General features: G+C 32.7%; 2 protein-coding genes across 14 annotated transcripts in view; both read right to left on the bottom strand.

Annotated features, from left to right (window-relative positions):
• Nucleotides 1-7,594, bottom strand: part of LOC136026824 (tRNA-uridine aminocarboxypropyltransferase 2-like) — an 8,970-nt gene extending 1,376 nt beyond the window's left edge. The window contains exon 1 of the mRNA XM_065703527.1: nucleotides 7,535-7,594. Coding sequence (XP_065559599.1) covers nucleotides 7,535-7,594 — 60 coding nt within the window. The remainder of the gene's footprint in view (nucleotides 1-7,534) is intronic.
• Nucleotides 7,595-30,122: 22,528 nt separating this feature from the next.
• LOC136026937 (alpha-(1,3)-fucosyltransferase C-like) lies at nucleotides 30,123-233,399 on the bottom strand. Of its 13 annotated transcripts, none has more exons than XR_010617449.1 (4): nucleotides 233,048-233,207; nucleotides 153,692-153,759; nucleotides 67,303-67,464; nucleotides 30,123-30,311 (listed from the first exon to the last, which is right to left on the bottom strand). XR_010617449.1 is itself a non-coding variant. In XM_065703785.1 (4 exons), the coding sequence occupies exons 2-4, from the start codon at nucleotides 224,689-224,691 to the stop codon at nucleotides 171,697-171,699; spliced, it is 813 nt and encodes a 270-aa protein (XP_065559857.1). In that variant the 5' UTR covers nucleotides 224,692-225,508; nucleotides 233,048-233,299; the 3' UTR covers nucleotides 162,391-171,696. The 13 variants fall into 13 exon arrangements, 2 of the variants coding, with proteins under 2 accessions (XP_065559857.1, XP_065559856.1); XM_065703785.1 differs by lacking the exons at nucleotides 30,123-30,311; nucleotides 67,303-67,464; nucleotides 153,692-153,759 and adding exons at nucleotides 162,391-172,402; nucleotides 194,325-194,402; nucleotides 224,663-225,508 and having other exon boundaries at nucleotides 233,048-233,299; XR_010617453.1 differs by lacking the exon at nucleotides 67,303-67,464 and having other exon boundaries at nucleotides 233,048-233,351.
• Nucleotides 233,400-271,960: the final 38,561 nt, after the last annotated feature.

The following is a 271,960-nucleotide window of genomic DNA, read 5'->3' as shown; positions in this document are numbered from 1 at the left end:
TTAACCGTAACAAAAATCAATATAAACAGATTTTTGATGCGTTTGTTTAGTTTTTTCGTAGACACCCCCCCCCCTTTCCCCAAATTTTATTTATAACTTCCTCTCCCTCCCCCCAAAACACAGATACGACCCCGATTCTAAGAACTTGAAGTATCACTTTCCGTCGCTCCTTTTTGTTGGCATTTTTAAGAATTCAAATAAGATCACCGGCAAAAAGGCAAAAAAGAAGCATTTCCCTCTTCAGGATCGATACAGTTTTGATATTACAGCATAAATTTACAACACAATGATAAAACATAATACAACATAAATGATGTTACAACATAAATAAAATGTTACAACATAAAGAACAGAAGCCTGTTATTTGAGACCCTTTTACAATATTAAAAGGTTTGATAATTTTTTTTTTTCAAGGGTGTGATTAAGTGAACTGGTGGAACTCGAAAATCCCATGTTAAAATTGAAAATTTAAATTTCAAAGTACTCAAGTATTCATTGGCGGAAGACATTGCTTTCAATATCAGGCCTTAGCTTCTTGAAGATGTTTGCTAGGATTTTACAAAATGTTTGCTAGGATTTTACCCTATTTCCTCTAATTGCTTAGAAATCTTAGAAAATGTACACAAGTTTACTTGTGTACACAAACTTTGTGTACACACTTTTTTACACAAGTTTACTATATGAAAGATATTGCTTTTAGAACAAAATCGGTACTATCATGAGCAGAAGACAATAACCTATAAGATGATTGCAACTGTATTTCGATATATTTTCCTGGTTTCGAACAGTCCACTACTTGAAATTTTTACAAGTTTTTTTGCCAGAAAAAATCGTTTCAGATCGCCCTAGAGACCAAATCGACAAGCTGGTATAATTAACCTGCTATTTCCGCCAATGAATAAGTGCCATATGAAGGGTTTTTGACAATTGACGGTCTCTAGAGAATTGAGAGACAGAAGGCTACCCTAACTTCAATTTTAAACCTCGATGTTTTCAAGTTCACTAAATCACGGCCTTCATGATTGATGTAAAACTTTCCATTAATGCAAAAGTTTTTACAGTTGAGGTTATACGTATCAATTAAGAATTTTCGCTTCTGAAATTTAATATTCTTCCTTGGCTGATGTATTGAATTCATTATTCTAAAGGTAGACATACTTCACTGTAAGATTAATAACAGTCATTATTTTGAGGATGGACATTCTTTGGCCAGAGTGAATAAAAACTCACTTATTATTCATGAGGGTATCGCTTCTGGAATCAATATCTATTAGCATATCTGTGCCTAAAATAGTAGTTCCTGAATAGCTGTTACATGTAGGAGACTTATGCAAATACAGTTTTTGCACTTTCTTCACTTTCAATCCGTGATAATTTAATTAATATCATTAAAATATAATTAATTATGTAATTATTATTAAAAAAAAATTGCTGGCTTAATCAAAGTTAGTGATCCATTTTTATTTAGGATCACTGACAAAGGGAGATGCAAACTTGAAATTAAAAAAAAATAACCTAGGCAGAGCGTAACTGTTCCGTTATTGAAGGTACTATGAAAAGATATATATATATATATATATATATATATATATATATATATATATATATATATATATATATATATATATATATATATATATAAAGAACGATGTTAGCACAATGTGTTATTGTTCTTTTTAGACCAGGGCACTTCATATTGAAGGAATTATCTTACAAACTTTAAAAAGAGCTCATTCAATTAGAAATTGAAAGGGCCGGTGCTCTTTTCAAAAAGTTCGTGGTAACGAACTGTAGTAAGGAGCGACCCGTCTCAATAGTAACCGGAACTCTAAAAAATGGTATTTTGATACCAATAGTTACTTCAAAAGAATTTCATTTGAATGCTGATTTTAAGTATATAAGTTTCATCAAGATTAGTCTTACCCATCAAAAGTTTTTGAAATCAAAATTCTTCGATTGAAAATTTTGTAGGCTATGTTCATAGCATGTATTATACGCTAGCGAGCTTTGGTTTGCTTGTAGCTGGTGTAAATGTCACTGATTAATAACTCAGTAATTAGGTATGTAATTAGTCTTGTGATTTCTGTTCTTAACGAGAATCATAAAATTCAATTTGAGAAAATTTTGAGAAAAAACTGAGAGTTACTCCCATGCTCATTTTCTCCCCAAAGTCACCGAATCAAAATTCTGAGATAGCCATTTTATTCACCATAGTCGAAAAACCTAGTAACTATGTCCTTGGGGACGACTTATTCCCTCGCAGGCCCCGTGGGAGGGGCCGCAAGTTACAAACTTTGACCTGTGTTTACATATAGTAATGGTTACTGGGAAGTGTACAGACGTTCCAGGGGGATTTTTTGGTTTAGGAGGGGGGTTGAGGGAAGGGTATGTGGGAGAATATTTACATGAAGGAACTTCTCATGGGGGAAGAGAATTTCATTGAAGGGGGCGCAGGATTTTTTAACATTATTTGAAAAAAAAATTAAAAAATAATAATGAAAAGTTTTTTCTACTGAAAGTAAGGAGCAGCATTAAAACTTAAAACTAAAACAAAATATTAGGAATATGAAGGGATTACCTCCTCGTAATAACTCACTCTTTACGCTAAAGTATTTTTAGTAATTTCAACTATTTATTCTACGGCCTTTGTGATTCAGAGGTCATTCTTAAAGATTTGGGATGAGATTCATGCTTTAGTGTAAAGAGAAAAGTATTGACAAGGGGGCGAACCCCCTCATATACATAATCAAAATACACAAATATAGAGGTTCGTTCCGTAAGTTAATGCGTAAGGTACGTATGTTTATTACTAACAAAAACGTTCGTAAAAAAAATGTTTAAGTGACCGAAAATTGAAAGGCTACTAGGCCTCTTAGTGTAAGTTTTAAGCTTGTGTAAGAATTTAAGCTTTAGTGTAAAGAGCGGGGTATCGACGAGGGGTGAACCCTCTCATATATGCAATAAAAACATACGAATATAGAAGTACGTTACGTAAGTTAATTCGTAAGCTACGTATATTTTTTACTAATGAAAACGTTCGTAAACAGTTGAAAGTTCTAGTTGCCTTGTTAAGTAATCAAAAAATTAGAGGGCAACTAGGCCTCCTCCCTCGCTTCTTTTTTCTCAGAATCTTCCGATTAAAACTATGAGAAATCCATTTAGCCAAAAAACAATTAATATGCAAATTTTGTTTCAATTATTTATGTGCACACAGCCAAGATAAAAACATGCCTTAATTCAAAAACGTCCAGAAATTAAACAAAAAAAAACAAATTTTTTCTAAATGAAAGTAATGAGCAACATTAAAACTTAAAACGAACAGAAATTACTCCGTATATGATGGGGGCTTTTTCCTTTTATATATGGAATTTTTGAATTAAAAATGGAATAGTTGTGGCTTTGGCAAGTCAAGTCACGGCTAATAGTAGAAAAAGCCAAGGCAGATTCCCCTCCCCTTTTCATTGCCGTCGTTACCATCTCCCGCTTATGCTACAACCTCTCATTCATGTGACTCCACAATGCCAAACTAGAGTCAACCTGTTGTAGGGTCTCCCCGTGGAACACGGGCTGGCTCAACCTCGCTCTTCGCTCTCTAATTCGCTTTTTACGCTAAAGTTTTTGCTGTTTTAGAAAGTAGAGTTAAGAGAAAGAGTCAAACATTAGCGTAACGAGTGGGGCGTTGAGGAGGAAAAGCCCTTTTCATATACGGAGTAATTTCTGTTCGTTTTAAGTTTTAATGTCGCTCCTTACTTTCAGTTAAAAAAACTAGTTTTTTTTATTTGATTTCTGAACGTTTTAGAATTAATACATGTTTGATTTTGGCTCTCCGCACATAAATTATTAAAATGAAGTTTGTATACTAATTCTTTTTATGGCTAAATGGCTTTCTCTTAGTTTTGATCAGACGATTTTGAGGTAGGGATAATAGGGATAAAATAAGGGGTGGGGAAGGAGGCCTAGTTGCCCTCCAATTTTTCGGTTACTTAAAAAGGCAACTAGAACTTTTAATTTTTAACGAACGTTTTTATTAGTAAAAAATATACGTAACTTAAGAATTAACTTACGTAACAAACTTTTATATTCTTATATTTTTATTATGTATACGAGGGGGTTTGAACCCTCGTTAATACCTTGCTCTCTACACTAAATCGTAAGCTTTGTCCCAATTCTTTAAGAATGACCCCTGAATCAGAAAGGCCGTAGAATAAATAGTTGAATTTATTAAAAAAACTTTAGCATAAAGAATGAGGTATTTATCCCCTCCTAAATACCTCGCTCTTTATGCTAAAGTATTTTTAGAACCCCTCATATGCGCAATAATCTCTGTTCGTTTTAAGTTTCAATGCAACTCCTTACTTTCAATTAAAAAAGTTTTCATGTTTATTTTTTCATTGTTATTTTATAGTATTGCTAGAAAATCCTGCACCCTTTTCATTGAATTTTTCTTCCCCCATGACATACTCTTCCAAGAAAAGATCCTCCCATATAGCCCCCTCCCCTCAACTCCACCCACCAAACCAAAAAATCCCCCTTAAAACGTTTGTACACTTTCCAATAACCATTACTATATGTAAACACTGGTCAAAGTTTGTAACTTACAGCCTCTTCCCCAGGGATTGTGGGGGAGTAAGTCATTCCTAAAGACATAGTTATTATGGTTTTTGACTATGCAGAACAAAATGGATATCTCAAAATTTTGATCTGTACACTTTGGTAAAAAAATGAGCGTGGGAGGGGGCCTAGGTGCCCTCCAATTTTTTTGGTCACTTAAAAAGGGTACTAGAGCTTTTCATTTTCGTTAGAATGAGCCCTCCTGCGACATTCTAGGACTACTTGGTCGATACGATGACTCCTGGGAAAAAAAAAAAACAAACAAATAAACACGCACCCGTGATTTGTCTTCTGGCAAAACTTACGAAATTCCACATTTTTGTAGATAGGAGCTTGACATTTTTACTGTAGGATTCTCTGATACGCCGAATGCGATGGTGTGATTTTCGTTAAGATTCTATGACTTTTAGGGGGTGTTTTCCCCTATTTTCCAAAATAAGGCAAATTTTCTCAGGCTCGTAACTTTTGATGACAAAGACTAAATTTGATGAAACTTATATATTCAAATTCAGCATAAAAATTTGATTCTTTTGGTGTATCTTTTAGCATCAAAATTCTATTTTTTAGAGTTTCGTTTACTATTGAGCCGGGTCGCTCCTTACTACAGTTCGTTACCACGAACTGTTTGATTAAAAAAAGATGTTTTTTTTATTTGATTAATACTTAAAGCGGTACTTAAGTATTATACGAGAAACACTCGAGAAGTGAAGTTTGGTTAATGCCAATAGTTTAGAAACAAATTTGAGCTATATATTTGCACACTGGAGGGGTTGGTGGTAAAGCATATCATACATTAATTACGTAACGTAAACAAACCTATTCTACCCTAATCAAAATACCAACTAATATTTAATTAGAACACAGCTACCAATAGTCAGAAAATAAATTCTATCAGTATACATTGCAAACTAACTGGGATGAAAACCAGGTAATGTCTTTAATGATTCTCGCATACTACTTAACTACCTATAAAGCAATTGAAGGGAAATGAACCATTCTCCCACGCCCATCATTTTCCCAAATATATCCGATTAAAATTTTTATATAGAAACATTGTTCAACGTAGTTTGAAAGTCCGGAAATTATGTATTTGAGGATGATATCTCCTCCCCATAAAACCTTAAGGGCAATGGATGTAAGTTATGCCCAGGGAACATATAAGGTTTCATAGATAGGGTGAGCGTATAGAATCAGGACGGGGCTAGTTAAATTGGTAATCGAAAGTTCTAGTACTCATTCTAGGATTCAAAATCATCGAATGGCAGATATCCCCCCCCCCTCCTATTTTCCCGAAATGCATCTTATAGAAATTTTGAGGTACATTTTATGTAAAATAGTCCAATTTTCATGTAACAAGGCATTTGTGGTTTAAACAAAACCCCAGAGCCTTGGGGGTGAGGGTCCTAATTGATACCACGGGGTATTTGAGGTTTCATGAAAAAGAAAGCTGCATAAACCTTAGAGGAGGCTCATTTGGTTGAAATTTCGAATCTATAGTTTTATTTCAAGAGTCAAATGTTTTAGATGGCAACTAGCCCCTACTCCAAGGGTACCCCTCTTTTCGCTAAACGAATAGGATTGAAATAGTGAGAAAGTGATTTTGTTCCAGAATAGTCAAGAGAACATATAACAGGGCCTCTAGTGTTAAAAAAAAAAGAACCCAGAGGATAGGGTTTTGGGTCATATTCTTGGGACAGAAACGGTACTTATGGAATGAGAAGTTATACAAACTTCAGCTTTGGTTCATTTGATTTCACATTGGAAGTTATAGTGCCCTTTTTAAGAGTTAAAAGTTGATCAAAACCACTTATAAAGTAGCACTTTTAGCATATTTAAAAGTTATTTGAGAGCATTTAAAAATAAAATTCCAATGATTTCACTTTTATAAATTTAATATATGAAATATAATTAGCCCTTTTAGGAACAAGAATCAGCATATGTACATTAAATTAATGATACACATTCATTGGAATTTTTTCAGTAAAATGCAAATTATATTCTGGCCTTGAGGAGGCATAATTTGTTAGCCCTACCCATGTTAATTTCTGCTCGTTTTGAGTTTGTCTCGGTAATTTATTGTAATTATTTTAAAAAAATACTTTCCCTTTATTTATTTCATGTTATTTGAAATTTTTATCGCTCTTTGTTATAATTTTTATTATAATTATGTGAGTTCGAGGCGGATATTACTACTTTACATTTATGTAATCGGAACTAATACGGGGAGAAATAACTTTTAACTTCGAAAAGTCTTGTAGGGTGTGCTCCAACTCTCGTATTGTTTCATTCTGATTATTTCAGGTTTTTCCCTTTTGATTGGTCCCTTCATCCTCTAAAACAGAATGATTGTTTCTATTTTTACTTTCAAATTATTGATACCTTACTTTTTAACCGATAATGGATAAAATTCTTCCAACAGTCAATTTTTCAATTCTCATTTTTATCTTAAATCCTAGTTTTGAATTTAACTCCTGGGAGTTCAAAGCTTTTGATTGAGAATTGTCCTTTAGAAGCTGTAAGGTAAAAGCTAAAGTAGTAAAACATGTTAGATGTGAAAACAGTCTTTAAGGGTGTAGATTAAATGTATACAGTTCAAACTGTATTCTATTTTTCATTTAACTCTTTAGCATTTCCAAAAACATTCAAATTTTTGCCCCTAGACATTACTTAGATATTGAAAATGTCCCCTTATACCAACCTCGAAGAGTGCTGTACCTGTGGCTTTAGTTTCAAATTCCTCAAAACATCACCCGACATTTTCACACCTGATATCTTAAGTCATTCCTGGTATATTGCAGATTTATCCGTTTGAAAATCTAGATGCACTCTTTCCTAGAGTTTCTTTTCATTTAATTTTTACCTTACATGAAAGTTTTCTTGATACCTAGTAAACTTTTGTCAATTATTATACTACAGCGCCTACAGCAGAAACTGGACCAACATCTTCGCTATGAACAACACGGCTTCCGACCTGGAAGATCATCTGCAGACCTAATTTTCACACTGAGAATGCTGGTTGACGACTCAAAGGAATGAAATAAAAAGCTATATCTTCTTTTCATTGATCTAGAAAAGGCCTTTGACTCGGTTGACCGAGAAATCTTATGGAAAATCCTCAAACACTATGGAATACCCCCCCCCCCCCCCCAAGACAGTAGAACTGATTATCGCCCTGTATAAAGAAACAGAATGCTGTGTTCGAACAGAAAACGGAGTTACAAGATACTTCAAAATCATGACTGGTGTCAAGCAAGGATGTGTATTATCACCACTTTTATTTACAATAGTTATGGACTATGTACTCAGACAGTCTATGGGCTATGGATTAAACGTCAACAACAAACAACTTGCAGATCTTAACTTTGTAGATGATATAGTACTACTAGAAGACGCCAAAGATCGATTAAAGCTGCTATTTGATGAAATCTCATAAAAAGCCCAAGAGTTCGGATTGTCGATCAACGTCGACCAATCAAAAAGAATGTCCACATCTGGCTTCCCCCTAACTCTTCAATGCTCCGATAACTCTGTTGAACAGGTCTAAGAATTTAAATACTTAGGAAGCTGGATAGAAAATACTGGCGATGTAACATTTAAAATCAAGAGAAGGACTGGACAAGCATCAGGCGCCTTCAACAGACTAACACCAATTTGGAGAAGCAACAAATACTCACTTTGTTTAAAATTGCGCCTGTTCAACAGTAATGTGTTGTCTATATTGATTTACGCCATGAATGTTGGAAACTCAACCAACAACTTCAAAAACGTATCCATGGATTCGAAAACGTTCGAAGGATCCTCAAAATCAGTTGGCATCAGAAAATTACCAATAGGAAAATCTGGCTGAAAACAAACCAGCCCAAAGTGACCGAAGTTTTGAAGAAACGAAGATGGACATATTTGGGTCATATTCTACGTATGCCCGAAGACAGACTGCCCTCAAGAGTGTATCAATGGCAGCCTGAAGGAAGACGAAGACAAGGCCGACCAAAACACACACTGCGGAGGCAGTATGATCGGGACCTGAAAAAGGCAAACATTTGCCTCACTCCGCAATGGGAAGATATCACTGCAGCCGCACAGCTTCGTGATGAATGGAGAGACTTTGTCGAAGCCCTTTGCGCCACAAATGGCTCACGAGGATCTAAGGACTTGCAGTTAAAAAAAATAGTTTTTTTTTTATTCAATTTCTGAACCTTTCTTGAATTAATGCATGTTTTGATTTTGGCTCATCGCAAAGTGAATAATTGAAACGAATTTTGAGCATTATTTTTTTTTACCTCAATGACTTTCTCATAGTCTTGATTGGGCGATTTTGATAAAAAAAAGGGGTGAGAGAGGAGGCCTAGAGCCCATCAGTTTTTCGTTACTTAAAAAGGCAACTAGAACTTTTTATTTTTTTACGAAAGTTTTTATCAGTAATAAATATATGTATATATATATAGCTTACGAATAAACTTACGTTTAGAACTTCTTTAGTTGTATATTTTATTACGTATATGAGGGGATTTGCCTCCTCTTCAAAGCCTCGCTCTTTGCCCTAAAGCTTGAATTTTATCCCAATTCTTTAAGAATGACCCCTGAATCACAAAGGCTGTTGAATAAATAGTTGAAATTACTAGAAATACTTTAGCGTAAAGAACGAGGTATTGTGGAAGACACGAACCCTCTTATTTACGTAATAATTTCGGCTCGTTTTAGGTTTATTGCTGCTCCTTACTTCCAGCTGAAAAACTCTTTTTTTATTTATTTTCTCATCGCTTTTTTAAATAATGCTAGAAAATCCTACGGCCCCTTCATGGAAATTATCTTCCCTCGTGACAAATTCCTCCATGGAAAGATCCTCAAACGTAACCTCCTCCCCACGACCCACCTACCCCCTCCTCAACGCGAGAAAGTCCTCCCGAAAACATCTGTACACTTCCCAATAACCATTACTATATGTAAACAATGGTCAAAGTTTGTAACATGCAGCCCCTCCCCCGGGGACTGTGGGAGATTAAGTCATCCCGAAAGACATAATTATTAGGTTTTTCGCCTATGCTGAACAAAATGGCTATCTCAAAATTTTGATCCGTTGACTTTGGGAAAAAATGAGCGTGGGAGGGGGCCTAGGTGCCCTCCAGTTTTTTTGGTCATTTAAAAAAGGCATTAAAAATTTTAGTTTCCATTAGAATGAGTCCTTTCACGACATTTTATGACCACTGGGTCGATACGGTCATCCCAGAGAAAAAACAACAACAACAAAAAACAAATAAACACGTACCCGTGATCTGTCTTCTGGGAAAAAATACAAAATTCAATATTATTGTAGATGGGATCTTGAAACTTCTACCGTAGGGTTCTCTGATACACTGAATCCGATGGTGTTATTTTCGTTGAGATTATTTAACTTTTAGGGGGTGTTTCCCCATATTTTCTAAAATAAGGCAAATATTCTCTGGCTTGTAACTTTTCATGGGTAAAACTAAATTTGATGAAACTTATATATTTAGCATCAACGTAAAAATTCGATTCCTTTGCTGTAGCTATTTATATCAAAATCCCATTTTTTAGAGTTTTGGTTCCTATTGAGCCGGGTCGCTCCTTAATACAGTTCGTTACCACGAACTGTTTGATAAAAAAAACTTTAGCGTAAAGAGCGGGGCGTTGAGAAGAAAACAGCTCCTTTCATACACGGATTAATTTCTGTTCGTTTTAAGTTTTAATGTCGATCCTTACTTTCAGTTAAATTAACTAGTTTTTTTTTGTTTAATTTCTGAACGTTTTTGAATTAATGCATGTTTGATTTTGGCTCTCCGCACATAAATTATTAAAACGAAATTTGCATATTAATTCTTTTTTTGACTAAATGGCCTTCTCTTAGTTTTGATCAGACGATTTTGAGAAATAAGGGGTGGGGAAGGAGGCTTAGTTGCCTTCCAATTGTTCGGCTACTTAAAAAGCAACTTGAACTTTTAATTTTTAACGAACGTTTTTATTAGTAAAAAATATACGTAACTTAAGAATTAACTTACGTCACAAAATTCTATATTCATATATTTTTATTATGTGTATGAGGGGTTTTGTCCCTTGGTTAATACCTCGCTCTTTACACTAAATCTGAAGTTTTGTCCCAATTCTTTAAGAATGACTCCTGAATCAGAAAGGCCGTAAAATAAATAGTTGAAATTCCTAAAAATACTCCAGTATGAAGAGCGAGGTATTTAGGAGAAGAAAAACTCCTCATATGCTTAATAATCTCTGTTCGTTTTAAGTTTTAATGCTACTCGTTACTTTTAATTGACAAAAATTTTTCATGTTTATTTTTTCATTGTTTTTTTTTATAGTAATGCTAGAAAATCCTAAGCCCTTTTCATTGAATTTCTCTTCCCCCATGACACATTCCTCCGAGGAAAGATCCTTCCCCATAGCCCCCTATCCTCACCCCCCCCCCCCTTTAACCAAAAAATCCCCCTGAAAACGTCTGTACACTTCCTAATAACCATTACTGTATGTAAACACTGGTCATAGTTTGTAACTTGCAGCCCCTCCCCCTGGGACTGTTGGGGTGTACGTCATCCCCAAAAACACAGTTATTATGGTTTTCAACTATGTGGAACAAAATGGCTATCTAAAAGTTTTATCCAATGACTTTGGGGAAAAATGAGCGTGGGAGGGGGCATAGGTGTCCTCCAATTTTCCTTGACTTAAACTGGGCACCAGAACGTTTTAATTCCGTTAGAATGAGCCCTCTTGCAACATTTTATGACCACTTGGTCGATACGATGACCCCTGGGAAAAAAACAAACAAAAAACAAATACAAACGCACCAGTGATCTGTCTTCTGGGAAAAAAAAACGAAGCCACGTTTTAATAGATAGGAACTTGAAACTTCTACAGTAGGGTTTTCTGATACGCTGAATCTGATGATGTGATTTTTGTTAAGATTATTTAAAGTTTAGGGGGTTTCTTCTATTTTATAAAATAAGGCAAATTTTCTCAGGCTTGTAACTTGATGAAGCTTATATATTAAGAATCAGCGTAAAAATGCAATTATTTCGCTGTAGCTATTGGTATCGAAATCCCATTTTTTAGAGTTTCGGTTACTATTGAGCCAGGCTGCTCCTTACTAAAGTTTGTTACGAAGGACAGTTTGATATTCGAGATATGTCCTTTTGACTGCCAGGAAATAAATTATGAAATTCAATTTAGTTTCTTATCCTCCTCAAAACTCCATGATATTTTAACCTTAATACCCTGCCATTCTTAATATCTCAGAGATTTGTCCTTTTGACAATCTAGATGCCTAGAATGTCTGCAGATTATTTTCCTAATCCCCTTCATTATTATCTAAAGGTTTTGACTTAACACAGTTTGCCATTCCTAGGGTATTAAAGCATGGCTGGTGTTTAACCCCCGAAAAATCCCCCCTATCGCACCCCAAGGAAAACAACCCCTTTAAAATATCCCAGAGACAATATTCCCTAAGAAATCACTCTCCCCCCCCCCGTGGAAAACAATATTTTCGAAATTTGAGAACTCTATTTGAGTTTTTTTTATTTCGTTGAGGAGTGACAAGGAAAAAAGTGGAATTTTCGCATTATACACATCTTAAGAACTTATATCATTTTTGTCTAAAGAGATTCCCTGTGAATTTTCGCTCTTTTGTCTGTAGCGGGCACCAAATTTAGAAATAAAAGAAGAAGAAAAAATTCAGGCAAAAAATTTTCAACATTAATATAAAACAGAACGCACCAAAAAGATTGAGATGGTTTAGCTTTCTTTACGAAACGATATTAGGCTTTGGAAACCAGCAAATTTTCATTGTTTATGTTTTTACTGACGACAGCGATGTCAAATTCTACGAGTTTTTTTTTAGCTTCCAAGTGTAAAACTACCCCAAATCCCCATTAATTAATAAATGGAACCCATGACGAACTGAAATTACAATAGATAGCCTAGTCAAACTTAAAACGAGAAAAAATTAAAATGAGTGAAGTTGATAACTCCCATGTCCTCTCAAGACCAGAATATAATTTACACTTTACTTAAAAAAAACAAATAACTGTGTATTGTCAGTTTAATATGCATATTATGATAATTACTCCGATTTAATATACATATTTGTATTATAGAAATTATTAAGTATATTAAAGGGATTGCCTTATCCTAAAGACCTCGCTATTTACATTTAAGTTTCTTATAGAATTTTAAAAAGAAACTTATTATTCTAATTAAACTGCCCTTGTGTTTTAATAATCGTTCTTATAAAATTAGGACAAAAGTTAAAACTTTAGCCATTACAAGCAAAGCTTCTTGGGCCCAGTAACCGCTTTACTTTGTAATAGTTTTTCTTTTAGTATTAATAAATTGATTGATTGATTGATTGATTGATTAGCCCGAAGAGGAAGTTCTAGAGGAGGGGGCAACATATTTTATATAAGTAGTAGTTTCTGTTCGTTTTAGGTTTTGATGGTGCACTTTAGTTTCAGCTGAAAAAAATACAGTTTTACTTTTTATTTGATATCTGATAGTTATTAGATAATGCCGGGAAATCTGGCTCCCCCTCCGTGAAAAACTCTTTCCTTCTATGGAAAATTCCCCCGTGGAAATTTTTTTCCGCTTAAAATACACCCCCTCTCCACCTTCACAATCCCCCCTCATATAATTTTAATGTAGTGCTTGGAATACAAGAGGATGTTTCAACCAATTTTTCACTCTTATCAATAACAGAGAAGTGCCTGAGACATCAAATACCTTTTATTCTTAGTTTTATGAATTATGAATAAGCATTGCACTCAGCTAATAGAAGAACTTTAGTGAAGATCTTTTCCTTGTATGGTATACCTGGCAAACACACTAAAGTGGTCAGTGCTATGCATGACAACAATATTGCTGCGGGTAAGCGAGGAAATGGGGTTAGTAGCTGCTTTCATTAAAAAAATAGATAAGCTGGGTTGCATTCTATCACAAATTATATACATAAATTCAATGGCCATAGTCTTGAGGAAAACAGCAATGGCAGCAGTTGGGCAACAAATCAAATGGGGAAATTGAACCCTCTTGGATTCATATTACGCTGAAGATTTCAGTATATTAGATTAAAGTCGTAGCAAAAGATGAAATTTAGATGTTTTTGTTAGTTGATAAGTTTGAAAATTTATATTCAGAAGACTAAGTGGGGAAGGCCATAAATAAGTTAAGATGAAAGGTGATGTAATGGGACTGTTGTGATGTTGGGTAATGAAATGATCTTTCAAGGGACAGCTTTGTTTACATAGATAATAATCCTATCATTAGTAAAGATATTTGGTACAGTGAAGAGGATTAAAGTACAATAGCCAAAGCCCAGGACTTTTTATCGCTTTTTTTTTTACTGTATCTTAGTGTTTATTCTTCCTCATTCTCATTTCATATGTATTGTTGGATTTAAGGGTATTATTTATGGTTCTTAGACTGCTCTATTATTGTGTTATATGGCCTATAACAAGCAAAGCTTCTTGGGCCAAACAACTTTTTACATTTGTAATAGTGTTTTAGTATTAATAAAATGATTGATTGATTAAAGTCTGCCAACCCTGATTAGATTTTTGACAGTTAGAGAGACGAGAGTCGTAAATTAAAGTCCTTAAATGTATATAATAAAAAAAAAGAGGATCTGCTAATATTTTTCCAGAAATATTGACTTAGGATTGTCAAGAATATCAAACTGACTGATCGTATGTCAACCAGCACGCCTTACAAAAACAACACTTCAACCCAGCCTTATAAGACCATAATGAAAACCCTTTTTGAGGATATTGAAAGGCCTGTTATCTTATGGCTGACCAATGACAGATTGCTATAGATTTTGCTTTTCGGCTCACCATTTAGTGTCAAAACACAAACAGGTTTCCCTTATTTCAGTGGAAGGGTATGACGAGTAATAATTTAATATTTAAAAACCTCAGGGAAATCAAAACCTACTGAGAGGGTTTACAGGGAGATAAAGACAGATTCACAATGAAACTGCCAGACTATTACACAGAAAGCGAGTGACTCACAATTTATAACTATACTGGACAGCTTGCATTGCCGTAAGCCTCAGACCATCACAGTAGCAAGTTTGTCATTCACCCCTTAAAATAATATTTGACAACTTTTGTCAACATTCCTTTTTCAGTTTGCAGACTATTTTTCCGGTTTTTGAAAGTCTTTCTGATGGTGAAACATTAAAAGGAATTTGTCATTTTATAAAAATAGCTATGTTGGTGATGCAATATATTTGATGGGTATTTTAATTAGCAAAATTAATTTTGTATGCTTAATTTAATAAAGTATCAGCCTGGTCTCCTTACGTAGCAAACTGCTTAGAAATATAATATTTTTAAGACTGAAAAATATGGAATACAAAAAAAGAGCAGTTTGGTCTTAAGAAAGGTAGATGATATGTCGACAAAATTTGAACTCATAAGTTAATCAGTTTTATAGATTATGAGGATCTGTTCAATCCTGTTGATAGAAGAGTTGTAGCGAAGGTCTTATCTGTGTTTGTTTTACTAGACGTGTACATTAATGTGGTTAGTGCTATGTAAAAGAATGAAACTGCTGCACTTAAGGTAGGAAGTGAGGTTGGCTGCTGGATCTTATTGAATTAGGATTTAAAAAGGACCTTGTTCTATGTTCTTTTATATTTTTCCTTTTGATTGTCTTTGTCTTCAAGAGCAAAGGCAAGGCAACAGGAGATCATGGAATCATGTGGAGAGGAAAAACTCTCCTAGACTTAGATTATACTGACGATTCAAACATCCTAGATGACAGTGAGAGATAAGTGAATGAAATTTAAGAGGTTTTGCAAGTTTAGGGTGCTAGAATATATTGAAAAATTAATAAGGCTAGGAATTAATGAAGAGGAAAAGGTGAAGTAAAGATCATACAATTTCCTGTTGTTCTTCTTGTTTTTGATGTATATGAGAAAGTGACGCTGGGTAGCCATAAAATTGATCGGGTGGACATCTTCACTTACCTAGGTAGTATTTCTTATTATTTATTTATTAATCGCACATACATGTATATATAAATGACATAGGCCCATGGGGAGACAAGCTCGAAAAACTAGGCCTAGACAATTATTAGCCTAGTATAGCCTAGTATTATTAGTAAAGACGATTGATTTAGTCATGTGCTAGTTTGGTCTCTGTAAATAGCAAATTACCTAGGAAGTAAAGTGAAGATATTAAAAGAAGAATAGCCAATAAGGGTGTTTTTTTACAGTTAAAAAACGTTTGAAAGAACAGGAAGGCAAGTCTGTAAACCAAGATTAGAATACTAGAAGCTACAATGATGACAGTGCTTAAATAAGGCCCTGAAGTATATGTACTCCAAAAAGTGGAAAATTATTGTTAGATATTTTCGAAAGAAATTGACGAAGGATGGCTGTGGGTGCCTGACTGACTGACCGTATTTCAAATAGTAAGCTCTACGAAATATGTGGTTCAATCCCACATTCTAAGGTTTTAATAAAAGAAAGGTTGAGGTGGTTAGGGCACGTTCTGCATTCTGAGGTTATTATGAGAGAAACGCTGAGATGCCTAGGATATGTTCTGAGGATGAAGGATGATAAATTGCCGAAGATTGTCGTTTTTGGCCAACCGTCTGGGGCGAAAGAGAAAGCAGGTCATCTATGGTTTGTGTAGGAAGATATCATACAGATATATTTAGTGGGAATGTGACTTCCTGGGTGGGTATAATGACTAGATTGAAGACTTTAAATAGTAAAAAATCAAGAGAGATAAAACTCTAAAAAAGAAAACTTCAAACGAGACGACGGCCAGTAGAATTAAAAGACTAAAACAACGCGGATATTTTGCCTTTATAAAACAATGCAACTTCAGCACAAGATAGAAAAATAAAAGAAAACTAATCTAAAAACAAATAAAAACCACAACCAACTATAATAGATACAATTATCGCTACTTATCCACGTGGGGAAAAGCAACTATGCGAGTTACTTCATTGAGAATCAAAGAGCAACTGAATTTATGAAATTTATGAAAGTTGAAACTTTTTAAACTTTGTTTTTTAATTTCTATAGCCTCCCTCACCCACTGAGAAAAATCTCTATCATTAGAAATAGCTGTAGCCTCATCAAATTGTATAAAATGTTCAGGATAAAAGAATGTGTGTTCAGCTAGAGCCGAAACAAAAGTTTCGGGAGGCTTTCTTAGTTGTAGGGTTTTTTCTATTGAGTAGCGATGCCCAATAAATCTTTCAGTAAATTGTTGGTGAGTTCTACCAATATAAAACTTTCCACAGGAACAAGGAATTTTATATACCCCACTAACTAAATCCCCCCGGGTTAAATCCTTCCCAGAACTAAGAAAACTACCGAATGGTCTCACTGATTGGAAACAAGTATCAATGTTATGTTTACCCAAATTTCTTTTAAGAATCTCCCCCAAAGTAGGTATATAAGGTAAAGAAATGAAACGTTTCGGTAAGTCCAATTCTGTGCACTGTGAAACCCCAATAACCCTATTGTTGTGTTTAATGCGTCTATTTTTTATTATTTTATCAATGAATTTAATCGGGTAACTATTACGAAATAAAACATCCCTCAAATATAACAATTCAGAATCTAAAAACTCCCGGGAACAAATTCTGAAAGCTCTATCCACCAGTGCAATCACAACCCCTCGTTTCACTGAGATAGGGTGGCAAGAGTGAAAGTTCAAATACCTATCATTGTGGGTAGGCTTTCTATAAATTGAAAAAAGTAAATGGAACTCACTTTTGATCAATAAGATATCCAGAAAAGGTAGTTTATCACTTTCTTCAGACTCCACTGTAAATTTTACGTTTTGTCAAAACTATTTAAATGTTTATGGAAAACGTCTAAAGACTCTAAACCGTGTTTCCAAATGCAGACCACATCATCCATGAATCTACCCCAGAAACAAGGAGAGAGCCTAAAACTGTGTATGGCGGAGGTTTCAATAGATTCCATGAAGAGATTTGCCGACAAAGGGGAGAGAGATGCCCCCAAAGCCAAACCAAACGCCTGTTTATAAAATTCATCTCTAAAACCAAAGTAAAGAGAATGTTCATTTGCAAAAATAACCAATTTCATAATGACTTCAATCTCCAAACTCGCCATGGTCACATCTTGTATCAAATCAAAGTGCTTTTGTAATTTAATCCTTAATATATCCTCGCACTTTTTTACGTTACAATTTAAATACATGGACAGTACATCAAAACTACAGAGAATTAAATTCTCCTCCAGTGTGAAATTTTTTAGCTCATTAGTAAGATCAGTGGAATTTTGTATATATGATTTTTATGTTCCTAAGAGTGGATGCAATGCCACCGACAACCACTTTCCTAATTTTGCCACTGGTGATAAAAAAGTTGATACAATGGGACGGAGGGGGACTCTGGTCTTATGAATTTTGGGTAGACCATAGATCTTTGGTGCGGAACAACGTCTTGGATAAAATTTATTATAAAATTGTGGGGTAATGTTTAAATTATTTTTCAGGGACTCCAATTCCTTTCTAGTCAATTTTACATATTTATCCGTAGGATCGAAATCCAATTTCTTGTAAAAAGAGTTATCCGAAATGATTGTATTCATTTTACGATCATAATCATCGGTGTCCATAATTACAAAAGTATTGCCTTTATATGCCCTAGTGATAGTAAGGGTCTTATCCTTTTTCAAATCAGAAAGTATTTTAATGTAATTTTTTATTATATCATTATAAATTTTTTTCATAATAAAAGTCTTAAGTTTCCTTACGAATTCAGCTCTAAGTTCTTGAGGAGCTTCGACTTTTCAATAGAAGCCATAATTCCTGACTCTACCTTAGAAATTATTTTTGAATAAGAAATTGGGGTTGGAAAACATAATCTAAAACCCTTCGACAAAACTGCCTCTTGTTGACTACTAAGAGTTTTAGACGACAAGTTCTTAGTGGCAGGACCCAGACAAAAACGAGGATAAAAAGTATCCGAATTCTGGAACTTTTCAAACAAAAGGCAATTGAACTTGTCGACCAAACGAACCTTTGACAAATGGAAATCATGGTGGAAAGATCTAACGGCCATTTCCTTAGTCTTCAGAAAAATGTCAAATGGAAGGTTATTCCTCAAATAATTTTCGACAAAATTTAATTCTTTGGACATCTTGAAACGTCTTTGTTTTTGCTCGGAAATCATTTGATTTAAAGCCATGAGGCTTAATTTGTTTTTTAATTTTGATTCATTTTCAGTACCAAAATGGGTATTGATTCTAAAAAATTTAGGAATCACTAATTCCTTCTTGCAATTTTTTAAGAGAATTTGCTGATTTAACAAATTTGCATGTTTTTTAACCAAAGAAAAATAATAATTGACAGAAGCGGCTAATTGCTGCCCGTAAGCTTGACGAATGAAAGTTCTTAAGCCGAACTGGCCAGACATGACAATAAACAATCAAGAGAGATGAAACTCTAAAAAAGAAAACTTCAAACGAGATGACGGCCAGTAGAATTAAAAGACTAAAACAACGCGGATATTTCGTCTGTATAAAACAAGGCGTCTTCAGCACATGATAGAAAATTAAAAGAAAACTAATCTAAAAACAAATAAAAACCACCACCAAATAAAATAAATACAATTGTCGCTACTTATCCACGTAGGGAAAAGCAACTATGCGAGTTACTTCAATGAGAATCAAAGAGCAACTGAAGAAAATTTATGAAAATTGAAACTTAACTAATTATTCTGTTGCGAAATGATCCTTTTGTAAGCTAACATTGAAGCAACTTTTTTGGTCTAGTGGGTAATCTTGTCCCCTAGTGATTGTGTAAAATTTTAATTCCCCCATCGACTATTGGTTCATCTTTTAAAAGAATATCATAATTTGGGTCAATATTTAAATTCCCTGTGTCTCTATTTATTTAAATATTAGCAAATATATGTTTTTTAATTTCTATAGCCTCCCTCGCTCACTGAAAAAACCTCTATCATTAGAAATAGCTGTAGCATCATCAAATTGTATAAAATGTTCAGGATAAAAGAATGTGTGTTCAGCTAGAGCCGAAACAAAAGTTTCGGGAGGCTTTCTTAGTTGTAGGGTTTTTTCTATTGAGTAGTGATGCTCAATAAATCTCTCAGTAAATTGTTGGTGAGTTCTACCAATATAAAACTTTCCACAGGAACAAGGAATTATATATACCCCACTAACTAAATCCTCCCGGGTTAAATCCTTCCCAGAATTAAGAAAACTACCTAATGGTCTCACTGATTGGAAACAAGTATCAATGTTATGTTTACCCAAAATTCTTTTAAGCATCTCCCCCAAAGTAGGTACATAAGGTAACGAAATGAAACGTTTCGGTAAGTCCAATTCTGTGCACTGTGAAACCCCAATAACCCTATTGTTGTGTTTAATGCGTCTATTTTTTATTATTTTATCAATGAATTTAATCGGGTAACTATTACAAAATAAAACATCCCTCAAATATAACAATTCAGAATCTAAAAACTCCCGGGAACAAATTCTGAAAGCTCTATCCACCAGTGCAATCACAACCCCTCGTTTCACTGAGATAGGGTAGCAAGAGTGAAAGTTCAAATACCTATCATTGTGGGTAGGCTTTCAATAAATTGAAAAAAGTAAATGGAACTCACTTTTGATCAATAAGATATCCAGAAAACGTAGTTTATCACTTTCTTCAAACTCCACTGTAAATTTTACGTTTTTGTCAAAACTATTTAAATGTTTATGGAAAAGGTCTAAGGACTCTAAACCGTGTTTCCAAATGCAGACCACATCATCCATGAATCTGCCCCAGAAACAAGAAGATAGCCTAAAACTGTGTATGGCGGAGGTTTCAATAGATTCCATGAAGAGATTTGCCAACAAAGGGGAGAGAGATGCCCCCACAGCCAAACCAAACATCTATTTATAAAATTCACCTCTGAAACCAAAATAAAAAGAATTTTCATTTGCAAGAATAACCAATTTCATAATGACTTCAATCTCCAAACTCGCCATGGTCACATTTGTATCAAATCAAAGTGCTTTTGTAATTTAATCCTTAATATATCCTCGCACTTTTTTACGTTCAAATTTGAATACATGGAGACTACATCGAAATTACAGAGAATTGAATTCTCCTCCAGTGTGAAATTTTTTAACTTATTAGTAAGATCAGTGGAATTTTGTATATATGATTTTTGTGTTCCTAAGAGTGGACGCACTGCCACCGACAACCACTTTCCTAATTTTGCCACTAGTGATGAAAAAGTTGATACAATGGGACGGAGGGGGGATCCCGTCTTATGAATTTTTGGTAGACCATAGATCTTTGATGCGGAACAACCTCTTGGATAAAATTTATAATAAAATAGTGGGGTAATGTGTAAATTATTTTTCAGGGACTCCAATTCCTTTCTAGTCGATTTTACAGATTTATCCGTAGGATCGAAATCCAATTTCTTGTAAAAATTGGTATCCGAAATGATTGTATTCATTTTAAGATCATAATCATCGGTGTCCATAATTACAATAGTATTGCCTTTATATGCCCAAGTGATAGTAAGGGTCTTTTCCTTTTTCAAATCAGAAAGTATTTTAATGTCATTTTTTATTATATCATTATCAATTTTATTCATGTTAAAAGTCATAAGTTTCCTTATGATTTCAGCTCTAATTTCTTGAGGAGCTTCGACTTTATCAATAGAAGCCATAATTCCTGACTCTACCTTAGAGATTATCTTTGAATAAGAAATTGGGATTGGATAACAGAATCTAAAACCCTTCGACGAAACTTCCTCTTGTTGACTACTAAGATTTTTACACGACAAATTATTAGTGGCAGGACCCAGAAAAAAACGAGGATAAAAAGTATCCGAATTCTAGAACTTTTCAAACAAAATGCAATTGAACTTGTCGACAAAACGAACCTTTGACAAATAGAAATCATGGTGGAAAGATCTAACGGCCATTTCCTTAATCCTCAGAAAAATGTCAAATGGAAGGTTATTCCTCAAAGAATCTTCGACAAATTTAAGTCTTTGGACAACTTGAAACGTCTTTGTTTTTGCTCGGAAATAATGTGATTTAAAGCCACGAGGCTTAATTTGTTTTTTTAATTTTGATTCATTTTCAGTACCAAAATGGGTATTGATTCTAAAAGTTTTAGGAATCACTGATTCCTTCTTGCAATTTCTTAAGAAAATTTGCTGATTTAACAAATTTGCATGTTTTTTAATTTCTATAGCCTCCCTTGCCCACTGAGAAAAACCTCTATCATTAGAAATAGCTGTAGCCTCATCACCCCACTAACTAAATCCCCCCGGGTTTAAATCATTCCCAGAATTAAGAAAACTACCTAATGGTCTCACTGATTGGAAACAAGTATCAATGTTATGTTTACCCAAATTTTTTTTAAGCATCTCCCCCAAAGTAGGTATATAAGGTAAAGAAATGAAACGTTTCGGTAAGTCCAATTCTGTGCACTGTGAAACCGCCAATAACCCTATTGTTGTGTTTAATGCGTCTATTTTTTATTATTTTATCAATGAATTTAATCGGGTAACTATTACAAAATAAAACATCCTTCAATATAACAATTCAGAATCTAAAAACTCCCGGGGAACAAATTCTGAAAGCTCTATCCACCAGTGCAATCACTACCCCTCGTTTCACTGAGATAGGGTGCAAGAGTGAAAGTTCAAATACCTATCATTGTGGGTAGGCTTTCTATAAATTGAAAAAAGTAAATGGAACTCACTTTTGATCAATAAGATATCCAGAAAAGGTAGTTTATCACTTTCTTCAAACTCCACTGTAAATTTTACGTTTTGTCAAAACTATTTAAATGTTTATGGAAAACGTCTAAAGACTCTAAACCGTGTTTCCAAATGCAGACCACATCATCCATGAATATACCCCAGAAACAAGGAGAGAGCCTAAAACTGTGTATGGCGGAGGTTTCAATAGATTCCATGAAGAGATTTGCCAACCATGGGGAGAAAGATGCCCCCATAGCCAAACCAAACACCTATTTATAAAATTCACCTCTAAAACCAAAATAAAGAGAATGTTCATTTGCAAGAATAACCGATTTCATAATGACTTCAATCTCCAAACTCGCCATGGTCACATCTTGTATCAAATCAAAGTGCTTTTGTAATTTAATCTTTAATATATCCTCGCACTTTTTTACGTTACAATTTGAATACATGGACAGTACATCAAAACTACAGAGAATTAAATTCTCCTCCAGTGTGAAAATTTTTTAACTTATTTGTAAGATCAGTGGAATTTTGTATATATGATTTTTGTGTTCCTAAGAGTAGACGCAATGCCACCGACAACCACTTTCCTAATTTTGCCACTGGTGATAAAAAAGTTGATACAATGGGACGGAGAGTGACTCCCGTCTCATGAATTTCGGGTAGACCATAGATCTTTGGTGCGGACCAACTTCTTGGATAAAATTATATATAAAATTGTGGGGGTAATGTGTAAATTATTTTTCAGGGACTCCAATTCCTTTCTAGTCGATTTTACATATTTATTCGTAGGATCGAAATCCAATTTCTTGCAAAAAGTGGTATCCGAAATGATTGTATTCATTTTACGATCATAATCACCAGTTTCCATAATTACAAAAGTATTGCCTTTATCTGCCCTAGTGATATTAAGGGTCTTATCCTTTTTCAAATCAGAAAGTATTTTAATGTCATTTTTTATTTTATCATTATCAATTTTTTTTATGTTAAAAGTCTTAAGTTTCCTTACGATTTCAGCTCTAAGTTCTTGAGGAGCTTCGACTTTATCAATAGAAGCCATAATTCCTGACGAAGAGTAATTTCTTATATGATGTCGTGCACAGCATTAATGAGATTATTTTGTTTCCAATGCATTAATTATTAGACAATATACTGTCTGTTTAAGGCCCAAAAACGAAAATTTTTAGTTGCATTTATTATAAGTGATGATTCTTTGGAACAAACACGTAAATTCTAAAACGTGAAAAGTTGTGAAAATGGAAAACATTGACCAGACCATAAATAGCGACAATAACAATACGGACAGCTAAAGCAGAGGCTATTGCTAAATTGTCTGAAATAGTCAAAATCCAAAACGTTAGTAGAAATGGAATTGGAGAGCAAAGACACATGCGGTTAGAAGATATGCTAAAACAAAAGTTATAGTGTGTCAAAAATGAAATTTAAGATCAAAGACAAATTTGGTTAGAAGACAGAGGACACCGAGCATGTGGACGAGTCAAAATGAAAATGAATAGCATAGACACACAGGGTTGGAATATATTGGGCACCGAGTATATGAGTGAGTCCAACATTAAAATAAAAAATAGACACATAGGGTTAAAAGAAAAGTGATGGCATCTCAAAATGAAAAGCAATGAAAATGAAAAAGCAAATGAAAATGAAAAGCCATATATATATATATATATATATATATATATATATATATATATATATATATATATATATATATATATATATATATATATATATATATATATATATATATTTATATATATATATGTAGTCACAGTGGTGGGGTACCCACGGGGAGTAAAGAGTAACGGATCGAAGAGAGGTTTCCTGGTGATACGAGAAGAAGTCAAATGGGGGGTGTTTTCTATAGGAAGTAACCCAAGATTATGCTGGGAAAGTTTCATTTACTATTGGATTGAGTAAATACTCACTTACAGTTTGCTAAAAAGATAAACTCTCTGATAATAATCAGTAAGTATTCCAAAAGTATGCATCGCAATTATGACAACTTTCATCCTTTTAATTTCTTGAAATTTCCAGCTTTTCATAACAAACTACTTCCCAATTCAACAATCACGGATTTTCTATATTCCACTATTATTCCATTTTTCTGTATTAAGAAGACGCACACTGTTCAGACTTAAATAGTTTTAACCATTTTCAAACATCTTACATGCAACAATGACAATTTCGCAAAGTTTTTCCATCCAATGACTTAAATTGATAGTGTGACAACAAAAAGCTTCAGAAATTTCAAAAACACCTGTATAATTTTTCAGTAAAATTTGCATTTTGGTGTATTTTACCTTAAAAACAGGATCTAGATAGCTTAAAAGTCGATGAAAACCCATTAACAGCCATAATTTTGGTTATAGCAAATGAGGTCATGTTCTATGTTAAAATATCATGTAAGCCTTTGTTATGACAATATACAAGTAATATCTTATATGATGTCGTGCACAGCATTAATGAGATTATTTTGTTTCCAATGCATTGATTATTAGACAATATACTGTCTGTTTAAGGCCCAAAAACGAAAATTTTTAGTTGCATTTATTAAAAGGGATGATTCTTTGGAACAAACACGTAAATTCTAAAACGTGAAAAGTTGTGAAAATGGAAAACATTGACCCGACCATAAATAGCGACAATAACAATACGGACAGCTAAAGCAGAGGCTTTTGCTAAATTGTCTGAAATAGTCAAAATCCAAAACGTTAGTAGAAATGGAATTGGAGGGCAAAGACACATGCGGTTAGAAGATATGCTAAAACAAAAGTTATAGTGTGTCAAAAATGAAATTTAAGATCAAAGACAAAACTTGGTTAGAAGACAGAGGACACCGAGCATGTGGACAAGTCAAAATGAAAATGAATAGCATAGACACACAGGGTTGGAATATATTGGGCACCGAGCATATGAGTGAGTCCAACATTAAAATAAAAAATAAACACACAGGGTTAAAAGAAAAGTGGTGGCATCTCAAAATGAAAAGCAATGAAAATGAAATAGCAAATGAAAATGAAAAGCCATATATATATATATATATATATATATATATATATATATATATATATATATATATATATATATATATATATATATATATATATATATATATATATATATATATATATATATATATATATATATATATATCTATATATATATATAATATATATATTGAAAGCAGTAAACATTTGTTAGAAAGATGAACATGGTTTTTTATTAGATGAAATTAAAGAACATTTTATAGTCACTAAAAAAGCGTAAGAAAATTACTGATATTTTTTTCGGTGATTTCTTTTAATTGTCTTAGAATGAAAAAGCTACAAGGATTGTACTGGATTGTATTGTACTACAGGGATAAATAATCGGCACAGGATTGTACCGATTGACGTCGCTAGATTCAAGGATGATAATCCGCAAAAACTTTCTTTGTGACTGTATAATCAAAAGCAGGAGAATTAAAAATTAAAAATTTTAAAGCTGGAAATAGTAGTTTAATTTTATTAAATGAATAAATATAAACAGTTTGACTAAGATAAGAGGTTTTTATAATCTCGCATTAATAAAAGCTGTATAGATTGAATTCTTAAGTTGAAAAATTTATAGATGCATTGATTGCAGTATGTTGAAAAAAAAACAAAGATAATTAGGCTGAAATAGTAAGTTGAGAAATACCTTGATTTCTGTATAAGAACAGGATGCATGGTTATTCATATTGAATATAAGCAACAGTTGCCGACTACCCTTTGTTCTTTTTTTCTCTAAGATGCCCTTGACCTCCGACGAACATCTAATTCATTTAATAAAATTAAATATTAGCTATTATTTCCAGATTAACACAATACTAGCCTTCTAAATAAAAGTTGTTCCAAGCTCTCTACCTTTAAGTTTTAAATAACAATTTTCGAACACTTGTAGCACCTATCATATCTTATTATTTTTTTTTAGGATTCATTTTTTATATGCCACTTCAATTTGGAAGAGTAATATAAAATGTTCAGAATGATCCCGAGTGATTTTGACGGTGAAATTTTTTCCTAGTGTCCTCCTTTTGTTAGTCTTGTCACCAGAATGCATGTCTTGTGCACCGACAATAATTTCCATTCTTGTAAGTGGCGTGCCTATCATAAATTCCCTATGGTATCCCTGTGCTAGGTATAACCCCCAAAATATATGCCTAGGAAAAACAAATGTAGAACAATCAAGTAACATCAAAAGAAGCTTATCATACCTTGGTTCTTGCCCTCGTAGGATTTCGGCACTTTAAATTCCATACCCAGGAAAGTGGCGTGCCTACCATAAATCCCTATGGTATCACGTGCTAGGTACCATCCCCAAAATATATACCAATGAAAAAAAAATGTAAAACAACCAAGTAGCTTCAGAACAAGCTTATAATACCTTAGTTTTTCGCCCTCGTGTATTTATATTAATCTGAATTATCATACCGGTCCAAAATTCATATTAATACTGAACAATTATTAAAAATTTTAAACTATATTAAATCGTCTCTAATCAGTTTATTGATGCAAAATGTGACCTAAATAAATTTAAGGAAATGAATGCAAATTAAGACCTTTTGAGAATGCAACATATGCAAAATCCTCAGGAAATCAACTGTAAAAAATTAGAGAAACTTTGAATTCAGTAACAATGAAAATCAAAATCAAACAAAGATTTTGCTAACTATTTAAAGATAATTCCTCCGGTATTTACTTAAAAGCTTGTTATAATGAAAACTAATTTTTTTTTTAAATTGCCAAAATATTTTTTTTTGCAGAGAAACCTCTTAAAAACAATTTTTGACTTAAAACTTTACATTTATTTTTAAAATCAATATAACTACTACAAATCCTGGCATATCTATCTAACTGTGAATAAAATTCTGTATATGTGATTTTTGAGTGTATATTGCTTTCAGGGATTGGGAAATTGATCACTTCAAATTTATCCGTTTTATTATACAATTTAAAACCTAATTTATTATTGTCAGAAATATTAATATTCAAATCTAAGAAATGAACTTCTAGACCTGTGCCATCACCAGGTTCAAGAGTCAGCTTTGATAGATATATTTTTTTTAGAAATATCAATAAATTCCTTTCAGTTTAAAACCAAAATATCGTCTAAATATTTTTATTGTTTGCCAAAACTTATTTTAGGCTATTTGGATTTTTCTTATTCATCATATTTTTATATTTGAGTTGACTTAGAAACAAGTCAGCTATAAATAGGCTGACAATCTCCCCATGGGAATTCCCGCAGTTTGTGTTTACAAATTACCATTAAATCCTAAATAAGTATTATATAAAACGAATTCTAATAAATCAAAAATCATATCTAAGCTGTCACATCTCGAGCTAACTTTAGTCTTAATGTAGTTTTTACATATAGCTTTTTCATTATAAGTGTCTTTTTTGTAAATTTCTCACTGGATAAGAGGAAAGATTTCTTAATAACCGTTTTTAAATCATGTAACACTATATTTTCTGATAGATTAGTATACATTGTAGCAAAATCGAAAAACTCAATTGTTTTAGCTGAAGCCATTGTTAAAGAGTATATCACCTGCTGTGAATAATTAACACTCCAGTATGGATAAAAATTCGAAAATTTTTTATTACTAGAACAATAGGTTTTAAGTTTATCTATTGTTTCCCTTGAAATTAAAGAGAGGTCAGTAGCAGCCATGCGGGTTGGACATCTAGCTGTTCCAGCAATAAACCTTGGTTTATAGGGATTTTTATGAAATTTGACAGTCCAATATACGAAAAAGATCTTTTTATCAATAATATTAATTCTAATATTAAATTTTTTTAAAAGTATTTCATCAGTTTTTTCAATGAAATTCTCATCTTCTAAATTTACCTTTTTGTAAACATTGGTTGTACATATTTCCCTTTTTAAGATATTACAATACATCTTCTGACAAATTATGGCAAAATCATTATTAGATTTATCTACCGGTACAATTACAAATTTATTCTGTAGATTAGTAATTGCTTGTTTTATCCTAATAATTAAATTCTTCCAACTTTGACAACTCTCTTTATTTTTATTCGTTTTCTTACACTACTTCTCCATAAATAAATCAAAATCATTTACTAAGCTACCAAGAATACTCGATGGTTTCAAATGTTGAGAAAGACGAAAATTAGTCCCCTTATTCATTATAATTTGAAGATCTTCTTGTTTTATTATTGATAAGTCCCCTGTTATAGCATGCTGGCAAGTGGGATTAAACAAATTGACCTAGTTACTCACAATTACAAACAGGTTTATATATATATATATGCATATATATATATATATATATATATATATATATATATATATATATATATATACATATATATATATATATATATATATATATATATATATATATATATATATATATATATATATATATATATATATATATATATATATATATATATGCATGAGGTTGGGCATTTATCTTGTGCTTGAATAATTATGTTCTTCAAGCACAAGATAAATGCCCAACCTTATGCATTCTTTCCTCTATAGACACTTCCTTATTATGCTACGCCGACGACGTCTTGAACTTAAGTAGAAAATTGCAAAAAGCTTCTCACATTTTTGAAACACTTAAAACCGAATATCTAAGACTTAGCCTCAGTTTTAACACTGAGAAAACCGAGATAGTTCTCTTCAGTTGGCGAAAAACACCACACGTACCTTCAATGCTATTTGGTGAAAATCTTGTGAATACTGCTGAACTCATAAATTACCTCGGAGTCCGTATTGGCTCGTCTTTAAGGCATACACGTCTTCTACTGATCAAACACCTAAATTGACGAATATCTGGCTCGTATGCTTCCATAGTCTCCGTTAAATTCCATATTAGCCACCCCTTCCTGGCCAGCTTATACGACGCTTCTGTTTTACCTCGTATTCTGTACCTGGCAACATTTTGGAAACTATTATCGAAGGCTGAACTGTTTAAAATCCCTGTGTTTTTCTTCCGTTTTGCTAAATTCCTCCTAAGTTTTCCTTCCTGGTGTAGAAATTCAATCCTCATTAAAAAGTATCACATAACTAGCCCTCATGTTGCAGTTGAAAGTTTCATCAAAAGATACAATGTTAAAATAGTAGATCACGATTGGTATAATCTCCTTTTAGAATAGATCTGTTTTTGTTTTATTCATTTTAGTGCTATTTTGCCCTTTTATTAGTTGAGTCTCTTTCTAGTTATATCTCTTTTGAAATGTTCTCATGTATTTTCTTATTATTTTCTTATATTTTCTTATATATTTTCTTATATCTTTTGAAATGTTCTTATATATATATATGTATATATATATATATATATATATATATATATATATATATATATATATATGTCTCTCATTTTATATTCAAGTCTGTTTATAAAATGAGATTAAATAAAATTCTATTGGGTCTGTAGTGTCGATTATTTCTCTAGGTCATTTATTTAATTTTCATAGAATAATTTAGCTACAAGCAATACGTAGTTAAATTATCATTTTTGCTCTCTGATTTTCGGTGTTTTTTCATCTTTTGTGTTTTTTTTGTGGTTTGTTGTTTTGATTTTATTTGTGCTCATTTCAGAGCTCATTTTTAGTCATTTATTTGTGCTCATTTTTTTTGCTTTTCAGATAAATGACGGCAAGGAATGGAAAAATCTTATAAACATTAATGTTACTAGCATTCCAACTACTTTAATTTGTATAGTGTTTTTATTTTTTTCAATATTGTCAATAATGCTTTTATTTGTCAAAAAATTGTTAACACTTTGTCTAAAGAAAGATCAGGGAAATTTTTTAAAGTTTTTGCCCTTGTTTCTCATTTGAAAAATTCTCACTATTTCTGAGTGCTGATGGTTTCTTGTAATTGATTCATCATACCATTTTAAGACGAAGTTGTTGCAAAATAAATTCGACCTAAAAGAGAGAAAAATAAATGGGTAACACAGTCTTGTCTCCAAGTCTAATAAGCTTAATTTATTTACAGTTCTGCACTAGCTTAGACTAATCAATAGTTTGTTTATATAGAGCTTGCCATATGAGCAAACAGGGAATAATGTATAGGATAATCCAATGTTTTACATCATGTAAAGTGGTATACAGTTTTAATTGTTAACGCTGTGGTCTAAAAAACGGCCATTACTGTGAATAAGTTTTAACATAAATAGTTTTATCAAAAGAAAGTGGAGAACAGCAGTAAAACAAAGTTAGGTTACTTGTTCTAAGGGTCCACAGACCAAATCAAGGTTTTAGTACATATTCACTGAAAGCCTTTGCAAATGAATTAAATATAGCCAATGTCTAGTTGCAGCTATTTTATTTACGTGTTATCTTTGGAGAATCCGCAATATTATAATTAATATAATCATAATAATGTATTATTGTTGAGCACAATCTCGTATTCTTAAAAACCCTGTTAAAACATTTTGTTTTTTATTTCCCTTAGTATTAAGCAAGATAAGTCACTTATAAACTATCAGTGAATAAGTCAAAGGTCCTTTCAAAGTGATTTATGTCGAAAGAAGGGGGGCAACAAGGTCGCTTTTTACTTTAAGTTGAAAATATTATTGACTTTAGGTGAAAATCTAGTTTCTAGTAATACTTAAAGCAAATAATTCACATTACCCTTAATTATTATAGGAATAACCATTTATCATTTCTGTAAAAATTAGTGCCTAAGAGAAAAATGCTTACTTATCGTACTTGGTTTTTTAAATATGAATATGTTTTCTTTAATAGACTATCATTTTCGCGATAAAAGAGACTGTTCTTGCAAACTACTATAAAAGCTTCATCTTTTGTATTTTTACTATTGTTTTATTTCCAATTATAAAGGTCATGTTTGAATCCAAATTCATCTAATGTCCATTCAGTATATTCGCACTACCTCTTAGGAAAAAACCACCTCTTATGCTGAAAGTCTTCCCTTTCTTCGTGACTTTTTCTCATTAATTTCCAATGCTCTTTTTGTATGCTAGGGACTCTAAAAAGGACTTTTACTCTAGGGCGAACTAAAATTCATTTACACGCTAATATTTTAACTAGGAGTTAGCCCTCTGGATTTTTCAAGTCAAGGGTAGTTTTACCTTCACATTTAAATCAGTAGAATACTAGAACTTATGCTAAGTTTTCTAGGGCAAAGTTTATGAAGATGTTCCGAATAAATTGAAATAGAACAAAACCCTACATAACTCCTGGTCCAAAATTTACCCAGATACCAATCAAATTTTTTTCCTGACCACATCAACACTTCTGGCATCTTAAAACAAAAATTGATTTTTCATTCCAATTGCCCTAGTATTTGTTGCTATTTTTGAAGATTTTGCGAAAATAATTCCAATTTTATTACAATAAACAGGAATTTTGGGATGCGGGACTCTTCTCACACGCTGATTAACACCTGTTATCTTTGTCTAAATTTGCTGTTTACATGAATTCTAATAAAACACGATTTTCTTAATTTTTAATTGTTTTCAAAGCCTTTTCCATGGTTACCAGGGGTTTCTATTAGAGGTAAAATGGAAAAGGGTACGCCATCCTCGAATACAATTCTGGACCCCTAAATTTAAAAAATATACTTGTTTGATTGTTTTTAGAACAACACATTCTCTTGAAGTTTTCTTAAAAATAAATTCTGAAAACTATAGTCACTCCCTCTTGATAAAAAAAGACAATTCCTTGTAAAGTTTTAGTAACTTGACGCCACTGAAGGTTACTTTAAATATGCTAAAGGGAAACCAAACTCTAAAAACGCAATAATTAAGGAAAAGCTATCCCCAACGACCTTCTTGTTCTTGTTATCTGAGCAATATCAATCTAGCTCATAATAGCCTGGTTGGGGGTTGTTCTGTCATCCAACAAATCTCATATGTAGAAAATCCTACAGCCATCCTCTTGATTTTGAAGAAAAAATCAACGACACTAGTGGAACGCAATCGTGATTTTGCAAAGATTGCCATCTAGTAGTTTCTAGAGTTAATTTTACGCTCAAGTTAAGACAGGGTAACTTCATTTAATAAAGTTGTGATGTTGATGGTCTGTAGGGTGAATATTCCAGCTTAAATTTCCGAGAGCAGTTTAGTGCTAAGCGGGAGACTAAAACTTTACAATTTAAAAGATGGATGGAATAATGTTAGGAAAACAGTCTTAGTGAAGCAGCTCTAAAGATAATACAGCTAGTGATAAGGGGCAACAGTTAAAGATAGGATAAAAGTTGAAGAGAGATGGGTATGTATATTGAGAATATGGTTAATCATGGTAGAGTTACATAGAAAGCTATAGATGAGAAAAAAAAATTATTACACGATGGATGTGAGAGACGATGAATTGCATAAGGAAGAATTTTTTTAAGTAAAAAAAAGTTTAGAAAATAAAAAGAAAGACCAGGTGCTAATTGTCCAGTAAATACATTTTTTTCATATAGATGTTATGGGGTAAGAAATTATTTACAACAGATTAGGAATATGAATTTTGAAAACAAAGAATTGCTTACTCTGACCATACTTTCAGACTTAGAGATGATGTAGGTAAGTTTTTTAGGGAAGAACAATGTAGTGCTTGGAATACAAGAGGATGTTTCAACCAATTTTTCACTCTTATCAATAACAGAGAAGTGCCTGAGACATCAAATACCTTTTATTCTTAGTTTTATGAATTATGAATAAGCATTGCGCTCAGCTAATAGAAAAACTTTAGTGAAGACCTTTTCCTTGTATGGTATACCTGGCAAACACACTAAAGTGGTCATTGCCATGCATGACAACAATATTGCTGCGGGTAAGCGAGGAAATGGGGTTAGTAGCTGCTTTCATTAAAAAAAATAGATAAGCTGGGTTGCATTCTATCACAAATTATATACATAAATTCAGTGGCCATAGTCTTGAGGAAAACAGCAATCGCAGCAGGAGGGCAACCCAGCCTTATAAAACCATAATGAAAACCCTTTTTGAGGATGTTGAAAGGCCTGTTTTCTTATGGCTGACCAATGACAGATTGCTATAGATTTTGCTTTTCGACTCACCATCTAGTGTCAAAACACCAACAGGTTTCCTTTATTTCAGTGGAAGGGTATGACGAGTAATAATTTAATATTTAAAAACCTTAGGGAAATCAAAACCTACTGAGAGGGTTTACAGGGAGATAAAGACAGATCACAATGAAACTGCCAGACTATTACACAGAAAGTGAGTGATTTACAATTTATAACTATACTTGACAGCTTTCACTGCCGTAAGCCTCAGACCATCACAGTAGCAAGTTTGTCACTCACCCCTTAAAATAATATTTGACAACTTTTGTCAACATTCCTTTTTCAGTTTGCAGACTATTTTTCCGGTTTTGAAAGTCTTTCTGATGGTGAAACATTAAAAGGAATTTGTCATTTTTTAAAAATAGCTATGTTGGTGATGCAATATATTTGATGGGTATTTTAATTAGCAAAATTAATTTCGTATGCTTAATTTAATAAAGTATCAGCCTGGTCTCCTTACGTAGCAAACTGCTTAGAAATATAATATTTTTAAGACTGAAAAATATGGAATACAAAAAAAGAGCAGTTTGGTCTTAAGAAAGGTAGATGATATGTCGACAAAATTTTAACTCATAAGTTAATCAGTTTTATAGATTATGAGGATCTGTTCAATCCTGTTGATAGAAGAGTTGTAGCGAAGGTCTTATCTGTGTTTGTTTTACTAGACGTGTACATTAATGTGGTTAGTGCTATGTAAAAGAATGAATCTGCTGCACTTAAGGTAGGAAGTGAGGTTAGCTGCTGGATCTTATTGAATTAGGATTTAAAAAGGACCTTGTTCTATGTTCTTTTATATTCTTCCTTTTGATTGTCTTTGTCTTCAAGAGCAAAGGCAAGGCAACAGGAGATCATGGAATCATGTGGAGAGGAAACACTCTCCTAGACTTAGATTATACTGACGATTCAAACATCCTAGATGACAGTGAGAGATAAGTGAATGAGATTTAAGAGGTTTTGCAAGTTTAGGGTGCTAGAATATATTGAAAAATTAATAAGGCTAGGAGTTAATGAAGAGGAAAAGGTAAAGTAAAGATCATAAAATTTCCTGTTGTTCTTCTTGTTTTTGATGTATATGAGAAAGTGACGCTGGGTAGCCATAAAATTGATCGGGTGGACATCTTCACTTACCTAGGTAGTCTTTATTATTATTTATTTATTAATCGCACATACATGTATATATATATATATATATATATATATATATATATATATATATATATATATATATATATATATATATATATATATATATATATATGACATAGGCCCATGGGGAGACAAGCTCGAAAAACTAGGCCTAGACAATTATTAGCCTAGTATAGCCTAGTATTATTAGTAAAGACGATTAATTTAGTCATTTGCTAGTTTGGTCTCTGTAAATAGCAAATTACCTAGGAAGTAAAGTGAAGATATTAAAAGTAGAATATCCAATAAGGGTGTTTTTTTACAGTTAAAAAAAGTTTGAAAGAACAGGAAGGCAAGTCTGTAAACCAAGATTAGAATACTAGAAGCTACAATGATGACAGTGCTTAAATAAGGCTCTGAAGTATATGTACTCCAAAAAGTGGAAAATTATTGTCAGATATTTTCGAGAGAAATTGACGAAGAATGGCTGTGGATGCCTGACTGACTGACCGTATTTAAAATAGTAAGCTCTACGAAATATGTGGTTCAATCCCACATTCTAAGGCTTTAATAAAAGAAAGGTTGAGGTGGTTAGGGCACGTTCTGCATTCTGAGGTTATTATGAGAGAAACGCTGAGATGGCTAGGATATGTTCTGAGGATGAAGGATGATAAATTGCCGAAAATTGTCATTTTGGCCAACCGTCTGGGGCTAAAGAGAAAGCAGGTCATCTATGGTTTGGGTAGGAAGATATCATACAGATATATTTAGTGGGAATATGACTTCCTGGGTGGGTATAATGACTAGATTGAAGACTTTAAATAATAAAAAATCAAGAGAGATAAAACTCTAAAAAAGAAAACTTCAAACGAGACGACGGCCAGTAAAATTAAAAGACTATAACAACGCGGATATTTTGCCTGTATAAAACAAGGCGTCTTCAGCACAAGATAGAAAATTAAAAGAAAACTAATCTAAAAACAAATAAAAACCACCACCGAATATAATAAATAAAATTGTCGCTACTTATCCACGTAGGGAAAAGCAGCTCTGCGAGTTACTTCATTGAGAATCAAAGAGCAACTGAGGAAAATTTATGAAAATTGAAACTTAGTTAATTATTCTGTTGCGAAATAATCCTTTTGTAACCTAACATTGAAACAACTCTTTTTGGTCTAGTGGGTAATCTTGTCCCCTGCTGATTGTGTAAAATTTTATTTCCCGCATCGACTATTGGTTCATCTTTTGAAAGAATATCATAAATTGGGTCAATATTTAAATTCCCTGTGTCTCTATTTATTGAAATATTAGCAAATATATGTTTTTTAATTTCTGTAGCCTCCCTTACCCACTGAGAAAAACCTCTATCATTAGAAATAGCTGTAGTCTCATCAAATTGTATAAAATGTTCAGGATAAAAGAATGGGTGTTCAGCTAGAGCCGAAACAAAAGTTTCGGGAGGCTTTCTTAGCTGTAGAGTTTTTTCTATTGAGTAGCGATGCTCAATAAATCTTTCAGTAAATTATTGGTGAGTTCTACCAATATAAAACTTTCCACAGGAACAAGGAATTTTATATACCCCACTAACTAAATCCCCCCGGGTTAAATCCTTCCCAGAATTAAGAAAACTACCTAATGGTCTCACTGATTGGAAACAAGTATCAATGTTATGTTTACCCAAAATTCTTTTAAGCATCTCCCCCAAAGTAGGTATATAAGGTAAAGAAATGAAACGTTTCGGTAAGTCCAATTCTGTGCACTCTGAAACCCCAATAACCCTATTGTTGTGTTTAATGCGTCTTTTTTTTATTATTTTATCAATGAATTTAATCGGGTAACAATTACAAAATAAAACATCCCTCAAATATAACAATTCAGAATATAAAAACTCCAGGGAACAAATTCTGAAAGCTCTATCCACCAGTGCAATCACAACCCCTCGTTTCACTGAGATAGGGTGGCAAGAGTGAAAGTTCAAATACCTATCATTGTGGGTAGGCTTTCTATAAATTGAAAAAAGTAAATGGAACTCACTTTTGATCAATAAGATATCCAGAAAAGGTAGTTTATCACTTTCTTCAAACTCCACTGTAAATTTTACGTTTTGTCAAAACTATTTAAAAGTTTATGGAAAACGTCTAAGGACTCTAAACCGTGTTTCCAAATGCAGACCAAATCATCCATGAATCTACCCCAGAAACAAGGAGAGAGCCTAAAACTGTGTATGGCGGAGGTTTCAATAGATTCCATGAAGAAATTTGCCAACAAAGGGGTGAGAGATGCCCCCATAGCCAAACCAAACACCTGTTTATAAAATTCACCTGTAAACCAAAATAAAGAGAATGTTCATTTGCAAGAATAACCAATTTCATAATGACTTCAATCTCCAAACTCGCCATGGTCACATCTTGTATCAAATCAAAGTGCTTTTGTAATTTAATCCTTAAAATATCCTCGCACTTTTTTACGTTACAATTTGAATACATGGACACTACATTAAAACTACAGAGAATTGAATTCTCCTCCAGTGTGAAATTTTTTAACTTATTAGTAAGATCAGTGGAATTTTGTATGTATGATTTTTGTGTTCCTAAGAGTGGACGCAATGCCACCGACAACCACTTTCCTAATTTTGCCACTGGTGATAAAAAAGTTGATACAATGGGACGGAGGGGGACTCCCGTCTTATGAATTTTGGGTAGACCATAGATCTTTGGTGCGGACCAACCTCTTGGATAAAATTGATTATAAAATTGTGGGGTAATGTGTAAATTATTTTTCAGGGACTCCAATTCCTTTCTAGTCGATTTTACATATTTATCCGTAGGATGAAAATCCAATTTCTTGCAAAAAGTGGTATCCGAAATGATTGTATTCATTTTACGATCATAATCATCAGTGTCCATAATTACAAAAGTATTGCCTTTATCTGCCCTAGTAATAGTAAGGGTCTTATCTTTTTTCAAATCAGAAAGTATTTTAATGTCATTTTTTATTATATCATTATCAATTTTTTTCATGTTAAAAGTCTTAAGTTTCCTTACGATTTCAGCTCTAAGTTCTTGAGGAGCTTCGACTTTATCAATAGAAGCCATAATTCCTGACTCTACCTTAGAAATTATTTTTGAATAAGAAATTGGGGTTGGAAAACAGAATCTAAAACCCTTCGACAAAACTGCCTCTTGTTGACTACTAAGAGTTTTAGACGACAAATTCTTAGTGGCAGGACCCAGACAAAAACGAGGATAAAAAGTATTCGAATTCGGGAACTTTTCAAACAAAAGACAATTGAACTTGTCGACCAAACGAACCTTTGACAAATGGAAATCATGGTGGAAAGATCTAACGGCCATTTCCTTATTCTTCAGAAAAATGTCAAATGGAAGGTTATTCCTCAAAGAATTTTCGACAAAATTTAAGTCTTTGGACAACTTGAAACGTCTTTGTTTTTGCTCGGAAATCATGTGATTTAAAGCCATGAGGCTTAATTTGTTTTTTAATTTTGATTCATTTTCAGTAGGCCTACCAAAATGGGTATTGATTCTAAAAGATTTAGGAATCACTGATTCCTTCTTGCAATTTTTTAATAGAATTTGCTGATTTAACAAATTTGCATGTTTTTTAACCAAAGAAAAATAATAATTGACAGAAGCGGCTAATTGCTGCCCGTAAGCTTGACGAATGAAAGTTCTTAAGCCGAACTGGCCAGACATGACAATAAACAAACAAGAGAGATAAAACTCTAAAAAGAAAACTTCAAACGAGATGACGGCCAGTAGAATTAAAAGACTAAAACAACGCGGATATTTCGCCTGTATAAAACAAGGCGTCTTCAGCAAAAGATAGAAAATTAAAAGAAAACTAATCTAAAAACAAATAAAAACCACCACCAAATATAATAAATACAATTGTCGCTACTTATCCACTTAGGGAAAAGCAATTATGCGAGTTACTTCAATGAGAATCAAAGAGCAACTGAAGAAAATTTATGAAAATTGAAACTTAGTTAATTATTCTGTTGCGAAATAATCTTTTTGTAAGCTAACATTGAAGCAAATCTTTTTGGTCTAGTGGGTAATCTTGTCCCTTGGTGATTGTGTAAAATTTTAATTCCCCCATCGACTATTGGTTCATCTTTTAAAAGAATGTCATAAATTAGGTCAATATTTAAATTCCCTGTGTCTCTATTTATTGAAATATTAGCAAATATATGTTTTTTATTTCTATAGCCTCCCTCGCTCACTGAGAAAAACCTCTATCATTAGAAATAGCTGTAGCCTCATCAAATTGTATAAAATGTTCAAGATAAAAAAATGTGTGTTCAGCTAGAGCCGAAACAAAAGTTTCGGGAGGCTTTCTTAGTTGTAGGGTTTTTTCTAAAGAGTAGCGATGCTCAATAAATCTTTCAGTAAATTGTTGGTGAGTTCTACCAATATAAAACTTTCCACAGGAACAAGGAATTTTATATACCCCACTAACTAAATCCCCCCGGGTTAAATCCTTCCCAGAATTAAGAAAACTACCTAATGGTCTCACTGATTGGAAACAAGTATCAATGTTATGTTTACCCAAAATTCTTTTAAGCATCTCCCCCAAAGTAGGTACATAAGGTAACGAAATGAAACGTTTCGGTAAGTCCAATTCTGTGCACTGTGAAACCCCAATAACCCTATTATTGTGTTTAATGCGTCTATTTTTTATTATTTTATCAATGAATTTAATCGGGTAACTCTTACAAAATAAACATCCCTCAAATATAACAATTCAGAATCTAAAAACTCCCGGGAACAAATTCTGAAAGCTCTATCCACCAGTGCAATCACAACCCCTCGTTTCACTGGGATAGGGTGGCAAGAGTGAAAGTTCAAATATCTATCATTGTGGGTAGGCTTTCAATAAATTGAAAAAAGTAAATGGAACTCACTTTTGATCAATAAGATATCCAGAAAAGGTAGTTTATCACTTTCTTCAAACTCCACTGTAAATTTTACGTTTTTGTCAAAACTATTTAAATGTTTATAGAAAAGGTCTAAAGACTCTAAACCGTGTTTCCAAATGCAGACCACATCATCCATGAATCTGCCCCAGAAACAAGGAGAGAGCCTAAAACTGTGTATGGTGGAGGTTTCAATAGATTCCATGAAGAAATTTGCCAACAAAGGGGAGAGAGATACCCCCATAGCCAAACCAAACACCTGTTTATAAAATTCACCTCTAAAACCAAAAAAAAAGAGAATGTTCATTTGCAAGAATAACCAATTTCTAAATGACTTCAATCTCCAAACTCGCCATGGTCACAACTTGTATCAAATCAAAGTGCTTTTGTAATTTAATCCTTAATATATCCTCGCACTTTTTTACGTTCCAATTTGAATACATGGAGACTACATCAAAATTACAGAGAATTGAATTCTCCTCCAGTGTGAAATTTTTTAACTTATTAGTAAGATCAGTGGAATTTTGTATATATGATTTTTGTGTTCCTAAGAGTGGACGCAATGCCATCGACAACCACTTTCCTAATTTTGCCACTAGTGATGAAAAAGTTGATACAATGGGACGGAGGGGGACTCCCGTCTTATGAATTTTTGGTAGACCATAGATCTTTGATGTGGAACAACCTCTAGGATAAAATTTATTATAAAATTGTGGGGTAATGTGTAAATTATTTTTCAGGGACTCCAATTCCTTTCTAGTCGATTTTAAATATTTATCCGTAGGATCGAAATCCAATTTCTTGTAAAAAGTGGTATCCAAAATGATTGTATTCATTTTACGATCATAATCATCGGTGTCCATAATTACAATAGTATTGCCTTTATCTGCACTAGTGATAGTAAGGGTCTTTTCCATTTTCAAATCAGAAAGTATTTTAATGTCATTTTTTATTATATCATTATCAATTTTTTTCATGTTAAAAGTCTTAAGTTTCCTTATGATTTCAGCTCTAATTTCTTGAGGAGCTTCGACTTTATCAATAAAAGCCACAATTCCTGACTCTACCTTAGAGATTATCTTTTAATAAGAAATTGGGGTTGGAAAACAGAATCTAAAACCCTTCGACAAAACTGCCTCTTGTTGACTACCAAGAGTTTTAGACGACAAATTCTTAGTGGCAGGACCCAGACAAAAACGAGGATAAAAAGTATCCGAATTCTGGAACTTTTCCAAACTCGCCATGGTCACATCTTGTAACAAATCAAAGTGCTTTTGTAATTTAATCCTTAATATATCCTCGCACTTTTTTACGTTACAATTTGAATACATGGACACTAGATCAAAACTACAGAGAATTGAATTCTCCTCCAGTGCGAAATTTTTTAACTTATTAGTAAGATCAGTGGAATTTTATATATGATTTTTGTGTTCCTAAAAGTGGACGCAATGCCACCAACAAACACTTTCCTAATTTTGCCACTGGTGATGAAAAAGTTGAGACAATGGGACGGAGGGGGACTCCCGTCTTATGAATTTTGGGTAGACCATAGATCTTTGGTGCGGAACAACCTCTTGGATAAAATTGATTATAAAATTGTGGGGTAATGTGTAAATTATTTTTCAGGGACTCCAATTCCTTTCTAGTCGATTTTACATATTTATCCGTAGGATCGAAATCCAATCTCTTGTAAAAAGTGGTATCCGAAATGATTGCATTCATTTTACGATCATAATCATCGGTGTCCATAATTACAATAGTATTGCCTTTATCTGCCCTAGTGATAGTAAGGGTCTTATCCTTTTTCAAATCAGAAAGTATTTTAATGTCAATTTTTATTATATCATTATCAATTTTGTTCATGTTAAAAGTCTTAAGTTTCCTTACGATTTCAGCTCTAAGTTCTTGAGGAGCTTCGACTTTATCAATATAAGCCATAATTCCTGACTCTACCTTAGAGATTATTTTTGAATAAGAAATTGGGGATGGAAAACAGAATCTAAGACCCTTCGACAAAACTGCCTCTTGTTAACTACTAAGAGTTTTAGACGACAAATTCTTAGTGGCAGGACCCAGACAAAAACGAGGATAAAAAGTATCCGAATTCTGGAACTTTTCAAACAAAAGGCAATTGAACTTGTCAACCAAACGAACCTTTGACAAATGGAAATCATGGTGGAAAGATCTAACGGCCATTTCCTCAATCCTCAGAAAAATGTCAAATGGAAGGTTATTCCTCAAAAAATTTTTGACAAAATTTAAGTCTTTGGACAACTTGAAACCTCTTTGTTTTTGCTCGGAAATCATGTGATTTAAAGCCATGAGGCTTAATTTGTTTTTTAATTTTGATTCATTTTCAGTACCAAAATGAGTATTGATTCTAAAAGATTTAGTAATCACTGATTTCTTCTTGCAATTTTTTAAGAAAATTTGCTGATTTAACAAATTTGCATGTTTTTTAACCAAAGAAAAATAATAATTGAGAGAAGCGGCTAATTGCTGCCCGTAAGCTTGACGAATGAAAGTTCTTAAGCCGAAATGGCTAGACATGACAATAAACAATCAAGAGAGATAAAACTATAAAAAAGAAAACTTCAAACGAGACGACGGCCAGTAGAATTAAAAGACTAAAACAACGCGGATATTTTGCCTGTATAAAACAAGGCGTCTTCAGCACAAGATAGAAAATTAAAAGAAAACTAATCTAAAAACAAATAAAAACCACCACCAAATATAATAAATACAATTGTCGCTACTTATCCACGTAGGGAAAAGCAGCTATGCGAGTTACTTCAATGAGAATCAAAGAACAACTGAAGAAAATTTATGAAAATTGAAACCTAGTTAATTAATCTGTTGCGAAATAATCCTTTTGTAAGCTAACATTGAAGCAACTCTTTTTGGTCTAGTGGGTAATCTTTTCCCCTGGTGATTGTGTAAAATTTTAATTCCCCCATCGACTATTGGTTCATCTTTTAAAAGAATGTCATAAATTGGGTCAATATTTAAATTCCCTGTGTCTCTATTTATTGAAATATTAGCAAATATATGTTTTTTAATTTCTATAGCCTCTCTCGCCCACTGAGAAAAACCTCTATCATTAGAAATAGCTGTAGCCTCATCAAATTGTATAAAATGTTCAGGATAAAAGAATGTGTCTTCAGCTAGAGCCGAAACAAAAGTTTCGGGAGGCTTTCTTAGTTGTAGGGTTTTTTCTATTGAGTAGCGATGCTCAATAAATCTTTCAGTAAATTGTTGGTGAGTTCTACCAACATAAAACTTTCCACAGGAACAAGGAATTTTATATACCCCACTAACAAAATCCCCCCGGGTTAAATCCTTCCCAGAATTAAGAAAACTACCTAATGGTCTCACTGATCGGAAACAAGTATCAATGTTATGTTAACCCAAAATTCTTTTAAGCATCTACCCCAAAGTAGGTACATAAGGTAAAGAAATGAAACGTTTCGATAAGTCCAATTCTGTGCACTGTGAAACACCAATAACCCTATTGTTGTGTTTAATGCGTCTATTTTTTTTATTTTATCAATGAATATAATCGGGTAACTATTACAAAATAAAACATCCCTCAAATATAACAATTCAGAATCTAAAAACTCCCGGGAACAAATTCTGAAAGCTCTATCCACCAGTGCAATCACAACCCCTCGTTTAACTGAGATAGGGTGGCAACAGTGAAAGTTCAAATACCTATCAATTGTGGGTAGGCTTTCTATAAATTGAAAAAAGTGAATGGAACTCACTTTTAATCAATACGATATCCAGAAAAGGTAGTTTATCACTTTCTTCAAACTCCACTGTAAATTTTACGTTTTTGTCAAATGCAGACCACATCATCCATGAATCTGCCCCAGAAAAAAGGAGAGAGCCTAAAACTGTGTATGGCGGAGGTTTCAATAGATTCCATCAAAAGATTTGCCAACAAAGGGGAGAGAGATGCCCCCATAGCCAAACCAAACACCTGTTTATAAAATTCACCTCTAAAACCAAAATAAAGAGAATGTTCATTTGCAAGAATAACCAATTTAATAATGACTTTAATCTCCAAACTCGCCATGGTCACATCTTGTATCAAATCAAAGTTCTTTTGTAATTTAATCCTTAATATATCCTCGCACTTTTTTACGTTACAATTTGAATACATGGACACTACATCAAAACTACAGAGAATTGAATTCTCCTCCAGTGCGAAATTTTTTAACTTATTAGTAAGATCAGTGGAATTTTGTATATTATGATTTTTGTGTTCCTAAGAGTTGACGCAATGCCACCGACAACCACTTTCCTAATTTTGCCACTGGTGATGAAAAAATTGATACAATGGGACGGAGGAGAATCCCGTCTTATGAATTTTGGGTAGACCATAGATCTTTGGTGCGGAACAACCTCTTGGATAAAATTTATTATAAAATTGTGGGGTAATGTGTAAATTATTTTTCAGCGACTCTAATTCCTTTCTAGTCGATTTTACATATTTATCCGTAGGATCGAAATCTAATTTCTTGTAAAAAGTGGTATCCGAAATGATTGTATTCATTTTACGATCATAATCATCGGTGTTTATCATCAATCTTGATAATCATCAAGGTAGGCTTGACGAAAGAAAGTTCTTAAGCCAAACTGGCCAGAAATGGCAATAAACAATCAAGAGAGATAAAACTCTAAAAAAGAAAACTTCTAACGAGACGACGGCCAGTAGAATTAAAAGACTAAAACTACGCGGATATTTTGCCTGTATAAAACAAGGCGTCTTCAGCACAAGATAGAAAATTAAAAGAAAACTAATCTAAAAACAAATAAAAAACACCACCAAATATAATAAATACAATTGTCGCTACTTATCCACGCAGGGAAAAGCAGCTATCTAAGTTACTTCAATGAGAATCAAAGAACAACTGAAGAAAATTTATGAAAATTGAAACCTAGTTAATTATTCTGTTGCGAAATAATCCTTTTGTAAGCTAACATTGAAGCAACTCTTTTTGGTCTAGTGGGTAATCTTGTCCCCTGGTGATTGTGTAAAATTTTAATTCCCCCATCGACTATGGGTTCATCTCTTAAAAGAATATCATAAATTGGGTCAATATTTAAATTCCCTGTGTCTCTATTTATTGAAATATTAGCAAATATATGTTTTTTAATTTCTATAGCCTCCCTCGCCCACTGAGAAAAACCTCTATCATTAGAAATAGCTGTAGCCTATACAATGGGCTACTATACTTGGAGAAAATGCTATGCTTGGAGAAAAATTCTCCAAGAGGAGAATTTTATCCAAAAGGTTGTTCCGTACCAAAGTTTTATGGTCTACCCAAAATTCATAAGACGGGAGTCCCCCTCCGTTCCATTTTATCAACTTTTTCATCACCAGTGGCAAAATTAGGAAAGTGGTTGTCGGTGGCATTGCGTCCACTCTTAGGAACACAAAAATCATATATACAAAATTCCACTGATCTTACTAATAAGTTAAAAAATTTCACACTGGAGGAGAATTCAATTCTCTGTAGTTTTGATGTAGTGTCCATGCATTCAAATTGTAACGTAAAAAAGTGCGAGGATATATTAAGGATTAAATTACAAAAGCACTTTGATTTGATACAAGATTTGACCATGGCGAATTTGGAGATAGAAGTCATTATGAAATTGGTTATTCTTGCAAATGAACATTCTCTTTATTTTGGTTTTATAGGTGAATTTTATAAACAGGTGTTTTGTTTGGCTATGGGGGCATCTCTCTCCCCTTTGTTGGCAATTCTCTTCATGGAATCTATTGAAACCTCCGCAATACACAGTCTTAGGCTCTCTCCTTGTTTCTGGGGTAGATTCATGGATGATGCGGTCTGCATTTGGAAACACAGTTTAGAGTCTTTAGACCTTTTCCATAAGCATTTAAAAAGTTTTGACAAAATCGTAAAATTTACAGTGGAGTTTGAAGAAAGTGATAAACTACATTTTCTGGATATCTTATTGATCAAAAGTGAGTTCCATTTACTTTTTCAATTTATAGAAATCCTACCCACAATGATAGGTATTTGAACTTTCACTCTTGTCACCCTATCTCAGTGAAACGAGGGGTTGTGATTGCACTGGTGGATAGAGCTTTCAGAATTTGCTCCCGGGAGTTTTTAGATTCTGAATTGTTATATTTGAGGGATGTTTTATTTTGTAATAGTTACCCGATTAAATTCATTGATAAAATAATAAAAAATAGACGCATTAAACACAACAATAGGGTCATTGGGGCTTCACAGTACACAGAATTGGACTTACCGAAATGTTTCATTTCTTTACCTTATGTACCTACTTTGGGGGAGATGCTTAAAAGAATTTTGGGTAAACATAACATTGATACTTATTTCCGATCAGTGAGACCATTAGGTAGTTTTCTTAATTCTGGGAAGGATTTAACCCCGGGGGGATTTAGTTAGTGGGGTATATAAAATTCCTTGTTCCTGTGGAAAGTTTTATATTGGTAGAATTCACCAACAATTTACTGAAAGACTTATTGAGCATCGCTACTCAATAGAAAAAACCCTACAACTAAGAAAGCCTCCCGAAACTTTTGTTTCGGCTCTAGCTGAACACACATTCTTTTATCCTGAACATTTTATACAATTTGATGCTTCTCTCAATTATTATTTTTCTTTGGTTTGAAAACATGCAAATTTATTAAATCTGCAAATTTTCTTAAAAAATTGCAAGAAGGAATCAGTGATTCCTAAATCTTTTAGAATCAATACCCATTTTGGTACTGAAAATGAATCAAAATTAAAAAACAAATTAAGCCTCATGGCTTTAAATCACATGATTTCCGAGAAAAAACAAAGACGTTTCAAGTTGTCCAAAAACTTAAATTTTGTCGAAGATTCTTTGAGGAATGACCTTCCATTTGACATTTTTCTTAGGATTAAGGAAATGGCCGTTAGATCTTTCCACCATGATTTCCATTTGTCAAAGGTTCGTTTGGTCGACAAGTTCAATTGCCTTTTGTTTGAAAAGTTCCAGAATTCGGATACTTTTTATCCTGGTTTTTGTCTGGGTCCTGCCACTAAGAATTTGTCGTCTAAAACTCTTAGTAGTCGACAAGAGGCAGTTTTGTCGAAGAGTTTTAGATTCTGTTTTCCAACCCCAATTTCTTATTCAAAAATAATATCTAAGGTAGAGTCAGGAATTATGGCTTCTATTGATAAAGTTGAAGCTCCTCAAGAACTTAGAGCTGAAATCGTTAGGAAACTTAAGACTTTTAACAGGAAAAAAATTGATAATGATATAACAAAAAATGACATTAAAATACTTTCGGATTTGAAAAAGGATAAGACCCTTACTATCATTAGGGCAGATAAAAGCAATACTATTGTAATTATGGACACCGATGATTATGATCGTATAATGAATACAATCATTTCGGATACCACTTTTTACAAGAAATTGGATTTCGATCCTACGGATAAATATGTAAAATCGACTAGAAAGGAATTGGAGTCCCTGAAAAATAATTTACACATTACCCCAAAATTTTATAATAAATTTTATCCAAGAGGTTGTTCCTTACCAAAGATCTATGGTCTATCCAAAATTCATAAGACGGGAGTCCCCCTCCGTCCCATTGTATCAACTTTTTCATCACCAGTGGCAAAATTAGAAAAGTGGTTGTCGGTGGCATTGCGTTCACTCTTAGGAACACAAAAATCATATATACCAAATTCCACTGATCTTACTAATAAGTTAAAAAATATCACACTGGAGGAGAATTCAATTCTCTGTAGTTTTGATGTAGTGTCCATGTATTCAAATTGTAACGTAAAAAAGTGCGAGGATATATTAAGGATTAAATTACAAAAGCACTTTGATTTGATAAAAGATGTGACCATGGTGAGTTTGGAGATTGAAGTCATTATGAAATTGGTTATTCTTGCAAATGAACATTCTCTTTATTTTTGTTTTAGAGGTGTATTTTATAAACAGGTGTTTGGTTTGGCAACGGGGGCATCTCTCTCCCCTTTGTTGGCAAATCTCTTCATGGAATCTATTGAAACCTCCACTATACACAGTATTAGGCTCTTTCCTTGTTTCTGGGGCAGATTCATGGATGATGTGGTCTGCATTTGGAAACACGGTTTAGAGTCTTTAGACCTTTTTCATATGCATTTAAATAGTTTTGACAAAAACATAAAATTTACAGTGGAGCTTGAAGAAAGTGATAAACTACCTTTTCTGGATATCTTATTGATCAAAAGTGAGTTCCATTTACTTTTTTCAATTTATAGAAAGCCTACCCACAATGATAGGTATTTGAACTTTCCCTCTTGCCAACCTATCTCAGTGAAACGAGGGGTTGTGATTGCACTGGTGGATAGAGCTTTCAGAATTTGTTCCCGGAAGTTTTTAGATTCTGAATTGTTATATTTGAGGAATGTTTTATTTTGTAATAGTTACCCGATTAAATTCATTGATAAAATAATAAAAAAAATAGACGCATTAAACACAACAATAGGGTTATTGGGGTTTCACAGTGCACAGAATTGGACTTACCGAAACGTTTCATTTCTTTACCTTATGTACCTACTTTGGGGGAGATGCTTAAAAGAATTTTGGGTAAACATAACATTGATACTTGTTTCCAATTAGTGAGACCATTAGGTATTTTTCTTAATTCTGGGAAGGATTTAACCCGGGGGGATTTAGTTAGTGGGGTATATAAAATTCCTTGTTCCTGTGGAAAGTTTATATTGGTAGAACTCACCAAAAATTTACTGAAAGATTTATTGAGCATCGCTACTCAATAGAAAAAACCCTACAACTAAGAAAGCCTCCCGAAACTTTTGTTTCGGCTCTAGCTGAACACTAATTCTTTTATCCTGAACATTTTATACAATTTGATGAGGCTACAGCTATTTCTAATGATAGAGGTTTTTCTCAGTGGGCGAGGGAGGTTATAGAAATTAAAAAACATATATTTGCTAATATTTCAATAAATAGAGACACAGAGAATTTAAATATTGACCCAATTTATGATATTCTTTTAAAAGATGAACCAATAGTCGATGGGGGAATTAAAATTTTACACAATCACCAGGGGACAAGATTACCCACTAGACCAAAAAGAGTTGCTTCAATGTTAGCTTACAAAAGGATTATTTCGCAACAGAATAATTAACTAAGTTTCAATTTTCATAGATTTTCTTCAGTTGCTCTTTGATTCTCATTGAAGTAACTCGAATAGCTGCTTTTTCCTACGTGGATAAGTAGCGAAAATAGTATTTATTATAGTTGGTGGTGGTTTTTATTTGTATTTAGATTAGTTTTCTTTTAGTTTTCTATCTTGTGCTGAAGACGCCTTGTTTTATATTGGCGAAATATCCGTGTTGTTTTAGTCTTTTAATTCTACTGGCCGTCGTCTCGTTTGAAGTTTTCTTTTTTAGATTTTTATCTCTCCTGATTGTTTATTGTCATGTCTGGCCAGTTCGGCTTAAGAACTTTCATTAGAATTTAAACAGAATGAGATGGAGGTTGATCGTGCGTTGCTTTTTTGGCCTCAGGTGGCTATGTGCTGTAGTGGGATGTTAGTAGTAGTAGCAGTAGTAGAATTTATGGAGCTTAGTGAAGTATATTCTTTTACATTGATGATATACTTTCACTAAAGATTCATTGGCTTAGTTAATATGCTTATCTGAGAGCCTCTTGTCATCTCATAAATCCAAGTTTAAAATTTTTTTTTAATCCATGTTCTCTCAGATCCATTGCCCAGTTATCTTAGGCAGAGTCCATTAATATAATCCACTTAATAGGGAATCAAACACAATCCTTCTTAACTTCGAGTAAAAACTTATCAGAAATCAAACTTACTTCTTTTTTTGATCGCAGCAATGTTTTTGCATTGTAGAAGACTTTATTTTCCATTATATTTGAACTTGTTTTTCAGTATTTCTTTTTAAAGCCTGTGGGACAAGAAATTAGAAGTTAGCGTAAGCCGCAGGTTCTGTGACAGGTAACCCGCATCACAAACTAATTAGCTTCTTCTTTTTATTAATTCAAATGATTCTCTTGGCTGCAAATTGAAAATGAAATGATTTTTTGAAGTTGATTCCAATATATTATAATTCCACACCCTAGGTTACCAATAGTATCCATTAGGGGTGAAAGAATAGATGATGTTCCCTCCTTAGTTTTTTAGCCTTGATTTAGTTGACTTAACTTCCGTCCATGCTTTAAGTGGTCTTGGGATGTCTTCTTTCGTAGTACTGTGAATATTCCTTTTGAATAGCTCATGGTCATCTGCTAGATGACAAAGGTTGGAAAGGTTAAGAAGCGAAAAAATTTTTTTCGACCTCTTTGGGTGACAACAAAGAAAGCAAGAATGGTAAACTTTACCTTTAAAGATGATTATCAGGAGGTAAAATTGGCTCACTTTCTTTACGTGACCAAGGTACTAAAGTTGTTTGAGCTTGATTTTGGAGAGGATTGTTGAATTTTTTCTGAAAAAATTGCTCAAGAAGTTTGATATTTGATCATGGAAAGTAATACCACCAATACAGCAGAGCTATTTTATTTCAAATGTTGTGAATTAACAGCAGTTAGCTACATTAATTTTCCAATTTTCACACGGGTATACTGTAATGGGGATCATAAGACTTTCAAAAAGTCATTTATTATTTTGTAAAGACCAATCCTTGCTACACCATAAATTTACAAGGGCTTTGAGACTGGAAGTCATGAAGGAGAGCTATCTTTTCTTAACTTTTTGGTAATTGTTTTCATTGTTGATTATATTGCCAATGTTGAGGAAATCTTTGACCCGCTGGATATTCACTTCGTTAAGTTTAATTGGCTTAAATATTTTCTTCAACTTTAGTTAGCATTATATAGTCTTGGTTTTGGATGCATTTATGACAATTCCAAAAAATTATTCACTTTAAGGACTTTGATAGCAATATCTTTTGAGTCTTCAGGTTTGAGGACTCAAACCTGACGCACCGTTTGAGAACCACGAGGTCTCTTTTGCCATTGATCCTAGATGTTGAAAAATACTTCTCTCACTGTCTATTTAACAGAACATTCTTTGGATGTTCCTTTTCTTTAATATTGCAAAGAATAAAGCTACTACCCTTATATTCTAAGAAAACCTTCCTTGTAAGGTTTTCGAAACTTGACATCATTCATGGCAACCCTAAAAAGGAAGTTGAAAGCTGAATTTTTAAAAATTGAATCTGTTAAAAACTGAATCTTTAAATAAAATTAAAACTTTACGGAAAAGGAAAACCCGGGAAAAAGATCTTATTTAGTCAATTTGCTTTTCGAAACAAAGCCTAATAATTCAAATGAACTGTCGCATCCCTAAAAAAGAATCTTTTACCCTTTAGGTCCCATATTTAATTTTTTCTATATGTTTGTTCAAGTATATTTAAATCTATCCTAATGTAGGTTAAAGGTTGAATTTCTATCGTTTAAAATTCATTTGGTTAATATGAAGTCCCTTTCACAGATGGCTTAAGAATATTCTTTTTGGTAAGCATTGTTTGATAACCTCATCCTAATAAGAAAATAAAATTTCAAACACCATAGGCCTCATATCTTGAAAAGCTGAAAGAAAAAATAAAGGAACTAAAAAAGAATTGTTAAGATGGGAAAACAAAAGTATTAATATAGCAGAACGACGTAAAGATACTAAGTAAACCGTACTAAGATCAACATAAAATAAAGCAACTATTTAGAAAATATTTGAAAAGGTAGTACGTTAATGCTGCCAATTTCTTAGAAAAAAACTAGGACTAAAGCCAGCAGGGAATCTCATTGTGCATCATACGAGTGAAAAATTAAAGTTAAGCAAGATGAATGTAAAAGCAATGGGAGAGGAGAGAATTTCCAACCCAATATTTTTCAGTATAATTCTCTCTTATAATAGAACTCCGAATGTGGATGAAGCGACTTCTTGTCACCGGCCAGTTCTGGTTTTGATTAAGGTTTAATGTTTATGGATACAAAATCAGTTTTGAGATTATGTATATTTTAGGAAACATTATGACACTTTTTGCCATATTTTGATCTGAACAATAAACAAAATAATGATTTTTGCCTAAGAATTCTTGTAGAATAGGCGACAATTATATGACAGAGATAAGCCCCTTGATTCCCCATTTATTATTTATTCCAAAACTAACAGTAACTTCCACTTTGATTTCATCACATCACTCCATTCCATAGGCAGATACGGCAAAGGATATATTTAAAATTCTCTGTTTGTTGCATAAGAATATCTTTCTTAGTCTAACTGAGCAAGGAGTAATCAAAATGAGGTTTAAAATATACCTAATTCTACTTAACAAAATTTTGAGACCAAAACTTATCATACATTTACAATCAACACAAACTTGAAAGCAAACTTGGACTATATCGAACTATCTTGAATATACTATAAGAAATCTAAACACGCATAAAATAAAGTTTTGTCATTCATTTGCCAGTAGGATTCCAATTAATCACAGGAAAAATTAAGCCAATTGACAACTGCTTCCTTCTTTACCAATTCCAAAGCTCTTCATATCACGCTCTTGCATTGTGGCTTGAGTAATAAAAAGTCAATCTATTTACAATCTTAGAACAGCTTAATGTTATCATTCAGTTTAAAGTGCTGATGGACAAAACTTAGATGCATGAGGAAAAACAATTATTTAAGTTTTGGTACCTGACACATTAAACCTGAAGAAAATGGCCACCGAAAATCCCCTTGGTTAGAATCTGCAATGATAAGAAGAAAACAAAAAAACTTGGAAATCTTCTATAGGCTTCATGTTTTCCATCTCTGGTCAATTTCCACTGAAGCCAACGTCAAGTTGGACTAGAGTTTTTACTGGTATCCAACATAAATCCAAGGTAAAAAAAAGATTAAGATAATGAGTTGTATAGCAAACACAACCTGGTCTAAGGATATTGAAGCAGGGAATCAGAAACAGTAATGGAAAGCTATCGTTCTAATGTATTTTATAATTCTTGGATTTTGCCTGACGAATGAATTAATACACCAACCAACTTGCCAGGAAAATAATATCCTAGGCCTCACAACTTTTTTGTTTATGCAGAATTTAAGAAAGAGAAAAACGAGCAATATTTAAATAAAACAGAGGAACAAAAAATAATAATAGTAACAAACCTTATACAATAAATTTATAAGTATTTAAACTCTACGTCTAAGAACCTTTCAAAACGACCAAATTTTCAGATTAATAAAATTAAACGTAACAAATAAAGAAAAACACAAGAAAAAAATTTAAGAAATCTCATGAATAATAACCTCCGCAATATTGCAATCATAGGCACCACAATTGCTCTGTCTAATTAAACAGCTATATGGAAACAATGTACTATTTTTTTATTCATATTTTTTTAGACCAGGACACATTGTTAGAACAAGTTGTCTTAGAAACTTAAAAAAAGACTCATTGGAATGGAAATTAAAAGTTTTAATGCTCTTTTCAATAGTTGAAAGTGATAGGAGAGCAATCAAACCCTATGCCCACTATTTTCCCTAATACTTCCAATACTTGTTTCAGATAGCTGTTTTCTTATGTTTAGTTGTCTAGTGATTATGTTTTTAAGGAATAGAGCCATCCCATAGCCTTCAGAATAAGGGTTGTAAAATATGCTGAGGAGTCAAATAGGATTCTAATGGAATACATTGTCGTAAAAAAGGGATACTATTGAAATTGAAATTTGTAGGTTCTAGTGCCCTTGTATGAGTTAAAATGATTGGAGGGTAGCCTATCCCCCTTTATATCCCATTTACCCAAAATTCATAAGATAGAAAACTTTCAGATAGTCGTTTGTTCAAAAAGCCACTAAACAAGGTTTTTGGGGTTGAAACGACCCTAAAGAGTATGGGGAAAGGGTTGTCAATTATATCCCGGAGCCTTAGAAGGTTTTGATAGAAGATTTAGTTGTGTGAATTTTAACGAAAATTTAAAGTTCTAGCTGTCTCATAAGAGTTAAAAGTAATGGCTTGAAGCAAGCCCATCCTCTTCTCCTTGACACCCTCCTCTCTCATATGGCATCCGATTGAGATTTGAAGAGAGCCATTTTGTTTAAAATAGTCCAAAGAAAATGTAACAATGCCATTCAGGAACACATAACTTCTGAACCACCGAACTCATTCATTTGATTTGCATCATTTTCAGAATATATTACATAATTTTAATACCAATTATTGTACATTTTGAACACTATATACCCCTACATTTAACATAAAAACAGGTCCTTGGAAATTCAGTTTGGTCTCGGTCTTATACTTTTCACAATTTGAACACGGGTTCTAATCCCCACCTAGATCACCCCAACAATGTAGTCTCTTTCAATTTAATTTACAGCATTTTAAATGAAAATTCCCTACGTTTTTATAATTTCCAATCAAGAGCTTTAAGACCAAACCAGATCTTGTCAAAAAAGAATTTAATTATATTCCATTTTTCGTAGTCGTTATACCTACATAATCGATACTTTCATTGATAATATATCCAGCATTTCTGAACAAATTAATTCCATTATTTGTTAAAATAGCATCATCATTATTTCGCATATTTGATCCATCCAATCGTGTTATTTTCATTTTTGCATAAGGGTAACTATCAAACAGTTCGTGGTAGCGAACTGTAGTAAGGAGCGACCCGGCTCAATAGTAACCAAAACTTCAGGGGGATGTGTGGCTTGGGGAGGGGTTGAAAAGCGGGGAACATGTTGGGGGAACTTTCCATTGAGGAATTTGCCATGGGGCATGAAAATTTCCAAGAAGGGAGTGCAGGATTCTCTAAAACTATTTTTTTTAAAATTAAAAAATAAATAGGAAAATATTTTTTCAACTGGAAGTAAGGAGCAGCATTATAACTTAAAACGAATAGAAATTATTACGCATTTGAGGGGCTAACCTCCTCCTAACGCCTTGCTCTTTACGCTAAAGTATTTTCATTAATTTCAACTATTTATTCTACGGCTTTAGTGATTGAGGGGTCATTCTTAATGAATTTGGACAAAATTTAAGCTTTAGTGTAAAGAGCGAGGTACTGAAGTGGGAGTAAGCCCTCTCATATACGCAATAAAAACATAAAAATACAAAAGTTCGTTACCTAAGCTAATTTGTAAGTTACGTATATATTTTACTAATAAGAATATTTTTAAAAAATTAAAAGTTCTAGTTGCCTTTTTAAGGAGCCATAAAATTGGAGGGCAGCTAGACCTCCTCTCCCACTCCATTTTTCTCAAAATCTTTCGATCAAAACTATGAGAAAGCCATTTAGCCAAAAAAATTAATATACAAATTTTGTTTTAATTATTCATCTGTGAAGAGTTAAAATAAAAACATGCATTGACTCAAAAACGTTCAGAAATGAAATAAAAAAAATAGTTTTTTTAACTTAAAGTAAGGAGCGACATTAAAACTTAAAACGAACAGAAATTACTTCGTATATGAAAGGGGCTGCTTCCTCATACACGCCCCACTATTTACGCCAAAGTTTTTTAATATTTTAATAAGTAGAGTCGAGAGAAAGAAACAAACTATAGTGTAAAGAGCGGGGTGTTTATGAGGAAGCAGTCCTTTTCATATACGAAGTAATTTTTGTTCGTTTTAAGTTTAAATGTCGCTCCTTACTTTCAGTTATAAAACTTTTTTTTATTTAATCACTTGGTAGAATCCAAGATTCAAAATCTTTTCCAAATAAATTATAACTTAGTTTTTGAGATACATTCGCATTTTTTCTCTAATTTCTGTATATTAATATTTTGTTATAGGATCATCAAAATCCAAATAATTGTTAAAACGGTAAATACATACTTACAGCGTGACTTTCTTTGGTTTTATTAAAAAAAATAAACCACTATTATATAAACAAATTAGCATTTCTAAGCAAATTAAATCCATTATTTGTTAAAGTAGCTTCATCATTATTTCACATATTTGATCCATCTAATCGTGTCAGCTTTTCTTTTGCAAACGGTAACTATCACTTGGAAGAATCCAAGATTCCACACTTATTCAAATGACAATATAATTTAATTGTTGAGCTTCATTAACATTGTTTTCTCTAATTTTTATGTATTCATATTTGTTTGTAGAATCATCAATAATAGAGTTTTCAAACATTTCCCAATAAGGAGCAACAACCTAATTCACTGCCATTCATATACAGACAAAATTATTAAATAGACCCTAAGAGATCTTCCAACAGTGCAAATGGATCTTCGATTGTCACTAAGTATGTCAACAAGAGCATCATTGTTGATGTTGTTTAGGTACCTTACTTAAAATCATTGCATCCAATAAGCCTGTCCTCCGATCATCAAGATGTTTATGAAAGAATCTCTTATTATTTGAATATATATCTTTTAGAAGTTTCACATAATTTAACTCTGTTAAATTATATTAAATTGCTTAAATTGCTTTAATTGCTCTATTTTTAAATTACTTGTTTAAATTGGTCTATTTTAAATAATTAAACTCGAGGTTTAATCCCAGTGTTATACATGGAACTAGCTTCATCTTTTATATTTACTATGGACGTCTCGAATAATTGAGTATTGACAATATTCACAGATGATCAGATTGATCTGAAGATTGATCAACATTTATTATAGATAAATGTTATAAAATAATTTCATTAAATATTCTTTATATTCAGATCAATTAACCTACCTAATTGATCAGTTATAGTCATTTTTAGTGCTTTGATATATTTGTTTTGATTGATCAGAAGTTATTTCATTTGAATAGGAATCTCAAAGAGCAACGTTCCAAGTTAAGTTTTTGGAGCAAAGCTCCAGAACACATCAGATGATGTTTTCCCATTCACAATTAAGCTATGCATTAATGATCAGTGAATGTGTATTTTATCATCATTTCATGTAATATCGGGAACTCTAATACCTTCATTATACTAACTACTTAGTTCAGATTTATTTTCAAATCCCAATATAAAACATAAATCACTTTGAAACTAAAATTTGTATTCCTCTTTTAAAATAATAACAAATTTCATTGTTGCTAGATTAGATGATATGCTGATAGGACATCGATCTAGCGATGAATTGAAATGAGGAGTTAATAAATAATTTAAAGCCCCATCATCATACAACCCCATTGAAATAATAACGTCGACCTGCTCATCTTTTTTTCCCCTGTATTCAAACGTATTCCTTTTATTTTGATCAAGAATAGCACACCATTAGTAGCAAAGTGTAAATTGAGTTAAGTCAATTTAATAATTAGTATTTTGATCTAACGTGATTGGATTACTTGTATAAGATTTTTCTGTTTAACTTGTGTTCACACTAATAATTATAAAAACCATTTATGAGAGAAGTATCTTTCTTCATAAAATTCAAATTCTGAGATAGTTGTTGTAAATAGTATTATAGTCATTTTTCTTAATAATTTTATTTTTGAATAATGAATCGAGCAGGTCAATCACAATATTTTTCACTTCATCAGATTTATTTTCAGCAGCTCTGCTACCTAGCAAACTATATAATTTTTCAATCATATCATTTGCATTCATGTAAATCCCAGTTCCTTGCTAAGGTTGTATAACATCAAAGTTATCTTTAATAGCTTTTAACCTTCTTCTTTTGATTTTTAGGAACTGAATTTATTTCCTTGTCTGGCTTTTAATTGTGAGACTTTCATCTTTACTCCTTATTTTTGATTAAGTGTACCGGATTCATCTATTGCCTCTATTAAATATTTATAATAGTCTAAACAAAAACTTGGCATTTTAAAATAGAAATCCTTAGGCTCAGGGTCCTTACTGATTTCCTTCAAAAGTTCATCATATATCACAGAATCAACATTAGCAATGAAATTCAGCTTATTCGGGGGCAAAAAAATATTGATTTTTGTGAGATTGATTGCTTGCTTTTAAACCTAATGCGCTGCTTAAAAATTGATCCAATTGTTGTAATTGTCATTTTAAATTTATGTAATTTTTGTATAATTTATCAATAATCATATTTGTATTTTATTTTCTGCTTCAACGATTGAAACATCCAACTTTTCAGCATAGTCAAAAAATCCAGCTTATTCTAAAGAACATCCTTGACCTATATTTCTTTGTATTTCTCTACTTTTCAATATGCTCCCTAATAATTGATTCAACTTTATAGGATCTATTTATAGAATTTTTTTTTAATAAATAACTTTCAAGGTTCTTTTTTCGTAGAAACAACACATAATGATTTTACCAGTTTTATTTGAGAGTTCACAGCTGTAGCTCACTAGAGCTATTTGAAACAATTCAGGTCTATTTTTTTGGTGGATAGCCTATATAAAAAAAATACTTTTATTAATTTTAACAAAATCACCAACATTGATTTTCTTTATGGATGTTTTTTAACTTTGACACCAGGAAAAAAATTAGTGTAGACATTCTTCTTATTTCCTTTTTTACTCACTTCTCATGGTTTTAATTTCATGGATTGATGATATGAATTGCTATAATTATCCAAGAAAGAGGGCAATACATTTATCCAACGTTTTTTGTTTTTATAAGTAACATATTTCCTTAATTTCTCTTTGATTACTCTAGTAAACCAACAAGCAAATTGAGCTTTCAATTCACTTTCAGATGAGAACCAATGAATATCATTGATCATAAAAATATACTTGAACGTTTTTCATAACGTTTAAACGTTAAAACGGTTTTTTATGTTTTTACGTTTTCTATTTTTGAATAAACCCGTAAAAGCATTAATAATTTATTAACCCAATTTATCCTTTAAAGGAGTAAACAAAATATAACTACTACAAGATTCAATTAATATAAGAATATAATCAAAATGATTATTTTCCCTTTTATACTGCTGCCTATCGCCAAAAACTGTATCCCACTGGTCATCGATACTATGAATGTAAATACGTCTTCATTTAAATGTATGATAAACTGGATGGAGTAAAAATAATTATTTTGATTTTGAAACAGTTTTTTGATTTTAGTTTTTGATACAGTAAAACTAGTAAATCATTAATCCCTGAAAAATTTGAATGACAGAATTCTAAAATTGTGTTTTCTACGCTATTCTTACCAGCACAAATACCACTTCGTTTTATCCAGGGTTTTGCTCATTGCTTCCTTTTTGAAAAACGAATCTGTAAGCATCCACAAAATATGCAAATACCTACAAATGGCACTTCATTTCCATTTGAAACTGTGCGATTAAAAAAATCGGTTGCAGTATGATATTTATATCGCATGCAATAAAATCTCAAGTTATTACACATATTACACATCCAGTTATCCAGTTATTTATTTTATATTATAAAATAAATTTAAATTATCAAACATTAATTATCAAAAAATTAATGAAGACTAACAGACTTCTATGATCTCAGGAAAGTCTGATGAGTAGTAAATAGCAAGCACAAAATTCTACAGGCTTGCATATTTTTCAGATTTGTTCTGATTCGGAAGTATGTTTAATAAAATCAGCTCCTGATAAATGGCTGAAATTGCGGAAGTGATTAAAGGTTGTTTCCAATGAAAATACGAATTGGTTAAGATAAAAAATCAATTGCCGCATTATAAAATTAATTAATTGGGGTCATTTACCAAAAACTATAATTCAAGGACTATTGGCAAAAAAATAAATAAATAAATTACCATCAATGATTAGCTCAACAATAAAATATCAATATGCGATCATTATATTTAATGGTTACAAAATGTAAAAAGAGAAAAAGTCAAAAAGTAATATTACTAAATTATTCAACCTGAATTAAAAGTAAAATTAAAAATGTAAAATCAAAAATAAGAATAAAACTCTTTCAGATTTAAAACTTCAATTTAATAATGTGCAAAATAAAAATATTACTGAACTTAAAAATTTGTTAAATCAAAATTGATTTCAAGTGCTGAGAACTATAGTGAAGTGAAGAATAAAATGGAAAGTTATTTTAATGATCAAATAGAGATCAATAAAAAGAACGGTGATCAAAATCAAAATTCATTCTATATTTAACTGGTAGAGAAAGTTAAAAAAAAAACAGAATATTTACATTTGGAATTTCTTTATAAATAAGAAAAAAAGAGAAGTTCCAGATATTCAAGAGTAAATGTTTAAAGAAGAAAAAACTATAATCATCCTTGTATTAAATGAATTAGAGAAAATTAATATTTCTATGAATTCAAATGGATCTGATTTTGGACCATTTTTTGACTATTGTAAGATATTTAAACAACAGAATGAATGATAGACTTAGTTAAAGAGTTCGATTTACAAGACGAGTAATATTTTGTTTTCAGAAGGATAAAGAAGAAATCGAACCTATTCATTATCATAGCTGCTCATGGATTTAAAAAAAAGAGTAATATCGAAGAAAGCCATCTAAATAGTTGATATCGAAGAAAGCCTTAGTCATAAAGAATACTCCTAGATCTGCCTTAAAATTTGAAAGAGTCGATAGAAATAATTATCGAATGACAAAATAACCAAATTATATGGGAGGTATTTACAAAGAATTGCCTGAATTTTTTAAATAAAAAGGTTGTATTTATGTACAAAATAATGATAATAGATTCTTTCTTTGGCCAATATCCGCTTATCTTCATCCAACTAAAAACCTTGTAGACAGAGTATCAAACTATCAAAAACATGAAAATGAATTCAACATCAAATGAATTTCTAATTATTTATTTGATATTCAAGATATTTATAAATTTGAAAACAAATATTATATTAAAATTCATTTATTTTAAATAACTGAAAATAAAATGGTTAGAGCTCATATTCCTAAAACTAATATCTTTGGAATAATTGCTATACCTGAGGTTAATCTACTCTATTTTGATAATTATTATGTTTTAATTCAAGATTTAAGTAAAATATTGAGAACTCAAAATACTAAACAGAAATAAAAAGTGTATCCTCGCACATGCTTTGAAAGAAGTTCAAAAGAAAAGCAAAAGTTTGGAAAACATACTAAAAAGGATAACTGTGAATATCCTGACACTATTATGCCACAACCAGGATCTACAATTGAACTTAAAAATATTGCTAAGCAAATTAAAGTACCTTAAAGTGTTAAAACAGATTTTGAATCGTAAAATGAAGAATTCAATGAAAGGAAGGTGAAAAGACAATTAAAATAGCAGAGCAAAAGCCATTTGCTTATGAATTTCAAATATATTGTTCTTGGGATACAACAAAAAAAAATATTACAAATGTTTTGGTGAAGATACTAGCGGGCATTTTGTAACTAGTAAAACAGAAGTTCTTACAAGAATTGCCAATGAACATGAAAACAGGCAGAGAGATTATGGTTACACACAAGAACAAGTAAGGGACAAATGGAATAAAACAACATTTAAAATCTTTCATATTTTTGAAAAGGAAATAGTAGATAGAAATTTTTATTCAGCTCAAGAACATATGACTAGTAGTATAAGTGGATTTACGCATAAAAAATGTAATAAAAACCTTAGAATTCCTAAATATATCCCTATTGCAATGCATAATCTCGCAAAATATAACCCCCATTTATTTCTTAGAGAATTAGTACCTGATAACGGTTTTTTTATTTAGCTGAGAGTCTTATTATCATTTTATAAGACAAAAACTGTTAATTAAACCCAATGCTAAAGGCATTTCAAAGATTGACTCAGTTTTATCGTCTAATCATTAGATCGGCTGTCTGAAAATTTAGCTAAATTGCAATTCTTTAAGAAACAATTTCAAGTATACTTCTGATTTATTTCAAAGTACCAAAAAATCAGAAGAAGTAATAAAGAAAGGGATCCCTATGAATTAATTGAAAGATTTGGAAAATAAATGATATAAAATTAACTTTAATAGATAAGTTTTATTCTAAGATAACAATAAAAATATTTCTGAAGAGGACTATATAAGAGTGAAATCCGCTTGAAAATTATGTGAATGTAAAACATTATTAGATTCCACTAAATTTTACCTCAGAAGTGATGTTTTAATTTTTTCAGATGCTGCTGAAATCTTAGAAGCGAATTTTTGAACAATTGTAATCTAGATCCATTGCACTTCTTTTCAGCCCCAGGACTCACATGAAAAGGTTTTCTCAAAGACTCTAAAACTCAAATTTCATTATTCTTTGACGGAGATATGTAAGTTTTTATTGAAAAATTATGAGAGATGGTGTATCTCATTGTATGAAAAGATATGTTAAAGCAAATAATAAATATATGAAAAACTTTAATCAAGTTCAATATTCTAATTGTTTAATTTTTTTAGATGTTGATAATTTATATGGTTGGGCAATGTCACAAAAATTTACCTGAAAAAGATTTTACCTTTATTAATGTACCCGTCCATCTAAAGGAAAACAACACCTCAGACTACTACAACAATCAATTAATAGATTAAATTAAGTCACAAAAATAAGGATAATGTAGGAGTCATTTACGAAGTGAATTTAGAAAATTAAGAAAAATTAAGCAATTTACTTACATATTTAAAACTAGCTCCTGAACATTTTAAATATAAATAAAATACAACTTTAAATAATTTAATAATTATCGTTGTGCATTATAAGAATTTAGAATTTTATTTAAAACATGGCCTAGTAATATAAAGTACACAGAAATACTAGCTTTTACTGGCACACTATATTTAAAAGAATATATCAATCATAATACTACATTACGTCGAAAGGGAACAAGTAAGTTCGAGAAGGATTTTTAAGCTCATGAATAATGCTTGTTTTGGTAAAACAAGGGAAATCTTAGAAAAAGAGGCTAGGATTGAAATAATCACTATTGATGATTAAAGACTTAAAATAGTTAAAAAACATAACTTCAGATCGGAAATAATGATTATCGAGAAAGTTCTGGTTTCCAGAATGGCCAAGTCAAAAATAAATCTAGAAATACTTATTTATATAGGATTATCTGTAATAGAGTTATCTAAGTTAATAATGTATAAATTTGATTATGAATACTTGAAATCAAAATCCAGTGAAAACATTAATCTATGTTATGGCTTTTTATGTATTTTCGATAGCTTCCTTATGATATTTTAGCTGAAGATTCTTAAGAAGATATTAAAGCTGCCCCTAAAAAAAAATTTTATTCTTCAGATTATAAAGAAGACAACCCTTATAACAATCAATAAAATATGATAGGTATCTCGAAAGATTAATTATCCAAAATAATAGTGTCCAAGTTTGCAAAGCTTAAGATCAAAATTATATGCTTATTTAAAAGAGCGGGACAATGAAACCAAAGCAAAGGAAAATTGAAAGATATCAAAACGTAAATCATTAAAGAAAAAAAATAATATTACAGAATTATAAAAATTTATTATTCAGAAAAGTGAAAAACTTATCAGAAACTCAGCTAGAGCAAACAAACATTCAATGTTCTTAGAAAAAAATAAATAAAAATCTCAAGACCCTAATGACACTTAAAAAGGGTTTTGAAAAATTGCGCAAACATGGTACCCTTGGGACTTAATCCCTTGAGGCTGTAAGTTATTTTCCATGAAACTCAGCTATAACCAATAAGCTTTAAAGATATAAGCCTCAAACCTATAAGCATCTGAGGTTTGAGCTATAAGCTTCAAACCTTTAAGTTTCAAAGCTATAGGTTTTGTAGTTGAAGTTTAACTAGCAAATATTTTTATGAAGTATGTGGATGAAAAAGCAAGGATTAAAGTATATTATTGCGTAAAAGGTAAAGATCGTTCAAAAAATAAACATTTGCTATCACCTCAATAGCCGTTTTGACTTTTGATTTGTGGTAACTCTTGATGTGGTAAAACCAATTTGCCCTTGAATTTGCTTTATGATTACCTATACTTAAAAAAAATAAATAAATAAAAAATTAAAAAAGGATCTTGAAGAATATAAATATAAAGATTTAATAATTAATATGAATAACTTCGAATAACAAACTGACATTGATCTTCATTTTTAGTAATGATAAAAGTGAAACCATTGATGTGAATGACCTATATCCCAAGGTTACAAATTTAATTGTCTTTGAGAATTTTGAAACACAAAAAGATCAGATAAAATTGAAGATTTATTCGTAAGAGGTAGAAAATCTAATACATCAATAATATATATTTCTCGGAGTTATTTTGATATTACTAATATAGTATGTAAAAAAATAACTATTTTGTATTCTTCAAGTGTTGTAACACAAAATAAATTGGTTCAATCCGGTAAACTATGCATCTAACTTGAAAAAAAAATTTATCAACTACTTTAACAAGGCTCCAAAGGAATTATGGATTCTTATTAATTTATTTGAAAGCAAATGATGGATCTCTCAAGTAAATAAAGAACTCAGATATTCACTTAATAAGGATTGTGTATACTAGATGAACAATTTTAGAAACTTAGGTAGTAAATATCAGAAGAATAAAAGTAACAAAAGCAGATTAATAGATGATGATGGTAATCTTGATTTTCAACTGTAACGATTAATTAATCTTGGTGATCGAAAATCAGATAATAATGTTATGAATTTACAAAATGTAAAAATTATTTTAAACAATTTCAAGGGTGAAGTATTTAACCAACAAATTCTTACAAATCAGTATTTAAGAAAGGATATCAATAGATTAGCTAAGATTCATTAATCACCTGACAATATATTGACTAGATTTTTATGATTAACTATGGATTTTTACTAATTTATTTGAAAGCAAATGATGGATCTCTCAAGTAAATAAAGAACTCATATATTCATTTAATAAGGATTGTGTATAATAGATGAACAACTTAAGAAACTTAGGAAGTAAATATCGGAAGAATAAAAGTAACGAAAGCAGATTACTAGATGATGATTGTAATCTTGATTTACAACTGTAACGATTAACTAATCTTGGTGATCCAAAATCAGATAATAATGTTATGAATTTTAAAAATGTAAAAATTATTTTAAACAATTTCAAGGGTGAAGTATTTAACCAACAAATTCTTACAAATCAGTATTTAAGTGAGGATATCAATACATTAAGTAAGATTCATTAATCACGTCACAATATCAAACAGTTCGTGGTAACGAACTGTAGTAAGGAGCGACCCGGCTCAATAGTAAACCAAAGAATTGCATTTTAATGCTGATTTTAAATATATAAGTTTTATCAAGTTTAGTCTTACCCATCATAAGTTAAGAGCCTGATAAAATTTGCCTTATTTAGGAAAATAGGGGGAAACACCCCCTAAAAGTCGTAGGCGAAAATGACACCATCATATTCAGCGTATCAGAGAACCCTACTGAAGAAGTTTCAAGCTCCTATCTACAAAAATGTGGAATTTTGTATTTTTTGCCAGAAGACAAATCACGGGTACGTGTTTATTTTATTTTTTTTTTCCCAGGGGTCATCGTATCAACCAAGTGGTCCTAGAATGTCGCAAGAGGGCTCATTCTAACAGGAATGAAAAGTTCTAGTCCCTTTTTAAGTGACCAAAAAAATTGGAGGGCATCTAGGCCCCCTCCCACGCTAATTTTTTTCCCAAAGTCATCGGATCAAAATTTTGAGAAAGCCATTTTGTTCAGCATAGTCAAAAATCATAATAACTATGTCTTTGGGGATGACTTACTCCCCTAAAATCCCTGGGGGAGGGGCTGCAAGTTACAAACTTTGACCAGTGTTTACATATAGTAATGGTTATTGGGAAGTGTACAGACGTTTTCAGGGGGATTTTTTTTGTTTGGGGATGGGGCTTAGGAGAGGGGGCTATGCTGGAGGATCTTTCCTTGGAGGAATCTGTCATGGGAGAAGAAAAATTCAATGAAAAGGGCGCAGGATTCTCTAGCATTACTATAAGAAAACAATGAAAAATAAACATGAAAACGTTTTTTCAAATGAAAGGAGGAAGTAGCATTGAAGCTTAAAACAAACAGAGATTATTACGCATATGAGGGGTTCTAAAAATACTTTAGCATAAAGAGCTAGGTATTTAGGAGGAGATAAATACCTTGCTCTTTATGCTAAAGTATTTTTAGTAATTTCAACTATTTATTCTACGGCCTTTCTGATTCAGGGGTCATTCTTAAAGAATTGGGACAAAACTTACGATTTAGTGTAAAGAAGGAAGTATTAACGAGGGTACAAACCCCCTCGTATACATAATAAAAATTAAAGAATTTAAAAGTTTATTACGTAAGTTAATTCTAAAGTTACGTATATTTTTTCTAATAAAAAAAATTTGTTAAAATTAAAATTAATAGTTGCCTTTTTATGTAACCGAAAAATTGCATGGCAATTCGGCCTCCTTCCCCGTCCCATATTTCTGAAAATCGTATGATCAAAACTAAGAGAAAGCCATTTAGCCAAAAAAGGAATTAATATGTCAATTTCCTTTGAATAGTTTACATGTGGAGAGTCAAAATCAAACATGCATTAATTCAAAAACGTTCAGAAATTACATAAAAAAACTAGTCTTTTTAACTGAAAGTAAGGAGCGACATTAAAACTTAAAACGAACAGAAATTACTCCGTATATGAAATGGATTGTCCCCTCCGCAATCCTTCGCTCTTTACGCTAAAGTTTGACTCTTTGCCACAATTCTGCTTTTTAAAACAATTAAAAGCTTTAGCGTAAAGAGCGAGGGATTGCGGAGGGGACAATCCATTTCATATACGGAGTAATTTCTGTTCGTTTTAAGTTTTAATGTCGCTCCTTACTTTCAGTTAAAAAAACCAGTTTTTTTGTGTAATATTGACTAGAGTTGATGACAAAGGACTATTATTAAAAAATACCTTAAAGTAGAAAAGAAGATATTAATGCAGAAAATGGAAGAATTAGAAATTTTGCTAACCCAAAAATAGGGGCAGATGCAGTTAAGTTTTCAAGTTTATTCGTATACTCGAAGGGCTTCATGCAGTTATCTGAACGCTTAGACAGTTTTGAAAATGTTATAATAAATATACTTGAAAAATATCGCGATGAAGCATTTCAAAAGAAAATGAAGGGAAGGTTGAAGCAAAAATCAAGCCTATGAAGTTTTTTGAAAAGAAAAGTACGAAAATCTTTACATTGGAATTTTATCGATACAAATAATTCTCCAATCAATGAAAGAGTATACAATTTATCTATAAAAATTTCAAAAACAATAATTAAAAACCTGTTTCGATTCAAAAAAATGTGAAGTGTGAGTAGGGTATACAGTAGAGACCACACTCTATTGTATACCCTAGAGAGACCACCCTAGTGTCTCAATAATTATCAAACTTAATCTTATAGCCTTTCTTGTACAAGGATCTAATTATGGTTTTCCTTAAATTACTCTGTGATTTTTCTTAAAAAAATAAATCATATTTATAATTTTCAGTTACTTATTTCTAATATTATCGATAACATATGAACGATAACTATTAACCACATTATCAGTACCTGAGTCTTTATAATTTTCTTATTTCTCTTAGTATTATCACTAGTTCTTCCTCATAATCTCTACTTCATTTGCAAAAAAGGTACCAAAAGCCTTAAAGTTCTCCTATGATTATTTTTTAGTAACTTTGTTTCGGTTTATCATTTTCTCAAAATGTTTTACCGATTCACCTTAACTCTTCCCTCGTCACTAATATTGCCCTTCTCTTATGTTTAACTTTTATCTGTCAAGACTGAGTTTATTAATATTTGTTTTTGTTAGCCAATCGCATGTTTTTTCCTTATCTACTGTCTTAGATTACTTTTCAAAATTTTGTTCCATCCTGAAATGGCATCCTGAAGATTATTTATGTATGAGAATGAGAAATTGCAATTAATTAAGACTTACAGGTGTATTAAGAGATTTGCAATACATTTTCTTTCAATTGATGTATAAAAAGCAATATCTTACTTTCTTGGAACTGGGTCTGAGAAGTTTGCCTTTGTACCTCTTCTTTTCGTAAAACTTAGATTATCGTTATAGATACTGCAAGATTTATACAGAAGCTCATTGAATTTGCGAAGTATCTTTGCCTCTTGTTTTATTCTTGTCGACAACATTGTCTCAAATTTTCTAGAATTAAAATTATAAAATTAATAATGGTGACTATAGACTAAACTATAGAAAAATGAGTTTAAATACAAATTTAGAAATAAAAAAATTTATGGTGATCCTAAGCATTAAAGATAAATTTAGATAAAAAATTTTATAGCATAAAACAATCAACAAACAGCCACCCTTGTCAATGGAAACTGAGACTATACGAAACCAAGTTTCGGTTACAAGGCATGTTTCATCATGATCTACAATTCAATATGGCTCTTAAAGTACAGAGCTTATTAATTTTAGAGTTTTTGATTAACACCTAGAAGCTCCTACAAACCTGTATACTAGAACATTGGAATAATATTCCTTAGAAAGGATCACGATCTTGATAATGAAATTATGTAACTATATTTCATATCATAAAATCCTTTTTTTATTTCATGCTTGTGAAAGAAACAACTTAATGGTAAATTATGTATCGTTAAGTATACTAAAAAAAATAGTTTTTATGCTTGAAAATAATTATTTGTAGATACCTCTTCTTTCGATGTTATAATGGCCAAAAAAATTGTCAAGCTACATTTAAGTTTCAGTAAAGCTTAAAAGACATTTTACCATTTACATGGCTTACAAGACGAGTAGTTTTACTCTTAAATACATTAATTTCAATTTGTTTCATGTGTATTTAATTTTTTTTGTTTCCGTAGATTTCAAATTTTATTCACTTCAGTACCTTTTAAGGAATATGTGATGCTCCACTTGCACTGCTTGAAAAAGTGAAGAAGCAGAAGGATGCAAAGCCCAATATTTATAACCTACCGAGAAATTTTCATTTCAATTTTTGGCTGGTTCCAACCTTTGGTACTGTACATAAGTTTAGTCTCTATTGAAATGGGGGCTCTAAAACTATCAAAAGTTATGAATGGAATAAATCTCTTTATTTTTTAATCTAAGAAGACAGACGAGTTATGTGATGTTTGACTGAAAATCAAGCCAAAAGGGGATGTTTGATTATTTAAAACTCACTTTAAGTCATTTGAAGAAGAGTGAGCCTGTCAAATATTGATACATTTAGTTCTTTTTAGGGTGTCTACTGCCTTCTCATCTCTGAAAATTGTCTGGGGGGAAATGTTGAAATAGAAGGGAGACCCATGTTATTACTTAAGCAGCCCTTTATACCACTTGAGGAAGAAAACAAATATTTTCTAAGGGTTAGAATGGAGAATAGCGCTTACATCATTCCAATATACAAGAATTAGAAGAAAATTTATATCATATTTTTTGAAAGTGCAAGAATTAAAGGCTTAGGGAAATAAAGGGTTTTCATATTCTTCGATTTTAACTTAAGTCTGCCTCCTCCATCCATTTCATTCCATGGCAAGTATTTGTTCTTCACCCTGTCTGATGTTTGTCCAACGTGTTTTTGGTCGGTTGTGAGGTCACTTCCAACCGGCTATGATAGAGTCAAAGTCTTAGATCGTCTTAGTGGGTATATGTGGTGGCATTCGAAATAGGTGCCTGAGCCATTGTAAGGCTTGATCGGCTGCTTGTGTTGGAAACTGAGACTGATTTGTGAGTTGCAGAAGCTTCTTATTGCTGACAAAGTCAGACGATCGTCGGAGTCCACCAAAATTGCCAAGTCATTAGCAAAATCAACATCTGTGATGGCACAATCTCTGAATGGGAGCCCGAAGCAGCAACGTGAAGTAGTTTTTGTCCTAATGTTCTCTACGATGACATTGAAGAGCTCTAGGCCGCAATCCCTCGCTCTTTACGCTAAAGCTTTCAACTGTTTTAAAAAGTAGAATTGTGGCAAAAAGTCAAACTTTAGCGTAAAGAGCGAGGGATTGCGGAGGGGACAACCCATTTCATATACGGACTAATTTCTGTTCGTTTTAAGTTTTAATGTCGCTCCTTACTTTCAGCTAAAAAAATTATTTTTTTTTATTTAATTTCTGAACGTTTTTGAATTAATGCATGTTTGGTTTTGGCTCTCCGCACATAAATTATTCAAATGAAATTTGTATATTAATTCTTTTTTTGGCTAAATGGCTTTCTCTTAGTTTTGATCAGACGATTTTGAGAAATAAGGGATGGAGAAGGAGGCCTAGTTGCCCTCCAATTTTTCGGTTAATTAAAAAGGCAACTAGAACTTTTAATTTTTAACGAACGTTTTTATTAGCAAAAAATATACGTAACTTAAGAATTAACTTACGTAACAAACTTTCATAACCTTATATTTTTATTATGTATACGAAGGCTTCTTACCCTCGTTAATACCTCGCTCTTTACACTAAATCGTAAGTTTTGTCCCAATTCTTTCAGAATGACCCCTGAATCAGAAAGGCCGTAGAATAAATAGTTGAAATTACTAAAAATACTTTAGCATAAGGAGCAAGGTATTTATCTCCTCCTAAATACCTCGCTCTTTATGCTAAAGTATTTTTAAACCCCTCATATGCGTAATAATCTCTGTTTGTTTTAAGTGTCAATGCTACTTCCTCCTTTCATTTGAAAAAACGTTTTCATGTTTATTTTTCATCGTTTTCTTATAGTAATGCTAGAGAATCCTGTGCCCTTTTCATTGAATGTTTCTTCTCCCATGACAGATTCGTCCAAGGTAAGATCCTCCAACATAGCCCCCTCTCCTCAGCCCAACCCCCAAACAAAATAAAATCCCCCTGAAAACGTCTGTACACTTCCCAATAACCATTACTATATGTAAATACTGGTCAAAGTTTGTAATTTGCAGCCCCTCTCCCAGGGATTGAGGGGGAGTAAGTCATCCCCAAAGACATAGCTATTATGGTTTTCGACTATGCTGAACAAAATGGCTATCTCAAAATTTTGATCCGTTGACATTGGGAAAAAATGAGCGCGGGAGGGGCCTAGATGCCCTCCAATTTTTTTGGTCACTTAAAAAGGGCACTAGAACTTTTCATTTCCGTTAGAATGAGCCCTCCTGTGACATTCTAGGACCACTTGGTCGATACGATAACCCCTGGAAAAAAAAAAACAAACAAATAAACACGCACCCGTGATTTGTCTTCTGGCAAAAAATACAAAATTCCACATTTTTGTAGATAGGAGCTTGAAACTTTTACAGTAGGGTGCTCTGATACACTTAATCTGATGGTGTCATTTTCGTTAATATCCTACGACCTTTAGTGAGTGTTTCCCCCTATTTTCCTAAATAAGGCAAATTTTCTCAGGCTCGTAGCTTTCGATGGGTAAGACTAAACTTGATGAAATTTATATATTTACAATCAGCAATAAAATGTGATTCTTTTGATGTAGCTATTGATATCAAAATTCAATTTTTTAAAGTTTTGGTTACTATTGAGCCGGGTCGCTCCTTATTACAGTTCGTTACCACGAACTGTTTGATTGGAAGTTGATAGTGGAAATAGCAGCAGTTTTTACACTTTTTTTTCACATGTTGATTGATCTTTTTTATTGCTAATAATGCTATAGGACTGCTCTATTCAGTTCTTTATGGAAACTAATATAGTTCCAAATAAGAAGTGTTTAAGGGAATATATTGACTTCTCTTTTTATACAATCTTAAAAGGGCTTATGCCAGATTTTGCTTCTCACTCACTCAGACTATCTCTCTTGGCTTTTTTTACACTTAGCCATGGCGTGATTCTCACCACTACTTGATTTTAATTGAAGTTTATTATTCAGTTTATTTCTCCTCCTCAAGACCTTTCTCTTTACGCTAATTTTTCTTATAGAATTTTAAACAAAGCTTGTTGTACTAAGTAAACGGCCATTGTGTTTAATGAATTTTTCTTTAAGAATTACGGAAAAATGTCAAAATTCTAGTGTAAAGACCAAGGTTTTGTGGAAGGGACAATTCCTTTCATAAAATTAAAAATTTTTGTTCCTTTTAAGCTTTGGTTAAAAACGCTTTGGTGTTTTTAAAAACTCTAAACCAAAAAGCTTTGGTTTAAATTTTTGTTCCTTTTAAGCTCCTTACTTTCAGTTGAGAAAATTGTTTTTTTAATTTCTGATCACTATTAAACCATAACGGTAAATCTGGCTCTTTTTCAATGAAAAACTCCACCATTTGTGAATTATAAGCCACTCACTCAAGTCTACTATATGTAAAACTCAAGAACAAACGGATTTATAGTCCTTATCTTTTTTCTTGTGACTCTCTCCTTAACTAGACCCTATCTTCTAGGGGATCCAGATAATTTCATTCCTGCTAACCCATTGGTTACCCCGGCTCATATCTTTGTTAGTTCTTCCATTACTTTAGAAACAAATTCGGGCTATATATTTTTGCATTAAGAAGGGTGAGGGAGGGGTCTGAAGTATAGTAATAAGCATGAAAAATATGTTATGTACGATTATTCAGCAGATTTTGAGGTAAGAATTTGTTTCTGACTTCAAACTGTCAAAATACTTTACCTCCCCCTAATGTGCAAACATACAAACCATATTATATGTTTCCCATATTTCTTTGTCTTGCCCCGTGCTAAGTTGAAAGAAACTTAAGAAGAAACTAGTTTGTTCTTGAACTTTACACAGCGTAAGCTCAAGTGAGGGGTGAATAATATGCAATTACCAAGATTCCTTCTCCCTACAGAAACTAAGAAAAAATACTCAAATGAAATTCTAAAATTTGAAAACCTTATTTTCCACGGGGGGAGGGGCTATTTACCAGGAAAAAAATTTAGGTGAGGGATATTTTCACCGGGGGTGGGGGATAATTTCGAGGGGTGAATTTTCCGAGGAGAATTTTTTTCCTGAAGGAGTATTTTCAGGGGGATTTTATCATGGAGGGGGAGGGGTATATTTATGCACGTGGGTATTTTCTGGGGGACTCTTTTCGGCAGTGAGGTATTTTGTCCGTGTTAAACCCCGAGAACACCTCGAATTGACAAATATTCTATCGAGATCAGTTTAAATTTTGGATAACAATCTTGCTCAAGAATAGTTTCTAGAACCTCAGTAATTTCTTCACATCTCTTTGACTGCAAAAGAGTGACATATGCATTGTGACTAAGGACACTGATTGCATTAAAACATTTTGTATGGTCCATTGTGATGCCTTCGAATTTCATCTAGAGTCAAAAGGTGTGCTTGCATTATTTACAAGAGGAAAAATACTTAATTTTTTATTAATGATTTCCCCGAACTCTATTACCATGATGTAGAGTTTAGTTCGGTTCATTCTGTGGATACTCTCTTGCTGACCTCTTTGAAGTCCGATGACTTGAAAAAGTGTAATGAGGGGAACATTCACTTCTGCAATATTGTCATAAAAGAGTGTCAAAATCTCAACCGTTATATATACATACACGTAGTGATGTATCCACTGCCCTTCTACATACTAGTGAATTAGGGTGATGGTGATGAGATGATTTCAAGACGCCTTTACTTTTGCCACATCACATGTATAATCAAACTGTGTATAGTGACCTTTTCTCTTGTAGTGGTAGATATGCTAGTATTTTCCAAGAGCAATTTGAAATTATTTACTTTTAATATTTGACTCAAGTTCAAGTTCCTTTTTGAGTTCCTTTCATTATCAATCTACATACGTTTGTAAAAAAAATTATCCCAAAGGGCTCAATTGCCCGTTATTTGGGAAAAACAAGAACAGAACTAAATATAAATTACTATTAAATACATTCATACTTAAAATATATTTAGATTCTAGTCACCAATCCTTACCCGAGTACAACTGGTCTCCGCACCACCTACTTAAAGAAAATTATGCATCGAGGATCTAACATCGACATCAAGTCAGAGTGAAGTTTAAGGATGGATGGCACTTGTACATCTTGCTTGTTCCTAGTTTCATAAGGACTGACATTTCTAACAATTTTAAGAAGTCCGGAAAAACTTGATGGAAGGTCTTCACAGAAATATTGAAATGCAATGAAAGATAGGTCTATTGTATGATAGACTACAGGACTTTTAATGATTTTAGATGGAGATTATGTAAAGGTGTAAGTAAAGATGGAAATGTAGAGATCCACACTGACGAACAGGATAGGGGATGATTCGTCAGGTGGTGCAGCCCCAGGGCTCTGACAGAGCGTTCTTCATGTTGACCAGGCGTAGTCAAGGCTCCGACCAAATCATCTCTTTTCTGGCACAATTGACAACAGACATTTGACCGTGGGGTGCATAAAAGTCAATAGAGGTCGTTGAAATATGTAAGGAAAAGGGACGGCCCAAGAACTGAGCCTTGCGGCAATCCAATTTTAACTGGAACACGCTCATCAGAAGCTACAACTGCAATGGATAAGCCAGTTAGGAATGAAGAAAACCAGGACAGAGCTTCTCCACGAATACCTTGATGATACAACTTCCCAATAAGGATCTCGTGTGTAAGACTGTCAAAAGCTTTCTTCACATCAAGGAATATTGCCACAGGGATAAGGCCGAAGTCTAAGGACTGTCGTATAAAATGAAGAAGCATATAGCATGTGTGTTCTTTTGAGCGCTTCTCCCGAAAAGCAAACTGGTGCCGATAAGAAAACTTATTCGCATCCATGAAACTCAGCAGACGCTTTAGCAAAGTTTGTTCAAATATTGTAGAAAAAACAGACAGAAGAGATATAGGCCTATAGTTTCCCAGGCTCTCCCGGTCACCTCCTTTAACTATTGCTAACACTCGTGCCAAATTGATACAGTGAGGACAAAATTCTGAGCTTAAATGACTGGTCAACCACAGTGCACAGCTGGTGTAAGAATTGAGAGAAGAATTGGTTTAATTAGTTTGGCAGGAATTTGGTCGAATCAATATGAAGAATTTCTTAATGATGAAATTACTATTATCAGTCCCTGCTCAGTAACTCACTCAAGAACCATCGACTTTGCACAGGAAGGGCCAAGGAACTGCTTCCACGATCTATAACTTTAACAAGGAACCACATTAACCGCTGTTGTTTTCCCGACGTTAGCAAAAAATTTAGTCATCTGATGTCGCACTTGGTCTTCATCCAAGAAAAGCTGATTCGGAACATTAAGTGATTTAGGCAGCTTACGAAGACTTTCTGATGATTGCTTAACTTCCTTAATCACATATCAAGTTTTCTTAATATTTTGCTGCAATCTGAAAACCTTTGGGAAAAATTTGTAATTTTAGCTTTTTGACTCAGAGTCTTAAGCATCTTCCGGTATACTATAAAAAGCTCTAATTTAGCATTACCTGGTCTATTCCTATACTATTTCCAAACTTTCTTTTTCGTCCTTATTGAAAATAGTATTCCAGCCGTAGTCCATGAGGATATGGGTGTTGATATCATAGAAAGACTGGGTTGGGGTGTTTGGGAGCGGTGAATAAATTTTTCCTTTACTGTCTTATAAAAAAATCAAATACCTTATTATAATTTCCTAAGCTCACCCTCTCAGGTACTATAAACTCCTATGACGTAACGAATAAATCATCTTTGAGCTTTTTGATATTTGCTGGTATATGTTGGAATCTTGATTTATTATCAGGGACTATTCGGCGGGCAAGGCGGGAGAGTGGAAGTAAAATTCCTACTGGGAAATGATCCCATGTATCTGATGCTACCAATTCATTTTCTACAGAATGTATAAATGAGAACATATTGTCAACAAAGGATTCAGGCTGGTTCGAAATTTTTGCAGGGATATTTATACATGGACTTAGCCAAGAATGGATTACTAGTGCCTGTATATCACAAGCCCGACTCAATGACATGTCCATCATCTCAACTTTAGAATCACCAATTAAAATTATTACTGACTTTTCAGACAACACTTTCCCAAGAAGGTTTTCTAATATTTCTATAAATTGTTCTGTTCATCCGCCTTGAGATCTATATATTTCACCAATCTTTTATTTGGAGATAGTAGCCAATTTTATGAACAGTGATTCAAATACTCGTTCAAGATTTGTTGTCAGATCATCTCTTCATACAACTGCCAGGTTACAAAATTCATAAAATCCTAACCCCTTCCCTCCTTTGTTGCTATCTTCCTATTTAGAAATATTGCATAATATCCAGGTATATCCATGAGAACCTGGTTCTTTTCATTTAAAGAAGTTTTACATAAGCCAATAATCCCAGGGTTAGAATTCCTACATATAAGCTGTATATCATCCAGGGAAGAACTCAGTCATTGAGCCTTCAAATGCTGAGCCCGGAGGACATCCTACAGCCGAGCTCCAGCTTCCCATAACCCAAATTCCTCTACAAAATTATTATCAATAATATTATCAGAATTTTCATGAGAATTCATAGTCGGTATTCTTCCTATAGGGTTGTTAAAAATTTCATTATAATTTACTCTATGACTTTCATATTTATCTAATTTCCTTTTCGTGTGATTATCGTAATTCCTCGATGAAGATTCAATTTCATACATTACTACTCACCAATTTAGGTGATGAATAGAGACCACGCTGTGGTCGAGTGAACAAAGAGTAAATAACATGGAAAGAGAGAAATGGAAATATAAGAAAATAAATAAGAAAAACATAGATGCACATTGCAAAAGAAAGAAAGAAAGAAGTAAATAATATAGTAAATTAAGAAAAGAAAAAATAAGACAATAACAAAAAATACACAGAAACACGGCCTTTGCAAAAAAGTGCAGAAAATTTGCTTCCCCTCACTTTACTGTTGCGAAAATATTCAATAGTTCAGGTCGTGCGTCAGAAGCACCATCACTAGTAACTGCGAATAAAACCCGGGCGATGGGGTCATGGCCTGCATCACTGAACTTAACCCAGTTTGAGATAGATTTTTTTTTTGTTTCTAGCCATAGTTTAGCACTCTGTTGCATGATTTTAGTTTGAGACCACGATCAGCACTGTCGCATTCCCTATATGTTTTTATGAACACAAATGCAATGTTAAGAATTTCCAAAGGTAATTTTGTTTTCTCATTATGCGAGGGTTACATTCAGCAGCTCAAATTTTATTCAAAATACAAATTGCAAAATTAAACGTATGACACGTAAGACAGTATTAATGAACGTACAATTATTGAATTACACATTTTAAAAGCAATTATTGAGGGCTTTAAAGGACAGGTACCTCAAATTAGGTTTTGGTACGATTTTTCCTGAACTCTAAGCTTTGGCAAGGTGGCTTACAGGACCTTAACCAGAGGCTGTTACAGTCCAAGATTTTAAATATAAGTCTGAGATTGCAATTTAAGCCCCGTTGGGAATTTTGGAAGCTTGTAAACTGAACTCACAAGTTCTTCCCACGCTTTGCATGTTCAGATGATAGGTCATTACTGATGCTGTTTCCTGTGCCTTTTAGGATACCATCACAAGCTAGGATGCTATCTTTATGCCTATGATTCAGAACAAAGAGAAAAATAGGATCCGAAACGGGGAGAGAGTTTGAGCGAGAAGGGCGCTTGGTCTTGTTTTTAATTCTGTACATTGCCGTGAATTTTATTAGGATAGCCATCGAACGCAAAAACTGTGAAGAGTTCATAACACTAATCACTTTTATAGTTTGTTTTTGGGTGCCCTTAAATAATTTTATATCTTTCGTCTTGTCTTTCGACGTCAAACCATTGTCTTGGATTCCTCACATCAAAGTTTTGTGTTCACCTCATGGTATTGTATAGGAAGATAACGAGGTCATCACGGTATTTTCTCATAGTAAAACTTTACACGTTTGTGTGCTTCACAAGCTATTTTTGTGTTTGTATTGAATTTCACACAGAATCTCATCTAAAACAAATACATTTTGACCCTCAACCCGATTAATTTGAAAAACATTTATTATATTTATTTTGAAATTGTTCTACCCATTTATTCTTGAATCTTTTAGGCACCTCCTTGAATCTCATCTTAGAAACTTGTCCAAACTACACAGTTGCAAGTTCATAACGGAGAAATTTATTAGGTATGTACATGTTAAAATTAGATGGTCTCTAGAGACTCCTTTCAGGGGGTTTCTAAATATCCTGCGATTGAGTGCCACTCCAATGGGATTTTACAGGGTTCCTATCTCTGAAAGGGATTCCAGAAAATTTCTAACCCCATAAAATGAAAAATAGAGTGTTCCTCAGTACATCGAATTAATAGATAGGATATGAATGAATGAATGAATGAATGAATAGTAATCTTTAAAAATAAAAATCCCAAGCGTAGCAATAAAAAAAGGAAAAAAATTAGTTAAAATTTGATAAAACATTATATATAAACGATAATATAGATAATCAGTACAGCTTAAATTATACATTATACAGCTGATTAATTAAACTTTGAGAAAATGGCACATATAAATCATGATTTAGATAGAAGGAGATTTTAAATTTAGCTCATTTTTCAATAACAGTGGTAATGGAATTGGTTGCTCAGTATTTTGAGGATACTCATCGAAAATTCGGGTAAGAGAAAGGGGTTTTACTTTAAAAAATGCAGTGACGGAAGTTAAAAACAAACAACATAATAATTAAATTATAAGAGAAAAATCCAAAAATCTCGACTCCAAATCCGGCAATCTTTCTTAACGGGGAAAAACAAAAATTAAACTTTAATTAGGGATTAAAACGGAATATCTGCAACAGAACATCTGAGGAGAAATATGATACCAAAGCAATAGCTAAATGAGGATACTTCTGAATTTCTGACCCAATGTGGAAGATTAAGGAGGTACCTTTAATGTTTGTAACAATAAGAACGGACAGCTTTTCTATCCCACTCCAACAAGATTGACCAAAAAGGGAATAAATACAGAATACAGCATAGGAAATACACTATAAGGGCGTGCAAATGAAAATGATTAGACAAAAATTTTCTTCCAACAAGGAGTCTTCAGGAAAGTTTAGCTTTCTCAGGAAAATGCAAAATAAAAGCCAAACGAGTCAGTTTAAGATTTGACTGAGTAGGAATGCTAAGCCGAACAGAAACGATAGAGATATTCTAGAACAAGATTAAAAAAAAGTATGTCACTTTTACTCTCATTAATTGCCGGCCACAATTGCCGGTCGAGAAAAATCTTCCTCAGCTTGGAGAAATGACCTGTTGGGACACAGGATATTAAAAGCATAGTTCAATTGTGTAACATTAATTCCACGAAATGCAAAACTATGTAACATGCTTTGGCTTAAATATAGCTGCAACCCACTTCGGCTCAACAAAGCTATTATTTTATTAAGGAGGGAATAATAGCACCCAGTCTATTACATTTATTAAATAAAAAAAACAATTTTTTTTAACTGAAAGTAAGGAGCGACATTAAAACTTAAAACGAACAGAAATTACTTCGTATATGAAAGAGGCTGCTTCTTCATCAACGCCCCTCTCTTTACGCTAAAGTTTGACTCTGTCTCTCAATTCTTCTTTTTAAAACAGTAAAAAACTTTAGCGTAAAGAGCGGGGCGTTGATGAGGAAGCAGCCTCTTTCATATACGAAGTAATTTCTGTTCGTTTTAAGTTTTAATGTCGCTCCTTACTTTCAGCTAAAAAAACTTGTGTTTTTTTATTTAATTTCTGAACATTTTTGAATCAATGCATGTTTTGATTTTGGCTCTCCGCAGAGGAATAATTAATACGAAATTTGAATTTTTTTTTTGGCTAAATGGCCTTCTCATAATTTTGATCGAATGATTTTGAGAAAAAAAGAGCGGGGGAGGAAGCCTAGTTGCCCTCCGATTTTTTGGTCAATTAAAAAGGCAACTAGAAATTTTAATTTTTCATGAATATTTTTATTAGTAAAAGATTTACGTAACTTATAAATTAGCTTACGTAAAGAACTTTTGTATTCTCATATTTTTATTACATATATGAGGGGGTTCGCCCCCTTGTCAGATCCTCGCTCTTTACACTAAAGCTTAAATTTTGTCCCAATTCATTAAGAATGACCCCAGAATCACAAAAGCCGTAGAATAAATAGTTGAAATTACTAAAAATACTTTAACGTAAAGAGCGAGGTATTAGGAGGAGGTGAGCCCCTCAAATGGGTAATAGTTTCTGTTTGTTTTAAGTTTTAATGCTGTTCCTTACTTCCAGCTGAAAGAACTTTTTCATATTTATTTTTTCATTGTGTTTTTAAATAATGCTATTAAATCCTGCGCTCCCTTCATGGAGATTTTCTTCCCCCATGACAAATTATAAATGGAAAGTTCCCCCAGCATATCCCCCTCTTCTCAACCCCTCCCCTAACCAAAAAAATCCTCCTGAAAACGCCTGTACACTTCCCAATAACCATTACTATATGTAAGCATTGGTCAAAGTTTGTAACTTGTTGCCCCTCCCATGGGGACTGTGGGGGAATAAGTCGTCCCCAAAGACATAGCTATAAGGTTTTTCGACTACGCTGAATAAAACGGCTATCTCAGAATTTTGATCTGTTGATTTTGGTAAAATAATTAGCGTGGGAGGGGGCCTAGGTGCCCTCCAATTGTTTTGGTCATTTAAAAAGGGCACTAGAACTTTTCATTTCCGTTAGAATGAGCCCTCTTGCAACATTCTAGGACAACTGGGTCGATACGATCACCCCTGGGAAAAAGAAAAAAAAAACAAAAAAACAAAAAAACAAATAAACACGCATCCGTGATCTGCCTTCTGGCAAAAAATACAAAATTCCACATTTTTGTAGATAGGAGCTTGAAACTTCTACAGTAGGGTTCTCTGATACGCTGAATCTGATGGTGTGATTTTCGTTAAGATTCTAAGACTTCTAGGGGGCGTTTCCCCTATTTTCTAAAATAACGCAAATTTTCTCAGGTTCGTAACTTTTGATGGGTAAGACTAAACTTGATTAAACTTATATATTTAAAATCAGCATTAAAATTCGATTATTTTGATGTAGGTATTGGTATCAAAATTTCATTTTTTAGAGTTTTGGTTACTATTGAGCCGGGTCGCTCCTTACTACAGTTCGTTACCACGAACTGTTTGATAAACAGGAATCAATTCTTCAGAGCCTATTAGTCAGAGCAGATGACGTAGAAATTTTTTCTTTACTTTTAATTTACAGTAGAGATCTTTAAGGATTACGAAAATAGACCTAGACAGACCATGTTGATGAGTGTTTAAAAGCAATTGAATATGTATTCCAGAGTCGAAAGTTTTCCAAACATTATGAGCAATCAATACAAGCTTTTTCTTGTATCATTACAGTCAATTAATAAATATAAAATCGGGTCAACACTAATATGAGGGTATGAAGTACATGATAAAACAACATAAGTTAGGATTTATTCTAAAAGGCCTGCAGACCATAGCAAGACAGAATACACCCTACAATCAAAGCCCTGGAACGACATATAACAAGAAAAAAAGGAAAAAAAGAAAAAAACACAACAAGGTTCAAAATATTAGCTGAAACACCAATCATAAAAAACCAGTCATAAGAATCGTAACAAGCTATCCTCTCGAACATGATTCCCTGTGTTTATTCCCTAAGCAAAGAAACATATGCAACCGTTTCATAGCATGCATGTTCCGCTCAATTAACCAGCATTCACTGCCAAACACTCGTCCAAAACATTCATTCTGCATCTTAGACTAATATTAACACTTGGATACAAAATGAAATCAGTTTTCATTCACATATCCACAAATTTAGTAAAAGTATGAGCCATCTGCCTGCCTAAACTTCCCCAAAAAATTCCTTCTCTCTCCTAAATCCAAACTATCCCTTTTACCAACAACAAATTCTTCGAATTCTCTTTAACCAGCCAAAATTTAAAATAAACCTCATCCCCCCAACAATCTTTGGCTTCAGATTAAAACCTCAAAGACATAGATCGGTCCTCAGGAGCCTGCCACTCATGGATTTCCTGGTAATTTAGGGAATCCTAAATTAGGTCCAAAAATGATTTGATTCGAAGGGCCACAAAGGTCCAGCTTTTTCTTGATTTGGTCACAAATCACATCTACCGTCCTTCAAGCTCTCTAAATAAGCTGCTTTAAGAAGCTAAACTCTAGGAAACCTAATTATTTTCTCCCAGAATTTCACCATTCTAACCAATGTGACACTACTTAGGGTAAAAACCCAAAATCTGCTTTCAGTACAACTGAACTAAATCAATCTTTCAAGGCTAATATTCTCTTCAGAAATTTCAGCTGAAATACTTCTAGCTTAGCTAATTTAGCAAAACCCCAATCCTCGGAAGAACAATGTAGACCATAAGCTTACTTTTATCTGGAAAACTCTTTTCTGGATCCTTATGTCAGCAATCTGACCTAACTTACTGCTCAAAAGCATATTTTATAGCTTATTAACTCTTAAATTACAATATTCTACATGCCTAGATATCCCCGTTAATACAATAATCTTAACACCCAAATAAAAAATTCTTCTTCAACCTCTAACATCATTCCTCCAAAATTAAAAAGAACCTTAGAATCAACAGCCCTTTTCTCCTAAATACTAATACTACTGACTTGTTAGCGTTAAACTATAAATCTTTCTTTTCTAGAAAATTTTTATTATATTTAATTGCTTCTGCAGATTATTTCTACTATCCGTCACTAGCACTATGCCTTTCGCAAATTTCATAAGGTATAGCCTAAACTAATCCAAAGATACATAAGGGGCTCCAATTCTTTTCATAAAACTGTCCAAATGATTTACAAACAGGAAGAAAAGCTTAGGAGATAATGGACATCCTTCTTTCAAACCCCCATGAGACGTAACCAATTTAGAAAAAATTCCCAAAGCCTTTACAACAAATTTCACCCAAGGATACATATCTGTTATTATTGCTATAAAATAAGATTGCAAGACTATTTCTAACAGACTTTCAATAAACAACCTCCTATCTAACGAGTCAAACACCCTTTTCAGGTCTAAAAAGGTTACGAATAGCCCACCATTCTTCTCTCTAGCATATTTTCTTCTCAGTATATCCAAAGTAAAAATATGGTCAACAGTACTGAATATCAATATAAATCCTGCTTGCCTCTGGCTTCGTATTTTCTTTTTATCTAACCAATCTCTTAGCCTAAATTCCAGAACCTTACAAAAAAAGATTACTTAATACATTTTCCACAGGGATACACCTAAAGTTTTCATGCAACTTCCTATATCCTTTCATAAAAAGGGGCACTGCCACTGAAGTGTCTCGTGAGAAAGGCCACTAAACTTTCTCCACTCCAAACAAGAAAATTGTTGCAAACATGGATATCAAAGTTGTTCTTGTTGACCTCAGAGCCTCCGCAGACATACCATCTGTTCCTTAACACGAATTACCAAATCGTAATCCTTTTTTTTATAATTGATATGTTGTTGTCCCTGGACCAACCTCTCTATCCTCTGAACAATTCGACTCATTTGACAGGCAAAGTTCTGACTCCCTGTTTTCAAAATAATCTAGCCACATATCAATTGCTAGGAAATTCCCTTTTATTCACAGGTCCTGCATTGAACATTTAATTACAGACCAAAACTCCCTAGGGTTATTCACACCATAAGCTATCTTAATTTCCCTGTTAATCTTCATCTGTCTCTCTCTCTCTCTTTTTGCTCTTTTAGTCCTATTATAATATGAACTTACTTTCCTATATTCAGCTAGCCTGTGCAAACTCATTTCCTAACCCAATGGGTCTGTTGCCTTAAGTAGACTAATAACCCTAATCATCTCTTCCCTTTTCAGCACACATTCCTCATCAAAAACACTCATCTTTTCGGGTCATATGTTTTCTATCCCAAGATAAAGGCTTGACTCTCTCAAAAAATCTATCTGTAATTACCAAAACAGCTTGATCCGAATCAGATGGTTCTGAAAAATTAAAGTTCGAATGGAAATCATTTTAAAATTTCTAACTTTCTAGTTCCATTTTAACCAATTCTGCTTTCTCCTTTGCTATTAAAACTGGATCACGGATCTTTTCCTCAAATGCACATATTTCCCTCACCCTTTTAAACCATCAAGTACACGCCCTCAGCTTAATACTCACTGGCAAATGGTCATATCCAACCAACCGTGGGACCCTGAGGTCCACCTCCCGGTGCCAAAGAGACAAACTATATAAAATATAATTAATGAAACTCGGCCAAAACCCAATATAACACGAATAATCACCCATACCAGAATCCCCTCCTATTGTTCCTTTCATAATTAGCAACCCTTCCTTTTTACAAAAAATTAATAAATTATTCGACCATATATTTATTTTTCAACGCATATACCTACTTTTCCTAATAGGAAAAAAATACTCACATTCATTCTCCAAATAAACATTCTGAGGCAAGGAAACAACGAACACAATAAGGTAAACATTATTAATTGATAATATCAACCATTATAAATTTTCAGATTCACTTTCTAGCATACGAAATAAATTAAATAGACCCTTCTTTAAAAGCACCGAAACTCCTCCATAGTATCTACCATTTGCCAAAATTTTTCTCCATCACTGAAAAACAACAAAATATTCATATGACAAAAAGTAATCAAGAAAATTCCACGTCCGAACAAGGCAAAGAACATCCCAACTTTCGCAACCAGCATAAGTACTTGACTCTATTAAATTTTATAACATTTCCCTACTATAACCTTGCCAATTCCAAACTACAAAATGTAATCACAAATCAATATGGCCCTCTCTTGCCTATTCAGGCAATTTTGACTGGTTCCTGGGCACTACTATAGCACTGCAAGTAGTGTGCTCCCGATAGAAAAATATTGTTAGAGCTCTTTACCTTTAATAGCAAAGGTAACTATATCCATTGAAAAAACGTTAGGTGATGACCGACAACAAAAATCTTCTGACAAATTAATGCATGATTTTCAATAAGATAGAATCATTATAAAACAAATGTATGCTACAAACCTAATCAGAATCTCTTAAACACGTTTCTTTAGATTTCCTTATTGCTTTTCTCACCACTGACACTGAAACTAAGAAACTAAATAAATGGTCCAAATGGTCATGCGATTCTGATTCTTGCTGTATTTGGACTTGACAGGCTTGTGGTGAATGTTAAGATTTATAATAGAAAATCCAATCAGCTTAATTTAGAAACTAAGCATCAGAACAGTACAATGATTTCTTATTCTTTATTAGCCCCCACACCGTAGTGGAATTTGATCGGACTAATTCAAAACTTTGATCAACTTTGTTCGTTCAATGCTTAGAAAAGCTAGGTGTGATGACGTTTAATAAGGAAACGGACTTTATTCCATAATGATTAAACGAACCCTAATGCCCACCGAGCAGCCACTAACTCAGTGTTTTTTAACCTACTGGTAAGCTCACATTCAATGCGGACCTTTCTTGTTGGAATAATATTTTTTTCCTGCTAAACACATTGCACAAATCGGCACAATTTAATAGATATCCAGCAAAAACTGCTTTTTGACAGAGGTAGGGACCATGTTTCATGCAAGAACTAGAATTTCTTTGTAAACAACGCTCACATAAGGTTTTTAATAAGGCATTTTTGAATTGTTTTTTGTTCAAGATTTTTTTTAATATTTGTTTTTCATGATTTTGTTTTCTTCAAAATTTTTTTACTATTTTTTCCTTTAAGATGTATCTTAAATATTTTTTCTTGAGTCAGAGACATATAAATGAGTTCTTTTTATTTTTCAAAAGCAAGGGATAAAAAAGAGAAATTTTTTCAAAAAATTTGAAGAATATGCAAAATAGAATATGTTAATGCATGGTCAGAGGCAAATCAATAGGACTTTTTTGTCAAGACAGAAAAATGTAACAGGGAATTTTTTTCAAGCTTAAAAAAACAGGCAAAACAAAATTTATGCAGTCAGAAAAATTTTCAAAACAGAATTTGTTTTCAGAAGTCAAACACGTGAACAAATTTATCTTTCAAAATTCAGAGAGACATGAACTTGAATTAACTTAATTAAAGAAATGGTCATTTTTCCTTTTTACTGTCTTTGGTACTTTAAGGTTGGGCTCAGATGTCATTTTCACTATCCTTCGCACATTGAGGATGGGTTGAGGTATATTTATGCTTATTTAAGGTATTTATGCAATTTCTGCAATTTATGCAGTCAGAAAAATTTTCAAAACATAATTTGTTTTCAGAAGTCAAACACTTGAACGAATTTTTCTTATATCAGAGAGACATGAACTTGAATTACGTGATTTAAATAATTGGTTATTTTTCCTTTTCACTGTCTTTGGTACTTTAAGGTTGGGTTCAGATTTAATTCTTACTATCCTTCGCACATTGAGCATGGGCTGAGGTACATTTATGCTTATTTAGGCTTCAACTGATTCAAACAAGCGACCGTATTTCATTTTCACTGTCCAGGATACTAAAATGTGTGGTTGAGGCACTTGTATTTTGTTTAATTTTCGAGCTAAACCAACGAATAATTGCATTTTAATTTCACTATCTTTGGTATTCTTAGAATGGGCTTAGGTATTTATATACTTTTGTAAGTCTTCACTTAACAAAACCAGAAATTACTTTTTATTTTCAATGTCCATGGTAATTCTAGGCTAGATTGTTGCACAGGTATGATTGTGTCAGTTACCACTTAACCAAAGAAGCAGTCAGATCTCCTTTTCACAGTCTTTGGGGCTTCGAGGTCTGGTTTATATTTCATTTTCACTATCTTTGGCACATTGAGAATGGGCTTAGGTACACGTAAGCTGTTTAAGTTTTCACTTAACCAGACAAGCAACCATATTTCATTTTCACTCTCCAGGATACTTTGACGTGTGGTTAAAGTACTTGTATGTTTTTCTAATTTTGAGTTAAACCGACGAATGATAGTATTTTATTTTCGCTATTATTTGTATTCTTAGGTTGGGCTTAGATATTTATTTGTTTTTGTAAATTTTTCTTTACCAAACCATATTTGATTTTCTTTGTCCATGGTAATCTTAGGTTGGAGTCAGACGCATATATGATTGTGTAAGTTTTCACTTAAAAAAAGAAGCAGTCAGATTTCTTTTCACCGTCTTTGGTACTTCTAGGTTGGTTTCAGATTTCATTTTTACTATCCTTGACACATTGAGGACAGGTTGAGATACAAGTATACCTGTTTAAGATTACACTTAACGAGAGAAGTAACTATATTTAATTCTCACTGTCCAAGATACTTTGAAGTATGGTTGAGGTACTTGTATGTCTGTGTACTTTTTGAGTTAAATCAACAAATAATAGCTTTAATTTTCACTATCCTTGGTATTCTTAAGGTGAGTTAAGGTATTTATTTGCTTTTGTAAGTTTTCATTTTACCAAACAAGAAATCATATTGAATTTCTAATGTCCATGGTACTTTTAGGCTTGATAGAGGTACATGTATGATTATATCAGTTTTCATTTTGCAGAAAAAGGAGTCAGATTTACTTGGGTTTAAATTTTCTTTTCATTATCCTTGGTACACTGAGTTAGTTCTTAGGTATGTTTATGCCTGTTTAAGTTTCCACTTAACTAAAAAACAGTTATATTCCTTTTTTACAATCCTTGCAAATTTGGGGTTGGATTAAGGTACATGTATCCTTGTGAAGATTTCACTTAACTAAAGAATCCTTAAAACTTGATTTTTATTATCCATGGTACTTCGAGGTTGAGTTGAGGTATATGTGTACTTGTGTATTTTGTCGCTCAACCAAAGAAGCTGTCAGATTTCATTTTTTCACTATTTTTGGTACTTTGAGGTTGGGCTGAGGTAATTTTATTCATGTGTAAGCTTTATCTTAATCTAACAAGCAATCATATTTCGTTTTTATTGTCCTTTGTAATTTTTAGTAGGTTTTAGGTACTTGTATGCTTATGAGAGTTTCCACTTAACCAAAGTAGCAGTCAGATTCCATTTTTACTGTCTTTGGTAGATTGTGGTCGGGTTGAGATACTTGTGTACTTTTGTAGGTTTCCACTTATCAAAAGAAGCAGTAAGATATCATTATCTTTATTTCTGGTACTATGAGGTTGTGTTGAAGTATATATAGGCTCTTGTAAGTTTCGACATAACCAAAAAAGCACTCATATGTCATTTTACTGTCCAAGTATTTTTGAGGTTGAGATGAGGTACTGGTTAGGTTAGGTTCAGATAGTTATGTGCTTGTGTAATCTAATTAATTAACTATATTTTATTTTCACTATCCTTGGAACTTTTAGGTCTGATTGACGTATATGTATAATAAGTGTCAGTTTCAAATTAACTAAAAATACAATCAGATTTCATTTTCACTATCCTTGGTACTTTGAGATTGGGTTTGGGTTTTATTTTCGCAATCCTTGGTATATTGAGGTTAGGTTGAGGTAAATTTACGTTTGTGTAAGTTTCTACTTAACTGAAACAAGCTATCATATATCAGTTTCACTGTCCTTTGGTTTTTGAGGTTTTACTGAGGAACATTTATCCTTGTGAAGATAATCATTAACCAAAGAAACAGCTATATTTCATTTCCAGTGTCAATAGCGACGAAGACCACACTGCCTTTCCATAAAAAACACAAAAAACAAGAAGAAACAATAGGGAATTTCTTAAGACAGTGGGACACAAATTGGCATGAATATTTTGGCCCTATTTTCAAGGGCGGTCCTCAGCAATACAAAAAATCTTGTTTCTTGAAATTCTGGTGGGTTCTTTCTACATAGAATTTGCTACAGTTGCATGGTATTTGATAGACACCTCTTTGGCGAATTACTGGAGTTTTATATTCACAGGAAACAATAGATATTTACATTTTGAATCAAACCATCCCCCAGAAGTTAAAAGAGGTGTCGTAATATATCTCATCGATCATGCCCTAGACATTTGTTCTGATTCCTACATCACAGCTGAACTAGAATTTATCAGGGACATTCTTTTTGGAAATGGGTGTCCTCTTTTATTCATTAATAATACAATTAACCGTAGACTGAAAAGAAACTCCTATTAAATCACCGATAATTTACCATGTGAGAATCGCAATAAGACCCAAAACATAGTTTACCTCCCATATATCCTAAAAATCACAATAAATCTTAAAAAAAATTGTGCACACAAAATAATCTATAGGTTGAATTTACCCAAAATTTGACAATCATCAATCTCCTAAATTCTGGTGAAGATAAGACTCCAGTTACTCGCCAAAGAGGTTTTGATCAAATAGCATGCGACTTCGGCAAATTCTATGTAGGGAAGACCAACCAAAATTTTGAGACAAGCCTACAACAGCATAAGGATGATATCACCAAATCTCTGAATTCTAATATTACTTCCTTTTCTTTTGATTGTGCTTTAAGCAGTCATGTTTTTATAATAATAGATATTAACACAGAACCTGCCACAAATAAACCTATGAGATCAGCAGCGAAAAAAGCTAGGCTGGCATTAAAAACGTGTTTTAAAATCATTCTCATTCCTTTCAATGAATTGATTTGTTTCATTACAATATTTTTATCAGTCCTGGTTGAACTTCGCTGAGGTAAGGATGCGGGGACTGTTTTGAAAACTTTTCATTTTAGTTTTATTGATTTTATCTTCTTGTAAGTTGTCTCTTCTTATATGTTTTTGTGTTGCTAAGGATGACCATCGGGTATAGGGCCAAAATATTCATTCTTACTTGTTTCCCACTGTCTTAAGAAATTCCTCCTTGTTTTCTTGTTTTTGGTGTTTGTGATTTTCACTGTCCTTGGTACTTTGAGGTTTGGGTGAGGTATTTGTAATGTTGTTTGAATTTCCACTCTACCTAACGAGCAATTATATTTCTTTTTCACTGTCCTTGGTCCTTTTTTGGTTGTTTTAGGTACTTGTGTGCTTATGTAAGTTTTTATTTAACCAACGAGGCAGTCATGTTTCTCTTTCACTGCCCTTGGGAGTCCTAGGATTTGTTGAGCTACATTAAGGCTTGTTTAAATTTTCTCTTAATCAAAACAAACAATCATAATTTACTTTCACTGTCCTTGATACTAAACCTAACCTTTTTATTAATAATCAACTTTGTTTCAATATATTATTGAAAGTAATTGTTGGCTCCAGTAAAAATTTTCCGTCGTTTCAACTAACCTATAATTTAGATTTAATGGTTATTTTTGTATTCATATTTAATGATATTTTAACAAAAGAAAAATTGCTTAAATAAAAATCATTATTTTAATTCGACTGACCTAAAATTTAAACTAATTTTGTATTATTTTTTTGCCCACCCCACTCTGTAGTGTGGCCTCCTCCTCCTATGGGGGCAAACTTATTATTAAATATCATGCTTATATTTCACAGATTGCTAGGTAATTTCTCTGTCATGGACAATGAAAAAGCAAACCAACACTTTCTCGACTTAATCCATATATAACAAATTTTTCTTATATTAAGTACCTTTTTTGTCAATGTGATAAAACAAGATTTATCTTGACAAATTCTGATGTCTTGAAAATTCTTCGCGTTAGGTGAAAATGAATCGAAAACTTTTGTATATTAGATAAATGATGGATGGCGGTTATACATACATACAAAATATAAAGTATTAAAACTGAAACTAACATATTTATACAAATCAAAATAATTAACTCTCGAGTCGTGAACAAAATGAACTTTCGGGGTATTTACAATATTTTTTGGACAGAGTTCAATGACAAAATTTATTCAAAGTCTTAATGTAAATTTTTGTCGCCACATATGAGGAAATGATACCAACAAATAATTCAACTATAAACTCAGCATTTCCTTTGCAATTTAGAAGACACAGAAGACTTTGCCACCTCTGTTGGACATTTATTATACATTTAGCCAACATTAAAGAAGAAAATTTACGACTTTGATATTTGAATGAGATTAAGACTTTGAATGAACTTTGTCCATGATCTCTCTCCGAATTTTTTTTTTGAATAACCCGGAAGTTTATTATTATATGTATTAGGGGAAACTTAATTTTTTTGTGTAAATATGTTAGTTTCAATTTTAATACTTTAGTTTTTCTACTGATGATGATTGCTGCATATGTGATCGAAATATTTAAAATTTATACCTGTTATTGCTAACTATTTAAATGGAACAATCCTCGTTTGAAAGTTTTTTTAATCGTCATAGAAAGGCAGTGTGGTCTAAGAAAATGATACCTAATTTAAGGTGTTGTGTTGAAAATACGTCACATATATGGGGAAGTGGGACCAACTAAATATAAAATTATAGACTCAACGTTTCCTATGTAATTTAGAAGACACAGAAGACTTTGCCATATTCTTTGGAGATTTATTTTACATTTAGGCAAGATTAAAGAAGAAAATTTACATCAAGACTTTGAATGAACATTGTCATTTAACTCTCTCGCAAAAATTGCAGTGAATAACCCGAGATGTCATTAATTTGTGAATGACCCAAAAATAAATTATTTTGCACTGTTTAAATATGTTACTTTCAATTTCAATACTTTAGTATTTTTATTAATGACGATCGCTGTACACATGATCGAAATACTTAGACTTTTGAACCTGCTTTTGCTATTTGAATAGATGGATTTATCCCTATTTGCTCGTTATTTTTGAATATTTTTAAGGTTATCCTTTGGAAATTCAAAATGTGGTGGATTTATATGAAGTAACTGACCTTTCAAATATCTAAAAATGATTCAAATAATGTTGTTGGAAGGGTATCCTGCTTCGCTATATTACTTACGAAAATTAAAAGGCTACCATCTCAAAAAACTAAGAAATTTCTTACATATTCAGGAAGGGTGTGACTTATTTGACCTTCCAAATTCCTTAGTCATAGAATAGTATCAGTCAAAAAATAGTTCTCAAGTAAATGAAGCATCGTCACCGTTGTTCTAGCAAGTCAAAATCTTCATTTGACAATGACTAAATTAGTTAAAGATTTGAACTGGCGCTTATAAATTTGGTTGGCAAAATGTTTTCTTTAGTGCTTTAAAGGGTAGTATTTTTTGTGGGAGGGGGAGTCCTTGAAAAAATATTTTGGGGAATTATATTACCCTGGGAACCACTTTTCACCCTCCTATACTAGTTGGTCAGGAAAAAAAAAGAATAAATAATGAGCTGGAGATTATTTTTGAGGATGGTTGCTACCGATACAATTATACAAATTTCTTAGTCATAGAGTAGCAGCAGTAAAAAAACAGTAGTTGAGTAAATTGCACATCATAACTGTTTTTATAGCTATGCAAAGTCTTCTATCATCAATGATTTAATTCCTTGAGGACTTGAAGTGGCGTTTATAAACATGATTTGCACAAATTATTCTTTAGTGCTTCTTACTGCACCTTTTTTTCGGGGGGGGGGGGGAGAGATCCTGAAAAAAAAATTTGGGGACATTATGTTCTCCTTTAGAACCACTTTCCCATTCTACTTGGCAGGATAGAATAAATATTAAGTTAGAGGCATATGGCTACCTCTATTTAATGAGCTTTGCATCTTTTCCCATGATGAAAATATGTATCTTTTTGTTCATAATAATTAAATTAAAGATGTTTCACTTCTCATATAGCAAGTTTTCTTGTTTAAAAAAAATTATAGCAATTTTAACCATTTCTAATTTATTTTACTGAAAAAATTGGCTTTTTGGTAAATTTGTCAGAGAAGTTTCTTCTCTTAAGATGAATATACACGATTTACATTTTAAACATTTCATTTTTTGTAACGATAATAAATCATAATTGCTTGGATGAAAAATTGCTTTGGAATTGAATATCAGCACACATTACACTGTGCATCTACACGGAATAAAATGTCTTCAGTGTTCTTGATTGTTTTGTTGATTTTCTCTTTTATTGTTGATGTTATACAAGAGTCCAAAATGTTAATTGTTTTCTTAACAATTGCAAATAATGTTTTAGTCCCTGAAGAAAATTAAGATTTTCCCCTACTCCTATTTTTGTAATTTCCGTTTGTTCTAGATTTAACTCGATTGTCAATTATAAATATTATTTGTTTTAAAATATATCTTATTATAGTTCTTTTACGCACGAGTTTTCATTTGACTTTATTTCTGCTCGTATTTTCATGGATATGGTAATTTACTTTTTATTGAAAATCTTCCTTTGGGGATAAATTTCAGAATTGTTATAGAAACAGTCTTGGAAACTGTTGATATTTTTTCGGTTAGTCTTAAATTTAACATTTTTCTCCAACTTCTTCTAGAAAAATTTTTTTTTGGGGGGGGATAGTTTTATTTTTTTATTTAATCGGCTAAAGCACCTAAGGTACATTATTTCAAAAGTAGCTATTACAGGAAACGGTTGCACGAATTAATAATAAAGCGCATTGTACCTTTTATGCCAATATGTGTTTTTTATTCTTGCAGACTGTCACCTCTAAACTTAAAAACAGAGACTAATTTTTCTACTAGTATAGAATTGAATTTATTTAAAAATCTGATTTCTTTTACGTTACAATTTTATCTAGAAAACGATAATTAGAGGCCAAAATTACTTTGATTGTGGAAAAAAATTGGTTGAATAAAACCACTTTATTTTGCCTCAAAAACACTATAGTTAAAGAAAAAGGAATAACTAAATATGGAAATAATGATGGATCAATTGGGTTTGTAATTATGTTTATCTTGCGTTTAGTCTTTAAGTATTGTCATAGCTGAAATTTAAAACGCAAGAAGAGAATCTGCTTTATTTTCTTAAATTATAATCTGATCCCATATAACGAAAAAGCATGCATTTATTTACCTCAAAAAGATCAGTGTAATGCTGGTTGATGCCACTTTGTACGATTTAACAAAAACTATGTTCTTTGCTAGCATCATAAAAGGTATATAATCCAGTTTTATTCCTTATGACCCAGTTGTCTCTTGTCCTATACTAAAAATTATAAATCTAAAATATTTTAATCTGTGTTCACAGATTGCTATGAGATTCGGTTGGAATAACCAGTTTCCTCCTATATATTCATTTTTGTACTAAACAAAGCATCAAAAGAGGAAAAGTAAAAATATTCTTATATGACTCAAGAAAGACAAATTAATTTTATATCTATATTACATGAGTCTTTGAAACCGAAATTTTACTCTCTTAGAATCAGGGGTGCTATACAAAGTAATAATACTGAAACAGAAAGAGATATTTTCATTCTTACGAGAGGACTCAAGAGAATAAAGACTATGAAATTTGCAATAAGATAGGTTTAAAAGTGAAGATAAGTATTTCAAATAGCGGATGCAATTGCAGTAAAACCCAAAGCTGAAACATTCTAAAATCATTTTGATGGAATTGTTTTGCAGAAGACTAGGGATCTTGTGGTCAATTGCATTTTCAAGAAATGGTATACATGCAGTTACGACGTTTCCCCAAGCATCATGAAACCCGTTGGGGTGGGTGTCAAAAAACTTGCAATCCAACCATTCAACAGTTTTGCCGTTAGGCTAAACAATTTCGATTATCTTGCTGAAGCAATATCTAAGGGAAAACCAACAACAGTCACAAGGCAAGCAAAATCAAAAATAATTATTTTTGTTGGCATTTCAGATTTGTGAAAGAAGAAGCTACGTAAGTTCTCATTCTCCATGAGATTGAGAAATACAGGATTGATATGCTATATGTTTGAATCTTTTATTTTGGCTAAGCAGTATCTATAGTGGACAAAACCATACAACAGTTCAACTTTTCTACTCTAGAGTTGAAAATAACTCAAAATATCCTTATAGTAGTTGTAGTATAGTAGTAGTTTTATGGTAGTAGATAGTAGTAGTATTAGCCAGAAGGATACATTTTGAGCGGGAGCTTGTCTTTCCCACAATTGCCAGTATTAGGCTTCAAGGCAGCTCTGAACGTGTTTTCATGCTCTTGACATATGCCTATACTTCATATGCCACTGATGTCCCTAAGGATGAATTCTATATAGATTTGTAACGGATGTCACCTTCAAATACTATACATAACTACCTGATTGAAGCTGCAGAATTCAATGGGATACGGATCCCATCAGATAAGACGACCAATCAGGTCATTGAAATGTTTGGATAGGGACAGAGATAAACTAAGACTTGTTTAACGTTCTTTCTGTCAAAACACCATATTGAAGCAGAAGCCAGACCATCTATTGACTTGGCATTAAATCACGGTTTATCTAATGCCAAAACTGACTTTACTATCCTCTTCCAACGCTGAAGAAGCTCATTAATGAAATATAGTTTATGTAAAATTAAGGACCATAGCTCAAAATCTTATTATAGTCGCAGGCTGAAATAATAAAACAAAAATCAGGATCGAAATTGGTTAGTTGCAAGATAAAAAGGTTTGGCACAATCAAAAATAGAGCTTGAAACCTAGAGCAAAAATAAATTTTGAATAGGAGTAAAACTTAGTATTGATTTTTTAAGGGAATGGAAAGATTATTCCTGATGAGATTACTTAACCTGTCTGATATTATCAAGTAATATTAATTTTTTTTTCATTTTTCAGGACGACAAATTGTTATTTCTTTTTCTTTTCAGAGCAATGAAAGAGGTCTTTTTGAAGCAATGAATGACATCTCACTGACGCAAATATTTGTTAGAAAAAAGCTACTTGAATATTTTTTAGAAAAAGCATATAGTTTTTGTTGCCTTGAGAAAAAGAACTAATGTTTGACAATATCAGAGGAATTTTGGTAGCAATGTTCGCTGACACTACAGAGGATGTTTTAATAGCTTTTAAGATTTTGATAATATCATTTAACGTTTTGCTAATAAAAGACAATATTTTTTGGTACCAAACAATATTTTCTCATATTAAGTCGGGTTAATGTAGTAGTGTACAGGATTTTTTTAACTAATGTTTCGTTTAACTGATTTGACATTAAATAACTATTAGGTGAATCTTACATTAATTGAGTTGATTTCGTTTTCATCTTAAGGTTAAATGAATGAATTAGAAAAAAAAGGCTTTTAATTGCTCTAAGAAAAGAAAAAGATTAATATGTCATCCCACATGAATTTTGTTACGAAAAAAGTAGGTGAATGTTCTTACGGTGAAAAACAAACGTTTCTTAAGCCCTGAGAAAGAAAAATTACGATTGCTGGTGTTACATAAAATGCCATTGCAAATAGAAATATTTAGTGAATATTGCTAAGAAAAAATAACTTTCCATTTTCTTAAAATATACGAAATTGTTCGACGTTTCGTCTAAATTGAATTTTCATTTGAAAAAAGAAAAGTTGCAAGAATATTGGAAAGAAAAACCTTTTTTATTGCTTTGAAAAGAAAAAGAAATAACAATTTGTCGTCCTGAAAAATAAAAAAAAAGGATATTAGTTGATAATATCAGATAGGTTAAGTAGTCTCATGAGGGATAGTCTTTCCATTCCCTTAAAAAATCAATAATAAGTTTTACCCACTACTATTCAAGGTTTTTCTAATGGCTAATAAGATTTGCATTTTTTTTTAATTTATTAATGACAACCTTTTTTATTGCCTTAAAAATGACTAATTTCCTCTAATATTAGACAACTTTTGGTAACATCAGAAAACATTTTGTTATAGTTTAGTAATGTTTTATTAGTACCATACAGAATTTTGTTAGCCAATCTTTCGTCTTACATGATTTTTACCTTAAAATACAATAAATCAAGAATACTGTAAAAAATACTTCCAATTTCTCTTAGAAGGAAAAAACATTGATTGAAGTTTTCTTTTAAGTGAAGCTTGTGAAAAAAATTAGATGAATAGTATTATGAAAAACCTTCCAACTGCACTGAAAAAAAAAATAAACTAGCGTTTAACCTCATATGGATTTTTATTACTGAGACATTAGTTGACTATTGCTAAGATAGAATTAAACCTTTCCAATGCCCTGAAACAAAAATTTCGTCTGGAATGTATGTACAGAAAAAATTATTTCAGAAAAAATTATTGTCATGAAAAAATGACTTTCTTTCAATAATACTAGGCAAGTTATCTAAATGTAGTTAAGTGAAGAACCTTCCCTTCCCCTAAAAAGAAAAAAATTGCTGTTTTGTCTTACGTGGTTTTGTTACAAAAAAAATGTTACATAAATTATGTCAAATAAAAAAATCTTTTCAAAGGCTCTGAAAAAGAATTATGGCCAATTTTCATCTTACTTTAATTTCTATTACAAAACATTGAATAAAAGTTTTAAAGCAAAAACAAAACTTTCCATTATATTGAGAAAGGTGAAATTACTTCGATATATTGTATTTTTGGTAAAATTTGTCACTTTCTATGAAAAGCAAATTGTCCCCATTTAAACTATTGTTTATCAAGAATATTGTTAAAAAAAACCTTTCCCATGATATTTGAATTTTACAATCACCAACGAATGTTGTTGAGAATAAGAGACCATTAATATTGCTCTGAAAAGAAAAGAAATACTAATGTTTCATCTTACGTGATTTTTATTATTAATGTTACTTCAACAAGGACTAAAGTTTCACAATATCTATCAAAATTTAGGTCTTACGTCATTCTTATTGAAAATTGGTTACTATTTTCATATAGGTTACTATATGAGGTTACTTTATATAGGTTACTTTTCATTTCTGAGAAAGACGAACGAGCAGTATATCATCCTAAGTTCTTGTCACTATGTAAAACCACGTCCTGAATATTGTAAAAATAAATTCTATTGTCAATAGAAAGAAAAATTTATGTTGTTCAAAAATATTAGACAGGTTAAGTAAATAATTCAGAAAAAAATCTATTCCCTTAAAGTAACCCATTGACATTTCGATTTACGTAAGTTTTCCTTACAAAAAAGTTTACGAATATAAACTTTTGAAATTACTAATGTTTTATTTTCCTTTGATTTCCTTTACAAAAACATAATTAGAAAATATTTAAGGTAGAAACAAAAATTTCTACTACATTGAGAAAGGCAAAATAATAATTTTTTTGTCGTATGTGAATTTTCATTAAATAACTACTAAATCAAATTTTTTTCAGAAAAACCCTTTCCATTACCATAAAGAAAAAATGACTTGTGTTGGATAATATCTGACAAAATTTGCTTGGATCAGAAAATATACTGTCAAATAAGATAATCTAAGAAAAACAAGAGATTTTTTTATTAGTTTGGAATAATTTGGTAAATTAGTATTGAAAATCACGAAGATTTGGCAATACCTGACAAGATTCGGTAGTACCGGAAATATGTTTTGTTAATATAAAGTAAGACTTTGTGGCACCAAAACAGGATTGCGTTTACAGATATTTTGTCCCATACAAATGGTTATTTCAAAAAATTAAGTTAATGTTTATAAGGTAAAAAAACCACTCCATTGCTTTAAAAGAAGAACTAATCTGATTGATACATCATCTTCAATATCTTTCCTTACAAGAAAAAGTTACATAAATATAATTAAGAAATAAAAATATTCACTGGTTCAGAAAAAAAGAAAAAGACAAATAGGACAGTTTACCTAAATTTTCACTAAGAAAAACATTTTCAAACTTTTTACTATCGCACTGCTAGTTTCAAGCTAACCAATATTCCGATATATATATATATATATATATATATATATATATATATATATATATATATATATATATATATATATATATATATAACGAAAAGAGAAATCACCAATGCAACAGCACAAACACATTAAAAAAAAGAAAAACAAAAAAAATAGAAAGGAAAACAGAAGGAGAAAAGGAAGACTGTTTTCCTACGATTAGTGATTAATATAGACCAGCACTTGAATGAGGCCTTAACCCTACTCATCCATACGATCTCATAGGTCAAACAGCATAGCTATACACAATCAACCCTAAAGAATAATCCATGGACAGGCAGTCATGTCGTCAATAAGTACAATTCGTCATTTACCAAACAATAAAAACAGTAAAGACAAATAATTCAGAAGCAACAGCCCAACAGAAGGGCTCATCAGGAGAATACACACTTGCCTAAGGGGTTTCGACACTTTAAATTCTCTATCCAGTCAAGTTTTGTGCCTACCATAAAAGACCTATGGTATCCCCGTGTTTGGTATCACCCCCGAAATATATGCCTATGAAAAAAACAACAACAAGCAAATGTAGAACAACCAAGTAACACCAAAACAAGCTTATCCTGTTAATATATTCCTCCTCATAGCAGCAGTAGGTAAACTAGATGTGAGAAATTTTACCAAATCACAAATATTAACTCTTTGCGAAAAACCTGAAAAAACTAAAACAATTATAGATTTCATCATTACCATGTGGCTATTTTGAAATTGCGCTCTTTTAGACACACAATTCACAAAATAGATGGCACTGCATCAACTTTTTGCGAACCGGTTCATCTGGCAACTGGACTAATAGGTTTCACCCAATAATCAAAAGGATGATAGTCCTATCTTAAGATATCGTCAATCATTCTTTGTCAGGGGATTGTTGACCAAATTTTTCCTCCTAAAACAATTCAAAACCACAACGATTCCAATCCTTTAGAAATATACTTAAAGTTCAAATAGTTTTTTGTCACATTATACCAAGATAGGTATTTTCGATGGATCCCACTTATCGTAGTGAAAGTTCTAAAATAGAAATTCTTTAATTTGAGAGTCACAAACTTCTTCTATTACAGAATTAAAATTGTTTATTTAAATTGCATATCATCAATATAGCTTATATGGATTTCATATTCTACAAGCTTAAATATACTGATTAAAAATGAAGCAGTTCATACACAATATCCAGCAGCCCAATGTTTATAAGAAGAATGGACATTTTTGGCATTTTTTTCTCAATTGATTTTCGTAGTGCTGGTTTCAAACTAACCAATATTTTGAAATACATTCTTTTACTCTGGAAACCTGTTAAGGGAATCACCTCTTTGGTTCCTAAGGAAACTAAGGGGGTAGTTGGAACTGTGGGTTTCCTTTAAAAAAATTTGCAATATCGTTTTGTGTAATCTGTATTCCCACATCAATAAATTGAGAAAATACTTTGGGACCACGAAATATAAGATTCATTCAATAGTCTAGAGGATGAGAGTCCTGTTTCTAGAAGTTGTCAATCCTTTTTTGTCAAAAGACTTTTTTCTGCAAACACAATCTTTTAAACTTTTCAGTTAGATTTAATCATTTTTTTTAATGTATTAATATTCCATTGAATTTTTTTGTCCGAAGTTCTTTATATTTTCACTACTGAGTCTCGCAGTGCTGATATCAAACTAACCTCGGATCCATAGCTTAAATCCTATAATCAGGGTATCCATATAAACTAATTAACTATTGGCTCTCTAGTTTCTTTATAATCTTTATATTTTCTTTCCAAATTCTTTATATTTTCACTACTGAGTCTCTCAGTGCTGATATCAAACTAACCTCGGATCCACTCCTGCAAATCCTATAATCAGGGTATCCATATAAACTAATTAACTATTGGCTCTCTAGACAGATGGAGAAGGAATTATTGAAATTCAGATTTTATATCATTTTAATATGTTATACGCTTGGAATTAGAAAAACTTTATTTAATACATATGTTTGGCAGGACTATATTCAAAATTCTTGCATACACTTTTAAGGGGGGAAAAGTCAACATTGTAAAACAGCTTAACTAAATATTCACTGATACATTCATTTAGCATAATTAGGCTTGTAAAGTTATTTAAAATAGCTTTATAACTATATTCAAGGGATCTTAACAAAATGAAACCACTATGTAAAATCAGGTTTGGGATGATTTAAGAATAACAACTTTATATCAGGTTACAGTTTTAGCATTAATATTTACAAGCTTTAGAATAAAAATAGATTCAGAAATTTATTAAATATGGAAACAAATTTCCACTGAAAGATAAAAGCAAAATTAAAACTTAAAACAAACTGGAACTATTTAATATGGGAGAATATCTGTCGTATCCTTAATCTCTGCTGTTTACGCCAAGGACTCATATTTTGATCATATTCTATAAAAAAAAATCATCCTGAGGCAGAAGAGCACAAACACAATTTCTTACCTATATGTTCAGCAGTTTGGGAACCAGTTTTTATACCAAATTTATTGTCTATAGTATTTTTTACTTAATGCGCTCTAAAATTTAAATATTAAGGATATAAATTCCTAAAAAAGTATTAACCTTATATTTTCTGATATATTATTCTGGTGCCTTTTTTTTTCGAAAGTAACGTCGTAAAATCTACGAAAAGTTAAAAAACAGTGATGAATTTCTCAAGTTCCAGTTTAGTGTTAATCAATGAAAAAAAGTGTTTACAAAACTATCAGATGAATGACTCACGCAACAGACGAGCAACTCGTCTGTGGGTTTTCTTCCATTGGTCATCCACCGAAAAAACTGAATCAAATTAATAATTATTAATTATGTGACATTTCATTCAAAACTACGAAATTAGCTCCAGTTATAGATAATTCTGTGCCGAGCTGAAAAATGGGACCTATCAGATTCTACTGGAGCCTGATTAAGTACAAAACTGCCTTGGATCTAAAAAACCATCCTGAAAAAAATATATTATCCAAAAAAATAATCAGGCAAAAGTCCTTAAGCATGTTTTATCATATAAAAACAGAATGAATAGAAGGGAAAAGATCCAATGTAGGATGTTTAAAATATAATGCATACTTTTCGGTGACGATTTACAAGGGTAAAAATATGGACTCGGCAGGAAATTTTTCACTATACGTAGGGCTTTAATTTGTTACCTTTGAAGAAAAGGAACGTGAGTTTTTAAAGAAAAAAATGGGACAGGAATTTATATTTGAATGTAGTAGATGATAATAATTATCTGTAGAGAGTGTACTAGATTTAACCACCGAGGAGCGTATTTTTTAAATAAGATTAACAAACTAAAATTTTAAAGAACTTGTAAATAAAAGAAGTAAGGGATTAAAACAAATGAGAAGCCGTGTTTGAAACAGGGTTTATTAAGTGAAACTGAACTTAACCGTCTAATAAATGTTGTAGAAAGTGTGTTGTTTAAAGTGATAATGTCTGTTTAACTTATTCAAGGTTGCAACGAATCTCTCCTCCTCACCTAGAAGCAACACCAAATTCTCCACTTGTACCCATTAATACTGGTAAAAGTTTTTGGTGAAGGATTATATACGAAAATGTTTATATTTTTGCTGATTCTATTAAAGGTAAAATAGGAAGCAGAGTCTATATTTTTTCAGTATAAGAGGTATATCAATAAAACTTTTATATTAAAGTAAATGATGTTAAAACAAATGTCTTTACAAGATGTGCAAACATTGAAACACACTGAAATGACAATCGTAGAGCAGAAGCTTATGAAAAAATACAAAAGTCATTACCGGGGACTTAAAGACCTCGTGGAATAGAAAAGTTTTGTTCTTTTTCTGGTAAGAAAATTCATATAAATATATTAATTACAATATAAGGTATAAAAAGCATGGGATTTTCTCATATTAATATATAAACCAATTAAATAAAATAAAAGTTTGATTATTTCTTTCGACTGGCTATAAGTTTAATATCAGAACACCTGAGAAACTGTATTAGTTAAATAGGTGCAGTATGAAATAGCTCTAAGTTTGCTCACTCCATTCTGACACGTGGTTAATGGATAAATATATTTTTTTTCCTAATATATTCAAAATATTTTCAAATTCACACATTTTTACCAACAATTTGTTGAAAACTAAAATTAATAGTTAATTACATTAGAAATAAGCCATCCCCTGAAAAAATATGACGAGATGCAATTTGTTTGCTTTATGACATTGTTCTACTATTTATTCTTTTATTTGTTTTAGTAAGAATTTATTTTCCCATTCAATCATCTCCAAACTTTATTATTGTCACTTGCAGATTTAGAAACTCCTTAACATCGTAGAAACTGACGGCAATAACTGTTAAACAGGAGAGGAGTAGATTCGGTTAGTTAAAAAAAAAACTATTCAAAAGTATACGGCTGTCTAATTTTACACCTCAAGTTCAAGTTCTCTACTACACAATAAAAAATATTTTCACAAAACTATCAAATTAATGACCCACGGTTTAAATAACTCGTGAGTAGGCTTATAAACTCAATAATAAACAAATAATACTGTCTCTAGATAATTGAATAAAAAGATTCCTTTTGTACTTGTGGTATGGTAACAAAAAGTGTAGCTTTCAACTAATTCAAAATAGCCAAACAAAAAATAAATAAAATAAAATAAAATGAGGAGCATCCAGCCTAGAAATTAAATCAAATTAATAATTACTAATTGTTTGACTCTTTAATTTAATTTTATTATTAACCAACAATTTATTCCAATTTATAAAATTATGAAATTTCTTCAAGTTATATATAATGTGGTGCCAAAGTGAAAAACAGAGCCTCTAAGATTTTATTAAGGCCAGACAATCTACAGAACTGCCACAGGTCTAATATTTATGTTGTACCTGATTATCATCCTGAAAAAATATAATATACAAATGAAATTAGCCCATGAAAATGTCTATTATACCAAGAACAGAATGGAAAGAAGGAAAGAGGGAAGATCCAATGGAAGAATATTTAAAATTTGATAAATGATTTTCGTTGAAAGTTTACAGGGGTAACAATACGGGCTAGGAATGTCAATTTTTGATTATACACAGAGCTTTATTTCTTGCCTCTGCAGGAGAAGAAACTGAGTTTTAAAAGTATTCAATAAAGTTGAAGGTGACGGTCTATTTGAAGGGGAATTGCATGGTATTTAAATGATATATTTGAATCTCTTATTATTCAATTGTTCAATACTCTTTCTATTTTTATGGGCAAGCCCTGATTATTAATCGTCGTAATTTCCGATGCTATTCTCCCAGTACGAGAGAAGACGATGAAGTTTGTTTTATCAGAAATTAAATGACAATTTAATTGATACCTAATTTAATGATACCTAATTTAAGGTGTTGCGTTGAAAATACGTCACATATATGGGGAAGTGGGACCAACTAAATATAAAATTATAGACTCAACATTTCCTACGTAATTTAGAAGACATAGAAGACTTTGCCATATTCTTTGGAGATTTATTTTACATTTAGGCAAGATTAAAGAAGAAAATTTACATCAAGACTTTGAATGAACATTGTCATTTAACTCTCTCGCAAAAATTGCAGTGAATAACCCGAGACGTCATTAATTTGTGAATGACCCAAAAATAAATTATTTTGCACTGTTTAAATATGTTACTTTCAATTTCAATACTTTAGTATTTTTATTAATGACGATCGCTGTACACATGATCGAAATACTTAGACTTTTGAACCTGCTTTTGCTATTTGAATAGATGGATTTATCCCTATTTGCTCGTTATTTTTGAATATTTTTAAGGTTATCCTTTGGAAATTCAAAATGTGGTGGATTTATATGAAGTAACTGACCTTTCAAATATCTAAAAATGATTCAAATAATGTTGTTGGAAGGGTATCCTGCTTCGCTATATTACTTCCAAAAATTAAAAGGCTACCATCTCAAAAAACTAAGAAATTTCTTACATGTTCAGGAAGGGTGCGACTTATTTGACCTTCCAAATTCCTTAGTCATAGAATAGTATCAGTCAAAAAATAGTTCTTAAATAAATGAAGCATCGTCACCGTTGTTCTAGCAAGTCAAAATCTTCATTTGACAATGACTAAATTAGTTAAAGATTTGAACTGGCGCTTATAAATTTGGTTGGCAAAATGTTTTCTTTAGTACTTTAAAGGGTAGTATTTTTTTTTGTGGGAGGGGGAGTCCTTGAAAAAATATTTTGGGGAATTATATTACCCTGGGAACCACTTTTCACCCTCCTATACTAGTTGGTCAGGAAAAAAAAGAATAAATAATGAGCTGGAGACAATTTTTGAGCATGGTTGCTACCGATACAATTATACAAATTTCTTAGTCATAGAGTAGCAGCAGTAAAAAAACAGTAGTTGAGTAAATTGCACATCATAACTGTTTTTATAGCTATGCAAAGTCTTCTATCAACAATGATTTAATTCCTTGAGGACTTGAAGTGGCGTTTATAAACATGATTTGCACAAATTTATTTTTAGTGCTTCTTACTGCACCTTTTTTTTGGGGGGGGAGAGATCCAAAAAAAATTTGGGGACATTATGTTCTCCTTTAGAACCACTTTCCCATTCTACTTGGCAGGATAGAATAAATATTAAGTATGGCTAGCTCTATTTAATGAGCTTTGCATCTTTTCCCATGATGAAAATATTTATCTTTTTGTTCATAATAATTAAATTAATGATGTTTCACTTCTCATATAGCAAGTTTTCTTGTTTAAAAAAAATTATAGCAATTTTAACCATTTCTAATCTATTTTACTGAAAAAATTGGCTTTTTGGTAAATTTGTCAGAGAAGTTTCTTCTCTTAAGATGAATATACACAATTTACATTTTAAACATTTCCTTTTTTGTAACGATAATAAATCATAACTGCTTGGATGAAAAATTGCTTTGGAATTGAATATCAGCACACATTACACTGTGCATCTACACGGAATAAAATGTCTTCAGTGTTCTTGATTGTCTTGTTGATTCTCTCTTTTATTGTTGATGTTATACAAGAGTCCAAAATGTAAATTATTTTCTTAACAATTGCAAATAATGTTTTAGTCCCTGAAGAAAATAAAGATTTTCCCCTACTCCTATTTGTTCTAATTTTTGTTTGTTTTAGATTTAATGGGATTGTCTATTATAAATATTGTTTGTTTTAAAATCTATCTTATTATAGGTCTTTTTACGCATGAGTTTTCATTTGAGTTTATTTCTGCTCGTATTTTCATGGATATAGTAATTTACTTTTTATTGAAAATCTTCCTTTGGGGATAAGTTTCAGAATTGTTATAGAAACAGTCTTGGAAACTGTTGATATTTTTTCGGTTAGTCTTAAATTTAACATTTTTCTCCAACTTCTTCTAGAAAAATTTTTTTGGGGGGGATAGTTTTGTTTTTTTTATTTAATCGGCTAAAGCACCTAAGGTACATTATTTCAAAAGTAGCTATTACAGGAAACGGTTGCACGAATTAATAATAAAGCGCATTGTACCTTTTATGCCAATATGTGTTTTTTATTCTTGTAGACTGTCACCTCTAAACTTAAAAACAGAGACTAATTTTTGTACTAGTCTAGAATTGAATTTATTTAAAAATCTGATTTCTTTTACGTTACAATTTTATCTAGAAAACCATAATTAAAGGCCAAAATTACTTTGATTGTGGTAAAAAATTGGTTGAATAAAACCACTTTATTTTGCCTCAAAAACACTATAGTTAAAGAAAAAGGAATAACTAAATATGGAAATAATGAGGGATCAATTGGGTTTGTAATTATGTTTATCTTGCGTTTAGTCTTTAAGTATTGTCATAGCTGAAATTTAAAACGCAAGAAGAGAATCTGCTTTATTTTCTTAAATTATAATCTGATCCCATATAGCGAAAAAGCATGCATTTATTTACCTCAAAAAGACCAGTGTAATGCTGGTTGATGCCATTTTGTACAATTTAACAAAAACTATGTTCTTTGCTAGCATCATAAAAGGTATATAATCCAGTTTTATTCTTAATGACCCAGTTTTCTCTTGTCCTATACTAAAAATTATAAATCTAAAATATTTTAATCTGTGTTCACAGAATGCTATGAGATTCGGTTTGAATAACCAGTTTCCTCCTATATATTCATTTTTGTACTAAACAAAGAATCAAAAGAGGAAAAGTAAAAATATTCTTATATGACTCTCAAGAAAGACAAATTGATTTTATATCTATATTACATGAGTCTTTGAAACGGAAATTTTACTCTCTTACAATCAGGGGTGCTATACAAAGTAATAATACTGAAACAGAACGAGATATTTTCATTCTTACGAGAGGAGTCAAGAGAATAAAGACTATGAAATTTGCAATAAGATAGGTTTAAAAGTGAAGATAAGTATTTCAAATAGCGGATGCAATTGCAGTAAAACCCAAATCTGAAACATTCTAAAATCATTTTGATGGAATTGTTTTGCAGAAGACTAGGGATCTTGTGGTCAATTGCATTTTCAAGTAATGGTATACATTCAAGAAACATGCAGCTAACAGTAAAAGGAGAGCCAGAGGAAAATGTTGACTCCTTCGTCTACCTAGGGAGCCTCCTAAATTTTGATAACGACTGCTCGAAATTGATCAAACGAAGACTTGGCCTGGCAGTTGCTAGTTTCAAGAACCTCTTGCCGATATGGAAAAACAAGACTCTATCAACTTCTCTGAAGGTGTGACTCTTCAACTCTCTTATAATCTCAATAGCTTTATACTCAAGCGAAACTTGGTCAATAAAGACGCATTTGAGACTAAATGCCTTAGACGCATTGCAGGGATTACCGACATTGACCGAGTCTCAAACGAAGACCTCCAAAAACAACTCCGCTGTCCCCGCATTATCATGGATCGGGTCAGAAACCAGCAACTCTGCTGGCTCAGCCATTTCCAGTGAATGTCGGCCAACTAGATTCCAAAAATCACATTCGAAGGACGGGTTTACGGCACGCACATTAGAGGCCGACCTCGTAAGAGATGGACCGACAACCTCCCGGCCCATAACATCTCCCAGCTACTTCGTCTAGCGCCAGATAGATCGAAATACCGTCGCCACATTCACCATTTGCTCAGAAGAAAAGAAGCCTCAATACAGCCACAAAGGCCGGACGGGCGTCAAGTCAAGTCAGTCTCTTTTTATATCTTTTGAATTTCCCCAGATCTATCAGCCGTTTTTTTTTGTTTCTCTGCTATCTGTATGTTTTCCGTTATTTCTGACTTACCTGGTCTTTTTGACTTTCAATACTTTTATCGTTCTTTGTTGAACATTCAATATTTTATCGTACGTAGATATAATTGCTCTTTAGTTTAGAAACTAATTATTAAACAGTATATATTTTTGGATATGAAAGTAATATGTTGAGTTTTTACGTATTTGTTCTGCTGTTTAGAAACTTGTTATATACATGATATGGTTTTCTATAACAGTTTTTACTCTATAGGCTCAAAGATGTGGTTTTTAAGAATGTAACTTCCTATAAAAAGTATGAACCTAATATCTCGTTATTTATTATTTGGTTGCCTTTTCTACTTTTCTAAAATAATTTAATCAAATCCACGAAAAGTTAAAAAAGTGTACGGGGAACGACAAGTCATGAGACTTGACGAAAAGAAAATTATCTCTATATATCATAAAATAAAAATTAAGGGAATATTCTTTTATAGTTAATATCACTTTTATTGTAGCTGTTTCATTAACTGTATTTCTTTTAAACTTTGTCATTCTTTTAAGTGCCAATTCAAACTCACCCTCTTTGAACACCAGACCAAAATTCTAACTTTTATGGAAAGAATGCACATTTTTGTATATCTTTAGTCACGGATTGAGGAACTTCAAGACTTTTGATCATCTACTATTCAATTACCTTGATTTTAAACCTAGAATTTACCTGCTTAACCATCTTTGGAAAGAGTCAACAGAGGGATTTATTGGAATAACCTAACCAGGACGATTGTTCCAGATAGAAGGGACCCGCTCTGTGAAGTCCTTCCTGAAGTGTTCTATTATGGGGGTGTCCTTCTTCAGATAATTTTATCAAACTTTGATCCTTCTTCTTATTGGTTCGACTTCCTTTCCAATGGCTGGATAAAGGGGGTAAACAGGATAAGGATCATATGATGAAGATGAACTAAATTTTTTTAGAAAAGAGTCGTACTCATAGAAGTACAGCGCTGGATGAAGTTCTTCTTCAAGTATTCGGTTACGGTAGTGTCCTACTTTCAGTAATTGGATCAAATTTCGTGTCTTCGTTTTGTTGGTTTGGACTTTTTGCCTTGGGCTGGATAAAGGGGTAACAATTGTTTAGATGTCGTTTGATCAAGGTGAATTCATCTAATTTTAGAAAACAATCATTTACAGTGCATCAAACCTTCCATTTCAATGCTGGACCGAGTCATATATAGTGGCCCAGCAATTCCTGTTTACTCTTCTCTGAATCTTCTCTAGTGATGCTAACAATGCTATAGGGGCACAAGAGAATATTAGGCATCCTTGCTCAACTGAGGGTCTGATACAGGACTTTTACACTACGAAAATTGAGCTGGATGGAAAAGGTAATTGTATAGATCTCGTTTGAGGGAGGTTAATTCATTTTACTTTTAGAAAGCAGTCATTTATGGTGCATTAAACCTTCTATTCAAAAGTATGACTGAGTCAAGTTTAGAGGCAAAGCTATTCCTATTTATCCTTCTCTGGATCTTCTCTAATGGTGCTAACAGTGTTACAGGGGCTCCAGCATATAGTGGGCATCCTTATATAGCTGAGGGTCTGATACAGGACTTTTAACTTAGGATAATTGAGCTGGATGAAAAAGATTCTTGCAGCAAAAGTAGCTCTAAGCTCTTTTGGACGAGAGGTTGTCACTTGTTCATAGTAGTTATTACAAGAAAGTTTAATGGAGAAATGAATCTCCAGTAGACGAAGCTACGTCCACTCTCTTTTCAGTTTCATAGTAAAAAATAAATTGGGGTGTTAAGGTGGCACATTTTATCGGAGAATAAGCAGCTCCATTGTTTTCAATGCTTCAAAGTTAATCATTCATGTATCAGACCACTTTCTGATTATGTAAAATATAGATCTGCTGGATATTGGAAGCATGTTTTGGGTCCCTCTATTTAAAGATGGGTAAGTGTGTCATTCTATCGTCAGTAAAGTATTTATAAGAGCTTGCAAGGTGGTCTCCCATGTTATTTATGTGGATAAGGAGAAGTGTAGGCCCCGAGACACTGAATTTGGAAGCTCCTGCTTTCACTTAATTTTCATGGATAAAAAACCCGTCGAGGACAACCCACAGTGAACGATCTGAAAGAAGGCTCTCTAGCTCTATTAACTGACATCCATTAACTGGTTTTAGAGAAAGTATATCATTTACTGATGTGGAATATCTTTTGGCAGTTTCTGCAGCGAATGCATTTCCAGAAAAGTAATGACAATGGTCTAGCTAGTTCGACGCTAGAGAAATTTAAGATAACATTTGGTGTGTTGTCAGGGCTAATTGCCTCATATCAATCATATCAAGATACCACAATTTACGAAGGGTATTGGGGGCAAAAAAATTCACACGATCAAGGACATTACCGGTTTGGTCCACTTCTCTACTGTCTTGAGCCAGACTCTAGAATTTGAAAAAAGTATTAGCTAGAGCTTCAGCCTTTTCCTATAGATCTTGTACCACGGTCCCGTCAATCAGTAGAGGAGAAAAAAGTTGGAAAACTATAGGTTCTATGACTATCTACCTTAGTCCTAATGTCCTAGGAATGACGTATGGTCGGATAATAGATTAATCTATATATTAAAAAATGAACTGAAATCATTTTTATACGATAATAATAAGGGGGCATTAATGCCAGGATTGCCTCTCACTCATGTGGACTATCTGTTTTGGCTTTTTTTTAATATTATCCATGATTGGAGGCCTACAACTATTTCATTTCAATTCAAGTTTAATTCCCCTTCGATGACGGTAAGGCCTCCTTCACAATTCTCCACTAATTTTTTTCCAAGCACGTTGAACATCAGGGCCAAATTTCTCCTGTTTCCAATCCCAGGACTACCAAAAGATATTAATATTATTCTTTGACTTGTTAATGAATTTAATCCTCTCCTTTTTGCTCTTTGAAAAAAGCCATCACTTGCGCGCCTTTTGCTTTTATTGGATAGCCTTCTTAAAGGAGTCAAGGCGTTCTTTAAGGAAGAGGTCCGGACAATATGATCCCTTTGGGTTGTGAAACGTAGTAAAAACTGGCAAGTTTTCCCGACCGTATGAGAGAGACGGATCACACAATTACGACCCCTTCTTGTCAGTGTTTTTGCTGCAAAACCAAGCGTTACAATTGACGTTGAAGTTTCCATAGAAGATAATAGTAGACTTAGCGTACATGCCCCAAATGTAGCTAAGAATTTTTTCAAGGCAGCAGGTAATACCACAGGTATAAGAATTGTACACTGTACACAAAATTAATTACTTATTTGGGAGGATCACCCTAACTCGCAGGGCCTTACCTACTGAATTTGGTACATTTTGGCATGAATATGGTATATTGCTCAGTAGATTTACAGGAACCCCTCTTCCTCCGTAGCTAGTGGCGCTACAATTTCACCTGGGGAGCGTGTATCCCTGTATGCCAACCCCACTGCTTTGTATATCATAGTTGAGATTGGTGTCGGTTATGAAAATAATAGACTGAGTTTGCTAAATATAGGAACTGTTGAAACTTTAATTTAAGACCAGGTTAGCAAAGGTAAAAGACGTTTGCCTGGTTAACCTAGTTAACCAGGTAAAAAAAGGTTTGGCGGGTGGTTATGCTCAAAACACCAATGCATCAATTGTCATGCATCATTAGACAGGGAATGGTGTTGTAATGTTGTTAATTGCCGTATCATTACCATGGAGGTGGTAGCTCATAACTGGTTTTTATTCAGCGCAAGTGAATCCCATCCAGGAAACATCTGAATATTTTTACTTTTATTTGTCTAATAAAAAAAATATCAACATATATATATATATATATATATATATATATATATATATATATATATATATATATATATATATATATATGTATATATATATATATGTATATATATATATATATATATATATATATATATATATATATATATATATATATATATATATATGTATATATATATATATATATATAAAATATATATATATATATATATATATATATATATATATATATATATATATATATATATATATATATATATATATATATATATATACCTTATATATCACCGAGGCATAACCTACAACTCTTATTATGAGGGCTCTGAGGTGTTTGTCTTCCTTAAAGACATAATTCCGGGCATTTCATTTACGTTGAACAAAATGGCTGACTCCAAATTTCTTATTAGATTTGTCATGGAAAACGGTAAGTATGAGAGGAATGTTAGTTGCCCTCCAATCACATTCGACTATTGAAAAGGCCACTTACCCTTTCCAATAGCCAACTCAACATTTCTATCTAATTCACTTGGCGAAAATACATGGTAAGGGGTCGGGAGTAACCAGACCTATCATCCTTATATGCCCTTAGCCATATAAGGCAAAGGTTGTATGCCTGGCAACCCTTGTTCTGAGGGTCTTAGGGGATTGTCATCATCAAATATATAATTTCAGGACCTTCTAAGTCTTGTTTAGGCTGGGAAGGTATTAATAATAGAATAATATTTGCTCATTTTATGACTGAAAAGTTCAGGGTATCAGTTATAGTAGTGTATGCCCCCGTTGAACCAACTGATGGAGATATTAGTGACTCAGATTAATTTTACTTGCAATTACAGGAGCAAACAGATAGGGTACCAGGTAGAAATATGGTGTTTTTGCTAGGAGATTTTAATGCCCAGGTTGGTAGAAATAGGGATAGATCTTATCCTAGCCTAGGTAAATTTGGTGAAGGAAAAGAAAACAGTAATGTCTATAGGCTTTTACAATTTTGTAGGTATAACAACCTAGTTGTAACCAATGCGGTGTTTGGTCACAAAATGGCCCACACGTTGACATGGTATTCACGTGATGGTAAGACAGCAAACCTTATTAATTATGTTATTGTAAACAGAAGACTAGCAGGATCAATACGAGATACTAGGGTGTATAGGAGTGCTGTTATTCATGTTAAAAGTAAAGATCACAATCTAGTAGTGTCTAAGGTTAATTTCAAGCTGAAATTTCAGAAGGGTAACTCCCTCCCGGAAAGCTATGATGTTGGTAGACTCCAGGATGAAAATTTGAGAAAAAACTTCCAGGAACAGTTGAATACTAAACTTGAGAGTTTAAAATTTGACAATGTGGAAGATGGATAGAATAATTTCAGAAAAACAATTTGGGAAGTTGCTGATGGTGTCCTAGGGAAGAGTGCTAAGACTGCAACTAGGAATATTAGTGAAAAAGCTTTAGGTTTAATAGAAAGTAGAAGGGGTTTGTATAAGAATTATCTGAGTGATAGGTCATATGAAAATAAAAGGAATGTAAAGACAGTGGAGAAAGCATTAAAATATGAACTAAGGAGATGTGAAGTGGAGGCCATGGATAAAATTGCTGAAGATCTGGAAGATGCAGCTAGAAACTATAATAGTAAAATATTATACTGGCATGTTAATAAATTGAAAGGGAGTAGCCAATCCGGACTAGTCCCAGTTAAAGATAGAAATGGGGCCACAATTAGTGATAAGGAAAAAGTTAAAGAAAGATGGGTGGAACATTTTAAGAATGTGCTAAACCGACATACAGTTGCAGGAAAAGATATAGATGAAAATGAAATTTGTGATACCTTGGATGTGAAGGAAGATTTGTTTAGTGAGGAAGAACTAGCGACAGTACTAAAAGGAAAAAAAAATAATAAGGCCCCAGGTGCTGATAGTATGATAAATGAGTTTCTTAAATATGGTGGTTCTGATGCTAGGAATAAGCTACTGAAGATTATGAACATGATTTTTGAAAAAGGGGAAGTACCCATTGATTTTAGGAAAACCTTAATTAAACCACTGTATAAGAAAGGTGACAAGAGTGAGTGTCGTAATTATCTTGGCATTTGTCTGGTCTCTGTAGGTAGGAAATTACTGAGTTATATGATAATTTTTAGACTGAGAGATGCTGTAGACAAAGTTTTAAGGGAAGAACAATGCGGTTTTAGAAAAGGTAGAGGATGTGTCGACCAAGTTTTCACTCTTAGGTTAATAATTGTGAAGTCCCTTCGTTGTCAAACACTTTTGGTCCTCAGTTTTATCGATTATGAGCAAGCTTTCGATTCTGTTGATAGAAGAGCGTTAACAAAGGTCTTATCGTTATATGGTATACCAGAAAAATACATTAAACTGATTTGTGCTATGTACGAGAATAATACTGCTGCGGTTAAGGTAGGAAATGAGGTTAGCAACTGGTTTTGTATTAAATCAGGAGTTAAACAGGGTTGTGTTCCATCCCCCTTTATATGGATCATTTTGATGGACTTCGTCTTAAAGAGCACAGGAAAGGCAATTGGAGACCATGGAATCAAATGAAGAAGAAGAACGCTCCTGGACTTAGATTATGCTGATGATTTAAGCATATTAGATGAAAGTGTGAGCAAAATGAATGAATTTTTTGAAGTTTTGCGAGTTCAGGGTGCTAAAATAGGCTTGAAAATTAATGTTAAGAAGACTAAGTCACTAAGGGTAGGAATAAGTGAAGATGAACAGGTGACATTAGGTAACCAAAAGATTGATCAGGTTGAGAGCTTCAGTTACCTTGGTAGTATTATTAGTAAAGATGGTGGGAGCAGTGAAGACGTTAAAAGTAGAATAGCTAAGGCTCAGGGTGTTTCTTTTAAAGTTAAAAAAGTTTGGAAGAATAGAAAGAAAGTCTGCAAACCAAGATTAGAATATTGGAAGCTACAGTGATGACAGTGGTCAAATATGGCCCTGAAGCATGGGCACTCCGAAAAGCAGATGAAAATTTACTAGATGTTTTCCAGAGAAATTGCCTACGGATTGTTCTTAGTACAGGGCTGACTGACCGTATTTCAAACAGTAGGTTGTACGAAAAATCTGGTTCAATCCTGCTTTCTAGGGCTATAATGAAAGAAGGGTTGAGATGGCTAGGCCACGTTTTACGGATGAAGGATGACAGATTACCGAGATTGTCCTTTTTGGCCAACCGTATGGGGCTACACGGAAAGCAGGTCGTCCTTGTCTGGGTTGGGAGGATGTCATAAATAAAGATTTAAAGGAAATGGGGACTTCATGGGAGGGTGTAAAGAGGTAGGCTTTAAATAGATTAAGTTGGAGGATAAGCGTGCGTAGCTGTGTTGGCCTCAGGTGGCTTGGTGCTGCAGTGAGTTATTATTAGAAGTAGTAGTAGTTTCAACTATATTGAACAAAATAGTAATCTCAAAACTTTGATTGGATATGTTTGGGTAAATCTTGGGCGATAGTGGGGGGTTAGATGCCCTCCATTCACTTTTGACTATTAACAGTACACTAGCCCTTTTAATTTTCAGTCAAAAGAGCCTTTTTCAAAGTTTCTCCGACAACTCGTTCGATACGAAGTGCTTTGGTCTAAAACCAAAAAAAAAAAAAAAAATACATTGCTGCTATCGCTCTTCACTTTGGTAGCACTATCGCGCTGCCTAGGATTAAAGAGATAGAAAAATATTTCAACTAAAAGTAACGACCGACTTAAGAACTTAAAAGATTTTTTCCATGCATGAGGGGGCTTTTCCCTCATAAGCCCCTCTCTCCTTACTCTAAATTTTCACTTTACTCCCAATGCTTTAAGAAAGACCTTACAAACATTGAATAACAAAAAACGTTAAATTAGAAAATAATTTTGTAAAAGTAATAGAGACTAGTTTAATGAGCATGGGATTGGCTCATATATAGACAAATTTGTTGTCTGTTTTAATTATTTTTTTCTACTTTCAGTTGAAAAAACTTATCTTTTTAATATTTTATATCTGATTGTTAATCAGATCAGACTGGAAAATTTGGAAACCCTTGGAAAATTCGAATCCCGGTGGTTTCAGCCACCCTCTCCTCTCTCCATTATGCACCCATCGACACTCTTTCATACTAGATGATTGAAAACTATGCATTATTTTACAAAATAAAAAAAAATTTAACCTGAGTCAACTTGGTCACTCCTAGGACACTACATCCCCCCCTCCTTAGAACCAATAATTAAGATGTACACTCAAAATATACATGTGAACTAGAAAAAATTACAACATATCCCAGACAATCATTTACGCTAATTACTTATAGGAATCATTACGTCTATGAAAAGGGTTTGCCCCCCCCCCCTCGAGGTCTCACTCTTTACGCTAAAGTAAATTATAGAATTAAAAAAAAGGCTAAATATTCTAATTATACGGCTATTGTTTTTCAAGAATCGTTCTTATAGATTTGGGACAAAAATCAAAACCTTAGCGTATAGAGCAAGGTCCTTAGGAGGGGACAGTCTATTTTATAAATCTAATAATTTCTTTCCATTTTTAGTTTTGATGTTGCTCCCTACCTTCTGTTTATTTTTTTTCTTATTTCTGATCGTTTAGAATAATCCTGGGAAATCCAGCTCCCCTTCATGCAAAATCCCTTTCACGTAAAAACAACCCCCCTACAGAGAAAACCTCTCAGATAATTTCATTCTAGCTGAAAACTCTACCCAGAAAATTTCTTGGTAACGATCTGGTGTAAAAACCTTTTCTTAGTGCACTTTCATTTGAAAAGATATTAATATCTGGTTGATTTTAAAATCATGTCAGTAAACCCCTCTTCCTTGGAAAAGTTTCTAGCAAAAAGCCAAAAGAAATTGTATTTTCCTGGAAATGTTATTTTTGGGAGGAGGGGGAGGGAATAAAAATTGTTTTTAAAAAGCATCAAACATGTTAAATTTTTATCCACTCCCTTATGATTTCTCGGAGTATTTCTGGTCTACGCGGCTATTATGAAAGTTAAGCGTAACATTAAGCCCCAAATTTAGAACTTGAGATTTTTAGTCCTTTTATTAAAGTCTAAAGGAATTGAAGACCAGCCAGCCACTTCGGGGTTGCGTTTTTTGGGGAAGGGGGATGCTATATTTACAGAGGGGTGATTCTCCGGGGGGGGTGTTTTTAGTTGAAGTATTTTCCAATTATTTTTACAGGATGGGGGAGGGCTATTTTTGGTGGGTTTTAATTAAAGGGGAGCTTTTCAAGGGTTTTATATTTTTTTTTGGGGGGGGGGGGGGTAAACAGTAGCCACCGTTTTTTAAATCATTTGGCATCTAAAATAAATTATGCTAAACTTATGTTTTGTGTATCGGTTACCTAATTAAACTTATTCAAAATATCATAGATAGAGAATTAAAATAGGAAAACAAAAAAATAATAAAATTTCCCCCTTTATTTATTTACTCTGGTAATTGAAAACAAAACCTTCCCCGCTATATCTTAAAACTCGAAACTCGACGACAAACATGGAACAATATTAAAGGATCATAATATATCAATTCCCTACTAAATTCAACTTAAGTATGAGCATTTCTTCAATTCTGGAAACAGTAGAAACTGACCCTATAATGAGTTGTGGTTTTTACAGGGTCCCTTGTTCGCAATAAAAATTTCAAATTGAGAGAACCCTTCAGCAGCTTTGGAACATGATATTTATTATTATGTTCTAGACTACTAGAAAATAATATTTTAACAAATTAATCCCTGATATTTGAAAGTAAAATAAAAATAACGACTTTGGTCATTTTTGAAAGAATTATTTTTTGAAAAATTAAGGGCAAATACTGGGTATCAACAAGTTCTGAAAAAAAAAATAGAATCCTTGGATGGAGAAAACTCTATTGCTTTGGAAAAGAATTACTGACCCAGATAGATAATCAAGTCCCTCGATGGAATGTGAACATTGCTAGTGGTTTTTTAACACCATATTTAACTGTTTCGAGAAATCATTTTAGTTTCCAGTCATTTTTGCGCTTGAAAATATATATATCACACATGTACTCAGGTCTAATTCATCTCCCTCGCATCCTCCCTTCCTGGAACAAAAAGAAAATGCATACCACAAATATAATTTTCATGCTTTTAGTCCCGCTGCATTCTCGACAATCAAAATTATTTAGTTCCTATAAGGAAGCCTCTTAAATATCTATGGATTAAATATCCAAATTAAATACCCCATTTCTTAAGGAAAGGTTTACCCCATTTTTTAAGGGACATAATTGAAGCTAAAAAATAAACGAATATAGACCTTCCTTTAAATAAATATATGGCTGATATTCAAATAAACCCGGATTAGTATAACCTAACTTTATAAAATTCACATGAGTTTTTTCTTTATTGAAATTAAGATTATCTGATCGCACTATGCAATTGATGATAGTCTTTCATTTATTCCGGCTGTTTTTTTTGTCTGATTCAGTGTTTTATCTACTCTCTTCGTATTTAATTCAAAATTTCCCTTTTTTCTTTGAGTACTGAGGAAAGCTTGACAGAAGTCCTTGGCAAAATATTTGCTAATGTCCGCTTCCCTTCTTTTTGCTAGCTGACTCTACCCTTGTATTTTCAGGTATTTATTTTTATTGCTCATTTTTTTGTCAAATGTTCTTTCTTTATATTTGACACAATTTCATATTTTACACTCACTTTGAATTTTCATTGTATATTTAGAGATCCGACCGTTAATGAGAAACAGTCAAGGCTTTTGTTGTTGTTCTTAAGTCTGTCATGCCTCTGAAAATAATTTAAGAGTGAAATTAAACCTTGGCGAAAAGTAAAGTAGCTTTTGAGATATATATGTGATTCTGTTTTACATACGGAATCATTTCTCTTTGTAGTAAGTTTTAATGTTGATCCTTATTTCCAGTTTTAAGAAATGTACTATCAAATTGATTTTTACCGGTTTTTAAATCATTTTTTATATGTCTTTACCTGCCCCCCCCCCCCTGTTTGAAATTTTTCCGGAAAATGCTTCTCAGAAACTTTCCTTCCCATAAACATTTTAAGACGGCTCGTCAAAATGAGCCGTCTCTTTATCTTCCACGACCGTTGTGTTCGATTGGATCCCCCAAGAGGATATAAAATTAACGCATAAGCGTAATCTGTCTTCTTTTAAAAGATATAAAAGTCTATCATGACTAATGCTTAACACCCACATGTCTTTTTAAGACCAAAACATAATTTGCACTTCACTAAAAACATGACAACGGATCATCAACTTAATTGTTTATTAAAATAAAAAAGTCAAAATATGTATAATATATTTTATTTTCAGCAAAGTGCAAATTATTTTCTGATCTTCAGAAGGTATGAAGGTGCTCAGAAATGATTTTTTTATTTTTCAAATTATAGGTTTATCGAAGGAAAATCATGAGATTTGGGGGAATCACATTCTTCCCAATTTAGCGGGAGTTGAAAAGCCATTGGCATGGTGGCTTTCAAAAGGTCATATAAAATATATTATAAGCAGCGTCACACTATAATAACTAGCAATATATTCAATCTTTTAAACAAGCTAATTCGATGGGAAATCAAAAGCTCTCTTGCCCTTTTCAAGAGTAAAAAGTAATTGGAGGGCAATCATCCCTCCATCCTAAGCCTGTTCAGTTTCCGAAAACACTCAGTCAAAATCTTAGACAATCATTTGTTCAACACACTTCAAATTAGAAATTACGATAAATAACCGAGTTAAACACAAACAAGCAGAAATTAACATGAATAGTACTGAAATATCCATTCCTTCACAAGAACAGACTTTAAGACCCGTGAGACATTAAAAAATAAAGGGAAAAGTATTTTGGAAAAGCATATTTGCTTTTTCAAATATTATACTGGTTAAGTTGTTTTTGCTCTTAGCAGTCATGCTGTTTTTGTTGTGTGCTGTGTTGTCTTTTTTTTCTGTATTTGGCTTATTATGATATTGTTGGTCGGATATTAAATATTCAACGGTTTCAAAATAAGATGGATAATGATTATGATTGTCTATGATGTATTAGTTATGATATTGTTATATTAGTTTGTTTCTTTTTCTTTGTCATTACATCGCAGTGCTAAAATATATTAAATTGACAATATATAGTCGTTTTCTTTTTAATAATGACCAACTCGAAGAATATACAGTCCCCGAAAAATACGGCTCCTTCCATGAAACTTTATAGGATATCGGAAGAGAAACCTAAATTTACTTCCCCTACAAACGTCTGACTTCTTAGCTTCATTACTCGTTATTAAATAAAAAAAATTGTAATTTTTACTATCAAACAGTTCGTGGTAACGAACTGTAGTAAGGAGCGATCCGGCTCAATAGTAACCAAAACTCTAAAAAATTGAATTTTGATATCAATAGCTACATCAAAAGAATCGCATTTTAATGCTGATATTAAATATATATAAGTTTCATCAAGTTTAGTCTTACCCATCAAAAGTTACGAGCCTGAGAAAATTTGCCTTATTTAGGAAAATAGGAGTAAACACCCCCTAAAAGTCGTAGGATCTTAACGAAAATGACACCATCAGATTCAGCGTCTCAGAGAACCCTACTGTAGAAGTTTCAAGCTCCTATCTACAAAAATGTGGAATTTTGTATTTTTTGCCAGAAGACAAATCACGGGTGCGTGTTTATTTGTTTGTTTTTTTTTTTTCCCAGGGGTCATCGTATCGACCAAGTAGTCCTAGAATGTCGCAAGAGGGCTCATTCTAACGGAAATGAAAAGTTCAAGTGCCCTTTTTAAGTGACCAAAAAATTGGAGGGCATCTAGGCCCCCTCCCACGCTCAATTTTTTCCTAAAGTCAACGGATCAAAATTTTGAGATAGCCATTTTGTTCAACATAGTCAAAAACCATAAAAACTATGTCTTTGGGATGATTTACTCCCCCACAGTCTCTGGGGGAGGGGCTACAAGTTACAAAATTTGACCATTGCTTACCTACAGTAATGGGTATTGGGAAGTGTGTAGGCGTTTTCAGTAGGATTTTTTGGTTGGGAGGAGGGGTTGAGAATAGGGGGATAGGCTGGGGGAGCTTTCCATCGAGGAATTTGTCATGGTAAAAGAAAATTCTCATGAAGGGAGCGCAGGATTTACTAGCATTATTTAAAAAAAAAAACAATGAAAAAAGAAATATGAAAAAGTTTTTTTCAGCTGGAAGTAAAGAGCAGCATTAAAACTTAAAACGAACGGAAATTATTACCCATATGAGGAGCTCACCTCCTCCTAATACCCCGATCTTTACGCTAAAGTATTTTTGGTAATTTCAACTATTTATTTTACGGCTTTGGTGATTCAGGGGTCATTCTTAATGAATTGGGAGAAAATCTAAGCTTTAGTGTAAAGAGCGAGGTACTGACGAGGGGGCAAACCCCCTCATATATGTAATAAAAACATGAGAATATAAAACTTCTTTACGTAAGCTAATTTATAAGTTACGTATATCTTTTACTAAAAAAAAGATTCGTGAAAAATTAAAAGTTCTAGTTGCCTTTATCTTAATTAACCAAAAAATCGGAGGGCAACTAGGCTTCCTCCTCCGCTCTTTTTTCTCAAAATCATTCAATCAAAATTATGAGAAAGTCATTTAGCAAAAAAAAAAATAATAAATATGCAAATTTCGTTTTAATTATTCCTCTGCGGAGAGCCAAAATCAAAACATGCATTGATTGAAAAACGTTCAGAAATTAAATAAAAAAAAACAAGTTTTTTTAACTGAAAGTAAGGAGCAAAATTAAAACTTAAAACGAACAGAAATTACTTCGTATATGAAAGGGGCTGCTTCCTCACCAACATCCCGCTCTTTACGCTAAAGTTTTTTACTGTTTTAAAAAGAAGAGTTGAAAGAAAGAGTAAAACTTTAGCGTCAAGAGCGGGATGTTGGTGAGGAAGCAGCCCCTTTCATATACGAAGTAATTTCTGTTCGTTTTAAGTTTTAATTTTGCTCCTTACTTTCAGTTAAAAAAAACTTGTCTTTTTTTTTATTTAATTTGTTTATAGGAAGATCAAAAATTAATTTAAAAGCAAAAATTTTTCAGCAGAGCTAAAGAGCGCAGTCAAAATTATGAATGAAAAAATTTATGGCATCGTCAAATTGTTTGAAACAGGCCTTAGAGAAGGGAAACCATGCCCAACCCACACCAGTATGATCATATCCAGGGAGGTGGTAGATTTGTTCTGTTTGTAAGTTCCCCTAAAAAGCTAGCCTCCCAACCAAACAATATTTCTACTAAAAATGTGTAATTTTCTGGTACCAGAGAACGATGTCTAAAAGTTTTGAGTGGACCGAAGTAGTAAAAAATCTATAAGACCAACTATCCTAGGGAAAATTACTTTCTTATGTCCTCCCCGATGACTACACATATCCGACCATTACTAGCGAAAATTATTTATTTGAACCAAATAACCAGCATGGGGGACCAGTTGTATTAATGCCTTTCTCGATGGAGAACCAGCCGTATGAATTCCTATCCCTCTTGAGAACCAGTAATAGCTGTGCCTATCCTGCTAAAGGACCTGTTTTTATTGCCAGGGGTTCACCGGATTGCTACCATCTCCAATGTATTAATATGCCCCAAACGGCACTCATTACCCGAACTTTTGATTTCTCCTCTCTTTTCTCCAATAAAATTTTCTGCAAGATTTGAGGGAATTTTTACTAAATATTTCACTGCTATAAGATTCTATTCCGTCTCTTAAGCATAATTGGATGACGGGCTAATAGATAAAGCTGTCTAAATATTTGTTTTAACTAATACCTTTCGAAGATTCCTTAAAAGTTCAATAAGGAATTATGCAAACCCTTTATCGTAGAATATCCATAATAATTACAAGAATTCATGACAAAGGTGATTAAGGGCATAGATTTGTACGTTTTCTCATTAGCAAGATGAAATATCAACATATTGCTTAAGTTCATTAAGAAACTTTAATTTTAGGTTTTAGGAGCATATTTGGTTATAATACATTTTATTTTGTTAATAATATTAAACAGACTCAAAAAATAGTAGATTTTTGTAAACAATTTCATATTAGTAAGCGTAGGATTAATATGGAAATAGGAAGGTACCCGTTTTCACACTAATGAGTTTTCTTTAAATCAGTGTGAGAATACCATTGCTTCCTTACACGAAAAAAGGAAAGCCATTTATAGTTAATTCCATTGATTTTACCATTTGTTTCAGAGCAATATTAAGATGCCACCCTATATGAAAAACCGTACAAACCCAAATATTTTTTAACTGATCCAAATATATTTGTTTAGACATCGTAGTAGAGTATTTGCTTAAAAATATGGAATTCATTAGCAGTGGACCACAACAGCAACATTGGAAAATAATGAACATCAGATTATAGGCAAAAGATATACAGGGCTAAAGCTAATTGACAGAAAAATTTTTGACAAAAAGCTAAAGAAGAGAAAAATTATTAAATTTATATGTTAAAAACTGAACAAGACTAAAAATTATAGAAATCAGAGACGATGTCCGTCTAAATGCAAAGCGACACAATAAAAAGTGATATTAGAGAAGTTTTCAGCCAAAAGTAAACAAAACTAAAAATAATTAATTTTTTTGGCTAAAAGCTAAACAAGGTAAAAAATAACAGACATCGATGACATTTTTTGTTTGGCTTGATGCTAAACAAGACTAAAAATACTAAGCATTAGAAATACTTTTTGACTAAAAAGTGTAAAAAACTTAAAATAGTGGACGTTATAGGGATTGAAAGGATTTGCTCATATATGGACAAATTTGTTGTCTTTTTTAATTATTAAATAAAAAAAACAAGTTTTTAACTGAAAGTAAGGAGTGACATTAAAACTTAAAATGAACAGAAAATAATCCGTATATGAAAGGGGCTGTTCCCTCCTCAAAGCCCCGCTCTTTGCGCTAAATTTTGACTCTTTCAAATCTAATTTTTAAAACAGTGAAAAACTTTAGCGTAAAGAGCGGTGCGTTGAGACGGCAACAGCCCCTTTCATATACGGAGTAGGTTTCGTTCGTTTTAAGTTTTAATGTCGCTCCTTACTTTCAAATAAAAAACTTGTTTTTTATATTTAATTTCCTAACGTTTTTGAATTAATGCATGCTTAAATTTTGGCTCTCTGCACATGAATACTTAGAACGAAATTTGCATTTTTTTTTTTTGCTAAATGGCTTTTTCTTAGTTTTGATCGGACGATTTTGAGAAAAAAAGGAATGGGGGAGGGGTTTAGTTGCCCTTCAATCTTTTGGTTACTTAAAAAGGCAACGAAAACTTTAATTTTTTTACGAACGTTTTTATTAATAAAAAATATATGTAACTTCCGAATTAACTTTCGTAACGAACTTCTATATTCGTATATTTTTATTACGTATATGAGAGGATTACCCCCTATTTAATACCTTGCTCTTTACACTAAAGCTTAAATTGAGTCCCAATTCTTTAAGAATGACCCCTGAATCACAAAGGCCGTAAAAGAAATAGTTGAAATTACTAAAAATACTTTAGCGTAAAGAGCAGGTATTTAGGAGGAGATGAACCCCTCATATGCGTATAAATTTCTGTTCGTTTTTTTTCATGCTGCTCCTTACTTTCAGTCGAAAAAAACTTTTTCATATTTATCTTTTCATTGTTTTTTGTTTTAAATAATATTGGAAAAGCCTGCGCCCCCCTCAAGGAAATTTTCTCCTCCCATGCCGAATTCCTCTATGACAAGATCCTCCCAAGTAACCCCCATCCCTCATCCTCCTCCCTATCCAAGAAAAAAATTCCCCTGAAAATTTATGTACACTCCCTAATAACCATTACTATATGTAAACACTGGTCAAAGGTTGTTACTTGTAGCCCCTTCCCTGGGGACTGTGATGGAGTAAGTCGTCCCCAAAGATATAGTTATTTGGTTATTTGACTATGTTGAACAAAATGGCTATCTCAGAATTTTGACCAGTTGACTTTGAGAAAAAAATGAGCGTGGGAGGGGGTCTAGGTACCCTCCAATCTTTTGGTTACTTAACAAGGACACTAGAACTTTTAATTTACGTTAAAATAAGCCATCTTGCAACATTATTTGACCTCTGGGTCAATACCATCACCCCTGGGGAAAAGAAAAAAATAAATAGGAACCCGTGATCGGTCTTCTGGCAAAAAATATGAAATTCTATATTTTTGCACATGGGAGCTTGAAAATGCTACAGTAGGGTTCTCTAATACGTTGAATGTGATGGTATGATTTTTGCTAAGATTCTATGACTGTTAAGGGCTATTTACCCCTATTTTCCAAAATAAGGCAAATTTTCTCAGCCTTGTAACTTTTGATAAGTAAGACTAAATTTGATGAAACTTATATATTTTAAATCAGCATAAAAATTCGATTCCTTTTCTGTATCTATTTGTATCAAAATCCTATTTTTAAAGTTTCGTTTACTATTGAGACGGATCGCTCCTTACTACAGTTCGTTACCACGAACTATTTGATGTTTGATGGATCCCTCGCAAAATTCGGATCCCGGTGATTTCAGCCACCCTCTCTTCTCTCCACTCATCAACCACTGACACTCTTTCATGCTAGATGATTTTAAGTTATGCCTTACTGTACACAATTTCAACAAACCTAACCTGAGTCAGCTTGGTCACTCCTAGGACAATCCCCCTCCACGGAAAACCTCTAAGATAATCCTCTCAGATTTCTTAACTAAGAAATAAGAAAAGTTTTTTTCAAAAAGTTAAAAAACGAGAGAAATGCATTGTTTTCAGACGTTAGAAGCACATGAAAGAGACTTTACTTCAGGTCAGAAATATATGGAAAGGATTTTGTCAAAGAAATCAAGCTCCCCTCCATGTAAAATTCCTTTTACGTAAAAACAAACTCCGTCCACGGAAAACCTCTCACATAATTTCTTTCTAGCTGAAAATTCTACACAGAAAAATTCTTGTTGACGATCTGGGGTAAAAAATTTTCTTTGCACACTTTCATTTGAAAAGACATTAATATCTGGTTGTTTTTTGAATCTTCCCCTTTGTTTAATTACTCTTGCAATTGAAAACAAGACAATACCCACTATATCTTAAAACCCGAGACTCAACGACAAACTTGGAGCAATTTTAAAGGATAGTAAATATTTTAAAGGATAATAATAAATATTAATGATACTTTTTGACTAAAAAGTGTAAAAGAATTAAAATGATGGATATTAGAGACATAGTTTGGCTCATAGCTATACAAGACTATAAATGATGAACATTAGAGGCATTTTTAGGCTAAAAGCTAAACAAAGCTACAAAATATGGACCTCAGAGCCTTTTTTCACCTATTTCTAAACAATACTAAAAACAAAATACTTCAAAGATATATTTTACTATAGATTGAACAAGACTAAGAATAGTAAACGTTATGGACATTTGTTTGGCTAAAAACTAAACGAGACTAAAATTAATTTGCATCAGACAACAAAACAAAACCCAAAATGATTTATATTAGAGGCATAGTTTGGCTATAAGTAAAATAAGATTAAAAATGATGGGTATTGGAGATATTCTTTGGCTAAATCCTGAATAAGACTAAGAATGATGGATAATAAAGACTTTTTTTTACTAAAAGATAAACAAGGCAAAAAGGGAATTTCAAAAAGCAGAAACCATTCAAAAAACTTTTTTTGGAAGCTCAGACACGCGACCAAATATTCTTTTAAGTCAGAGACACGTGAATGCAAATTAATTTTTTTTCAAAGTCCGAGAGATTTAAACATGATTTTATATCAAGGTCAAACATTCAAAAAAAAATTCAAAGGTCAGAGAAAAGTAAACGAAGTTTTGTTATTCAGAGACACATTAACAGGATTTCCACAAACACAGAAAGATTAGTTGTTTTTTAATTCAGATACGTGAATAGAAATTTTTAGAGGTTTTTTTCCAAGGTCTGAGATATATGAACAGGATTGAAGGGGATGGAGAAATATAATTTGGTTTTAATAAAAGTCAGAGACAACTAAATGGGAATTCTTAACATTTTTTACCTATGTCTGAGTTAAATGAACATAATTTTTCCCAAGTTAGAAACATGCAAACAATTTTTTTTCAAATTTCAGACAAGTGAACTAGATTTTTTTCTTTCACAAAAATAAATAAAATTTCAAAAACAAAAAATTTATAAGAGTTTTTAACATTAATGTTTTCTTCAAGATTTTTTTTACTCAAGATTTGTTTCTTCATGATTGTTTTTTTTCAAAAATTTTTTGATTCGAAATTCTTTCTTAATAATTTTTTCTTAAGTCAGAGACGCGAATGAGTTTTTCTTGAATCTGAAATAAGAAAAGCTTTTTTCAAAAAGTTAAAAAACGAGAAAAATGTATTGTTTTCAGAAGTCAGAATCACATGAAAGGGACGTAATTTCAGGTCAGAAATATATGAAAAGGATAATAGTCAAAGTTAAGAAATAAGCCAAAAAACATTTTTTCAGTCTTAAAAATACTGAAGCAGAATACTTTTTGCCAAAATTCAGACACGCAAACATGCTGAAGCTCACACAAACAAACATCGCAAACGTGAATCAAGTTTTCATAAATCAGTGACACATAAACATGATTTTCAGTGGTTTTTCGATTGTCAGAAAAAAATATATAGGATGTTTTTCAAAAGTCAGGGACACGTGTATTGGAATACACGTCCAACGCTTATGAACAGAATTTTACCAAAGGGTGTTTACCAAAGTCCAACGGTTTACCAAAGTTAAACACCTTAGGGTGTTTTACCAAAGTCCAACGCTTATGAACAGAATTTTTCCCATATCAGAAACATACCCAGATTTTTTCAAAGGTCAAAAATGTGAACGAGCTTTAATTTTCAAAAGTCAGACAAAACAACAAGATTATGTTCTTCAAAAAGTTAAAAAAAAAACGTACAAAAACAAATATTCTTTGTATATTTTTTTCATATGTTCTTCGTCAAGATTTATTTACTTAAATATTGCTATTGAATCTCTTTCTCTCTCTGTCTCTCTCTCTCTCTTTCTCTCTCTTCCTCTCTCTCTCTCTCTCACATCTCTTTCTCCTTCGTATCTCCCTCTCTCTAACTAATTCTCTCTTTTCACCCTTACTTTTTCTGCTCTCTTCGTTTCTTTCTTTTTTGTCCTTCCTCTATTTCCCCAACCTACTCTTGATTTTCCATTTTGAGCACTAATTTTTGGATTATTACTTCTTCCAAAAAGCAGTCATCTCTCTTTATCTAAATGTCTCCTTTTTATCTCCTATTTTGTGTCCTTCACTCTCTCTATCCCTCTCTCTAGATCTCAAAGTTTCTCTGTTTACCCCTTTGCTTCTTTTTTGCTGCGGGTAAAAAAAATAATTTAACATCATAGTTTTGATTCAAAGTTAAAAAAAATTAATATTTGATATATATAAAACTATTAAAAACATATAAATGAAATTTGAAATATTCCTTTTTTTTCTATATTCTTTAAAAGCCTGTTTTTATATTAATATATTTTTTCATATAATTTCCAAATCTACAGCTCTAGGATGCCTATTTATAAATATAACTTAATATAAAAAAAGTGCAAATTTCTCAATCAATTTTAATCTGTCTTTATTATATTTTTTTTCTCTTCCTATTTGGCGTTTTCATATTCCGTATCTTTTCTTGTTTGTCTCTTCCTTATATCTTCCGAAGTTTTCTTTGGCACTTGTATCAGCATTTGCACAAATCTTTGTCTTAATTTCCATATTTTTTTTTGTAATATATTACAATTTCATCATATTTTGATATATTTAGTTACGTTTAACCATGCTTCACTTCTTGAGTCTGTTCCAAATAATTTAAATTTACCTTTTCCTTATTTTCATTGTTCTCAATTAAATAGATTCAAACTTGATTTCTTAAGTAAAATTAAATAAAAAAACAAGTTTTTGTAACGGAAAGTAAGGAGCGACATTAAAACTTAAAACGAACAGAAATTAGTCCGTATATGAAAGGGGCTTTTCCTCCTCAACGACCCGGTCTTTACGCTAAAGTGTGACCCTTTCTCTTAAATCTACATTTTAAAACAGTAAAAACTTTAGCGTAAAGAGTGGGGCGTTGAGGAGGAAAAGCCCCTTTCATATACGGAGTAATTTTGTTTCGTTTTAAGTTTTAATGTCGCTCCTTACTTTCCGTTACAAAAACTTGTTTTTTAAATTTAATTTCTGGACGTTTTTGAATTAATGCTTGTTTTGATCTTGGCTCTCCGCACATAAATAATTAAAACGAAATTTGCGTATTAGCTAATTGCAATTATTCGGAAGATTTTGAGAAAAAAGAAGCGAAGGAGGAGGCCTAGTTGCCCTCCAAGTTTTTGATAACTTAAAAAAGAAACTAGAACTTTTAATTTTTCACAAACGTTTTCATTGGTAAAAAATATACGTAACTTACGAATTAACTGACGTAACGAACTTCTATATTCGTATGTTTTTATTGCAAATATGAGGGGGCTCAACCCTCGTCAATACCTCGCTCTTTACACTATAGCTTAGATTGTGTCCCAATTATTTAAGAATGACCTCTGAATCACAAAGGCCGTAGAATAAAAAGTTGAAATTACTAAAAATACTTTAACGTAAAGAGTAAGGTATAACGAGGAGGTAAAACCCTCATATGCGTAATAATTTTTGTTCGTTTTAAGTTTTAATGCAGCTCCTTTCTTTCAGTAGAAAAAACTTTTCATATTTATTTTTTATTATTTTTTCAAATAAAGCCAGAAAATTCTGCACCCCCTTCATTGAAATTTTCTTCCCCCATGAGAATTCTCTCCATGGAAATATCCACCAATGTAATCCCCCCCTCAACTCTCCCTCCTTAACCAAAAAATTCGCCTGAAAACGTCTGTACACTTCCCAGTAACCATTACTATATGTAAACACAGGTCATAGTTTTCAACTTGCAGCCCCTCCCACGGGGACTGCGGGGGTGTAAGTCGTCCCTAAAGACATAGTTATTAGGTTTTTCGACTATGGTGAATAAAATGGCTATCTCAGAATTTTGATCTGGTGACTTTGGGGAAAAATGAGCGCGGGAGAGGGCCTAGGTGCCATCCAATTTTTTGGTCACTTAAAAAGGGCAATAGAAATTTTAATTTCCGTTAGAATGACTCCTCTCGCAAGATCCTAGGACTAATCAGTCTATACGACCACCCTTGGGGGGAAAAAACATAATGAAAAAACAAAAAAAAACAAAAAAAAATTATACAAATAAACACGCATCCGTGATCTGTCTTCTGGCAAAAAATGCAAAATTCCACATTTTTGTAGATATAAGCTTTAAACTTCTACAATAAGGTTCTCTGATACGCTGAATCTGATAGTGTGATTTTCGTTAAGATTGTATGACTTTTAGGGTCTTTTCTCCCTATTTTCTAAAATGAGGCAAATTTTCTCAGGTTCGTAACTTTTGATGGGTATAACTAATCTTGATGAAACTTGTATATTTAAAATCAGGATTAAAATGCAATTCTTTTGATGCAACTATTGGTATCAAAATTCCATTTTTTAGAGTTTCGGTTACTATTGAGCCGGGTCGCTCCTTACTTATAGTTCGTTACCACGAACTGTTTGATTTTCTTTCTTTCTCTTTAAGTTTTGAACATCAAATCTTAAGAATATGAAATACAGAAGTATCTCCTCACTTTCTCTATCTTATTTCATCAATGTCTCTTTACCCTTTTTCGTCCACTCCTCTCATTAACATCCTCTCTACTGTTCTCACATGACTTTATTTAATTTGAGGTTTGTTTTTTTCGTAGCAGCCTGTGAGATATTTTTATTTGTTTTAAATTAAATATCTTCGTATACTAAATTAATTTGAGTGTTTTGAGTCTTTCTTCTCTTGCTTGAAAACTTGTTTTTTTCAAAATTAAGATATGATTTTTTGAAAAACTAAATTTGTATAATTTTTACTGTAAAAGTTTTGACCCACCTTTTCTAAAAATATAGCTTTGCATGAAACAGTCTAGTTTCTCTTCCCCTTCTCTCTTTCAAATTTATCAATTAATTTTAGTCTCTCTTTATTATTTTCGTTTTCTCTTCCTATTTGGCGTTTTTATATTCCGTATCTTTTCTTATTCATCTCTTCCTTATATCTTCCGATGTTTTCTTTGGTAGTTGTTAGTAAAGTACCAGTATCAGCATTTTGTACCAATCTTTGTCTTAGTTTCCATAATTTAGTTTTTAACTTATAACAATTTCATCATATTTGGGTATATTTAATTAGGATTAAACATGCTTCACTTCACGAGTATGTTCCAAATAATTTATGTGTACCTTTTCCTTATATTCATTGTTCTCAATGAAATAGTTTCAAACTTGGTTTCTTAAGTAAATTTTGTTTCTTTCTCTTTAAGTTTTGAACCACAAATCTTAAGAATATAACTTTGTATGAAATACAGAAGTATCTCTTCACCTTCTCTATTTTATTTCACCAATGTCTCTTTACCATTTTTTTTGTCCACTCCTCTCATTAACACCTTCTTTACTGTTCTAACATAACTTTATTTAATTTGAGGTTTGTTTCTTTCGTAGCAGCCAATGAGATATTTATATTTATCTTAAATTGAATATATTCATATACTTAAATAATTTAAGTCATTTGAGTCTTTCTTCTCTTGCTAGAAAACTTCTTTTTTACAAAATTAAGAGATGATTTTTTGAAAATCTAAATTTGTTTAATTTTTACTGTAAAAGTTTTGACCCACCTTTTCTAAAAATATAGCTTTCCATAAAAGACTCTAGTTTTTAATCCCCTTCTCTCTTTCAATTACAGTATATCTCCTTACCCCTCTTTTTCTTTCTCTTTCCCCGTTACTTTCTTTTTTCTATTGTATTTCGGCATTATGGAGTGACATGAGAGGTGTAGCATAAGTGGGAGGTAATAACGTCGGCAATGAAAGGGGGGGGGGGAATTAATGCTAGGTTTTTCTTCTCATTCAATTGGACTATCTGTCTTGGCTTTTTCTACAATAAGCCATGACTTGATGCCCCACAACTATTCCATTTTATTTCAAGAATCAACGGACTCAATCGATGCCTTTGATCTCGACCAAAGGCCTCGTCACCAATTTTCATCACCCCGTCTTTGCCTTTTCTTTGACTTTGTCTTTTAAATAATCTTTCACTTTGTCTGCAAAACCATATTTCGCTTTTTGATAGTATTTATGCATGTTATCTATAGCTTGAAAAACTGATTTTTTTTTTTTTTAAGCGCAAGGCCTAATTTTCCTTTAATCACGCAGGTATTACATAATAAAAAATGTTTCTAGAAATCAAAGGACTTGTAAATAAATCATAATTTAACAGGTTGAGAAAACACAGGTTTAGAAAACAGCATAAGAATGTGAGAGAAACTTTCCGGGAACAGTTGAATACTAAACTGGGTAATTTGAAAATTTACAATATAGAAGATGGGTAGAATAAATTTCAGAAAATAATTTGTGAAGTTGCAAAGTGTGTCTTAGTGAAAAAAATTAGGAACGTACCTAGGAATCTTAGGGATAATGTTTACCTTTAAAAGAGAACAGAAGGAGCTTTTAAAGAAATGATCGAAATAATAGATCTAGATCATACAAAACAAAGAGGAACATAAAGAAAGTGGAGAAAGGGTCAAAATATGAACTAAGGAGCTTTGAAGTGTATGCCAGGGATAAAACTGCCGAGGATCTTAATATTTAATCTAGACTGCATAATAGTAAAATAGTGTACTGGTATGTTAAAAAATTCAGAAGGAGTAGTTAATATAGACTTCCAGCTCAAGATAAGAACAAAGTCAAACAGTTCGTGGTAACGAACTGTGGTAAGGAGCGATCCGGCTCAATAGTAACCAAAACTCTAAAAAATTGAATTTTGATATAAATAGCTACATCAAAAGAATCGCATTTTAATGCTTATTTTAAATATATAAGTTTCATCAAGTTTAGTCTTAGCCATCAAAAGTTACGAGCCTGAGAAAATTTGCCTCATTTAGGAAAATAGGGGGAAACACCCCCTAAAAGTTGTAGGATCTTAACGAAAATGACACCATCAGATTCAGCGTATCAGAGAACCCTACTCTAGAAGTTTCAAGCTCCTATCTACAAAAATGTGGAATTTTGCATTTTTTGCCAGAAGACAAATCACGGGTACGTGTTTATTTGTTTGTTTTTTTGTTGTTTTTTTTGTTTTTTTTTTCCCAGGGGTCATCGTATCGACCAAGTGGTCCTAGAATGTCGCAAGAGGGCTCATTCTAACAGAAATGAAAAGTTCTAGTGCCCTTTTTAAGTGACCAAAAACATTGGAGGGCATCTAGGCCCCCTCCCACGCTCATTTTTTCCCAAAGTCAACGGATCAAAATTATGTTTGGCATAGTCGAAAATCTTAATAACTATGTTTTTGGGGATGACTTACTCCCCCACAGTCCCTGGGGAGGGGTTGCAAGTTACAAACTTCAACCAGTGTTTACAAATAATAATGGTTATTGGGAAGTGTACAGACGTTTTTAGGGGGATTTTTTTGGTTTTGGGGGTAGGGTTGAGGGAGGGGGCTATGTGGGAGGATTTTTCCTTGGAGAAATATGCCATGGGGAAAAAAAATTCAATGAAAAGGGCGCAGGATTTTCTAGCATTACTATAAAAAAAAAACAATGAAAAAATAAACATGAAAACGTTTTTTCAAATGAAAGTAAGGAATAGTATTGAAATTTAAAACAAACAGAGATTATTACGCATATGAAGGGTTCTAAAAATACTTTAGCATAAAGAGCGAGGTATTTAGGAGGAGATAAATACCTCGCTCTTTATGCTAAAATATTTTTAGTGATTTCAACTATTTATTCTACGGCCTATTTGATTCAGGGGTCATTCTTAAGGAATTGGAACAAAACTTACGATTTAGTGTAAAGAGCGAGGTATTAACGAGGGTACAAACCCCCTCGTACACATAATAAAAATATAACAATATAAAAGTTTGTTACGTAAGTTAATTCTTAAGTTACGTATATTTTTTACTAATAAAAACGTTCGTTGAATATTAAAAGTTCTAGTAGCCTTTTTAAGTAACCGAAAAATTGGAGGGCAGCTAGGCCTCCTTCCCCACCCCTAATTTCTCAAAATCGTCTGATCAAAACTAAGAGAAAGCCATTTAGCCAAAAAAAAATTAATATACTAATTTCATTTCAATAATTTATGTGCGGAGAGCCAAAATCAAACATGCATTAATTCAAAAACGTTCAGAAATTAAATAAAAAAAACTAGTTTTTTTTAACTGAAAGTAAGGAGCGACATTAAAACTTAAAACGAACAGAAATTACTCCGTATATGAAATGGGTTGTCCCCTCCGCAGTCCCATGCTCTTTACGCTAAAGTTTTTAGTTGTTTTAAAAAGTAGAATTGTGGCAAAGAGTCAAACTTTAGCGTAAAGAGCGTGGGACTGCGGAGGGGACAACCCATTTCATATACGGAGTAATTTCTGTTCGTTTTAAGTTTTAATGTCGCTCCTTACTTTCAGTTAAAAAAAACTAGTTTTTTTTATTTAATCATAATTAGGGATAAAGACAGAGCTAAAGAGAGATATGCAGAGGATTTTAAGAATGGGCTAAGCCGAAATATAGTTGCAGGAAAATATATAAGGCAAAATAAAAAAACTTCTTGACGCATTGGATATGATGAAAGATTTATTCTATTAGGAAGAATTAGCGATAGTACTAAAAGTATTAGAAAACAATAAAGCCTGAGGTGCTGATAATGTAGTAAATAAGATTTTTAAATATGGTGGCTCGTAGGTATGAAACAAGCTACTGAAGATTGTGAATATGATTTTGAAGAGTGGAAAGTACCTTGCAATTTTAGGAAAACGTTAATTTAACCACTGTATAAGGAAGATGATAAGAGTGAGCGTGGTTATTATGCAGAAATTGGCCTAGTCTCTGTAAGTAGTAAATAACTTAGAAACATAATACTTTAGACTAAGATATCTGGTAAACAAAGTTATAATGAAGAACAGAAGGGTTGTAGAAATGGTAAAGGATGTATTGGCTAAATTTTCTCTCTTGGGTTTATAATTAAGAAGTTGTGGGTCTATCAAACACCTTTAGTCTTTAGTTTTACAGATTATGATTAAGTGTTTGATTATAATGATAGAAGAGCGTTATTGAAAGTTTTATCCTTTGACGGTATACTAGACAAATATAATAGAGTGATTCGTGATATGTACGAAAATAAAATTGCTGCTGTTAAAGTATTAACAGCACTTCTTTCTGGTTTTGTATTAAATCATGAATTAAACAGGGATGTGTATTATCCCTCTTTATATGGATCATTTTGGTGGACTCTGTCTGAAGGAGCATAGAAAAGGCGATGAGAGAATACAAAATAAAATGGGAAGGAAAAAATTTCCTAGATTTAGGATTATGCTGATGATTTAAGCATCCTAGATGAATGTTTGATCAAAACAAATGAACTTTTATGGGTTCAGGGCTCTAAAATTGGTTTAGTGATTAAAGTTAAGATGATTAAGTCACTAAGGGTAGTAATACCTGAAGATTCAACAGTGATGCTGGGTAACTAAAAGATCGATCAAGTGGACAATTTCTCTTACTTGGCTAGTAGAGACGTTGGGAACAGTAAAGATATAAGAGGTAGAATAGCCAAGGCTCAGGGTGTTTTTTCAAAGTTAAAAGTTTTTTAAAAGTTAATCAGGGTGTTTTTTCAGGGTGTTTTGTTCGGAGGAGTAGATAGATCAATTTGTGAACAAAAATAAGAATATTAGAAGCTAAGCTGATGATAGTGTTCAAATATGGTTTTGAAAAAGGGCAATCTGAAAAACGGATGAAGTTTTGCTAGATGTTTTCCTAGTAAATTGCCTGCTTTCAAAAGTAAATCGATCGGGTTTCCTGGTTGACTGATTGTATTTCAAAAAGAAGGATGTACGAATCTTTTGGATAAATACGTTGTTCTAGGGATATAATGAGAGAAAATTTGAGATGGGTAGGGCACGTTCTTGAGATGCACCATGAAAACATTTCAGTCTCACAGGATTTTTCAGTGTAAAAATTTCTTATTGCTCCCTTCTACAATTAAAATTTTATTCTAAATGAGAGCCTCCCCCCCCACCCCAAAAAATTAGAAAGTCTCTGGTTGTCACAGCTCGATATCCCAAGCCCTTCCCATGATATTGCAGTCGATCTTTTCATGAACTTGACAGCACATTTTGTCTTTTGATTTTTCTCACTACTTCACTGTGTCTATTTTCTACATCCTACTGCAATTTATATTGTAAGAACATTTAACCCAGATACAGATGAAAAATATTAAGCCCCTCCCTCAAATATATTATTATAGTATCTCACTGATTTTTTTTTCTTCTTGTCCTTATTAATTAAAAAACTTCTACTGAAAGTAGAGCCATCGTTAAAAGTTGGAACAAACAGAACATAAATTCTAGCATAGAAACTAAACTAACATACCTGAATTCAAAAATTTAATTTCAAAATTCAAATCAACAGAATAGATTAAAGTCTATAGGCATATTTAAAGTCTGACAATTCCTCCATATAAATATGGTATAGGGATTCTATCCCTGAAATTGATTTCTTACAAAGTCCAGAGATGGACTATATATAGAATCAGGATGCTGAGCAAGGCCCTATCCAGGGAAATAGGAGGTTTGAACCCCTTCTCCCCGAAATGTGTGTCTAACCCATTTAACCGTAACAAAAATCAATATAAACAGATTTTTGATGCGTTTGTTTAATTTTTTCGTAGACACCCCCCCTTTCCCCAAACTTTATTTATAGCTTCCTCTCCCCCCTCCCCCCAAAACACAGATACGACCCTGATTCTAAGAACTTATTTATATTATAAGTATTTATAAGTATTTATATTTATATTATTAATTCTAAGAAGTATCACTTTCTGTCACTCCTTTTTGTTGGCATTTTTAAGAATTCAAATAAGATCACCGGCAAAAAGGCAAAAAAGAAGCATTTCCCTCTTCAAGATCGATACAGTTTTGATATTACAGCATAAATTTATAAGACAATGATAAAACATAATACAACATAAATGATGTTACAACATAAATAAAATGTTACAACATAAAGAACAGAAGCCTGTTATTTGAGACCCTGTTGTTTTTGTTACAATATTAAAAGGTTTGATAATTTTTTTTTCAAGGGTGTGATTAAGTGAACTGGTGGAACTCGAAAATCCCATGTTAAAATTGAAAATTTAAATTTCAAAGTACTCAAGTATTCATTGGCGGAAGACATCGCTTTTAATATCAGGCCTTAGCTTCTTGAAAATGTTTGCTAGGATTTTACAAAATGTTTGCTAGGATTTTACCCTATTTCCTCTAATTGCTTAGAAATCTAAGAAAATGTACACAAGTTTACTTGTGTACACACTTTTTTACACAAGTTTACTATATGAAAGATATTGCTTTTAGAACAAAATCGGTACTATCATGAGCAGAAGACAATAACCTATAAGATGATTGCAACTGTATTTCGATATATTTTCCTGGTTTCGAACAGTCCACTACTTGAAATTTTTACAAGTATTTTTTGCCAGAAAAAATCGTTTCAGATCGCCCTAGAGACCAAATCAACAAGGTAGTATAATTAACCTGCTATTTCCGCCAATGAATAAGTGCCATTTGAAGGGTTTTTGACAATTGACAGTCTCTCGAGAATTGAGAGACAGAAGGCTACCCTAACTTCAATTTTAAACCTCGATGTTTTCAAGTTCACTAAATCAGGGCCTTCATGATTGATGTAAAACTTTCCATTAATGCAAAAGTTTTTACAGTTGAGGTTATACGCATCAATTAAGAATTTTCGCTTCTGAAATTTAATATTCTTCCTTGGCTGATGTATTGAATTCATTATTCTAAAGGTAGACATACTTCACTGTAAGATTAATGACAGTCATTATTTTGAGGATGGACATTCTTTGGCCAGAGTGAATAAAAACTCACTTATTATTCATGAGGGTATCGCTTCTGGAATCAAAACCTATTAGCATATCTGTGCCTAAAATAGTAGTTCCTGAATAGTTGTTACATGTAGGAGACTTATGCAAATACAGTTTTTGCACTTTCTTCACTTTCAATCCGTGATGATTTAATTAATATCGTTAAAATATAATTAATTATGTAATTATTATTAAGAAAAAAATTGCTGGCTTAATCAAAGATAGTGATCCATTTTTATTTAGGATCACTGACAAAGGGAGATGCAAACTTGAAATTAAAAAAAAAAATAACCTAGGCAGAGCGTAACTGTTCCGTTATTGAAGGTATTATGAAAAGAATATATATATATATATATATATATATATATATATATATATATATATATATATATATATGTATATATATATATATATATACACACATATATATATATATATATATATATATATATATATATATATATATATATATATATATATATATATATATATAAAGAACGATGTTAGCACAATGTGTTATTGTTCTTTTTAGACCAGGGCACTTCATATTGAAGGAATTATCTTACAAACTTTAAAAAGAGCTCATTCAATTAGAAATTGAAAGGGCCGGAGCTCTTTTCAAAAAGTTCGTGGTAACGAACTGTAGTAAGGAGCGACCCGGCTCGATAGTACCCGGAACTCTAAAAAATGGTATTTTGATACCAATAGTTACATCAAAAGAATTTCATTTGAATGCTGATTTTAAGTATATAAGTTTCATCAAGATTAGTCTTACCCATCAAAAGTTTTTGAAATCAAAATTCTTCGATTGAGAATTTTGTAGGCTATGTTCATAGCATGTATTATACGCTAGTATCCTTTGGTTTGCTTGTAGCTGGTGTAAATGTCACTGATTAATAACTCAGTAATTAGGTATGTAATTAGTCTTGTGATTTCTGTTCTTAACGAGAATCATAAAATTTACTTTGAGAAAATTTTGAGAAAAAACTGAGAGTTACTCCAATGCTCGTTTTCTCCCCAAAGTCACCGAATGAAAATTCTGAGATAGCCATTTTATTCACCATAGTCAAAAAATCTAATAACTATGTCCTTGGGGACGACTTATTCCCTTGCAGTCCCTGTGGGAAGGGCCGCAAGTTACAAACTTTGACCTGTGTTTACATATAGTAATGGTTACTGGGAAGTGTAAAGACGTTCCAGGGGGATTTTTTGGTTTAGGAGGGGGGTTGAGGGGAGGGTATATGGGAGAATATTTACATGGAGGAACTTCTCATGGGGGAAGAGAATTTCATTGAAGGGGGCGCAGGATTTTTTAACATTATTTGAAAAAAAAAATGAAAAATTAATAATGAAAAGTTTTTTCTACTGAAAGTAAGGAGCAGTATTAAAACTTAAAACTAAAACAAAATATTAGGAATATTAAGGGTTTACCTCCTCGTAATAACTCACTCTTTACGCTAAAGTATTTTTAGTAATTTCAACTATTTATTCTACGGCCTTTGTGATTCAGAGGTCATTCTTAAGGAATTGGGACAGAATTTAAGCTTTAGTGTAAAGAGCGAGGTATCAACGAGGGGTGAACCCTCTCATATACGCAATATAAACATACGAATATAGAAGTACGTTACGTAAGTTAATTCGTAAGCTACGTATATTTTTTACTAATGAAAACGTTCGTAAACAGTTGAAAGTTGTAGTTGCCTTGTTAAGTAATCAAAAAATTAGAGGGTAAATAGGCCTCCTCCCTCGCTTCTTTTTTCTCAGAATCTTCCGATTAAAACTATGAGAAATCCATTTAGCCAAAAAACAATTAATATACAAATTTCGTTTCAATTATTTATGTGCACACAGCCAAGAAAAAAACACGCCTTAATTCAAAAACGTCCAGAAACTAAACAAAAAAAAACAAGTTTTTTCTAAATGAAAGTAAGGAGCAACATTAAAACTTAAAACGAACAGAAATTACTCCGTATATGATAGGGGCTTTTTCCTTTTATATATGGAATTTTTGAATTAAAAATGGAATAGTTGTGGTGTTGGCAAGTCAAGTCACGGCTAATAGTAGAAAAAGCCAAGGCAGATGGTTCAATTAAGTGGGCATCAAGTCAGGGTTAATTTTACCCCCTTCATTGCCGTCGTTACCATCTCCCGCTTATGCTACAACCTCTCATTCATGTCACTCCACAATGCCAAACTAGACTCAACCTGTTGTAGGGTCTCCCCGTGGAACACAAGCTGGCTCTACCTCGCTCTTCGCTCTCTAATTCGCTTTTTACGCTAAAGTTTTTGCTGTTTTAGAAAGTAGAGTTAAGAGAAAGAGTCAAACATTAGCGTAACGAGTGGGGCGTTGAGGAGGAAAAGCCCTTTTCATATACGGAGTAATTTCTGTTCGTTTTAAGTTTCAATGTCGCTCCTTACTTTCAGTTAAAAAAAACTAGTTTTTTTTATTTAATTTCTGAAAGTTTTAGAATTAATACATGTTTGATTTTGGCTCTCCGCACATAAATTATTAAAATGAAATTTGTATACTAATTCTTTTTATGGCTAAATGGCTTTCTCTTAGTTTTGATCAGACGATTTTGAGAAATAAGGGGTGGGGAAGGAGGCCTAGTTGCCCTTCAATTTTTCGGTTACTTAAAAAGGCAACTAGAACTTTTAATTTTTAACGAACGTTTTTATTAGTAAAAAATATACGTAACTTAAGAATTAACTTACGTAACAAATTTTATATTCTTATATTTTTATTATGTATACGATGGGGTTTGTACCCTCGTAAATACCTCGCTCTCTACACTAAATCGTAAGTTTTGTCCCAATTCTTTAAGAATGACCCTTGAATCAGAAAGGCCGTAGAATAAATAGTTGAAATTACTAAAAAAAAAATTTAGCATAAAGAGTGAGGTATTTATCTCCTCCTAAATACCTCGCTTTTTATGCTAAAGTATTTTAAGAACCCCTAATATGCGCAATAATGTCTGTTCGTTTTAAGTTTCAATGCAACTCCTTACTTTCAATTGAAAAACGTTTTCATGTTTATTTTTTCATTGTTATTTTATAGTAATGCTATAAAATCCTGCACCCTTTTCAATGAATTTTTTTCCCCATGACATATTCCTCCAAGAAAAGATCCTCCCATATAGCCCCCTCCCCTCAACTTCACCCACAAAACCAAAAAATCCCCTTTAAAACGTTTGTACACTTTCCAATAACCATTACTATATGTAAACACTGGTCAAAGTTTGTAACTTACAGCCTCTTCCCCAGGGATTGTGGGGGAGTAAGTCATTCCTAAAGACATAGTTATTATGTTTTTCGACTATGTGGAACAAAATGGCTATCTCAAAATTTTGATCTGTAGACTTTGGTAAAAAAATGAGCGTGGGAGGGGGCCTAGGTGCCCTCCAATTTTTGTGGTCACTTAAAAAGGGTACTAGAGCATTACATTTCCGTTAGAATGAGCCCTCCTGCGACATTCTAGGACTACTTGGTCGATACGATGACCCCTGGGAAAAAAAGCAAAAAAACAAACAAATAAACACGCACCCGTGATTTGTCTTCTGGCAAAACATACGAAATTCCACATTTTTGTAGATAGGAGCTTGACATTTTCACTGTAGGGTTCTCTGATACGCTAAATGCGATGGTGTGATTTTCGTTAAGATTCTATGACTTTTAGGGGGTGTTTCCCCCTATTTTCCAAAATAATGCAAATTTTCTCAGGCTAGTAACTTTTGATGACAAAGACTAAATTTGATGAAACTTATATATTTAAATTCAGCATAAAAATTTGATTCTTTTGGTGTATCTTTTAGCATCAAAATTCTATTTTTTACGAACCACGAACTGTTTGATTAAAAAAAGATGTTTTTTTTATTTGATTAATACTTAAAGCGGTACTTAAGTATTATACGAGAAACACTCGAGAAGTGAAGTTTGGTTAATGCCAATAGTTTAGAAACAAATTTGAGCTATATATTTGCACACTGGAGGGGTTGGTGGTAAAGCGTATCATATATTAATTACGTAACGTAAACAAACCTATTCTACCCTAATCAAAATACCAACTAAATATTTAATTAGAACACAGCTACCAATAGTCAGAAAATAAATTCTATCAGTATACATTGCAAACCAACTGGGATGAAAACCAGTTAATATCTTTAATGATTCTCGCATACTACTTAACTACCTATAAAGCAATTGAAGGGAAATGAACCATTCTCCCACGCCCATCATTTCCCCAAATATATCCAATTAAAATTTTTATATAGAAACATCGTTCAACGTAGTTTGAAAGTCCGGAAATTATGTATTTGAGGAAGATATCTCCTCCCCATAAAACCTTAAGGGCAATGGTTGTAAGTTATGCCCAGGGAACATTTAAGGTTTCATAGATAGGGTGAGCGTATAGAATCAGGACGGGGCTAGTTAAATTGGTAATCGAAAGTTCTAGTACTCATTCTAGGATTCATAGTATAGTTGAAATAAATAGTTGAAATTACTAGAAATACTTTAGTGTAAAGAACGAGGTATTGTGGAAGACACGAACCCTCTTATTTACGTAATAATTTCGGCTCGTTTTAGGTTTATTGCTGCTCCTTACTTCCAGCTGAAAAACTCTTTTTTTATTTATTTTCTCATCGCTTTTTTAAATAATGCTAGAAAATCCTACGGCCCCTTCATGGACATTATCTTCCCTCGTGACAAATTCCTCCATGGAAAGATCCTCGCGCGTAACCTCCTCCCCACGACCCACCTAACCCCTCCTCAACGCAAGAAAGTCCTCCCGAAAACATCTGTACACTTCCCAATAACCATTACTATATGTAAACAATGGTCAAAGTTTGTAACATGCAGCCCCTCCCACGGGGACTATGGGAGATTAAGTCATCCCGAAAGACATTATTGTTAGGTTTTTCGCATATGCTGAACAAAATGGCTATATCAAAATTTTAATCCGTTGACTATGGGAAAAAATGAGCGTGGGAGGGGGCCTAGGTGCCCTCCAGTTTTTTTGGTCATTTAAAAAAGGCATTAAAAATATTAATTTCCATTAGAATGAGTCCTTTCACGACATTCTATGACCACTGGGTCGATACGGTCATCCCAGGGAAAAAACAACAACAACAAAAAACAAATAAACACGTACCCGTGATCTGTCTTCTGGGAAAAAATACAAAATTCAATATTTTTGTAGATGGGATCTTGAAACTTCTACCGTAGGGTTCTCTGATACATTGAATCTGATGGTGTTATTTTCGTTGAGATTATTTAACTTTTAGGGGGTGTTTCTCCATATTTTCTAAAATAAGGCAAATATTCTCTGGCTTGTAACTTTTCATGGGTAAAACTAAACTTGATGAAACTTATATATTTAGAATCAACGTAAAAATTCGATTCCTTAGATGTAGCTATTAGTATCAAAATCCCATTTTTTAGAGTTTCGGTTCCTATTGAGCCGGGTCGCTCCTTAATACAGTTCGTTACCACGAACTGTTTGATAAAAACTTTAGCGTAAAGAGCGGGGCGTTGAGAAGAAAACAGCTCCTTTCATACACGGATTAATTTCTGTTCGTTTAAGTTTTAATGTCGATCCTTACTTTCAGTTAAATTAACTAGTTTTTTTTTTTATTAATTTCTGAACGTTTTTGAATTAATGCATGTTTGATTTTGGCTCTCCGCACATAAATTATTAAAGTAAAACAGTTCAAAATAGGGATGATACCTTTTTATTGACAGTTAAATATAAAATTATTTAACTGGATATTTCGAACACATGCTAAAAGACATGCTAAAAGACACAAAACTAAAAGACATGAATTGACATGAAAGACATGAAAACTAAAAGACATTATTAGGTATAAATTCTGTTTATTTTTATTCATGTCTTTTAGTTTTACTGCTGATGATGAACACTGTATATGTGTTCGAAATATCCAGTTAAATAATTTTATATTTCACTGTCAATAAAAAGGTATCATCCCTATTTTGAACTGTTTTACTTTCGTCATGGAAAGGCAGTGTGGTCTTCGAAGTTATCTACATAAATTATTGAAATGAAATTTGCATATTAATTCTTTTTTTGACTAAATGGCCTTCTCTTAGTTTTGATCAGACGATTTTGAGAAATAAGGGGTGGGAAAGGAGGCTTAGTTGCCTTCCAATTGTTCGGCTACTTAAAAAGCAACTTGAACATTTAATTTTTAACGAACGTTTTTATTAGTAAAAAATATACGTAACTTAAGAATTAACTTACGTCACAAACTTCTATATTCATATATTTTTATTATGTGTATGAGGGGTTTTGTCCCTTGGTTAATATCTCGCTCTTTACACTAAATCTGAAGTTTTGTCCCAATTCTTTAAGAATGACCCCTGAATCAGAAAGGCCGTAAAATAAATAGTTGAAATTACTAAAAAATACTCCAGTATGAAGAGCGAGGTATTTAGGAGAAGAAAAACCCCTCATATGCGTAATAATCTCTGTTCGTTTTAAGTTTTAATGCTACTCGTTACTTTTAATTGACAAAAATTTTTCATGTTTATTTTTTCATTGTTTTTTTTTTATAGTAATGCTAGAAAATCCTAAGCCCTTTTCATTGAATTTCTCTTCCCCCATGACACATTCCTCCGAGGAAAGATGCTTCCCCATAGCCCCCTATCCTCACCCCCCCCCCCCCCCCCTCTAACCAAAAAATCCCCCTGAAAACGTCTGTACACTTCCTAATAACCATTACTGTATGTAAACACTGGTCATAGTTTGTATTTAAAAAAAAAAATAAGTTTTTTCAACTGAAAGTAAGGAGTGACATCAAAACTTAAAACGCACAGAAATTACTTCGTATATGAAAGAGGCTGCTTCCTCATCAACGCCCCGCTCTTTACGCTAAAGTTTGACTCTTTCTCTCAATTCTTCTTTCTAAAACAGTAAAAAACTTTAGCGTAAAGAGCGAGGCGTTGATGAGGAAGCAGCCTCTTTCATATACGAAGTAATTTCTGTGCGTTTTAAGTTTTGATGTCACTCCTTACTTTCAGTTGAAAAAACTTGTTTTTTTTATTTAATTTCTGAACGTTTTTGAATCAATGCATGTTTTGATTTTGGCTCTCCGCAGAGGAATAATCAAAACGAAATTTGCATATTTTTTTTTTTGGCTCAATGGCTTTCTCATAATTTTGATCGAATGATTTTGAGAAAAAAGAGCAGGGGACGAAGCCTAGTTGCCCCCCGATTTTTTGGTTAATTAAAAAGGCAACTAGAACTTTTAATTTTTTACGAATCTTTTTATTGGTAAAAGATTTACGTAACTTATAAATTAGCTTACGTAAAGAACTTTTGTATTCTCATGTTTTTATTACATATATGAGGGGATTTGCCCCATCGTCAGTACCTCGCTCTTTACACTAAAGCTTAAATTTTATCCCAATTCATTAAGAATGACCCCCTGAATCACAAAAGTCGTAGAATAAGTAGTTGAAATTACCGAAAATACTTTAGCATAAAGAGCGAGGTATTAGAAGGAGGTGAGCCCCTCATATGGGTAATAATTTCTGTTTGTTTTAAGTTTTATTGCTGTTCCTTACTTCCAGCTGAAAAAGCTTTTTCACTTTTATTTTTTAATTGTTTTTTTTAAATAATGCTAAGTAAATCCTGCTCTCCCTTCATGGAAATTTTCTTCTCCCATTACAAATTCTCGAAGGAAAGTTCCCCTAGCATATCCCCCTCTTCTCAACCCCTCCCCCAGACCAAAAAAATCATCCTGAAAACGCCTGTATACTTCCCAATAACCATTACTATATGTAAGCACAGGTCAAAGTTTGTAACTTGTTGCCCCTCCCACGGGGACTGTGGGGGAGTAAGTCGTCCCCAAAGACATAGTTATAAGGTTTTTCGACTACGTTGAATAAAATGGCTATCTCAGAATTTTGATCCGTTGACTTTGGGAAAATAATTAGCGTGGGAGGGGGCCTAGGTGCCCTCCAATTTTTTTGGTCACACTTAAAAAGGGCACTAGAACTTTTCATTTCCGTTAGAATGAGCCCTCTTGCAACATTCTAGGACAACTGGGTCGATACGATCACCCCTGGGAAAAAAAAAACAAAAAAAAACAAAAAAACAAAAAAACAAATAAACACGCATCCGTGATCTGCCTTCTGGCAAAAAATGCAAAATTCCACATTTTTGTAGATAGGAGCTCGAAACTTCTACAGTAGGGTTCTCTGATACGCTGAATCTGATGGTGTGATTTTCGTTAAGATTCTATACTTTTAGGGGGCGTTTCCCCCTATTTTCTAAAATAACGCAAATTTTCTCAGGCTCGTAACTTTTGATGGGTAAGACTAAACATGATGAAACTTATATATTTAAAACCAGCATTAAAATGCGATTCTTTTGATGTAGCTAATGGTATCAAAATTCCATTTTTTAGAGTTTTGGTTACTATTGAGCCGGGTCGCTCCTTACTACAGTTCGTTACCACGAACTGTTTGACTTGCAGCCCCTCCCCCTGGGGCTGTTGGGGTGTACGTCATCCCCAAAAACACAGTTATTATGGTTTTCAACTATGTGGAACAAAATGGCTATCTAAAAAGTTTTATCCAATGACTTTGGGGAAAAATGAGCGTGGGAGGGGGCATAGGTGTCCTCCAATTTTCGTTGACTTAAACTGGGCACTAGAACGTTTTAATTCCGTTAGAATGAGCCCTCTTGCAACATTTTAGGACCACTTGGTCGATACGATGACCCCTGGGAAAAAAACAAACAAAAAACAAATACACACGCACCAGTGATCTGTCTTCTGGGAAAAAAAACGAATTCCACGTTTTTATAGATAGGAACTTGAAACTTCTACAGTAGGGTTTTCTGATACGCTGAATCTGATGATGTGATTTTTGTTAAGATTATTTAAAGTTTTGGGGTTTTTCTCCTATTTTCTAAAATAAGGCAAATTTTCTCAGGCTTGTAACTTGATGAAGCTTATATATTAAGAATCGGCGTAAAAATGCAATTATTTCGCTGTAGCTATTGGTATCGAAATCCCATTTTTTAGAGTTTCGGTTACTATTGAGCCAGGCTGCTCCTTACTAAAGTTTGTTACGACGGACAGTTTGATATTCGAGATACGTCCTTTTGACTGCCAGGAAATAAATTATGAAATTCAATTTAGTTTCTTATCCTCCTCAAAACTCCATGATATTTTAACCTTAATACCCTGCCATTCTTAATATCTCAGAGATTTGTCTTTTTGACAATCTAGATGCCTAGAATGTCTGCAGATTATTTTCCTAATCCCCTTCATTATTATCTAAAGGTTTTGACTTAACACAGTTTGCCATTCCTAGGGTATTAAAGCATGGCTGGTGTTTAACCCCCGAAAAATCCCCCCTATCGCACCCCAAGGAAAATAACCCCTTTAAAATATCCCAGAGACAATATTCCCTAAAAAATCACTCTCCCCCCCCCCCCGTGGAAAACAATATTTTCGAAATTTGAGAACTCTATTTGAGTTTTTTTTTATTTCGTTGAGGATTGACAAGGAAAAAAGTGGAATTTTCGCATTATACACATCTTAAGAACTTATATCATTTTTGTCCAAAGATATTCCCTGTGAATTTTCGCTCTTTTGTTTGTAGCGGGCACCAAATTTAAAAATAAAAGAAGAAGAAAAAATTCAGGCAAAAAATTTTCAACATTAAGATAAAACAGAACGCACCAAAAAGATTGAGATGGTTTAGCTTTCTTTAAGAAAGGATATTAGGCTTTGGAAACCAGCAAATTTTCATTGTTTATGTTTTTACTGACGACAGCGATGTCAAATTCTACGAGTTTTTTTTTTAGCTTCCAAGTGTAAAACTACCCCAAATCCCCATTAATTAATAAATGGAACCCATGACGAACTGAAATTACAATAGATAGCCTAGTCAAACTTAAAACGAGAAAAAATTGAAAAGAGTGAAGTTGATAACTCCCATGTCCTCTCAAGACCAGAATATAATTTACACTTTACTTAAAAAAACAAATAACTGTGTATTGTCAGTTTAATATGCATATTATGATAATTACTCCGATTTAATATACATATTTGTATTATAGAAATTATTAAGTATAATAAAGGGATTGCCTTATCATAAAGACCTCGCTATTTACATTTAAGTTTCTTATAGAATTTTAAAAAGAAACTTATTATTCTAATTAAACTGCCCTTGTGTTTTAATAATCGTTCTTATAAAATTAGGACAAAATTTAAAACTTTAGCCATTACAAGCAAAGCTTCTGGGCCCAGTAACCGCTTTACTTTGTAATAGTTTTTCTTTTAGTATTAATAAATTGATTGATTGATTGATTGATTGATTAGCCCAAAGAGGAAGTTCTAGAGGAGGGGGCAACATATTTTATATAAGTAGTAGTTTCTTTTTGTTTTAGGTTTTGATGGTGCACTTTAGCTTCAGCTGAAAAAAATACAGTTTTACTTTTTATTTGATATCTGATAGTTATTAAATAATGCCGGGAAATCTGGCTCCCCCTCCATGAAAAACACTTTCCTTCTAAGGAAAATTCCCCCGTGGAAATTTTTTTCCGCTTAAAATACACCCCCTCTCCGCCTTCACAATCCCCCCTCATATAATTTTATTCTAGCTGAAAATTCCCCCAAGAAAATTTCCTGTGGATAAACTCGGGTAAAACATTCTTCTTATCGCACCTTCATTTGAATAAGAATATAATTTCTGATTATTTTTTAAATCATACCTGTAACCCCTTCCTCCATGGAATACTTTACCAGTAGTCTTACTTTACGTTAGTCATACTTTACAGAAAATGTTTTTTTTTTGTTTTGGAGGGGGGGGGGTACAAAAGAAACTTAAAAAACAAAATTAAAATGTAAAATTGATATTTGCTCACTTGTGATTTCTGGAAATATTTCTGGTCTTTCCAGTTATTATGAAAATAAAAAATAATATTTAACCCCCAAAATGAGCAGAGTGAATTCTGTATAGGATGGCGACTGCCCCTTCAGCATCCATATCTCCATCTCATGGTCCCAGAAACTTCAGTGTTCTCAGCAGAACAGAAATGGACAGATCTAGTCCTTTTTCAAAGTCCAAGGGTATCGGAGACCAACTAGCAGCGCGGAGGTAGTATTTTACGAGGGGTGGTTTTCTGAAGGAGAATTTTCAGGGAGTATTTTTTCACGAGGGGGGGGGGATTTATTGCAGAATGTGAATATTTTTCCCGGTTGGGGAAGAGGGGAGGTATTTTCTACTGGGTTATTTTGCGGAAGGATTTTACAGGGGTATTTTTAGGGAGGGTTATTTCTGATGCGGAAGAGTTTCGGGGGGGGGGAGTACTTTTTTGGGGGGAGGGGTATTTTCTGGTGGCTTATTTTACAAACAAGGGTTTTTTGTGGGGCGGGAGTTGGGTATTTCAAAAGGGAGGTATTTTTCACAGGGGTATTTAACGGGAGGGGGTTGTAGTTTCTAGATTTATTTCTGCGAGTGGATTTTTTCGAGTGTTATTTACCAGGGGGTAAACATCAGTCACTAAAAAAAGAGTAAATGTTGGTATATTCTACAAATATTCCAAAGATGGGCCATGTGCTAGATCATGGAGTAAATATCAGAGTGTGTTTATTGAACTGACAATACACGGTTTTTTTTGTCTTTTTTTTATAAGTAAAGTATAAATTATGTTCTGGTCCTGGGAAGACAAGGGATTTGTCAACCTTATTCCTTCAATTTTTTTCGTGTTGATTTTGACTAGGTTATCTATTGCAAATTCTGTTCAAATTCGTAGAATTTGACATCGCTATCGTCAATAAAAACTTAAACACTTAGAAAATGTTAGTTTCCCAAAGCTACTATCCTTTCAAAGGAAAGCTAAGACCTTTCAAACATTTTGGTGCCTTCTATTTTTAGTATAATTTTTGGTGATTTTACGCCTACATTGTTTTTATTCTTTTTTTAAATATGGTGCCCGCTACAGCCAAAAAAAATAGAAGCTCATAGGGTATCTCTTATACAAATATGAATTTGCTATTTTTTCTAAGTTTTTAAGACATAATACGGTGCGTAAATTCTTTTTTCCCGCTTCCTTAGCACTTCTCAGCGAAAAAAAAAACTCAAAAGCTTCAGATTTCAAAATCATTCTATTCCACGTGGGAGAAGGGGTTTTTTTTCAGAGGATATTTTCCAGGTGAGGGGGTATGTTCCACAGGGGGTATTTTCCATTAGGGAGGGGGACTTTCCCGTGGGTATACGTTGGTCATTAAGTTAAAAACTTTGTATTAAGTTAAAACTTTCGTCGAATAACAAGGGGGATTAGGAATATAATCAGCAGACACTCTAGGCATATAGATTGTCAAAAGGGTAAATATGTAGGATATTAAGAATGGTAGAAGTATTAAGTTTTAAATGTCATGGCCATCTGAGGAGGATAATAAACTAAATTGAATTCTTTAATTTGTTTACTGGCTGTTGAAAGGACGTATCTCGAATATGTCAGAAAGAACTGGGGATAATAAGGCAAAACTTTCATGTAAGGAATAGATAGATGAAAAATTAAATAAAAAAACACTCTAGGAAAGTGTGGATCTAGGTTGTCAAACAGGTAAATCGGCAATATACCAGAAATTGCTTAAGTTATCAGGTTTGAAAAATATTCAAACCTGATATTTTCTCTGCCTCTTCCTCCCCCTCTCTCCTTCTTACTCCCTTATTATATTTCCTTTTTGTCTATTTTCTCACTCTTTTAATATTTTTCCTCAATTTTATGTTTTCTTTTTTTGAACAGTAGTTTTTAATATGAAGCTTGATAAATAAATGTCCATAAATATCAAGCTACAAAACGATAAAAGCCTTGTTGAATAGATTGATAAAAAAAAAGCTTTGAACTCTCGGGAGTTAAATTTAAAACCAATATTTGAGTTAAGAGTGAGAATTGAAAATTAATTCTTAGATGGATTTTATCCATAATTGGGTAGAAAGTTGGGTATCTATAATTTGAAAGTTAAAACTAGAAAACAATCACCTTGTTTTTGAGGCAGGAGGGACCAATAAGATAAACAATTTGAAATGATCAAAATGAAACAATGCGACGAGAGGCACAAAGACTGCAAGACTTTTCCAAATTAAAACCTATTTTTTAATCTCCTCATAATTGTTCCGATTACATAAATACACAGTAGTAATATCTCCTTCCCAGTCACATATTTATAATAAGAAAAGAACAAAGGGCAATAACAATTTCAAATTACATGAAATAAACGAAGGTGAGGTAATTTTTTGGGGCAAGATAATACACTTTCTGATAAATACAGAATAATAAAGGGGTGATTTTTGCCCAAGGCAATATAATTCTAAAACAATATTGTGACTGGGTGTCAAGCCAGAATCAACAGAAATTACAATAAATTACCGAGTCAAACTCAAAACAAGCAGGAATTAACACGGGTATGGCAATTTCTGATAAATAAAGAATACTAAAGGGGTAATTTTTGCCTAAAGCAGCAGAATTAAAAAAAAAATTAACTGGGTGTCAACCTAGAATCAACAGAAATTACAATAAATTACTGACTCAAACTCAAAACAAGCAGGAATTAACATGGGTAAGGCTCAAAACATCTATGCCTTCTCAAGTCCCGAACATAATTTGCACTTAACTGAAAAAAATACAAATGAATGTGTACAGTCAGCTTAATGTTCAAATGCTGATTCTTATTCATTAGAATGTTAATAATATTTGATATATTAAATTTATAAAAGTGAAAACAATTATAATTTATTTTTTAATGTTCTGAAATCAAACAGTTCGTGGTAACGAACTGTAGTAAGGAGTGACCCGGCTAAATAGTAATCAAAACTCTAAAAAATGGAATTTTGATATCAATAGCTGCATAAAAAGAATCGCATTTTAATGCTGGTTTTAAATATATAAGTTTCATCAAGGTTAATTTTACCCATGAAAAGTTACGAGCCTGAAAAAATTTGCGTTATTTTAGAAAATAGGGGGAAACACCCTCTAAAAGTAATAGAATCTTAACAAAAATCACACCATCAGATTCAGCGTATCAGAGAGCCCTACTGAAGAAGTTTCGAGCTCCTATCTACAAAAATGTGGAATTTTGCATTTTTTGCCAGAAGGCAGATCACGGATGCGTGTTTATTTGTTATTTTTTTTCCCAGGGGTGACCGTATCGACCCAGTTTTCCTAGAATGTTGCAAGAGGGTTCATTCTAACGAAAATGAAAAGTTCTAGTGCCCTTTTTAAGTGACCAAAAATATTGGAGGGCACCTAGGCCCCCTCCCACGCTAATTATTTTCCCAAAGTCAACAGATCAAAATTCTGAGATTGCCATTTTATTCAGCGTAGTCGAAAAACCTTATAACTATGTCTTTGGGGACGACTTAGTCCCCCACAGTCTCAGTGGGAGGGGCAACAAGTTACAAACGTTGACCTGCGCTTACATATAGTAATGGTTATTGGGATGTATACAGGCGTTTTCAGGAGGATTTTTTTAGTTAGGGGGAGGGGTTGAGAAGAGGGGGATATGCTGGGGGAACTTTCCATCGAGAATTTGTCATGGGAGAAGAAAATTTCCATAAAGGGAGAGCAGGATTTACTAGCATTATTAAAAAAAAAACAATTAAAAAATAAATGTGAAAAAGTTTTTTCAGTTGGAAGTAAGGAACAGCAATAAAACTTAAAACAAACATAAATTATTACCCATATGAGGGCCTCACCTCCTTCTTATACCTCGCTCTTTACGCTAAAGTATTTTTAGTAATTTCAACTATTTATTCTACGGCTTTTGTGATTCAGGGGTCATTCTTAATGAATTGGGATAAAATTTAAGCTTTAGTGTAAAGAGCGAGGCACTGACGATGGGGTGAATCCCCTCATATATGTAATAAAAACATGAGAATACAAAAGTTCTTTACGTAAGCTAATTTATAAGTTACGTAAACCTTTTACCAATAAAAAGACTCGTAAAAAATTAAAAGTTCTAGTTGCCTATTTAATTAACAAAAAAATCGGAGGGCAACTTGGCTTCGTCCCCCGCTCTTATTTTCTCAAAATCATTCGATCAAAATTAGGAGAAAGCCATTTAGCAAAAAAAAAAAAAAATTCAAATTTCGTTTTGATAATTCCTCTGCGGAGAGCCAAAATCAAAACATGCATTGATTCAAAAACGTTCAGAAATTAAATAAAAAAAACAAGTTTTTTTTTAACTGAAAGTAAGGAGCGACAGTAAAACTTAAAACGCATAGAAATTACTTCGTATATGAAAGAGGCTGCTTCCTCATCAACGCACCACTCTTTACGCTAAAGTTTTTTACTGTTTCAAAAAGAAGAATTGAGAGAAAGAGTCAAACTTTGGCGTAAAGAACGGGGCACTGATGAGGATTCAGCCTCTTTCATATACGAAGTAATTTCTGTGCGTTTTAAGTTTTAATGTCGCTCCTTACTTTCAGTTAAAAAAAACTAGTTTTTTTTATTTAATCACTTTTAAAAGTGCTAAAAGTGCTATTTCAAAAATGCACTTCAATAATTTTAAACCCTTAAAAAGGCACTATAACTTCCAATTTCAAATCAAATGAGCCAAATCTGACATTTATACGACTAAACATTCTTTAAGAACCTTTTTTGCCCGATGGACATGGCCCAAAACCCTATCCTATGGGCACTGGTTTTTTTTCAACCCTAAATGCATTGTTATATGTTATTTGGATCATTTTGAACAAAATCATTGTATCAAAATTCTAATAAGATTCGTTTGGTAAAAAGAGGGGTAGACTGGGGTGATTATTCCAATCCATAACCTTTTAGTCATAAAAGGGAACTAGAACTTCCCATTTTCAACCAAATGAGCCTCCTTTAAGGTTTATGAAGCCAATCTTTCCATAAAACCTTAAATATCCCGAGGTATAGATTAAAACCCAGTTTCCAGGCTGTGGGGCTTTGTTTTAACCAAAAAACACATGTTATTTGAAATTCAGAATATTTTAAATCAAATGGATATCTCAATACTCTATAAGATGTATTTCGGGAATATAAGAAGTGGGGTGGGGGATATCTACCCTCAGATCCCTTTGAATCTTGAAAAGAGCAATATCACTTCATATTACTAATCCAACGAGCCCCCTTCAGAGTTTATATGTTCACCCTTTCTATAAAGCCTTATATTATCCCTGGGCATAACTTACAGCCCTTTCCCTTAGGGCCTTAGGGGGAGGGGTATCATCCACAAAGACATAATTTCCAGACTTTTAAACTACGTTGAAAATTGTTTCTGTATCGAAATTTTAATTAGATGTTTCTGGGAAATGGTGGACGTAGGATAAGTGTTCGCTTCCATTCAATCACTATAACAGTACTTAAGTATTATACGAGAAACACTCGAGATATTACCCGGTTTTCATCCCATTTAGTTTACAATGTATTGTGATAAAATAATAGTGTGTGACCAATGGATAGCTATATTTTAATTATATATATTGTTGGTATTTTGATTAGGTTAGGTTAGAATAGTTTTGTTTATGTTACATATTTAATATATGCTATGCTTTACCCCCCCCCCCCCCCCCAATGAGCAAATATATAGCCCAAATTTGTTTCTAAACTATTATATATTTATCTAACTTAGGTCTATTTCATTAGCAAGTGGGCTTATCAAACACCTTTAGTCCTTAGTTTTACAGATTATGACCAAGTGTTCAATTCTGTTGGTAGAGTAGCCTTATTTAAGGGTTTATCCTTTTATGGTATACAAGACAAATATAATAGAGTGATTAGTGCTATGTACAAAAATAAAACTGCGGCTGTGAAGGTAAGAAATGAGGATAGTAGCTGGTTTTGTATTAACTCAAGAATTAAGCAGGGAAGTTTGATCAAAACAAATGAAATTTAATGGGTTTCATGAGTTCATGGTTCTAAAATGGGCTGTAAAATTAATTCTAAGAAGACTAATTCACTAAGGCTACGAATATCTGAAGATAAAATAGTGATGCTGGGTAACACAAAGATTGATCGAGTGGACAATTTCACTTACTTGGCTAGTAGAGACGTTGGTAGCAGTAAAGATGTAAAAAGTAGAACAGCCAAGGCTCAGAATGTGTTCTGAAAGATAAAATTCTTAGGAGGACTTGAAAGATAAGTTTGCCATTCGAAATTAGATTATTGGAAGCTAAAGGGATGACAGTGGTTAAATATGGCTCTTAAGAATGGGCACTCTGAAAAATGGATGAAGTTTTGCTAGATGATTTCCTTGTAAATTGCCTACGGATCGATCGGGGTTTCTGGTTGACTAGTTGTGTTACAAAAAAAGGCTGCATGAACAACTTGGTTAAATCCATCTTTCTAGGGCTATAGCAGGGAGAGTTCGAGATGGGTAGGGAAAGTTCTTCAGATAAACCATGAAAACACTTCAGTCTCACAGGATTTATCAGTGTACAACTTTTCTTACTGCTCCCTTCTCCAATTAAAATTTTATTCTAAATGAGAGCCCCCCCCCCCCCAAAAAAAAAAAACTCCCTGGATTTCACAAATTGATATCCCATGCTGTTCCCATGATAGTGCAGTCGACCTTATCATGAACTCGACATCACGCAAAGTCTTTTGATTTTTCTCATTACTTCACTGTAACTATTTTCTACGTCCTACTGCAACTTATAATGTAAGATCTTTTAACCTTGATAAAGACGAAAAATATTCCGCCCCTTCCTCAAATACAGTATTGTAGTTTCTCACTGTTTTTCTCTCTTCTTTTCCTTATTAATCATTAACCAGCATTAAAACTTAGAACGAACAGAACATAAATTATAACATAGAAATTAAACTAACATATCTGAATTCAAGAATTGAAAGCGTCAAATTAGATTTCAAGGCAAATTAAAATTCAGACAATTCCTACCTATAAATATGACATAGGGATTCCATCCCTTAAATTTGTTTCTTACGGAGACTAGAGTTGGACTAAATGTCGAATAAGGATACTAAGCAAGGCCGTTTCTCAGGGGGGAGGGGTTTGACCTCCCCATAAATGTTTGTCCGACTCATAAGAACGTAACAAAAATCAATAGAAACAGATTTATGATGTGTTTTTTTGTAATATCCCCCCCCCCCCCTAAAAAAAAATCCTGGATACGGCCATTCCTTTGTGTTGACATTTTTGCAACATTCAAATATGATCATCGGCAAAAAGTCAAAGAAGAAGCTAAGCCTTCCTTAAGATTAATATAGTTTTAATAAGCTCTAGCCGAGACCTCCCTGAGAAATTCAAAGATTACGACATAAAGAAGGGAAGCCTAGTATTTGAGAGCCTTTTACAACACTCAGGGATTTGATGTTATTTTTTTTTTTTAATAATTAAAGAAAAACTTTCTATTAATATAAAAGTTTTTACTACCATATATGTTAGTTGAGGATTATATATATCAATTAAGAAATTTCGGTTCTGAAATTTATTAGTCTTCCTTAGCTGATTTGTCGAAGTCATTATTTTAAGGGTAGACATATTTCAACTACAAGATTAATTGCAGTCATTGTTTTTAAGATGAAAATTCTTCGGCCAGAATGAAAAAAATCTCTTATTATTCATGAGGGTATCGCTTCTGGAATCAAGAACTACTAGCATATATGTGCCTAAAATAGTAAAGTTTTTGAATAGCTGTTACATGTAGGAGACTATCATGCAAATGTAGTTTTTGTACTTTCTTCACTTTTAATCCATGATGAAACTGTTGTCTTTGTTCGCTGGTGTACATGTAATTATCATTATGCAACGTATTGTTGGCTTTTAAAGGCTAGTGATTCATTTTTATTTAAGTTAAGAGGGATATTCAAACTAAAAATTGCAATAAGTAACCTAGGGAGAGCGTAGCTATTAAGTTGTTTAAGCTAAAATGTAAAGAATTTATATATATGTACATATATATATATATATATATATATATATATATATATATATTATATATATATATATATATATATATATATATATATATATATATATATATATATGTCTTTGGGGATGACTTACTCCTCCACAATCCCAGGGGGAGGGGCTGCAAGTTACAAACTTTGACCAGTGTTAATGTATAGTAATGGTTATTGGGAAGTGTACAGACATTTTCAGGGGGATTTTATATTGTTTGGGGGTGGGGCTGAGAGGAGGGGGCTATGTTGGAGGATCTTTCCTTGGAGGAATCTGTCATGGGGGAAGAAAAATTCAATGAAAAGGGTGCAGGATTTTCTAGTATTACTATAAGAAAACAATGAAAAATAAACATTAACACGTTATTTCAAATGAAAGGAAGGAGTATCATTGAAACTTAAAACGAACAGAGATTATTACGCATATGAGGGGTTCTAAAAATACTTTAGCATAAAGAGCGAGGTATTTAGAAGGAGATAAATATCTCGCTCTTCATGCTAAAGTATTTTTAGTAATTTCAACTATTTATTCTACGGCCTTTCTGATTCAGAGGTCATTCTTAACGAATTGGGACAAAACTTACGATTTAGTGTAAAGAGCGAGGTATTAAAGAAGGTACAAACCCCCTCGTATACATAATACAAATATAAGATTATGAAAGTTTGTTTACGTAAGTTAATTCTTAAGTTACGTATATTTTTTACTAATAAAAACGTTCGTTAAAAATTAAAAGTTCTAGTGCCTTTTTAAGTAACCAAAAAATTGGAGGGCAACTAGACCTCCTTCTCTACCCATTATTTCTCAAAATTGTCTGATCAAAACTAAGAGAAAGCCATTTAGCCAAAAAAAGAATTAATATACAAATTTCATTTTAATAATTTATGTGCGGAGAGCCAAAACCAAACATGCATTAATTCAAAAACGTTCAGAAATAAATAAAAAAAACTAATTTTTATAATTGAAAGTAAGGAGCGACATTAAAACTTAAAACGAACACAAATTACTCCGTATATGATATGGGTTGTCCCCTCCGCAATCCCTCGCTCTTTACGCTAAAGTTTGACTCTTTGCCACAATTCTACTTTTTAAAACAATTAAAAACTTAAGCGCAAAGTGGAGGGGACAACCCATTTCATATACGGAGTAATTTCTGTTCGTTTTAAGTTTTATTGTCGCTCCTTACTTTCAGCTAAAAAAAAATAGTTTTTTTTTTATTTAATATGAAGAAAGAAAGAAAACAAAGACAGAAATTACGGTCAAACTCTCAGATCGTAGACAGGTCAAAGCTCTCAGACGAATTGGTAAGGGGCAGAGTTGCACTCGAGGACAATTGGAACAAATCTGAGTTTTATCAATTACCAAAAAAAATCAGGAAGAACCTTATATTAAAGAAAAATGAAATCATGGTCTAACTCTGAGACCCTAGATGGACCACAGCCATAAAACAAAGAAGTAAAATTGGTGTTTGATCAATCGAAAAACAATACAATCGAAAAAGTCTTGTATTAACGAAATATGAAACGACAGTAAAACTCTCAAACTTTAAACAGGTCAGTGTCCTATGAAAAAGAAGCAAAATCTGTATGATCAGTCCAAAAACTAATAAAATTAAAATAAGCCTTATATTAAATAAAAGATGATAATTATTAAACTCTAAGGCCCTAAATGGGTCAACTCCTTGAAAAAAGGAACAAAATCTGAGTTAGATCAGTCCAAAACAAATAAATCGGAAAATGTCTTATGCTATGGAAAAAATTACCAAATTTTTAAATAGAGAAAAAATACGTCTTTTTTACTATATCTTGAAGATCATAAATACCAAAGACAAGAAAAACAATAGGAAATTTCTTCTGAAAGACAGTGGAATTCTAATTTGAATGAATATTTCGGTCTTATGTCCCTTGTCTTCAGCAAAACATAAATATATAAAAGAAAAGAGACTTACAATAACATACGACAATTAAAATAAAAACTAAAATTTTAAAACAACCCCAGCTTTCTTATATCAACGAAGTTCAACTAAAACTGATAAATAAAGTGAGGTAAAACGAGGCAATTCATTGAAATGAAATAAAAATAATTAAAATCACGCTTTCAGTACTAATTTTGCCATTTTGGCAGCTAATCTCAAAGATCTTTTTGTAACTGATTCTGTGTTAATGTCAACTGGTTTTTAATGTATTTTGTAAGATTGTTTATAATTAATTTTGTGTATAGAGCATTTAGTGAATATTCCCTCTAGTTTCTATTTAAGGAAATATTATTTTTAATCTTAAGTTTGTTTTCAATTGCTTCTCGAACAACCTGCTTTATGGCTAGGTCATTGCTAATAAGGCTGGATTCTTCAAAAAGTTTTTGAATATCAGTAATATCAAAATTTAGAGCTTTGGTGATATCATCTTTATTCTCTTTTATGCATTTCTCTAAATCAAACAGTTCGTGGTAACGAACTTTAATAAGAAGCGACCCGGCTCAATAGTAACCAAAACTATAAAAAACGCAATTTTGATACCCATAGTTACATCAAAAGAATTAAATTTTAATGTTAATTTTAAATATATAAGTTTCATCAAGTATAAACTTACCCATCAAAAGTTAAGAGCCTGGGAAAATTTGTCTTATTTTAGAATATAGAGGAAAACATCCCTTACAAGTCACATAATCTTAACGAAAATCACACCATCAAATTTAGCGTATCAGAAAACCCTACTGTATAAGTTTAAAGCTCCTATCTACAAAAATGTGGAATTTTGTATTTTTTGCCAGAAGACAGATCACGCATGCGTGTTTTTTTTTTCTAGGGATGATCATATCAACCCAGTGGTCCTAAAATGTTGGGAGAGGGCTCTTTCTAATGAAAATTAAAAGGTCTGGTGCCCTTTTAAGTGACCAAAAAATCGAACGGCACCTAAGCCTCCTCCCACGCACATTTTTCCCCAAAGTAACCAGATCAAAATTTTTAGACAGCCATTCTTTTCGGCTTAGTCAAAAACCTATTAACTATGTCTTTGGGGATGACTTAATCACCCAGAGTCCCCGGGGGAGGGGCTGCATTACAAACTTTGACCATTGTATCAGGAATTGTACAGACGTTTTCAGGGGGATTTTTTCGCATTGGGTGGGAGTGGGTCGGGGGAGAGGGCTACGTGGGAGGATCTTTCCATGTAGGAATTTATAATGAGGGAATAAAATTTCTATGAAGGGAGCGAAGGATTTTCTAGCATTATTTAAAAAGAAACAATGAGAAAACAAATAAATGAAAATTTTCACCTCCTCTCAGGTAACCCCCTCCCCAAACCCACATCCCCTTTCAACACGAAAAAGTCCCCACAGAAAACGTCTGTACACTTCCCAATAACCCTTGTTATATGTGAACAATGGTCAAAGTTTGTAACTTTCAGCCCCTCTCCGGGGACTCTGCGGGATTAAATCGTCTAGAAAGATCTAATTATTAGGATTTTTGACTATATTGAACAAAATGGCTATCTCAGAATTTCGATCCGGTATTTTTGGGACAACCGTGAGCGTGGCAGGGGGTCTAGACTCTCTCCAATGTTTTTGGTCACATAAAAAGGGAACTAGAACTTTTTTTTTCGTTAGAATGAGCCCTCTTACGACATTGTGGGTTCACTGGGTCGATATCATCACCCCTTTGAAAAAAAAAAAACAAAACAAATAAAAAAATAAACACGCATCCGTGATCTGCTTTCTGGCAAAAAAAAAAATACAATTTCCTCATTTTTGCAGATAGGAGCTTGAAAGTTCTACAGTAAGGTTTTCTAATTCACAGAATATGAAGGTGTGATTTTTGTTAAGATTCAATAACTTTTAAGGGGTGTTTCGTCCTTTTTGCTAAAATAAGGCAAATTTTCTAAGGCTCTTAACTTTTGATGGGTAAGACTAAACTTGATGAAACTTACGTATTTAAAATGAGAATAAAAATTCAATTCTTTTGATGTAAATATTGGTTTCAAAATTTCGTTTTTTAGAGTTTCGGTTATTACTGAGACATGTCGCTGCTTACTACAGTTCGTTACCAAGAACTATTTGATAGTTTGTACGGCAGCTAGCTTTTCCCCCTCTCCTAGGTCTTTTTTTTACTCAAAATTATCTTATCAAAATTTTGGAATAGCCATTTTGTACAACATAGTCCAAATTTGTAATAATCATGTCTGTTAGCAAGATTTGACCTCCAAAATCTACTAGGAGGAGGCATCATCAGTTAGGACTTTAAGGGCATATTGCTGTAACACTTACTTTAGTTACTTTAAAAACATATTTTTTTGGGAGGGGGAAGGGATTATTTTTCTGTAGGGAGCCTAGAATGGAGAATCTTTACATGGAGGAATTTTCTCTTGGAAAAAGGAAATTTTCCTGGTTTGACAGTGGGGTAAGTAGTACTATTTATTACTTTTCTAAATATACTTTTTTTTCATTTGGAAATGTATGACTAATTTTTCAAATGGGGAGTTCTTATGGGGCGGATATTTACTGGAATAATTTTATTCAAGAAGGTTGACGAGATTCCTGTGATTATATCAGAAGCTATAAGAAATAAAATAAAACCTATATGAAATTAAAGAGAATTTTTTTAGAGAGAATTGTAAGGGGGAAATCTTCTGTGAAGATGAAATGGTTATATCCATCAGAGCTTACTCTTGAACCTAGTCATAGCACTGGTCTATAAGATCTTTTCTTAGATTTGAATATTAATATTTCTGATAATAATAAATTAAGTTTTAAAATATATAATAAAACGGATGATTTCAATTTTGAAGTGATTAATTTCCCGTTCCCTGAAAGTAATATACATTCAAATATCACATATTCGGAATTTTTCTCACAGTTACTTAGACATGCAAGGATTTGTAGTAATTATATTAATTTTAAAAATACATGTAAAATTTTAAGCCAAAAATTGGTTTTAAGAGGTTTTTTCTGCAAATAGATAATTTGGCAATTTGAAAATTCAGTTTTCATTATAACGAACTTTTAAATAAATACCAAAAGAATTATCTTGAAATACTTAGCGAAATCTTTGGTAAATTTTGATTTTTCTTGTTACTGAGTTTGGCATGTTCCTAATTTTTGACAGTGGATTTCCGAAGGATTTTGCATTTACTGTCATTTCAAAAGGTCTTATTTTACATTCATTTCCTTGATTTTTATCTAGGTGACATTTACATAAATAGAGAAATTCTGACATAGTGAAAAACTTTAAATAATTATTTAGTTTTAATATAGATTGTAAATTGGTAACTTAAATACATGAGAGTCAGAACTAAGGTAGGATAAGCTTGTTTTGGTGTTACTTGGTTGTTCTACATTTGCTTGTTTTTTCATAGGCATATATTTTTGGGGTAATACCGAACACGGGGATACCATGGGGAATTTATGATAGGCACGCCACTTGCCTGGGTAGAGAATTTAAAGTGCCGAAACCCTATTGGCAAGTGTGTATTCTCCTGATGAGCCCTTGTGTTGGGTTTTCGCCTCTGAATTATTTGTTCTTTTTTTTTCTTTTTTTTCTAACGGTCTTATTTTACATTCATTTCCTTGATTTTTATCTAGGTCACATTTATATTAATAGAGAAATTCTGACATAGTGAAAAACTTTGAATAATTATTTAGTTATAATATAGATTGTAAATTGGTAACTTTAATACATGAGAGTCAGAACTAAGGTAGGATAAGCTTGTTTTGGTGTTACTTGGTTGTTCTATATTTGCTTGTATTTTCATAGGCATATATTTTTGGGGTAATACCTAACACGGGGATACCATGGGGAATTTATGGTAGGCACGCCACTTGCCTGGGTAGAGAATTTAAAGTGCCGAAACCCTATAGGCAAGAGTGTATTCTCCTGATGAGCAATTCTGTTGGGTTTTCGCCTCTGAATTATTTGTCCTTTTTTTTCTTTTTTTTTAATGACGACTTATACTTACAGATGACGAGACTGCCTGTCCATGGATTATTCATTATGGTTGATTGAGTATGGCTATGCTGTTGGACCTATGTGATTGTAAGGATGAGTATGGTTAAGGCCTAATTCAAGTGCTGATCTATATTAATCACTAATGTAAGAAAACAGTTTTCCTTTTCTCCTTTTGTCCTTTTTTTTTAATGTTTGTGCTGTTGCACTGGTGATTTCTCTTTTCATTATATATATATATATATATATATATGTATATATATACATATACATATACACATATATATATATATATATATATATATATATATATATATATATATATATATATATATATACATATATATATATATATATATATATATATATATATATATATATATATATATATATATATATATATATATATAAATATATATATATACATATATATATATATATATATATATATATATATATATATATATATATATATATATATATATATATATATACTATATATATATATATATATATATATATATATATATATATATATATATATATATATATATATATATATATATATATATATATATATATATTGCTATTTATGCTCTATATGTATATTGTGTTGTTTAAAAGGTTCATCGCGAATTCAAAAACCATAATCTAGTAATGAGTCAAACCACGAGTTCCACAAAAGTATAAATTTTGTTTTTACTTGAAGCCTCAAAACATTCTGCTCAAAATTATCCCTGTGAATTGATGGCCAATATGAAGTGTAAACAATCATCAGCGTTGCAAATCCTGATATCCAGAAGAAATTATATTTAGTATACATGTTTCGTCTAGAAGAATAAGCAGGAAAGATATCTTTAGAATGTATTCATTGAGGAATATATCTAGAGAAATAATAAATAAAAAGAACTAGCTGATTACACTCGAGGAGGGCGTGAGACTCTTCATCTGTCACAAAACAGAAAATTTTTGAAATAAATATATTTTGGATAATATTTTTAACTGTATCTCTATTAATCTATGCTCTAAGCGTAAAACACATATTCATTATTGTCTATATTTGTGCTGCAGTCTTTGGACAATAGTGAGTTTTATAACAGTAGCTCTGTGGCTTTTGAGACACTTCCGTATGACCTCGAAGATTAAATTTTGTCTTCTTTTCTTAAAGCTCTTTTAAATAGGCAGTAGTACTTAGGAGTTTAAGATTGACTCAGAAAAAAAAACCTGTTGGTGGTGCCCCAAAACAACTTAATTTCATTTTAAAACATTTTTGATTCAAAATGTACCCAAATGTATATATGTTCCACTAGGCCTAAACTAAGATCTACTGATAAACTGTGATTTAAAAGCAGCAACCACGATAAAGATTATTATAATGTAATAACTATTTATAGCTTAACATTAAGGTTAATTATTTGCGGACAGCCCACACGAAACCGATATCAAACTGCAACTTTGAGCATTATAAAATGACTAAATTACTACTTAAAGGAAAATAGAGATTGAGCTCATTGTGCTTTTCAAGCACTAAATGCAGATTATGAGTTATATTAAATGATAAATTCCAATATACTTCTTAGGTAAATCAAGACCAGAAAGTAAATTTCACACCGAAAAACGAATCACTACGAATAAATACTATGTACCTAAGAACATTTGAAACAGATGGAACAATCAAACCAAAGAAAAATTTACAAAAATAGGTCAAAGAAGATATAAACAAAATTTTATTCTATTTGCAAAGAGGTTGGTGTCTACATAGATTTAATTTGCACTCGAATGAGTATTTTCACAAACGTTTCAGTCGTTTAAACAAAAGAAGAGTGTTGTTTGTTTGTCATCATTGATTAAACTATGGTTCTTAGGATTTCAAACCATTGAATTTTTATTTAAAAATTGCCGTAAGTACCATTTCAATGTTTTAAAGTGTCTAGTTTTGTTGTTTAAAACAGAAACAGTTAAAATTTATGAGCTGTTGACCGTTAATTGAAATAGTCTCCTTGAAATTTTGAACAAAAACAATAAGGATGAAACTACATTGAACCTTAGAAGGCATTGAAACCTGAGTTTTTAATTTTAGATCAATAGAATATGATAGTTTCCATGCTTCTTTTGCCATTATTGACGACAGAAGATTTAAATAAACGAAGATGGAATTTGATTCAAATTAGACTTTTTACTACAGATAAAATTTATTTTTGTGTATACATATACTTTTAATTAAAGATAAACACACATATATTACCTTAGTAACTGAACGTTATTCATAGTGCATTAATATTAATCGTATTAATAATAATGTAGATTCCATCATAAAACTCTTCAAGCATCAAAAATACATGTAAATTTTGAGAAGTCCTTCACAAATAAATTTTGAGAAGTCCTTCAAAAATAAATTTTGAGAAGTCCTTATTACATAGGTCCAAAATATCAGAATGTAAAGTGCAGAAGTGCATAGAAAGTCTCGCCTAAATATGAATAATATGAATTTATTTTCACATGCTAACCATAAGTCTTCCTTTTTTAACTGTAGGTCCTCATGCAGGGGCAATAGAGTGTGAATGAATAAAATACCAACAGTCTACAGATTCCAATATATTTGTACGTAATAAAAAAAATTAAATACCTTTCTTAATAAAAATTTACAGCTGCTTTCTGTAATAGATCCATTTGTCACTTTAAATAAGCTTAGGAACATTTGATGGTTTTCAATAAGATTTCTAACAGATAACAAATGGATATCTTTTCAATATACCACTTACATGCTTTGTATTTGTGGGGCTTGGCAAACATACACGATTTTTAAAATATATGTTTACACTTTCGCATTTTAGCGAGTGTTATAAAATTGAACTGTGTACATTGTCAAGTGAAATTGATTGGTAAAATTTGACAGTGCTCTTCATCTATAAATATTTAAATATTAATAATATGATGATTCAAAAATACAAGAGAACCTTTAAAAATAGTTAAACCTTCTCAAACTCTTTGTTTTTTATTCTTTTTTTGAGTTGACGCTCGCTCGAATGGAAAATTATAATTGCATAAGAGGGTCTTTTTCCTTAAATATTAACATATAGGTTTTTTACTTAATTTTTGAAAGGTATATGGCTGTGTAAGTTTTACGTAGTCAATTTTTAAGATCATGCTTTTCAAATATTTTCTTGCATTTATTGGTCAAAACATACTGCTTGGTATACAATATCAGCGATGATTAACATTTTAATTTAATGATACTAAATTCATAAACAATAATGACAGTTAATAAGATAGTACTTTAAGTGTTTTATTGTATTAATGATAAAGCAGCTTATGGTAGTTGAATGAATAATATAAACATTGTTTCCCGTTAAATCTAAATTTTAATATTTAAAATTTAAAATACATCCCTAAACATAATTATAGTAACATCATAATAATAAAAAGTTAAATTTCATAGTAATTTTAATAAAAAACGTTTCCAGAATTTTTTTTTCAAAGACGGTGGGGTGATAAAAACACTTTAAAATCTTACTAAAAATAAATATCACAAATAGTTTCCCAGTAGTCATCAAATTAATTTTAATTCTCAATAGAATCACGAATCAAAGTAATTACACAAATGATATAAATTCTGTTTTCCATTAAATAAAAATTTTAATCTTAAGAATTCATAGTTGTTTTATAAAAAAATGGCTCTAACATCATAATAATGATAAAAATAATATAAAGTAATTTTAATAAAAATATTTCTACTATTTTATTTTGACAAGGATGGGGGGATATACCACTTTAAACACGTATTAAAAATATATATCAGAACTAACATCCCATTAGGCATCATATTGATTTAATTTTCAAAAGAAACTGTATAATTATGCTACGGGTCTTGCAAAAGATGCAGTCTATTTTTTTCATTCTGAATTATTTGTGTCATAATTTAGGTGCTGCATTGTGCATTAAATTGTTGTTTTGAGCTCATGACACCCAAAATGTCTATCAGATTCTCAAAGAAACTACAGGGGAAAAGATAGTTGTGTCAGAAGTTGTCAATGACAACCAAAGAAAAATCGCTTCCTCCCAAAATGATCAGATGAGTAGATGAAAACAATATTTCCAATCATTGCTCAATCCCTCTCATTCACCACCCTCTGACCATCTTCCCCCATCTGTCAAGAAAAGCACTATGATGTTTGAATTGGTCACTCCTACAAGAGCCGAAATCCTCAAAAGAAAAAAAACACTGAAGAACCATAAATTCCCTGGTGAAGAAGGCCTTCCTCCTGAACTATACGAGAAATGCCCCGAAGCAACAGCTGAACAGATACATGGCATCCTTCAAGACGCATGGAAAATTAATTCCTTCCCAAAGGACTGGAGAACTTCAATTATACTACTCTTTTATAAGAAAGAATACAAGACTGAATTTTGAAATTACCGAGGATTAAGTCTTATAGATATCAACGCAAAACCATTCGGTATGATTCTATTGAATCATTTCAAAAGTACCCGGGAGAAAAATATCCCCAAAAATCAACCTGGCCTCATTGATTATATTTTTGGCAGCTGACTTATTATCTAAGACTAAGGTAAAACCCACAGCAAATTCCCGTTTACCTCTCCTACATTAAACAAACAACCAATTTATGTTTCTCAAACTCCTTAAATCCTCTTCAAATTTCTCATATTTTGGGAAAAAACCTCTAGCCGTTTCAATTCAAGTGTTTCTAAATAAAAAATAAAATAACCCATCTATCTTTCTCTGTTTCCTAAAATCCTGTTGATGTGTCTCTGAATTACAAAAACTCTTTTCACGTGTCTCTGACCTTAAAAAAATCTTTTTACGTGTTTGATCTTTATATAAAATCCTCTTTAGTTCTCTCAGACTTAAAAATAAAAAATGTACTCACAGTCACGTGCCTCTGACCTAAAAAGAAATTGGTCACGTCTCTGACTTTCCAAAAAATCATGTTTTTCATGTTTTCCTCACTTTGAAGTTCTCTTTTTGACTTGTTAATCTTTTGGTAAGAAAAAACTCTTTATTACCCATAATTGTTTGTCTTGTTCAGCATTTAGCCGAAAATGTCTCTAACACCAATCATTTTTTAATTTTGTTTTACTCTTAGCCAAATAATGTCTCTAATATCAATCATTCTGAGTTTTATTAAGTGTTTAGACTAAATTGTCTCTTATACAAATTCATTTCAGTCTTGTTTAGCGTTCAGCCAATAAAATTTCCCTAATGTCTAGTATTCTTAGTCTTGTTCAATGTTTAGTAGAAAATGTCTCTTATGTCTTTTATTTTTAGTCTTGTTTATTAATAGGTAAAAAAAGTCTCTGAAGTCCATCATTTTTAGCCTTTTTTAGCTTTTGGCCAAAAAATGTCTCTAATGTCCATCATTTTTAGCTTTCGCCTTTATTGTTCATTATTTAAAGTCTTTTAAACTTTTTAGTTACAAATTGTCTCTAATGTCCGTTATTTTTAGTCTTGCTTAGCGTCAAGTCTAACTAAAAGTGTCATCGATGTCTGTTATTTTTGCCTTTTTTAGCTTTTAACACAAAACTGTTTCTATCGGATATCATTTTTAGTGCTATTTCACTTTTAGCTGAATATTTCCTTAACGTCCATTTTTCTTGTTTTGTTTTGCAATTAGCCTGAAATCGCCTCTAATATGTATAATTTTTAGCTTTGTTCAGTTTTTGCCAAAAAATTCATAATTTTCGCTCTTCATAGTTCAACTCATAGTTTAGATTTTTATCAAAAATTATTCTGATGTTAATTAGTTTTAGACACGTTTATCTTTTGCCTAATCTCTTATTATATTATTTTCTTATGTTGCAGTTGTAGTCCACAAGCAAATACTCTATTATGATGTCTAAACAAATATAATTGGATCAGTTAAAAAGATATTTGGCTTTGCACCATTTCTCACCTAGGGGGCATCTTAAAATTCCTCATAAACAAATGGTAAAATCAGTAGAATTAAATTTATGTGTCTTTGCTTTTTTGGTATAAGAAGGCAATGGTTTTCTCAAACTGATCTATAGAAATTTCATTAATGTGAAAACTGATAACTTCCTGTATCCATATCAATCCTACGCTTACTAACAAGAAATTGTTTACAAGAATTCCCCAATTTTTTTAGTTTGTCAAATATTATTAATAGAATCAAATGTATTTTAACCCAACGTGTTCCTATTTCTGAAAACTAAAAACCCAAGTTCCTTAATGATTCAATATTATTAAAAAAATAGGTTTGTATTAATAATGTGCGTCATTATTTATAAAAACTGAATTTAACATTTCTTACATTATTTACATTTATTAATTTCTTGAATTTAGGCATTATACTGATATTTCATCTTGGTAATGAAAAAGTTACAAATCAATGCCCGTAATCCCCTTTGTCAAGAATTTATAAAATTTCTATGGATTTTGTACGAGAAAGGGTTCGTATAATTACTTATAGAACTTTCAAGAAACCTTCAAGAGGTATTAGTTTAAACTAACGATTTGACAGCTATTTATGTTGGCCTGTCTTCCAAAAATACTTGAGAGATGGAATTGAATCTTATAGAAGTCAAATATCTAATAAGAATTTCCTCAAATCTTGAAGAAAGAATATATTGGAGAGTAGAGAGGGGAAATTGAAAGTTTGGCTAATGAGTACCGTCAGGGGCATATTATTACATGGGATATGACAACAATCAAGGTTTAGATTCTCCTGGCAATAATAAAACTCTCTCCCAGTGGAATTGGCATGGGTACTACTGGTTTTCCAGAGGGATAAAAAATTTTCCGACTGGTTCTCCATCGGGAAAGGCATTGATACAACCTGTCCTCCATGCTGGTTATTTGGATCGAGCAAATCATTTTCGCTAGGAATGGTTGGATTTCTTTAAGCATCTGGTATGACACAAGAAAGTAATTTTCCCTAGGATGGTCGGTCGTATAGACCCCTTACTTCTCCGGTACACTCAAAACTCTTAGACATCTTTCATTACTCCTGCCGTGTCTGGACCTTATTTCCCTCTCCCACACAAGCCCATGTTTCTGAAATACTGGACTCCTGCACAGATGAAGGTGAAGTTGTTTTCAATGAGATGACAACCTGTTATCCCTGATGAAGGTGAAAGCAAACAGTTCAGCTTATCCAGAAAAATCCCACCTAGACTGATTCAAGAAGACGCCCCTTTCATTGCGAAACCACTCCTAGTGATAATAATCCTTTGCTTTCGTATTGGGATCTTTCCAGCTGATTGGAAAATAGCTTACGTTTGCGTAATTCCAAAAGTTAACAGCCCTAAGAGCTGTGACGAACTTAGACCTATTTTGCAAACACCATGCCGGGCAAAAGTGGTCGAGATCTTTATCGTGATGGTCTTACCAAATCAAATCAAGGAATTTATCGACCCGAGACAATACGGTGGACTAAAAGACTGTAATACCTCAATGTACCAAGTGTGGATATACGAAAGTCTCCTCAAACGGGTTGAAAAGGGTCATAGTTTTATCAACCTGGGTGCAATAGACTTCTGAAAAGCCTTTGATCTAATCAATCATATAGTAGCTGCTCTTAATCTCAACCTAAAAAAAAACTCTGACCATCGTGTTGGACTTTCTCAGTCGGAAGATGCAGCTTGTGTTTGCTCTCTACAAAGCTGATAGTAATTCCGAATGGTTCTCATCCCCCTGTGGATCTCCTCAAGGCACTAAGCTTGCAGGTATTGTATTCCTGTCTGTAATTAACTTCCTCATAGCTGACTGTGATGAACACTACGAGTTTTTGGACGATCTGCCATTTATCCTGAAATATTTAGTATAAGACAGAGTTGTGACGCCACAATTTAGTTCAAATTTTTTCAGTGTTTTTACAAAAGAGTGCGCGAAGCTAAATCTTGAGATTAATCGGAACAAGTTGAAGATTGTACGCTTTAGCCCGCTAAGAGGCAATGTTAAGGAGGCAAATGTTCCATTCCTTCTAACAAACATTATCAAGATCCTTGGAGTTACTCTCTCCAATAACTTCAGCTTTTCCGCACATATCGAAAATGTGGTTAAAAGTGCAAACGCTAGTCTACAGACTTTAAACGGTATGCCTAGGTTCAGTGCGAACTCAAAGAGTATTAAGTATGCATACCTAACGGACATCCTCCCAGTTCTGGACCATACGTTCCATGTTTGGGTGCCCCCAGCACTTAGAACAGTGTATCTTTGTCAGGTAACGATTATCTTGGGCCACTGTGGCATCTCATACGAAAACGCTCAGGAAGTGCCTGGACTGCCGTCACTCCAAATCCGGTATGAAACTCGGAAAATGAGTTTTGGAAAGTTCTTGCTTTCTAAATCTCAGCACCGTGACATTCCACCAGATCAACCTCTACCATCAAGAACGAGAGAGCAACAGAAGTTAGTTCCCGTTAAAACAAGAACAAACCGATACGGTAATTCTTTCGTCCCGGTTTTGTCAATATTTACAATAAGAGTTAATGTTTATAGTTTGATTTATATCTACAAGTGTAGTTTGATTTTCTATATGTTGTAAAGAAACGCAAATCAGTGATAGCTGCCAAGTTTTTTGCTATTAAACCTGTCTTCTACTACTACTACTATGAGGCCAGAAAATTACACATTTTAGGATAAATTTTGTTTGGTTGGGAGGGTGGCCTTAGACGGGCTTACAAACAGAACTAATGTGCCTTCTCCCGTGGTATGATCATAATGGTGTCCGTTGGGCATGGTTTCCTTTCTCTAGGGTCTGTTTAAAACAAATCGGCAATGTAATAAATTTTTCCGGTCAGAATTTTGACTGCAGTCTCTAGCTCTGCAGAATAAGTTTTGCTTTTAAAATTTATTTTGTTCTTTTTTTTAAATACACAGTAAAAGTTACACAAAAATATTTATTTAATAGCGAGTAATGAGGCTGAAGAAGTCAACAAGACATTTGTAAGGGAAGTAAATGTAGGCTTCTCTTCCAATATTGCATAAATTTTCGTACAAGGAGCCGCATTTCTGGGGGACTGTAAATTTTCGAAGTTGGTCTTTATCAAAAAAATACCGTAAATTTTCAGTTTAACATATTTTGAACACCGCAAAGTAGTGAAAAAGAAAAAGAAGCAAACTAATGTAACAATATCATTACGAATATATCATACACATTCATAATTATTATCAATGTTATAATTAAACCATTCAACATTTGATATTTGACCAACAATATCATAATAAACACAACACAGATTAAAAAAGACAACACAGGACACAACAGAAAACAACAAGAACAGCAAAGGGCAAAAATAACTTTACCGGTATCATATTAGAAAAAGCAAAAATAATTTTCCAAAATACTTTTTCCCTTTATTCCTTAATTTCTTACGAGTCTTAGAGTCAGTTTTTGAGAAGGCATAGGTTTTTTCAGCCGTCTTCATGTTAACTTTTGCTTGGTTGTGATGAACAAATGATTGTCTAAAATTTTAATTGACAGTTTTTATTTAAACTGAACAGGCTTAGAAGGAGGGCTGTCTGCTCTCCAATCACTTTTGACTCTTGAAAAAAGGCTTGAGAACTTTTAATTTCCCATCAATTGGATAATAATTTTTTCTTTAACTGGAAGCAAGGAGCAACGTTAAAACTTACTACGAACAAAAAATTATTCCGTATGTAAAGGATGCTGCCCCTTCCTCCACCCCCAATATTTATGCTAAAGTATGACGTTTTACTGACGTTTTCTCATATATATATATAATTTATAACATATATATCTCAACAGCTACTTTACTTTTGGCCAAGATCAAAATTACCACTTAACTTTCATTGAAATAGATCGCTTACTTTTAATAGGGCATAACTTGATCATAATTTAGAATACACTACTAACTGAAGATACCAGTATTATCTTTGATGAAAAAGGAGAAGCAAGCATAAAATACATTTTCATTAGAGTATTCTACGACGTACAAATATTCATGAATTATACTTAATCAGGCATAGTTACGCAAAAAACCTAATTTTTTTCGATGCTGTACCCTCATGAATAATAAGTTTTTTTTTTTTATTCCTTGTCGCTGAAGTATGTATACCCTTAAAATAATTATTGTACTATAACTGTCTAATGGAATCAATAAATTTTAGAAGCAAATATTCCTAGTTGATAACTATAATACTGAACAGAGTTGAGTTGCTGTAAAAAAATTTTTTTGCATCAATGATTCATGTGACCGTTCCATTTCTATTCCATTTCCAGAAATGCAAAACCTGTGCTTTTTGGATAATGGGATCTTTGGTGCATTTACTACCATCTATCCACCACTTGTTAAAATTTCCATAAAACTTTTTTTCAGTGTCAGTATGCAATTTCTTGCACAGTTGACAAAAAGCATGTTTCACAAACAACGAATTATCGTAAACGTGCAAGTCATATTCCTCTTTCCAGTTGAAATATCTTTGATATTTAATTGCATCATTTCCAATGTCTTTTAAAAGATTTGCCAATTCAGAAGGGCTATTGTCTAAAGCATTAATGTATGAGTATGGAGGTAAAATTCTATTGTAATCAGCTGAACCATATACAACAGGTATTACATCATACTGAAGTATATTAAATAATTTTTCAGTCACATAATCTTTGCAAAGTGAGTTTTCAAAAGAAAGATAAAACTTATAATTATTTTGAATCATATCGTAGCATTCTTTCCAATGCTCTTTTGGACATTTGTTATTCCCACACCTACCATATACGTCCACTTGAATATATTCATTTAATTCTTCAATGTAGTCTTCTCTGCGACCCGCTGTTTCACATCGACTAACCATCCAAGCTACTAGATTCTTCTTCGTAAAATTTTTGTATTCTCTAATGACTCTTTTTTCTCTTCTTTTAATAGCTCCATACGGAACAAAAATGTCAGAATCTTCCCTGTAGGTAATTGTCCAATTAAAAAAAGCATCATAATACTGATATGTTCTAAAATATACTGGAGATTCCTTGGAAAGGAATATATATCTTTGTTGGTATGTTCGATTTGAGATGGCTGGAAAAAGATGCAACAGTGGAGCATGAAAAACAATGGCATCGTATTCGGAGAAAGGTTTATATAATTTGTCATGTGTGATATAACAATTAGTGTATTCACACTTGTGCTTTTTAAAAGGTTCATCCCCAATTCCAAAACCATAATCTATTGATGGGGGATACCAAGAGTTCCACAAAAGTATATATTTGATTTTTACTTGAAGTGTCAAAATATTCTGCTCAAAATCAACCCTGTCTATTGATGCCCAATATGATGTGTAAACAATCATCAGAGTTGCAAATCCTAATATCCAGAAGTAAATATATTTAGTGCACATGTTTGCCTAAAAAATAAGAAGGAAAAACATTTTCTGAATACATTCTTTGAGGAAAATAATTTAGAGAAATAATAAATAAATTAACTAATTGATTACCTTCGGGGAGGGTGCGAGACTTTTCAGCAATCACAAAGCTGAAAATTTAAAAATAATTAGTTTTTGGATAATATTTTTGACTGTATTTTCATTAATCTATGCTATACGCGTAAAACACAAAACTCATTATTTGTTATATTTGTGCTGAAGTCTTTAGACTCTTGTGGGTTTTTTAATAGTGGGTGTATGGTTTTTGAGACACTTACGTGTGACTTCGAAGTAGGTTGATTAAATTTTGTCTTCTTCACTTCAAGCTGTTTTGAACTGGCAATAATGCAAAGGACTAAAATATTGAATTAGCAAAAAAACTTGTTGGTAGTGCCCAACAAAATGTAAGTTCAATTTCAAACATTTACGATTCAAAATGTACCCAAATGTACACATGTTCTACTAGCCGTAAATTAAGATATATTGATAAACTATGATTTAAAAACTGCAACCAGGCAAAAGATGATTAAATTGCAATGGCTATCTATAGTTTAAAATTAATAATTAATGATTTGATGAAAAACTACAGAAAACCGATATCAAACTACAACCTTGTAGTTGTAGTTTGAATATTTATAATGAATATTTAGCTCATAATCCTTTTAAAGTACTAAATGCAAATTAGGAGTCATATTAAATGAGAAAATACAATATTCTTCTAAAGTAAATCGAACCAAGAAAGTAAATTTCATACCAAAAAAAAATAACTACAAAAAATGGTATGCACCTAAGGACAATTAAATTAAATTGAATAATCAAACCAAGGATAAAGATAACGATAATAGGAAAAAAAAGAAATTCACAAAATTTTAGTTTATTTGCAAAGAGGCTGGTGTCTACCTGAATTTAATTTGCACTGGAATGAGGATTTTCACTAACGTTTCAGTCGCTTAAACAAAAGCAGAGTGTTGTATCCTTGTTATCATTGATTAAACTATGGTGCTTAGGATTTCAAACCATTGAATTTTTATTTGAAAATTGCAGCAAGTACTGTTTCAATGTTTCTAGAGTGTTTAATTTTATTGTTTAAAACGAAAAACAATATAAATGTATGATTTGTATAGCATTAATTGAAACAGTTTCCTTGACTTTTTAAACAAAAACAATAAGGATGAAATTGAATTGAACCCTAGGAGGCATTGAGCTCTGAGATTTCAACGTTGGATCAATAGAATATGATAATCTCTGGGCTTCTCTGGCCACCGTTGACTACAAGCAAATTTATATAGGACAAGATGAAATATGAGTTAAACTAGACTTTTTACGACCGATAATATTTATTTTTGTGTATATATATATACTTTAACTTAAAGATAAACGCACATATATTACCTTAATAGCTGAACATTATTCGTAGGGCAGTAAAATAAATCCTAAATACAATAATTTAGATTCCATCATAAAACTGTTCAAGCATCAAAAACACCTATCAATTTTGAGAATTCTTTATTATATAGGTCAAATATATCAGAATATATAATGTGCAAAATAGCAGTGAAAGCCAGCCCTAGATTTTAATAGTATGATTTTTTCAAATTCTAACCATTTGTCTTTCTTTTTTTGTAACTATAGGTCGTCTTGTTGGGGCAATAGAGTGTGAATGGAATACCAACAGTGTAAGGATTCCTATATATTTGCACATAATAAAATAAAGATCAAAGATCATTTCTAATAAAAAATTTACTAATACTATCTGTAGTAGAAACGTTATCACTTTGAAGCAGCTTAGTTAAATTTGACGGTTTGCAATAAGACTTTTAACTGAAAAAATGACTATTTTTCAATGTACCACTTACATAATTTGTATTTGTGGGGCTAGGCAAATATATAAGACTTATAAAATATATGTTCACACTTGTGCATTTTAGCCAGTGTTACAGCATTGAACCATGTACACTTTCAACCGAAACTGATTGGTTAAAATTTGACAGGGATTTTCATCTATAAATATTTATACAATAATAATATGATGATTCAAATATACAACAGAACCTTTAAAAAAATTAAACCTTCTTATTTTAGTTAGTGTTACAGCATTGAACCGTGAACACTAACAAGCGAAACTGATAAGTACAATTTGACATCTATAAATATTTACACATGTATAATATGATGATTAAAAATATAACAGAACCGTTAAAGTAAGGTAAACCTTCCTAAACTCTTTGCTAGAAGGGAAAATTATTACTACATACGTGGGTTTATTTCCTTGAAAATTAACATATAGGGTTTTTGTTGCTTTTTGAAACGTTTATGGTTATGTCAGTTTTAAGTAGTTAATCCATAAAGACATTCTTTTCAAAAAATTTCTTGTGCACTTTAGTTGTTTTATTGCAATAATGATAAAACAGCTTACGGTAGTTACACAAATAATATAAATTCTTCGAAGTGGGTGGGGGATAAAAAAAACTTTAGACACGTATTAAAAATATATATCAGAAATAATTTCCCAGTAGGCATGAAATTGATTTTAATTCTCAAAAAGAATCTGTATAATTATACAACGTGTCTTTCAAAGATACAGTCTATTTTTGTCATTCTGAATTATTTGTGTCACGATTCAGGTGTTGCATTCTTCATTAAATTCAACTTGTTGTTTTTGCGATGTATTGACGGATAAACCTTATGAAGGAATTTTTTCACCATAAAGACTTGTCCCAGAAGTCAAACGAAGTCAAAGTCACAAGATAATTGAGGTGGACAATGAACCTTCAGAATTGTACATCTTTATATTGGCAATCGTGGTTGTAAAAGTATTTGGTTACAGGTTAATGAAATATCAGTAAAACTATGATAACCACTGGTAATATTATGTTAATTTGTTCAATTTCTGAGCTGAAAAAATATTTCAAGTGCATAGCATCTAGTTACGTAACATTAATTTTAAAAGCCTTTTTCTCCAATTGGGAAGATTGATCTGCAGTAAAATATATAGTTTTTGTTTCTATTATCCACTCTGATTCCAAGAAATTAGAAGTGGATTTAGTTAAAATAATATTTAAATTACTTGAACATTTATTTTACGGGGTCCAAGATGAAATTCTACTGTTTCAACATCTTTAGAAACACAGTCATTCCGACCAGGCCTTGATTTATGTTTTCTATCCTCTGAATATACTGTGAGCTTATCATATCGCTCTGTATGCCTCGAAATAAGTTAACAGAATTGTATATGACCTGATTGTTCTATATGCATGGCTGTTAGTCTCTAAGATGTATTCATTGATTTTAAATAGATGGCTATTCCATATGTTTATTTTAAAAGAGTACGTTCACTGCATCTTTAATAGGACAATTTCTTAATAGGATCGGAATATATTTTTGGTTTTGTTAATATTTTCATCTCTATGGAATTAAATATTTAACAGTGATCAGATAAGGCTGCCTTGGGTAGGCAATATTAGGTATAATAGTTTTCTAGAAGAACTGTGTGGAAAACTTGGTATTTAATTAAGGCGTAATATCTTGGAAAATTAATCCACTAAAAAGGTTCCCATCTATTCATACATAAGATTTATTCGGAAGGGACGTAAACCGCTCAATTTATAACATAGAAAAGCCATCATGGATGTTATATCTCTGAGAGGAGGTTTAATTTTCTTAGAGTTTGTGCACTAGTAATGAACACCATTTAAGACCAGAATTTTAATCCGCTAAAACCGTAGACCACTTGCCAGTACAATTTTGCAATGCTTTCTTTAGTGCATTAAAACGGGGATTAAAGATCAAAATCTGTGATGTTTATTATTTTTCATTCCAACGATGTGGGTAAGGTACTATTTTTAAATATGTTAATATTGAGCAATCATATTTTCCTGAGGATTGGTGGATATGTAAAGATCAATATATTTTGTCAGTCTTAGTTATTGTTATTAAAGCTTTGGACTCTCTGTACTCTGGCTGTGCATTTATTTTGCATTGTTGACAACGATCCTACTTATTTGCTGTCATAAATACATCAGTGGCTGATTTTCTAGGGTAGATCACTGCAGATCCTGAGCACTCACTATTACCTGGAGGGCAGTTTTCAAGCTGGTGAATAAAATTACTTGTTTCTAGTAAAGTGGCACAATACATTCATAGTTCGTTGCTACACAAACAGTTGTGCTATCTTTCCACTTTATAGCAACAAACACTCTATTTGACCTATAGCCACAGCAAATACGTTCCGTCTCATCTGTAACTTTGGTTTCTTCGACACAACATCCTTCCAGCAATTTTTACGTAGAGCGACTGTGACTTAAAATGGGTGGTTTATAAGGAATTATCGAAGAATGCTCCTTTCTTGAATTTTTTTTTTTGTTAAAAGAAAATATTAAAAGACATATATTAAAAGACAATCGACTGCGGCAATCGTTCGGCAGTCGATCCGCTTATCTCCCAGCCATAACCTTTTTCTTTTAATAAGGTGTCAGTTATGTGGAAATTTTGTATTGAGGGGCGTGAAGAATAAATTATTGTTATTATTATAATAGGTATAAGACACATTGGATAAGCAGTTTGCTAGCAGTGGTTTCCTCTTTCTCACCTACCGTACCGATGAATTTTGTAAGGAATTGAATGAAAAATCTAGCAAATTTGCTTTATATCATAATTAAATCAGATTTCCTTGCTTAAACACCTTGCAGCTCTGACTACAAAAGAATAATATCTTTTGTTCGTCCGAGGAAAGTCTCCTTAAGTTTATTGCACACAGAACCTAAAAGTGACCTTGCCTTAGCCATTTTTTCACTTTCCTAGAGCTCATTATTATTTGTAAGGTATAGCTTTTCCTATATTGTCAAAAATATATTGTGACTCACGACTTAACTACCTATAGGAATACCTAGGTTGTTTGACCTGGACCAGTACATTTTATAACTGGGTATATGTCGATATCATGATAGTAGCCAAATCGGAAAAAAACTGTAAATTTCTTCCAACCTAATAGAAAAGTTGATGTAACCAACCTAAATAACATATCTTACCGTGATCAGTATTAACATAGCATGAGTGTTACAGTTCTAGAGGTTTTAGTAAACCTCGAATTACGATTTACTAATCATATTACTGAACAAGTCCCTGAGTCTAGGCGGTGATTCTGATGGAATATTTCTGAACTACCATATACATTTCTAGTTCAGTACATATCTTAATTCTTTCCAAGGTTCAGATGTCTGAGATGCGAGTTTTGAACGCGGCCATTACGCTACTGTTGGGCATTTTGTATGACACCATAGAAGAACGTTTTCAAAGTCAATAGAAACTAAAATAGAGGCTACAGGAAGACTGGGTGGATTATTGCTAGCTATACAGTCAGTTGAGGTTATATGAGTAATTTCAACTCGTATTATTTCACCAAAATCACTTGAAGTTATTTGTTGTTGTCCTCATCCCCTTCTTCTTTGACTTGACGGAGGCAAAAAACATTATTTCACTGGAATATGATGATATTGTGATATTAGCAAAATTTACATAAAAAAAACTGTCAATTTCTTCAAACCTCATTGAGAAGCTGAGGTCACCACCCCAAAAAACAAATAATTCTTTTCTCCATTATCTAAGCACGAGTATTACTTTCCTAGAACTTACATTAAACCTCAAATTAGGATATGTTAGTCATGTTACTGAACAAGTTCCCGAGTCTAGGCAGTGATTCTTATGGAATATTTCTGAACCATCATATGTGTTTCTGGTTCACTATATCCCTTTATTTTTTTTCTTACGTTCAGATTTCTTAGATACGAGTTTTAAATCTGTACCTTACACTAATGCTGGGTACTTTTTGTGACGTCCTATTAGAGAGTTTTCAAATTCAACAGCAAGTAAAGCGGAGGGGACAGGGAGACTGGGAGGATTATTTCTAGCTATATCGTCTGTTAAGGCTTTATAAGTAATTTCAGTTTCTACCATCCTACAAAAATCATTGGAAGACTTTTTGTTGTCTTTACCCTCTTCTTGTTTGATTTGAGATAGGGAAAAAAAATTCTTTCACTGGGTATATGATGATATCATGATAGTAGCCAAATTAAGAAAAAACAGTCAATTTCTTTAAACCTCATTGAGAAGCTGATGTCGCCATCAAAAGAAATATAAAGTGTTGTTTTCTATATTATCATAGCACGAGTATTACTGCCTAGAACTTGCAGTAAACCTCCAACTAATATATTTTAATTATTTTACTGAACGGGTTCCCGAGTCTAGGCAGTGCATCTGAAGGAATAATCCTGAACGGCATTTGTGTTTCTAGTTCGTTATATCCCTTTATTTTTTTCCAAGGTTCAGATTTCTTAGATTCAAATTTTGTTTCCTGGAGTCATGCCGTTTTGTAACAGTTATAACTATTAACATTGAGGAAAGTGGGATGTTACTTGTGATAAAAAATAAGAATAAATGAAAAATAGTGTCACAAATAATTTTTCCTAAGAAATGAGGTTGTATTTTTCAGCAGTTCTACTCGAAAGAAAATGATATTACCCATACTTCAGGTAGCTATGAGACATGAGGTCCTTCTAAATATCAAAAATTCTTTAAGATTCGATCACCCACTCGTAAGTTAAAAATATCTATTTTTTTCTAATTTTCCCCCTCTCTTCAGCCCCCCCCCCCAGATTGTAGAATCGGGGAAAACAACTTTATCAAGTCAATTTGTGCAGGTCCCTGACATACTAATTTTCATCGTCCTAGCACGTCCAGAAGCACCGAACTGGCCAAAGCATGGAACCCCACCCCCTAATTACCCCAAAGAGAGCTGATCCATTCCAGTTACGTCAATCACACATCTATAACATTTACCTATTTTAGCCGCCAAGTTTCATTCCGATCCCTCCACTCTAAGCGTTTTCCAAGATTTTAGGCTTTCCCTTCCAACTCTCCCTAATGTCACTGGATCCAGTCGGGATATGAAATAATAGATCTGAGACACAATATCTTTCTTAAAATCAAATTTCATTAAGATCCGATAATCACCCATTATTAAGTTAAAACTACCTGAATTTTTCTAATTATTCCAAATCAAAAACCCCAGCTTCCCCAAAGAGAACGAATCCATTCCGATTATGTCAATCACTTGTATCTATAACTTGTGCTTATTCTTCCCATAAAGTTTCATCCCGATCTCTCCATTGTAAGTGTTTTTCAAGATTTCCTTTTGACAAGATTTCTGACCCTCTATGTCGCTGGATCCGATTCGAATTGAAGAAAAAGCATCTGAGACATAAGATTCTTCTATATATCAAGTTTCATTAAAATCCGATCACCCATTCGTAAGATACCTCGATTTTCAGGTTTTCGAAGAATTCTGGTTTCCTTCTCCAACTCCACCCAACGTCACCGGATCTGATCAGGACTAAAAACTAGAGTTCTAAAGTACAAGATACTTTTTCTAGTTAAAACATTTTTTCTAATTTTTCCCCTCTCTTCAGCCCCCCAGATTGTAGAATCGGGGAAAACGACTTTATCAAGTCAATTTGTGCAGGTCCCTGACCTACTAATTTTCATCATCCTAGCAAGTCCAGAAGCGCCAATCTCGCAAAAGCACTGAACTCCACCCCCTAATTAACCCAAAGAGAGCTAATCCATTCCGGTTACAACAATCACGCATCTATGACATTTACTTATTCTACCCACCGAGTTTCATTCCGATCCCTCCAACTCCTCCTAATGGCACTGGATCCGGTCGGAATATAAAATAAGAGCTCTGAGACATGATTTCCTTCTAAAAATCAAATTTCATTAAGATCTGATCACCCATTATTAAGTTAAAACTACCTCAATTTTTCAAATTTTTTCAAATTAAAAAGCCCCAGCTCTACCAAAGAGAACTGATCCAATCCGATTATGTCAATCACTTGTATCTATAACTTGTGCCTATTCTTCCCATCAAGTTTTATCCTGATCTCTCCACTCTAAGTGTTTTTCGGAATTTCTGTTTGACAAGAATTCTGAGATCTGATCATCCGTTCGCAAGTTACAAATACCTTATTTTTTTAGTTTTTCTGAATTACTACCCCCCCCCAACTCAACCAAAAAGAGTGGATCTTATCCGGTTATGTCAGTCTCGTATCTTGGGCCTGTGCTTGTTCTTCCCACAAAGTTTTATCCTGGTCTCTCCGCTTTACGCGTTATCCAAGATTTGTGCCCCTCCCCCCAATGACGCTGGATCCGGTTGGGATTTAAAATAAGAGATCTTCGTTACGAGGTCCTTCTAAATATGAAATTTCATTAAGATCCGATTACTCCCTCGTAAGTAAAAAATACCTCATTTTCCCAATTTTTCCGAATTAACCTCCCCCCACTCCGCCAAAGAGAGCGGATCCGTTTCAGCTATATCAATCACGTATCTAGGACTTTTGCCTATTTTTCCCACCAAGTTTCATCCCGATACATCCACTCTAAACGTTTTCCAAAATTTTAGGTACCCCCTGCCCCAACTCCCCCCAATGTCACCGGATCTGGTCGGGATTTAAAATGAGAGCTCTAGGGCACGACATCCTTCCAAACATATTATTTTATTAATATATGACACTCCTTCCTAAGTTAAAAATAGCTCATTTGTTCTAGTTTTTCTTATTTAACCGTTCCACCACTCCCCCAACCCCAGATAGTCTAATCGGGGATTTGACAATTTCTAATTTATTCTGGTCTGTGTCCTGATATGCCTGCCAAATTTTATCGCCCTAGTTTACCTGGAAGTGCATAAACTAGCAAAACCGATACAGACAGACCGACCAACAGAATTTGCGATCGCTATATGTAACTTGGTAGATACCAAGTGCCATAAAATGAAGTAATTTTCTGTGCCCTGTAAAAAAGGTTTTAATCTGCTATTTGGGTAGATTTTTTATGCAGGGATAAGGTCATCTTTTTTTTTAAAAAAAGTTAGCCGGTGATGTTCTAACAGAATTTTTAAACTCATCAAACAATTTTGCACACAAAAACTCATAGTTTTACGGTCTATATGAAATGGCTGAGATGCACTAAAGTCATTAAAAGAAGGACCAAAAACTTTGCAATAATTTTGTCGGAATTATCGGTATAATGGCTACGATGTGCCAAATAGTTCATTCCATTCAAACATAACCCTCGGCCAATTTTGAGGTCGACCATTTTTCCGTATCTTAATATACTTAATTCCAATACTCTGAAATCCATTGGAAGCATTCGTGTGAGAGCGGTTACCACATGCGTTAGAGCTGTATTAAAGATGAAATAAAAAATAAGTTTTTTTAACCGAAAGTAAGGGGCGACATTAAAACTTAAAACAAACTAAAATTATTAAACTAGGTTAAACTTGATATACAAGTGATCAGATCTGTAACACATTCTTTGGTCGAGATTTCTTAGTGTATATTGCATTTTAGGGATTTGCGGACAAGTAAAGCGGCACTATAGAATCTTTTCTTAAATGCTGTCTTTGAGAAGATATTGTACATATTCGGTACAAACTAAAGTTTACCCGATTTATTAATATAAGGCTCTTGGATAAGCACGACATCAGGCCATAAGTCGCCTAGGGTTTTTTTCTAGTTTTACCGCTACAGCATAACAATGTTATAAGTTAATTTGTAGAAACTGTAAGTTATTCTTATGCTTATTTAAATGAGAAGCGTTCTACATTCATGATACATAATCAATATTTTATTTCTCTGGGTACAAGGTCTGACATTTAGCAATGACATGTTTAAAAATCCCAAAAGTAGATGAAGAGCAAAGCGACCTTACTTGCAAGTTCAATCTATTTCATTGCAAATTCTGATTTATGTTCAAAGAACAATTATGTTCTGATGACCTTACCAAATTTCAATTACTGCTTGAAATTCATTCTGAGAAAAACTTCATTAAAAATTCTGACCCTTTGTGCATTCATTAGTCCATGAGAATCGCGGGCAGCAGGGCAAGGTCGGTATTCTAGATTTATTTAATAAACCTCTTTTGAGTTTTTTTAGCTTTATCACTCATTGTTGAATAAATATAAAATACACACCTCATTCTAATCCGTAGGATTTTAATCCGTACATGAAAAAGGCTATCCCCTCCTTAACACCCTGCTCTTTACATTAAATTGTTTTATTGTTTTAAAAAGTAGCAGAGTGACAAAGAGTCCAACTTTAGCGTAAAGAGCGGGGCATTGAGGTTGCGTAAAGAGCCCCTTTCATATGCAGAATAATTTCTGTTCGTTTTAAGTTCACATATAGCCCCTTTCTTTCAGTTAAAACACTAATGCAGGTTTCGATTTTGGCTCATCATATATGAATCATTAAAACGAAATTCTTGTATTAATTTTTGCTTTTTTTGGCTAAATGGGTTTTTCAAAGTTTTGATCGAACGATTTTGAAAAAAAGGGCTGGGGAGAGGGCGTAGTTGACCTCCAATTTCTTGGTTACTGAAAAAGGCCATTAGAGCTTTTAACTTTATTTACGAACGTTCTTATTAGTAATAAATGTGCGTTACTTACATAGCGAACTGCTATATTCGTATATTTTTGTTAATATACGATCATAATACTTTTATATGAGGGGGTTTATTCCCTCGACAATGCCTCGCTCTTTACACTAAATCTTGAATTTTGCTTTAATTCTTTAAGAATGACCCCTTAATCACAGAGACTGTTCAAGTAGAATAAATAGCTCTTTTGAAATGGGTGGTTCCCAAAATAACCACGATCTTTTTGCCCACACTCACAATGCCCACACTCAGAATACCTACGAATCAAAATGCCCATGACTCAAAATACCCACTGACTGAAACCCTGAAACCCTACGACTCGAAATGCCCAAGATTCAGGATGAACATCAGAAATTGGTATAGTTCGAAATGCCGGTGGCTTAAAACGCCAACAGTTCCAGATGCCGACAGTTCAAACTGGTCACATGGGATATTAACATCATACTACTAACTACTACTAATAACTCACTGCAGCACCAAGCCGCCTGAGGCCAACACAGCTACGCACGCTCCTCCTCCAACCTAATCTATTTAAAGCCTCCCTCTTTACACCCTCCCAGGAAGTTCCCATTTTCTTTAAATCCTTATTTATGACATCCTCCCAACCCAGACAAGGACGACCTGCTTTCCGTGTAGCCCCAGACGGTTGGCCAAAAAGGACAATCTTCGGTATCCTATTTTACAATACCGACTGCCGAAACCGTCTACAGGGGAGGCCAAAATCATCCCGAGACAGCGGAATATGCGATTATAAGTGATAGGATTAACCAAGGAAAAAGTTTGAAAAATAGTTGTTTTCTGTTTTTCTTAATCAGTTTAGGATTGTTTGCGTTCAAGTGAAGAAGCAATGTCGTATGAAATTTTGCCGACACAGAAAGAAAAACCAGGAGATACAAATTCACCAGTTACTCCAGTCACCCACCCGGCACCTTCCACTTTTGTCAGTTTTTACCCTGCCTAGGAGGAAATGGCACCCTCCCAGCATCGGCACCCGGTGTACACGGGTTTGGAGAGTGAGCAGCCCCTCGTCTCATCCCCAATTTAGGGACTGAAACCTAAAATCTATCAAATCGTGGGCATTTTCAGTCGTGGACATTTTGAGCCATGGGAATTTAGAGTCGTGAGCATTTTGAGTTATTGGCATTTTTCGTGGGCATTTTGAGTCGTGGGCATTTTGAGTGTTATCCTTTGAAATTACTAAAAATGCTTTAGCGTTAGGAGTAAAATATTGAGGAGGGGACGAAATCCCTCATATAAGTAATAATATCCGGTTGTCTTAAGTTTTGATTTTACTCCTTAGTTTCAGTTGAAAAAACTGTTTTTTTTTTATTCTTCACTATTTTTTAAATTATGCTTGGAATATCCAGTCCCCCCCCCCCTTCATGGAAATTCTCTTCCAATCTGATAAATTCTTCTCTGGAGAGATCCTCCCACATAAACCCTCCAACCAACCCCTCCCCTAAATACCCCCCCCCCCGAAAACGTCTTTCTCTTAAATATAAATCGAATTTGTGGTATATATCACCATAAAGGCAAATATTTACTAATAAGACTGACCTATTTCTAGGGATACTTTTATTATGCAGACTCAGCTTAGTTTTGAAAAGATTTTTGGTAGAAACTAAATATCAGCTGAAGACGGGCTAAATTGAGGTCTGAGGGGAGTCCTTGGGTCCTGAGGTGGCAGTTTTCCCCATTCCCCATATAAAATTGGGTTTTGAGCTCTATGCATGTCATTTACCATCCCAAAACATACTCCTCAACTCCCCCCCTTGGATAATACCTTCGCGTAAAAATAAACGACCCTCTAAGTACCCCCCCCCCCCAAAAAAAAAATACCCCTAGTGGAAAATATGGCTTTTCAAATTCGAGAATTATGTTTGAGTTTTTTTTGTGGGGGGAAGGAATTTTGGTACCCGTGCATTTTAGGCCACTCACTCAAGTTTACGCTATGTAAAAATCGAGCAAACATACCGGTTTCTTAGCTCATTTCTTTTAGCTTTGCCTGAGACAAGACAAAGAAAAGTGACAGAATGAGACAGATGGGAAATATATATATAATTTGGGATATATATCTGCAAATAAGGTGGGTGGGGGTAAAGTATTTGGACAGTTTGAAGACAGAAAACAACTCTTAATTCATAATGTGCAGAATAATCGTACCTAACCCATTTTACACGCAGATCCGCTATACTTTACCCCCTCCACCGAATGTGCAAATATATAGCTCAAATTTGTTTCTAAAGTAACGAAAGAATTAACGAACAAACCGGTTTGTTGTCGAGTTTCACTAATCGTTAATAGTACTTGTGCCTTATACGTCACTCACTCAAGTTTACGATTTAAAAGTTTTACAGTTTGAGACAGTTTTAAAAGTAACGAATCGTAGTAAGGAGCAACCTGGCTCAATAGTTTTGATACTAATAGCTACATCAAAAGAATCAGATTTTAATGCTGATTTTAAATATATAAGTTTCATCAAGTTTAGTCTTACCCATCAAAAGTTAAGAGCCTGAGAAAATTTGCCTTATTTTAGAAAACAGGGGAAAACCCCCCTATAAGCCTTATAATTTTAACGAAAATCACACCATCGGATTCAGCGTATCAGAGAGCCCTACTGTTGAAGTTTTAAGCTCCTATCTATAAAATTGCAGAATTTTGTATTTTTTACAAGAAGTCAGATCAGATCACGGATGGGTGTTTATTTGTTGTTTTTTTTTTGTTTTTTTCCCAGGGGTGATCGTATCGAACCAGTGGTCCCAAAATGTTGCAAGAGGTCTCATTCAAACGGAAATGAAAAGTTCTAGTGCCCTTTTTAAGTGAACAAAAAATGCGAGGGCACCTAGTCCCCCTCTTCCGCTAATTATTTTCCCAAAGTCACCAGATCAAAATTCTTGGATAGTTATTTTATTCAGCATAGTCGAAAAACCATATAACTATGTCCTTAGGGACGACTTACTCGCCCACAGTCCCCGTGGTAGGGGCCACAAGTTACAAACTTTGACCAGTACTAACATATAGTAATAGTTTTTGGGAAGTTTACAGACATTTTCAGGGTTATTTTTGGTTAGGGGGAAGTGGTTGCGAAGAGGGGGATATGTAGGGAGAATTTTCCATGGAGAAATTTTTCATGAGGAAAGAAAATTTCGGTAAAATTCTAGTTAATCGACTTCTTGCTATCCCAGAAAGGGTTTAGGTTAGGAAAATGAAACTTTCAGGGATGAATCTACAGACGAAAGTATGTCCCGGGAAGGTATTTTGAAGCAACTACCTCCACTCCTTCTCCCTTTAGAGGACCAAAAATATGTGTGTCATAAAAGTGAAACCTTGCAAAATAGATCTTTTGCTTAATTGAAGTACAAAAAAATAGTTTTTAGTTTCATAACTTAGTTCAATTCCATTTTATAAGGTTTTAAAGATATGCAAATATATTTCCTAAATTTTGAAAAAAAAAACAACATTGATATGGCTCAAAATTCTACTCAAATAAAAGGAATTGCATCTTCAGAACTAAAGGCAGAGAAAAAGCAACTAGTAATTGAAAATTAAGGTTAAATATTGTTTTGTCAAAGTTTCTATAAGTATAGACCTGTCTTGTAGGCAAATTTCCGGGCCCTCTAGAAGGAGAAAAAGTGGAGGTGGGTACTTTAAAATACCTTCCCGGGACATACTTTAGCCTGAAGAACCATCCCTGAAAGTTTCATTTTCCTAACATAAACCCTTTCCAAGATAGCAAGAAGTCAATTAACTAGAATTTTACCAATTTTTCAACTGAAAGTAAGGAGCACTATTAAAACTTAAACCAAATATAAATTATTACGCAAATGAGAAGTTCACCTCTTCCTAATACCCCGCTCTTTACGCTAATGAATTTTTAGTAATTTCAACTATTTATTCTACGGCCTTTGTGATTCAGGAGTCATTCTTTAGGAATTGGGACAAAATTTAAGCTTTAGTGTAAAGACCGAGGCACTGACGAGGGTGTGAACCCCCTCATATACGTAGTAAAAACAAACGAATACAGAAGTTCGTTACTTAAGCTAACTTGTAAGTTACGCATACCTTTTACTAATAAAAACGTCCGTAAAAAATTAAAAGTTTTAGTTGCCTTTTTAAGTAACCAAAACATTGGAGGACAACTAGGCCTTCCCCGCTCCTTTTTTCTCAAAATCGTTCGATCAAAACTATGAGAAAGCCATTTAGCAAAAAAAATATGCTAATTTCGTTTTAATTATTCATCTGTGTAGAGCCAAAATCAAAACATGCATTAATTCAAAACTTTCAGAAATTAAGTTTTTTTAACTGAAAGTAAGGACCGACATTAAAACTTAAAACGAACAGAAATTACTTCGTATATTAAAGCGGTTGCTCTCTTTTTAACGCCCCGCTCTTTACGCTAAAGTTTTCTACTTTTTAAAAAAGTAGAGTTGAGAGAAAGAGTCAAATTTTGGTGTACAGAGCGGGTCGTTGAGGAGGGAGCAGCCGCTTTAATAGACGAAGTAATTTCTGTTCGTTTTAAGTTTTAATGTTGCTCCTTATTTTCAGTTTAAAAAAAAACTTGTTTTATTTATTGAATTGCAGATAAGAGCATGAAACTTTACAGTAGGGAGGAAAAAAACATCGTGATGGATCTATCCCAAATGTACAATATTTAATGACTAAATGTCAAAGCTATATTTGAACTTCTATATGGAAATTGCCAATAAAATAAAATAGTTTAAATTTTCTACGAATAATTCCTTCGTGAAAATACATCCACTTGCAAAATTGTGCTGCCACAGAGAAAGTACGACAAATAAAACAATTAAGAAAAGAACTAATTTCTTTTGTTTACTGATATTCCAAAATATAGGCCGAAATTGTGGTCTAAAATGTCTTTAAATATGTTATTATGTTCTTATTTATTCATATTTATTCTAAATGAAAAGATATGATGGATTACTCCTTCCTCTTATACCCCTTCTTATATTTATCTGAACGCCCACGTAGATTTAGACTATTTGGGAATTGAAATGCAATTCTCTTTGGCGTCTGGAATCCCCCAAACCAGCACAGTGATGGATGACACCCCTCTTTCCTAATAGCTGATGTGCAATAATGCAATTTTTCAATTTACATTAAGGGGCTTTCCTCCTCCTTGATGTATGCTCTTTACGCTAAGGTTCGACTGTTTTTGATTTTCTCCGAAATTTTAAGTTAGACGGTAAATGTTTAGTTTCGTCACAAGCTGTCTATAGTGCGTATCAGTACATATAGCAATATTCTAATGATCGCGTTCTGTTTCTTGGTCATTATTACAGAAGAACATCCATTTTTGTAGCATTCTAAAATCCCCCTTCAACGAGACTAAGAATGTGCAAGTGGGTTTGCTTACAGGTAACATTACCTATAGAGCGAAGCGTATTAGTCCATGAGCTCCGCGGGCAGCGGGGTGATATCTGTATTCTATATTTATTCAACAAAGAGTGATAAAACAAAAACAAGTTTATTAAATAAATATAGAATAAAGATCTCGTCTCGCTGCCTGTGGGGCACTTTTACGCATTTTTAGCTCGCCCAACGGAGGAGGAGGGTCATACAGAAATGGATGCGCTCATAGAATTAACATTTCTAAGTACTATAGTATATAGTACTATACTTAGTACTATAGTATATGTATATAAACATATATATACAAATATAAATATATGTATATATATATATATTATATATATATATATACATATATATATATATATATACATATATATATATATATATATATATATATATATATATATATATATATATATATATATATATATATATATATATATATATATATATATATATATATATATATATATATATGTAAATATATATATATATATATATATATATATATATATGTATATATATATATATATATATATATATATATATATATATATATATATATATATATATATATATATATATATATATATATGTTAATATATATATATATATATATATATGTTAATATATATTTATATTTATATTTATATCTTGTTCTTTTTCAAAATCTTCAGTTTAAAAGATGAACTTTGTTCAAAAAACGCATTTACCACCCCTCCCCTCTCCCAATTTATGCCCCAGTCAAGTTTTCCCTCTCTCCTTAAGGTATTGTTGAAGACACATTCTAAAATTATGGAAATGTTTGATTGTTCAGTCAAAGAGTTTCAAAGAGAATTTATGAATTTATGTCGGAAAATTTGGCTCTTTCTACATGGAAAATTTCCTCTTCCTAAGTAATATACCTCCATGGAAACTTCCTCAAATGTAAAATATCCCTCGCTCACGCACCAGGAATATTCTCCCCAGGTAAGTGCCTGAAAATTCTTCTTAGCACACTTTCATCTAAAAAAGACTTCAGACTCTTATAAAATTCGTGCCGTAAAGGCTCCCCCCTCCGCAGGAAAATTTTCCCAGAAACCCCCCACACTAGTGGAAAGCTCCATCAATAAAAAACTTATCCATGTAGAATTTCTCCCGTGGGAAATCCCCCCCCCCCGCAAAAGATCTTTTAGATAATTCTCAAAAGGTAAAAATATCGCCCGGACAATTTCTCATGACATCTTCATATGTAAAATTCGCTGGCAGAGAGAAAGTAAGACCACCAAAAGGAATTTAGTATAGGAATTTAGGCAAATTCCCCCAGTATAAAATTCCTCCTGGAAAGTTCAGCCCCGGAAAATTTCCTCCCCATGAAAAACACTCCCTGTGAAAAAACTTCTACATCAGAAAATGCTACTCTCCCCACTTCCGAAAAATTTTATACTTCCCACTAACAAATACTATGCTTAAACAACGGGCAAATTTTATGACATAAGAGACCTTTCCTGAGGAATTTTGGGGTTCATGTTGGCGCCAAAGGCGTAGCTACATTTCAACTAGGCTAAACAAAGTGGCTATCCAAAAATTGTGATAATAAAATATTTGGGAAAAGGGGCATATAAGGGGGCCAAGTTGCCCTCCAGTATTTTGTCTACTTAAAAAGGACACTATAATTTTTAATTTCTGTTTAGGTGAGCTGTTTAGGTTTCATTTCATGAAACTGTAAAGTTTTATGCCTTTGGTAACGTAGAAGAAACGTTAAATGCTTCAATGATCTCTGTTTGGATTTTGATGGTTAATCAAACAGTTCATGGAAACAAACTTTAAGTAAGGAGCAACCCGGCTCAATAGTATTCGAAAATCTAAAAAAAGGAATTTTGATATCAATAGATATATCAGAAAAATTGGCTTATTATTCTGATTCCAAATATATAAGTTTCATTAAGTTTCACTGAGAAGAGTTGTCTGATTTTCAAAAATATGGGTAAACACCCCTTTGAAGTAATAGAATTTTAATGACAGAAATTAAGTCACATCATCAGATTCAGCGTTTCATAGAGTCCTTTTGTAGAGGTTTCAAGCTCATTTTGGCAAAGATGTGGAATTGCGTATTTTTGGGCCAGAAGGAAGATCACGGATGCGTGTTTATTTGGTTTTGTTTATTCCCCAGGGATGATCTTGTCGACCCAGTGGGCATAGAACGCTGGGTGAGTGCACATTCTAACGGAAATGTAAAGTTCTAGTACCTTTTTTAAGTAAAAAATATCGGAGGGCAACTAGGCCCCCTTCCGTGCCTTTTTCCCCAAGATTATTCAATCAAAATTTTGAGAGAACTTTTTAGTTCAGCATAGTTGAAAAGCCCAATAACTGTGTCTTTTGAGATGAAATGGCACCCTAAAGTCCATGGGGAAATGTTTTTAAGTTATAAAACTAGCCGACTATTAACGTATAGTATCTGTTGTTGGGAAGCATGTAAAAATTTCTCGGGCCAGGAGGAGAGGAGGAATTTCCTGTAGGGAGGTTATTTCAAAGGAAGAAATTTCCACGGAGAGGGAAGTTTTCAGGGAGCAAACTTTTCTGGGGAAATTTACACTGGGGGAATTTGCCAGTATTCCTTTTCGAAATTTCTTTATATTTCTTGTTTTCTCTTTGCCGATTCAATTTTACACTTGAAAATGTAAAGGATAACGCTCCGGGATAATTTTAAAGAGGATTGAGCTGTCTAGAAAATATTTATCTGGGAAGGGTTACTTTTCTGCGGATATGGAGCCAGTTGTCCTTGTGCTATTTAAAAAGAGATTAAAAACAAAATAAAATAATTTTTTTTTCAACTGAAAGTAAGGAGAACGAACAAAAGAATATTACGTGTATGAGGGGGGTTCCCTTCTCCTCAACACTTCAATCTTTAATTTGTGAAATTAACGCTTCAGAATTTGGAGTCGAGAATGTGCACTTGGTGATGTAAGCAGTGTAAGTTTGTAAAAATTTAAGCTTATTGTCAAAGTAGACTGTTTACTGTTTACCGAGATTGTTTACTTTTTCCACTGCGCCAATTGATCTTAAAAACTAGTAAGTGCATAGTCTGGCATATTTTTATATGTCTAGGGAATATTTCTCCGGGAAGGGGGGACTTTTCCGTGGAGGTGGAGCCAGGTGTCCTGGTGCTATTTAAAAAGCAATCAGAAACCAAATAAAATAATTTTTTTTCAAATGGAAGTAAGGAGAACGAACACAAAATTATTACGTATATGAGGGGGGTTCCCCTCTCCTCAACACCTCAATCTTTAATTTGTGAAATTAACGCTTCAGAATATGCAGTCGAGAATGTGCACTTGGTGATGTAAGCAGTGTAAGTTTTTAACATTTAAGCTTATTGTCAAATTAGACTGTTTACTGTTTACCAAGATTGTTTACTGTTCTACTGCATCAATTGATATTGAAAAATATTATATGCGTAGTTTGGTATATTTTTATATGGTCTACAAAAATTAGTACCAATAGGAGTTGGGCTAATGTCCCTTTCTCTCTTCCAATACTGTAAAAGTCTAAAGCCTGTTATGGCCTTTCCGTTTTATTGAGAATTATTAAATAATAAGAAAAAATTTTTTAACCAAAAGCAACGAGCGATATTATAACTTAAAACGAACAGAAATTACTTCGAATATGAAAGGGGCTGTTCCCTTCTTAACACCCAGCTCTTTACGCTAAAGTTTGAATCTTTCTCTCAATTCTACTTTATTAAACAGGAAAAACTTTAGCGTAAAGAGCGGGGTGTTGAGAAGGGAACAGCCCTTTTCCTATACGGAGTAATTTCTGTTCGCTTTAAGTTTTAATGTCACTCCTTACTTTCAGTTAAAAAAAAATGTGTTTTTTTATTTAATTTCTGAACGTTTTTGAATTAATGCATGTTTGATTTTGGTTCTCCGCACATAACTTATTAAAATGAAATTTGCATATTGACTCTTTTTTTGGCTAAATGGTTTTCTCTTAGCTTTGATCTAACGATTTTTAGAAAAAAGGGTGGGGGAGGAGCCCTAGCAGCACTCCAGTTTTTTGGTTACTTAAAAAGGCAACTAGAACTTTTAATTTATAGCAAACGTTTTTATTAGTAAAATATATACGTCACTTAAGAATTAACTCACGTAACGAACTTCTATATTCGTATATTTTTATTATGTGTATGAGGGGGTTTGTGCCCTTGTTAATATCTCGCTCTTTACAGTAAAGCTAAATTTTGTCCCAATTCTTAAAGAATAATCCTTGAATCAGAAAGGCCGTAGAATAAATAGTTGAAATCACTTAAAATACTTTAGCGTAATAAGCGAGGTATTTAGGAGGAGAAAAACCCCTCATATGAGTTATAATATCTGTTCGTTTTAAGTCTTAATGCTGCTCCTTATTTTCAGTTGAAAAACTTTTTCATATTTATTTTTCTTTTTTTTTATAATAATGCTAAGAAATCCTGCGCCCACTTCATTGAATTTCTCTTCCCCCATGACATTTTCTGCCAAGGAAAGATCCTCCCACATAGCCCCCTGCGTTAACCCCCCCCCCTCCAACCAAAAAATCCCCTGAAAACGACCGTATACTTCACATTAACCATTACTGTATGTAAACAGTGGTCAAAGTTTGTAACTTGCAGCCACTCCCCCGGAGACTGGGGGGGAGTAAGTCATACCCAAAGACATATTTATCATAGTTTTAGACTATTTTGAACAAAATGGCTATCTCAAAATTTTTATCCCATGACTTTGGGATAGAAATTAGCGTGGGGGGGTATAGGTGCCCTCCAATTTTTTGGTCACTAAAAAAGGAACTAAAACTTTTAATATTCGTTAGAATGAGCCCTCTCGCAACATTTTAGGACCACTGGTTCGATGCGATCGCCCCTGGGGAAAAAAAGACAAATAAACGCGGACCCGTGATCGGTCTTCTGGCAAAAAATACGAAGTTCCAAATTTTTGTATATAGAAGCCTGAAACTTTTAAAACACGGTTCTCTGATATGCTGAATGTGATGATGTGACTTTTGTTAAGATTTTATGACTTTTAGGGGTGTTTTCCCCCTATTTTCCAAAATAAGGCAAATTTTCTCAGGCTCGTAACTTCTGATGACAAAGACTAAATTTGATGAAACTTATATTTTTAAAATCGGCATAAAAATATAATTCCTTTGAGGTATCTTTTAGTATCAAAATTCCGTTTTTTAGAGTTCCGTTTATTATTCAGCCGGGTCACTCCTTACTAAAGTTCGTTACCAAGAACTGTTTGATGTATCTCGAACAATTTTCTGCTGTTTTACAAAACATCAACGACAAATAAAAATTAAATCTCGATAATAATCGGTATAACTGGGAGGAATTTTTGAAAATAATGAACATTAATTTCAGGAAGCTAAGTGATTTCAGTTTTTATTTCACTGTAATTTTTATTTTAAATGCTTTAAATATAAAAAATTCTTGAAACATGTTTTGTTTTCAGTAAAGCAGAAATGACACAACAGTTTTTTGACTTTTAAGCTCAATTGTTTTGATTTTGTGTCTTCGATACCTGAAGTAGGACTTATAAAAACTTAAAAATATAAACTTGGACCTCAAAATAATTTTTGACGTCTTAGATACTCACCCCCTCATAAAAGATTTTGCCGGCTTCCAAACTAGTAGCTCGTAAATGACTACAATGCTCCATAAGAGGTTATTTTCCCTGTAATAGACTTTTTATCATAGCGGTAAATTTGAAATTAATTGTGGATTGCTGAACTTAAGGTGAAATTTACAAGCTTTCCGGGAAGTTTCTTGGGGAATATTTGTGTAATTTTCAGCACATTAAAATACTGGAAAAACATCAATTTTTTATTCTTACTATATAGCTGATAAATTAATTTTCAACTCAAAAATATTGCGAGATAATAAAACATCGAAGTAATTTTAATAAATATTAAACGCTTGTTTTATTTTATAACTAAATTTTTCAGTCTGCCAAACAAATTACGTCACTGAGTGTCATGACTTACGTGTTCCAGGAAAAGAATAAACGTTTCTCCTGAATTTATAAGAAATGGTAAAATTTAAAAAAAACCTAAGAATCAGTGTTTGGATGAAAACTGTTATCAACCACGTTCTTCAGAGCAGCGAAACTGTTTACTCGAAAAATTTAATGCTTATGCTGCTCCCTTTGGCATTGCAAACCAACGGACCCTTTTGATGTGAATCACTGTCTCTTTTTAAATGGAAAATAAAGCATTAGTAAATTTTTCTCTGAACCAAGCTTGCAATGACATTTGTAAAATTTCATTATATTTATCCTGATACGCAGAGTCGTCAAGGACCCATCGAATTTAGATCTCTATCAACGTGGTCATACACCAGAGGTATTTCTGACTCAAACTAATGTTAGATTGAAAGAACTGTGTCTCAAATAGACAAAGTTATCTTATGCTCTGACAGCGGCTCATATAGACATTTCAGCATTTTGGGGAAAATTCTTGCTTAAGTTTTTAAGTATTTATATCACTAAGAATATAGAAATTTTTTCAACGTCGACTTTGATGAAATTTCTAATTATTTTTCCGAACTTACAGCGAACAAACAATACTGCTTCGTACATAATAAAATATTATTTTGAAAAAATAATTAAAAATAAACTAACTCTATGTCTTTTTTGGACAATTTTTGCACGTATCATACGTGAACTTTTAGGTGCCTTATAGCACTTGACGATTGTTTTACTAATTCAAATTTACAAATAGTTTAGCTGCTATTGTTAAGCTGTGAGATATATGTAAAGAGACTTTAGTAAGGCATTGAAAGAGAAACAGTTTCAGCCCCCTTTCTTAGGGGGATTTGACATCCAACTAATTTCCAGTAATGGTTAACTAATTCAACATTCGATTCCCTTTAAAAGAATTGTGGATATAGATTTCAACACAATCAAATATCTTTCTTTTTAGTTTCACTTATAAGTTCTCTTTCGATGAGGGGTAAAAAAACGAGGAAAAGATGCTCTTGGGGCAAAACGTTCATTAGCAAATACAAAGAAAAACAAGAAAAACTCAAGGTTCAAAGAAGTAACAAGGAGTATTCGAGAGAATATGAGTATGAAATTGTAAATATTATTTGCAATTCTACGGAAGAAGGTGAACAACAGGGAGAAAAATCAACGACGATGGTTTCCAAACACACTTTGAGGCAAAGGTGTTAGAGAAGATTGATATCGAAGTGAATTTTGAAAATGATAAGCTGGGCATAAAGTTTAAGGAGTGCATGGAAATTAAGGAGTGCAGGGAAATTAAGAAGTGTAAGGATATGGAAAAGGTTGACCTCCAAGAGAATATGCTGGAATATTTTTAACTGGAAGAAGAAAATGAGTTCCAGGTTAATGATGTCTATAATGAAAACGCCGATAAAAGGGCCCCACAACAAAGAAGTAACCTTAACAAAACGGTATACACAGCCAATGAATTATGTGAAGACAAAGACCTGGACTCTTACGAAGCACAGACTTATAGCACCCAGTCGGAAAAAAATAAATCGGCTCTTAATTAGTCTTTTTTGAATGTTTGTTTTTTGTCCAAAAAAGTAGAAGATTTTCAAAAGGATCGACCAAGTGTTATTCAGGTAATATGTGGCGCATCACTTTGTAATCCAGTGGATCCACATCCACTCAAAAATCCGGAAAAAAAACTGAGTAGCCAAAATACATAAGCTAATGAGGCTGCCATAATCTTGAAGAACGCTCACGAAACTGATATATCAAGGTTTAAACTGTGCAAGAACACTGTTTCGTCCTATCCTGCAGCAGGTAGTATTTTTTTTATTATATTCAGATAGTGTTGATTGCATACAAGACTACAAGGCCGATGGTTACCGTTATAGCAATAGCAGTGGGGGGCACTCGGTGACTGTACCCTTTGTTCATCCAAACTTCAGAAAGAGAGTTAGTCAACGGCTAATTGAAGGCAAGACGGTTGATTTGAAGAGATATATCTTTCGATGTGAGCCATGTATATTCAACTGTCCGCTGGAGTACTGCCTATATCGGGTGATTTATTATGTTGGTATTTATGACAGAAAATCCAATTGTGAACCCCATGGAAACCATAAAAAGAATAAAGGGTAAAAACCACCCCTTTTGTGCCTTTTGAGAAATCTATATTAATAAAAGCAAAAAATGGCAAAGACCATAATAATGAAGCCCCGAGAACAATTTCATAGGGAGTTTAGCAGGACAGTGAATGAGCTGCAGACAAGTGTTCCAAGAAGTCAGAAGCAAGTAAAGGACACCTTTCCTTGGCCAGAAAAAGCATGATATCCAAAGACACATGTAACATGATTCGATATCTCATGATAGAAACTGATTTTCTTGTGACAGAAAAATTTTTTGGGCAAGAAGAAGCAGTTGTCACCTGTATATCAGAGTTTGCTATCTTAGAAGTTATATACTTCTTAAAACACGGTATCTCGATAGTGTTCTATTATGATACAAAATATAACATTGGAAATTACTGGGTTTCAGCTCTGACATTCCGACATCCTGACTTCGACTATAAAGGACCAGCACCTATCATTCCAATTGCATTTTTACTTCACACAAATAGATCAGCTGATTCGCACGAAGAGCTGTTTATGGTTCTTAAGAAGGAAGCAAAAAGCATCAATTCATCCCCAAATGCGTTTATGAGGGATAGAGAAAAGGGTATAGAGGTTGCGAGAAATAAGATATTTCCTTTTATTAAGGCTGCTCATTGGTGGCTACGCTACCGGATCAAAGCTAAACATGCACTCCAGAAAATGGGTGCACCTAAAGAAGACATCAAAGTATTTCAAGACGATATTCTTCAGTTGCTAAGATAAAAAAAAAACAAAGAAGAGTACTTAAGTGCTATCCCTGCACTTCACTATTTTCAAGTTAATTTGGAATCTAACATGCTGAGGTATGACTGGGCCTTCATCGTTTCCCAGATCCCTGATTTTAATCCAGTCTCTGGGATAACCAACAATACCGCAGAAACATTCAACACTGTGATGAAAAGAGTTATACAACAACAGCGAGACGTACCAATGGACAGATGTGTCTTGGGCCTTCTTTGTTTAGATGATGAATATTTATACACGTATCTCGTGGATACAAGGGAATAGAAGATTATAGGCTCCTCGAGAAGGCACATAGGGTATATAAAGTTCATATAAAGAAGGAGAAAGATCCAGTTGAATCTAGGAATGAAATGTTTCTGCGTATGGTCCAAGAACTAGATGGATCAGATTCCTTTTGCGAAACAAATACGACAAAAAAAGACCACCAGCCAAGGGGTATAGTTGACATTGCACAAGCTATGGAGAAAGGGACATGTTACATTTTGCAACGAAAAGCAAGTGTATCTTGTTTCAAATCTAACTAGAAAGAAGGTTAATGTTATGACACCACGCACAGAAACAATCACTGTTAGAGTAAATAAAATTGTTGCAAATGGTACTAAGAGGAAGAGCTTGGTTGAAGTTTATGATTGCTCTTGTGATTTTGGAATTTCTGCATGCCCTTGCAAACTAGCAGTTTTATGATCTCGAGGACATCTAGTAACCAAAAAATCAAATATACAGCTGAAAACTCTCAAGAAATTCAAGGGAAGATCTAAAAGGTATCTGAGGCCTGGATTAAAAGGCTCATTAACCATTCAGGACTGTTACAATATTAAACCTACAGGATATTCTGTAGCAGCCCAAGAATTTTCATTTACTTTTGATAGTGATAATTGTGAAGTCTTACATCTTCAATAAATGAAACATCAAAAGCTAATTTGAAAACAAGTGGGGAACAGAATACATTAGAAACAGGTATCATATATGAAAACAAAGAAATTACTGAAGTAGCTTCACTTAAAAAGACTTCCAAGTATCAATTGAGAAGTTCTGACGGGGATCATAATTCAAAAGTTAAAAAGCAAACGGAAGATGTATAGTTTGTGAAAACTGTAAAAAAAAGGCTGCATTGCCCCACTCAACCGGTGAAACCCAGAAAAATTGGCAAGGAGACGGAATATTCGTTTTGAAGCTACCCAGTCTACATTTCCTACATCAATTTTTCCTGGTTATGCGTTTACAGGTCCCATAAATGACTTGTATAACGGGGCAAAAGAAGTGATCAAGATTTAAAAAAATACTTTTTGGAATAGTGGTCGAATGTACCAATTCTGCTGTCGTACAAAACACAGCGAAACTAGTTTTGTGAAGAGCTACTAAATTTTCCGTAAGGGACACAGACGTGTTTACGTTTTTCTTTGAAGATCTTGCATCAATGCTGAGGCCTAAGACTTGGCTCAAAACTAAAATGGTGTCCTACCTCGTGAATCTTATTATTTCTAGCTGTATGTCAGCAAGAACTATCAATAATTACTCTACTTTCAACTTGACAAATATTGATGCTTTAAAGTCTTACCCAGAAACACCCAGAGAAAGATTTAGTGATGTTTCACATGATTGCAGTGTTCTGTTTGTTCCATTGTGTGTCAATATGCGTGATATAACAGACAGGGAGTGCAAGAATCATTTCAATTTTGGAATATGTGATTTCTCCATGAGAACTTTCTATCTTCTTGATAGCCTGAAGCCATTAAACTGTACTCAAGGAAGGAAAGTTCTTTCCAAAAAAAAATATCTGATGGATGGAGTTGATAAACGTTACATAGAATTTGAACTTGGTTCGTGTGGAATTGCTCCACAAGTAGAACCGTCAAGCTGCGGACTTTTTGTTGTCAAATATGCCCAAGACTACGCAAATGGGAGAACCTATTTGGGAAGCATAATGTCAGTTGATCTTCCATCACATTCTAAGAATAAGCGGTCAAAGGGAAGATCCACAGTATCCAATCAGAAATTCATAGAATTATATAGCGATAATACTGAAATGGCAAATTTGAAAAGTGTTGAACTAATGAATAAGTATAGATACGAAGTGGCTGTACAGGTACTTGAATCTATTTTAGTAAAGAACAGAATGGTCAGTTGTTATAACTGTCAAGAACAGATGCAGGAAAACATGCAGGTCATATGTAAAAACTGCAAAGCAGTTGTCTGTAGTGAGTGCAAAGTAAAATCCAGCTGGAACTTCTGTAAATTCTGCGGTGTCTAAAGAGAACTACACTCTCTAGACTAGACAACAAGATCTGAACTAACAAGAAACAGCAACAGAACTAAACAATTTCTTCCGAAATTCTATATCTTTGAAACACCAACTAAGCTGAAAAAGACAAACTAAACTACGAAAGAGCGCAACTAAACGTCCTAAATCATTCTTTTTAAACGAAACACTTTCAAAACACACTTAAGAACAAGAAATAAGCTAACACTGACTGGATAAACCAAGTTGCATCGGAACTAAACAGCTTGTTCCAAAATAATCTTTCAAACACCAACAAAGCTGACACAGAAAAGCTGAACTATGAAAGATCCCAACCATACATCCTAAATCACACTTTTCAAGTGGAAAACTTCAGAAACACACTCGGAAACATCATTTTTCTGTCGTCGATTGTCAAGTCATCAAATGAAAATCCATTAGGAATTGTTCTTTAAGTTTAAACGATCGCTTCTAGTGTACACAGTTATTTTATAGGAAAATGTCTGAAAATAATAACAAAAACCCGTGTGGCTGCATAAATTTCACCCCTGGATAAATATATAACAAACTGTGAGACAAAACTATTTTTTCCTTATTATTTGCATTATTCCTAAGCTTGTGGTACTTCAAATGTTAATTTAAGGGACCTACCACAGTTTTGGACTTTATATATACAGACTTCATTCAATTCTCTTGGGAGTTGTGCATCTTCTTTTTCTTCACTGTCTAATTATACAGTGTTGCCGGTCTCATGTTGCAAAGTATTTGTTTTTTTCCAAAAGGCCACAAATTACGTAGACTGAGTCGTTCACCTTCTTCATTTGGAGAAACCTGTGCAGAAGAGAGCGATAACGAACACAAAGAGCCGTATTGGTACCGGCTGGATATCTGTCCTTAAACTGCTGGGGAAAGGTGATTCGGGTATCTGCACTTCCAACACGTCCAATCCAGTAAACATTCAAAGACGGCGATTAATTTTTAATTTTGCGCTGCGTTTTCATTCACCCTGCGTTTTCATTCGTGCTGCGTTAGCATAGGCACTGCGTTTTCATTCGCGATGCGATCCATTTTATGCCGGTTACAGAATAAGAAATAAAGAAAATACCGACAAGTGCGTGAATCCGAAAAGTTGTGCGAACAAGCATGGCTCCTAAACGAGACCGCTTACGAAATTTATCCAGTCCAAAAAATCTCTAGATTTATGCGCAGGGTGCAAACAAGGTCTTGAGCAAGAATCTAAAGCCACATTACGCGATGGATGTGAAAAATGGCTGTGTATAGAGTGCATAAACATATCCATCCCAGATTTTGAACTCTTTACAAAGATGTCAACCGTTGGAGATATGCAGTGGTAGTGTCTGGTTTGCAAGCACTCTGGTACATCAGCAGAACCCCCTTCATCAGTAGAAATCTCGAGCCTTATAACATCCAAGGTCACAAGTGCATCGGCTATTGCAGACATAGTTAAAGGAGCGGTAGAGGAGCTTAAAAGTCATATCACCGAAAGGATAGATGAAGTCAAAGAGTGTGTGGATGACCTTGAGAAAAACATGGCGGAAAAATGTACTATCCCAGAAGTTAAACAGCATGTCAAAACAGCAATGCTGCAGGAAAATTTAAGATCAAACAGGCCAACAGGCCAAACCGGTTTTCAGGAAAGGTAATCGTTCCAAGCCTGAAAATTATCAGCCAATTAGCCTGACCTCAGTCGTCATCAAAATACTTGAGCGCATAGTCAATGATTCAATCCTCAAGCATTTGACAACCAACAAGATCTTGTCCCCCAAGGAGCATGGCTTTCAGTCAGGTAAATCAATTGAAACAAAATTCTTGGAATCATACGAGAAAATCACAGACCTAATTGACCACAGCCATCCTGTTGATCTGCTCCAGCTGGACTTGGCTTGGGCCTTAGACAAGGTTCCTCACAGCCGATTGCACTACAAAATATCCGCTATCTGCATCAATCAGGCTAATGTAGACTGGCTGATGAATTTCCTTACAAATCACAAGCAGAAAGTTAGGTTATTTGCTACAGATGGGCAGCCAATCTACTTTGACAAGGCCAAAGTAACGAGTGGAGTACCGCAGGGAGCTGTACTGGGTCCAACTCTCTTTCTGATTTACACCAATGATATATTTAACCATATTGACAATGGCATGCACCTGTTCACTGATGATGCCAAACTCTTTGGTTGCCTTCAGAGTATCCAGCACTACAGAGATGAGCTACAAGTTTGGACCCCAGACTGGCTTCTCCAATCTAATGTAGGAAAGCTCTTTGTATTACACCTTGGACCCAATAACCAAATGGCAAACTACACGATCTACAACCCCACCACCAAAGTAAGAGAGCAACTAGAAAATAGAACAGAAGAACAGGATCTTGGTGTCATCAATGATGATAAACAATTTTCACAGCCATGTCCAGCATGTTGTTTCCCATACAAGCTCCAGTCCTGGACTACTAAAACTAAATATCAACAGCAGACATATATTTATAAAATTATATAAGGCTTTCGTCAGAAACCCATCTTGATTTTGGTATGTGTCTTGCTGGTCCTTCTTATCGACAAGATGTGAGGCTCATCGAAAACGTACAGAAACTAGCAAGAAAATGCATGCAAATTCTAGCATCAACCTCACATGAGGACCGCCTCAGGTACCTCAAACTACCCACTCTAGTTTACAGACGCTTGCGCAGCGATATGATGCTTACTTACAAGCTGCAGAACAAAAATTCAGCAATCTTTTGCGGCAATCTCATTACCAGCCAGCAAAACACAAGAAGACACTCCAAGAAGGTACCAAAGTCAAGCTCCCGATCAAAAACTCGCTAAACATTCTTTTCAAGAAGCGTAATAAGCCGTTGGAATCAACTGAAAGATTCAACTGTCAATGCTCCCTCCAACCAGTCCTTCAAAAACTAACTTGGCAAAGAGTGGGAGAAGAAGCAGTGGTGGTTCGACTGGCAGTCATCAACTCAAGAGCACTACAGGTCTGGAAGATCTTAAATCTGTCAGATGGATTAAGGTGATTAAGGTGAAATGCCTTAGGAAATATAGTTTGTGCCAAAGGGTGCTGTCTGCCAGCCATTGAGTGACACAGTGGCATGAATTATTTTGGACTACAACATTTTAACAATAAAACGATATGTTCCCACAGTTCAATTACAAAATATCTATCGGGATACTCAAACGTCAAAAACTCTCAAGCGAGGATGACGGGCGAGGAAGCGAGGATCATCATAATCATTATCATTATCACCGTCATTATCATAATCACCATCAACACCATCCTTATTATCATCATCATCATGCAATTTAATGCAATTTAGTGATAATACAAGGTCATACTTTATAAAAAGAACGACCGGGTCCTTTCTAAGAAGAAACCGGATTCATTTATCCCCGCCCTATCTCTAACTACCTGAAGTAAGATCAGCAGTGATGTGCCCAAGGAGTAGTAATCCGGATCCCATATAATCATTGAAAAAAACAATTGTAGAAAAGGGGGAACGAATTGCCCAGGATGGGGTCAGCTCTGCCTCCAAACCAAGTGCTTTGATTCCTGCCGTAACACCAACATGTCACTCCTCATATACTTCTGAACCTGGCACTCCAAAAAACATGCCCATGTTATAACGCAGTGACTCTGAAATTCCTACCGCAAGAAGTCATGAAACAGGCCACGTCAGAACTGAGAAACCCGTCAGAAAGATCAATTTATGAGTAATTTAGACCAGACTTTGACCAACCCTCTATAGACAGCTTAATCGAGAAGAAGGTGTATAGCTATGTGCCTCGTCCGTATGTGCTTTCTCCTTGCAAGTGTTAATGCTACCCCATGTCCTGTGCTTTGCTTATTGTGTGTTTTATATCATAGGTGATTGGGTTATAATAAAAGATTGAAATCAACTGCCAGAGCTACTAAATTCATTTTTGTATAAGTAATTTCAACGTTGCCATGAGTTGGAATAATATTTATTTTTCTCTCACCACCTCTTAATTTTCTTCTTTGCATGGTACTTATAAACTTTTTAATTTTTAGTTTCCAGGTCGTTTTCTAATAGAATATTTTAATTTTTTGGTTTTATATTTTTCAGTTTGTCTTCATTTGGTTTTACCGTTTTTTTGACAGTATTCCCTGCACTATAAATATACTCAAATATTCTGGGAGGTGAACGAAGTGAGATGAATTTTTTAGAATATGCAGAGAAAATACAAATTATATCAGGCAAAAACTAAATTTTTTACCCTAGGAATACATTTTTTGCGCACATATTGTAATATTTTTATTCCAGTAATTAAGATAATTCTACAAATATTATCATATATTTTTCCCAAACGGAAGGGTACTGAAATAAGAAGTTACAATTATTAAACAGAATCAAAGAGTAGAAATTACGTTAAGTTGCAATTATGATTCATTTCTAAGGAATCCAACAAATAGAAGATTTGATTTATTACTAAGGAATCCAAGAAATAGAAGATGTGTGTGAGAAATAGAAGAGCTTTGAAGATTAGTTTTAGAATATTGTCAAAAATTGCTGTCCTTAATTTTTTTTCAACTAGTTTAGCACTGTTGATTCAGTTTTTTCAAGCATTGTGAATTTTTATTTCTTCATTCGTCTTGTTTTTTTCCAAAGCAGTGATAAACTGAAAATTAACCATAGTAGTGACCAAGAAATCTGAAAAAACTTATTTCTTTTATATAAAATTCAAAAGGAATGCCTAGGCTGAATTTCAAGGGGTAATTATTTTTATTTTTTCGGCTAACAGTTTGATTACAGTTTTATTGCTTAAAGTTTATTGCTTAAAGTTTTCTTAATAGTTCTGGTGGTGGGCCTTCGCTTGTGCTTTTGATTTGGATGTTATGCTAAGTAATGTGTATTTTGTTAAACAACACGTATATACTTAGCAAAACAAATGAAATCAAAAGTACTATCAGCGTCGCCTCAACTTGGCGGTAAAGTGATAACAGGGTGATGTTAGATATGAATTTTATGCTAAGAAAATAATAATCAAAGAAAAGATTAGTATCATATATAATTATTTTCGCCCAAAACTATTTTTTTTTATACTAATTGCAAATGGGTTTCCACTATTTAAAAATTTTGTACTTTTATTGATATTTAACTCCACTCTGGCTAAGCACGCTGAATATTTTATATTGAATAATTTACACTAAAAACAAGAAGAACAATAGGGAATTTCTCAAGACAGTGAGAAACAAATTAGAATGAATATTTCGTCCCTATATCCAAGGGCCGTCCTCAGCGATACAAATGAGAAAAACAACTCACAAGAGGGTAAAATCAATAAAACTAAAATGAACTTTTTTTTCAAAACAGTCCCAGCATCCTTACTTCAGCGAAGTTCAACCAGGACTCTAATCTACCTCGTTTTTCTACATCACAGTAGAGGTAAAATATAGTAGCAAAAAGATCTATTCTCCATTAAAGATTTTTGACACACATCGAAAACCACACAAACTTCATAAACCTGAATTTATGCATTTGCAACGACATAGGTTTCCGATAGAAAACCAAGTAGTAACTGAAGGCATGGCTCTGACTTGTTGGGAAATATCCCAAATTTCGAAAATAGTGACGAAGACCTGGTTGAACTTCGCTGAAGTAAGGATGCTAGGGCTATATTTTAAAAAAAAAAGGTTTTAATAAGTGTTTTTAACTAATCAGTTTTGATTCTCACAATTTGATGTAAGTTCTTTTATATATATATATATATATAGTATTGTATTGTGCTGAAGACGGCCCTTGGACATAGGGCCGAAATATCTACATAAATAATTTCCATTGTCTTGAAAAAATTTTCCCTATTGTTTCTACGTTGTATTTGTTTATCCCAAATTTCGTCCTGTGAAATGTGTGTCATGTTTAGAGAAACATTTTGCAACTGTATTTTACCTCTACTGTGATCCACATGTTAGAGGATAAGATCATTCAGACAAATCAGGTATGGTGTTGTAGACCCCTATGACATACTGCTGAACTGCTTAGGATGAATTAGTGGTCCAATTTTAACTTAGACTATTTTAACTATTAACAATTCTAACCAAATAAAGTTTGTGCCACGGCAACTTCCACCCTTGAAAGAGAGATTTAGTACGCTGTACAATAGCAGCTAGAGCCATATACCGAGCCATCTCTTTAACTTGGTTTGTCAGTCATGGCAAAGTTATTGGTTTTATTCCTTCAAAATCCAGTTCAATCCTTGTTTTAGAATAGGTAAAATAGAGTCGTATAGAGTAGTAGGCACTTGGAATAGAATAGCAAAAAGTTATGTAAAAAATATTTGCGAAAAAAGAAGGGGGCTAATTAAATCTATACGAACATCAATATGGACACGCTTGTTCGTTTCAATGTCTTTATTTTATATAACATCCCTGACTTTAATTTTTGTCAACGCGGCTCAAGATTTTACTGGCACAAAATCTCAGGTCACTTCCTTTAAACCCTATTGAATCAAGGATGGGTCCTTTTAAACCAACCCAAGTTGCATAAGTTATTCATTAGCTTTAGCAAAACACTTTGAAAATTTTTTTTTGCACCCATGACAGACTTTCTCAAACACAACAAGAATACCCAACTCGGAGCAGTCGGATAACCCCTTGGTTGAGCTGCAACCGACCCAAGCGCCATAAATATTCTCTAAGCACAGGTTCATCTGACAGATTGACGAAACCCACCAATGAAATTTATGAATATGTATTTGTCGGTAAATTTTAGCCCATTTCTTCAAATCACCCGAATAAAACCCAGGGAACGCTAATGGGCCAAGGAAGGGTCTTTTCTGCTCTGAGCAAAAATTTTTTGCACCCATAACAACCTTTTTCAAACACAATAAAAAGACCACACTCGGAGCAGTCGGAGAAACCCTTGGTCGAGCTGCAACCGACCCAAGCACCATATATATTCTCTAAACCATAGGTTCATCTGACAGATTTACCAAACCCACAAATGAAATTTATGAGTATGTAGTTGTCCGTAAATTTTTGCCAATTTCCTCATATCATCCCAATAAAACCCAGGGAGCGCTAATGAGCCAAGGAAAGGTCTTTTCTGCTCTGAGCAAAAATTGTTTGCACCCATAACATACCTTCTCAAACACAAAAAAAAAAATACCACACTCGGAGCAGTCAGATAACAGCTTTGTCGAGCTGCAACTGACCGAAGCGCCATAAATACTCTCTCTGGTGCAGGTTCATCTGACAGATTGACCAAACCTACAAATGCAATTTATGAATATGCACTTGTCGGTAAATTTTAGCCCATTTCTTCATATCACCCCAATAAAACCCAGGGAGCACTAATGGGCCAAGGAAGGGTCTTTTCTGCTCTGAGCAAAAAATGTTTGCACCCATGACAGACTTTCTCAAACACAATAAAAATACCACACTCGGAGCTGTCGGATAACCCTTTGGTCGTTCTGCAACTGACCCAAGCGCCATATATGTTCTCTAGGCCTCATGTTTATCTGAAAGATTGACCAAACCCAAAAATGAAATTCATAAATTTATAGCTGTTGGTAAATTTTAGTCCATTTCTTCATATCACCCCATTAAAACCCAGGGAGCGCTAATGGGCCAAGGAAGAGTCTCTTCTGCTCTTAGCAAAAATTGTTTGCACCCATGACAGACTTTCTCAAACATAATAGAAATACCACACTCGTAGCAGTTGGATAACCCCTTGGTCGAGCTGCGACCGACCCAACCTCCACAAATATTCTCTAGGCCACAGGTTCATCTGACTGATTGACCAAACCCTCAAATGAAATTTATGAATATGTAGTTGTCGGTAAGTTTTAGCCCATTTCTTCATATCACTCCAATAAAACCCCGGGAGCGCTAATAGGCCAAGGAAGGGTCTTTTCTGCTCGGAGCAAAAATTTTTTGCAACCATGACAGACTTTCTCAAACACAATAGAAATAACAAACTCGTAACAGTTGGATAACCCCTTGGTCGAGCTGCGACCGACCCAAGCTCCAAAAATTTTCTCTAGGCCACACGTTCATCTGACATATTGACCAAACCCACAAATGAAATCTATAAGTATGTAGTTGTCTGTAAATTTTAGCACATTTCTTCATATCACCCCAATAAAACCCAGGGAGCGCTAATTGGTGAAGGAAGGGTCTTTTCTGCTCTGAGTTAAAATTGTTTGCACCCATGACAGACTTTCTCAAAAAAAATAAACTTAGCACTCTCGGAGCAGTCGGATAACCCTTTGGTCAAGCTTCAACCGACCCAAACACCATAAATATTCTCTAGGGCGCAGGTTCAAACTGAAACTAATGAATTGACATAATTTTCATACAATCCATGAAAACAATACGTAAAACAATTTTGCTTGTCAAGAGTCAAAGTGTTGAGATGTGCTCAATAAATGGTCTTTCAAATGGAGTTCCAAAAGTACTCTACTTTGTACAATTATAAGTCCATGTTTATTTGCGGACTTTGCGGAGTTACCACTTTGCGGAGAGGTTGGGTATATTTTGCAAGAAAATAATTTAGTTCTTTCTTTTTGCATCGAAGGCATGTGAGCCGTCTGCCAATCTTATAGGATCCCCGTGTCCGATTTGATCACTCCTGAAAAAAAACACAAAATACACATACGTGATTTTGTTTCTGGTAAAAATTTAAAATTCCGCATTTTTGTATATAGGACATTGAAACTTGAAAGTAGGGCTATTTGATAAGCTGAATAGGATTGTGTGATCTCCATTGCGATCACCTGTTTTTCTTGCTTTCCCTCTTTCAGGCATAGGTCATATTTGCACTGGATCGTAACTTTTAATGGTTACCATTAAGCTTAATGAGCTTTATATTTTTTAAATCAACTTGAATGTTCGATTCTTTTGTAGCATGTACTATTATAAAATCTTTGTGTTTTAGGGTTTCGATTACTATTGTGTCGGGTCACCCGGTACTTACAGCTTTTTGCCACGAACTGTTCGATGCACTGGAGACTGCGAATATTTTTATTATTATTCACATTTTACTTTTTATTCTTAGTTCTAAAATTTGATTAGTTTGTATTTAATACTAATGCTGTTCTAGTATTTCGAATTGTATGACACTTATTGGTTCGTATTCTATGACCATTCAATTTTGATCGACATTATACCTAACTCTCTGTTAAATGGTAATCATGTGTAGTTTTGCTTCAGATTAAAAATCACCATTTGCCTTAATAAATGAATTTTCGTTTTATCTTTGCGACATGAAATTTTCACGGGTATGTACCGACGATATTTTTTATCATGAAAAACAGACACGTTCCGAAACAAAAAATTTAAATTAATAAAATACATGAAACCCGAGTCTTTGCAAATGCTGTTTAAAAAAAAACCAAAAACAAAAATACTAGAAAAATTCGGTTTTACGCAAGAAGAGACAAAGTCAAGGAGTTTTTTCGTAGAGGCAAATTCAAATCAGAATCGATCGCTGCTATGTTCTAACTTTTAAACCAGTTAATGAAAATAACTGCCTAGCTTTTTGATGAGAAGTTGGAGGTGAACGTTGCCATCATAGATGCCACATCCTCTTTTTGTACCACTGATAATATACATATAAATCTACTGCATGGTACCACACCGAAGAGGGTGCTTTAGGTAAAAATTAGAAGACAAGAGATGTCAGAGAAACCAGAGGACAACTTTTTTCCTACATCCTAACTTTAAAAATTCCTTCACATTCCCAGCTCAACAAGGTCATGTCTTGTTATCTATCTACTAGCAATTCTAAGGGTAATAACCATGTATAGCTTATTTTTGTTTGTTTTCAGGCTTAATCTAGTCTTTGTTCCTTTTTTAAAGTGTCAGAATTTTATTTTAAGGGATTATTTATTTTAAGTAGCTTATTTTAAGCATTATTTATCCAGCTTTTGTCTAGATAATTAACTAGAACAATGAAACAAAAGATCCCATGATGTTTCAAAAGCGTGTGTTAACTTAATGATTATTTCGATTAGGATTTAATTAATATTACCATATTAAGAGTTATTTACTAACGTTTAAAAAACGTGCATATGTTATGTTCAATAAAATTTGACTTTAAGAAATGTATACTAATTTTATAATACTATTGTTATGAAAGGGGCCAGTTGATAAGCTCTAATTTCTTTTTAAATGAAGGAATTATGACATCAAGAGGTACATGTAATACTATTCCTTTATCTGTGCCATAAAACATAGTAAATAAAACAAGAAAATGAACCTGATTCGAGTAGGTTTAATGAATGTTGACAAAAGCTTATACGAGCCAAAGAAAAACGTCTTTCTTTTTGATTCTCGAATTTTTCTATTGATTATATAGCGATTCAATAAGAGCCATCTTTTTCTTCTATTATTATCGTCTATCAAAGACCCAAAAAGCAACAATGTAATCATTTGGTTTAGTAGGTCAGAGTAAGTGACTTAATGACGTCTAAAAATAAAGCCTAAATGTATAGTAAGGTATATGTAATGTTGTTTAACATGTACAGCAATTAGAATTTCGAATTCCCCTTCCCCCAAAACAGATGTAATGTTAGCTTTGGGGCTTTTTATAAAAACAAATTTTTCTGATCAAAATATATGGAATAGGTACGGAACTCATTCAGCTTTAATCCTAGCTGTAACAGAAAATGATTATTTCAGCTAATGATCACTAAATTGTTCACATAATTGACCATATTTTTGAAATCTGGTCGTGAAAAAATTACAATACATAGCCATATTCAAAGATTCAATCTGTAGTTAGGTCTGTAGTTACTGTAAAAGGTTTGGAATGATATTAGAAGAAAATAGATAAAAAGATATGCTTTTTAGGAATGACAAATTCTGTAAAGCTAGCATTATTAACACAGTCATTCTGACCAGGCATTGATTTATGTTTTGTTTTCGCTGAACCTACTGTGAGCTCATCTTATTGTTCCGTATGCCTCGAATTATGCTAAGAGAATTGTATATGACCTAATTGTCTTATGTATTGGCTGTTAGTCTCTAAGATTGACTCAATAATTTTAAATAGAAAGCTATTCAATATGTTTATTCTAAAATAGTGCATTAACCAGAAGCATAAATGAATTTTTCTAGTAGGTTATCTGTATTTAAGTAATATTCTAAGAATACACTAAAAGCTGTTAGTTTAAACTACGATATCAATTATACTGAGTCTCCAATCTCAAATCTAACTTTTTTGTTTTCTTATAATTTTCGGTATTTTGATTGCTTCTCTAAATTTTGATCTCATCAACACAGGGTTTAGTATTTTGTTTGTATTTTGCACTAGTCCTTTTAGACATGACTCACACCTGTAAAATCTACTAGAATATATTTTGTTTTTGTTAATATTTTTATCTTAATATTTTGTTAATATTGAATCAAATATTTAACAGTGATAAGATAAAGCTACCTCAAGTAGGCAATATTAAGTAAAAGAGTTTTCCAGAAGAATTGGTTTTTAATAAAGGCTTAATCTGTTGGAAAATTAATCAACTGGAAAGGTTCACGTCTATTCATACATAATGATCAGTGAAAAGTGTTATTGGGAAAGCACATGTACCGCTCATTTGGTAACAAAGAAAATGATCCATGGATGCTATATTATCTCTGAGAGGAGGTTTAATTTTTCTAGACTTTGTACACTAGTAAAGATTATAATTCAAGACGAGAATTTTAACCAACTAAAATCCTAAACCATTAGACAGTAAAATTTGGCAATGCTTACTTTAGCGCATTGAAACAGGGTTTTAACATAAAGATTTGTGATGTCAAATATTTTTCTCCGTAGCGATGTAAGCAAGGTGCTATTTTTAAATTTGTTAACAATGAGCAATCATGTTATGCTGGGAATTGGTGGATATATAAAGATAAATACATTTTGTCAGTCTTAGTTACTCTTAGTAAGGTAAAGTTTTAGACTAGCTGTACTCTAGCGGTGCATTTATTTTGCAAAGTTGCCATTGATCCTACTTATTTTCTGTCATAAATACATGAGTGGCTAATTTGCTAGGGTAGACCTTTGTAGATCCTGAGCAACCACAGTTACCTGGAGGGTAGTTTTCAAATTGGTGAATAAAATTACTTGTTCCTAGTAAAGTGTCTTAGTGCAGTCATAGTTTCGTTGCTACACAAACAGTTGTGCTGTTTTTCCATTTTGTAGCTACAACCACTCTGTCTGACCTGTAGTCACAAAAACTGCATTACTTCTCTTGAGTAACGCTGGTTTTTTCGAGAATACATCTTCCAGCAATTTCAACGTACAGTGCCTATGACCTGACATGCGAGGTTTGTGAAGGAATTATTGAAGAATGTTTCTTTTTTAAATTATTTATTATTAACAGACAGTAGGAATAAGACACGTTGGACCAAGTGGTATCGCTTGCTGTTGTTCACTCTTTGCTTGCCTACCGTAACGATCAATTTTGTAAGGAATTCGATGAAAAAGCTAAGACACTTGCTTTATATCCAAATTAAATCAGTTTTCCTTGCTTAAACATCGTGTAGCTTGGATTACCAAAGAAAGATATAAGTTGTTCGTCCAAGGAGAGTCTCCTTAAATTTAGTACACAAGGAATCTAAAAGTGACATCGCCTTAGCAATTTTTTTCACTTTCCCCGAGCTCATTAATATTTGTAAAGTATAGGTTTTACTTTTATCTTCAAAAATGTTTTGCCACTCACGACTGATTTTTTCAAACCTCATTGGAAAACTGATGTCACCAACCTCAGTAACATATCGTGCCGTGATCCATATTATCATAGCACAAGTTTTACTGTCCCAGAGCTTACAGTAAACCTCGAATTACGATATGTTAATCATATTACTTAACAGGTTCCCGAGTCTAGGTAGTGATTCTGATGGAATATTTCTTAATTGTCCTATGTGTTTCTAGTTCGGTATATCCCTTTATTTTTTTCCTTAGGGTCACATATCTGAGATGTTACTTTTGAAGGCGGTCCTTACGCTACTGTTGAGTATGTTTTTATGACGCCTTAGTAGCACATTTTTAATGTCAACAGCAACTAAACTAGAGGCGAAAGGAGGACTGGGTGGATTATTTCTATTTATTTGGTCTACTAAAGTTGTATGAGTAGTTTCAACTTCTATTATCCTGCCGAATTCATTGGAAGACGTTTTGTGTTGTCCTCATTCCCTTCTTATTTGAAATTGCCATGGGAAAAATATTCTTTTATTGGGTATATGATGATATCATTATAGTAGCCAAATTCACAAAAAAATGTAGATTTCATCAACCCCCAATGAGAGGCTGATTTCACCATCCAGAGAAATATATAGTGCTGTTTTCCATTTTTTATAGCACGAGCATTACCGCATTATTACGATTAATTACGATATATTAATCATGTTACTGAAAAGGTTCCCGAATCTAGGCAGTGCTTCTGATGGGATATTTCTGAACTGTCATGTGTATCTAGTTCTGTATATCCCTTTATTTGTTTCCCTAAGGTTCAGAATTCTTAGATGTGAGTTTTAAAGGCGGTCCATACGCTAATGTTGGGTATTTTTTATGGCCCCTTAGTGGAAGTTTTTTTTAAGTCAACCTCAACTAAAGTAAAAACAACAGAAATACTAATTGGATTATTTTCAGTTATATTGGTTGTTACGGTTGGATGAATAATTTTAAGCTCTATTATCCCATCAAAATTATTGTAAGACCTTTTTTTGTCCTCGTCCCCTTCTTTTTTGACTCTAAGGAGGGAAGATACATTCTTTCATTTGGTATATGACGGTATCATGGTTATAACGAAACTCATAAAAACTGTAAATTTATTTAATACCATCTAAAGAAACATATAGTGCTTTTTTCCATATTATCAAAGCATGAGTATTACTTACAGTAAAGCTCAAACTATGATATGTTAATAATGTTACTGAACGGGTTTCCGATTCTAGACAGTGATTCTGACTGAATATTTCTGAATTGTCATATTTGCTTTTAGTTCGTTGTATCCTTTTATTTTTTTCCCAAGTTTAGGGTTCCTAAATGTGAGTTTTGAAGGCGGTCCTTATGACACTGTTAAGAATTTTTTTTAATGACGCCCTAGTAGAACTTTTTCAAAGTCAACAGCAACTAAGGTGGAGGCAATAGAAAGACTGAGTGGATTATTTTTAGCTCTATTGGTTGTTAAGTTTGTGTGAGTAGCTTCAACTTTTATTATCCCACCAAAATAATTGAAAAACGTTTTTTTGTTGCCCTCGTCCCATTTTTCTTTGTCATGGACATCAGCCATTTCAGGTGGAATTTTAACCGCATCAATCCCTTTATTGCCATTTTTCAGCTTGTTTGGTTTAGATGCAGTTTTTTCAACAAATAAGCATCGTTTGAAAGCAATTTCCGAGCTAATATCTGCCATAAGTTCCATATACATTAGACCTTTTTCGTACCAAGACATTCAACCTTCACAACTGGGAACACTTCTAGTTATCTGATATGTTGTCCTTAATAAGTGAATATTAGAAAAACCTCTTGCTAGATTCTATTGCAGGTAAGCATAGAGTTTTAAAAAGTAAAATAAAATATATTTCTGAAATAATTATCTTTTGTGGTATATCATTCGAAATTATAGCCTATAAAAACATAATTTTAGTTAGATAAGAAAATCCTGAAAACTCAACCGACTCTCATTCAAGGAATATAAAATTTAATATTGTTGCTAATTAGCTTTAGATACCTATGGGAAGCTTAAAACCTGCGAGGCTGGTACCATTTGAACAAAAAACAATTTTAAAACTTTCCCAAATTGGAACTTATCATATCTTTCTCTCGTAGTTAACTTGGAAACTGAGTATTAATATGATTCAGTACCTTAAAATCATTTTCCAAGTGTCAGCTTTCTCATCGGCTAAGCGTGTCAAACACAAAGGTTACATTAGCTGGCTCTCCTATGGCTATCAAGAGATAGAAATAGTCTTCATAGCCATAGGAAAAGAAACAGCCATAGGGGAGTCCATCATAAAGAGAAATCAAGAATTTTTCCTTTGAAAACTGATTGGAGTAAGAAAGGCTGGATTTTACAAATATACTTCATAAAGCACATTTTTTTGCGAATGTTTTTGACTTGACGGAGGGAAAACGCATTCTTTCACTGGGTATATAAAAATATCTTGATAACAGCCAAATTTGCAAAAAAAAAAAAAATATAGAGCTCCCTTTTTCTTTATTAGTGACAACAGCCATATTAGGAGGAAATGTAACCACATAAATCTCTGTCTCGTCATCTTTTAGCTTGTCCAGTGTAGAAGCAGCTTTTTAAAAAAATAGGCATCGTTTGGGAGCAATTTCCAGGCTAAAATCTGCAATAGCTACAGATAAATAAGACTTTTTTTGGTATTGAGTCAGCCGACGTTCCAACCTTGGAATATTTCTCGTTATTAGATATTGTGTCTTTAATCAGTGGATATTAGAGAAAACCTCATGGTAGATTCTATTGTAGGTAAGCATAGAGTTTTAAAAACTAAAAAAAAAGATTTTTTAAATAATCATCTTTTGTGGCATATCACATGAAAATATAGGCTATAAAAACATAACTTTTGTTAAATAAGAAAATCCTGAAAATTCAACTGACTCTAAATCAAGGAACATAAAATTTGAATTTGTTGCTAATTAGCCTTACCTGCCTAAGGAAATAACACCTACAAAGCTGAAAATTCGAGACTTTCCTAAATTGGACTATACTGGCTAATGGGTTAATATCTTAGGCTGGATTCTCAAAATTAATAAGAACTGTTGGGATTTCATAACTTTATCCCGTAGCTCACTTGGCAACTTAGTGTTAAAATGATTTTCCAAGTGTCAGCTTTCTCATCGGCTGAGCGCGTCAAACACAAAAGTTACATTACCAGGCTCTCATATAGCTATCAAGAGACTCATCAAGAGCTAATAAGATTGTTTACTTTGAAAAGTTTGAGTGGAGTAAGAAATGTTTGAGTGTGCAAATGTACTTGATAAGGCAAATTTATTTGCATGAATGTTTTTGCCTTGAAGGAGAGAAAAAAATTATTGTGGAAGGGAAAACTTGATATGGTTTTAGCCTAACATATCAATGACTATGGCAAGAGAAAAAATAACTTTATTTACAATAAACAGTGTAAAACTTATAAATGTGTAAATTTACTGATTAATAACATTTGGGACTTTCTTTGATACATGCTGTACATAAACCTCAATTCTGACATATATTTTCTGTAAGGCCATGCATGAAATTTATTTATCTATCGACTCATTTAGAAAGTGCCGTATTTTGCGGTACTCTTTCGTCCACAACTTCGGGTATTAAAGCTTCCATATAAATTTGAGTAGTTTTGAGAACATTTTCTGTTACCAGAAATTATTGTTCTTTTTTACCTTCATGTAAACAATAATCAAATTTCATGATTTACAATCCTTGCCCCTAGGCTGTGAAGTCATGGAGTTCCTAGAAACACGGCTATTAGACTTCTTGACTATTGTTTAGCAGAGGCAACATCTAAGAAGTTCCAATATTGGGAAGAGGCAGGCTGAAACCTGATCTCATTTTAACATCCCCTCAACATACTTTGAGAGTCTTAATTTAATACACTCTGCCGTTTGTTAGATATCGCTGATATTATCTTCTCGCAACGAGCCAACACATTGTGTGTTTCGATTGATTTCACTTTTTCTTTAAATTTGCTTAAAGTCTTACCTTCCTATCCTAATAATTTTTTAGATATTTAGGATACAAAAACTACCCCCTTCTTTTTAATAAAAACATTTTATATTAGAACTTGGCAGTTTTATATCTTTTAGCCCCTTCACCAAGGCATGTATGGGGGATTGTCAACATCAGAGAAATAGCTATTTAGCTTTCGGACTAATTTGAACAAGACAGAGGTCTCGAAATTCTGATTGAATTTCTGATTGAAATTCATATTCTGATTGAATACCATTCAGTCACTTTTTACTCTTAAAAATAGCAATAAGACTTTCAGTTTCTAGTCCAATGAGCCTCTGCTAAATTTTTACGACAAAACCTTTCATTAGAAAATTTTCTCGATAACAACGGACAAAATGCTTAGCTAATAGGTCTTACCTAGTGGGTATGGTAAGAGAAGTGGGAGTGGGAGATTTAAACAATCCCAGAGATATACTGACCCTTGGACTAATTTCAACAAAATTGCTACTTGATAATTTGGATCATAAGCACTTGGGATGAAAAGCTGTGAGGTTGGATGCTGGTTTACCTCTTGATACTTTTGACTCTTAAAAAGGGTACTAAGACTTTCAACTCCCGTTGCAATGCCCCCCCCCCTAAGGTTGATTAAGCCACCCCTTCCCTAATAAGTGCCAGTGGTAAAAAAAAAGCTTATAGCCTGAGTCATTTAATGAAATTGAAGCCTATACCACAGGCAATACAATAGTGTTGCCTCTGAAAAAGCCTGCTTGTAAGCAAAAGAAACCAGAGAAAGGATCTGGTTTCACAACCAAAAGGCGCATATTGTCTTTTTTATTTTATTTGAAATCACTCTTAGCTGCTGTTTAATGTTTTATCTTGCTAACTTAAGCTATGTTGGAAAACTAATATTAAACATACATTATTTTCCAATGAGAAACCTATTAAGTTAAGAATGGGCTTCTTGCATAACTTACAGCCCTTGTCCTTGCAGATTAAGGTTAGAATTAGACAATTTTCATTTGTTTAATAAGAGTATTGGAGGTGGGAATGGTTACCCTCAGATCCCTTTTGAACCTTGAAGAAGCTGTAGAATATTTAATTTTCCATTTATTGAGCTATCTCAAAAATTTTTCACATCCATTTCTTCTGCAAAAATCTTATATTTTAACAGTTGGCAATTTTATTAACTTACAAACCCAACCCCAGAGACTATGGGGGATATTTAAAACCCCTAAAAACATAGTTTTTTTTACCGTTAAACAAAAACGTTATCTTAAAATATTGATTAGGATCACTAGGCGTAGAAGATCGCGAGGTGTGGCTGTTTGTCTCCCTGATCACTACTAAATCGTAAACGGGCACAAATAATTTAAAATTCCAATAAGATGAGCCCCTCTGAAATTTATGCCACCATTCCTTTCATATGAAGTGGCAGTTTTTAAAATAAAACTAAATAAAAGGATTACATTGAGGCCTATTGACCCTCTACTGTAGGAAACGCTATTGTATGGCCTCTGATACAGAAAATAAATTTCGAAATCATGAAATTATATCCATATTTCCAATAGTTTTTGATCACTTTGAAAACTAAAAGAGGTTAGCTTTATACCACAAGTAAAATATAAATTAGTAGAAAGAAGTGTGTACAAACAAATATAAGGGTGAAACAATAGGGGATATCTTTTCAAGACAGTGGAAATCAGTTCTGTGAATGTTTCGGCCCTATGTCCAAGGGCCGTCTTCAGCACTGTGTTAACCTTTCGATAATATTTTTAACCACTCTTCTAAAACATTAGAACCCCAGGAAATCGAAACACTGGAAAAAGGTCCAAAATTCTCTTTTCTACCAAAACAAGTTCCTGTGGCAGATATAGCTTCCTCTCTAGAGTCCGCTCTGCATAAACACTATCCATCTGTTTCTAATCCCGATGAAGTTAGTTCTTGTCTTATAAATACCCTTTATAACAGCCAAAAACAGGTTAAGCCTCCTACCAGTTCCGCAACTGTTTCCGAAAAATTCCGAAAAATTTACACGAAATAAAAATACTATCTAATCTCCGCAGACCCTTCTATTATAATATCTAAAGCAGAATATAGCAATTTACTTGTTGTCGTGAATACGACAGACTATGACAAGCAAATTCTTTCGCATTTAAATGACACAATTAAATATAAAACAATAACTCATGATCCTAATGATCAGTTTATTAACAATATTATAAATGAATTAAAGCAGCTAAAACAAAATGGTAAAATCACCCCACAATCGTACGATAAATTTTTTCCCCGTTCTAGTTTCTGTCCCAAACTCTCCGGTTTACCAAAAATACATAAAAAAGGTACCCCTTTAAGACCTAGCATGTACTAATGCTCCCGCTGCCAATATTGGGAAATGGCTTTGCACAGCTTTCAAACCTTTATTGTATTCCCAAAATTCCTATATTCGTAATTCTGCAGATTTGGTTAAAAAACTTAGTAACACAAGTATTTCAGAAAACACAATAGTTAGTAGTTTTGACCTTGCTTATGTGTATACAAATATAGATGCAACTATTTCTGAGGAACTATTAAAAAACAAAATGGAAGAAAATTAACACTTAATCGAGATTTCAGCGATGGGAATTGATTGTGAAGTTTTAATGACTCTGGTTAAAATTTGAAATAAGTTTTCTATGTATTTTCAATTTTGCGATTCTTTTTATCAGCAAAAAATGGGTTACCCATGGGGGCACCCTTATCCGGGATACTGGCAAATATTTTTGTCGAGAACCTTGAAAACTGGGCATTAAATTCCTATTTTTTCAAACACGTCTAGTGAGGTCGTTATATGGATGACGTAATTTCACTTTGGATTTATGGGGAGGCTGAACTTTGGGGCTTCTTAGATCATCTTAACACTCATGATCGAAATTTGTAGTTCACCCTAGAAGTTAAAATTGAAAAGAAACTACCGTTTTTAGATGTCTTAATTTTTCGCAATGCTGATAAACTGGATTTAACCATGCATCGAAAGCCAACACAAAACAATAGATATTTTCACTTTAATTCAAATCACCCCCCACAAGTTAAAAGAGCAGTTGTAACTTTTTTCATTCATCGTGCCCTGAACATTTGCTCTTATTCGTAGATAAATGCAGAAATAAATTTTATCAGAGATATTCTTTTTGGTAGTGGATACCCTATTCCTTTTGTCAATAAGATAATTAACCGTAGATTAAAAAGACATTCTTTTGAAATCGAAGGATATATTTCACAATGTGAGGCTACTGATAAGCCCTCAAATATTTTTTATCTTGCATATGTCTCAAAAATCACAACAAAAATATAAAATATTTACACGAAAAATAATCTATATGTAGTTTTTACTAATAATTTTAAAATCATTAATTTCTTAAATTCCGATAAAGATAAGACCCCAGTTACTCGTCAAAGAGGGGTCTTTCAAATACCTTGTGACTGTGGAAATGACTATGTTGGCAGGACCCGTCAGAATCTAGAAAACGGCTACAACAGCATAAAAAAGACATAGACAAGGCATTAATTTCAATTAGTTCCAACAACTCCTTTGATTCTGCTTTAGGTTGGCATATATTTAATAACTCCTCCCACATGATTCTTTTTGAAAAATCTTCACTCATCAGTAATGATTTGGGTTTTAGACAGGTGGTTCGGGAATCAATCAAAATTAGTCTCATAATAAGTAATAATATTTCTTTGAACAGAGACTTGGGGGAGTACTGACTAAATTCTTTAAACTCAAATTTAAAATACATTTTAACATGTCCATAAATCAATAAAGCCTAACATTTCTAATGGTACAATAAGTGAATCCAACATACAGGTCAGCAAATTGGAAAAAAAAACAAATCAAAATTAAGATTATTATAAACCAAGCAAAAACAAATCTAATAAACACTCGTATTTACACCTCAAACGAGGTGTGAATATAATTCACATCTCGATACTGGTTGTCTGAAACTCAAAATCTAGAATGTTTAGTTTGATATTTTATGCTTTGACTTGTATGAAACTTCTGAGATGGGGTTTGTGAAACTTTTCTTAACTATGTTTCATAGGTATTCATATATTGTATGTTGTCAGAAACTTATGAATTCAGTTATAGTGAAAACATATATTATTAACAGGGTAAAAACCGGGATTAGATTCTGATTTCATTGATTACGATCAGTTTTTTGTCTGATAAAACCATCCACACACGCAGTGCCGTAGTGGGCAAAATTTTCCATACCAGTATGCATCTGAATGTAATATTTTTATAGTACAAGGAAAATCATTTAATTGGCATAAGGTAATGAAGGCATTTAAAATGTATTTAGCGTTTAATGTACTATAAGTGATAGGCCTAAATCCGGTCCTGTTAACTCCGTCTGTTTATGCAAGAAACGAAAATTTCACAAGAAACTGAAAACTCATCGTACCAAATTAAAAGAAAAGTACTCCTCCAGAATTGTAAGTGACCCAAAACTAATCTGGAAATCCCGGTTGAGTGAATTGGCCGCCGGAAAAACCCATGATTTGATTAGCAAAAAAGATTGAGAATCGTACTTTTCCATAGAACTCAGTGCCCCTGACCAAAATACGTCTAATCCCATTGCAAACCAGCTAGAATAGGTATTATCCAACCAGTTTGTCCCTAATTTTTTCGTTATATGCGAAAGGGTACATGAAGCTATTTTAAAGCTGAAGAAGAAACTTTTCCGTGGTGTAGATGAACTGTGCGCGCTAAATCTGCTACACGGTACCAATATGCTTATTGAATATCTGAAGCTGCTATTCCAGATTATTTTCACCACTGGTATAGTACCTGACTCTTTTTTTGTCAGTTTGCTCTTGCCCTTCCTTAAAAAAGGAAACCAAGAGACCAATGCTCTTCGTACAGGCCAATCACTGTTGCTCCAGTGCTCTGTAAAGTTCTAGAGTTCTTAGTCACAAAAGAAATTCAATATTCGTGCCGAATGCTTGACCACCAGTTTGGTTTCCGACCAAGTCTGGGTTGCGCTCACGCTCTCTTCAGTCTTGCCGCTATTCTAGCAAATTCTCACGAATCTGGTGACCTTATATTGATCGGTTCTTTTGATATGAGTAGAGCGTTTGATTCGTCGATTCACACTCAGGCCCTTTTAGCCGCTTACCAGCAAGGTGTAAACCTCCGTGTCACTAGCGTACTGAATGATATGTATTGTCTTTTAAAAGCGCGTATAAAGATATTTAACCACATCACATCAGTGGTTGTTCCAGTAAAGAAAGGTGTCTGCCAGGGTTCATCATTATCCCAAAGTTTGTAAAATAACAGTGTTTTAAATGCCCAGGCATGTGTCAATGTTTCATGTCTCTCCAAGAATATAAATGTGTCGCTACTTACATACGCGGACTATCTATGAAATCTAAGTCGGTCTATTGGTGGTCTGCAGTCGAATTTTTCGGTCCTACGTGATGAATACCAAAAGTCGGCCTGGCTTTCAATATTTCTAAATCTGCAGTTCTTTTTTTCAACGATAGTCCTTCTCAGCCTGAAAACCTCCTGCCAGGTAACGAGTCAATTACCGTCTCATCTCACGTCGTGTATCTGGGTCTACCCATAGGCCGTAACCTTAACGAAACTCGTCTACTGCTCGTCAAACACGTCGAGAAAAAACTCCACACCACATATGGCTCTATCGACGCTAGCAGACTCTTCCTATGCCGAAAGTACCTCGCAAATAGGTTTAACGCTGTCGCACTGCCGCATATTCTATATATCGCGCCATTTTGGAATTTATTAACTGACACCCAAAAACGCAAGCTCCGGTTCCTTTATTTTATGTTCGCGAAGTTCCTGCTGCGTTGCCCCTTGTGGACGAGAAATAGTTATATGATTGATAAACACAGGATTGCAGACCCCAGTATCGCGGTAAACCAGTTGATTTCCAATTTCTAGGCAAAAAAGAACCTCCCCTGGCTCAAACATTTCTACAGTTCTTGATTGTGTATTTTTTCAAGTTGTGTTTTAAATTTTTCTCCGTTTTTCTTCTCTTTTTCTTTTATTTTTTTTTCATTGTACTCCATTTTGTTCCATGTGAAAAATACGAGTATTAAATATTTTACTTACTTACTTACTTACTATAAAGAAATAAAAAGTTTAATTTTAATTGAATAAATAAAGTGGAGAAAGTAAAGTTCTTTTTATAGTAAATAAAATTGAATAAATCAAATTTGAATAGTTTGCTTTCAGTGAAGTGCCGATGACGCAGTAGGTTGTATTAAAACTTTATTTAACTTTTAAAAAAAGGCAGTAGCTTAATTCTTGTTTGTAGTAAAACTAAATTTGTCGTGAATGGTCTTGGGAAAAAATAAGGTTAAACTAAGCATTTGATATATAATGATTTCAACTACTGAAAAGACAATCAATTCAAAATTTGATCTTACTGTAATTTCATTTCTTATTTTCAACGTTGCAATCAGTACCTAAGAAAATGTTTGTAATAAAGCGCCTGTTTCAGAAAAGTGCCAGTCAGATTATTTCAGGAAATAATCTTCTCTGGATTGATTTTTGTTCGTTTCAATCTTGATTCTCATATTTGATTAAAGCTATATTCGTTTTAAGGTTTATTTATTCATTTATGTTTGGACATGTTGTATGTATGTTTGCTATTATTGTTTATTTAGTATCAATTCGTTTTGAGTTTCATTTTTGCTATAATAGTAAAATGTTTTTGTTCATTATAAGCTTGATTTTCATATTAAATTTTAGTTAAAATCGATTTAAGATTTATTTATTCACTTATATTAGTACAAAAAAAGAATAAAAACAAAAGTAATACGAAAGCGAAAATATGAAACAACAAGAACAGTGCAAAAAAGAAATAAGAAAACTAGAAACTTATTAAAAAAAAACCATATAAACAAATAAACAATTTTGAAGCTACTCCAAACCAATCAAGATAACACATAGATCAATAAATAAGCGTATTTTAAAGCCAAAAATATGGCAATGATCACAATACAATAACCTAAGTGAAAGGCACAAATAGTGTAAACTTTGATCAGTGATCGTCATAAACACTTAAATGAAACTCCGCATTAACCTAATAATAGTATTTAATACTGAAAAACACGGTCATTTAAAAGAAAACATAAGACTTGGAAAAATACATAAATAAAAAATAACATTTACTTTATACTAGGATTTATTTATTTATCAATTATTTTTTTTTATTTAACAAAATTGCTAGACACCTTGCTATTCTACAAATATACTGAGGCAACTTAATATTTAAGACACCTGGAAGCATCAACTCATTATTTCCAAATATCCCTTTCCTTATCGTAGAAAGCTCCTGGCACTGGCTTAAGTAATGCACTAAATAATCCTCTTCAACTTTGCAATTTTGCAATAGTTTGCCCTGAGCTAGCATCCACAGCGTCAAATATCTAGCTGATAAATTCAACCATAAGGTAGAACTCCTGTCTATAAACTACCTTAATATTCTTATAAAATTTTAATATTTTTTATTTTTTTCTCCTTACTCCATTTTTTAATCATTTGATTCTCCAGTACTATCTTAATCTCATTCTCCCAATTTGTATATATATCCGTTGGTCCTCTACCTTCATTCCAAACAAAAGGAAAGCCTGTTTTGTCTAAAATGTCTTTTATATTTAGTAGCCATGATCTTTTTTCCCCTGTGAGAGAAATCTTCATAAGCTACCTTAAGCAGCCTGTCACTCGGTAACTGAATGACTTTCAAACAAATTTAATCATTGAGACTAGTCTGTAATTTCTCAGTGGCCATATACCTAGATCGCTAATTAAAATCTGAGAATGAGTTGTTCTCTGCAGCCCAAACAATCTCTTAATGTATCTTAATTTAAACACTCTCTAGCTGAGCCGCTTTCTCATGTCCCTAGATCTCTGCTCCGTAATGTAGAATGGGCATAATTCTTGATAAAAAGACAACTTTCTTATTCCCATTATATTATTCCGGAATAAATTGTAAACATTACTGTTCTTGCCCGGTTTAAAGGTTCCTTTATATGTGTCTTCCATCTTTCATTACTTTGCAAAATATATCCAAGATACTTAATTTTATCCACAACTTGTATCTACTCCCCCTTAAATGAAAATTTATTTTCACATTTATCATTCCTCCTGTTAAATATAACCACTTTTGATTTCCGAACATTTACCTGAAGGCACTTTGTCCATAGATAATCATTTGTTAAATCCAATATCTTCTGTAAATTATGTGCCAAATTTGCCACTAGAGTAGTATCATCCACACAAAACAGCACTGAGACGTTTTTATTACCTAATCTCTCTGTTGCGGCCCATTCTTTTCCTACAAATCCATCACGTAGTGCTTTACTCCTTATTTAACTTTAGAAGGCCTCGAATGACCCAACCCACGTACTTTTGCTATTGCACTAGTTTCAAAATATATATTTACAACCAAACGAGTGAAACCAGAAGGTAGCCCCACATCATCTAGGCTTTTTTAGGCAGAACTCTATTAACATTATCAAACATATTTTTTAAGTCCAAAAATAAAACAAACAAGATATTTTTTTCGTGATACATACGTTTCAAATAAAATTAAATCAAATAAATCACTTAAAATTAACACACTATCTGTAGTAGCCTACTATAGCCGTTTCTATAACCTCCGTTTTTTCTTTCAAAACTACAAAACACTCTAGCCAATCATTTAACCAGCTATCTAATATTTTCTCTAAGATTTTGCTACATATAAGAGCTAAGGCTATCAGGTTAAATATCTCATGAATACTGGGACTCCCCCTTTAAATATAGGTACTGTTATCGATGTTCTCAATGTAGTAGGACATAATAATAAGGTAATAAGAGTCCAGCCTAATTCAGGTTAGATTTTCATTACTTTTAGTTTTATTGACGATATTTTCTGATACTCTCCTTCTCTTCTTCACTTGATTAGTTTTAATTCCTTCTTTATTTTGTTAGATGTTTCAGTTCCTTTCTGATTCGTATCGCCATTGAACATGCCTCGTATGACGCATCTAAAGATATTAGCGGTGTTTATTTAGTCTTTCCTTGTCCTTAAGACTGGCGTTTACCCCCTTCCCCTGAAAATAACCCCACAGAAAATAACCCCAACAAAAAATCCCTCCTCCAGAAAAAAAAGCAGAAGATAACATTTTAAAACATTAAAAAAGCAGAAGATAACATGAAAATAGCAGAAGATAAACATTTTTCACCTGAGATCGACCGCAAGAAAGTTTTTGGGTGGAATTTTCAACTAGAATGGAATTGTTTTGGTGAATTTTCTCAAGAGGGGGTGGAGTATTTTTATGCGAATAGAGCTTTCCACGGTGGAATTTTTCCATGGGGGAAGGAATATTTCATGTAGGAGAGGGAGATTTTCCGGCATTGTTTAAAAATGATTAGAACTTGATTTTTGTTTTTTTAAGTTTTATTTTCAACTGAAAGTAAGGAACAACATCAAAACTTGAAATGGACGGAAACCATTTGGCATACTTTAGTATATTTTAGTTTATAATATACGTTAATAGTTTAGTGTAGTTTCGTATATAGTATACACATACTGTAGTATATGTATACTTTTAATAAATCGTAAGTTTTGACTTTTGGTCACAATTCCATAAAAGTGGCTCCTGAAATAGAATAGCCGTTTAAAGAGAATAATATTTTTTTAAGATTTTAAATCATTAGTTATGAAAGAGTTTCGTTGAGTGCAGAGTGGAGACAGGGGATGGTTCCTGAAACTACCTTGAGGGAGCCGGATTTCCAGGCAATATCTGATTAACAATCAGAAATTAAAATTTAGAAAATAAAGTTTTTTCAACTGAAAGTACAGAAAAACATTGAAGAAAAAACAAAAAATTAGTCTATATATGAGTGGGACTGCGCCCTTCTAAATCCCTTGCTCTTTCAACTAAAGTTTTAATGGTTTTGACAAAGCTTTTATTCTAATTAAGCAGCCATAATGTTTGTGAAGTCTTTCTTAAAGAATTGGGAAAAAAGTCAAAATTTATCGTAAAGAAAAAGAGACTTAGGAGGAGGAAGCACCCTTATATATGAAATTGTTTTATATATTTAAAGTTTTAGTATTGGTCCTTACTTTTAGTTAAAAACTCGTTTTTCCCTATAAATTTCATAAGCTTGTTGATTTCATAAAAGCGTTACTGTATTGAATATTAACAATATATTAATAACGAATTGTTAATTGTTGTTATTTTTTCCCAGGGGGGATAGTATTGAACACATGGTCCTAGAAGATCGGGAGTTTGTTTTCAGGAACAGTTGAAGACTAAACTGGAGAGTTTAAAATTTGACAAGGTTGTAGATGGATTAATAATTTCTAGTATTGTTTACTGAAACACAAGGGCCATTCAATTGTGATAGGAAGCTTTTTCAAAAATTCAAATAGCTTTAAAGTAAAAAACAGGACAATAAATAGAAAGCGACCCATCATATAGGGAACAATTCTCCCAAAATTAAAATGCAAAGTTTGTTTTAATTTTTAATGTACGGTGAGCCAAATTTGAACCTGTATTAGCTGAGAAACTTTCAGGGACTAAATAAAAAAACAAGTTTTTTCACTGAAAGTAAGGAACGACATTAAAACTTAAAACGAACAGATATTATTCTGTATAAAAAGAGGTCATTCCCTCCTAAACGCCTCACTCTCTTCTCTAAAGTTTTCATGGTTTTAAAAAGTAAAGTTGTGACAAAAAGTCAAACTATTGTGTAAAGAGTGGGGTTTTTGGGCGAAAACAACCGCTTTCATACACTGAATAATAGTTTTATTCATTATTTTCAGTTAAAATAAAACTTTTTTGTTTTATTTAATTCGGAAAATAAAAACCCTATTGATTATTGCTTAGGCATAGCAATTTTATTGGGAAGTAAACAGACATTTTTCGGTGAAGCATATATTCTAAGTGGGAATTTTCGGTTCTTGGATTGAGGGATTACCCTCTTAAAAACTTAGCTCTTAATGCTAAAGTATGACTTGGTATCCCAATCCCTTATTAGCAACAAGTTAAACATCAGGTTCGTTGAATTAGAATAAGAAGCTTTTGCAAAATTATAAATAACATTAGCGTGAAGTTTGGGATATTAATGAGGAATTTTCAGTGGTTGGATTGGGGGATTCCCCCTCTTAAGAACTTAGCTCTTAATGCTAAAGTATGACTTGGTATCCCAATCCCTTATTAGCAACAAGTTAAATATCAGGTTCGTTGAATTAGAATAAGAAGCTTTTGCAAAATTATAAATAACATTAGCGTGAAGTTTGGGATATTGATGAGGGTGTATCCTCCTCATAGTTCTAAGTATTTATCCCTAGGGGGGGGGAGGAATTTTTTCCGTAGGGGGAAGGAATTTTGGTACCGTTGTCTTCTTTAAATTCTTTCATCTTTGCACGAGACAAGACGAAGGCGAGTGACAGAATAGATGGGACATATATAATTTGGGCTATATATTTGCATATAACAGGGAGGGGAGGGGTAAAGTATTTGGACAGTTTGAAGTCAGAAATCAATTCGTACTCCATAATATGCAGAATAATTGCACCTAACAAATTTTACAGGCAAACTTGCTATACTTTACACCTCGCTCTCTGTAATGTGAAAATTCATAGCCCAAATTTTTCAATGGCATCAGGCGGTTTTATGCTGTGGTGAGTTTTTATTAGTAGTAGCAGTAGCATTGAATATTATAAATCTTCTTTTCGAAAAATAATTTTGAAGACCACACTGCCTTTCCATGACAGAAGTAAAACAGTTTAAAATAGGGATGAAACTTTTTAATTGACAGTGAACAAATATACAATTATTTAACTAGATATTTCGAACACATATACAGTGTTTATCATCAGTTCGAAATATAAGATTTATCAGTTCGAAATGTTCGAAATATCATCAGAGCGTTTATCATGAATTCGAAATATCCAGTTAAATTACTTTATATACGTTCACTGTCAATTAAAAGGATTTCATCCCTATTTTGAACTGTTTTACTTTCTTCTAATAACAGTCCTTAAAAACCGGAAGTATTATCGTTTCTGCCAATTTTGCATGTGGATATTTTCCGGCAGAATTATCTGGGGCTATTTTTCACGTTTTTTTACTTCTAGGAAGGGGGCATTTCTAGAGTGATCGAGTAACCGATTAAAGATCAAAGTCTTATTCTAATGAAAGAATGCTAAGGAGAATTTTTCAGGCTGAATCGTCTGCAAGGAAATTCACAGTGAGGGAAATTCAGCGAGTATGCAACTGTCTGGAGGAAATTAGACGAGGGGAAGGTACAATAAAAAAATAAATTTCGTTTAACTGAAAGTAAGGACACATTAAAGCTTAAAACGAACAGAAATATTTCGCATATGAAAAAGGGTTGCTCCCTCCTCAACACCTCACTCTTCTCACTAAAGTTTACATTTACTATTATTAGTATTAACATTATCAAACACATTTTTTCTTCTAATTTTCTAAAATCTTCTAAAGTTTTTATTGCTTTAAAAAGTAGAGTTTTGGCAAAGAGCCAAACTTTAGTGTAAAAATGGAGTTGTTGAGGAGGGTGCAGCTCCTTTCATATACAGAATAATTTCTGTTCATTTTAAGTTTTAGTGTCATTCCTTACTTTCAGTTAAAGAACTTGTTTTTTCATGAAAACACTCTTGCCTACTGCTTACACATATTATTTGTATTTGGGAAGAAGGCAAAAGTTGTTCGGGAGACGAATTTTTTCTGGGAAATTTTCATTAGTGGGATGCCCTTAATTACTTCACTCTTAACGCTAAAGTATGATTTTGTATCCTAATCCTTTACAACAAAACGTGAAACACAAGATTCGTTCCATTAGAATCAGATACCTTTTTGAACAGTTTAAATAACGTTAGCGTGAAGAGTGAGGTATTGCGGAAGGGGTATTTTCACTATATCGTAATATATTTTATTTGTAAGTTTTAATGTTAAAACTTAACATTAAATTTATCAGTTCTAAAAAACCTACTCATTTGTTTAATCATTCAAAGACAAAAATAATTCTAATGGAAAAACACTGAAATGCCACTAATTTCACGCTTTGGATGCGTGAGATAATTGTACATATAAGCATATAATATATAATAGACAGTTAGATTGCCCCTCCATTGCCTTTGTCAACATAACTTTAACCAGCAATGCAAAGGCGAATTGTGACGTGAATTATGCAAATAAGGTACAACCTATGGTTTTGACCGTAACTGAATTAGGATGATTATTATCTTATTTCAGGCCTTCCTACAGTAAGTTTCGTAGTCCTCAGTATGCGTGTTTTGTCTCAAATGTATGATAAAGGATGTTAAAATTAGTATTTCATGGATTATATTTTATCAACGTAAGATTCAACTTATTTAGTTTGCTGATTTTGGCTTTTCTTCGGGTAGATTGCTTAAACATTCAAAAGCGTGAGTTGTCTAAAATTCAGGTATTTATTTTGATGTTTTTGGCATATCTGAGCCAGATTTTGCTATAAATCTTTCCAACTTATATTTAAAGAAAAGTAGACATTTGAATTGTTAACCAGAATAAAGATCATAAATAGCTGTTATAAATTTCTTTTTGTTTGTTTGTACTTTATTTTCTAGGGTAAAACTTGTTGAACCAATGGTTCTAGAACATGTAAAGGTTTAGTCATTACGAAGATTACAAGTTCTAGTGCAAAATTAAGGTGACCAAAAAGATTGGAGTTCAACTAAGTGACTCTTGTGCCCTCTTTTTTCCCAAAAGCGTCCAATAAAACTCCGAGTCATTCATTTGATTTAACATAGTTAAATTTCCAATAATTATTCCTTTTGGATTAGCCTGATCCCTATAGTCCCCCTGACATTGGCTATATGAAATGTAGTTTTTCTTTTTTTTCAAAAATAATATTTGTTAGTAGAACATAGATTAAATTTTCTTACGTTCTCGAAGGGGGATTGGGTTCTTGCACGATTTTAAAAACTCTAATAAACTCAATTAAAAAAAGAGATTTTCAACTGAAAGTAAGGTGCAACATTAAAAATTACAACGAACAGAAATGATTCCGTATGTAGAGGGGCTGCTCATTTACCCTTGCTTCTTAGGCTAAAATTTAACTTTTGCAGCAATTTTTCAAGAAAGACTTTTCATTACCAAAGGCTGTTAAATCTGAATGGGAGGTGTATTTTTAAGAGCTTAAGACTTGAGTTTAAAGAGCATGGGCTGAAAAAGCTTCCACTCCACCTCAAATATGGAATTATTTTTGTTTGTCTTATGTTTTCACCTTGTTCCTATCTTTCAGTAGAAATACCTTTTACTTTTCAGACTTTACTAGATAAACTTATAAACTATAGCTTTAAAAGGTCAATTTGTGGTGAAAGTGAAACTTGTAGCCACTTCCTGTTTACTTGTCCTATTTATTTCTTACAACGTTTGGGTATGGAACTAGAACTCCATTCTTTAGGAATTAATTTCCCCTTTTGTCCTAGTTCAGTAATTTCTGATAAAGTATTAAGGAAATACTTGGACAGATTTTTGTATTCAACTAGAAGACTTGTTTGATGTTAATATTTGATATTTATAACTGATTGTTGTCTTTGATTGTAGCATTTATTAGTTTCATTTATTCTATTGTCTGTTTTTTTCTTCCTTTGTAGTGTTAGTTTGTAGGCATTTAGCAGTGAAATACTTGTAAAGGTTTAATCACTTAAAAATAGGAATGGTCACTGTAGATAAATTTAGTCTGTAATGAATACAGACTCAGAAGTAAATTAAATTTAACCTCTTTCTTTTTTAACAAATGGTTTTTGATATTGGTTTGATTTAACTGTCTACATTACTGAGGAGCTCATTAAGGAAATAATAAAAAAACTCTTTCATATCGTTATGAATAAAACTTTATTCTTATTTTGATTCTTTTCTGAAAAAGAAAGAGGATTACAATTCTTAAAACTGAGAATTGTTGTATGTCCTTGAGAATTGTTGTAAATGCCAAACGACGGTGCTAGCTTTAAAGACGAATAAGACAAAGATATTCAAAAGCATAAAGGGGCATTATATAATTCTGTTAGCTACCGCTCAAAGCCTAATTGAGGACAGCTTTCTTAGAAAGTGAATCAAATTATGACACGACAGCTAAAACGAGAACTGAATGTAAAAAAAAAAAAACTAAACTCCTCCCTTTCTCCAAAAAAGAAAATCCTAGAAATGCGCATAATAATTAAGCTATAGCATATTATACATGTAAGGCTATTGATGGCTCTAGTGAGGGGCCATACCTCCTTCCTCTAGCTCCAAACATGCCCTGGACGAAAAAAAGTTTAATTAGTAACTGACAATAAACTTGGTAACTAGAACGATTAAATAGTTTTAAATCCACTTAACACAATTTTGAAACATTCCAAGTCTTATACAGTACAGAAACTTGCATATATCCTTAAACTGGAAAAGTAGTGAAAAAAACTGTGAGGGTTGACTTATGAGTCATAAAAAAGTGCGTTCTGAAGAGAAGTTTTACGTAATTTGCAGGTTGGTGGCAGAGTATTTACAACAGTAATAATTAATAATGTAATAATGCAAAAGGTAATAACTAATCACTACTTTGTATGCCTTTTGTAATACAAATAAAATTATTTATATGTCCTTCAGTTCTTTGAAATCTCACTAAGAATTTCACAAGAAACAGTCCATAACAGACACTTGGTGTTTTAATGGATATTCCACCAGTTATTAGAAGAAAAACAAAGGTCCTATATCAAATTTCGATTGATATTTTTATAACCCAAAAGGAGTATATAAGAGAAAATATTCTACAGAATATTTTTATTTACCAAGAAGAAAAAGTTTCGACCCTCCATGACACGAAATTACTATCTAAATCCACAGATAACTATAAAGCCTAATAGATAATCTGCGTTGAAACTATTATGTTGCCCCTTGCGGTATTACATTTTGATGCAAATTTTAAATACTCCTTCCACTTTGTTGATCCCTCTCCTACTATTATGAAACTCCGGCTATTTCTTTCTTGCAGTCTTGATGAGAAGTTAGCCATATAAATTCAGTATTTTCCATAATATAATCCAAACATCTTTTTGAGAAATTTTAGATAGGCCACTTAGTTAAGTCATATCTGTGAGACGGGAAATAGGGAACCACTTTACAGTCTGACCACATTTCTTTCTGCTTTTGCGATCATGAATAATACAAATTAGTAAAATTATTTAGTGACTGACAAATATACACTGGACCTCTGATGGTAGAATAAATCGGAGGAGTGGTTTTTACGCCCCGAGAATGTAGTAGCCAAGAATTATTGAGTTTAATTATGCCGTCTAAGGTTATCTACAGTGGGAACTGCTGAGAGTGTTAAGCATTAACTCTTAAGTTAAAACATATTTTGATTTTCTTTTTGAATTTTTTCAAAGATTTCATATGGCTTATAGACTCGTATTTTATCTGTTATGTTTTATTTCTTATTTGAAAAAGCTCAAATAATAAATTTTATAATAGCTTTGAAAAATAGAAAGCCCAAATTATAATCAGAAATGAGATTGCATTTTTAAATCTTACTTTGTTGTAGACTGAAAACCAAACTGTTAAGATTTTTCAAAATCTGTAACACTTCCTATGCCTAATTTTGATTTTATCACTCATTTGACATTCCTTTAATATTTTTTGGATAAGACCCCGTCACTTCCTAAGGATTACTACAGAATCAATGCAACCAATATTAGTCAGTGATACTTAAAGCATTCTAGTATTATTTTAAACCTGTTTTGAAATCTAGTATATTTTGATTCAGCTGTTAATACTGTAGAGCTTTTGATATCCGTTTTAAAGAAATTGTTTTCATATGAAAGTAACAATTTTTTATTCTTTTCACATTTGGTTTTTATACATTTCCCGTCTTTACCTCTCTCTTTATCTCTGTCCCTTGCTCTTTTATTTTCTTCTTATAATTCTATCGCATTGGTATACATACATAGCAAAATGATTTTTTTTTCAAAAAAGGAGAAAGAAATTAAAGAGAGGTATTTAAGCTAAGAAAAGGAGCTGGATAGTAAGGGGAGAGAAAGATTGAGAAAGGGGAAAGAGAGAAAAAGATTGACCTTAAAAAGAAATAAAAGAAAATAGAGTGAAAAGGGGATTGAAACACTTCTTATGGAGTTAATACGAACTAAAAATCAATGAATTTAAGAAAAAAGGATTTGAGACACAAAGAGTGGGGTAGAAAAAAGGAGAATGAAGGTAGAAATAGAAAATAAAACAGAGTAACATTGGCGACAAGGAAAGAGGAAAATGAAGAAAAAGAGAAATTAATAATTGATATTCAGTTAAATATTTGAAATATTCATTAAAAAAATGCCTATTATCTGCTTTTTTGTCACAGTATAGTGTGATTTTAATTTTTTTTCAATTAAAAACGGTAAAAAGGCAGGGAAATGGTGCAGTTTGCACAAGAAAAAATTAAAAAAATAAAGGAAAGAGAGAGTACTCTTCTCCTGAAGAATATATTGCAAGACTGTACTCTTCGCACGATATATTTTACAACCATCTACCCGCATACATCATTTGAATATGAATTGTGAAGCAGAAACTATCATATTAAGTACAAGCTGGAGGAAAAGTTACAAAATAAAGCGGTAAGAAAAATTGGAAAGTATTGGGAAATTTTTCATACATGTTCATAAAAAAAATTTCTTACATAAATAATTTAAAAAAGCTTTTTTGTCTTTTTTCTCTTTATCAGCCCAGTAAGTTGTCGCAGGGTTACATTTAAACAATGATTCAAAAGGCATTCTAAAATATTTTAATCGTCAAAGTCTTTCATCAGAAAACTTAAATGTTTTTGTGCCTTTTTATACTGCTACCACTACTAACAACTCACCGGAGCACCAAACTGCCTGACGACAAAACAAATACGGAAATTCCTCCTCCATTATAATGTATTCCAAGCCTCCCTTTTTATACCCTCTTGGGAGGTTCCTATTTTCTTTAAATCTCACTTTATGAAATCTTCCCACCCCAACCACGGACCATCTGGTTTTTGTTTAGCCCTAGACAGTTGGACAAAAAAACAATCGTTGGCAATCTGTCATCCTTCACCCACCAAATTTTCTATAGCCATCTCAACCTTTCACTCATTGTAGCCCTAGAAAGCAGGATTACACCATACTTTTTGTGCAACCTACTTTTTGAAAAACTCCGTGAACAAATCCGTAAGCAATTTCTCTGGAAAATATTTAGCAAATTTTCATCTGCTTCCTGGAATGCCTGTGCTTCAGAGCTATATTTGACCACTATAATCTCTGTAGCTTCATATATTCTAATTTTGATAGACATACTTATCTTTCAATTCTTCTAAACTTTTTTTTTAACTATAAAAAAAACACCCTGAGACTTGGCTACTCTACGAGAAAAATAAGGACTGAACTTTATATAAAGAAGTAAGGACTGAACTTTAATCCATAGTAATTGAAGCGACCGGGAAAATAAAGTGAGCGATTTTTGGTATCCGGGATGCAAAAGTAGCTAGCAGCCAAGTAGGAGATGATCATATCTCTTATTAAGAAACTGAACAACCCTTTATTTCTCAAAATAGAGTCAGAGCGATACAAAGTTCACTATTAGAATTGCCTTGTCAGGAACCCTTATATAGGAAATTTATTGCTCCTTGGTTTGTATAATGAGGGAAATAGTTAAGACTGAACTTCAATTGATAGTCATTGAAGCGTCAGAGAAAATAAAATGAGTTATTTTTTTGGTATCTGGGTTGCAGCGTTGCTAGAAGCTTAGTAAGAGATGATCATATCCCTTACTAAAAAATTAAATAATACTTTAACTCCTCAGAATAGTCAGAACAAAACACATTGTACACTATTAAAATTGCCTTTTCCGAAACTCTTATATCGAAAATGTATAGCTCCTTGCTTTGAAGAATGAGAAAAATTCATTGGCTTGAAAAACAAGAAGAGTGTCTGCAAGCAGGATATTCTGTATCTACGGCTACTTTTTTCTTTCTGTTTTTTTTCTCCACAGCTAGCGGGCACTGCAAAAAACCTAGACAGATTTTAGTGGTTTTTATAAAAGAAAATTACCTCATCTAGTAACTTTTGTAAAAAAAAATATCGAAAATGAGATATTCTTACAAAAATATTGAATTTTAATGTGCAAAATTGACGAAAGACGATATAAGGGATTGGTCTATGAAAAGTTTTGTAATTGTAGATATAAAATAGATCTAACTTTTAACATTATAAGAAGCACATAGATATACTATCTTTAAAAACGAGTCAAAATTGCTAATTTTTTCTCGAAAATAGGTCCGTATTTTTTTGAGATAGTTGGTATTTTGAGAAATTATCGCATACAAAAACCATCTAAATAGTATGGAAGTCTGATAAAATTTCTTAAGAGCCTTAATTTTGGGAAAATTAGCTTCAATAATTATATATTATTGAACAGAATGAGTATTAAAAGACGTTAAATGATGGAAAGAGCAAAAAACTGGTAATCACGAAAAGTTTTGTATATTTTAACAAGGGATTACAACAATTCAAAAGCGTTTAATATAAAACCAAAAGTTGGAAGCTTAGTAGAAATTGTTTTTAGATTTTGGATTTGATTTTACAATCAAATATTTTTGAAGAGATACGGTATGAAAATACATTAAATTCGCAAAAAGCGCAAAACTGGTAATTAAAAAAAGTATTTTTATACATTTTAACAAAGGATTACAATAATTCAAAAGCCTTAAAAAAGAAAACTAAAAGTTTGAAGCTTAGGAGATATTATTTTTAGAAATCGGACTTGCTTTAATAATCAAATATCTTTAAAAAGACTTCATTATGAAAGGACAGCAATTTGTCTGCAGTTAGAGGACAAGAGGGAAACTTTTCCGCGTATCGGGTGCCGGGGTCCGGTTGCTGGCAATTGCCAAATATTTTTTATATATTTTAACAAGGGATTACAACAATTCAAAAGCCTTGGAAAAGAAAACCTAAAGTATGAAGCTTAGTAGATATCAAAAATCAAAAATCATTACTGAATTTCTTTTTTAAAATGTCTTTTTAAGACATGAAAAAAGTTGAAACAAATTTTAAGTTCAGTTCAGAATCGCTAAATTTATCATGTAATTTACAAAAGTATTTACGGTACCTGACCAATAAAATTAATGCTTTAATTCTAATAGTGTTTTTTTTTGTTACATAAAATCTACTTGCTATGTGATAAAGCTCAAAGGTTTGAACGTAACCAGTTATATAACGTCAGTAGCAAGGCCCAAAAATAAAAATTGGTGATTATCACGAAGGATTATTCGATAATTTTACAAGTGATTACAATAATTTAGAAAACCTTAAAAATAAAACCAATCGTTTCAAGCTTAATACAAATCATTGTCATAAATTGGAATAGTTTCAATAGTATAATATATTTTGAAACGACTGCAGTATAGACAGACATTAAATTTCGTAAACAGCAAAAAACTGGTAATTACAAAATATTTGTATATATTTTAACAACGGGTTACAACAATTCAGATCTAAAGAAGAAAATCTGTTTGGACACAATCAGTTATATAATGTCACTAGGAAGGCCCAAATAACGAAAATGTGTAATAATTACTAATGATGATTCTCTTTTTTGACAAGGGATTGCAACAATTCAAAAACCATGAAAAAGAAAACCAAAAGTTTGAAACTTAGTAAATGTCTTTGATAGAAATCGTACTAGCTCCAATGATCAAATATCTTTGAACAGACCGTTTTATAAAAAGACATTAAATTGCATAAAGAGCAAAAAATTGGTAATTGCAAATAGTTGTATATATTTTAACAAGGGGTTAAAGCGATTCAAAAACGTTTAAAAGAAAACCAAAAGTTTGAAGCATAGTAGAAATCGTTGTTAAAAATAGGACTTGCCTTAATAATCATGTATCTTAGAAAAATAGTTTGAAAAGACATTAAATTGCATAAAGAGCAAAACTGATAGTTGCAAAAATATTTGTACATATTTTAACAAGGAATTACAAAGATTCAAAAGCAATAAAAATATTAAAATTTTGAAGCTTAGTAGATATTATTGTTAGAAATAAACTTGCTTTAATAACCTTATATCTTTTAAAAGTCCACAGTATGAAAAGACAGCAAATTGAGACAATGAAAATTTATCTACAGAAGCTTACCGTATGCCAAGTGCCAGTGCCCAGTGGCTGGTAATTGGAAAAATTATTTGTATATATTTTAACAAGGGATTACAATTCAAAAACACCTAAGCGAGAAAACCAAGACTTTGAAGATTAGTAAATATTGTTGTTATAAATCGGACTTGCTTTAATAATCAATTATCTTTGAAAAGTCTTCAAAATGAAAAGACAGCAAACTGTCTCAAAATGTCTTCGCTTAGAAGACAAGAGACCATTAGAATCCATATACAGAAGCCTTCCACGTGCTGAGTGCCGGGGCCCGGCGGTGAAGCCACTGGGTTCCTGGCACTAGCTATAAAAATTCAGTAATACTTTTAGGGCTAAAAAAACTATAAGTTTTGAATCTCTGAAATTATTATATTAAATACAAAAACATTTATGGAGTTTGAGCCATATTTGAATTTTTTTTCAATTGAAACTTGAGAAATACCTTGAAGAAATATGAGAAATTTTTTAATTAATTTAGTTTTTTGTTAGGTTTGTTCTATTCGATGCTTGATTTTATGGGTAGAACTTGACACTGAAAAGATAAGGTCACAAGTGAACAAAAAAATTAACCGAGAAAAGTATCAGAGCCGAGAATTCCAAATACCTTCTTTAAGAAAACATCACTGAACAAAAAGTTGAGAAAACATCCTAAAATATCAGAGGATATATCTGAAAAGCCCAGGTTTTAAGAAAATGAAATATGACTGAAAAAAACAAAGGTATTTAACCAAGTGGATCTGAGTCCAAATGAATAGGTTGTTGGTATTGGTGAAGCACATGGTTACCGATTGAGCTAGGGTCTAACCACTCACAGCCTTAAGCATTCGTGCACCTGTGTTAGCTGTACTCCGTGGACGAGTTTGATTGTGTTTGGACTTGGAAACCTTTTATCAAGGAAAGTTGACTAGCTTGCCTGTCGGAGACCAAAGGTGAGAGAGGGAGAGCTCATATTCTCTTTCATTTCCACTAGGGCTTGTGACTAGGGTGTGAGTTTGAAACGGCTTGTTGGTTATAAGCCATTCAGTCTGCTTGATTCAATACCCATGTCGAAAACTTTTCAAAGTGTTTTTAATTAATTAAAATTACAAAATTTGCAGCCGTAACCCCCTGTCGATAATCCCCAGACCTTGTGTGAGGGGATCACTATCCAAAAGAAAAAATTTAGCATGTTTATTGGAAGCAGTTGATATGGGCCAAAGTGGTTCTGAGTTCAAATGAATAGGTTGTTGGTATTGGTGTAGCACATGGTTACCGCTTGAGCAAGGGTCCAACCATTCACGGCCTTAAGCATTCGTGAACATGTGTTAGCTGTACTAAGTGGATGAGTTTGACTGTGTGTGGAATTGGAAACCTTTATCAAGGGAAGTTGGCTAGCTTGCCTCTCAGAGACCCAAGGTAAGAGAGGGAGAGCTTATATTCCCTTTTATCAAACAGTTCGTGGTAACGAACAGAGAAAATTAAAGAGACATTAATGAAATAAGATAGAGACAGTGAAGAGATACTTCTGTATTTCATATTCTTAAGATTTGTGGTTCAAAACTTAAAGAGAAAGAAAGAAAATCAAACAGTTCGTGGTAACGAACTATAAGTAAGGAGCGACCCGGCTCAATAGTAACCAAAACTCTAAAAAATGGAATTTTGATACCAATACCTAGATCAAAAGAATTGCATTTTAATGCTGATTTTAAATATATAAGTTTCATCAAGTTTAGTTTTACCCATCAAAAGTTACGAGCCTGAGAAAATTTGCGTTATTTTAGAAAATAGGGGGAAACGCCCCCTAAAAGTCATAGAATCTTAACGAAAATCACACCATCAGATTCAGGGTATCAGAGAACCCTACTGTAGAAGTTTCAAGCTCCTATCTACAAAAATGTGGAATTTTGTATTTTTTGCCAGAAGGCAGATCACGGATGCGTGTTTATTTGTTTTTTTGTTTTTTTGTTGTTTTTTTTTCCCAGGGGTGATCGTATCGTCCCAGTTGTCCTAGAATGTTGCAAAAGGGCTCATTCTAACGGAAATGAAAAGTTCTAGTGCCCTTTTTAAGTGACCAGAAAAATTAGAGGGCACCTAGGCCCCCTCCCACGCTAATTATTTTACCAAAGTCAACGGATCAAAATTCTGAGATAGCCATTTTATTCAACGTAGTCGAAAAACCTTATAACTATGTCTTTAGGGACGACTTACTCCCCCACAGTCCCCATGGGAGGGGCAACAAGTTACAAACTTTGACCAATGCTTACATATAGTAATGGTTATTGGGAAGTGTACAGGCGTTTTCAGGAGGATTTTTTTGGTTGGGGGAGGGGTTGAGAAGAGGGGGATATAATGGGGGAACTTTCCATCGATAATTTGTCATGGGGGATGACAATCTCCATGAAGGGAGCGCAGGATTTACTAGCATTATTTAAAAACACAATAAAAAAATAAATATGAAAAAGTACTTTCAGCTGGAAGTAAGGAACAGCATTAAAACTTAAAATAAACAGAAATTATTACCCATTTGAGGGGCTCACCTCCTCCTAATACCTCGCTCTTTACGTTAAAGTATTTTTAGTAATTTCAACTATTTATTCTACGGCTTTTGTGATTCTGGGGTCATTCTTAATGAATTGGGACAAAATTTAAGCTTTAGTGTAAAGAGCGAGGATCTGACAAGGGGGCGAACCCCCTCATATATGTAATAAAAATATGAGAATACAAAAGTTGTTTACGTAAGCTAATTTATAAGTTACGTAAATCTCTTACTAATAAAAATATTCGTAAAAAATTAAAAGTTCTAGTTGCCTTTTTAGGTTCAGAGAAAACTTTAAGAGGAGAAGAGGAATTTGAGCTAGGGTGAACTTTTTGTTTACCTTAAGAACATTCAATTGGAAGTTATTATCAGGGGGGAGGGGGAGAATTTTCACAAAGAAGGAAGAGTCAAAAGATATAATAACCATGTCTTTGGGGATTACTTAACCCCCAACAGTCCACTGGGAGTAGGCATTGCCAGTTTGGATCTTAAGGATCTAGTGCCGTCAAACTTACTTTAATTACTTTATGAACACATTATTCGAAAGGGGTAGGTTTCTCGAGGGAAATTAGACTCGAAAATTTTAAATGGAGGAATTATCTAATGGGGAAGGGAATTTGGTGTGGTTGGAAAGCTGGATAAGTAGTTCTGATTCTCAATTTTTTCAATATATTAGTTTCTTTGGAAATACATGACATATTTTCAAGGGGAGTGTTTTTATGGGGGATGATTGATAGGAGAAATTTCTTGTACTATAAGAATACCTAGCGAACTTCAATATTTTTATATTTTTATTACGTACATGAGGGGGTTCCTGCCCTTGTCAGTACCATGCTCTGTACACAAAAGTTTGAATTTTGTCCCAATTCTTTAAGAATGACCCCTGAATCACAAAGGCCGTTGAATAAATAGTTGAAATTACTAAAAACACTTTGGCGTAAAGAGCAAGGTATTGTGGTGGAGACAAACCCCCTTATATACATAAAAAAAAAAGAAATTTCGTTTTAAGTTTTAATGCTGCTCCATACTTTCAGTTGAAAAAACTTTTCTTTTCTTTTCTTTTTTTTTTAAATAATGCTAGAAAATCTTGCACCTCCTTCGTGGAAACTCTCTTCCCTCATGATTAATTCCTCCATGGAAAAATCCTCATACGTAACCTCTTCACATTGAACCCCCCTCCCTTGCCACAAGAAAAGTCCCCCTGAAAATTTCTCTGCACTTCCTATTAACCATTACTATATGTAAACAATGGTCAAAGTTTGTAACTTGCAGCCCCTCTCCTGGGGACTGTGGGGGATTAAGTCGTCCCCAAAGACATTTATGTTCCCAAAGACAAAACCCCAAAGGTTTTTTCACTATGCTGAACAAAATGTCTATCTCAAAATTTTTATATGGTGACTCTAGGAAAAAATGAGAGTGGGAGAGGGCCTAGATGCCCTCCAATGTTTTTGGTCACTTAAAAAGGGAACTAGAGCTTTTAGTTTCCCTTAGAATGAGCCACCTCGTGACATTTTAGGACCACTGGGTCGATACGATCACCCCTAGGGAAAAAAGCAAAAAAAAAAACAATTAACAAATAAACAAGCATCTGTGATCTGGCTTCTGGTACCAAATACAAAATTCGTCATTTTTGTAGATAGGAGCTTGAAACTTCTACAATAGGGTTTTCTGACACACTAAATATGATTCTGTAATTTTCGTTAAGATTCTATGGCTTTTAGGAGGTATGTCCTCTTAGGAGTTATATATTTACTCTATAGTTTGACCACGCCAATATTAAGATTTCCAATTTATTTAAAAATGCTAATCTCTTTTCCTCTCTATTTTTCTTAGACACCTGCTCTTTCTCCCAATTTCTGTTTATCTCTACTCTGTTTACCATTTTGTCACTTCTTTGCAACTGTCAGTAATTTTCTGGTCCTCTGTTTAAAAAAAACAATGTTTTAATGTAAAGGAATAAAAAAAATAGTATCTTGAGTTTTTACCTACTTTTTCTGCAGTTAAGAACCCTGTTTTTATAAAATGCTTATTTTTGAGTATGAAGCCTATGTTTTATCTCATTACCTATTTATTCTACAGTTTAAGAACGAGTTTTTATACATATTATATTTTCTATTGTATTTCTTGCTCTATAGGATGTATAATGTTATTTTAAACATATAACTTGAAAAATAAAGCGTTAAGCTTCCATTTTCTGATCTATGATTTAGACTATCTTTTTTAATTTTCTAAAATTACTTAGTAAAATCCTGGAATAGTTAAAAAATGGTGAACAAAACTGAACTTCTTTAGGATCAGGCATTCCTTCTTCCAGCTACACGATGAACCTCAAGCCAAAATATATGGCACACAAAGATTCATCCGTGCATATTATATTATCAGAAATAAAGGGAATCTACATATGAAGTTAAAATAACTTAAAAATCAATTTTGATTTTATTTGAACTCTTTTATTAACTGTAATTGTTGTAAACTGTATGATCTTTAAGTGCAAATACAAATTTGCACCCCCTTTAAGACAAAAACATAATTTATACTTTTCTGAAAAGAAAGTATATCTAAAATGTTTTCACTTTTGTGACTGTAATAAATAAAGAAATTGTTAAAACTTTAAGGAACAAATATTAGCATATGTTTAGGACAATTCAGGGGTTATTAAGGGGTTATTCTTAAAGAACCGGAGCAAAATTCAAACTTTGGCGTAAAGAGCGAGGTATTGACGAGGAGACAAACGCCTCATATACATTATTATTCCTGTTCGTTTTAAGTTTTATTGTTGCTCCTTACTTTTGTTGAAAAAAAAACAGTTTTTTTTGAAAATTAATATTTTTTATTTAATTGTTAATGTATTTCCTTTCACTCAATATTGATACTTTAGATATAATATGATACTCATAATACTTTAGAAGCAGTGTTTTTAATCTATAGCATGACAAATTCAATATTAAGATTTCCACTTTATTTAAAAATGCAAATTTCTTTTTTTCTCTATTTTTTTTTAAGACCCGAGCTCTCTTTCCCTATTTATCTTTATTTCTATTATCTTTACCTTTTTTTTGCTTCTGAAAATCATTTTCTTTGCGACTTTCAATAATTTTCTGGTCTTTTGTTAAAAAAAAAACAATATTTTGTTGCACGAGGATATGAAAATGATACCTTCTGTTTTTACCTACTTTTTCTACAGTTTTGAGACCTGTTTTAATACAATGTATAATTTTGAAAATAAAAGTGATATCTTGAGATCGACCCAGTGGTCCAAAAATAATGCGAGAGGTCTTCTTGGAACGGAAATTAAAGGTTTTAGTCCCCTTTTAATGTGATAAAATTCAACATTTTAGGAACCTATATAATATGTTTTCTATAACATTTTTTTACTCTTTACATTCTAAAATGTTATTTCTAAGACTATAACTTCCAAAACAAAATGTTAAACTTCCATTTTGGGATCTATTATTTGGGCACCTTTTTAATTTTCTAAAATAACGTCGTAAAATTTAGGAAAAGTTCAAAAATGGTGGGTAAAAGTAAATTTCTTTAGTATTAGCCATCCCCTACCCCATCTAAACGATGAAAATCAAGACATAATACTTGACACAGGAAGATTCATTCCTGTATACTAAATTATCAAAAATCAATGGGGTCTACTTAATTTTGATGTTATTCGAGTTGTATTGTTAACTGTACTTCTTGTAAACTATGAGACTCCTTAAGTGCAAATGCAAATTTGCATCCTCTTTGAAGAAAATTAAATAAAAAAAAACAAATTTTTTTAACTAAAAGTAAGGAGCGACATTAAAACTTAAAACGACCAGAAATTACTTCGTATATGAAAGAGGCTGCTTCCTCATCAACGCCTCGCTCTTTACGCTAAAGTTTGACTCTTTCTCTCAATTCTTCTTTTTAAAACAGTAAAAAACTTTAGCGTAAAGAGCGGGGCGTTGATGAGGAAGCAGCCTCTTTCATATACGAAGTAATTTCTGGTCGTTTTTAGTTTTAATGTCGCTCCTTACTTTTAGTTAAAAAAACTTGTTTTTTTTATTTAATTTCTGGACGTTTTTGAATCAATGCATGTTTTGATTTTGGCTCTCCGTAGAAGAATAATTAAAACAAAATTTGCATTTTTTTTTTTGGCTAAATGGCTTTCTCATAATTTTGATCGAATGATTTTGAGAAAAAAAGAGTGGTGGAAGAAGCCTAGTTGCCCTCCAATTTTTTGGTTAATTAAAAAGGCAACTAGAATTTTTAATTTTTACGAATATTTTTATTAGTAAAAGATCTACGTAACTTATAAATTAGCTTATGTAAAGAACTTTTGTAATCTCATATTTTTATTACATATATGAGGGGGTTCGCCCCCTTGTCAGATCCTCGCTCTTTACACCAAAGCTTAAATTTCGTCCCAATTCATTAAGAATGACCCCAGAATCACAAAAGCCGTAGAATAAATAGTTGAAATTACTAAAAATACTTTAGCGTAAAGAGCGAGGTATTAGGAGGAGGTGAGCCCCTCAAATGTGTAATAATTTCTGTTTGTTTTAAGTTTTAATGCTGCTCCTTACTTCCAGCTGAAAGAACTTTTTCATATTTATTTTTTCATTGATTTTTTTTTAAATAATGCTAGTAAATCCTGCGCTCCCTTCATGGAGATTTTCTTCCCCCATGACAAACTATCGATGGAAAGTTCCCCCAGAATATCCCCCTCTTCTCAACCCCTCCCCCAACCAAAAAAAATCCTCCTGAAAACGCCTGTACACTTCCCAATAACCATTACTATATGTAAGCACTGGTCAAAGTTTGTAACTTGTTGCCCCTCCCACGGGGACTGTGTGGGAGTAAGTCGTCCCCAAAGACATAGTTATAAGGTTTTTCGACTACGCTGAATAAAATGGCTATCTCAGAATTTTGATCCGTTGACTTTGGTAAAATAATTAGCGTGGGAGGGGGCCTAGGTGCCCTCCAATTTTTCTGGTCTTTTAAAAAGGGCACTAGAACTTTTTATTTCCGTTAGAATGAGCCCTCTTGTAACATTCATGGACAACTGGGTCGATACGATCACCCCTGGGGAAAAAAAAAACAAAAAAACAAAAAAAACAAATAAACACGCATCCGTGAGGTGCCTTCTGGCAAAAAATACAAAATTCCACATTTTTGTAGATAGGAGCTTGAAAATTCTACAGTAGGGTTCTCTGATACGCTGAATCTGATGGTGTGATTTTCTTCAAGATTGTATGACTTTTTGGGGCTTTTCCCCCTATTTTCTAAAATAACGCAAATTTTCTCAGGCTCGTAACTTTTGATGGGTAAGATTAAACTTGATGAAACTTATATATTTAAAATCAGCATTAAAATGCGATTCTTTTGATGTAGGTATTTGTATCAAAATTCCATTTTTTAGAGTTTTGGTTACTATTGAGCCGGGTCGCTCCATACTACAGATCGTTACCACGAACTGTTTGATAACATAATTTGTTCTTTTCTAAAAAGAAAGCATAGTTGAAATATTTTCACTTTTATGAGCTCATTCGATTTTAAATCATAAGCCATAGTGATTTTGTGGAACAGCTAGAACCCCCCCCCCCCCCAACCACGTCTCTATTTCCCCACCACCAAATATCATCTTATAAAAATATTGGAATAGCCATTTTATCCAAAATAGTTGAAAGATCAATACACCATGTTTTTGAGGATTACTTGACCTCCAATAGTTCACTGGGAGAAGGCATCACCATTTGGGACTTTAAAGGTCTAGTGCAGTCAAACTTACTTAAATTACTTTATAGACATATTTTTGTGGGGGGGGGGCGAGATTTTTCTTGGGGGAGGATAAGAAGGACGATTTTTACATTGAGGAATTGTCTTATAGGGGAAGGGAATTTTGTGTGGTTGGGAAGCCGGATAAAAAGTACTATTTTTCACTTTTCTATATATAGTATTTATTATTTATTAATACATGACTGATATTCAAGGGGGAGTTTCCTTGGGCGGGTGGGGAAGATGATAACTCGGAAAAATGTCGTCAAGAAGGAAAAGGAGAATCCTGAGAGCATCTAAAAAATAATTAGATATAAAATAAAAAGTATATGAAAGCAAAGAAAATTTTATAGAGGTAATTGTCAATAAGAGATTATTGCGTGGACAGAATGGCCTGGGGAAAACGTCTAGAGGAGAAGAACAATTAAGCTTGGGTGAACTTCTCGTGGGGAAATTATTCGCACAGAAGGAATTTTCATTGGGGGGGGATTCTCATGGAGATTAAAAGTGGGTATCCTGTCACAATTGGAGATTAACAATTTTATATCAAATTACAATCTTAGCATTGATGTTTGCAAGCTATAAAATAAAAATAAAAATTAATTTCTACTAAAAGTGAAAAGCAGCATTGAAAATTAGAACGAACAAAAACTATTTTATACAGGGGGAAGGGGGGCTATATCGATGCCTCCCCTTTTTTAGCTGTAAATACCAGTGTCTGCCATTTAGGTCCGAATCTATACAAAAAAATAATCCTAAAAACATGAGCCAAGCATTTGTAATGAGAAGCTTATTCGAAGCACTTAAAAACAATAGTTTACAGATAGAAGGTGTAAGAAGGGGAAGTCTAAATCAGAGAGAAAATTCTCTTGTCATTTTAAATATTTTTCCTTACACTCAGTGCTGCGTGTTTTTGTTGATTCGAATTCTTTTTTCTTACTTTGCCTCTTTTGTCTTTGCCTCTGTATTGTCTCTTTGCTATCTCTTTCTTTTTCGTTACTTTCAAATAACTTTGTCTTTGTGTTTTTCAATACCTTTTTGTCCTTTGTTAAAAAAACATTATTTGGTCATACGTGGATATAAAAGTGATATATACAGTTTTTAACTAATTGTTCTATAGGTTAGGATCCAGTTTTATACAATCTATATTTTTGAATTTGAAAGTAATATCTTGCGTTTTTACCAATTAGTTGTTTTATTCAGAAACCAGTTTATACAAATAATATATTTTCTATATTATGTTTTACTATAACGGTTCTAAGAAATGATTTAAAAGAATGTAACTTCCTATAAAAAGGATTAACCTTCCATCTTTTAATCTTTTATTCGGGTGTATTGTTTAGTTTTTTTAAAATAATTTCGTAAGATCCACAGTGATTAAAAAAAAAAATTGTAGAAATGACTCTTGCCACAGAAGGACTTTTTCAGAGTGACTTTTTGCTGCAAAAATCATCTTCCATCCATCCCAACTATTTCACTTTCAGAGTCCTGTAACAGAGAAGATAAGAATATCTTCTATATGCTGAATTTCCTAAGACACTCATAGTACAACTCTAAAAGATTCAGAATAGGGAAAAAAAGGTGAGCTGCACCTCTACAAATGACTAGCTCTACCCTCTGAATGAAAGGTTTGCAGTAGTTTCGATGACTTTTTTCTAATGCTATATGAATTCTCCTCCCTCAAACGTGCTCTCTCACATTTTCTCCCCTTTATTCAACCATCATGGCAGACACTAAGGTAAGGATATCGATCCAATTATCTAAGTGAGGAATGCCAAGAACCGAGTTATTGAGCAAGAGCTGTATCCAGCGTTGCACTTCTATCTGGAACGATGGACGTTTTTCCATAATATTTTTTTTCTGACTACTTCAAAAGAATGCAGAAAAGGCATTTGAAACCTCAAATTGTCAAAACCGGGGATAAGAATACTGGTATATCAGATACCTTCAAGTGCCCGAAGCCTTCAATATAGGAATAAAATATATACTTTCTTCATAAAAGTTTAAATTATGTTCGGGTCTTCAAAGGGAGTTTAAATTAGCATTTGCACATAAAGAGTCACAAGGTTTATTAAAAATATAGCTAGTAAAAAAGATCAATAAAATTGAAAACAATTACAGTATTTAAATTAGTAATTTACTTAGTATGTTATTAGATTCTGTTGACTGTTTTAATCTAATATATAAGAATAAATCTTTGAGCGTCAAGTATTACGGCGTATGGTTCATTTTATAGGTTCGGTAAGGGACGAGTGATCCTCAAGGAGATCCTCTTTACTCAAAATTTTTTAAATCTTCTTGGATGGTACAACATTATTTTGAATAAGTAAAACAGGTACATAAACAATAGATCACAAGAAGGAGAGTGGACACTTTTATAGGAATTTACATTCTTTTAAATCAATTTTTAACACCTATAGAGTAAAAACTAATATAAAAAACATAATATGTATTAAAACTGGTTTCTAAATAATACAACAAAGAGGCAGAGCTCAAGATATTACATTCATATACAAAAATATATATATTACAAAACTGGTTTCTAAACTATAGAACAACTATTCAAAAACTTTAGATATCACTTTTATATCCATGTACGACAAAATACTACTTTTCAACAAAGGAAAAAAAGTATTGAAAGTCGCAAAGACAAGTTTATGCAAAAGTAAAGAAATATATAAAGATGGAATTGAAACCAAAAATAGTCAGATGAAAAAAAGAGGTAGAAAGGTAGACAAGAGGGGGGGGGGCTAAAAATAGAAAAAGTAAAAGTTCAAATCTTAATATTACTGTTTTCAAGCAATAGAGTAAAACAACTTCTTGTACATTATTAAGAAAAAAACTAAATTAATTGGTAATTCCAAAAAAGAGCGATGAAAAAATTAATCCCTAATAGACAAATCTCGTTAACTCTCCTTTCAGGTTCATATTTCATTTTTGAAAATTAAACTTGGGTGTTCACTTGGCACCTTTCATCGGGTTAAAAAAAAGATCACATGTTTTGAATCATTAAAGCTAATCATCCTTGTATCACACCACTATTCAATTTTATAAAGATGTATCTCTAGGGAATGAGAAACTTGTCTTGAGTCTTCGTGCTTAAAGATGGCTGAATTTGGTGTGCGATCTGTGGGAAAATGATGCAGGGGGCTTGCAAAGTTATCTCCCATGTTGTTTTTCCATTTCATTGGCAGACTGTTTTTTTGGGAAGGTTCTGGAGTAAAAGCGTAAAATTGCAAATTATATACCTATCTTTAGAAGTAATTGGGGTAAGTGTAAATTATGTCTATTGTTAAGAAAGCATGAGGGTTGACATCCATAACCTTGTTAGTTTCTGCTAGGTTTGAGTTTAAGTCGATTATTTATTGCATTATCTGTTTGTATTAGGTATTATTTATTCCTTTTGATGACGTTTTACGCCAGGAAGATTATTTGATTTTATTGGGACCGCCAATAGAACAGCCTTGGTAGTAGAGCCTGATAAAGTGTACTATTTATCACTTTTTTAAATATTGTATATGTTATTTCGAAATTTACGACTGATTTTCTAATGGGAAGTTCTAATGGGGGATTTTTACTCAGATAATTTTTTTCAAGAAGGATGAAGAGATTCTGGGATTATATCATAAACTATAAGAAATAAAATAGAATCTCTATGAAATTAAAGATAATTTTTAGAGGGAATTGTCAAGGGAAAATTTTTTGTGAAGATGAAATGGTTCAGACAAAACTTTAAGAGGAGAAGAGGAATTTGAGTTAGGGTGAACTTTTTGTAGGGAATACATTCAAGCAAAAGGAATTCTCAGGGAAAAGGGGGAAGAATTTTTACAAAGAAGGAAGGTTGATATCCCAGAGTAATTTGAGAATAACAATTTTATATCAAGTTACAAACTGAGCTTTGATGTTTACAAGCTATAGAATATAAACAGCTCTATCAACTTATTAAAAAGAAAAAAATTCTACTGAAAGCGAAAAGAAACATAAAAAAAAACGAACAAAAACTATTTTTATATAGGAGGGGTAATGCCTCTTCCTCAATCATAGCTGTATGAAGGGGAATCCTATATCAGACATAAAATTATTTTAATTCCTTTTAAATCTTAATGATGCTCCTAAGACTCAATATTGCGTATTTTTCAGTTCATTTTTTTTACTAGATAGTTTAGTAGAAGTGTTTTTACTCTATTGACCAAAAATGAAAATATTGAGATTTCTGTTTTATTTAAAAGTGCTAGTTTCGTTTTATCTCTTTTAGATTCTCCCAGTTCTATCTGCCTCTTTCTTTGTCTCTCTGCTATCTGCACCTTTTTCATTACTTCTGACTAACCTAGTCTTTGTTAAAGAATTAAATGAAAAAAACAAGTTTTTTTAAATGAAAGTAAGGAGCGACATTAAAACTTAAAACGAACAGAAATTACTCCGTATATGAAAGGGGCTTTTCCTCCTCGACACCCCGCTCTTTACGCTAAAGTTTTTTATTGTTTTAAAAAGTAGAATTGCGAGAAAGAATCAAACTTTAGCGCAAGGAGCGGGGTGTCGAGGAGGAAAAGCCCCTTTCATATACGGAGTAATTTCTGTTCGTTTTAAGTTTTAATGTCGCTCCTTACTTTCATTTAAAAAAACTTGTTTTTTTCATTTAATTTCTGAAAGTTTTTGAATTAATGCATGTCTGATTTTGGATCTCCGTACATAAATTATTAAAATGAAATTTGCATATTAATTCTTTATTTGGCTAAATGGCTTTCTCTTAGTTTTGATCAGACGATATTGAGAAATAAGGGGTGGAGAAGGAGGCCTAGTTGCCCTCCAATTTTTTGGTTACTTAAAAAGACAACTAGATCTTTTAATTTTTAACGAACATTTTTATTAGTAAAAAAAAATACGTTACTTAAGAATTAACCTACGTAACAAACTTTTATATTCTTATATTTTTGATTATATATATGAGGGGGTTGGTCCCCTCGTTAATACCTCGCTCTTCACACTAAATCTTGTTTTATCCCAATTCTTTAAGAATGACCCCTGAATCAGAAAGGCCGTAGAATAAATAGTTGAAATTATTTAAAAACTTTTTAGCATAAAGAGCGAAGTATTTATCTCCTCCTAAATACCTCGCTCTTTATGCTAAAGTATTTTTAGAACCCCTCATATGCGTAATAATCTATGTTCGTTTTAAGTTTTAATACTTCTCCTTACTTTCAATTGAAAAAACTTTTTCATGTTTATATTTCCATTGTTTTTTTTATAGTAATACTAGAAAGTCCTGCGCCCTTTCCATTGAATTTCTCTTCACCCAAGAAATATTCCTCCAAGGTAAGATCCTCCCATATAGCCCCCTCCCCTGAACCCCACACCCAAACCAAAAAAATCCTCCTGATAACGTCGGTACACTTCCCAGTAACCATTACTGTATGTAAACATTGGTCAAAGTTTGTAACTTGCAGCCCCTCCCCCAGGGACTGTGGGGGGTAAGTCATCCCCAAAGACATAGTTATTATGGTTTTCGTATGCGGAACAAAATGGCTATCTCAAAATTTCGATTCGTTGACTTTGGGAAAAAATGAGCGTGGGAGGGGGCCTAGGTGCCCTCCAATTTTTTTGGTCACTTAAAAAGGCACTAGTACTTTTCATTTCCATTAGAATGAGCCCTCTTGCAACACTCTAGGACCACTTGGTCGATACGATGACCCCTGGAAAAAAAAAAACAAAAAAAAAACAAATAAACACGCACCCGTGATTTGTCTTCTGGCAAAAAATATGAAATTCCACATTTTTGTAGATTGGACCTTGAAATTTGTTCTAAAGGGTTCTCTGATACGCCGAATACGATGGTGTAATTTTCGTTAACATCCTATGACTTTTAGGGGGTGTTACCCCCTATTTTCCAAAATAAGGCAAATTTTCTCAGGCTCGTAACTTTTGATTACAAAGACTAAATTTGATGAAACTTATATATTTAAAATCAGCATAAAAATCCAATTCCTTTGATATATCTTTTAGCATCGAACTTCCGTTTTTTCGAGTTTCGTTTACTATTGAGCCGGGTCGCTCCTTACTACAGTTCGTTACCACGAACTGTTCGATATACATTTCTGGGTATTAAAGTGATATATTGAGTTTTTATATTTTTGTTCTATTGTTTAAAAACCTGTTTTTATACATAATATGTTTTCTATAACAGTTTTTAACTATAGATTCAACATTTTTTCCTAATGAATTTAACTTACTATAAATAGTATTAACTTACAATATCCTGATTAATTATTTGGGTGCTTGTTATACTTTTCTAAAACAATGTCGTTAAATCCATGAAAAGTTGAAAAAGTGTCCGATGAACGATAAGCCACAAGACTTGACTAACAAAGATTTATTCCTATATATTATAAAACAAAAATCAAGGGCATATATTTTAAAAGCTATTAAGACTTTTATTATAGCTCCTTTATTAACATTATTTCTGATAAACTTTATCATTCTTTAAGAGCCAGTGCAAATTTGTTTCCTGTTTGGAGACCAGAACATAATTTATACTCTATGGAAAGTAAGCACATTTTTTTTTCTTTAGTCACGGCTGAAGGTACTGAAAGGTTTTTGATATCCTGCTATTCAATTACCTCGTTTTTAAACCTCAAGGTCTTAAATTTCTGCTCAACCGTCTCTAAAAAGTGTAAACTGAGGGGCTTTCTGCATTAAAGTAAGCAAAAACATTGTTCCAGATAGAAGGGCAACGCTGCATGAAGTTTTTGCTCAAGTACTCAGTTACGGGTGTGTCCTCCTTTAGATAATTTGATCGAACTTTGACCCTTCCTCATGTTGATCCAAACACTGTACCTATGGCTATATAAAGGGGGATGAGTGCGATAGACCTTGTTTGAGGGTGATGAATTCATTCATTTTTTAAAAACCGTCATCGACGGTGCATCAAGCCTTCCATTTAAATGGTGGACCGACTCGTGTATAGAGGAACAGCTATTCCCGTTTAACCTTCTATGTATTTTTTAGGTAGTGTTATCAGTTTAATAGGAGCAGCAGGATATAGTGGGTATCCTGATTTAGCTGAGGATCTGATACACAGCTTTAAAACTAGGTTAATTGAGCTGAATGGAAAAAAGATTCCTGCGGCAAAAGCTGTTCTGAGCTCACCCTGGTTCGAAGTGGTTATTCCAAGAAAGATTGGTGAAGAAATGAATACCTAGTAGATGAAACTAGGAATACCTCTCCTTGTAGTTTCATTGTTGAAAAAGAATTGGGGTGTGTAAATGGCACAGTTTTACGGATTTTAAGCAACTTCTTTGTTTTTGATGCATTAAAGTTAATCATTCATGTATCAGACTATTTTTCAATTTTGTAAGGATATTTGAAGCACGTTTTATGTCATTCGGTTTCTGGATGGCTGAGTATGTCATTCTATGGTCGGAAAAGTGTTTCGAAGAGTATGCAATGTGGTCTCCCATGTAATTTATATGGATAAAGTGAAGTGTAGGTCCCAAAACACTGCCCTTGGGAGCCCCTGCTTTCCCATAATTTTCATGGAAAATTAACCAACTGAGGACATCCAACAGTGAACGATCGGAAAGAAAGCTCTTTATGAAATCAAGAAAGGGAATAATAAATAAAAAGAGAAAAATTAAATAGGTGAGAAATGAGGATTTTGTCAGCCAGTAGCAAAATAAGAAGACGAGATTCAAGTAAATATTTCGACAAGGACCTCCACCAAGTCATGTAGGTGTCAAAGAATGGAATCTTTTTTCTCTTCGCTCTTGATGAAAGCCAACATTTGCATGCATTTTGCTTTTCTAGCCTTCTTAAACTGGGGAATCACATAGGTCATTAAATAGGTGAGAAATGAGGATTTTGTCAGCCAGTAGCAAAATAAGAAGACGAGATTCAAGCAAATATTTTGATATTGAAAAATTTTAAGACTAGCAAATTAGAGAATTTCTATGGTACAACTGTCACTATGATAAGTAAGAAAGGTTGAATATACCTACCTGGGTATGGTATAGAAATATGCAACACGAACGTTTAGTTTATTTCTAAGAAAATAGAATAGTCGTGGTTTAAAATTGTCTACGCTTCAATCGATGGAATAATTAGATTGTCACGTTGTTACATGAACACTCTGAAGACAATGGCTATTATGATTATAAGCTAACTAATTTTTGGCTTTTATAGAAAATGAATTTTTATTTCGTGATATTACAGTGAATAGCATATTGAAACATGTAAGTTTCGGATTTTACAGAATCTAACACGTATTATTTTACGATATTATTTTAGCAAAGTAACAAAGGCACCCGAATAATTGATCAGAAAATAGAAGGTTAATACCTTCTTTTTTATAGGAATATTACATTATTGAAAACAACATTGCAGGGAGTGACTATTGAGTAAAACCTGCTATAGAATATACATTATGTCTAAAAACAGGTTTATAAACTATAGAACAAAAAGGTAAGGACTCCTGATATCTTATTCATATTCAAAAATATATATTGCATAAAAACAGGTTTCAAACAGTATAGAACAAGTAGTAAAAATCCAATATGTCTCTTTTATTTCTGTGTTCGACGAAATGTGCAAAAAGAAAAACGAAGAAATGTTGAAAAAACAATGAAGTAAAGTCATAAGTAATAAAGATGATAAAGACAGGAGGGAGAAAAATAATGTTTTCCTTTTTAAGGAGTTCCCGAAAACAATTTTTGGTGGGAATGATTCCTCTTTTGATGAAAATGCAAATTTTACATTTTTTACATAGGAGTTTGATTCCACTACAGCAAAGTTTTCTTATATCCTGAATAAGATGGATAATTTTTTATTAGGATCAATTGATTTATTAAGGGTGTTATTGCCTTTTTCAAAAATTGGGTAGATTTTTTATAGGTAACATTAACCCATCCAACTTTTGATGGTAATTAATTTTCATACCCAAAATTTAAAAGAAAATATGAAAGTTTTTGAATTTCACCTATTTTGAATAAGGATCAACATTCAATTCTTTTGATGTATCTAATATTATCAAGACCCAGAGACTTCAGTTAATATCTTACTCAGACTTTAGGTTACTATTTAGCTGTTTCACTACTTGCATACAGTTTGATGCAACTTATTGTTTGATAAACCAAAATGAATAGAATATTATTTTCTTTTTTATTTTACTTTCGTCATAAAGATTATGTTAATAAGAAAAAAACAAATCAACAAAAAGAAACTCTGGCTGCTTGAAAGAAATGCAAAGAGCTCTACTGAATCAAAGACGAGTAGGAAATGAGTCATATAATCTTCCAGGCGTAAAAGTACCAAAAATCCCCTCAATAAATAAATAAAACCAAAAACAAAAAGATATTAGAATAAAAAACCGAGTTAAACTAAAAACAAGCAGAAATTAATCTGATTAGGCCCGGCAACCTTCAAACCATCTAAACTGTAGACATAATTTGTAATTTGTTCTTACCAAGATTCCATCTTAAGACCAGAAAATAATTTGTACTTTACTGATAAAAATATAATAAAAAATGAAGGTGAATTTAAAGTTATATATATATATATATATATATATATATATATATATATATATATATATATATATATATATATATATATATATATATATATATATAAACCTCAAAATTCACCGTCATTTGTTTTATTCTATTTTTATCAGTAAAGTACGAATTACAAATTGTGTCTACTGTTGAGATGGCTTGATGGTTGCCGGGCCTAATCCGATTAATTTCTTCTTGTTTTTAGTTTAACTCGGTTCTTTATTGTAATATCTTTTTGTTTTTGGTTTTATTTATTTATTGAGGGGATTTTTGGTAGTTTTACGCCTGGAAGATTATATGACCTTTTTGCAGCTCGTCTTTGATTCAGTAGAGCTCTTTGCATTTCTTTCAACCAGCCAGAGTTTTTTTTTATTAATTCCTGTTTTTTCTTATTAACATAATCTTTATGACGAAAGTAAAAAAAAGGAAATAATATGCTATTCATTTTGGTTTATCAAACAATAAGTTGAATCAAACTTTATGCAAGTATTGATGCAGCTAATTAGTAACAAGAAGTCTGAGTAACATATTAATTGGAATCTCTGGGTCTTGATAACATTAGATACATCAAAAAAATAGAATGTTGATCTTTATTCAAAGTAGATGAAATTCAAAAACTTTCACATTTTCTTTCAAAAGTTAGGTATAAAAATTAGTTACCATCAAAATTTGGGTAGGTTAATGTTACCTATAGAAAATCTACCCAATTTTTGAAAAGGGAAGATAACACCCCTAATAAATTAATTGATCCTAATAAAAAATAATCCATCTTATTCAGGATATAAGAAAACTTTGCTGTAGTGGAATAAACTCCTATGTAAAAAATGTAAAATTTGCATTTTCATGAAAAGAAGAATCATTCCCACCAAAAATTGTTTTTGTGAACTCTTTAAAAAGCGAAAAATTCTTTTTCTCCCTGCTGTCTTTATCATCTTTATTACATATGACTTTACTTCATTGTTTTTTCAACATTTCCTCGTTTTTTGTTTTTGCAAATTTCGTCAAACCCAGAAATAAGAGAGACATGTTGGATTTTTACTACTTGTTCTATACTGTTTGAAACCTGCTTTTATGCAATATATATTTTTGAATATGAATAAGATATCAGGAGTCCTTACCTTTTTGTTCTATAGTTTATAAACCTGTTTTTAGACAAAATGTATATTCTATAGCAGGTTTTACTCAATAGTCACTCCCTGCAATGTTGTTTTCAATAATGTAATATTCCTATAAAAAAAAAGGTATTAGCCTTCTATTTCCTGATCAATTATTCGGATGCCTTTGATACTTTGCTAAAATAATATCGTAAAATAATACGTGTTAGATTCTGTAAAATCCGAAACTTATATGTTTCAATATGCTATTCACTGTAATATCACGAAATAAATATTCATTTTCTATAAAAGCCGAAAATCAGTTAGCTTATAATCATAATAGCCATTGTCTTCAGAGTGATGATGTCAGAACCTGATTCTCTAATTATTCCAATAATTGAAGCGTAAACAATTTTAAACCTTGACTATTCTAGTTTCTTAGAAATAAACTAAAAGTTCTTATAGTGTATTTCTATACCATACTCAGGTAGGTATATTCAACCGTTCACACTTATCATAGTGAATTTTATGTGTTCTACCATAGAGTTGCTGAACCATTTCATCTTCATAGAAAATTTTCCCATGACGATTCCCTCTAAAAATTTTCTTTACTTTCAAATAGATTTTATTATATTTCTTATAGTTTCTGATATATTCCAAGGAGTCTCTTCATCATTATTGAAAATCAGTTTTATATTTCAAAATAATAAATACTACATTTAAAAAAGTAAAACATAGTACACCTTATCAGGTTGTACTACGAAGGCTGTCCTAACGGCAGTCCCAATAAAGTCAAATAATCTTCCAGGCGTTAAACTTTCAAAAGTCATCATAATAAATAGATAATATCTAAATCAAACAAATAATACAATAAATAATCGAGTTAAACTCAAAACTAGCAGAAACTAACAAGCTTAGGGCCGTCAACCCTCATGCCTTCTGAACAATAGACATAATTTGCACTTACCCCAATTCCTTCTAAGGACAGGTATTTAATTTGCACTTTTACGCTTTTACTCCAGAACCTTCACCCCCCCCCCCCAAAAAAAAAAAACAGTCCACCAATGAATGGGACAAATAATATGGGAGATAACTTTGCAAGCCCCCTCCATTAGTTTCCCACAGATTGCACAACAAATTCAGCCATCTTTAAGCACGAAGACTTAAAACAAGTCTCTCATTCCCTAGAAATATATATTTGTAAAATTGAATAGTGGCCTGATACAGGGATGACCAGCTTTAATGCTTCAAAACATGTGATCTTTTTTTAACCCAATGAAATATGCCAAGTGAATACCCAAATTTAATTTTCAAAAACGAAATTTGAACCTGAAAGAAGAGTCAACGAGATTTGTCTATTTGGGATTAATTCATCCATCGCTCTTTCTTGGAACTACCCTTCTTTTTTGTTGTATTTTTTCTTAATAATGCACAAGAAGTTGTTTTACTCTATTGCCTGAAAACATTAATATTAAGATTTGAACTGTTACTTTTTCTCTTTTTTAGCCCCCCCTCCCTTGTCTGCCTCTCTACCTGTTTTTTTGTCTGACTATTTTTTTTTAATACCCTCTCTATATATTTCTTTACTTTTGAATAAACATGTCTTTGCAACTTTCAATAATTTTTTGTCGTTCGTTGAAAAGCAGTATTTTGTCGTACATGGATATAAAAGTGATATCTAGAGTATTTGACTAGTTGTTCTATAGTTTAGAGACCAGTTTTGTAATGTTTTGTATTTTGAGTTCTGCTTCTTTGTTGTATTATATAAAACTAGTTTTAATGAATATTATGCTTTCTATGTTAGTTTTTACTCTATAGGTTCTAAAAAATGATTTATAAGAATATAAATTCCTATAAAAGTATCAACGTTTTTTTCTTGTGATCTATTGTTAATATTCCTTTATACTTATTCAAAATGATGTTGCACTATCCAAGGAAATTTAAATAATTTTGAGTAAAGATGATCTGCTTGAGGATCACTCGTCCCTTTCCGAACGTCTAAAATGAACCACAAACCATAATACTTGACGCTCAAACATTTTTTCTTATATATTATTTTAAAACAGAATCCAAAGAGTCTAATAACATACTAATTAAATTACTAAATTAGTTACTGTAATTGTTTTTAATTTTGTTGATCTTTATTACTAGCTATATTTTTAATAAACTTTGTGACTCTTTAAATTCAAATGCAAATTCAAACTCCCTTTGAAGACCTGAACATAATTTTTACTTTTATGAAGAAAATAAATATTTTTTTCCTATATTCAAGGCTTCAGGCACCTAATGGAATCTGATATACCAGTATTCTATTCCCCGGTTTTGGCAACTTAAGATTTTAAATACCTGTTCTACATTCATCTGAAGTAGTCACAAAAAGAAAATTCTGGAAAAAAACGTCCCCATGAACATCGTTCCAGATAGAAGTGAAACGCCGGATGCAGCCTTCCTCAATAACTCGGTTCTTCGCATTCCTCGTTTAGATAATTGAATCGATGTCTTTACCTTAGGGTCTGCCATGATGGTTGAATGAAGGGGAGAAAATGTGAGAGAGCACGTTTAAGGGAGGAAAAATCATTTAGTATTAGAAAAAAGTTATCGACACTACTATAAACCTTTCATTTAGAGGGTAGAGTTAGTCTTGTGTAGAGGTGCTCTACCATTGGTGCTCTAAAATGAATATTTATTTCGATATTACAGTGAATAGCATATTGATATATGTAAATTTTAGATTTACAGAATCTAACACGTAGTATTTTATGATATTATTTTAGCAAAGAAACAAAAGCATCTTAATAATTGATCAGAAAATTGAAGGTTAATACCTTTTTCTTATAGAAATATTACATTATTGAAAACAAATTTGCAAGGAGTGACTATTGAGTAAAACCTGCTATAGAATATACAATATGTCTAAAAACAGATTTATAAAGTATAGAACATAAAGGTAAGGACTTCTGATATCTTGTTAATAATCAAAAATATGTATTGCATAAAAACAGGTTTCAAACAGTAGAGAACAAGTAGTAAAAGTCCAATATGCCTCTTTTATTTCTGCGTTCGACGAAATGTACGAAAACAAAAAACGAGGAAATGTTGAAAAAACAGTGAAGTAAAATCATAAGTAATAGAGATGATAAAGACAGCAGGGCGAAACAGAATTTTTTGCGTTTAAAAAGTTCTCAAAAACAATTTTTGGTGGGAATGATTCTTCTTTTCACGAAAATACAAATTTTACATTTTTTACATAGGAGTTTAATTACACTACAGCAAATTTTTCTTATATCCTGAATAATATGGATTATTTTTTATTAGGATCAATTGATTTATTAGGGGTGCTATCTTCCTTTTTTAAAAATTGGGTAGGTTTTCTATAGGTAACATTAACCCATCCAACTTTTGATGGTAATTAGTTTTCATACCCAAATTTTGAAAGAAAATATGAAAGTTTTTGAATTTCACCTACTTTGAATAAGGATCAACATTCAATTCTTTTGATGTATCTAATGTTATTAAGACCCAGATATTTCAGTTTATATCTTACTCAGATTTTAGGATACTATTTAGCTGAATCACTACTTGCATAGAGTTTGATGCAACTTATTGTTTGATAAATCAAAATGAATAAAATATTATTTACTTTTTATTTTACTTTCCTCATCAAGATTTTGTTAATAAGAAAAAAAAACAAATTAACAAAAAGAAACTCTGGCTGCTTGAAAGAAATGCAAAGAGCTCTACTGAATCAAAGACGAGCTGCAAAAAGGTCATATAATCTTCCAGGCGTAAAACTACCAAAAATCCCATCAATAAATAAATAAAACCAAAAACAAAAAGATATTACAATAAGGAACCGAGTTAAACTAAAAACAAACAGAAATTAATATGATTAGGCCCGGCAACCTTCAAGCCATCTCAACAGTAGACTTAATTTGTAATTTGTACTTACCCCGATTCCATCTTAAGATCAGAAAATAATTTGTACTTTACTGATAAAAATATAATAAAACAAATGAAGGTGAATTTTAAGTTATATATATATATATATATATATATATATATATATATATATATATATATATATATATATATATATATATATATATATATATATATATGTATATATATATATATATATATATATATATATATATATATATATATATATATATATATATATATATATATATATATATATATATATATATATATATCATGAAAAGAGAAATCACCAATGCAACAGCACAAAAAAAAGAGACAGAAGGAGAAATCTCCTTTTATATATATATATATATATATATATATATATATATATATATATATATATATATACATATATATATATATATATATATATGGTAATATTTCATATATCTATATGATAATATTCAAGCATCATTAGACAGGTAACGGTGTTATGATATTTCTAATTACCACATCTTCAACATGGAAGTGGTAGCTCATAATTGGTTGGGATTCAGCAAAAGTGAATCCCATCCGGAAAACATAGGAATAAAAATTATTATTAAGACTTTAAAGAACAAATATTATCATATATATAAAATATATATATATATATATATATATATATATATATATATATATATATATATATATATATATATATATACATATATATATATATATATATATATATATATATATATATATATATATATATATATATATATATATATATATATATATATATATATATATATATATATAAAGCGACCAGAAAATAATTAATACTCTATGGAAAGTAAGTACATTTTTTTTTCTTCAGTCACGGCTTAAGGTACTTAAATGTTTTTGATATTCTGCTATTCAACTACCTCGTTTTTAAACCTCAAGGTCTTAAATTTCTGCTCAACCATTTCTAAGAGGTGTAAACAGAGGGGCTTGCTGGAATAAAGTAAGCAGAAAGATTGTTCCAGATAGAAGGGCAACACTGCATGAAGTTTTTGCTCAAGTACTGGGTTACGGGTGTGTCCTCCTTTAGATAATTTTATCGAATTTTTATCTTTCCTCATGTTGATTTAAACACTGTACCTACGGCTACATATAGGGGGATAAATGCGATAGAGCTTGTTGGAGGGTGATGAATTCATTCATTTAAAAAAAAAACAGTCATCGACGGTGCATCAAGCTTTCTATTTAAATGGTAGACCAACTCGTGTATAGAGGCACAGCTATTCCCGTTTTCTCTTCTATAGATTTTTTTTGGCGGTGCTGTCAGTGTTATAGGAGCACCAGGATATAGTGGGTATCCTGATTCAGCTGAGGATCTGATACACAACTTTTAAACTAGGATAATTGAGCTGAATTGAAAAAGAGTGTTGCAGCAAAAGTTGTTCTGAGCTCACCCTGGTTCAACTTGGTTATTCCAAGAAAGATTGGTGAAGAAATAAATCCCTAGTAGATGATACTCGTCATCTCTCCTTCCAGTTTCATTGTTGAAAATGAATTGGGGTGTGCAAATGGCACATTTTTTTTTTTTATAATAAGCAGCTTCTTTGGTTTTGATGCATTAAAGTTCATCATTCATGTATCAGAATACTTTCCAATTTTGTAAGTATATTGGAAGCATATTTAGGCACTTTCTTTGTGCCTTTAATTAGAAAGGCTCCCCACGGCGGAGAACAAAGAGTGTTACCCGAACCATCCCAATTAACCTCTTTTTGCATAGACACATTCTCTGCTGATCCTTTCTTAGAGGTGGAATACAAATGTTTCCAAATGCGATTATGGCATTATGATCACCCGTGAAAGCATCAGTTTCTATGTTAAAGGAGTCAACACAATCTGTAATGAAGAGGTCAAGAAAAGATGACTCCTTTTTGCTATATTACTTGTAAAGATAGACAAGTTTTCTATACTGTATGAGAAAGATAGAACATTCAATTATGAAGCCCTCCTGGTCAGTATTTTCCCAGCAAAGCCAAACTTTACAATGGACATTGAACTTTCCATAGAGGATAATAGAAGACTTAGCGTACATGCCCCAAATGTGGTCAAGGTAGCCGGTAATATTGCTTATATGAGGATTATACACTGTACACATAATCACAGAGTTATTTGGGTTGATCACACTAACCCACAGAGCTTCTTTACCTACTGAATCAGGTATATTTTGGCATGAATGTGGTATATGGCTCAATACAGAAACAGCTATACCTCCTCCTCAGTAACCAAAGCTGTCAGGATTCACCCGTGGAGCTTGATCCCACTGCTCTGTACTTCAGAGCTGAGATTGGTGTCAGTTATGCAAATAATAGATGTTGTGCCTGAGTTTACTTACTATAGGAACTGGTCAAACTTTTATTTGAAACCAGGTACAATGTAGTGAGCCAACGGAAATAGGTCTGTTTGGATGGTCGGTAGACGTGGTAAAGGTCCTGTACAAAAGTCTGTTTTGTCCAAGGCTTTCAATTATTGTTTATCATTACCACATAAAAGAAGCTTTGGTGGGTGGTTATCCCCAAAAGACAAATGTATCCTTTGTCAAGCATCATTAGACAGGTAACGGTGTTATAATATTCCTAATTACCACATCTTCAACATGGAAGTGGTAGGTCATAATTGGTTGGATTCAGCAAAAATGAATCCCATCCGGAAAACATCTGAATAAAAATCATTATTAAGACTTTAAAGAACAAATATCATCATATATATATATATATATATATATATATATATATATATATATATATATATATATATATATATATATATATATATATATATATATATATATATATATATATAACTTAAAATTCACCTTCATTTGTTTATTATATTTTTATCAGTAAAGTACAAATTATTTTCTGGTCTTAAGATGGAAACGTGGTAAGTACAAATTACAAATTATGTCTACTGTTTAGATGGCTTGAAGGTTGCCGGGCCTAATCATATTAATTTCTGCTTGTTTTTAGTTTAACTCGGTTTTTTATTCTAATATCTTTTTGTTTTTGGTTTTATTTATTTATTGAGGGGATTTTTGGTAGTTTTACGCCTGGAAGATTATATCATTTTTTTTCTGCTCGTCTTGGATTTAGTAGAGCTCTTTGCATTTCTTTCAAGCATCCAGATTTTCTTTTTGTTAATTTGTTTTTTTTTTCTTATTAACATAATCTTTATGACGAAAGTAAAATAAAAAAGTAAATAATATTCTATTCATTTTGGTTTATCAAACAATAAGTTGCATCAAACTGTATGCAAGTAGTGAAAAAGCTAAATAGTAACCTAAAGTCTGAGTAAGATAATAACTGAAATCTCTGGGTCTTGATAATATTATATACATCAAAAGAATTGAATGTTGATCCTTATTCAAAGTAAGTGAAATTCAAAAACTTTCATATTTTATTTCAAAAGTTGGGTATGAAAATTAATTACCATCAAAAGTTGAATAGTTGTTACCTTTAAAAAATCTACCCAATTTTTGAAAAAGGAAGATAACACCCTTAATAAATCAATTGATCCTAATAAAAAATTATCCATCTTATTTAGGATATAAGAAAACTTTGCTGTAGTGGAATCAAACTCCTATGTAAAAAATGTAAAATTTGCATTTTCTTCAAAAGAAGAATCATTCCCACCAAAAATTGTTTTCGGGAACTCTTTAAAAAGAAAAAAAAAATTTTCTCCCTGCTGTCTTTATCATCTTTATTACTTATGACTTTACTTCATTGTTTTTTCAACATTTCCTCGTTTTTGTTTTTGCACGTTTTGTCGAACACAGAAATAAAAGAGACATATTGGATTTTTACTACTTGTTCTATACTGTTTGAAACCTGTTTTTATGCAATATATATTTTTGAATATGAATAAGATATCAGGAGTCCTTACCTTTTTGTTCTATAGTTTATAAACCTGTTTTTAGACATAATGTATATTCTATAGCAGGTTTTACTCAATAGTCACTCCCTGCAATGTTGTTTTCAATAATGTAATATTCCTATAAAAAAGAAGGTATTAGCCTTCTATTTCCTGATCAGTTATTCGGATGCCTTTGATACTTTGCTAAAATAATATCGTAAAATAATACGTGTTAGATTCTGTAAAATCCGAAACTTATATGTTCCAATATGCTATTCACCGTAATATCACGAAATAAATATTCATTTTCTATAAAAGCCGAAAATTAGTTAGCTTATAATCATAATAGCCATTGTCTTCAGAGTGATCATGTAACAACGTGACACTCTAATTATTCCAACGATTGAAGCGTAGACAATTTTAAACCATGACTATTCTATTTTCTTAGAAATAAACTAAAAGTTCGTATGGCGTATTTCTATACCATACCCAGGTAGGTATATTCAACCGTTCACACTTATCATAGTGACAGTTGTACCATAGAAATCCTCTAATTTGCTAGTCCTAAAATTTTTCAATATCAAAATTAAAATTCTCAATTTGAACTGCTTGTTCTCTTTATAGCTTAAATGGATGGAACGATCCACAAGTTTGATTATAATTATCTAAAATAGTGCAGTTCTTACATCCCATCAAAGTCTAGACATTTTTGGCCCATTTCTTCACTATTGGCTCTTGTACTGATTGTTTCAAAGTAACATATATCTATAGATACATTCTTTTACTCTAAGTAACTTTTAAGAAAATAGTCTATTGGCTCCCTTAGGAACGTTGGAGTAATTGAAGCTCAAGAATTTCATCAAACCGAGCCTTTCTGCTTTCTTACTAGGGTTTATCAGGGATGCATCGTGGCTACTGAACTATTTAATTATGTCTAATAAATTATATCTTTTACTACGTTATCATGAAGACCGCTATTCAACAGAACATTTGCTTTATGTTTTGATAGAATTTTAAGCGAAGTTGAATTCGCTGAAGATTTAGCACTCATGACAAACAAGCTCGAAGAACTTCGAGCAGTGCTGGTAGTTTTGAGAGAACAAGCTTGAAAGGTTGGATTCAATATCAACATGAGCCAAACAAAAAGTAGTCATGAAGAATGTCAATTACATCCTTCCTGTAACTCGTCCTACAAAGATGTGCATATTTAAGGGATTTTTCGACTCAGTCTTACTCTATGGCAGAGAACATTGGTAAGTTACAACCAACTTTTCGAGCATGCTGGATTTAGTACAAATCAAAGGACCAAAAAACAGCATTAATACCTAAAGCAATAAGAAACTATTTCATACAGGAGAGGTACTGCCGCTTTCTAAATGACGCTAAAGTTTTTTAGTACTTTCAAAAGAGCTATTTACTCTAATTAAACAGCCTTTCTGATTCAGATGTCATTCTTAAAGGATTTAAACAAATTTCGAAATTTAGCGTAGAGATCTAAGTATTAATGAAGGGGCAAACCCACTCATTAACGTAATAATTTTGTTTACTCTAAGTTTTAATGTTGCTTATTACTTTTGATTCTTATTTATTTCTACATAATATTTTACAAGATATATTTTTACTCTATAGCTTGACCACGCCAATATTAAGACTTCCAAATTATTTAAAAATACTAATCTTCCTCTTTCTCTTTCTTTTTTCTTAGACACCTACTCTTTTTCCCAATTTCTGTTTATCTCTACTCTCTTTACCATTATTGTCACTTCTGAGTATAATCGTCTTTGCAACTTTTATTAATTTTCTGGTCCTGTGTTTAAAACAAAAACAGTATTTTACTGTACGTGGATAAATAAAATAGTATCTTGAGTTTTTACCTACTTTTTCTGCTGTTAAGAAACCTGTTTTTACAAAATGGTTATTTTTTAGCATGAAAGTTATGTTTTATGTTTCTACCTATTTATTCTACAGTTTAAAAATGGGTTTCTATACAGATTATATTTTCTATTGTATTTCTTGCTCTATAAGATGAATAATATTATTTTAAAAATATAACTTTGAAAAATAAAGTGTTAAGCTTACATTTTCTGATCTATTATTTAGACTACCTTTTTTACTTTTCTAAAATTACGTAGTAAAATCGTAAAATTACGTAGTTAAATAACGGTGAACAAAACTGAACTAATTTAGGATCAGGCATTCCTTCTTCCAGCTACACGATGAACCTCAAGCCAAAATACATGGCACACAAAGATTCATCCATGTATAATATATTATCAAAAATAAAGAGAATCTACTTATGATGTTAAAATAACTTAAAAATCAATTTTGATTTTATTTGATCTCTTTTATTAACTGTAATTCTTTTAAACTGTGTGACTCTTTAAGTGCAAATGCAAATTTACACCCCCTTTAAGACAAAAGCATAATTTGCACTTTTCTGAAAAAAAAATATATCTGACATGTTTTCAATTTTGTTACTGTAATAAATAAACAAATTGTTAAAACTTTAAGCACCAAATATTAGCATGTGTATAGGACAATTCAGGGGTTATTCAGGGGTTATTCTTAAAGAATTGGAACAAAATTCAAACTTTGGCGTAAAGAGCGAGGTATTGAAGAGGAGAAAAGCGCCTCATATAGATTATGATTCCTGTTCATTTTAAGTTTTATTGTTGCTCCTTACGTTTGTTGAAACAAAAACAGTTTGTTTTGAAAATTAACATTTTCTGATTTAATTGTTAATGTAACTCCTTTTACTCAGTATTCATTCTTTAGATATAATATGATGCTCATAATACTTTAGAAGACGTTTTTTAACCTATAGCATAACAAAGTCTATATTAATATTTCCACTTTATTTAAAAATGCAAATTTCATTCTTTCTCTATATTTTCTTAAAACCCGAGCCCTCTTTTTCCCTATTTATTTTTATTCCTATTATCTGTACCTTTTTTGTTACTTCTGACTAACATTGTCTTTGCGACTTTCAATGATTTTTGGTCATTTGTTAAAAAAAAATGTTTTGTTGCCCGTGGATATGAAAATGAAACCTTCTTTTTCTATAGTTTAGAAGTCTTTTTTAATACAATGTATAATTTTGAATATGAAAGTGATATCTTGAGATAGACCCAGTTATCCAAAAATAATGCCAGAGGTTTTCTTCGAACGGAAATTAAAAGTTTTAGTGTCGTTTTAATGTGATAAAATTCTACATTTTAGGAACCTATATAAAATGTTTTCTATAACATGTTTTACTCTTTACGTTCTAAAATGTTTTTTTTTAAGAATATAGCTTCCAAAACAAAATATTAAACTTCCATTATTGGATCTATTATTTGGGTATTATTATTGGGTACGTTATTTTTCTAAAATAACGTTGTAAAATCTAAGAAGAGTTCAAAAATGGTGGGTAAAACTGAACTTCTTTACTATTAGGCATCCCCTACCCCAGCTAAACGATGAAAATAAAGACATAGTAATTGACACAGAAAGATTCATTCCTGTATATTATAATATCAAAAATCAAGGGGGTCTATACTTATAGTGTCAATATAACTTAAAAACCAATTTTGATGTTATTCGAGTTGTATTGTTAACTGTATTTCTTGTAAACTATCAGACTCTTTAAATGCAAATGCAAATTTGCATCCTCTTTGAAGAAAATAGCATAATTTGTACTTTTCTAAAAAGAAAGTATATTTGAAATATTTTCATTTTTATAAGTTAATTTAATTGTGAATCTCAAGTCCTAGTTTCCTTTTTAACTGATCAAATACACTGCGAAACAGCTAGATCCCCCCCCCCAACCCCTTCTCTATTTTCCCACCACCAATAAACAACTTATAAAAATATTGGAATAGCCATTTTATTCAACATAGTCGAAAGGTCAATACACAATGTTTTTGAGTATTACTTGACCCCCAATAGTTCAATGGGAGAAAGTATCACCATTTGGGACTTTGAGGGTCTAGTGCCATTAAACTTACTTAAATTACTTTATAGTATATTTTTTTTTTTGGGGGGGGCGAGGATTTTTCTCGGGGGAGGAGAGGAAGGAGAATTTTTTCATTGAGGAATGCTCATATAGGGGAAGGGAATTTTGTGTGGTTGGAAAGCCGGATAAAAAGTACTATTTATCACGTTTCTAAATATAGTATTTATTATTTGTTAATATATTACTGATGTTTAAGGATGAGTTTCTATGGAAGGGGGTTGGGATGATAACTTGTAGATATTTCTTCAAGAAGGAAAAGGAGATTCCTAAGAGCATCTAAAAAATAATCAGAAATAAAAAGAAACTATTTGAAAGCAAAGAATATTTTCTAGAGGGAATTGTCAAGAACAGAATATTGCGAGGACAGAATGGTCTGGGGAAAACTTCTAGAGGAGAAGAAAAATTAAGCTTGGGTGAATATCTCGTGGGAAAATTATTCACACAGAAGGAATTTTCATTGGCACGGTTGGAGATTAACAATTTATATCAAGTTACAATTTTAGCATTGATCTTTACAAGCTATAGAATGGAAATAAAAAACAATTTCTACTAAAAGTGAAAATCAGCATTGAAACTTAAAAGAAACAGAATCTATTTTATAAGGGGGGATGGGGGCTAACCACTGCTTCCCCTTTTTTAGCTCTCAATACCAAAGTCTGACATTTAGGTCCAAATCTTTAAAAAAAACAATCCTAAAGCAAATTATCCATGCATTTGTAATGAGAAGCTTAGTTGCAGCACTTATAAAATAACTTAAAGATAGAAGATGTGGGAAGGGGAAGTCAAAATCAGAGAGAAAATTCTTCGTCATTTTAAATATTGCTCCTTACACTCCTTACACAGTGTTGCGTGTTTTTGGTTAATTTGAATTCTTTTTTCTTACTCTTCTTATTTTGTCTTTGCCTCTTTATTGTCGCTTTGCTATCTCTTACTTTTTGTTACTTCTGAATAACTTTGTCTTTGTATTTTTCAATACTTTTTGTCCTTTGTTAAAAAAACAAAAAAACATTATTTGGTCATACGTGGATATAAAAGTGATATATTTAGTTTTAAAATAATTTTTCTATAGGTTAGGATCAAGTTTTATACAATCTATATTTTTAATTTGAAAGTGATATCTTGAGTTTTTACCTATTAGTTGTTTTATTCGGAAAACAGTTTATATAAATAGTATGTTTTCTGTATTATGTTTTACTATGAAGGTTCTAACACATGATTTAAAAGAATGAAACTTCCTATAAACAGTATTAACCTTCTATCGTTTGAGCTATTATTCGGGTGTTTTGTTTATTTTTTTCAAAATAATTTTGTAAAATCCACAAAGATTAAAAAAAATAGTAGAAATTACTCCTGCCAAAGATGACTCAGAGTGAGTTCTGCTATAAAAATCCATCCCTCCCAATTATCCCACTTTAGAAGTCTTGTATCAGAGAAGATAAAAATACCTTCGATACGCTTAATTCCTTAAAACACTCATAGTACAACTCTAAAAGATCCAGAATAGGGAAAACAAGGAATGAGTTCTCCTCCCTTAAATAAGCTCTCTCACATTTTCTCCCCTTCATTCAACTATCATGGCAGACCCTAAGGTAAAGAGATCGATCTAATTATCTAAACAAGGAATGCCAAGAACCGAGTAGTTGAGAAAGAGCTGCATCCGGCTTTGCACTTTTATCTGGAACGATGTTCATGGGGACGTTTTTTCCAGGATATTATTTTTGTGACTACTTCAGAAGAATATAGAACAGTCATTTAAAACCTCAAGTTGTCAAAACCGGGGAATAGAATACTGGTATATCAGATACCATTAAGTGCCTGATGCCGTGAATATAGGAATAAAATATATACTTTCTGCATACAAGTTAAAATTATGTTCTGGTCTTCAAAGGGAGTTTAAATTTGCATTTGAATTTAAAGAGTCACAAAGTTTATTAAAAAATATAGCTGGTAAAACGATCAACAAAATTAAAAACAATTACAGTAATTAATTTAGTAATTTACTTAGTATGTTATTAGACTCTTTTGATTCTGTTTAAATATAATATATAAGAACAAATGTTTGATCGTCAAGTATCATGGTTTGCGGTTCATTTTATAGGTTCGGTAAGGGACGAGTGATCCTCAAGGAGAACATCTTTACTCGAATTTTTTAAATCTTCTCGGATGGTACAACGTCATTTTGAATAAGTAAAAAAGGTACATTAACCATAGATCACAAGAAAGAAAGTTGATACGTTAACAGGAATTTATGTTCTTATAAATTATTTTTTAGAACCTATAGAGTAAAAACTAATATAGAAAGCATAATATACATTAAAACTGGTTTCTAAATAATACAACAAAGAGCTCAAGATATCACATTCATAACCAAAAATATATATATTACAAACTGGTTTCTAAGCTATAGAACAACTAGTCAAAAACTAGAGATGGCATTGAAACAAAAATAGTCAGACAAAAAAAAAGTGGTAGAGAGGTAGTCTAAAAAAGACAAAACGTAAAAGTTCAAATCTTAATATTACAGTTTTCAGGCAATAGATTAAAACAACTTCTTGTACATTATTAAGAAAAAAAAATACAACTAAAATAATTGAAAATTCCAAGAAAGATCGGTGGAAGAATTAATCCCCAATAGACAAATCTCGTTGACTCTCCTTTCAGGCTCATATTTCGTTTTTGAAAATTAAACTTGGTTGTTCACTTGGCACCTTTCATTGGGTTAAAAAAAGATCACTTGTTTTGAAGCATTAAAGCTGATCATCCCTGTGTCAGGCCACTATTCAATTTTATAAATATGTATTTCTAGGGAATTAGAGACTTGTTTTGAGTCTTCGTGCTTAAAGATGGCTGAATTTGTTGTGCAAGACATAATTTGCACTTACCCAAATTCCTTCTAAAGACAGGTATATAATTTGCACTTTTACGCTTTTACTCTAGAACATTCCCAAAAAACAGTCCACCAATGAATGTGAAAAATAGCATGGGAGATAACTTTGCAAGCCCCCTACATCACTTTCCCCCAAACTTTTGAAACTTACTATATGTATCTTAAACTTAAAATCTACATCCATTTGTATTTTACTTCTTTTTTTCAAGTAAAGTACAAATTATATTCTGGTCCTATGAAGGCAATGAGATAAATGCAAATTTTGTCTATTGTTGAGAAGGAATGCGGGTTGCCGGCCTTAATCATTGTTAATAGCTTGTTTGATTTGGGTTTAACTCGATAATTTATTTTAATGTCTGTTTGTTTTGGGTTTATTTATTTAATATGGTCATTTGTTGTAGTTTTACACCAAGAATATTATTTATATTTATTTCTGCAAATATTATTTAACGGAGCTCTTTGCATTTCTTTCAGAAACTTATTGTGGAGAATATTTTTTCAAATAATTTTTGTTCGTTTTTTATTAATATAGTCACTATAAGGAAAAGTAAGATAATATTAGATATATTTTTGCTTATCAAACAGTTCTTGGTAGCAAACTGTATGTATGGAGTGATAAGGCTCAATATTTACAAAAAATCTGAGAAACATAATAACCAGGTACAACGAAGCTTGACAACAATAG

This window comes from Artemia franciscana, chromosome 5 (genome assembly GCF_032884065.1).
Source record: "Artemia franciscana chromosome 5, ASM3288406v1, whole genome shotgun sequence".
NCBI classification, from domain to species: Eukaryota; Metazoa; Arthropoda; class Branchiopoda; order Anostraca; family Artemiidae; genus Artemia; species Artemia franciscana.
This window is presented reverse-complemented; position numbering and strand designations above follow the sequence as displayed.

Coding starts and splice junctions, on each gene's coding strand:
- LOC136026937 (XM_065703784.1), bottom strand. CDS start 172,836: ATGTGCACTAAATATATTTACTTCTGGATATTAGGATTTGCAACTCTG.